The sequence below is a fragment of the Leuresthes tenuis genome, unplaced genomic scaffold, assembly GCF_036924035.1.
Source record: "Leuresthes tenuis unplaced genomic scaffold, fLeuTen1.0.hap1 SCAF_6, whole genome shotgun sequence".
Taxonomy (NCBI): Eukaryota; Metazoa; Chordata; class Actinopteri; order Atheriniformes; family Atherinopsidae; genus Leuresthes; species Leuresthes tenuis.
The window spans coordinates 7,009,890-7,232,825 of NW_027325360.1; the positions used below are offsets into that span (position 1 = coordinate 7,009,890).

General features: G+C 40.5%; 8 protein-coding genes across 9 annotated transcripts; 3 read left to right on the forward strand and 5 right to left on the reverse strand.

The window, feature by feature from the left end:
• Positions 1-68,356: 68,356 nt before the first annotated feature.
• Positions 68,357-72,904, reverse strand: dmrt2a (doublesex and mab-3 related transcription factor 2a). The gene is made up of 4 exons (XM_072387332.1): positions 72,751-72,904; positions 71,745-72,157; positions 70,175-70,274; positions 68,357-69,715 (listed from the first exon to the last, which is right to left on the reverse strand). Exons 2-4 carry the CDS (start codon positions 72,114-72,116, stop codon positions 68,610-68,612), a joined length of 1,578 nt encoding a protein of 525 aa, XP_072243433.1. The 5' UTR covers positions 72,117-72,157; positions 72,751-72,904; the 3' UTR covers positions 68,357-68,609.
• Positions 72,905-80,202: 7,298 nt separating this feature from the next.
• Positions 80,203-83,404, reverse strand: dmrt3a (doublesex and mab-3 related transcription factor 3a). The gene is made up of 2 exons (XM_072387333.1): positions 82,930-83,404; positions 80,203-81,563 (listed from the first exon to the last, which is right to left on the reverse strand). Exons 1-2 carry the CDS (start codon positions 83,327-83,329, stop codon positions 80,542-80,544), a joined length of 1,422 nt encoding a protein of 473 aa, XP_072243434.1. The 5' UTR covers positions 83,330-83,404; the 3' UTR covers positions 80,203-80,541.
• Positions 83,405-92,388: 8,984 nt separating this feature from the next.
• Positions 92,389-120,098, reverse strand: dmrt1 (doublesex and mab-3 related transcription factor 1). The gene is made up of 6 exons (XM_072387334.1): positions 119,861-120,098; positions 118,099-118,273; positions 115,989-116,146; positions 111,631-111,633; positions 109,907-110,078; positions 92,389-92,546 (listed from the first exon to the last, which is right to left on the reverse strand). Exons 1-6 carry the CDS (start codon positions 120,077-120,079, stop codon positions 92,389-92,391), a joined length of 885 nt encoding a protein of 294 aa, XP_072243435.1. The 5' UTR covers positions 120,080-120,098.
• Positions 120,099-122,650: 2,552 nt separating this feature from the next.
• LOC140309480 (cilia- and flagella-associated protein 157-like) lies at positions 122,651-129,695 on the forward strand. The gene is made up of 9 exons (XM_072387347.1): positions 122,651-122,814; positions 124,539-124,810; positions 125,028-125,181; positions 125,381-125,648; positions 125,773-125,894; positions 126,973-127,123; positions 127,502-127,662; positions 129,153-129,308; positions 129,556-129,695. Exons 1-9 carry the CDS (start codon positions 122,651-122,653, stop codon positions 129,650-129,652), a joined length of 1,545 nt encoding a protein of 514 aa, XP_072243448.1. The 3' UTR covers positions 129,653-129,695.
• An 851-nt stretch (positions 129,696-130,546) lies between these two features.
• On the reverse strand, positions 130,547-190,352 carry kank1a (KN motif and ankyrin repeat domains 1a). 2 transcript variants are annotated; one of them, XM_072387338.1, is made up of 12 exons: positions 190,105-190,352; positions 155,253-155,375; positions 140,697-143,333; positions 138,347-138,526; positions 137,042-137,150; positions 136,568-136,777; positions 136,011-136,098; positions 134,816-135,035; positions 133,761-133,903; positions 132,645-132,845; positions 131,608-131,706; positions 130,547-131,498 (listed from the first exon to the last, which is right to left on the reverse strand). In XM_072387338.1, the coding sequence occupies exons 2-12, from the start codon at positions 155,287-155,289 to the stop codon at positions 131,436-131,438; spliced, it is 3,987 nt and encodes a 1,328-aa protein (XP_072243439.1). In that variant the 5' UTR covers positions 155,290-155,375; positions 190,105-190,352; the 3' UTR covers positions 130,547-131,435. The 2 variants fall into 2 exon arrangements, with proteins under 2 accessions (XP_072243439.1, XP_072243440.1); XM_072387339.1 differs by lacking the exons at positions 155,253-155,375; positions 190,105-190,352 and adding an exon at positions 143,559-143,610.
• Positions 190,353-192,280: 1,928 nt separating this feature from the next.
• Positions 192,281-196,820, forward strand: fbp1a (fructose-1,6-bisphosphatase 1a). Its single transcript, XM_072387350.1, has 7 exons — positions 192,281-192,556; positions 193,146-193,308; positions 193,646-193,738; positions 194,101-194,241; positions 194,338-194,475; positions 194,797-194,916; positions 196,448-196,820. The coding sequence occupies exons 1-7, from the start codon at positions 192,387-192,389 to the stop codon at positions 196,637-196,639; spliced, it is 1,017 nt and encodes a 338-aa protein (XP_072243451.1). The 5' UTR covers positions 192,281-192,386; the 3' UTR covers positions 196,640-196,820.
• Positions 196,821-199,204: 2,384 nt separating this feature from the next.
• fbp2 (fructose-1,6-bisphosphatase 2) lies at positions 199,205-213,509 on the forward strand. Its single transcript, XM_072387351.1, has 7 exons — positions 199,205-199,492; positions 200,344-200,506; positions 203,745-203,837; positions 204,747-204,887; positions 205,502-205,639; positions 210,605-210,724; positions 213,236-213,509. The coding sequence occupies exons 1-7, from the start codon at positions 199,320-199,322 to the stop codon at positions 213,419-213,421; spliced, it is 1,014 nt and encodes a 337-aa protein (XP_072243452.1). The 5' UTR covers positions 199,205-199,319; the 3' UTR covers positions 213,422-213,509.
• Positions 213,510-215,159: 1,650 nt separating this feature from the next.
• ctsla (cathepsin La) lies at positions 215,160-219,347 on the reverse strand. Its single transcript, XM_072387352.1, has 8 exons — positions 219,239-219,347; positions 218,204-218,341; positions 217,983-218,105; positions 217,463-217,615; positions 216,302-216,526; positions 216,024-216,192; positions 215,705-215,822; positions 215,160-215,597 (listed from the first exon to the last, which is right to left on the reverse strand). Exons 2-8 carry the CDS (start codon positions 218,324-218,326, stop codon positions 215,498-215,500), a joined length of 1,011 nt encoding a protein of 336 aa, XP_072243453.1. The 5' UTR covers positions 218,327-218,341; positions 219,239-219,347; the 3' UTR covers positions 215,160-215,497.
• Between the last annotated feature and the right edge of the window lie 3,589 nt (positions 219,348-222,936).

The following is a 222,936-nucleotide window of genomic DNA, read 5'->3' on the forward strand; positions in this document are numbered from 1 at the left end:
TTTATCTTAACCACATGCACAGGAGTGGGGTGAGTAGTGTTAAGGTGTAAAAAAGGCACAACATGTCTGTCTGTATTTGTAGGGGAATGTGTCTGTTGGTGTATGGCTATTCAGTGCTGAAGAAAAAAGAGAAGTTTGTCCTGTAGCTCCACTGAGCAACATTTTACAGATTGTCCTCTCCTTGGAATAATTGCTATCACTCACAAAATGTGTTCATAGTCCAAATGATGGACAGTTTTAGCCAATAGCATATCATTTTCAATCTCTAAATCATCCATTACTTGGGGGAAATTAGTTTTTTCATGATACAATTTGACCGTTGTTGATTTGTAACGTAAGCATCAGACGTATTGTTATGCCGATGTTGTTGGAAACAGTCTGTATAAGGAAGGAAGTTAGAGTAACATATGGCAGGTGATACGATGATCCATCGTCCATCACAGTCTCTCATGAGTGAATGTCGAGTCAGAAGAATCACTGCAGAGTCAGACTCTTGTTAAAACCAGTCGAGTCAAGAGTAAAAGCATTTTTTCTACCTAGGAAAGCCATCGTGCTATTTGATAAACACTGATATTTTTCTGTTGCTCACAGTGTTATAATACATTATACATGTGGCAGTCTTGTAGGATTTTGACACAAAAAAGGTTAACTAACTTTATATCTTGTCAGGGGATGTCAGTTTATTCTCACTATTCCAAAAATCCAACATCTTTTTTCTCAGTGTATTTTATTCTCATATGCATTTTTGTAGCCGATTTCAAAATTGAAATCATTAATTTTAACTTTTTGCAAAAGGTTTAAAATGTACTTGAAACAATTTTAAGATCTTATTGATTACTTTGATTTTTCACAGCCTCCCTCTTAGAAAAGTGAATGAAAAGTTGACATCACGCGTCGGTCTATTTGGACGTCGTATTCCATGCTCACTTGCTCTGAGGTTGTCTTTTGTATTTACAGAATCTGAAGTTGAACTTCAGGATAATGTTTCTATGCTCAGTCTGCAATCAGTCTCTAAAATCGTATCTCAGTCAGTCCATTATCCTTTTAACCAAATGTTGACCATATCTGTCCACTACAGGTAAAAAAAACACGAGAAGTGACTCATAAAATCCACACATGACCACGTATAATATTCACATCACTGAATAATTTGTTTACTTTGATAAACTAGCCGCTGGCGCAGTTGCAAGTGATCACATTTCAGCACACTGCCAGCCTGATCATTTGCAGAGCGTGCATTCAGCAATGCAATTCAATTACTCCCGGTGAGATGCCTCTTCTTTCTGATACTTTCTTTCTCCATCTCTTCATCTCTATACTTGACTGTCTTTAGCCAAACAAAACCAAAACCTACCGAGGAAAACCAGAGACCATTCCTCAGAAGATGGCGCTAACATCCCAGCATCCAACATGGCGTGACGCGTCTTCACATTCTCTCTTACTGACCTTCTAAAATTTGGCTTAACATCTTCAAACAGGAGTCATGACCTCTGTTGCTAAAAGATGGTAAGGCTGTTTTATCCTTGCAGGTTGATGTTCAGACATAGTTTAGCACGTAGCACCCTATAAAACCACAACACTTTTTTTTGCACACTTCATTGATCTGATTCAGCAAATCAAATATAAAGCGATAATTTGTGAATTTTAAGAGTTGCTCCATGTAAGTAAGTGCTGTAAAACAGTAAAATATTTATAGAATTTTGTGGCCACTTGTTAAACAGATAAAGCTCTCAGCCTTTCGGGTGACAGCTGAGAGTAGGAATATTTTCTTGACTGCAGACAGAGAAAGTGACTTTCAGCAGTGGGACATTAGTCTGGAAATTCCAACAAAAGAAGGTTTGACCAACTTGACAGAAATGATCCGTTGTGATCTTATTCAGTGTATTTTCTCATGGATTTCACCTCTGTGTGAACTCTGCCACATTTGTCTGTGTACTAAACAGTCATGTTGCTGTTGTCGGTATAGTTGCAGTGTTTTCATAATGTCTTCTTTTCTAAATTCTCTTTTAAGACCAAAAATATAAAATAATTTTTTTTCCTATTAAGTATGCATGTTTTTTCACCTGGATGTTAGAATTAGCTCGCTTTAAAGTCAACAGGTTATCACTTGCTGTAATGCACACCATTCTTAGCAGTGTGTGTAAACAGAGGATGATATATGTTTTGTCAGCCTTTTGCAATTTGACAGGTTTCAAGAGTTAAGCCATTACTGAGGTGAGGACAGACCTGTTTCTGACAAACTGGATTTGATGCTGCCTCCAAACACTTCAGCCTTCATCTTTTGACTCAACACTAACATTGAGACAACAATATATGGCGAAAGTATTTATCTGTTGAATTAAAGCCAGTGGAATTTCACCTGGCACTGCAGAGGAAAGCTCACTGACAGCGATGGCAGCCGCCCTACGCTACAATTTATATGTGATTCCTCTGCTCACAAAGAGCTTGTCAAAGTGCCCCACCTCCCTTCTCTGAGGCCTTTCACCATACAAATCCTCCAACCAGTCGCCATTCAAAAGGAATTTTCCCTCCTCTGTGTCAGGGCTGATGTGTGTGCAGCTTTCTAACCCCAAACATGAATCTTGTGACGACTTGCTCACAAATACACTGCCTTGTCATATTTGATAGACTCGTGTTTTGTTTTGGCATTAAGCAGAGAGAGCATCCACAGAATTGTCTCATCATAGTCACGGTTTTTCATGCTTAAACTACTTCCCCTCTCTAACCTTTCTCTGACTCTGGACAAGACTCTGCATTGTTTCCAATTGTTTCTATCCAGGTAAGCGTTAACAATGAAATAATTATAATCAGTTTTGTCATAATTCGTACCCTGAATGGTGACTTACGGGGCAACTCGCTCTCATGACAAAACATCCATTCATCCATCCATCTATACCCACTTAATCCAACTCAGGGTCGCAGGTGGGCTGGAACCTATCCCAGCTGTCATGACAAAATATGACAAATTAAAAATGGAAACAACCAAAGACAGAAAATGCACACAAATTCTGTTTTCTGATTTGAAATTAACAAATTCATGTTTTCAGAATTTTTTATAATTCTGAACAAAGAGCAAGCCCCTAATGAACATTTGTCAGCTTTTATGACTGTGGAATTGGCCTCCTTTTATTAAACATAGAGTTAGGAGTGCTATGGAGTAGAGGAACATTATCACAGTCTGCAAAATCACTCAAAATCAACTATTATTGGAAAAAAACATTTTCTTTAGTGTAGAACCTACTTTTTGATCATCATTGCACCCCAACGAAATAACATTAGCCAGCAGAGAGTCGGTGGCAAATGCTTTCGTCTCACAATTAACATCACACTGACACTAGGGGACCTTCACCAGTGAGTGAAAAATGCATCTTTAAAACATCCAGCAACAACTTGTTATACGCCTAAAAGCAATTAAGAATACACACAAGTACCTGTGTAACAAAATCTGTGAGCATGTCAGTTAATGTGCAGCTGTCTGCGCCAAGGCTAAGACAAAAGTTAAACTTATATTACAAGTGCTCAACCCAGGCTTTCTTATGTGTAAAGTAATATTTTACATCCTTCAAAGTCAGCTGACAGGAATGATTCTTCTTATAACTCCCTTATAGGTGTCTTCTGAGAACTCCATGGCACTTTTTGTGTTTCTCATGCAGTCTGTGCAAGTCTGCAGTGAAGTGTTGGTGCATAGTTATACAAGTCTATAACTACAATTGTAAGAACAATTACAGGCTCATTATTCTAAGTCTCATTATTGAAGTTCCACTGCCATTATGTATGATGTGCAGCTACAGATATCTAAAGCACCTAAAATGACTTTAAATAAGACTATATTGTGAAAATTGACAAGAAACAAAATTAGGGAAAATAAATCATACTTGGTCCGTTTCATTTGACAGTAAATTACCTCTTTTTATATTTCTATCTCATATCAAGTTTACATTGCTATAAAAAAAGAGTGTATGTATGGTCTGAAGAATACTTTTGCCATGCATTTTTATGGCTGCACATTTGTTCTTCGCAAATATCTGTTTGTGAGTAAGAAATGGCTAAATGACTTTTGTGTGACTGCATCTTTATGCATCTGTCCCCTGGTCTTTTGGAATTGTTTGATCCTAACAATTTCCAAATGACATGTTGGCCTCATTTTGGTTACAGTAGATGTGTTTCGTGCAGACCTGTAACTACATCGTGGTGGAAGCCTCATGGTTTGGGGCTGCTTCACTACCTGAGGTTCATGACATGGCCTATAGTCAAAGAATAAAGTTAAATCACATTGAAATGTTACTAGGACAGGGGTGATCATCCAGGGATACTGCACCATGGAGATGGTAGTCTAGATCCAAATACTATTCACACTCTACAAGGCCAGAAAGTTGAGTACTGTCATTCAGACATGTACAGACATGGTTTTTAAGGTATGTATCCAGAGAGCAACAGCCTCGAACTCTTTAAAAACCTTTCAAAGCTGAGCCGTCTGGTCCATCTTATGGAGAAGTTTTTTATGGCCATGTCATTTGTGGTACATTCAAAGCCTGTATTACCCTGCTATTCATCTCCTGACAGGAGACACGGAACTCAATGTTTCTAATCTGAAAAGAAAAAGCTGGCACATGAACTGAATGCCATGTTTAAGAGGTGTCTTAACATAAGTCAGTTGATTCTATTTTTATTTTGACTCAGATAACACCATTTACAAGAAGGAACATCTCTGAAAATCTGTTTGAAAAGCCAAACATGCCTGAAACTGTCACAGTGATGTGTTTTCCAGAGGTGTAGCTGTACAGCTGGGATAGGTTTGTTCAGGCAAATTGTTGTATGAGTCCATCAGTGAAATGTAGACGGCTCTGGCCTTAAGCCAGAGCATAGGAGGCCCACTGCAGTCATCAAGAGGATTTGATTTGCAGTCAAAGTAGTGAAGAGGGAATAATGAAGTGACCAGAGGAAACCTGTTGATGAAAGGTGTAATGTGACGATAAAATCCAGTAACAGGAGGAACACTTTATTTTAGCTTTATTAATTGGTGCACCGTCTACTGTTTTTTTTTCCTCATTCAGCAAAAATGCTCAGAAACTGGCAACTACCCAAGAAACTCGTATATATTTATATAATTACTCAACTGTAAAACACAGGATTATTAGCAGGTAGAGGGACAGACACTGGACACAAAGATTTCTGAAGGTGCAGATCAAACTTGCAAAATGCAAATCTGAGCCACAAATTCAGATGTCATGTTGGATCTGGATCTGCAGATGGGATTTGATCCACCACACCTTTCTTCTTGCACTGCATCTGGACTGGACTTGTGCTGGATGATTCTTGCTAAAGTGGAAATCATGAGTTCCTCTTCATGTGATCTGAACCATTGACTTTTGAGGATGTGACCCAAACATAAGTGTGATGTAACCATCCTACACATACATACATGGAATTATAAGAGAGCATATTCTAAGCCTTTCTCATTAACAGGCCAAACGTTTCAACACTGCAGCTTATTGGTGTATATGGAATGGAAATTCTTTGAAATTCATTTATCAGCCAAAAAGAAAACTAACTTAACTTAACTTTTGTTAGGCATGACAGTCTTGTTGGTGTATTTAGCCTTCTCTTGTTGATTTACTAAGAGAAATGTCATCAGCTGAAGATGGATGTGATGATTTCTGCTGGTTAATCGCTGTCAGCATCCATCTCCCTTTACCACTTTAAATGTTGTGTCTCTCACTTACCTCTGATTGTGATAGACCAAGCATTTGTCTTCAGACTAAATACTTTCCAAAGAAGACACATTTGCCATTTCACAGGGATTAAAACCTTCATTTTAACCACAACACTGCTTCACCGACGTGCTAACAGTCTACACAGGAGGGAAGTGCTAACCAGATGCTCAATACAACTCCAAGTGAGCGTGAATACAATGTTTGCAGTTTTCATATTTCTCCTTTCAGCTGTGTTGAAAGCCTTTCTTTTAACAACAACACGGCATGCACTGAAACCCCACATCTCTGAATGACAGCCAAAACAAGGAGAAAAAAAAATAATAATAATTTTCAGGTCTAACCTCCCCAGTGATTTCCAGAAAAAGGCTGCTGTGTTTTCTTATGAGATCTTCACATGCATGAAGCAGAAAACTACAATTGTGATGTAACTTTCATTAAGATCCAAAGCAAATGTGAAAGTTTTCAATTTTGAAGTTCAAGCTTACAAACATTTACATCTAAAACAAATTCAAACATCTTCTAAAGTGTTTTACCAGTATTGTTTGCCAGACTCGCTGACAGCAGTAATTTTGCATTTATTCAAGTTTCTCTTCAAATACTCCAAGTTAACAGTAACATGGTGTGACTTAAGAGGGAACAGGTGGACCTCCTTAAGCTGTAAGAAAATGGCAAAAGCATAACAAGGCCCCTGTGGTTTCCTAAGTGTGCCCTCATTTACAATATAGACCCGCATATATCAGGGTTATAATCATTAACAACCAGTTCAGCAGAAGTTCAGTGTGGACTGTGAACCTGTGAAAGCCTGTTCTGAATAGGATATTTTGGTTTTCCCTGAAACCACACGAGAGAGACTGACCAAATGTTATGGTTTACTTGTTTCACAGAGCTCAATGGGAACTATTTCCTTTCACTGCAGAGAGAAATCAAACGGGATAGAGTTGCAAATAATGGCTTATTCCTCAGCAAATTCTCTTGTGGTTAAAGCCGGGTGCTGAAAATTTCCCTCAGTTGCAAGGATTTAACATGCATGACACATTATTTGAGTTTTAATGCAAACCAAAAAAACAAGGAAAAAAATGGAGGAACTCAATCTGACGATACCCGTTCAGGCGCCATTGTCCCGCTTTGCCCCAAAATAACAATTAAGGCCTCTATCAAATATCACTGGGGATCTTAAGCAGCTCTGGGGCGTCGAACTGTCTTCTGCACGCCTCACCTCAACTCAGAAATGTGATCGCTACGCGCCACGCTAAGCACTGCTGGGAAAAAAGGCGCAAGCGTACATGCAACAACTGAAAACTCTCAGAAGGTAACCATTAGACTTTATAAAACATGCAATAACCTCTTCATGAGGTTCTTCACTCGTATCCCTCCTTTGTGCTCAGAGTGAGATCACTCAGATTCTCAAAGGGCCACAAACTCAGGAATTTTACCGGAGGGCAATCTCAAAGAGAGACAGCTTTTTCAAACATGTAGCTAAACAAACACTCAAAAAGCTGAGTGTGCACAGCTTTAGACACAGTTAAGAACCCCCTCTTGTGCAACAATTACCCCTTTTAGGATTGGCTAATCCTGAAATATGGGCCTGTGACTAATGGCGGAATTTAGCAAGAAATCAGCTCCAGTTTCACTTGGCTTTATTGACTCTAATGCATGATGCTGATACCTTTGGCTTTGATGAATGAGCGTGGGGATATTGTCAGCTTCACCCCTCCTCCTCCTCATCTTTCACTGTTGCTTTTGTGCAGGTGATAATGAAAAGTGTCAGAAAAGCATGTAACAGGCCCTTTTTACGTGCTTGGCAAAAAAAGTAAGCTGTCATGTCAACAATGATTTGAATGGGAACACTTGAACTGTTTTATTTTCTTGTTGTTTTACAGGGTTGGGTGGCTCTGAGAAGTATTTTTGTTTTGCCATCTTTAATCAGCTCCAATATTGTATCTTATTTTTGAGCATGTGCCAACCTGCTGACATTTTGCAACAGGACGATTGAGTATAAAGCAGCACGAATGTAGTTTCGAGTGCTTTACTACACAAAGAAGGCATCAGTCATGCTCTGAATGTACTTCTATGAGGCATGAACAAAAATATAGGAATTTGAGGAGTTTTTATTGGGCAATTGTGCAGATGAACGGCAGCTGAGTGCTCAAAAAAAAAAACAACCTTAGAATTTCAACATGTGAAAAATTCAGGTTTACTTTGAGGGGACCAAAGTCAATATTTGCATGGTTGCACCTGTGGAGTGAAAAGCTTGGATGATTATCACGTCATGTTGCAAAAGTCTAGTGATGTGTAGCTCCTGAAGTAAAATGAGTTCAGAAAACACCTTCAGCTTCACGGAGTTCATTGAACCAGTTGAAAGACAAGACAAACATAAAATAAGTTATGCTACAATTTCAGATTCAGTAAATCACACAGTGCAGCATTGAGGTCAAAATGCTCGTATGCTTTTATAAGTTTGCATTCGAATGGATGGAGAAAGTGCAGCCAAGGCAAACGGCTGAAGAAGTTCTGCTGAAATTTCTTATCTTCCTCATTCATGTGACAACTATAATTACTGGTTGTACTGCAGATTACATAGATTGCTGGCATTATCCACATTTACAAATACACACACACACATAGAACAAGTATCTTTAAGCGGAAGGCCATGGTCAAGAGTTTTCATTAGAAATCAATCAAATAATAAAACATCAGGTTCCTTCCTTAAATGATGTTTAGCCTCAATACAATTAGATGCAATGGTGTTTTAAAAAAATGAAATAATGATAATAATTAGAATTGTATGAAATACTCAGAAGTAAATCGTCTTGCCTGCTGTAGACACAGTTAGCACACTGTCCATTTAAAGAATCAGAGCTGTTAACATATTCTTCACATTACAAAAGCTGCACCATGGACATTCTTTAGTTTAGAAAATTGTGCTAACAAAGTAGAAAACTGTCCTTAGTGTACTCTTAGTGGTTTTGGCAAAAATGCATTAGCTCTGAGGAGCAGCTATAGCTTGACTTGCCCGTCATAGATACTTTATGATTCTCCAAACCTACACCTCATTTCCAGATGTGTTTTTATTTGTGTGCAAGTCAACTAAATGTCAATACATTTTTAAGGGAAACCCTGTAATCTCCAACAGATCCATAAATTTGACATAAAGTATGTTGAGAAATGTTTACTTTTGCAGGAGATTTTAGAGAGGGCCCACACTGTGCTCCAGAAAGTTAGAGAAACTAAGTAGTGAACAGACTAATAAACTGCTAGCTTGACAGTCAGACTGATTATGATGTTGTCAGCACTTTCAAGTGAAACCTTCACAGTCATGTTAAGCAAACGTTAGAACTGAAATAATGGGAAGCTTTGAAACGTACAGAGTGCATGCAGTGGCTCATGGACCTTTTAACAACATCTTTCACAACAGTGTGCACCGGGCAGACGATCACTTTTATCTAAGCTCTTCCCTTGTGTTTTTAATGTCTTTCCATTGCTGTGATTGTATGTGCATATTCCATAAAATTAGATGAGGAACTTTCCCCTTGATGCAGTTAAGTTTTCATTCATTCAATAGGACATGCACTTCCTAACAATGACCACTATGGAGCCTAGTTTGTGTATTAGACACTATATTAGACCATATATGTTTAAAAAAAAACTAGGCATGACAGCACTCTACTGCAGGTAAGACACTGACTAAGCTGTGTTTTACATGACCCTTTGAATGGTTTACATTGTGTCAAACAGCGGTACATTTACTCTAAATGAACAGCAGTATTTTAATGCATTTCATAACTGTATGTTAACCATTCCATTTGGTAGCCTAGAGCACGGCAGAGCAGAATGATAAAGGGCTGAAGTTAAATGATCATTACTAGCATGTGAATTAAATGAAGTAACCAATAACACGAGATATGTGATTTATCAACATATGACAGTATTTTCTTTCAAACACTTACCTTCATGTCAGCTTACTGAAACTCATCTTGAGATACAGTTAATTGGCTTGACAACAACCTCTATGTCAGTAAAGATGGGTAATTCTGAACAGGTGTGACTCCGGAAGAAATGTCAGTTCAAGAAGTAGAAACTGATCTCCAAAAGGTGTCTATTGTACATGTTTTTTTTAGTGTATTGTTTTGAAGTAGCCGCTGAATTTGAAAATATAACAGGTAAGATTGTTTCATGCGAAATAGTTGTGTTTCTCCAAACAGATATCAGGTATGTAACACTTTTCCAGACTTGTTAATCACTCAAGGCCTAAATCTCTTTATCCCTGACATGACTCCCTATCCATGACTCTTTTGTCCCCCTGGCCATAAAACTGTATAACTCTTCACTGGGTGGCCAGGGAGGATCATGATTTAAATGGGAACTCCGGTATTTTTAAACCTAGACCTTATTTCTGGCATGAAATACGTTTATCCACTCACCGAGGACAGTTTGGCAAAAGTCGGCGTCCTTCGGAAGATATTTAGATAACTTGCGATCCATATAACGGAGTGAACGGGGCAGAGATGATGCAGCCTCTAAACAAGGCATTATCTGTCTTTATTTCACCAATACTTTAAGACGAATGAATGAACGAACGTGTACTATTGCACTGTCAGCTCATAGGTGCTGTTATGTGGCTACCTGCGGCTATAGGAGAGCTAACGGAAAGGGATTTCTGCACACACACTCTACTGGGATGTATTTCATGCCAGAAATAAGGTCTACGTTTAAAAATACCGGAGTTCCCCTTTAACCCATATTCAAATGCGTTTCTGTTTGCACATGAGCACAATGCAAATTTTTGTATTTATTTTTATATATACTTATATCCTACTGTATGTTGTTACTAACTGAGTTTTTGTTTGCTGTTGATAGTAATCTGCCTTCGTCTATGTAGCTGCTGAATACTCGTTGCTGAATTTCGTTGTATTTTGCATTCAATTTTACATCTCCAATTTAATGCATTTGCATGTGTGTAATTACATCATAAACTTGGTGCATCAGCACAATTTTTTTGCTGATACATAAAAGCCACTCAGTGAAAATGACAGCAGGAGGTGTCAGTCCACCTCCTTGCCTTGCCTTGAGCAAGGCACCGTACCCCCATGTGAATGGCTGCCCGCTGTTCCAGTGTGTGAACCTGTGCATGTGCATGCGTGTGTTCGACAGGTGCCAACCTGGATGGGTTACAAGTGGAGGAGAAATTTTGTGTATTTAATACAGTGTGTACATGATCTTAATCTTAAAACAATCATGTTTTCAAAGACCTTGTTTGTCAGTGATGTCTTACAGTTTTAATGCAAAGAAGAAGACAACAATGAAATCCTCTCCAAACAAAGACGTCAGATATCTGTAGATGTCTAGCCTGATAGTGAGCAGCAGAGACAGCCCATTAAACATATTCTTGAAATGCTTGAATACATATTTACATAATACACACGCAGCCTTAGACCACAACAGCCACTGCTGCCACTTGTTTGATGTCAAATAGTAATTTCTGATAAAAAGAAATTGTCCCCTTTCTAAAAAAACCTGATGCATAAATACAAGTGATATCTCCACTATGTTGTTCTATTTAATGGATAAACAGGTGTATATGTCATCTAAAGAAAAAAATTATTTTAACACATAATAAATATTGATAACAATCCAGGAGGAAGTTATCTGTGATAAAATATACTGTATAGTGAGGATCTGACGCAGACGGTGTACATGTTAATGATAGAAGGATAGGAAACAGGGATACGAAGCAGAATTTATCTAACCCTGACAAACATTTATTTTTCATGCTTTGGGTTTTGCAGAGGTCCTCTCTGCAGACTGGAGAGACAGATTACATCTCGGCAGTTGCAAAACCCAACTGTCTGACATGACAGATAACAACAGCCAGAGACAACATCAACATGTCACGCTCATGAGCGCAGAAGGCAAATATGGTCAGGTGTTATTTTAGAAGTGATGCAAATTAGGCCAAAGTGATACAAATTGAAAGGCTGGACCTTTCAGAGGCTCTCAGAAATGTTTCCATGTGACAAAGAGGTGCCTTCATTTTCAGTCAGACAACTTTGAGAGAGAGACTATTTTCTTGCACATTCTCATCCTTACATTACAGCATTTTTGCACTGTGTATTTGCATAGCCTACATCTGTTCTGTATTCCTCTCCCTTCTCACTCACCCTCCCCTCTTATTGAAGCCTGTCAGCTGCCTTCTCAGAAACAGTTAAAAATCAGCAGTGCTGTTTATTGATACTGGATCCCCCTTTATTGGCAATGTTAAGTACCAATATGAAGTCAGGAGCCCAGTAATAACCCCCTGGGGAAAGAAGCTCTTTGTTCAATTGCTGAGATCATGAACTGCAAAGTATTAAAGTGCTCCAGCAGCTGCAGCTCTCTCCTGACAAATGACCCTCCAATGGTCTTAGAGCAGCCAGACCTCATTAGACTGAATCTCTCTACTTTAAATATTTTTGTTTTGTGTTGTAATAATACATACCTATACTATTGTAATGACTATTGTAATTGTAATGATGTAAAGAGCAAAGCCTATTTTTTACAGGTTATAGTGTGTGTGTGTGTGTGTTTGTGAAGAGAAAGGGTGAATTATTGCAAGGAATTATTTTTTTCCTTCAACATCTGCAGAGTTGTAATAGAACGTGTCTTCACGCCCCCCAGAGTAACATTTGCACAATATTATCCTGTCATAAGGAGTTGTAAATTCCAGTGGTAACAACAATAAAAACAGCATTACAAAATGCAATGAGGCAGAGCATTAATATCCTTCAAAGTGTAGGTTTTTCATACATTAGAATAGCAAAGAAAATCTGTGTTGGTGATTACGGTGTTCTATGCAATCAGAAATTTCTGGATCGCACCAGCTTACGCAATAGATACCTTACAGCACGACAGCTTGTAGCATATCCAAGAAAATGTTGGTTTCTACAGTTTTTGCTGCAGGTTTGACTGGTTATGTCACAGGTACAAAAGAAGCTTGCGAGGGCCGTAAAATACCAACAATACACTACTGACGAGTAAATATATTATAAATCGATGACTCAGAATTTAAAAGCTTCTTCACCATCAAGTCGGCTCATCACTTTGTGACCCGAGCTGTCAAACATTGGGTAATAAAAATGATAGTCTGGGGTTGTTTTTACTAGAGGACAAAGTGGTGGCTTCCACAGAGTGTTTGATATTCTGATTTAGAATTATTAAATATCTGTTCTGCATCACGTAAGTTGGACTTAACCTGCACAAAGAAAGTTTTTGTGACACTCGGACTGTATCTAAAGGGACTTACATCGAGCGTGCTTGCATTTTCTGTAAAGCTCATTGAAATATTTTTGTTATGAATTGGCGCTACATGAATAAACTGAATTGAAAATATCATTGAGCCAGGATGCAAGGAAAAAGGATTTCTGGGAACGTGTCCAGCAGTGTTTGGAAGAACTTTTAGAGCAGTACTTGTATTCCCCAACTGAAACGATGTCACGAGTGTGTTGGTCTGTCTGTCTGTCTGTCTGTCTGCAAAAAGTGATTAATCAAAAATTAAAATGAGATTCTGTCTATTTAGTAATTCACTGACTTTTTCCTTTGCTTTTATTTGTTCTCTGTTTAGATTTCATGATAGATTAAATCATTAAAATTCATGCATTCCTATAAAATTCGGCGTTAACATCCAGTGATATCTAGGGCGCATAGTCCTCCATCAAGCTCATTAATGTCTTATCTAAACATTTGTAAAAAGTGACCAGGAAACTATGCCAACTCTCCACCAACTTTCATGGCATCCAGTTTTATATTTTCAGTATTTCATAATTTTTCTAACAGAAGGACAAGCAGACAGAACAGCAAAAGGTTTTCCACATTAAAGTGCCAGTGCACACAGAAAACAGCTCGGTCAGTAAAGCTGATGTTGTGAATGTTTTTTTTAAAATTATTTTTATTCCCACTGCCTTCAGTTTTAGACGCTTAGGTAACCTTGATATATCACCAGCTTCTTTTTTCCCCCTTTGCAGGGCATTTTTTTCCCACAGGTTTGTTGGTCATTTGTTATGAAGACAGACCATGATAGTCCATCATCACTGGTGTTGATAGACACCAAATGGAGCAAAGCCAAACAACATGGACGCAGGTGTTAGCGCTGTTCATCTGAGATCTGAAGAGCCATCTTACTGAGGTCTTGATCAAAGTGAAAGCCCTGACCAGGGGAATTTTCCCATCTGCAAATCAACAAGCTAGTTTATCGTTCATGCTAAAATTAATAAGATGATGGCGTTTAGATAGTTTATAAGTCAGATAAAGATCACACTCGTTCATCAGAATGTTAACACAGTTCTACTCACATAAGCGTGTAAAATAAAGCATATCTCACACATAAAATGGCTCCATCTCTACTATCTCCTCTATCAGAGATAGGCCCTTTGTATGGAGCTGTTACAAGCCTGGTCAGTCACCCATTCTTCTTGTCACCTCAATCATATCTACCTTGGTGGTGGTTTATGATGATCGTTTATCATATATAATCCAAATACCTGCATGCCCGTAGTTGAGGGTACAGTAACACAAAGCTGACTAAAGTTCAGACTTCTTTCGTTTGCCCTAAAGGCTCACAAAGGAATAGTTTATCTGTGGATGCAACTCTTCAAGCATGAAACCCAAAGTAAAGATGTCATCTTTAGAGAATTCCTTGAGAAATAAAAGTTATAATAAACCTTTTGTATGTTTAACCCGCTTTTGGTTTGCTCGAAATTGAACTTTACTATTGGAGCAGCTGATGACATCCCACCTGAGAGCGCATCAAGAATAATCACTTTTCACCTTTTTTTTGCACATTTAGGTGAGGTCACGCTTATTTACAAAGGGAATAAACTAGAGGAGGGAAAGCATTCCAGAAAAGTTGGGGCGTTTTCTAAAATGAAACAAAACATAAAGCTGTAATACGTGCATTCATTTCAATCTTCATTCAGGTACAAATGAAAATATTTTCATTGTCATCACTGATCAACTTAATTGTATTTAGAAAATATAAAAGTTCAGCAAACACCAAAAATGTTGGTATAGAGGCACGTTTATGATTGCGTTACATCAGGCTTTCTTTTGATGACAATTGTCAACAGTTTGGGAACTGATGATGCTAATTATTATTAAACTGAAGAAATCTGTACAAGCTCAACAGTCCGTGGTTGTTTTTATCTGAGGCGGCATTCTTCTCAATAGGAGCCAGATCTAAACTTCAGGCCAGGGAAGCACACACACTCTGAGCCTATGAAGCCATGCTGTTCATAGTCATGCAGAATGAAGTCTGGCAATGATCTGGTGAAAAAACATGGCCTCCCTGGAAAAATCATCACATTGACCGTAGTATATGTCTGCCTAAATTCCTAATATCCATCTCTACATCAGTGGTACTTGGGTACATATGAAAGCCATCCATGCCATTCTCTGAGCAGCTGAAATGTGGATTCATCTGACTACATCTGAGATAAACTCATATCCAGAGGACTTGGTGGCATTTCTCTGCAGAGATTATAAATGGCAGTTTCACATTCATTTTCTGGATGCAGCAGCAGGAGGTGTCGAAATGCTTTTCCAAGGTACTCCCAAGCCTATGTGGCTTATATTGATCAAAGTAGCAGAATGGTTTTCATGCAGTGCCATCAAAGGTCTTTAAGGTTATACATATCCACTGAGAAGAGCACTGAGATTTCACCTGAATCTTTTCATAATATCATTTTGTAATTTAGATGTTGAAAGAGTTCTTTGTGAAAGTTCATAGTAGTTCTGCATTTAGAATTTATTTTGTAACCGACAAATGATTCTGCGACTGAGTTTGACACAAAGTGGTGAGCCACGACCCACCCTTGCCAACTGATTGTGGACTTTTCCTTCTTTTTTTTTTCGTATAAATGCATGAAATTGTAATAAATCTCCTTGGAAACATGTGTTGCAATAACTCCTATTTGTGCATTTTCATAATAACCCTGAACAAGTTACACCGAGTTATAATAGCTGTGCAATGAACAGCATTATGAAGAGTTTATTCCTTCATGTAGATCATTTGCAGTCAACCTCATCCTTTAATACACAAAACCATGCTAGCACTTGGGTTTACTAATAATTTTACTACTACTATTACTTCGTTACAACATGCACTAAAGAGTTCACATGAACTTCTAAATATTTTTGAAAAAGATTCTACATACTGGGCAGGCTCGGTCAGCTCAAAGACTAAGTTAAAAAAAAGCTGCACTACTTTGTTAGAAAGATGACAAAAAAAATCTGTTAAACATGATTAATAGTCTGCAGAAACAGCACTTTCAGTCGGGTGAGAATGAGAAAAGGGTGGCACACATTTTGAACACACATGTTCAAAGAGGATGTGAGATCAAGTCCACTGACTTGGCCCCACTGCCTGCTGTGTGACTGATAGTTTGGCGTTTCTAAATGTGAAATATGTACACTTTATTGACGTGTTTGGCCTGTTTTGCTCTTCCCTTGCAGTGGGAGGCCGTGCCATGTGTAGCTTTGCTAATTATTTGCTCACCATATGGGCAAAAAAAAATTTTCCCCATCAATAGAGTTTAAAATCTTTCAGTTCTCGAGAGTTCAGGAATGTCAGTGATAAACCAAAACATTTTTAAAATAATGATTTAAATAGAGAATCTCTTTTTTTTCGAAAAAGGTTATTGTGACAGGGTGTGTATGATTTCTTTGCGTACTGCAGGTTGAAAAAAAGAAAGAAGTCTAACTATTGGGGCTGCACGGTGGTGTGCTGGTTAGCGCCATCACCTCACAGCAAAAGGGTTCCAGGCTCAACTCCCAGCTGGGGCCTTTCTGTGTTTGCATGTTCTTCCCATGTATGTGTGGGTTCTCTCCAGGTACTCTGGCTTCCTCCCATCATCCAAAAATATGCATGTTAGGTTAATTGGTGTCTCTAAAATTGTCCTTAGGAGTGAGGGTGAGCATGTGTGGTTGTTTGTCTCATTTGTATCTATGTGCCCCCCTCCCCCCACAACCCAATTGATGGATTAAATGGGTATAGAAAATGGATTAATGGATCTAACCATTGGTAAAATTAAGTAAAGAATCCCATCTGTTCAATCCAAGGGCTATTTCTATTGCTTATGTTGCATTAAGCATTACTACATGAGAGAATAGACAGTTTCCCCAAACTCTGGACAGTTAGCATAAAATGCCATAACCGCTTATTCATGCCGCCGGAATCACATATCCCCTCTGGCCTGGGAACTCCTCAGGATCCCCCTGAGGAACTGGAGAAAGTTGCTGGGGAGCGGGATGTCTGGGTTTCCCCCCTGAACCTGTTCCTTCCACGACCCAACCTCATAAGTGGAAGATCATGGATGGACAGACGAAGGAAAAAAGAGCTAGAATAAAAGGAATATAAAATTAACAGTTCTCATGTTTTGCAGTAATTTCTTTCATACGTGGTCTTGTCAAGTTAGTTTTGTGACAAAATACCATCTATTTCTCAGGTGGCAAACCATTTTAGTCACAAGGAGCAGCAAGTATAATCAAAAATTTTAAAGTTTAAAGAAGCTAACTATAACGTTTAAAGAAGGTTAGGAGAACTAACTTGTGCTTATGAAGACTAACATTATAGTTCCTTCAGTTCCTTTACTTGTGAAGTAAAACGCTCCCAAAAACAACAAAATAAATAGATTTTGGAACCACATTTTACAGCTTAGAAGCCAATGCAATATCTGTATTAGAAAGGGACTTTCCAAAAATCACCAAAACCATGCAATAACATTATGATACCAATATTTTATCCATCGTACTGTAATCATTCCAGACACACGTCTACAATAAATATACAAATATTGGTCATAATTTGATTTTCCAATAAGGTCCTCTCGGCAAAAACCATCAATTTTACATCAGGCTTTTCCAGGACTTTCCATAATATGGTAACCTAACGGAGTTATGATGCAACTCTAGGCTCCGGACTGTTTAACTGATGTGAAAGGTTAAACAGAAGGAGAGTGGGGCTCATGGTTACAGGTAAAAGGAGGCTGGAGGCTCATTCACAAGTGTAAATGCTTCTATCTTATTAAGTTACATGACCTGGTGATGAGGGAAAGGGAGAAGAGAGTGGAGAGAAAGCACCTGCCTCATCCCTCTGGCCAACAAAGATCTGTTCCAGTGAAAAGCCACCGTAAACCTGGACACAGGCACGCAAGCTCTAATCGACCTGATCCCGAGGTGTCCCTTCTTCTCTGAAGTTGCCGCCAAAAGTCCACCTCCCCTCCAGAGACCTGCAATAGACCTTGCTCCCCCACTGAGCACAGGCCTGCTGATGTTTCAGCCACTCATTTTTAGGGTAAAAAAAATTTAAAAAAGGGGAGATTTTTTAAAATCACATGTATACATGAATATATCTATCTATATAGATATATAGATATGTGTGTTGTCCACTTTGTAGCAAATTTGAAGATAATGTGGACATCTGGACTCAATCTCCACTTACCAGAGCTATCTTTGAAATGACATTAAGAGAGACTGTTAAACCATCTCTGCTTGTGGAAAAAAAGACTGTAGCTTTAAGAGTAGAAAGATGAGCAGCCGTCTCCAGGGAGCGATCTGTCTTCTACTGGAGCTCTTGTGAAGTGCTTTTTAGTATCAGGTGCATCATCTTGAGAAGCCATTTGACATTCCTGGCTGAATATGTCCAAAATTCCCACATGCAAAAGTAAAAAAGATTAAAAAAAACTAGCAGGGCCAGGTGGCTGACCATTATGTGTGCATGCTGTGTAGAACTAAAATGTTTTGCATGTCTCTGCAGGAGGATTGTTAGGGTAGTTTTAAATAAAGGTAATTTTTTACTTTCTTTCACAGGTACATTCAACTGGAGTTGTCAGCAGAGGCAATATTTTTCATCTGCCTGCTCGCTGTCACACAAGATGACTAATTATTCATCTTCATTAGCAACATGAGAATCACCCAAAACATTTAAGCATTCAGGCTGACATCACCTTTTGTAACCCAGCCTCTTTCATGTGATATAACCCTTTTCATCCATATGTTACCATAAAAAAGATTAACTTCACAAAAAAGACTCTTGTAAGTTTAGTGTCCCTTTTTTTCCGTTTTTGTTCTTCCATCATTTTTGTTTATTAGCATGTGACATGAGGCTGTCTCAGTGAGGGAATTTATCCAGAGGTGATTTTAGGAGGCCCAACAGCACCATATGCAGTATCATCTGCAGTGATATGGCGAGGAAAGCTTTACCACAATAATGGAGTTTAATCATTTTTTACTTTTAAAGGAACACTGAACTCCAAGCCACTGTTTTTCCAACAAAGGAGGGAAGACGGGTTGGGTATCTGGAGGCACAAGATTGACAGACAGTTTGGAGGACTGGGTTGAGACTAGGAGTCACTGAACAGGGCCCACACACCTGGCCTGTGGGCGTAAGTGAATGACAACTGGACAATTAATCAATTAATTAATGTATATTTATTGAGACCCAAGTGTGATGTGGAACAATGTGCTTTTTTGTTATTGTGAAAATTGGACGATTTAAACTGGTTTGGATCAGATTAGTGACACAAGATTTTCCTCTAAAAAGTGCTTTCAAGTGCCTTTCAGAATAAAAATATGATTAAAACCTATTGAAAAACATTTTTTTATGTTTTTAATGTTATGTTGTATTAACAATCTTCAGTTATGAGGTATTGGGGAGCGGACTGAGCAACAGGAACCCAAACTTTCTTTTCCAGATTTTTAGGTTATATGTGGCTATATATGGTCATACAGGAAATTTATCTTTGAAAATTAATATTAACTATAACAGAGTTATATGATGCTGTCAGTGAGTGTTAGCCCTTTACATCCATTGGGTTCTCTTTGCTCTAATATACTGCATTTCAATACACCTGACACACCACGGAGGTTGGGGTACCTCAAATATTTGCACAGTGTGTGACTACACCAGAATGAATAGCTTTTTAATTGTTGAGAATGATTTAAGTTTGAAAATAAATGAGGTCAATTAATTATCAACTTTTTTGCCTGAAGAAGAGTTATCAGAATTATAAATAAAAACATTGTGACATTACAACCCAGTTATTACAAACTAAGAATAATATAATTTGAATAAAAACAGACATGCCACAGTCAGACGGGAACTTATGTTCTAAGATGGTAATAAATGTAGAAAACCGAATGTGAAGGTGACTTTGCTTATCAGTTCAACCTTCTTTTATTTTTTTCAGTCAAGTAAAAAGCTGTGAACTCTATCTGCTTTTTGTTTTCCACCTCCTGGATGGTAATTATCTTCATGTTGCTGACCTCTAAGGTATTTTAACATGACTTATGGCCCAATTCTGAGATGGCACGCCTCTTGTTGGGCCATGCACCCCCTCCTCCTCTTTGTTCCATATGGTTTGACTTGGTTACAGTGTGAATGTGGTAAGATACTTGTTAAAATGTGGTATGTGGAGGCTGCACTTGCTGATACTCCTCTTAAATTGCTTCATGTTTTGTTCTTCTCTTCAGGGGGTACGACACCCTCCACATGGAGAATTTCGCTACAGTGAGGTCATAAAACTTAGCAAAAAATCAGAATTGAGTTTAAAGTATACATTTAGCATGGATACAAATTATATTTCAATTCTGATAAAGTTACAAAACAAGTGTTAAAGCGATGCATTTTCCTTTGTTGGTCATGAAAAACCTTCTGGGTCACGGTGGAGCAAGTAAATCTGTAGATGACCCAACTGAGAGGGAAAGCTTTTGGCTCCAAGAAGATCAACTCTGGATTGATGGCATGAAGAGATATATGTGAACTCCAAAACATCCAAGTCAGGTGTTAGAGACAATAAAATCACATCAATTTTATTCAGTGTATCAAAACTTTGCAGCATAAAAATGTGCTGGAAAGAAATTACTCAGGGCTGTCAGCCAGTTTGATGTTTCGAAAGTGGGAAATTGGCTGCCGTCCTTTTTTTTCTCCTTGTGAGTAAATCTAAACATGTTGTCATTGTTGTCTTTAAAAAGTATCAAACTCATGAGATTCCACTTAGTGATAATTTTATCTGGGTTGAAGTAGCTAAATTGACACCCACAGTCTCATCAAAACAGACCTGAAGTTTGAAAAATAATCTGATAATTGGTTCACAATATATTGAAATTGATGATAATCGTGATATCAAAATAATGACGTAAAGATATTGTGTAGCTATATTGCAATTTGATATTAGTTAATAAAATCAAAACATTATGTAATCTTTTCCAAACATTCTCCCGGCAGGCTATGATGTTTTCCTAACTCCACATTCCTAGTTTTAAATGCCTAAACTTAACCAAATAGAGACTGAAAACATGTGAACAGCAGCTAAAAGAAAAGTGTTTTTTGTTGGCATGCAGCTCAGTTTCATTAAAATGCTGTGACACTATGACCTCATACTCTGTACTCGTGTCCACTCTGCCAGAGACGTGTCACAAACCTCTATTCAAATTCGTTGATTGTGATAACTCTTCACACGGGCACCTAAATCATGTAATTTTACAGGAGAGGTGATGAAAATACAAATGTCCATATTCACTCCCGACTCAGTTCGCTGAGTGAGACAGCAAGTATCTGCTTTAATCTTTTCTCCACTTACTCAACAATGTTGTGGATGCTCGAGAAATCATGATGAAATATTTGGAGTTTGTTTATGAGCGAAAGTTTTCACACTTTTATGATTACAAACACCTCAATTAAAAAGAATTTATATTTGATCAATCTTATAAGATCTGAAACAGGTCCAAACAGTGTTAACAGAATTTACAAACAGCTAGTACATGGCTAACTGCAACAAAAACGGTTAGCTGCCTATAGCACAAACTGATTCACCACCTTTTCCTCGAACATGTTTTGTTTTTGTTCATTTGGCCTCTGATTTGAGGTTTACAAGGATGCCTGGAGCCCAGGAAGAGAGATCGCAACTGATGACATGCTGTGTCTGCGCCTTGAGAGAAGTTCCATAAGAGGTGGTTGTCAAACACTCTCCTGACCCTGAGAACAGGATTTTGGGATTGTTTTTTGCACTTTTTTTTGTTTAACACAAATTCCAATGTTATTTGTTCCTATATGTAGAAAACCTCTTCAATAAAGACAATTTTTTGTGCAGAAGATAAGTATTTACCAGTACTTCATTAGTGGAGCTTGTTGAGCAGATCTTACTTTCAACCATATCTTATGGTTATCTATGTTTGCTTAGTTGTTACATGATCTAAATATTGCAGCTCAGAGAGGACAAAGAGACTCTGGAAAAAGCTGAGAATTACATTTTATTTGTTTCCTGCAGGGAGGGGGTCAAAAGTTGTCCAAGGTCTGCCATGAAAATTTGCCCTAATCATTATTCTTATATATTTATTTACCTATATGATAAAAACATGGAAGCACTGTGAAAAGATGTTTCATATGGAAATAAATAACTTAAAGAATAGCAGATTTTTCCATGAGCAATTTTGCCTAAAAGTGTATTTCTGCATTTCTTGCCTCTGGGATTGATTTGTTCCAACTCTCTCTACCCAGTCGTTTCCTGCAAGATAACATTAGCTATTGGGAGACATGAGGGAATTCTTTTATGGACTCTGAGTTCTTCCCAGACAGAGATGCATACACATTTGGACCAGATCCATAAATGAGTCAATCTGATTTGACATTTGGTCAACAGGAACATCTGAGTTTCTCGTTTCTGAAGGGCTTTGGCGCGATGCAGCTGTATTGGTCCATGGAGACTAATTGTTTCAGCTAACTGTCCTCATCACTTTTTACATCATCTGGAGCACAAACAGAATGAGGAAACCTACTGGCGCTGCTTTCTCCAATCAGTTAAGAAAAACTGACACCCACATCAAATTGCATTGTTCCGTAAAAAGTGTAATTTATGATCCATTCCCAGTGTTTTCTTTCTTCTCTCTCACTTCCTTCACATCAGCTCATAATATCCTAACAAAGTCATTCTTTGATGGCAGCGTTTCTCATGACTCCTGTTAAATGGCTCCACAGTGAGGGAGAGAAAGAAAGCGTGAAGGCCAAATGCAAAGAGGCTGAGACGGAAACTGAAGAGCCCATCAAGCTCATTCATCTTGTTGGATCTGAAGGCCGAGCACGCCAAGCGGAGGAAATTTCACACACTCATCTTTCTCAACACACTCTATGAATCATATCAGATAACAGGTTGCATTTTAAAGTCACTGTGAGTATTACAGATTTGGGGGCTTCTCTATAATTACATCCCCTCTTCTTTTCACTCAGTAAATGAATGGTTTTCCCCTCTGCCCCACCAGCTCCCTTCCTCAGCTTGGCAGAAGTGATCAAATGTTTCTGGCCGACTATCAAACAGGTAGTTGAGGAGATTTACGCCACTTTGTTGCCCTCACTGCTCAGCAAATGGGACAAGAAAGAGAAGAGGGAAAGGCGATACCTTACTGAAGACAACATCTTGCAGAAAACTTGCAAAAACACGCAGAGTTGCCTGAGTGGCCGATGAAGTCAATGCGTGGTCTGAGGTGCTGCTGCATGTGGCTCCAGGCAACAAATGCAAAAAACAAATGTCAAGGTTGATAACTAGTTTTTTAAGACAAAAAGGTTTTTAAAAATTTTAATGATTTCTTTTTTTTGCAGTGTTTTTAATTGATATTTTTCAGTCATAGCTGTCATTTATGTGGGCATGCTGTTACTTGATATTAATGTCCCTAAATCTGTCATTCGTCAATGATTTTGAAAAACAAGAAGAAATGCTAGAATAAAATAAAAATCGCTCATTTAAGTCATTTTGGAATTGACTTGTCCCATCCCTCATTTAAGTACCAACCAAACGTTAAAGACACCAGTGTGTATCTTTACTGCTAGAGTTTGACAGAAACAAGCAACTGGGTTCGAAAAAAGTAAGCCCAAAACCACAAGACCGTACTGGCCACAACTGTGGAGAGAAAGCTGAACAACAATGAGGAATGATTCACAGTGAAAATAGCCTGTCCAAGTTCTTTGAAAACACACGGAGCTGTCATCAGTGGAAAAAGTATTCAGATCCTGAAAAGGTGCATCACTACAGTGTAAAAATACCGTGCATGTAACTTAAAACCCTGCATTCACTGTCCTGTATAATTACGATTAGGCCTACAAAAGTACATTTTAAAGAACCTATGTAGATATAATGTATATCAGTCTGTTTCAGACTGATATACATTATATCATTAATTATCATGACTGATTCATTATTATGTATGACTTATATCCAGTGAGTGGAGCTCTAAGAAAGCAAAAAAAGCCGAAGCAAAGCAGAGATTAGAAGTGGTCACTTCAGCCAATACCTTTTTCTGACCATTCATGTCGCACACTGATAACTTGTTTTACAAGTTTGATTGTTGTGAGAATTATTTATTTACAATCACAATTAGGTTGTGTATCATTTGATAGTCTAAATCAAATGCAGCTTAAGTTGAATCTTAAAAATCAGTGTACCAGAGTACAAATCACACCTCCCAATAAAACATAAAACATGGCGTGCAAACCAGCCTTAGAAATATGTTTCCATGTCTGAAAGTGAGCTAAAATAGACCAGAACCCCATATTAAGGCCACTATCTTCAGATCATTTCACAGTTGGTCTCTTGTAATGCTTGTTAATGACGGAGCCGCTTTTTGGTTGTGACACAGACTGATTGTTGTTTGTGTGTATCGGGGAAGGACAGGGACAGGGGGAATAGGACATGACAGATCATCTCACTTAGCCCGATAAGCAATTTAGAAACAAGCGACTTTAAAAGACAATCCTCTCAGCTTTGTCGAATTACACAAAACCTTCTACTTTCAGATAACAATGACTTAACACTGTTATATTTTCTGTGAATTGATCCATTTTTTTCATCCAAATAATGTTATGTATGCAGGCTGGACATATGGTGTAAAACCCCCAGTCATTAAAGCTTTTTCATTTCATGTTATGTAGACACTCTTTAATGATATTTTTACCTAAGTCACGTAAGTCCAGCCTGTGCGTAGGGCAAAGCAAAATGTTCCATTAAATGTTTTGCACACCTGCCCTGATTACTTCCTGTAGTAATTAATATAATCGAAATGCTTTAAATGTATTATGAAGGTGGAAAATGTGAAAGCTGTTACAAAATGTAAGCTGTGACACTATGAAAATAATACATTTAGAGAGAGTCAGGATAAGATAAAGTAACCTAAATGCAACACAGGTGGTTCACAGTCGAGTGTATTGTGGTCTTCTACCCTGTTATCTCTTGGGGCTCGTAGTAGCAGTCCATCTCTTTCATGGATAAGCAAATCAATCCGCTCCTGTCATTTTGAGGATTCCACAGCAGAGGGGCTTGGTGGTGTGAAACAACACCTTGAGCTAAGGGAGAAAAAAAAAAGGGAGAAAAACACTGAAGCTCAACTCTCTGCTGTGTTTCACCTCCCTCACAGCAGTTGTTCGTAGGTTTCAACACACACAGCCCTCCTGTCCCCCCTCCCATGACCATATCATGACCTCATTCCAGTCACCTGCTGCTGAGACCGTGGCTAACCTGCCCTTCGAACCAGAAAATCAGCCGCCTTTTTACTAACGCTCCCAAAGCAGCACAGGCCAACGTGCTGTTCGGATGAATACATACCTTTAACTTTTTGACATATTTATGCACCAAAACTGTGGTTGTAAACTCTGTCTTCCTGCAAGTGAATACAGACACATGATTATAAGCAAATTTGTGCTAAGACAAGAGTTAATGGAGTGAGCTGTTGGTTTGTTGGAGCACGAGACTGCATGAAAGCCAGCTTGCAAAGTTACATCCTGTTCAAGGTACAAAGAGAGATACCGAACGAGCCCCATGGGATCCACTGGCCACTCTTAAACATTTGGAACATTTATGCTGCTTTCAATTTTTTTTTTCTTTTTCTTTTACTTCTTTCCCTTGATATTTGGTCAGTGGAATGAATTTTGTTTGCCAGAACTCTCTGTTGTGAATACCTTTTAAGAACATATGGGGATTTTGTGGTTGCGGTATCATGTTTCTAAATGCTGTTTATAACAGCCTCAAACAGGACATGTGAAATAGGTCACTTTGACGTTGGGATGACTTGTGCTCACACTGTTAAAGCTTTTAAAAGGAGCACAGCGTAAATGTTATGTTTCCATATGCTGAGAAGCAAACGAGGAGTTATGACTCCAGTTTGACAATGAAAATTTAAAGCATTTCTCAAAGCCACATACTCTTTGGGCCAGCACATAATGAAAAGCTTTAGCTGCTGCGTTTCAACATCTGCATCATCAAAATTATCTTTGTGCAACTGTAAGGGGAAACAGACTCGCTCTCCAAGTGCCAACTGGTTATTTTAACGGCTAATAGCAGAAGTGGGCAGCACAGGCCATAGTGGCAATTCCCATGAAATCTCCCGATATTTCTTTCATTTGTTCTCCGTCCACAATTAGTCGTGGTCAGGCTGATCAAAGGCAGCGGTCGGGCGGTTGCATGTGAACCGGCGTCCACTTGCAATGACATCCACAAACCAGAATGAAATATGAAATATCAAGTTTCCACGGATGTATGGACTTGTAAAAAAGAATCTGAAGAATAGGAGGGTTTTCACACTGGGTAATGTGAAACATTTGGTGCAGATTGTAGGCCTCAGCAGAGGGAAGACGAGAGCCAAAATCTGTCAGGCAGTAAAACCAGAAGCAGGCAGAAGTTAAAACAACTGCAGTTGCAGAGTCCTGTTGATTTAGATGTCATTGGCTTCATGGTGCACGACATAATTTGCTGCCGTTTCTAAATGTATCCACTCCTATCCGATTTCTGTTCTTTTTTCTTTTCTAAATTCAACACAGACAACAACCACATGTTAATATGTATTTATAAATTAGTTATTATACTGCAGTTTAGAACATACTACACCTTGCAATAGGGACAGAGTGTGTTACCTTACAATTTAAAGTGTTTTCACAATAGAGACAAGAAATAAGAAAGGAACAAGACAACAGAAATAAAAGATTTTGGAAACGGATTAAAATGCATCTTGGAGACGTAAAAGTTTACGTTTAGGAATGTGGGTAATTTAAGCCTATAAATATGATTGTATGTGTCACAATGTTCAACTGACTGCGACATGTGATAGATCTCCGAGCCCACAGAACAAAGCTTTCCTTGGACAAATAGTGAATCTATGCCAAATGGGCCACTTCATCATTGCACAGCAATTGGTTGTAAATGTGGTGTCAGGTTCCCGTGTGTCTATCTACCTCATCTAACCATAAATACTGCACAAAAGCAGACAGGTTGTGTGTGTGTGTTAATGCAGAAGATCTGAGAGTAGCGGGTAAAACTATTGTTGTCCCCAAACAACGAAACAAACTTTGTTCCAATTAGTGTTGACTGTGACAGGTGTTGGGAGGTTATTGACCTTTAGAGGTTGAGAGAGCCTTTGGAAAGCTGTGTAAGCAAATAAATAGCCATACGTTAAAAAGGTTCACTGGGTGGAGAGGTCTCCGTGTCAAAGAAGTTTAAGAAGGAGAAGCTTTATCTGTTTAGCAGGCATCCTCCTGCTCATTTTAATTGCTTCCTTTGTTTTTTCCATCTACAGGGGGGAAACAACATTATTTTGTAGGCTAATAAGTTATAATAGTCAAAGCCCAGCTGGGTTAGCCCAGGATTCTTCTATATTAGAGTTAAGCTCTCCATTGTGTTTGGGGAGCTTTATAGAACATTAGAAAGTCCTTCGGTGTATCATGATAAGGGCCATTTAATTTAAAAATATCTTTTTGTAATTAATACAGCCGAATTCCCAATAAAGATGTTTCCTTTTGTCAGACAGGTTAAAGCCTAATTAGGACTAAATGTCAATTGGTGGTTGCTAAAAACATTTACAGACTGTCACTCCGCTGCAGTTAAATCCAGATTTTATAACCGCAGCATCATCCAACAAAACGTCTACTCAAGTAACCTAAAAGCAACGTCTGAGCAGCGAATTCAACTATACTTACATGAATGATGATCTCCAACAGAGAAAATTAGAAGCTGTTGTATGTCTGAAATGTTTTCTCACACAGTCAGTAGTGTTGCACTGTTGAACACACTTTTAGTAAATAACTGGATTGTGCTCCCATGAATGTATTCAGGGACAAGGACAGTGTTCTAGTTAATTGACAAAGTCGAACAGTAACCGTAGCTCAAATTTATGTAACTTCATTTTCCAGCTGTGGACAAAGTTTACATTTATATGGTGAGTGTGTACTATTCACTATGCAACCAAAAGGGCAAGAGAGGGCATCAATCCAGCTATTATGAGTACATGAATGCCATCTTGGTAAAAGTGGTAATAGTTTATGAAACTACAAGGCGAAAAATGAGATGTGTGTTGGCGATAATCCACATTTCTCTTTTACCATGACTCTGCACTAAATCAATTCGCTCAGCATTCACTGCCTGTTATCGTTCCTTTCACTTTCATTTTTACGAGTAGGTGTGCAGCCATCTAACCTCTGCTAACCTAAACTGCATTACAACAACATGAACTTGACACTTTATTTGGATTAAAGCCCCTCCAAAAGCAGTGGTGCCACCTATAATTTGGCAATTTTCTTGCTTTTTGACTCCTTTGTGCAGTTGTGGGATGCAACATAAGAGTTGTAAAAACAAACCCTGATCCCTGTACATGCACTGATATGCAGGTGAATTTGTTGTCATGCTTAGCGCTATGATACATTTACCTTTTTCTGATTTACGAATTTGAAGGATCTGTATGTATGAGTATGAGTATCGTACTGATTACAGTTCCATGTATATTGCAAGACAAGAGCAGAGAACATTTTGAAAGGCTGCAAACTGCAAGATTATAGTGTGAAATTTTCTTAAACTGACCAAATGTTTTTACTTCAGAAGAACTTACGTCCATGTTAGTCTGAAACAGAACCGAGGTGCTAGCTGAGGCTTCATCTGTGAAACAAAGATGGCATTTCCCAATCCTAGTCATGACACAGAGCACTAAAGTAAATCTCAAGAGTTTAAAAACATGTTTCATTAGTGTTATTACATTAATCAACCATGGCTTCAATCTCCTCTGATTTAAAGCCAACGTAGAGCAGAGGAAGAAATTATCATGATCAGAGACAAGCAAAGCCAAAGTGACGGAACAAGAGAGCTTTATCAGTTACTACTTATCGATAGCAATAATGAAACTAACTCTGCATCTTTCTGTCATTCATTTTTTTCCCCTGAGCTCTCTCAAGCAGTAAAAGCCAATCTGATGTATATTCTTGTCCCACTTCTTTCTGATACACTTTCTCTCTTCTTTCTCACTTCATCTCATGGTGTTGTCTTTTGTGTAGTTGCTGCATTTACCACAGAGTCGTTGTTGGTTTTTTTAAGTTTATTTGTTATAGTGTATACAGTGTCTCTTTTTTTTTAAACTCTATTATTTTACTCCAAGTTGAATGGTAACCATAGCTTGAATCTAAACACTGAATTATCACAAAAATGTTTAGCTGTTCAGCACAAATATCACTGTTCAGGTTCAGTCACATTGCAGTCAGGTTTAAAATGAAAACACCTAAGAACAAAAAGCTGTATACCATCTGCTAAGCAACCAAACTGCAGACAGAAGCAAGGAGAGTAGCAGATGGATTTAAGGGAATTTTTCACTGCTAAAGTACCAGAGATTTACCTTCAGGAGTTTGTAGAAGTTAAAAGCTGAGATGAAAGATTAGTCAAATAAATCATGATGTTGTTGCATAATAGCACGAATAAATAAGAACATTTTTCAGCAGTAATATGGCTTATCTTTAAGTAAAGTTTAAATGCTGGAACGATATTTTCATTCCAGAAAGTTATGCATGAACATACAGGGTTTTTTATTGTTGTTTTCATTAATGAAAATGTAAAGTCAAAACCATCCAAATTTCAAGTGTCGTCACAATAACCTCAAGAGAAACATCGTCTACTTCCAGCTCCTAAAAATACAACCGGCACCTTCATTATATGGCAGAAAAGTCACCATTTATCACAACATCACTTACCCTCCTTGTCTCATAGCTTTTGAATCATTCCTAATATTGTTCCTGATATGGTATGGTTTGTCACAATTATAATTCTTTTTTTTTCTATTCACATTTTTACAAAATTGAAGACAGTAGTGAAGAATCTGTTCCTGTAGACTTAGTTTCTTAGTTATCAAGAGGTTTGAAAAATTTTCTCCAGATCCTAGATCATCTAAAGATGAAATAAGGAGAACGTTGATCTAAAAAGCTTTCTCTATTACCAAACCGCTAGTAAAGAGTGGAAATAGCTAACAAGGGGTGGAGTGCCTTAAAAATGAGATATGATTTGGAAACATGAGCCTCTGCTAAATTACAATATTGTACTTCCATGAGTCAACAGCATTTAATGTCTTGACAGCAGTGAAACCATAGTAACAGATTAACTCAATATGAAGACACCTTTTATGATCACTGATGTCATTTTGCAGAAAGTTGTACTGCAAACTGCCAATTGCATTTATGTTGGAAATAAAACATAAGATTAGTGCAAATCTTTTTAATCTAAAGTCAAAAAGCATAAAGAATCCCTGTGCTTCCAATGAGGTTTCCTGCATATGAAACAGGCAGTTATACCAGACGTACTCCAAATATAGAGGCAGATACAGTCAAATGCATCAACTGTATAAGCTTCAAAAGACAATGAATTGTTGCAATGGTGATTTTAATACTTGTGTATAACAGAAGAAAGGACTTTTACTAGCTTTCTGATGAGGATCATTCAGTTTTAAAACTTGATAATGATGTAGTTGCACAAAAGTCATGTGGATCACAAGATGTCAACTGATCCATTTGTGGCATAAAAGGATCAATAAGATGTGGAGCTTGAATTTGGATTTTCCCTGCAATGTCTTCACCTTCTTTGTCATCATTACACTGCATCCTTCAGACTGTGTTGGGACAGTAGAAAATATACCCGTTAACTAATTAGTAAACTAACAGTGACCTAAAAATGTTCTTTGTGAAAAAGATTACATTAGTTTGCTGCAGCTCATTAGGGTAGCATGCTAACAGTTACCACAGATGCAATGATTTCATAGTTTGTGCTTGTAGAAAATATAAGGAAAGACGCCATCCACACCATCAAACCATACTTTCCCCAAACTGCTTTGGAGCTTTGAACTACATCCGCAGTCACAAGTGTGACTTTACTTCCACCATTTGGCAGTCAGTTGAAGTCATGGCTGACTGATGTTTGGAAACTTTACACTTTATTAAGAGGATCCTGCTGATTCCCATCCAAAGAGAAACCATTTTATTCAGAGATTGAGTTCGCTTGTTTCACAGCTTTAATAACTGTGGGACTCTTTCAGGTCCATTTCCGCCTGGGAAAACCTTGTGAAAACATGAAATAACAACATGAAATAAAGATTCAGGAGGCACTTTTCCAACAATGATTTCACTAGTTCCATGAGTATCAAATGAAACACATGGCTTCTACTGATGTCAGCTGATCCAGAGCTGCATACTCCCAGATCAGTAATATTTGTTCTCAAAAAAAGTTCTATACGTGGACATTTGATGCTGACTTTTTGATGTGATGAGTGAAAAAACAAAGGGGGCCAAGATTCTTACAACATCTGGCCCCAAAATCTAATATGACATAACAGACCTGGAATACAGATGAGTAAGTGCTTTTATTTTTCTTAAGAAATGGGAATATGGTCAATAAGATGTATAGTATAATCATTTTATGGTTTAAGGTGTTATTTTGTTAATTTATCGCAAAAGCAATATTAAGTGAGAAGGTCAAGACACCTTAAACACCATATCCAAGATCTGTAAGAGAAAGTATAAGAAATGTATTAAAAATTGTTCATCATCATTTCAAATAATTAATTATGTTTTCACATTTAAATAAGAAGCGTTGCTAAGCGCCTATGAGGATAATGCCGAGTGTAAGTTTCAGTTTCTTAAATAGAAAGGGTATAAAGATAGCATTTTGTGTAATTTTACGTCGCTGTTTAAAACAACTTTGGGCCTTCAGTCAAAGACTCAAAAAGAAACAAAAATTTGAAAAAAGAAAGAAAAGCAAGAGTTTTGGCAGAGTCTGTAACCCTCAGCATGTGAAAAAGGCTTTGCATCACTGCCCTCAGTCTGTATTTCCTCAAGTTTCCAGCTGTTCGCTGCCGCTGCGGGACTCTTATCGACCCTGACACACTGCCTTTGAAAAAGTATGCACACGCACTCTCAGTTATTGCTTATTTCCTCACATCATTTAGCGCCTCTGTTACATCTGGGTTTACCAGACATGGCCTTCTCAGTTACATTTGACCAGGTTGGGTCACTCCGTTCTACCAAATGCTCTGACACCACAGTGCTGTTTTATTTCCTCCTGCTCAGGGTTAAGTTATATGAGGACTGTCAGCTTTTTTTTCTTTTTTCTCAGATGCTGTTCAAGTCTAAGTCTTTGATAAACTCACAGCAACATATATATAGACTATTCTGTTTCATTTTGGAATTATGTGTTCTGTGTTGTGAAGAGGCAGCTCCACAAAAGCTGGCATACATTTGACAACATAAGCATTGAGGCTAAAAAGACATGATTGTGTTTTCACCAACATATTCCACAAGTCCAACAGTGAAAACATCAAGGACTAATCCTGGTTTCTGTACTGTTCACATATCTTGTTAATCTATTTGATTGTATCTTATCATTGTTTTCCTTTCACATAGAAATAATCTAACCTGTTAAATAAAACAGTATTTAGGGTTAAGAATCCTCTCTGCATCATGTGAAACTGCACTTGGCCAATAGTCTGTCATACTGGCCTGCAGAGTGGGTTGGCAAGTTTATTCAAAAGAAAAGAATTAGTAGAAATGACAGGCTTGAATTAACTCTCAGACTTGCCTAATTTTCCTTCATTGTGATCTAAATAACTTTATTTCTCTTTCATGCTCCAGGTCCTCTGGACCAAAGACAAAGTAGCTCTGTTGTCTGAGACATTCCAGACACATTCAGTGATCTTCAGAAACTTTATTTTCACTTCTCAGTCTATTAACATCAGTTTCTATGACATCGAATCTAGAAATCTGAATATGAGTCTTGGCCTCCTCTGGGTTCAAGAGCAATCTGTCGAGGAGAAAATCTCTGAATAATAAAGTTGTTTTCTGTGCTGACCCGCATTTTACTGACTAATAAAGAGTCAGACCGCCCAGAGGACTGAGAAGGAGACAGTCTGGGCACTAGGCTGTAGTAGCAGAATGTACAAATAATTTCCTTTCACTGTTTATTTGATATATCTAATGACTGGAACTTATATTTGTGTTTTGCATTTGATATTTCACACAGAATTCAGAAGCTTCAAGATGATGGTGGACATGCATGACTCCGTTTAAAACAATTGAAGTAATTCAACTAATAGCTAATCATGATGGCATTCAGTTTACTTTTTTGTTTTTATTTTTTCAGACAATTTTCTAATTGAATGTTTATTTATTTAAGTTTGTTTATAACTTTATCCAACTTAGCTTAATTAACATAACACATTTTTAAATGACATACTCCTTTCTTGCCCTGCACCTAAGGCTGATTTGGACATAGACTTCACGGATGAGCAGCTGGCCTTCATGCAACCACCTAAACACTCAGCATAGTGGCCTCATCTAATATGACACATGCTGTTTGAAATACCAACACAGCTTGTCAATTTTTCCACCATAACAAGAATTGCTCGTCTCATGGAAACAAGTCTGAAAGTAGCCAAATTCATGGAAAGTCCCCACAGACCGCCTCCGCTCCGGCTTATCATGACCCACCATCATCTTTTGTTTTTCCCCCAAACACAATAATGTCGGCTGCAAAACAAAACCCACAGCAAGGCAACCTCATGAGAAGAATAATCCAGATCACTTCATCTCAGTAAAGTCAGGGGTGAGATAGTTCCTCTGGGAGCATTTAGGTGTTGACCAATCACAGCTTAACCAGCACAGAAGCTGGACTGCACTACAAAAGAGTCTGCTGGGATAAGAAATATGAGAAGTGCTTGGCTTTTTTGTCTTCTAAGCAATGAGTAACACAAGCCGGAGGGAAAGTACTGAAGTATTTACATGTGAAGTGTTAAAATTAATATGCTCCCATCAGCACTCACACTTTCTTTCTTCTTTTACTCTCCATCACTTCCTGTGGTGCTGCTGTCGTGCATCTGTTCATTCATTGTTCTTTATCAAATAAACACACCAAGAATTCATTTTATCAGCAAAAAGCAGAAAGGCCTTGTGTGGAGTCAAAATACTACTTTGTTAGTCAGGATTCAATTTATTAATGTTGATAATAGACTCGTTTTAAAAATAAAATCACCACTGTGAGGGTGACTTAGTAAAGTAAAAAGTATTGTAATATAGATATAAAATTCTCAGTTCAGACAGATAATGCCTTATTTAGAGGCTGCATCGTCTAAGCCCCCTTTCACTCCGTTATATGGATCTCAAGGAATCTAAATATCTTCCGAAGGACGCAGACCTTCACAAAACTGCTCTCAGTGAGTAGATAAATGTATTTCATGCCAGAAATAAGGTTTAGGTTTAAAAATACCAGAGTTCCCCTTTAAGGAAAACAACACTTTGTGATTATCTAAGCGCAGATTCATGACAAGGAAATCAACGTTTTGCTGGGGTATTTTAGCATCACTCTGGCCTGATAACAGAGAATGTGAAGTGTGTCACGCCTTGTTGCATGCTGGGAAGCGCCATCTTGGAAGGAATCCTCTTCTTTTTACTCTGCCTACTGCCATTGTAATCTGATTAGTTTTAAGAAAAGCTTCCAAATCTAGTGCATATGGGAAGAGATGGAGACAGATAAAGCCTGCAGGGAGCCAGTTGACCCTTCTTGACCTGATGAGAATGATGAAATTTGTGTAACACAGGCCTCCTTGCTACAAAAACAGTGAACTACCTTTGATTTTTGGCAGTGTAGCCTCAGAGTCATAGAGCTGTGAGTCACAGAATTTGGAGACGTTTGCTCAGACATGCAGAGGCATTGCTTAGTATGAAATTTCTTGGAAATATAAATCCAGTTTTTGTTGCTCACAATCATTTTTTTAGTTTTCGCTTTTTTCGAGAAATGTCATTTTATGTCATAGAATGACTCCCAAAAGGCTTAAGACCAAAACGTTTCAAATGAGCGTGATTTATGCTACTAACACACAAAAAAAACTGCATCCAGAGTGACTCTTATCAAATCACTTGATTTTTATCAAGAATAGAACTTTGTTAAGGTTAGGATATTATTACATTATATTATTATTCTTGGTTATACACATCACAGCTGAAGCAGTTGCATTTACATTTGATTTGCAGGCACAAGACAATTTGTTTCATCCTGCAGACTGTGACTTACTTAAGGTTTGGAGAACTGATTTATAGATTCGTGGAGCAGTGAGAGATCTCTTTATGTTGAGGAGATGCTGGAACAAAAAAAGCATTTTTATCTCTCAGGGCTGGCAGACAGTCAAAGTGACTTCCAGGTTGCTCCAGCTCTCTGAGTGATTTACTGACGGAGATGATGATTCTTCACCACACTGACGCATCACTTTGATTCTCTTTGGTGTGCTGTGGCAAAGGTGAGATGACTTCATCGGCCATTTTTTACATGGTCAGTGATGGGCCATCCTTCTTTTTTACAACAGCAGTCTTAAACTCTATCATAATATAAGATGATTTAACAGATAGAAAGCGAGTGTTTAAATTGATAAATTTGTTAATCAATTAATTACTTTCTATGGTTCCAAAATAAAACAAACATTAATTTGATACATTGCTGCAAGTTAAAAAAATCTCAACTCTTCAAGCAACCACCTTGAAGACCAAAACAAACAGGTGTGATAGCCAGAATAACAAAAATACAGTAAGATCACAGATGCACCAAATTCAAGAAATAATATCCTATAATAGATCATTACTTTTTTGGAAAATAAGATCTACTAAAATGATTGTTAACTGTAATCCAAGTAATAAAGCAGCACATCAGAAACACAAAATTAGAACTAACATGCCGTCATGAAAGCATTTTGTCCCGAATTCAGCTAATTTCTGGTTGAAGTGGGACTCTAATTGTATCAATCACAACTCTTTGAGGTCGTTCGCTGCAAAATCTGCTTGAATGTTTATAGATTTTCACATCTCACATCTTAAGAAACAATATTTAATGTGGGCATCATTTCTGAAACACATCGATCGCATGAACATGCTCGAGATTAATTTTTCACCTCAGTGTAACTTATATAAATGAAGACGACCATTTTTCCTGTCCTGCGTTGCCAAGAGATTGCAGACCCTCATGAAATAAATCAACACAGACGGTACAGTTTGCTTTACATTAAAAACACATGTTGCACCCCAGACATTAGCAAACGAATGGCCCCTCCATGAGGACGACCTAAAAAGTGTTGGAAAAGTTTTGAGATAGATGAAGTTTTCGATTTGGTAGGACAATGAAAAAGTCCTGATTAAAGGCCTCAGGTGCATCCCAACGGAGCCTCCTGCACACACAGATTCATAAACCACAGCATCCCTATCATCAAAGGAACACCAGCAGTGATAAAGAGTGGAAAAAGAATCATTTCCTGCGTCTGCGCAAAGTGCTGGTGCTGCTGCATGGTTATAAATATACTGGTCGAAAAAAGCGTGTGAAAAAGTGCAAAAATGTATTGAAACAAATCTAAGACCACTCAACACCAACCCAGTCCCAGATCAAAATGTGGAAGAGTCAGAAAAACCTCATGCTCTGACTCTGACTCCGTGGACAGCTGTAATATATCCACCTAAACACCTTTACTGTTATAAACATTAACTTGTGGTGTATACTGCAGTGCTACATCGTGCAAGGTTTAGATCGAGTTTTGACCTCACTTTATAACTTGGAGGTATAAAGTTTGCCAAAAACTCAGACTGCTGTTACTTTTTCTGCGAAATACTAACTCCCTCCAGTGCTTCATCGTCCTCCTAATCTGGAAATTCTTTATGATATAATTTCTCTGGTGTATCCTCCAGTGGATTCTTTCAATACCACGGGAGATACAAATGCAAGTTTGTAAAGGCAGTTAGTTGTGTATCCAAATACCTGGTTCACCTGTGCCCCCCCAATCTGGCCTCAGACAACAAGCTGATGTTTCTGTGGTTCCTTGTATACTCTACATATCTGTGATAGTGTAATGACACATGGCAATAAGATGTTCACTTGTTTGAAGTACTTTTTTTTCACCCTTCTGTGTTTTAACTTAGATTACAGCTTCTGGAGCTGGAAGCCGCAGCACATGTGTAAGCCAGCGGAAATACCAAAATCTTGCATGCCTCTTTGATTGTTACATTCAAGATATCATGTGCGCTACCAGCTCTGCTGCTGCAAACCATTAGGCTCGGTAACTGGTGGCTTGTAAAATACGTTTGGAAGTCCTGGAGACAAGGTGAAGGGGATGAGATGGGGATTCCACATGGTTATCCAAGGAGATGATAAACAAAGGGAGAAGGCGATACAGCCTAAGTGATATATTGGGCACATGTGGTATCTTAGAACAAAAGAGACGATTGGGGAAAAAAGACTTCAGAGGGAGGGAGGGCAAAGAGGAGTCTCCACTGATTTATTCTTTTTCAGTTTCAGGGCTTGTGTACCCGAGAACAAGATTAGTTCAGTGGATCACATCACCTGACATCCCGCTTCACCTTGACCAGCAGCAGAAAGCAACACAGTACATTTCTCTCAAGTACTGCACATAGGTGCAATTTTCACTTACTTTTCACTTAATTTCTACTTCTTCTCTTCTACAGTTTAATGGAAAAAACGGCAGTTTTTAACCCACTATCTACTGTATATTTGACCACTGAAGTTTTTTTGTGCCACTTCAAAATCAGGTTTCCATTTTTTTATTTTTGGGAGAGGTTAAAAAAATATATTTATATAATTAGAATTCAGCTCATGATAAAGGTTGGGGGTCATTTTAAAGGAATTGTTCTTTCACTACAGTTCAGATCATTTTAATAGTCACATATTACTTTTGAGTGTTTTCAGTCATCCTTCTGAATGTGTCTTCAAGATCTCACTCCTCGCACATACCTAAAGGAGTCAGTGGGAGGAGGCTAGAGGTTGAGGCCGCTTGTAAAACCTCACGTTGGACAGATGAAGAGGTCACCACTGGCCATCACTCTGCGGAGGAAAAAAAATAAGCTTCTAGAGCTCTAAAGGAAAACCTCCAGCAGAGATTAATGCACTGCTTTATATGTTCCAATCCAGTTTCCAGATCCCGTTGTGCCTTCTTTATGGCTTTGCGAGCATTCCTGTTCCTATTGTAACCTGCTTGCACGGAAACGGCCGTGTCATACTTGCCGAGGCTGATGATTTGAAGTAGCCGTAAGAGCAGCTGGCCTCTGCCAAAAGGACCAGATCTGGGCAGGTCATCAGTGAACCCACATCAAGGAGCTGAGGCACTTCAAATCCTCTGCGTTAACTTTTATGGCAAGTGTTTATGCAAGGTCATGCACATTGACTTACACCTTTCTTTTATGTAGGGTTGAAGGGACACATGTGTCAGATGGAAATGTATCTTATTTGGTCCCTTCCAGTCAGTGTTTAAATCAGTGGATGATCTGTCATTGTTCTAAAGATGTCAGTCGCTGTCTGTCCCCGTGCTTAACAAATAAAGATTTTTCTTTGCATCAGCGGCCAGTCACTTTGAGATGAAATCTACATCAGTTTCCCAGAAAAAATATTGGAGATTGGACATGCACATTGATAAGAGCTTCTTAAAGTCAGGTCTCATAGGTGCTGATCCTGATTACACTCCAAGCAGCTTTGGATATTTGACTGTGAGACTTGCTATGCTAAAATAAATTGTATATGCATGTCGCAAGGCATCGTGTTGTACAGGTCATGGTATTTTATACTCGTTCAGTATCAAGTAAAAGTTAATGTGCTACAGATCTCCATGACTTCCTGTTCCTGGTGAATGGTAGTTCAAGAGCGTAAACTTTGATTTAGCATCTGCTCAAGAAAGATGAAGTTCTTTTTGATATGTGGACCTGCTGTATGGAAAAAGATGGGACAAAAGACGAGTCTATTAGGAAAGTGAGAAGGGGATGAGGATAATGAGAAAAACATCTTACATTTCTATTTGATTATGTAAATGAGGGGGCCGTCTTTCAGGGTGTCATGGGCTGAGCTTCTCCCCTGATCGGTTGATCAGGTGGCGGAGATCCTATTCCACAAAATGGTGCCTGAAATCGAAGGTAAGAAAACTTTGTGTCACGCCACTATTAAACAAATAACTTATTTTTCTCACCAGACCATCACAAATTGATCTGTAAGCTGAGATGCAAACAGAAACTTTTTAAAAAAGCACAAGAATAAATCCTTCTGGGGAAATAATAAAGATGTAATTACATTATGAATAAAATAGATTACAGTGATGTAATATTGATAAATACATTGAGGGATAAAGTTTTATAGATGTAAAAGAAAGAAAGAAAAAATCAACAAATGAGACTGTAAAAACGACTGAATCAGTGTTTAAATAAGGGTATTAACACAAAATGAAATCAATTAAGTTCAAGTTTGAAGCATAAAAATTAATTCAAGTCACATTTCAAACATTTATCAATGCCTATATTTATTTAAAATTAAGTTTTTGATTTTTTTGTGGAATGATTTATTTATTGAGTCAGTTATGTTCCTTTTAGATTTTTAATCTTAGTCCTCTGTACACCAAGGACAAATATCCATCCACAGATCATATTGATTCAATGTGAATATTATTATTCAGAGTAAGTATATTAACAAATACGGCAACATTAATAGATTGTTAAGAATATTTATATCTGTTCGTAAAAACTAACATAAAAAACTCTTTTTACACTTTAAAGAGTTTGCTGAGTGTCATCTGCTTCATTTTCTTCCTGCCTTTTACAGATCTGCTGCTTATTTCCTTTTTGAATAATTTTACATTCATTTGTGCTTCATATTTGGTTCAGTGATTGAAAATGTGTAATCCAAGAGACAGACTGTGTCATGCTGGCTCAGATTGTCCAAGAGCATCTCTCAAGTGTCCTGCCAGACAAACATCTTTTTTTTTAACCCTCTTAACCTCAAAGCAAAAGGGAACTGCAGCGGCCGCCTTCTGCAGTGATTTGTGGTCAGTTTCCCCTCAGGCTGTGAATGATTCAGTGACCTGCCAGGCCTGCATGTGTCTGGTCAGCCATGTTTACACAGCAGCTGTTGGACACAAACAGGCAGAGCTGCAGAGTAACAAATCTGCAGGGAGGTGTCCTACTGAGAAGGGAGGATGTCTTTGACTCACCAACAGGGCAGGAGGGAGCTGAGGCAACCAGATGCACATCAGGGAGGCACAAACACTGATAAACTTGTGCGTTTGTGCTCTCAGAGGAGGAGCAATATAAAACTCCACTGAAACTTATGAGCTTAGGTGAAAGAAAACGGAGGCCATACTGAGCCTTACTCAAAGCATTACTTTCAGTCATTACTCCTGGCTTATTTATAAGTTGAGTTCATATGTGAGCAGGTGTACTGTGTGACAAGAGAGAGGACTCATAGCTTGGTCAAATCCAAAAGACAACGATTTATTCTGCAAGGTTGGGATCCTTCAGAGAATATTAGTCAGCAGTGGAAGCAAACCAGACAAGGGAGCAGGCAGAAGATATAGTTTGTTTAAGGTGAAAATCAAAATGGTACAGATAATGGAAGACAAAGAGCAGGCAACAAACAGGGATGAAAAATCAAAATGACGAGAATACAAATGGCTTTAGAGTTCCACTGACGTGCAGAGGACAATTTAGCAAAGAACAGAAGAAGCTAAGGAGTAGAAATGCTGAACTAAATAAAGCAGTTAAAGACTAACTGAAAGGCACAAGAGGGGAAAAGCATTTCAAAATAAAACAGGAATAGAACATAAAGCTGACTAAAGTTTAAGGCAACAGAGAAGAAAAACATGTCAGCAGGAGACCAGGGACACGGTCTGGACAGGACTCTCCAGACATTTTCTGGAACTTTAGTACGCTTCTTATTCTGAGCACAGGAACACCCTAAATGACACTTTTTTTTTGCTTAGGGTTGCGTGGGCCCAGATTTTGGGACAAGACTAGCTTTTCAATTAGCTGATCTTTCATTCAGCTGTGTGATTTAATCACTCCTGGTAAGGTCTATCGTCTTTGCCACTAGATTTTACCATTTTTAACCAAACAAAACAAGATGTAATCGGGCACCGATGGTCATGAACTAAGGTAGTGGGAGAGCATTCCGTAAAAGATGGTTCTCCCTCCCCAGCAACTGACTAATCTTCTTGGCAGGTGGATTTGAGCAATCTTTAAAATCACAAAAAGGTCTGAATTTCCCAAAACTAACATCACTGTTAAAATGGAAGCAATCTAATGACACTGAGTTTTGGTCCCAGCTGTGGCCTGAACACCTGAAGAGGACGGCATACAGATGGGGAGGTCCAAGTCTTTACAAGGACTTGGACCTTCAGAGACCACCCGGTCGGTGCATTGGTCTCATCTCACAAACGCACTTTACAGGAGGTGAAGCTCATCGTCTGCCTCATTTAACTGCTACATCCCTGTGGGAAAGCACGAAATGAGGACCAGCACAGATCAGAAGGAAAGAAAAAAGAAGTTTCACTTTTTCACACGTCTCATTACACTCATCTGAAGTCCGTTTTAAATCTGTAAAGAGTGAGGCTGTGCCCAGCTGTGACAATGTGATGGTCTACACCTCGGTTAGGTCAGTCTGTGATAAATAGATTTGGCCTGACAATAAAAATTGTGCGCAGGTGATTTAAAATTCCAGCATAAATCAAGAGTCTTCAGGTCTCTTATTCGGATTTAGTCTGACTTTATTCTCGTGTTTTCATGCAGGGTATGTTTGAGTAAGATTTTTGTATCTATTTATTTCAGTTGAGTGAATCTATTCCAACAGGTGTAAATGCAAAGACTAGCGACTACTTTTTGTTACCAACACATAGAGAAAGACTCAACTAATTTTTAGCTCCTCCCAGTCATTACAGAGGAATGCAAGTTTTGTATCACTGCTTTTTTCAAATGGTGATGACGAATTCAAGTTCAGTCCTCTTAGGAAAAGTTTACTTAGAGCCCATCCCAAATAGTTCTCTAATTGTTCTAATTTATGCCCAGCAGAGTCACGCATGAATTAATAAAAGTTTTGGTTGATTTTTATTTAGATAAATTCTTTTATTCAGTGTGCATTCACTTTTACTGACATGAAATAAATAATTATCCAATTAAACCGGTTAATAAAATCTGTGGTAGTCACAGATATATTCTGCAATGTTACAAGACTTCAAAACAAATTTGTAGACAGCCTGAGGCAGTCTGCCTTCCTTGCCTTGTACATATGAATTGTGTGCTGTTTAGATAATAATCTGTAGGTATTTATTTATTGACTGCACAATGAAAAATTACCCCACGGGGATAATATGTGTATGAATGCCTAACAACCCGTTTGGAGTGAAAAACATAGTAGTTGTAAAGTGAAGGAAGTCAAAATAAAACCAAATTAGTCACCTGTGTCACGATATGGAGGTGGAGGCGAAGAAGGAGGACCCAAAATACTGACTAAAAGGGAAACTGGATTTATTCCAAAAAACTGTAACACAAAAAACGCAGCTGAGCTGGAATAACAAATAACTAAAACATATCAAACAAAAACTGACAAACAAACAGACCTGAACACGGTGAAACAACAACTAACAAATGTGAGGATCTGACAATGGGTGAATGACAACCAGGAGACTAAATGCTATGGAGTGATTGGTGAGTGAGTGCAGCTGATGACAATGAACACAGGTGAAGGGAGTGGAACTGATGCCCACACCAGAGAGAGTGAGGAAAGGGGGGGAATACAAGACAAAAATACAAATGTGACAAAACCTAAGACGCAGATCGTGACACCGTGTTGGTTGACTAATGTGGCATCTTTGGATACAAATGGGTCTCTTCTTATTTTCACAAGATTCAATACTTATTCAAACAATTGTAAATGTTATATATCATCCACGTCCATAGATGATGCTAAATGTAACTAAACACTGGGGCTCAAAGTATTCATGCTTATTTCATCTGTTTTGGGGCTTTTTTGTGGGACTAAGCTTATTCTTTTTGTAATATTTGGCAAGAAAAATAATAGTAAGGTTAAAAATTGTATCTGATTTGAAGTTCAAAACTAAAGATTCATTCAACTGATTCTGTATTTTCTAGTTATCTGAAGGTTGAAACAAAAGTAGGTACTCAAGCAATAATGTGGTCATGAAGAAAGATCTAGAACAAATACTTAAGCAAACTTTTGTAGTAAGAGTTCATAGGATTTCCTTAATTTGACTCTTTCTGTTCCAGCAAAATTCAGGTTATCAAGTTATTCAGAAATCCAATGCAGACAGCTGGAACTTCAGCGCCCTGCTCAAAAGCACTTTGACATTAACAAAGATTCAGCTTCTGGTCACAGGTTGTCACAACTAAAAGAATCAGTGCATGAATGAATGCTTTGCACAGCGAACACCCTGCAGCCCACCAAAACTGAGGCACATTCAGGGGTCGTTCATGCTCCAAATTCTCCCTTTCATCTGAGATTTTACACAGCCAGAGACATATTCTCACCAAGGAATCGCGAAACAATAAACTGAAGCGATAAACGTTATTAGGCAGTTTACTGCACGAACTTGTGGATGTTGATGAAAGCAGTGATGACCGGGATGAAGAGCGAACAGGAGCCCTCCATCGTGCGTCACCAATTCCTCCGGAGAGTCCTCTCTTTTTGTTACAAGCTCTGCAAGTGAAGCGTGACGGGACTACAAACGCTTAACCATCCCCTTCAAACATATGGGCTCTTTTAGGAGTGGTCCAAGCCATTACATGCGCTTTGCTTTTCTCATCAAGTGGGTCAATTTGTAGGAAGTGACTGGCTTTGTCATTCTCCCCGGCCCCGTATTATTCTTTGCCTTTTTCCAAACAATACCACAACATATCCTGATGTAATGTAAAAATGGCTCAAATAGGGCCATTAAAACTCTCTAACCTCAGTTTAAACCCCCTGTCATGGAGGCTAATGCTCAAGGCGGATACTTAGCAGTAATGATGAAAGAATGTGGATAGGCCCACTTTAAATGGAGCCATCAGCATGGCACGGCAAGAGGGGAAAAGGAAAGGGCTTTTATGATTTCCCTTTGAAAAATTTATTTCAATTTATAAGGGGTCCTGCAAGGGTGTCGTATACAGTTCCCTCTCTTAATACTAAATCTTTCAGGCAGAAGCTTTTAAAACTTCAAATGCAGCTAGATCTGCTTACACATGTCATGCTATAGCCTATATAGCTCCCCTTCCTGTTCGGCCAGGCAGCTCAAACGTGTGTTTCATGGATGTGAGGGTTTTTCCAGCAAGAAAACAGAAGAGCAGCACACAGTAAAACGCTGCACATGCTGTCTGGCTTTCCCATCAATCCTGTGAACAGGCTGGGCCCAGCTCAGGTGGCCTCACATAGGTCCATTCGTTACTTTGGGCTTCTACATGCTGGAGTTCCTTACTTATGGTATACTTTTTTTTTTTACTTCACAGGACAGAAAGACATCACGCAGTTTTGATGCGACTGGTTTTTGGTAATTTGAACATTATCATTATCACATAGATGAACTGACAATGAGTGGGTAGAAAATTGTTGTTGAACAGCTGTGGTGATCAGAGATGTTTTTGTTTTATTAAAGGCACAGAATTGTCACAGTTAACCTCTTGATTTTGACTTTAATAATAAAGTCACTGAAGTAGGAGAACTCATCGAAAGTAATAAAAATCTACAAATGTTTAAAAAACGGGGTTTTCCCTTTAATTTTGTTGTACAGGTACAATGACAATAAAGATGTTGATTCTAACATTGCATCTCAGTAATCAATTTGATTTTTGATTGTCTATGATGTTCGTCTTTATATTTAGACCTGTGGTTTAGAGTAAAGCCCCTGAAAGTTCAAAAGTATAGATGTCTTGATTGGTATTTATGTTTATGCAGTGAATTTTTTTGTGTAGCAATGAAATGACTCGGTTTCAGGCAGACTGAACCCGTCAACGTCTAGTGAATATTGCCAACCCCACACTTTCTGTTACTTGATGAGTTACTGACGGACGCCGTTATACAATACAGGTTTACTTTGCTTATATTGGAAGGTTTCTGACAGAGGAGCGACTAAGTGAGTTCGCCAAATGAGCATCAAATGTGAGACTCTCCTCTACGAAACAACAGCCCCATGGATCCCCAGCTGTTCATGTGGCTAATAATAATCTATTACTGCTTTCACAGAATACGCAACCTCCAGGTGTTGTGAGAGTAACTGCATGGGAAGTGTCAAAATGTTAACTATTTTTTTTTTGCAACCATTACTTACAGTAATGTTATTGGCTAAGGATTTTAGAACATAACAGTTGTTATGTCTGGGTGTAAAACTCAAAGACATTGGGGCTGTTTCAGAAGGCAGGGTTAACAAACTCTGAGTTTAAATCTGACCTCTGAGTTGATTAACTCGGCGCCATCAAACTCTGAATTTTCGGTTTCAGGTGGGTTCACTTAACGGTTAACCCTATGAAGAGTTGGCTCATGGGAAGATAGGAAGGCTCCATCAAAGGAATTCATATAGGAGGAAGAGTTTAGAACATTTGTGGATGAATGGCTTCAAATAATAAGTGGAACTGGTGTGAAACTGGAACTATTAATGTGTATGCATGCTCCTGACAATGTTTAACTTTTATAGGTGTAACCCAACAGCAATAAAGTGCACTTGGCAGCTGATAAAGACAAAAAAAGGACAGAAGTTCTTACATAAGTAATTCATATGAATGATGTATGTGCATTTGTCAACTGTTGGCTCAGTGACAGCCACCCATCAAACTTGCATCATAATCTATCTGAAGTTATGAGTATAATCTGATGGTTTTCATTTCTTAATGTACATACATTTGAAAGATTGTGAAATTTGAAAGTCTGCCCACTGTTATAAAAACATATTCAAAATGTGTAGGCCACTTTTCTGTATAGAAATTTAATGTAATCTTCATAGTATTGCAGTTAATGATGGTGTAATCTGTTTTGTGGAGCCTCCCACAACAGACACACATGCAGTGGTAAGTACTCTACTCCAGGTTCTTCTTCTTAAATGTAAGAGTGCATTTTCACTACAGGATGAAGACACCTCATCAGCTGCCACAGTGAGGGAAGATGTAGAGCAGCTCGTTGAGGTTTACACTTTAAAATATGTGTTCAGTCCATACAGCCAATTACAGCTGGTGATACTGAGATTGCTGGAAAAATTAGACAAACTGATATATGAAGATAAAGTTCTTTCCTGCACTGTGGTCCTTTACAGAAATCAGAATACTGTTGAGCATTGGAAGAAGTGACGTAATGACTTGGCTCTGTAGTGCCTCTCTGGCTGTGGAATGCCAAACCAGTTCCTTTATTGAACCAATGTCGAACTGACTTTAGCACCAGCCCTGAACCAGCACAGCAACTGCTTCAATCAAAGAGGGTTATAAATCAGTGTCCCAGATTCTCTGAGAAACCCATAAGATGTCCTTTAGGGTTGGTGCCTGTACACATTGATCTTGGTAATATCAAACAGACATCAATCACTCTGGAGACTTCACTTATTGTTTTTTAGCTTCCTCTTTTTTGTTCACTTACTGAGCTCGGTTGGCTAACTAAAACGGTTTCACAACCCAATGAAATAAAGAAATATATATACTGCGGTGCATCATAGCAGTGGTGTGCTACAAGTTCTTTTTTTTTTTCTATAGGAAAACAAAGACATGGCCTGCCCTCTAACTGGTTAGTTAGCTGGTTGATTTTATGTGATATCACAAATAATAACATTTAAAAAATAAATTAATAAAAAATCCGCTCAGGAATAGAGGGACTTGAATGCATGTTACAGACAGGCAGAGTGAAATCCAAGTCTGGTGTTTATTACAGAAGGAGGTTGGAGCTCAGGTTATCAGTATAAAGTAGGCAAAGACATCAAAAGGTGGAGAATAACCAGACTTGTACTTGCAACCAGGCCAGATAAGCAGACGACCTAAATTGTTAAACAGGTATGGTCCAAAATACAGGAACCAGAAACTAGGAAGGCCCATAGGAAAACATGCAGAAGACTATGTGGCACAGGGAGATGGGAGAGTGGAGCTTATATGGTGAACGGGAGTAATCAGTGACAGGTGTGGATAATCAGCTGCAGGTGAACTCCATCAGAAAGCAGTGAAAGAGGGAAAACCTGCAAGAGGAAAGCGAGGCAAAAACTACAAAATGAACAGGAAATGGATGTTATTGAGAATGAAAAAGAAAACATAACTCGGGCTGTGATGTGGAACATCACATACGGGTCGGCTGAGTCATTTATTTTGTATTGATGTTGATGCCTCCTCTGATTTCTCACAGCTAAATATCTGTGACAGTGGCAAAAATCTCACAATTTGCTTTGCAGGCTGCTTGAGGGAAAATAGTCAAACGAGATTAATAGTGGTCTCCTCCAGAGACTTTTTTCAGTTGACAGGTTAAGCTTGTATAAGAGTGTTTTATAAGCTAAATCATGATTCTTCCATTTGGTTATTGTGCCAAAATCTCCCTTTACCTTTTGATACAGACTTAAACACAACAGTGCATTTGCTAGTGGAGACTAATATTAATACCATGCTCACTACTAATCCAGGTAAATCTTGGTGGTTCCACATTGAGAGTCTTTATTGCACTGAAGGGGATTTTGCAGATTCAGGTCAGATCAGATTGTTTCTTTCATTCATATGAAGTGCTCGGACATGAAACCTGCAGCTGTTGTGAGTTTGCAGCAGAGGCAGGACACGGCTGTGGAGCCCAGCTCAACTCACCTGTGGTTCAGGGGGGAGGAAGTCATAGGTAATGGATCGAAGACGAAATCAGAGCTCCTGCAAGTTCTTTCATGAAGCCATGATACTTAATTATGTTAAACATTTCCAGGTTTATATAGCTCTGGAAACATGGAAAGTATTAAAAACCACAACAGGTGCAAAGATAAGAAAAAGGTCTACCAAATGGGGCTGAGAAAGGTACTCGCGGAACATGAGTAATTCAAGAAGTCAAAATCTTTTATTCAAATTCTCCACCTTGAGTCTGTTTTCTTTGTGGGACAGAAACTGAAGCTGGTTGCGTGTTGAAAATCAGCCGTATGACTAAACCTTGTACAGAGAAGGTGGTCAGCCATGCTGCTAATGTGTTCCTCACCCACAGATCTACACTACATTGTTATGACCTAACTTGTAGGAAACAACATAAGGTGAAAAGGGGTTTTTAAAAGACTAAAGTTCAAATCTAAAGAGATAAAAATAAAAATAAATAGTATGATGAGCTGCAGCTGTGAAAGTGGTGAACCCATTGCAAGGGTTTCCTCTCATCCCATTACTCAATTACAACATCTTTAACTCCTTACCTTGCGTCTTGGTCCGCCCCAACAAGGATGCAAGAACAGTCACGAAGTGTATCCTACTTATAAATCCTCCTTTCTAAAGCCTCCTTTCTCCCCTCTACTCAAGGTTAATTATAAAAATGAGACATCCGTCAAAATGTTTTGCGTCAATTTATATAAAATTTCCAGGTGACAAGCAGAGGACAGAAGAGTCAAGGAAGCACAAATTAAACAAATAAGATGAGCCTCAGGTGTCAGTGAGGTGAGTCTGTCGTTCAAATAATGCTTATGGGCTTCACAGTATAGTCTATACTATAATTTCATTCATGCTTTTTTTCCCAAGACAAAAGTTTGAATGAAGTAAAAGGTGTTCGCACAAATCTGTCCATATATAACCAGAAAGTCAATTTCAGACTTAACCACCTTAATCTGACGAATCCCTCCTTAACGTACAACTAGGCATTCATATTTTCATGTTTGCAGGCTTTGCTTCATTTTCTCAGCATAGAAAAGCGGTATGTATAGATTTTAACATCTGTGGTCCATAGATTATTTGGTAGACTGCAAAGATCCCAGTAAATAGAATATTCATATTTCATAGTCCCAATCCCACTTAGTTGTGTGGTGGCAGCCATATTGAATGTTTTGCCACTAAGGGGCTGTCAATACAAGCGATCAGGTGTGTCTAAACAGAACGGTGGTAATTTTTTATTTTTATTTAAAGGAAACATATTTGGCCCTTTTTTCACAAGCTAACATAGCTTCCTGATATCAAATGAAACCTTTGTGACAGACAGTCTTTGGTCAAAATAACACAGAGAGACAATACAGCAGCTCTTTTTTCTGTCTTTAATTTAAACCTCTATTCAAGCGGATCATTTTAGGGTATCGAGCAACCCATTCTGACTCTTATGAGATCTATAGCACTCAATTACCCTTGGAGCACTTTATCATGATATGAGAGAGCATGCAGCAATTAGACTGAATAAATTCTTAAAAACTGGCAATTCCCTTATCTGTGATCAGACCATGAGCAGTTGGTAGTCTACTGATCTCTCAGATCATTAGCTCATTGATTTCGTATGTTAAGTGAACCGTAGAATTAACAATGAGATTTGATGTGAAAAGCAAAGGAAAATGCGAGAGCAAAAAAGCTTTAACTTCCCACTTCCTGTTGTTGAAGTTAGCCAACGTTAACAAGAAAATGAGACGGATAACCTTGTAAATCTGAATGTATAACTGAATGTCACAGTTTTAATTAGAAGTGACTTCAGGCATTCAAATATATCCTCTCTGTCCTCCATAAAATGTCCCATTTGAAAAATTAGTGTAACTCAAGTGCCAACAGGGGGGCTCTCTATGCCTTTTCAAAAACTACTCAAGAAGCTCATCTGTTCACATGAAAACATGGAAAAGCAGCTGTTGAGACTTTCCTCTCAGGCCCAAAGGAAGTGGGTATTTTTCCTGCTTTGGTTTGTTCTGTTGCTTGGGTTACTCTGCACAGATTACTAATGATGGATGACATGTAAAAGAGGGGTATGCTGCGCTGCACCACAGCAGCAGGTTTTTAAGAGATACTACTTTAGAAGTTTAGGACTGTGATAGGTTTTTTTCATCCAAAATCACAAGAGTCGTCATTATTACAGATGTATATACTATCAATAATAATGGGAACAATAATCAGCATCCAGGAAATGTGGCATGGATAGGGATTTTTATTTTTCTCCAGAGCAGGAGCATAAATCTGTTCCTCCATAACAGTAACGTGTGCAAGTTAAAGCAGAGCTAAGCTATGGATGTTAGCAGCTGAGCAGCACATGGTTTAAAACCTGCCATCCTTTAAAGACCCTCTTGATAAATTTCCTCCAGGTGGAGCAGTTTAACGCGTACAGTAATGCACAAACGTACACTATACAGCGTTTTTAAAGGCATGCATAAAACTGATATTTACTTTGACCTCTGTAGCTGTTGACTCTGGGAAAACAGCACCCTTATGTTATGATCATGTCTTCTGCTGCTTTTTTTCAGATGGGTGAAAGGTTCTTGATTATAAGTCAGGGGCTCTTGTTCTTATACTCTGGTTGAAGTTGTCAAGGCATCAGAAGCAATTTTTCCTTCAGCTGAGAATATTTCATGCCTCACTGGTTCATAATGAGTTCTACAGTATGAATCCACATCATACCCCTTGTTAAACGGTGCGCAGGGCAGGAAACTGAAGATCTTGTTACAGTGTTAATATTCTGAACTGTAGTGATTATTCACTGCTGAGGTGAGGTGATATGTCTGTGCAGTGCAAAGTTAAAACAGGCAGTCGGGAGCATGTAAGCTTTTCTATTTTTGTCTTTATTTTGTATCTTTCTGGAGCTTTTCAATTTAAAGAGATGTTAAATATTTTCGGACATTTTTAACACCTTATAGGCATATAACGTGCGGAAGTGATAAAAACAGCTAAAAACTTGTCTTGTAAAGGGTTTTAAGGAACACACTTTACTGCCCTAAATAGACACATACATATGTCATGTACCACGTCACCATGATAAAGCTCATTTCAAATCCGTCTGTTGAGTCTTTCCTGAATCATGCTAAATGGCCGCAGTTTTTTCAATGTTTTTGTATCCGGCTGGCCTCTTTATGATGTCCTTGATATAGGAGCGATGCCCATTTTGAGGACACACTATTATCCTCAATAATTTACTATAAAAGCATGATTGACACATGTTTAACCTTTGAAATATTTTTTGTTTAATTTTTTTTGTTTCCTCAGAGGCTGAGAAATTAAAAGTTTTAGCGGACAATTTCTAAGCTTTCCAGAAACCCCTCTGGTTTTAAAAGGCCATTTTAAACCACGCGTTAGGTAAAACAGTTAAAGTAAACAGGGCAAACGTAATGAGCATGTGAGCTGTAAATGAAGTGGAACGATCAAAATGACATAAGCCAAGTTCCACTTACTGCTGGAGCCTTTTTAAAATGTGTGTTGTTCAAACCCAACTAAACCAATGAAAGTGATGTTTAGACATTTTAAACCAGTTGTGGTTAAAGTTGGATTTTTGATGTTCAACCCCAGTCTGTTCCCTGATCAAGATATTTACTTAAATACTTAGTATGTCTACCACTCATTCAGCTTAAGGTGAAAAAAACAAAAAAACAGGGGGGGTGACTCACCATCATGTTTCATAAATTCCTCTAAATAGACCTAAGCATTTGCATTTGATAATAACTGTGATTAAATTGACTGTAAGCCTACTTGAGAAAAGCTTTTAAATTAAGAATTGGCCTGAAACGTCATACTATGCGTCACTCCCCTTGGTTTAATACTAGAATATGCACCAACCTCTTTCTTGTGTTCTAGAAAATGACAGACATAGTCAATACAGCACTGGTGCTAACCTGGTGCTAAATGCTAACAATATTTTTACATGTTTTCATCTCAATGGACATTACTCACCAACTATATTGAGAAACAGAGATTATGGCAATGAGCCAGTCAGACCTCGAGTTGGTAACAACTTTAAGAATGAGATGGTTTTTGTTTAAGGTAAACTCAGAATGTCCACCAATATCACTGTTGTATTATAAACCACTTCGCCTGCACATTGAAGGGCAAGAAGCTGTTATGAGATAACCTGAAAGTCAAAAACCTTGTGTCTGTTCACATGAACGTTTTCAAATTTTTTACATTTGATGACTTATTTCTTCTTCAAAACAAATGTAAAAAATTTAACATTTTACACCATGTCTACAGTGTACAGTGTGGCTATTCTTTGTCTACCATGTGCTTTGTACAGTGTTATAGGAAAGAGCAACTCCCCCACCTCATCCATCCTGAAACTGTAGGAAACTCTACTGTGGCCCTGATCAAAGGCGAGATAACTTTTCTTCCTCAAAGATAGACTTACAGGTGATGTATTGGATGAGTCAAGTGTTCAAATCTAAACCTCAGAGGTGGTATCCCATTTTGTCACAGTTCCCCGTAAAACACTTTAATGTAGCAAAGGTAAAAAGAAAATAGAAAAAAGTCAAGTATGTTGGTTTTAGTTTTCATCTGCAGGCTTTAGAGTTTAATGTTAGACCAAAAGTCTGACTCTGTCATCTCTCATGCTGGAACAAACTCAAGAATATGCATCACTGACAAGAATTCCCAGTGTTTAGTGATATAATAATTAATTTTTATAACCAATAACATGCATTCTTCTTTTTTTTTTTATTTGAACAAGTAGCTGTGTTCAAACTGGTAGAGTATGTCCATTTAGCACATCGAGCAGGTGTGAACATTTATGATTGGTTATCTGATTTTGTAGCCTGTTTAGAATATCTAGTGAACAAATAATTCTTCTCAGACTTCTCAACCATGAAGAGTCTTTTTTTTCTGCCTTATATGTGGAACCAATTGTAAAAGATATCCCAGAATCATATTTGATGCATATTTGCATGCTAAAGTGCCCCCCAGCAAACGTGTGCTAAACTGCCCTCAAGTGCCCGCTGGGAGCCAAAACGTTTGCTAAAAATGTGACCTTCAAAAAGTCTGTGCACGCCACTGGTTTGGGATATGTTGTAATGCAGCTCACTTTTAAAGTATTTGAAATTTGTTCTAGGAAAAGCACAACAACAGGAATGACTTAGATTTGTTCAATATGAAGGATTTCTTTGTCAGATGCCCTAAAGTCCAACATTCACAGCAAAAAGAACAAAACTGTCTCCACACTTGGTTGATATAAAACTCCACAAGTGACAGCATCAACAGCCTCTTCAAACACCTGGAGAGATAAGAAACGGGAGCCGGTTTCTTCACACTGTATTGTACAGGAAACAAAATGTTTTGATGTGAAAACAGAGAGAATAGCACAGGCCTTGTTGACAAAACAGGACCAAAGTGTCACAGTGGCAACAGGCTTCGGTCAGACCAACTCCAAGGTTAAACCTTCGCCCTGCACCTTCAGGGCTCAGCATGTTTTCTTTAAGGTACATTTTTAGGTCATATATACACCAAAAGCTAAAAACCTGCGTAGAAGCGGTGAAATGGATTGCCACATTGTCTGGATGTATGTGTTTACTAATGGTATCCTTGCAAGACAACCACATGACAGTGGGAAACAAATGTGCACTCCCATATTTAGCTCTAGTGGAATGAACAGTTTCCATTCAGGTTGAAGTTAGGCCATGCTGGAAGGTCAGGCCATAGACTAAATGAAGTATCAAACAGTGAAGGATTTACTGTTTCTGTTAAATAACCTGAGATACTGATCCATGTTCATCATTGTTACACGTTTGGGTTTTTTATTACTGATTTAAAAAGTACTTAAATCACTGAAGAAAAAACTGAGAGACTGCTGAAGCATACAGATGATCTGACAACCAACCTGCCTGATCATGTGCTGGATAAGCAGGTTTTACTTAGTTAGATCCGGTTCCATCTTCTCCTTCTGCTCATGGCCAGTGAAGGGGAAAAGATGTAGCTTCACACAATAACCCAGAGAGGTCAGATTTAGGCACAGCTAACTGTGAAAACAAATGCCAGCCATCCTGCTCCAGACCCTTATATTGTTGGCCACCCTAAATAAACAGAGGACTTAATCTTGCTTTTGCTTCAAACATTGCTACTGGATGTTTACTGCATAATGAGGCAGGTGCACTTACCTGTGACATTTAAAGTGTTAAAAAACTACATTGACTACAAAATCTCTGTTAATTCTAAGTTGAACTGTAATTTAGCGATACAAAAATCCACACATGCAGACATAAGCAATACTTTGCTTTAGACATATAGTGCTTAAAAGGTTCAGTTATGCCGTATATATCTTGCTTTTGACATAATGCATCAGCCCCTTGACTTAAATCCAGCAGCAAATCTTCTGAGTATTTCAAACCCAAACCACTCATGCAGTGTTCTCCATTAAAAAGGTGACAACTGAACATTTCTGTGTTGCTTGAATTACCCTCCTGATGCTTTGGGTTGATTTGACGTATGATCTGGTGTTCAGAATCCAGCAGGTTACAGGTCAAATGAACAATGTTTGAGCTGTAGCTGAGGCTTGAGCTCTTTGTCTGACCACATATCTCACATGTTTCACTTGATAGGCCACTTTGATAGTGTGGAGTATTGTTGATAACACCTAAACTGTTACTATGGTGCAATTAAACCCTAATAAGTAAACTATTCAGTAAACCTCGGCATTAAAAGTGTTGTTTCTCACAACCACTGCACGCTTGACGTGCTCATTTCAACTGTTAAGGCAGTATGCCAACCTGCGCTATACAATCTCAAGCAAATCAGAATTATCACAAGCGAACCCTGGCTCCCTCTGTCAGTTTTACAGACATATCTTAAGGAGGGGTGAGGATTATTGACAGAAAAGTGAACAGTGCGTGAACAACTGAATGCCATCACTTTAAAAGACTGATGAAGCCATTAATGTTATGCATCTCATGCATGAAAAGGGCTTTAACTAGTGAAAGAAAGAGCATTAAAACGCATCTAGCAAAGAAGAGATGAAAAAAAAAGATCTAAAAATGATGGCAGAATGTTTTTTCAGCAGATTTTCTATGCTTATCATATCAGTCTTCCCCAGAGGAATAAAAAATTAAAACATATATGCAATATTTTATTTAAATGGTTATAGATTTACATATATTTGTTTTTATTTAAATGTATTTATTTGTATATACCAACAAAAAAAAAACATGATGCAGGTTGGCACCACTTGACATTTTGTCATGGTCCGAGGAGTAGGTGAGAAGATGAGATTGCAGGTAAATCTTGGTTTATTCAAAAAACGCAGCGGAACACCAAACAACAAAACAAATCAAACAAAAACCAAAGAGCAAACAAACCTGACTTGACATGAAGAACAAGAACGTGAGTAGAACATGAGTAGACAAGATCAGTGACAGTGAAGATCTGAAAAATGCTATGAACAAACCAGGAGACTAAATACTGTGGGGAGAGTGATTGGCGACAAGGTACAGCTGAGGATAGGTGGGCACAGGTGAAAGGAGTAGGCAGACGAGAAATAAGGAAGGTGAGGAAATGACTGACAAGAAAACACAAAACACACATCGTGACACGTTGTAGTGGTTCTGCACAGCAGCATATCACTGCATGGTTTCTATTCACACATGAGCACCATCAGTTCTTCCAGATGAGCTAGCTTTAATAACCCAGTAAAAGTGTCTTACTTTGTCCAGGCAGACACAGGAAGTGCCAGTCTGAAGTTTTAATTGCTGGTTTGAGGACAGATTATCGAATACATATTTCACTGTGGAAATACTTTGAAATACTTTGAAACATCACATGTGCACAAGGTGCCGTATGCTGCAAACACCAGGAGCCCTTTAACAGTCACTGTGTCACATTGGTAATACTGAAACTTACTGGGTTTTTTATGGTTGCACACACAGCAACATGTAAAAACTAATGTCCTGTTACTTGGTAGCCAAAACATAAACATGTAGATAAATGGAAGATGTCAAGTATAATTATAGAAAATTTAAATTTTGAAAATTAATTCAGAAAATTAATTTTGTACAAACAGCAAATTACAGAACAAATGTGCCATAAAGCACACTACAGTTTTTGTGAACAAAAATAAGCTTTTCCATGTTCTCATGCATTTAGTTGAGGAATAACTGTGTATCCACTTTAAGCAATTCTAATTAATTTTAGTGCATATTGAATTGTGTTCCTTATTCTCTATTAATGTAACACAGTTGTAAAGCTGTGCAGATGTTTATGATGATCAGAGAAGACTCTTTCATATAGAAGTCTGCCCTCATCCAAGATTCTTCATCACATTTGTTTAATTTGCATAGTTGGCTGGACTAGCTATGATGTCAGCGGGAGAATGTGAAAGCAGACGTCTGAAAACTTCTGTAACAGATTAACATCTTTTCCACAACCACAGGATGTGTCTTCCGACATGGTTGTTTAAGAAATTAGACGCTACTGACTGCATCAGTTAGGGTTAAATAACTTGTAGCCAGCTATCCAATAGGAGGCTCTAGTTAAATCCAGGTGGTGACTTTTTTGGACAAGCAGTGTATAATAGTGCATACAGGAGTGTGAGTTTTACATAAGACCATTACATTCAAGTTGTTGCCAAACAAGTTCCTACAATTAGGCTTTTGGAGTAATCAGTCACTCACTGAGTTTGTGTTAATGTTCCTGCAGTGATGTACTAATAACAATATATTTTACATCAACCAGCAATGATTACCTAGCAACCCATCGCTTAGCAACCCATTTTTCTCCCAAAACATATAATAGCACACAGCTTTTTTGTCAAAGCTTGTTATATCTTCTGTTTATGTATGAGGTGTCCTGTAACATTTGTGTCCTCCCCTTTGAATCAAATGCAGAGTCCTGATGGACTTCTTTTCGGTAACTACTACTGCATTATACTGCCATAATATTGTTAGGTTCATCGGCATTACAAACCAATTCAGAAAGACAGTTTTTAATGCATCAAGTACAAGTTGTAAAATGTGTATTTTCATGTGATTTCATGCATTGGCTTACAACCACATTGTTTTCTATCTCTAAATGTAAAGTTCTAGTTTCTAAACCTAAATTATGGTACCTAATCCTAACCAAGTTGTTGTGATGCCTAAACCAAACAAACAGAGTGAGGCCACAAGGAAACAGTGAGTGAATAAAGTGATATCTGTGCTAGGGTCCATATAAGAAGGCAGAGTGTTTTTCACAATACTTTCATATAGGAATGTAGGAATACAGGTATGTGTTAAAGAGGAGTCTTGGAAAAATAATCCAGTCTCACTTACAGTTGCACCACTTCAGAATATTAACTCAACCTGTTAAATGGTGATGCTAAACATTATCCTCGGAGTCGATTTGTGACACCAAGAAGTTCTGAACAAGGGCAATATGTCATACCCAAGGTGTGAGGATGGGCTCAAGCTAAAGTAGCAATCCCAATCTTGCTTGATGTAGGATTCTAGCTGCTTAACAGTCCTGGATGTTTTCATTGGTCTGGACTGCAGGCAGGCCGGTCCAGCACCTGAACACCACACTGTGGTTTAGCACTGTCGTGCTGAAATATGCAGGTCTTCCTTCCTTAAAAATGACTTGGTCTGAATGGAAGCATGCATTGCTCTAAAACGTGTATATACCTTTTACTGATGGTGTTTTTCCAGAAGTTCAAGTTCATAGGCACTAATGCACCGCCGTACCATCAGAGAGGCAATGCTTTTCAACAGGAGCGCTGATAATAATCTAAATGGTACTCTTCTTTGGTCCAGAGGGTAGAGTGTCCATGATTTCCAAAATTAATTTCAAATTATGATCCTTTGCCAAGTTCATTTTAAATGAGCCCAGAGAAGACGATTGTGTTTCTGGATCACATTCACATATGGTTTCATCTTTGTATGATGGAGCTTTAACCTGCATTTGTTGATAGCATTGAACTGTGCTCACAGAAAATTATTTCTGGAAGTGTTTGAGCCCTTGAAGAGATTTCAGTGGGAGAATCCTGTCTGTTTTCAATGCAGTGCTGCCTGAGGGCCTGAAGATTATGATCAGCCAATATTAATTTTCAGCCATGTCCTTTACTAACAGAGATGTTCCAAGATTCTCTGAAACTTTTGGTTATATGAAGATGGTGACAATGATGGAATGCTCAGTGTTTGCAATGTTACATTGAGGAACATTGTTCTGAAATTGTTCCACAATTAGAAGACACAGTTTTTTTTTCAGATTGTTAGACCCCTGCCGATTTTTTCTTCTGAGAGGCTCTGTCTCTGTTAGGTGTTCTTTTTATACCCGATCATGTTACTGACCTGTTGCCAATTAATTTAATTAGTTATAATTAACATCTTTTTAGTACCACTTCATTTTACATGCTTTTGAAATGTTAAAATGTCTCACTTTCAACATTTGATATGTTTGCTATCTTCTATCACAAATAACATTTAACATATAGAACATATAACCAATAATATGGTTTACAAATCCTTGCATTCTTTTAATATTTACATTTTACACAACTTCATGTTGTGGTACTAAAAAGAAACACCTGTAGGAAAAATGCTGCAGCTAATGAGATTCATTGACAACAGATCAGAAGAAAGAAGACCCTGGACTATCGAGTAGCTTGAAACTTATATCAGAGAAGAATGGAATAACCTTCCTCATCCAAATGTCCAGCAACTAGTCCGCTTTGTAAGTTTTGTTTTTTCCCTGCAGATTCTGTAATATTGTTTGACTTGATACAGTTTGGAGATAAAACCTCTGGAATCCTAATGTCAAAATATGCCATAAACATGAGTCTTCAGTAGTGTTTACTTATTAATAGAAGAGTACACACTTCACTCTAAGCATAGACATAGTGTTTGCCCGTGGGGAACACTGCATGAGGCATGTTTATTTGAATACAATTTTTAAAGGCTTATGCAAATTAAAACTTTTAAGTGTTAACTTTGGCAATCTGAGTGTTTACTCTAGTTAGTGAGAGCCAGGTGCAGTGGTCATTTATCTACAGCTGCACCATCTGCAACGACCTCTACATGCAGTGGCGTTCACAAAGCAACGACAGTTGCTACTGGTCTCTTTTTCCATTTATGCTGCAGGCCCACAGTGCTCTGGGTAAAGGAGGAAAATTGCAAAAGGCAGCAAAGACAACACCCCAAGCCCTGACACAAATAAGATTTAAAAGTAGTATTCACAGCCCAGTGTGACAGCACACTGCAGAGATTTGTGATATTTTCTTTAGGTTACAACGCCACACAAAGCATTTTTCCATAGAATTTACATGAATGTTTAGACTGGCAAATTCCCTGCAGAAGCTCAGCAGGTGGATAAGACAGCGATGTTTGTTTAAGTAACAAAATGAAGACAGTTTTCTTAAAATTCTATAAATAAAGAACTCAAAGGAACAGTAAGAGGAAAAGTGATTGACATTCAAATATCTGCATGCACAAATAGAAGCTAAATTAGGAGGAATAAGACTAAGATAAGTTTTTGCCTCAAGAATCTTCTTCACAGGTGCTGGTTGCTCAAAGATTTACAACTATTTGCATGAACTTGCAAATGTGGCTATCATCTGGATCTGAAGTGACTAAATTTGCCTTACTCCTGATTTCTTGCGTCAATGTTTCAAAATTATTCCACAGGAAACGAGACGAGCCTTCCAAGTAGCTTCAACTTGCAAATTGACTCCCTGGAAACAAATAGTCTGCACGAAAAGCTAAACAAAACAAAGACAGGGAGGATACCGTACAACTTCCCTTTTTACATAACAAGTTGGGCCTCATTCCTACAGCAGGACTACATATTCTATTGTACCAATTACACGTTTGCTGTTTTGCTTTGAGGCACAAACAGACCTCAATTGTCTTGTAAACATCAGATTATAATAGAAAGATTTTATCATTGAAAAGAGCAAGTCAGAATGAAACTTTAAAATAAAATACCATGTTGTCCAGTGTAAATCAAAGAGAAAGAACAATGTTCTCTCAGATGAGTTGAACTCCAGAACTAAGGTCTTGGATCTTATTCCATCATCACACCTCCAGCCTGCCAATATGGAAGTGAAGAAGAAGAATGAAAACAATACAAATCTGCTGCTAACAGTTTCACTCAGACCTCAGATGTTCGAAATCCAATCCTTTGGATGATTGAAAGTGAAAACTTTGTATCAGAGCCCAAGTTGTGGGTCAACCTCTGAGATATTGAGGCTTTAGCTACTTGTTGCAGAAAACCCAGATTTGAGTTCAAACCTATGTAACTGTATGTAATACCTCTGTCTTTGTCTACCAAATTTTTTAAAATGTTACTGAATAGAAACCTGAATCAGGCTTGTTTCCACTGACTGGTTTGCAATGAATTACCTGTGTGTCATCAGTACTTTGTGGTATATATTATGTTGCACATTGCTGTAATCACCTCATCTCATGACATTTACAGTACAAAACGTTGTAGTTTCACAATAAAATCTTGAACAATTTTGCAACGTCCTTCACAGCTGCAACTTATGTTTAATTCTTTCACATGCTGATGTCCTGATTCTTAATACATCTTTAACTCTGGCAAGATGTTATGGGAGAAAGTTGGTCACAAACGCGTACAAGGAAGGATGAGAGGATGGTGGAAGGCGCCCGTCCACAAACCTCTGTGACCCTCTGACACTTACATGCAAAAGATGCCGATAGATTCATTTTTCACATTGTTTTCAATAGTTATTGAACTTTTCTTTCCTCTCACTCGTGAGTCCTTTCTGTTCTACCGCACCGACCTCAAAATAGCATAAAAAGAAAGTTTAATTTATAACTTGGATCCAACTTTTTCTAATGGGCAACTTCAAAATCTGCATCTAAAAAACTGATCTTTCATCGTTCTGCTTGTTAAATGTTAACGTTTAATTTCACTGCTTTGAAAAAAACAAAACAATGGAGAACCTACCTTCCTGGGTCCTGAGGCCCAGTCATGAATTTTTTCCTACTTCTACTTTCATAACCAGATTTCAGATTTCAGATTTTGCAAGTTGCAACTAATATATGCTCGACAAAAAGTGAGTTTAAATGAGTTTAACTACAACCTGGAAAGATCATTTTCTGCCTCCACAGCACATTATTTAAAGTTATACATGTAAAGTATTCATATGTGTGTGTGTTTTCAGGATATTCTCAGCACTGCTGAACCATGAACCACCACCCTTTTACCCCCATTGGCCCCCAGGTCTGTCAGCCCCCACAACATGGTAATTAAGTGGGAGCTACTTGTCAAAAAGCTGCAGTGCTACACATTTCTTATTGGATTACAAGGTGCTGGGAAGGAATGCAGGAACCTGCCAGTGTTCCTCTCCCTGCTGCTGGTAGCGGCCGAAAGAAACAACACGGGTGAAAATGAATAGAGATCCTACCCTTTCCTTCATGCCTGCTGACCACCAATGCAAAATACAGCATGTGCCATTTATTTGTAGAGTCAAAATAGCCCACCGTGTGATTTTTCTGACAATGTGTGTGTGTGTCTGTTTGACTTTGTGGTGCTTAATAGATTCTTAATGTGCAAAGGATTGTAGCGTATCAGATGGGCTGAGAGTTAGTGGCGTGACAATGGCAACAGCAGGGTGGATGGCTTGGTTTAACACCTGGAGAAGGGTTTGTGTGGATGTGTGGGTGTGTGTTAGGGGTTGAGCTGACTCCGGCAGTGATAAAGCAATAAAGCAACCACACAGTCACTGGCAGGGCAGCCAAATGTAATATGGGCAGCAGGGCAGGAGAAGAATAGAGCTGTTGTGTCATAGCAGGGAAAGTCCGTATTTACATCACATGTTGGACTTTTGTTTCATATTTTTTGTCAACTACTGAGCTATTCTACAGGTTAAGGGGTCACTTCACACTCCTAAAAAACACTAACGAGTCTAAAATCAACCTGATAGCCATGAAAGCAACTTTTTGACACTGTGCTCGCTGCTAGCGTGTTCAACAGGTATAAGATCATCCTCTCAGTTAAGAAAGTTGTCAAGCTCACATTTTCCACTTCTTTGAATCTTCACAATTACAATTAAAGTTATTTCTGCAGATCATAGTTTTTAGTATAATTAGCATAAAGTCGGACTTTTCTGAAAACGCCAAGCAACAGGAAATAACACCACACACACAATATATATGTTACTGTTCTAAACTTGATTACTTTGATGTATCTTAACGACAGGTCCATGTCAAATGAAATTAGTCAATTGCTAAGTGAATCAGTCCGGTGAACCTAAAATAATAACTAAGCTAAGCTCGATCACATTTGAACGGATGGACGATGGAAAAGGGGGAACTGAGGATGACATGACACGTAGGCTGGGGGAGGGGGGCATGTATGGAGCTCACCAAAATATGAAGGGATGAACTGTACTGGACTGGACTCAGAACACAGGACAGAATATAGACTAGCTTGTGAGTAATAGTCGGCAATAGCTGGCACAACAAAACTGGCGAAGCCTGCTTTTGAGGCCAAAGTACAAATATTGCAGGGCTTAATTGGCACCAGGTGTGTAGGCAGATTGAAGATGACTGACACCCACACTCAAACACGTTCTTTGTTTCTTTGTCTTAATATTGATCTTTTTTTAGGGAATGCCGTGTTATTTATTCTAATCAGCTTTACTGTTTGTTTTCTTTTAGTCTCGATCTCCCGATAGCTCCTATTTCGTGTTCATTAAGTATTTGCTTTACTTCCAGTTTTATTTTGAAATCATTCACCTTTGTTCATTCCTTTTTTTTGCCACCTCTTCATTGTGTTAGTCAATACTTTCCTATGTGTACATATACTCCTCAGTTTCCTTTATTCCTTTTTACTATTATAATTGCTATATATTACGTTGACTCTTTATTTTTGTTTTGGTTATTAAATCATTTTCAGGGTCATTTGCTCGCCTCCAGATAGTTGCCTTTGGGTCCTCCATTACTACACACTCAGACAAGTAAGATGAGGGAAGGGGGAAACCAACTTCCTACTTGTCGAAGCTTGTCTGAGTACCCCAATACTGTCACCTTTGGTTGTGCAGGGCTTCCCAAGGTGTTTAACAGACATTGTGTGCTTTACTGCCGATAGCTGGTAGTGTGCACCGGAAGTCAGAAAACTATGAGCAAAAGGAGCATCCCATGTGTTCAGAACAGAAGAGTCAGTATGTAACTAGCTGCGATAGCGAGAATATGTCAGGGAAAGATTAAAAATGGGAGATTTGGGACCATGACAGCGATATCTTTGACCTTTAATTTCGGTTTAAACGTTTTTATAATAATAAGTAATATCATCTCGACGATGACGGTGACGATCGCGGGAAAAAAATCTCGAGCACGCGCAGAACGCTCGATCCGATCCACTCTCGTCTCCAGGCACATTAAGTGGGCAATTGGATCGAGTTATCCCGGGGTCTTAATTTGATCGCAAGTAACACGATCCGATTCGATTTCTTGTCGGATTAAGCTTGTTACATGAGCTGAATAACTCAATCTTATTGTAATTTAGCCTTTAATCCGATCTGATTGCCCGCATGTAACCCCACTGACCGAGTATGGTGTAGATGTGCAAATTAACAATAACACTAATGTCCTTTAAGTGCTGAAGAGATGCAGCTCTGTGACATTTAACATAACCACATCAGTCGGTATGAGCAACAAACACATTCGGTGACCTCTGCACTGTTGTCTTGAAAGAAGAGCTGAGACTGATTTCCCAGACTGTTTTGTGTGTGTGTTTTTCTTTTCCTAACATCACAGCATGAAGGAAAGTCACTGAAGTCTCTAAATGGCAAACGACACCTGCGTACCCTAAACAAAATGCTACTGTGTGAACTCCAGCTGCTGATAAGAGGACATGGTGGGGTGAGGAGGAGGAGGAGGAGGTGAGTCAACAATCCAGTTCCCTCTGCTGACATGGAAGATCTCACACTTTGGGAATGAGACTTGAGTAAAGACTTCAGCAGATACTTATCAGTGGCGGTTAGAGCAGATAAACACTGTCACCTTCTGCTTTGCAGCCAACTGCTGTCAGCAGCCGTGCATGAACAAACACATTATGAAGTCATATTTGTATATTGCACTCTGGTAAATCTCAAGTTTGTTACTTTGAGGCTGTGAATATAGTGTGTGTCCAGCCCTATCTCATCAGACAATTTGTAATAGGTATGTTTGTCCACTAAGTGTCACAATCCATGGTTGTAAATTTTGAGATGGAAACATATTTCTTGGAACCCAAATTCCAGAGAAGATATTCAAGAGAAGCAGCTCAAAGGACACTGGTAGGTAACTCTGGGAAGTATTCCACTCTTCAGTTAAGGATAATTACACAGAAAACAGGGAGTCAAAGGCGTTTAAACGGGGAATCAACAAGTTCACAGGAAAGACATAGGTGTGCGTGACTGCCACACTAAGGAGGAAGACAATCTAGCAGAGACTCGGTGCTGGAGCTACTTAAGTACTGGCCCGTGATGAGGCTTATGAGACGCAGGTGTTCTGAGCTAAAACACTCCAGGAGTCAAGGGTGGAGAAACACCTGCCCAACCCAGCCTGGACTACTTTAATGACTCCACAATAAAAAAACAAACCAATGTCTGACTATGACAATTTCTTGGCTGTTTTCGGTTCAGCAGTATACGTGGGCCATTCCTTAAACATCCATCATTCTAACCTTAAACATCCATCGGTAAAAGTGCAATGATAAAGAAAGAAATCCCAAGTTGGGAGGAAATTAAGTACACCGACATCGGTCAGTCAAAACTAGACTTTTAAAATATATGTTAGTCCAACCAAAAGCGTACAAAATCGAGCTTCTCAAAACACTCAGATAATCCAGTCAGCAATTGAATAACCATCTTTCCATTTTTTGTAAAAACAGTAAATGGACTGTATTTGTATAGCACCTTTCTAGTCTAGTTGACCACTCAAAGCACTTTAAAACTACATGCCACATTCACTCACACACTCATACAGCATGTCTTAGTCAGTGCTTTCTTCTATGCATTCATACATATTCATTCACTTTCAGTAGAACCACCAACCTTCCTATTGGGAGGCGACTGCTCTTCCTCCTCAGCTGCAGCCGCCCCTAGAGTGTAAATGTACATTAATACATCTGAATTCCCAATGAAGCAGCCCCCATTCACAATTGTTTGGTTTCTTTTGTCAGATGTATGTACGCTTTAGAAGTTGTGATTGAATATCAGCTCATAAAGACTACGTGTCAACTTGCAGTCACTTAAAGCACTCCCAGAGTGTTGCTCTGCTCTAATAGAATTATAACCACAGAGTCATCTGACAAAATCACCATTAGAACAATGTCTGTGTAGTGAATTCAGCAGTACTTACATGTATGATGACCACATAGTCCATAGCTTGCAGGGCTAGACAAACGTCAGTAACTTGATTCTGCTCCCGTGCATGTAAACCGAGAGAAGGACAGTGGTCCATTTAAATGGCCAAGTGGAACTGTAACCACACAACTGTATTCTCTTGCATGAAAGCTTATTTATTAAAGAATATTTACTATCAATTACAGATGATCGGCTGGTAAATAGAAGCAGTAGCACTTGGATGGGTTCTTCTACGTCACGCCTTTCTTTGGTTAGGAACGAGTCCATCCTTGTTTCTGAAAAACACAGTACAATAGAAGTGTCACAGCAACAGTTTCACAACCATAAGTTACACCCAACACACACATAACAGTTGAAATATTTACATGGCTGTTGGATAATTGTTAGCTGTTTGCTGCTAACTAACAGTCATTTATACTGGCAATTGGTACTTTCCTAAGCTAACAACTTTATGGTGACAGCAAATATGGTGAAAAACAAACTCATTTACATTTAACTGCATCTGGGACCATTGCTGTAACTCAGGAGGAAGACCAGTCGTCTTCCCAGGACCAAGTCCATCGTTTTGTGAATGTGTGAGATAAAGAAAGAAAACACTGTGAAGCTAGCTAGTAACACTGTAACTGTAACATTGTATAAACTAAGACATGCTCTATGTGTGTGTGTGTGTGAATGAGTAAATGTGTATTTAGCGTGAAAGCACTTTCAGTGGTCAACTAGAGTAGAAAAGCTCTGTATAAGTGCAGTCCATTTACCATTTATTGCACAGGCATCAATCTGTCTGTTGTGTCTTAGGTGTGTTCAAAGGATTGGTGGTGTTTTGAGAACGCAGAGGATACCCACAAGCATCTTCACAATTTCACAGAACAAAGGGACGAGTCCTCGAAGGATCATTGATAGTGGAACGGTCCTGTGCTGAAATTTGATTACATGGAAGCCATTAAGGATCCTTCCTGGAATTTGAGAAGCGTCTACTGTCTAAACCCAACCAGGAAGAGTCAAAGTTTCATTGTAATGTGTTGCATTTACATGTTACCACGGCAAAATGGCATTCAAGTTAGAAAAATATAAATCCAAGCGGGAAGTGACAAAACTATTTTGGTGTTGTCATGCTATTACCTGAACATCACTATTATGTGGGAGAGCTTTTGTCAGTTTTCATTTCTCATCCCTTTTAGCACCCCCCCCCCCCCCCCCCCCCATTCTAAGTGTGTGTTGTCAAAACAACAGTGGTGACACCAGGAAAGTGGATTTCTTCATACATGAAGATATAGAATGTTTCAGTCCAGACCAGTCTGGTTCAGGTCAGACTTTATCCACAATTTTACAAATAGTCCTCCCAGCAGGGTATAGGTTCTCAAACCTTATTTTATTACTGATTGCTGAAGCACACAAAATGTACAACATGATGCAAAAAGAATATTATAGAAATCACTTTGTTTCAACACAATGAGATTGACTGAACAGTTCTTGCTTTGTTTTTGTGTTGAAGTCAATACCACATAGAGGGTGGACACCTATCCATTCAGTTTGAGTGAGCAGGTTTGTCCAAACTTTTGACAGTTTATTCATAGATAGAAACAGCAACTCTATCGAGCTGAAAGCATCATAGATCACAGATCAGCGAAAAAGAGTACAAAGCAGCAACTGTTGTCAGCACACACACTCACTCAACCTGAAAGCTGCGGATGATTTGCTGTTGGATTCACACATGGTTGCGCTGGCTGAGCTACCAAACTTCTCACTAAGTTTCTGGCTGATGGAATGTTGTGGACATTTGTGCTCTCACAAGTCTAAGCAGCTTAAGAAAGGAAAGGAAAAGTTCGTAAGCAATAAACTAACTGGAAATATGAATTTCTTGATAAATGTGCTCTTTCACACGGCACCTGAGTTTAACGTGATCCTACAGTAAACCTAACTTGGACTTCAGCATAAAAAAAACAAGAGGGGATAGGCCAAAATGTCCTTACAAAGCAGAAATTTTCTTACTGCTTTGGACCTCGTAAAGATAGCAAAAAACCCACTCATACTCACGCACACACAGCTACCACAGTGATGTCATCCCTCTCTGGTGACACAAAATGTCACCATCAGGCCAACTCAATTACAGCAGCAACAAGACGTCTGCTACGAACACAGTCTCCTCCTGACGTGACATTTCTCTGTGGGTTTAAGAGTTAAGACCAAAAAAGTGAAGTGGCATTAAAATACTGCTTTCATCAAAGAGTGGATCAGTCCGGCTGCAGAGTCGTGCCGATGAAATGTGAACGTTTGTGCCAGGGAGGAGAGATTAGTGACTTTTTTTTAACCTCCTGTCTTGTTCATTATTGCACGGATCAGTGTTCAGCAGCTCATGTGAAACCCGTGTTTGGGGCTGTCTTTCAGCACGCACTCATACACACACACACACACACACACACACACGAGTGGCTGTAACTGGAAAGGAATGAGTGCCGAAATGCATCTTGAACAGATGAGATGCTGCTCACAGATTTATGAGCTCGTATCATGTTGCAACTAGCAGTCAGTCTTTATCCACTCTGTGATATCCGCACATCATATCTGTGTTTTTATTTGTGTAGTTTGTGTTTATGGGAACAGATGTCATGAAAACAACCCATAATATTCCTGTCTTTATTTTTAGTGAACCTTATAAATTCTCGTCTAATTACTATAAAGATGCTGCGACTTAATTTTATGCCCCGATGGCTTGTAAAGCCTTTGATGTGAGAATAGAATATGATCACATTTCTCCTGATTTAACTGTGCTGCACTAATTTCAATGCATTTAGTTTGATATTAATTCATATGAATAAACTTTAATAATAATAATAATAATAATAATAATAATAATAATTCCTAATAGATGAAAACAGTTTTATTATTTGACTAATATCACAGTGGAAATGTATGTTTAATTGCATGTGACCTTTTCTTATTACACATGCAATCTGAGATTATTATTTGTATAATTTATTCTGGAGTTATGATATATTGCATTTTAATTTTTAAAAAAAGCAATTGCTTTTAGTTTAATATGTGCAAAATACATTTAACTTAAAAATGCCAAATTAAACTAGATGTAAAAATCTCTTCAACGCTATCAGTGTTAATGGTTAATGAATTGTTTTTGGTGTTAGAGCATGGAAATGTTTTTTTTTAATTAATCAGGATGAAAATATATGATGGAGTTAATGCGTGTAATTGAGGCTCTGGTCTTGCATTGCCTCTTTTTCAAAAAATATGACCCTGCAATCGGAGAAAATTACCAGCCGGTACGGACGAACTTCTGACCCAAACAAAAACCTGTTTGCAGTTAAACGTGTCATAACGTGAGCATGAAATGACATCCGAGACCTTTTATGAAAAGAGTTTAGTCTTATAAAGTTTATTGACATGAGGAAAACATTGGTTAATGTTTAAATACTCTACACAATAAAGTTATTAAAACATGCACGTGTAAAATATAATATACTATACATTAATATTACATTGGGAAAATAATTTCAAACTGTTTCGATGCAGTGCCTGTGTTTTTCGTTTGGAACCCAAAACCACAACCAGAGCTGATCTCTTACTGAGAAAACCTGACGTTTATAGTGCAAGAAAGGACACTTAATGGAAATTAATGGAATGCTCGACTCATGGCAGGTGTGGGTCGTTTCAATATGGCTTCCACAGAAAAGGACAGAGACTCGCCCGATGCCATCTTGGTCCCCACAGGCTTGGTGGGAAAGTCTTTTCCGTACCTGTCTGTGATTTTTACACCTTGAATGTCCTTGGCAGTTCCCTCCCTGAACTTGCGAGCTGCCTCTTCTAGGAGCTCTTTGCAGTATGGAGCTCTGTGTTCTGGCCCGGATCCACTGTTGTTTTTCTCACTCAGTGAGTGCTGGATAAGGGAGTGAAAGGAGTTGAGTTTCATGGAAAGCTTAGCATCGTCCTTGCTCAGCTTGTTCAGGACTTGGCTGGAGTTTTGGGAGTGAGGGTTGTTGGGAAACGACGGTCCAAAGCTCCTCTTTGGTGGAGAGAATGCTGAGCATTCCCTCTGCCCCACCTGAGTGACACTGAGAGGTTTTGGATCAGCCCGCTGTGGATCTGATAAGTCCTGCACAACAGCGGCTCGGGATCCCTCCAGTTTAGCAGCGACAGCAGCCGCAGCCTCCTGCTCTGGTGGCTGGCTCTCAGCAGGCATTACTTTGGGCTCCCACACAGCACCGGGCTTCATGTTCTGCACAGCTGTGGCATTAAACAAACACTGCTGATAGAGCAAGGCGTCGCCCAGGTTGGCTGCACTACGGGGCCACATCATGAAGCCTCCTCGAGATGGCTGAAGCGGGAAATGGCGGTAGGTGGTGGCCACACTGACGTTAGAGGAGATGAGCTCGACGTTTGCAGAGCCAGCAGGGTACTGCATGGAGAGATCCAGGCAGTTAGGGCCAAGGAAGCTGCACAGCTCTTTGTTCTGTGGCTCAACCTGAGCAGCTGGCGAGTAGGAAGTCTTGTAGGAGTTGTATTCAGCAGCGTGGTGGACCATGCCGTTTGAGAAGAGGAGCGGGCCTGTGGCCGCCTGGTTGTTCTCCATCAGCTCTCTCTCTTTGTACTCACGCTCCAGCATGATGGTCTCCAGCTCCTTGTCAGCAAAGGCCCTTCTCTTCCTCATTCGATCGCTCAGCGGTGGGGGAAGAGACGGGTTGGCTGCCAGGAATGGATCGGACTGCACTGGACGGTATCCTGGTATGCACACATATATAAAAAAGAACATTCAATCATTTTATCCGATGTGTTTTGACCTGCAGGTGATGCTGAGCACATCTGCAGAAATGCTCACTTTACTGCCAACAAATGGAATTTTGCAATCTAGTTCAGGCAATTTACATCATCTTAGCCAAATACAGGAATAAAGCCATCTCTCTATGGCGATAAACACATGTCAACACTTCTCTTTGACTGTTTTGGTTTTTAAGAAAAAAGATAAAATATGAAGAAAAAGATGGTTTTATCAGAAACTAAGTAAGAGTCACAGCTTCAAGCCGACTTTTTGAACATTATTTAAATTATTTGTCATTCCTCTTTATCTATTTTTTCTCTATTCAATTCATTCTTTATAGTGCTGTAAATAATCAAAAGAAAAAAAATCTCCAAGGAAAGAGAGAAACGTGTTTCATGATGTCAAATCTTTTCATTTTTTACCTTCAAGAATGCTTTTGGCGAGCATGGTGGACGGTCGAATGTGTCGCTGATATATCCTCCTCTCTGCTGGAATTTGTTTCCCAGTTATCCCCTTCTTATCCTAAGATAAAGAGAAAAGCAAAGAGAGACCTTAAATCATGCTGCCGGGATGTTTTTCTTGATCCTAGAATAACAACTGATTTGTCACAGCGGAGGTCCAATTCGTCTGCCTGTTTGGATAATGTGAGCGAGCATCTTAAAAATAATCCTCTTGAAATACAGGTCCTAAAACAGATTGCTGATGTTATCACAGTTTAAAAAAAGAAACCACCTCGGTGTATGCAGCAGCCATCATGAGATCCAGATCTCCCGACTACTTTAACCTTAAATATGTAAAAAATGCTCCATGTACATTTTCCAGCATTTCACAGGCACGGAAACAAGGGATTGTTTTCAACATTTAAGCAGCAGTTTCATTTCTGCAATCTGTAACAGCCTGACAAGAAATATGAAGCGAATAAAACGTCCGATCCGACAAACCAAAAAAAAACAAGCAATTATCGTATGTGAACTATTACAGCTCGTGCTTCACCAGTTTCAAAATGTTCATCAAAGAGCTGTAAATACCAACCTGAGCAGACCCAAATATTACAATATTTGCCCAAAGCACCAAATTTATTTTGTTATTTACAAATTAATTCTCCAATTTGATTCTTTAGTTGCAACAACAACATAAAGAACTCTGTGAAATGAAGAAATAATAAGCACTACACACTGAGCAGACTCGAAGACGAACACTGATCCTAAACTTTCCATCGTAAAAATAAACTTCTCACTTTGACCCACTCAAATGTCTTTGAAAAACAAATTAATAAGAAATAAAATTTTCAGGCATCTAATGATGTTGAATTTGCTCTGATTTGTCCTGAGAGATTAAAAAAAATAGCTACAGCTGCTTTGCCAGGCAAAATTTCTGCAGATGTTTCCGTGATTCATGTGGAATACGGTCATACCTCGAACCTCTAAAATCATACAAGAAGCATCGTGGCCTTAACTCGTGGCCTGAAGAAGAACAAAGAGAGTCTTAGCTGAAAGTTTTCATTCAAATTCACAGGCCAAGTCACACTCATTCTGGGAAAATTAGACCAACTGAAAACCTCTGGTGTGGATGGATTCAAACGCCGTTTCTAATGAGCACAACAAGATCATTTATTGTCATGATGAATTTACTGAATCATTCAAACATGAAGATTTTTCAGAGTCTGAAACAGCTGGAAAATTAACTGATGCAGCAGAGACTGATGCATAAAGTAAAGCTGTGGAGGCATAAACCTGCATCGCATGGATATCCTGTAAGGAAGTGACATCCTAATGCAAACTCCAATTTAAGAGAGCAACACTTGACTTTACATAGGCCTACAAGAAAGTAGCACTGACTGAGCTGACCTCCCTCCTTAAAGTAGATAAGTGATTTTTACAAAGTGAACCTATTTTATTTGTTCTTTCTTCTTGGATTATTTCTTAAAATGTCCTCTGCTTGGTTGCAGGTTTTAACGCTAATAAAATTCACCCACGGGCTGTCCAGGCCTACCTCCGTGGCTTGCTGCCTCCTCAGGGCCACCTGCGCCGCCATCACCCGCTGCCGCTCCACCACCAGCAGGCAGTTGGCGCACTGGCAGTCCCTCCAGCGGCAGAAGCGCTTGTGCCCCTTCAGGCAGGACACCACGCCGTGGTTGCGGCAGCGGGCGCACTTCGGCGTCCGGCTCAGTTTCCTCTGATCGCCCGAGCACAAGCCGCTGGGGCCCGGCTTGTCGTCGCCCTTCGTGCCGTCTCCGTCGTCCTCGGAGGCGGTTTGGCCGAGCGGCGCCGAGCCGGGCCGGCTGGAAGATTCTGCCGGGTCGTCGCTCTCCGTCTCCAGGCTCTCCACATCGATTTCAAAATCACACCCGGCGATGTCTGACATGTCTGCCCGTGTCGACCGCCGGCTTCAAACGCAGTTTATGTCTGGAAGGGAAAAAAATCAAAGCCTATTAGACACACTGACTAATACGTGTCAATACGTTAAACACTTTTATTTGAGTGTATTCTAAATATTATATCACTAAAACCTCATATTTGCATATAAACCCCCCACTTAACACACATGAGCAACCCTATTAATGTTTCCTTATAGCTTAAAGAACAGAAACAGCAAAATGTTTGAAAGTCTAACTTACCAATAACTACTTAAGATTAATTGATGCAGTCAGATAGGCAACAGAAAAATGAAGAGCTATAAAATAACAGGCCAGATACTGTCAGTTGTTTTTATTACCAACAGCCGAATTTAAGATTAGCCCACAGACAAAATAGATTAAAAATAAATAAATAAACAGCGTGGAAAACTAGATAAGCTTTTATCTACTCTTATGTTGATCCAACAAACCACAAAAAAGATGGAAATAGTTTAGAAAATTGATAACTGCAACTAGAAGCATTATTGTGTTTTATTAACAGGCCTATTTATCTGCCTAATACGATAGTTTGTGTTCATTTTGACAACCCTAAAAGAGCGCCTCAAGGCTTAATCAAACCCATAAAAAAAGAGTTCAGTTTACCTCCAGAGGTCCGGCAGAGTGGCAAAGCGGTTACCACGTCGTTAGTACCGTGATGAATGACACACGCAGTCCAGACTCCAGCTTGAAGCCTAATTAGCTGTTAATTGAGCGAATGAATGAGGGTCGCACCGTGAAAGTATCCAACTTTCCTCTGAAGCAGACAAACAGAGAGACACTCCTAAGAACCGCCGCAGGGCGCGCTCTCTATCCTCTGATTGGCTGCCACCAAACAAGCACCGACCAATGGCATCGCGAGCAGTTATGCAGGCGGGCGGAGTCCTTCTTGTAACGGCTGTTGACGGTAACGGTGAACAGTAATGTGATTACTTGTTTAGTTCACTTTTTAGGGATTTAGTTTGACGTAAAAAGTAACAAAACAATTGAAGTGTTACTTGTTGTTAAGCTACAGGGCATTACTCAACAAAGTACACAAACATTCACTCTAATTGGTTCATTAAAAACTAAGTTCGTTTAGCTAAGAGCTACCTCTGATAGTCTATCCTCAACAGTTTGTTGTTGGCACAAATTTACAGATTTTTTTTTTTTACATTGAAACTTCTCCTTGGCCTTTACATTAGCTTTATTTTATTTTTTAAAATAACTGGACAAGCCAAAGGCCTATAAAATAAACCGATAAGCATTGGCTCGTGAACTCTAGACAAATAGTATCTTGAAATATTTCATGCTTGAAGAATGAGGCCTTTTTGTAAATTACTATATTTAAACTAATCTTCAAGCTGAAGACACACACACACACACACACACACACACACAAAGTAATTGTTTCTCTTGTTTTCAGTGTTACTATTGAAAATATATCTAACAAAGACGGTAGGTAGATTCAAATCTGTATGTTGCAATATATGCAGCTGAGCACCTCAAACACAATTACAGTGATGATAGGATCTGTGTCGCGGGAGACAAAGCAGGCAACAGGTGATAAACGTGTCCTGCAGGTCGTTTTTACGGTCTGCTCTCCTGAGAAATATCTGAGGGTGATTACAGTGTTTTCACAACAACCACATCTGATATTAAAGGGTGAAAAACGCCATGTCAGCATGCAGATGGGTTAGCAAGAGTCAGGTGAAAGCTAACCCATAATCTATCCACCATAACCTTGCTTTTTACACTTTAGTGACACTCATGATTCGACGGGATCGTGTCACAGCTCACGTGATATGGGTGTACGGAAACCCTGCCACTTTCTTCTCGATGGGTGTGTTTTCAAGCTGTGAGTCTTGAAAACAGGAATGTACTACTCTATGTTTAGCTCTTTGTGCGTATATTGCTGACTTGAAAAGAAGAAAAAGACAAAAGAAGACAAGCAGTCTTGTTTACTCAGAGTCAACTGACTTTCATGGTACTGACAATAAAGATAATACCTGGGGCCTTGAACCTTTTGTCTGCCACTTAGAATTAATGATCAGTGGGACGTGAGTGTGTGTTTTCGGCATGGATATGTCACGGGTGGGTTACTTTCCCAACGGCAAAGGATAGTTTTCTCCTCGTTGTCTTGAAAAGGAAAGATTAAAATGAATAAAAGCCAGCCAACATGTCGACAATGAATTCAAATGTATTTTCTGAGTATTTTCCTTAATCAGACTGTGTCATGTCATTATTAATTTATTCTACATTTACCTGTCCTTACAGAGGCCACGTTTGTTCCTGAGCTGACATTTTTTCCCTGTTTGAACCTATAGGTTGTCTCCACGCGTGCTACAATATTTTTTTTAATAATAAAGTGATATTATTCTTAGCTCTTTCGGTTTTGAACCACACATTAACTTTAATATATTTTTCACTACATAATATATTATTTACACTTTTTTTTGCAGCGTTGTTCTTGGCAACAAAGAACCAATCCGCTTTGTCCGCTCACCGTCGCTCGTGATTTTCTTCTCGTCTGTTTTTTATCGCATTTTTCCACCAGATGAGGACAGCGACTTTTAACGGTTCCGCCATGTGTTGAAGGTGAAGACGTCAGGCTTGCAGGTGCAGCTTTATTTGCCACTTCTCCTTAATTTATTGCGGAGGTTACGACCAGCCACCCCGGACTGCCGTTTCCACACCAGGAATGCTTTGATGCTGAGAGCGGGCTCAACGGTCGGACAAGAGGATCCGCGCGGAGCTCGACCCTCCAGGTGAAATGTGTTGTCTGTGTCAAGCAGTATGGGGCTGGCAGGGGTCATTGAATGCTCTCTCCAAGGTCTCTTTAAGGTATTCCAAACATCCGTTATATAGTTCCAGATTTCAGGGAGTCAATTGAAGAGGTTCCAGAGGATCACATGCTGAATAATGCAGGTAATTCTGGGGTCAATGAGGAAGTTCTAGGTTTTGATAAAAGGAACTCCTGCATTCCTGAATACCCTCCCGGGGGTCCTTGGAGAAAACTTGGAGAGATTTGGAGAAACCCTTAAACTGATTCCAGCCTTCAGTGAAGCAGTGCAGCCTCTGCAGGGATCCTTAAAGGTGTTGCTGTGTAAAGTCAGTGGTTTCTGAAGGAACATGGAGAATGTCCGTGGAACCTTGAGTGAAATCCAAAAATAAGGGTTTGGGGAGTGTTTTAGGGGAATCTTTATCATGCTTAGACTTTGATATGGTTATAGGTTTCCCTGTAAGAAATGCAGTCCAGGGGTCTGAAGGGGTTTAGTGGTTCATGGGGGGTTTCAAGATGTCTTTAAATCTATGTGGTTTTTTTTTAACCCCCCTGGAGCTTGAATTTTTTTTTTTATCTTTGAGCAAGACGAGAGATAACCATGGATCCTTGAATTTAATTTCAGATATTGTGAAGTATACATTGCATTGTCAGGGATCTATGAAGGGGTTCTACAGGCCTCCTAAAAGAGATTACAGTTTTTTGTTTTTTTTAGGGAGTCCAAGGCTACTATTCGGATCGCAAACATCAGTTTAACATCAGCAGGCTCCTGCAGTGATCTCAGGAGCTTTGAGGAGAATCAGGTGATTCCAGGTCATATAAGCTCATGTATCATTGCTGTTGTCAGAAATCCAAACATATTCCAGTGATCCTTGAAAAGATTCAAGACGTTATTGAGATGAAGGACCCGGTGATCCTCCAGGAAGTCCTGAGATTCCTTGAAGGGGCTGCAGGCATTACTGAGTGAATTTTAGGGCTTTACAGTGGACTGAAATTCCTTCAGTCAAGGCATCATTGAAAGGCTCACAGGGTTCTTTGTATGGGGTCTTTCTGATCTTAAAACTGACTTCCACAAGTCCAGTAACTGTCAAGGGGGGGGGAAGTAGTGTCTGGGAACGTGTACAGTATTTGGGTAGAAGCCATTAAAATAATTTCCAGGGTGTGTTTGAAGTGTCCAATGATTCTTGATGAGTTATAGGGAATAATTTGGAGATATCCAGGCAATCTCGGGAGGAATTTTCCTGGAACCTTGAGAGACAAACAAAAACACACGTATTAATGACAAAATTCGAATGGCTCTGTGACTTCTGGGATATTTGAATAGAATCCGGGTAATAGTAAAGGGATCCTTGAACAGGTGTCATGTTTGTTTCAGGGGTCTTGGAATCTTTGAGTAGTTTTCTGAGATTATGGACAGGTGTTGCTGGCCTGTAGAGACTTTTGAAAGAAGTCCATGTTGTTATTCTTCTTTGAGGAAATATTCTTATTTTATTTTCGGATTTCGTAAAGGCAAAAAAATAAAGACTTTATATTCACCTTGATTTCTAACTGACTCAAAATCTTGTCATCATGTAGTGCCCATAAATGGCAAAAGTGAAAACAACGAAAACTGTTTAAAATCCGCAGGCAGATGTTTTGAGTCCGTGATAACTGACAGTGAATTTATTGTGATCTCACAGTATTATAGCCTGTAACCCAGCAAGCTGCACTGCAGTCTTAGTTTATCAGTGTTTTGTAGGAACTTTCCACTCTCATCAGGTGTGTCTTGATTTTCCTGTTCAAATATCACAATAAAATAGAATGAAATAGAATATTATGATATCAACAGAGAAAAAAGGCTAAATATACATACATAATCTGCACATTATGAATTATACCCACCAGAAAACAATTGAAAGGCACAGATTTTAGAACCAAAATACAACTTATTATCAAACAGTGTATTAAAAACATCAAATTTAACATTTCATGATAAACAAACAAAAACTACATTACAGTATTTACTCACAGTGTTTATGTGGAGCAAAGTATGTGGAAATTATTCAGCACAGAAATATTATAGCTGTTCAAAGCCAAATCTCTGTTTTATGTACACACGGCCTAAGAAGAAAGAACAGACACTTTCTCACACGCTGTTTCCAGTTTACTTTTGGGCTTGATTGAAACAACAGCATCTTGTTGGAAGTGTCCTGCTGTGCAGGTCGTAAAGTGTAACAGGAGCTGCGTACAGACAGAAGAGCAGTGCGGGATCACTGGGGATCCTGTTATGTTAATTAGCCTCTGATGGACCGACAACACATGCAGCTGAATACAAAACCAGGCGGGACGACATTTGTCTCTGTCTGAACGGGTGTGACACCTCGACCTCTCATGGCTAATGTGCAACAAACAGGAGGACGTGTCCTACAGCTGTCGCACGACTCACACCCACAATTTGTTCATCCATCTGCATTGTGTTGACTCAAAGTTAGCATTCTGACATCTGTCTATGTTTAAGCCATTTATATTCACATTATAGTTATTTACACAAACAGGTGAAACAGAGAAGAAAGTCATACATTCAGAATATTTTTGAAAAAAGCCAAAAATCAAGGCTTTTTTTCTCAGTTTTGATGAGAGATTTTTTTTAAGAGAGTCTTAAATTAATTATTTTTTAAAATGTCTGACAAGTAAACTATTCTATTTTTTTTTATAACATGTCCATATTCTGGTGTTAATTCAAAAATTAATATTGTTGTCACACACTGTTTTTTTCTGCAGGTTATAACTTTAAAAGTTTAAAAGTAACCTTAAGATTTAGTTGAACCTGCTCCTGCCCCCACATATACTCTGTTGTTTAGTGTAAAATAATAAAGAAAAGAAAAGAAAAAAGAAGGATTGGTCATGTTAAAGAGTCTCAGGGTACTAACATACTGAGAGAAAAACCTGATGTTCCACTGTTGTCCACTAGATGGCAGACTCCACCTGGGAACAGGACAGATCTCCTCAGGGAGGAACTCAACTTTAAAGTTAAATAAAATGATTTGGTCTGTATATTTCTTTATATTTATGTTGATCGTTTAAAGAAACTTCTTTTATGCTGATAATACATTTGTACCTTTAGAATTCTGCTGAAAAGGTTCCAACTTTACAATTTAACAAGATAAACTCAACAAATGTTCCATAGTTTTTATAATGATTTAGCAGCTCAATGATAGCTGATGGCTCAGGTGACCCTAAAACATCCCATAGTTAAGCTGCTATAGGCCTTGACTGCTGAGGGGCCTCTTATGTCACACCTTTTCTCACTTTGCTCTCTTTTTCCCCCCTTTTATTTCTTCATATGAAATGATGTACATTTGGCATTACTGTTGTCATTAACTTGTGTTTCTCTTTCTCGCTGGGTATCCTTTGAATGGTGTTATGGTGTTTGTTGGCCCCTCTTTAGCCCTTCCTGAGTCTGGTTCTGCCAGAGGTTTCTTCCTGTTGAAAGGCAGTCGATTCTCACCACAGCCGCCTCATGCACGCTCAGAACGGGAGATTGGACCGAAGAGAAGTTTCAGTGCAATTTGTTGGTTTCCTTAGCTATGAATTTGTTTTTAATAGACTCTGTATTTATGGATTGGACTAATTTTGAATTTAATTAATTGGATTTGATTGGATTTTGATTACAATGAATTTGACTGTAATTGGCTTGAATTGGACTCTGTCATTGAAGTGTCTTGAGATGAAATCTGTTGTGATTTGGCGCTATGTAAATAAAACTGAATTGAATTGAATTGATCAGAACAATAACTGAATAGGTGAATGAGCTCAATGTTTCTGCTTTAGATGCCATCTTAAAAAGTATCTTCAGTTTAAGTGATGGAAGTATTTTTTTTAGGGTTACTTTTTTTCTTCCTGTTTCTATGGATGCTGTTGAAAATAGAAACGCATGAAACACTGTCTTGTTGTTTGTCCTTGAGCCAAAAAGAATCAGAATCTTTAGGGTTATGGTGTGAAACTTAAATGAATTCTGCTGCCGTCTTTCAGCTTCGAGATGTTCTCGGAGCATTTTTATCTGGGGTTGTTCTTTGTGATGTTTTAGATTAGCTACACCACTGGATGGCGGCATAGGAGAGGTTTAAACAAAGAAAAAGAAAGCTTGGACTGAATCAGTCGAAGCAGAAACAGTGGAAAGAGAATGAAAATGATGGATCAGCCAAAATAGAATCTGTTTCTGGTTTAAAGCTTGTGGATGATTATTTATGAGTGAATTCCAAAAAGTTGCAGCTGTCCCAAGTTGACAAAAAGTGAAGTCATTTGGTTCAAAGTATAGGTTCCCTTAATTCTGTAGCTTCATCCAGCTTCATTCTCATGTTCTTTACTCTGTTTTATATGAGCATGACTCAGTTTTTGTGTCAGCAAATGGAAAAGTGTATTTCATAAATAAGCGACCAGAAAAGAATCTCGTATTTAAAACAGGAAACGTGACAAAGTTTAGCAAGATCAGTGAAGCAGAGCGATTAATAAGAGGCTATAGATGAGGGGATATTGACCATCAGATGTTAATATGGAGTTTTTGTGATTTAGATTTTAATCCAAAACCACCAAAACTCAAAAATAATCTTATTAAACCACAGTTATCTGTCTATATTTGATCATTACTGACTTTTATCCTCTTACTGTGGAGACTTTCTCCATCTCATCCAGCTACTTACTCGGTTTACAAGACATCGAAATCTGTGCGTTTTACACAGTCTGACCATAAATAAATATGACTTTATATAACTCAGTCTTTGGGACAAGGGAGTTTTATTAGAGTGAGAAGAGTTCAGACTTCTTTTCACACATTACTTTGATTCCATCTCTCTTTAGTATCCTGAACCAGTATGTGAATGTTGTGTTAATAAGTTTTATGATGCACTTTGAAACTGTTCATTGATTCCAGAAAAAGATACAGTTAATGAGTTGCATTATAAATACTGTTGCAATGTAAATGTGTGCAGAGGAGACATAATCACCCACAGATACTAAATATTAGAACATACTTAGATATTCCTGTATTCCTGCTCACATGTATAGATAATATAAGCCAGAATATTACTTGTAAATGAGAAATAAAGGAGATTAACATGAAGTGTTAGCGTCAGTTTTCAGTTGATGCTCTGAACACATGATTATAGAACAATAAAAGCAGCCCAGTCATTTTAGCAAAGGGAAAAAACTGAAGACGTTAGTAACAACACAATCCTGTTTAAAGCTCAACCACGATGACAAATATCTCCAGGCTGCTGAAGCTGAAACTTTAGTCTACAGCACTCAAGAAAACAATCTGATCCATTTGGATAACTCAGATTTATTTGGCATACTCAACATGCAGTGATGATCTCTACATCAGAGGTGTTCACAGTAACAAACATGCTTGCAGGAGGTGGATCTGAGAATCTATAATGATGTGTGATCACAGTCTGTTACATTCATCCCATTCAGCTCAGGTCCAGCTGCAGGAACATCTGGGAAGCGTGGCGGTGATGTTGGAGGACTAACGTCATTCTGTCAGAGGACAAAATTCAAACAAGACACAACAAACGCTTTACAGGAACACTGGGGTTCGTTCATAATAATTCATTTTTGGTTCTCCCCCCTGCTGTCAACGTCTGATATCCGCATTTATTTCAGGTGGATGAGGTTAGAGTGCGGGAGTCTGCGGAGTCAGAGCGCTCCTCGTACTCCTCGTCAGGGGAGTAGAGGCCGGGTTTGGGCCCCAGCGAGCAGCTCTCCTCCTGGATGCTGATGCGCGGCTCCTCGGAGGGTCTGGTAGGGAGGATGGGGGAGCTGCGGAACACTGACGCCCCGGGGCCGGCGGGGGCCGTCGGGGCGAAAGGAGACACGTACTGTGCGGCCGAGCGGAGCTGGTACTGCTGCTGCAGGGCCATGGTATTCCACAGAGTCACGTCGTTGTGCATGAAGGGGCTGGTTTGACTGCGTGTCAGAGAGTTGCGCAGCATGAGCGGGTAGCGCGTGGGCTGCGGGAAGGAAGGGTGCTGCAAGGGGACCCCCAGTGCGCCGGTAGACACAACGCCCGAAGCGGAATCTGATGTGAACCGGAGGGAGTCCGGGACCCGGAAAGCGGAGCCCACCGACCATTTGGCTGAGGAGGACACGGGGTGGTAAGAGCCCAGCGTGTGCTCGAACAGGTGTCCGTTTGAGGGCAGCACCAGGGCGTCCGGGTGCGGCTCACCGTGATGGTGCGCGCTCCCGTCAGTATTCCGGCTGGACAACAACACCTCGATGGCCCCCACCAGATCCCCTCCACAGCCCCGGAGGATGAGCTCCAGCACCGGAGGCTTGTGCGTGGGGAAGATCTTCTTGAGGACCTCCAGCGGAGGCCGGTTGGCGCGGAGGCTGAAGGGCAGGCTGATGGAGCCCGCGAGGCCTTCGATCAGCACGCTCTGCTCTCCGGGGCTGGCGGGATACTTGGGCGGACTCTCGGCTTTTGCATCCTTCTCAGCGCTGCCGGCTTTGGGGAGGCTGTAGCGGCTCTCCTCGGGGTGGGAGGGGGTTTCTGACGGCTCCGGGGTGTAACAGGAGTTTGGTTTGGAGCCCTCGGGGGAGCTGAGCGGGTCCTGCTCCTTGTCACTGGAGCTGCCTGCATTCTCCCCTCCTGAACCCTCCTCTGGGCCGTCCTCTGTGGGCTCTGCAAGACAAAAATATAAAGCTGAAGGAACACGGGGAGGAAGGCAAAAGCTTCAGCTTCAAAGAGAGGAATTTATTCCAAATTATTCTTAGAACATGGTGTAAATTATGACTTTAATCTAATTATGTTGAAAAATAAAATAAAATTCTGTTCTAAATGATTACACAAAAAGTGACTTCAAAGTTAAACGAACTCAAGAACCTAAACCCCAGACACAAATCTGACTTTTTTCCTCTTCCTCTCTCATTAGCCTGCTCCCAGCTCTCCTCTCCGCTCGTCAGCAACACAGCGAGAAACGTGGATTTGTTGCCATTTCCTCCTCAGAGCTGCTAGCACAAAGCGCTGACTCCGTGTCGTAAAGAAATCTACCATCGATGCCTTTTGACCACATTTTGTAAACAGATCTCCTATCGCTCGGTAACATTTCATCTGAGGCCGGCCTCCTGCAGGATGAATGGCGGTCACATGTGACTGGGCCTGTCTGTTTTGGGCTCAGAGAGAGGAGACAGAGGTGCTTTTCTATAGACATGTTTCATAAATCCCCAAACTTTAGGTAAACTTCCCCCTGCTTGTTTTGACAGCAGCACTGTGAGAATATGAGTCCACATTTAAAACTAAACTGAACCCAAAGTGCTGAAAATCGCTGCAAATAAAACTTCAAAGAATCCCACCAACGCCACACAGACTGATTTCATTAATAATTTTTTGTCTTTTTGGGAAAATTTGTGCAAATATACTGCATTTGTTTGTTTGTTTTTCTCTCTTTTCTAAATATATTATAGTAAGAAATTCTTCTTATAAATGAGCACATGCGGGAATAAACCCTTAAATAACCAGAAATTTGATATTTTTATTAAAAAGAAGTTTTGAAAATATTAGATTTTTATTAGAAATATTCTGTACAGTAAATCATAGCACATCGTATCTCTTTTTGTAATTAGCTGTGCTCTTTAAAGACGTTTTAAAGTGATCCTTTTCTCATTTCGTTATCTAAAAGTTTTCTGAATCTTTTCCTTGGCTGTATGAGGGCTGTAGAATGAAGAGATTTATTCTAAATGTACAGAAACAGCAGCCGAAGTTCCATCAAACACCAGATTAGATGAATGTGTCGGTCTGTTACTCTTTCTGTTTTCGCTTTTTTCTTAGAATATTTTAGACGAATTTCCTTCAAATGTTTGTGTGAAATCTTAAAATAAATTTAAAAAAGTCACAGTCTTGTGAGAATGATTCTATTTATATTACTGACATGTTTCGTAGTTTTAAAGTGTTTCTTTCTGCGGATAACTCGGCATATTTCCTTTTCCTCTCACAGTAATAATAACTCATCACAAAGTGAAACTGCCCCATCAGACCTGCGCTCTCCCACCTGTGCATGTCGGTGCTCCGCTTTGCACCGCCTCCGTGCCGCTCCACCTCAGCTCCAGCTCCTCCGTCCTCGGCGGGGCTCCCTGGTTCTCCTCGCTGGCTCCACTCATGCCGATCCCGGGTAGCACTCTGAGGGACTCCGGGATGAGACTCTCCAGACTCTCGTTGGCCTGCTGCCTCCGGAGCGCCACCTGCGCCGCCATGACGCGCTGCCGCTCGATGATGAGGATGCATTTCTCGCAGGTGCAGTCCTTGAAGCGGCAGTAGCGCTTGTGACCTTTGAGCCACGATAGCACGCCGTGGTTTCGGCACCGCGCGCACTTGGGTGTCCTCTGTAGCGGGGCCCGCGGCTGGGACACCGGAGCCCCCATGTAAAGGTAGGGGGACCCGTAACCATTCATCCTGTCAGAGGCAGCGTGTTTTCCAGGACCCACTGGTACATCTGCGGAGAGCTGAGGCTGTTGTGAGCAGCAGCAACAATCAGAAGGATGGAGCAGGATGGAGCTCCTTCACTGCACGCATGACGGGATGAAGACAAGAGGTGTTGGCTTGTTGTGGAGGATCCACCTTTCCTGCGGCTGACAGCACAGATATGCATCAGGCTGACACGCTCTGATGAGGACGAGTAACCAAACGCTGTCACTCGCGTCAAAGCGGCTGCACGCTGCAAAAGATGTCAGCGCGAGGCAGAGGTGGGCGACACAACACCCCCCAGTGAGATTTACAGGTTCAGAGTTTTAGAGGAGAAATTAGACATTTTGTTTTCCAGTGGATACACACCTCTCCGTGTTTTTTTAAAGTTCACGTGAACTTTATCAGAGAGAAGCTGCGACAGGAACAACCTGAAAATGAAACAAATGGCATCTGAGCCGCTAAAACTGAGTCATTTTCAGCAGGCTGTGTGCAGGATTGTCCCTGAATGTATAGAAGTAGAAGTCGAAAATATGGGGAGTGCCTTTTCTGTGTTTTTAAACTACAAAAGATGACGACTGACACCAGAACTGTCCACATGAGGAAGCTGCTTTGGTTCGGCATTAAAACAGAAGTGCGCGATTCAGTCCGTTTTCTATTGGCACCCCTTTATTCCATATTTCAGGAGAAATATGACATTATCGCACCATTTATCGCACCAAACCCAACATTTTCACCCCAGCTGTCGAATCTCTGACGCTTACCTCTTTACACATTTTTAAGGAAATAACACCAACAACCTCAATTGAGAGAATGAGCTTTGATTCCATTAAAAACATCAAGGTATGCGTCAGTATTTCCTGCTCTGCTGTCTGCAGGCCTTCAGGCTCCAAGAATGAATCCGGACAAAGCGGATCCGCCGCCTGCTCTCACCTTTTAAACAATCGTACATAACTTAGATGATTAGCCCTCTACATGTATAAAAGCCCTTTGGGAACTATGTCGAGGATGCTGATATGTCCCCTCTGCTGGACTAATAGAGGGCATTGAAACATAACACCGGACAAAGCCGGGGCCCATTTCTGACCGTAAAAAAGGTTTATTCAAGCAAATAATGGGATCCGAGCAGCGCGGCTTTCAGAGAATAAGAGCACGGTAAACTTCCCCACATGAAGCCCGTCTCCAGGGCTATTAAGCTTTTAATTGGAAAATAGCAGAGGAAATTTCAAGGTGACTAGAGTGGCTTCGCCGTTTGTGCCGGCCGAGTAGATTTGTGGGAGTGGGAGGCTGCGCGTGAACGCATAATAAATTTATTCATGTTGTTCCTTGATAAAGAGTAAAACACAAGCCGGAGTAAAAGTTTATACTGCGGTGTTTTCTTCTCTTTTTTAATTGGATGCGCGGTCGGTCCGGCATGCTGAGACCGCCATCGTGCTTTATGCTCTGTGCAATTAATGTAAAACACAACGTAGATTTTTACTCATGTGAAATTCATGTTCTTTATCAAACAGGCTGCTGCACATTAGGACAATGATCGCACTACACCTCCAGAGAAGAGAAAGGAAATTAGATTAAACAGAAACACGACAGATGAACAGAACTGATGAGAACACAAAGAGTCACAACATGTAATATGAGCTGCGTTTATTATCTTCAGCGAGGCACTAGAATGAAATAAATACATGTGTGGTTTGGTCTCATCATGCAGGTCACTTCATAAAGCTCAGTCAATAAGCACCCGCACCCTCAATAATGAATAAACTGAGGCCAGATTTCACCCCAAAATGTTAAGAAATTCAATGGTTTATTTTGTCACAGATGACAGAAAAACTGAAAAAAAAATAATAATTTGGGGATTTGGTTTGTTGTTTCTGTCACAGCAACTCAAATCAGCTGATTTGAAATCAGAGCAGATGTTGCACAGATAGGAATGATCCACACTGAGGGTAAACGTTAGCGGCTGGCGACATGTAAAATAATCAGATTAAACTGGTGTAAAACACGTCTCCACCTGCAGAGAAGGCCGGTTGTTACTCTGTTTAAAACAGTGAATGTTTCATAAATGAAGGAATCTCTGTGTCGGTGTGTTCGTCGCCTACAGGATGGTCCTGGGAACAAAAGAACTCCCTCACAGTTTTTGCCTGGAGCGAGCCTTACTGTGTTAAACCAGTGTTTTAATGTATGTCCCTGTGAGCTTGTCTGATCTATCCACTGGGATTTTTCCCTTCTTAAAAAGCAAAACTGCTTCAGCTCCTCCATGTTGGATGAGTTCTGCTGTCTTGATGTCATGTGACAGATTCTCAGTCTGGGTTTTGTCTGGGCTATTGCAGTGTATTTAAATGTGTCCCCTTAAACCACAGCAGTGTTGTTTTAGCAGCACGCTTTGGGTCATCTTCCTGCTGGAAGGTGAACCTCCGTCTCACATCTCTGGGAGACTAAAACAGGTTTTTTGTACTGAAGTATTTCCCTGTATTTTGACCAGTTTCCCAGTCCCCACAACATGATGCTGCCACCACCATGCTTCACGGCACCATGCTTCATGACAGCTGTTGGCTTTGCACCACATATAGTGTTTCCTTTGATGGCCAAAAAGTTAAATTTTAGTCTCATCTGATCAGAGGAGCCCCCTGAACTTTGAGCAGTGGCTTTTTTCTGGCCAGTCTGATGAAGCCCAGCTCTGTGGAGTGTAGAGGGGTTATGAACGGTCTTCTTCATGGAGATTTCCAGCTCCTTCAGGGTTATCTTTCTTTTATTTCCTCTCTGATTAATGCCCTTTTTGACTGTTAGTTTTGGTGGACAGCCCTCTCCAAGTTTCAAGGCTCCTTGGCCTTCATGCTGTCGCTTGCTTGGTCGTTAAAAAGTGTGGAACTTGCTAAAGGGGGTTCACAACTATTTGAAGGACTATACTTTTCATATGTATATGTCATTATTTATCAACCCTAATCACCTTATGACAAATCGTTTTTATCTCAGGGCTCATTTGAAGAAATTTTAATTGTAAAGCAAGTTCATATCACTCTTTCTTACACTGTCAGGGTTATTTTTCTGAAATCTGCATCCTGCATCAAGTAATGATGGAAATCATCTGAAGTCCCTCTCTGAATATCTTTTTTTTTCTTGTGCCATTGACACTGCCAGGGCCTCAGTGACAAACAGACTCAATCATAGTGCGACGGCAGCGTGTGATCCTTTAAAAAGAGAATAACACGTTGAGCTCACAGTGACACACCACTGCTGTGTAAAGAGGGAGCTATTCAAACCATTAACACTTCTTAGATTTCCCTTCCAGAGTTAGAGAGCACATCCATCTGACTCTAACTCATCTGAACCCTTTGTAAAGCTCTAAAACATTGTTAAATTCTTATAATTACTCTGAAACTTTAGCATGCAATTATTGGAATCATGAAAGACATCACTTTTACTTACATAATTAAAATTCCCCTGCCTGCCTTTTATTTTTTGGATCTCGGTGATCTCTGGCTGCCACTATGTGAGCTGAGGCGCCACATTTCACTGATAAGAGCCCAGACGGGTTAAAATGTTAATCAAAGAAAAAAAAGACACAAACATCCCTGAGTGCCAATTCTGTCTAGTGAAAATGTCTGTTTTTAATTGTTGTAGCGACACGGAACACAGCATATTTAGATTTTTGACTCCTGACACAGACATTTTATATACTGAGCACTTGTTTTGGAGTAATAATATCCTGCTATTTAAATGTAACCCACCTTTTGAATTCTCAGTATAAACTAATTATTTCTAAATATATGTTTAAATGCCTGACATGGATATATATCTGCAGTGGAAATGTCTGACAAATTTGCACTCTATTTATATATAATAATGGAGGAAATCTGGATTTTTGGCCTTTCAGTGTGTGGGGCCTCTTGCCATTGGAATAACACAAAAATCCACTGTTTTGTATTTAGATTAATTCATTTAATGATGTCGAGTCCTGACAGTCATGCCAAAAATGTTCATATTTTCTAATGTAACTGAGTCAACTCATGATGCTTTGTCTCTCTGCTTTTCTATCACTCCACAGCTTGGACCTCATGTTTATATTAGCAGAGGAAACTCCTCCAGCAGGGCCCCCTCAGAGCTGGAGGAGGAGCTGACCTCTGCTGAGTGCACTTATTATTAGGTGCTGATTGGGGGCGTCGCCGCCGCTCAGAAGTCCTGTCACAGAAACGCTGATTTAAACTTCCCTGGGGAGGCGGGACACTGAGCTCCAACAGAGGAATTAGCCTGACGTCTGAGTTAGGAGACATTTTTTTAGAAAGCAAAGAACATCAGTCAGACGTCAGCCTTCAATGCCAACCAGCCTCCAGACAAAATAAGCCTTCTTTTTAAAGGCCACTGCAAGAAAACCTCTCGAATTGGAATAAAATAAACTATCAACAACCACATCAGTAAAATTCTTATCATAAGATAATCTGTTATTCTTCTTTTATGGTGTTTTTCTTTCATGGTAACAGGCCCATCGCTATTTCTTCAGAACATTGATGACTGATTTTATGTCCTCCCTATTTAATATTTTATTGCAGTGTTCGCAATAACAGCACTTAAAGTGGACTAATTCTTTATTAGGTTATTATATTTATATTCATTAAGCCTCAACATGCACAGGAAGTGCCTGTCGGTTTGCTAAATTCTGTGGATGATTTATTGTTTTCAAGATTTTCATGACAAGTCAACTCTTGTTACAACCAACAACTCGATTGAATCCCTTTTGCTGGTGTCTGATTCACATTTTCAGTAAGTTGTACTGTTTTATAAACGATGATGAAGTCAAGTCAAAGGTCCATTGTGATGTAGTCTGTGATAAATGGGACACGAGCTGCAGTGAGGTGCAGTGAAGAATGACGGCAATAAGTGTGAATTCACTTACTTTGCTTAACATCCAGTATTATCAGAATATGTTCTGCTTTTACAATAAATGTTTTCCAGAAATTCACTTCATTAAAAAAAAAAAGCACTGAAATACTGGGTAATATACAATCTAGGGATGGTAATTATATAAATAGAACAATTCACTGTGATACAGTTCTTAATATGTATTTAACAAATATATCTAAAATATTTAAAATTTCTATAAAAGAGGCACCGGTTAGCTAACTTCAAACTTATATCCAGTAACAGATCAGGGAGTCACAGTCTTTGCTACTTAGCACAGGAAGAAGTGCATTTGATAGCTCTTGTTTCACTTGATCTCGGCTTTGTGTAAAAAGTCTGGCATGAAACAGTTCTGTTACCTTTTCACCGCGGCTCTGACGTAGACACAGTGTCGTGTCGACAAAGCCGTCACAATCAACCATCAGCCGTCTTTAGCAATAAATCTGAGACACATGCTGTAACCACCTTTAGCCTCGTCAAGTTGTGGCCAAATCGTGGTTGGAAAAAACTCACCGCGTGCTTCTTTTATCTCGTGAGTTGATGATGCTTGTGCTAACTGTGTTAGCGTCCAGGTGAGAGTTCACATCGGTTTCTGCTGTGCCGACATACCTTTATCCACTGCTCTTTTCGTCTCATGTAATCACGATGATAGCATTAATGATGCACTAATCTGCTTCTGAGGCTCTTTGAGAGGAGCTGGTCCTTCTACACGCTGCTGTGTGCTTTTATTTTCTTAGTCTTCTGAAATTCAAATTAACTTGTGTTCTCACGACTGATTAAACTTCTTCAATTATGATGGTTTAGCAGAAAACATTTGTTTAAACCTGCCCCCGCATGTGTCAGATCATCTGTGGAGAAGATCCATGAGGGGAATGATCTTTATCGCGCCTACGCCATTAGTTTAGTTTAATTAACTACAAATATTTATTTTTAATATTTATTGAAGAGGCTTCAAAGTAAAATTCTATTATTTTCTGTCTCGTATTTTTCTCTCAGAGCTAATCGGGTCATCTGACCTGAAAAGTTGAGTTCCTGAGAACAGTTAAGAGTTGAAACTCGAAACTGAAGGAAACAATTTACTCTCCCCTGAACATCAAACACAGTTTGAATTGTCCTCCTCCACCTCTGAGCTCACAGGCTTCCTGCCTGTAACGAGCCGCCATCACTCCACCGGGCGCTGTCACAGCGGGATCCGAGCAGATTTTATCTATTATGGGAGGGCGTGATTCATGGAGGCCGAGGCAGCTCAAGGAAAACCAACCCTGTGACACTTTCTCCCCTGCGCTGTACACGGGGCAGCAGCTACAGAAGGACATGGCAGCGGGAGCCGGTCGCCCCTGACAACGTGATAAAATGGCCTTCCTTAACTAAACTCGTAAAGCACAGGGCGATAAAACTCAATCTTCTGTAAAATCCAATTAAGTCATTATCTGACTGATTGTATCTTTAATTGAAAACAGAAGTGACAGTAAATTTCTGTGATATATCAGGATCAATCGATACTGCTGTACAATCTGGTCTCAAGAGGTGATTTATAATGTCAAAGCCATATAGGTAACTCCACATTCTTCTCTCTAAAACCACTGGTGGATGAAATTAAGAGTAAGTGCGTTTCATAAAAAAACAAGATGGTCATGTTATTGATTACAACAGATGGGGCAGAATCCAATGAATGTTCCAACAGTGCAGCGCAAAGAAAATACAAGTAATTTTCTTCCTCTGTTTTATATTGTTGTTCCCGGCACAATATCACGTGGACACTCCATCACTTCACAGCATCTTTATTTCCCTAAAACTTGTAGCCACATAAACTCGAAGGCTGCAAATGACTTTTGTTGCTGTCTTATTCAGACACAAACACAAATAAACATGTTGGAAGCACACAGTTTGAAATGAATCTCCATAAAGCACAAACAACACACAGAACAGACGTGTAGCTCCACAGAGGCAGGAAAATGTCAGTATCATCATTAACATTTACACAACAGATCAAACTGTCATTAGTTCAAGTAGTAAAAAATATATACAGAACAGGGGGAAACTATTTGCACTTAAAACACAAGTGGTGAGATTACAGGACTGCAATTAAATATTTTTATCGTGACTACACAGAACACTCAGAAACACTGAAAAATGTGTTTCATGGATCCTGCGCTCATCAATTTTCCATCCAGAAACCAAATGCTTTCAATTTACTATCATGCAAGACAAAGAAAGGACAAGTCCTGAGGGTTTTGGAAGGAGAAATGTTTCAAAATAAACGATGGGTTGCCGACGGCTGCCTCAGCCTTGGCTCGATTTGCAAGGTCGTACCAAAGAGTGTAAAAGTTTTAAACGATGTGTGCAGCACCGCTCCTGGCCTGAAGGGGTTAAATATACAATAGACATGCAAATCCTCTGGGACAAATGATGCCGTAAATAAGCAGCCGGCGCTCATCACACGCCAGCACAGCCGAGGGAAACATGATTCATGCCTGATCTGTTTCTGCCTGATAACCCTCGAGCTGCTTGTGTCTGTCAGAGATGTTGTTTACTTTAAACTTTCATTCGTTCCTGACAAAAGAAACATGCACTTTCAGTCTGTCAGACATCGGCAGACGTCTCCATGCTTATTAGATTATTATTTAAATGCTCATTTCTGCTGTGTAAGTTGTGCAGAAAACCGATGCTTCACTGAGATTTAAGGAGAAGTGTTTTAATGGAGCTCAATATAAGACAATATTAAGCTGATGTATATCAGCATGTGAGCCACTGACCTACAGCTGTATCGCTGCCTCATAGTTTGTGTCTGATATACCTTCCCACTCGGTACAAAGGTTCAGATTTGAAGGTCCAGTGTGTAGGACGCAGTGACAGTTAGCAGTGGAGCTAAAGATTACACCTGGCTGAACACTCTTAACCTCTGCTTGTCATTACAGGTGTGTAGGAGACAGAGTGGTGGCAGTGATAAACAAGAAAGCTCTTTCAAGAGCCTGTGTTTGATGAGTAAAGTGTGAGTTACGCCATTTCTGGATACAGGAGGCCGTATAGGTTGATTCAATTGTGCACAAATGAAAACAGTTAGACAGTAAAACACAGTTACAGTCACTGAGACGCTCCTCAGTGTTGTGGCTGCACATCGTGACGTGAGTCAGTGGCACTGCTTTCCAGCTTGCCGTTAGCTTCTTCTGTGTGGGCTTCTTAAAGAAAAAAAATTCAAGCATTCAACCTTGTCGAAGTGTTTGAAAAATCTTTTCATGAGTTACGAGACATATCACAAGCAAAATCACCCTTCAATGCTATCCTGGAACGGAAACAACTGGCCTCCAGGAACCAACAGCTCCCCGAATGTTGAAAGTTATAGAAAGAGAACAAATTGACACTGAACCTGAATACTTCCCTCAGCTTCTACAAAAATCACTAACTCAAAGATGTACGCACTGGAAGTAAGCCGATCAAAGCCAGATTAGCATATTCATAGATCCCCATTCACTAAATGAGGGAGCAACTTTTAAATGTGTGGCAGGTTTTTTTCCGACATATATATTTAAAAATATACAATTTGGAGGAGACTTTGCAGACTGCCCACTTTAGTGGAGCATTAAACAGATTTCAAGAGCTGATAAACAAATAAAAACTAGATAAACTTAAGATAATTACCTATATTGCATGAGTTATTGCTTATCAGCTGGAGAAAAACAGACTAATAAACACACCGAATCCATTTGGTGAAATTTCTACACGTAAATCTTCTGAATAAGTGCCAGAGAATCACAGGAAACTCGATTCCAGTTTTCCAGCACAAAACATTCAGTGTAAACACCAACAAAGAAAACTGCTGACACTGTAAGCTGGAAAGGATTTAATGCCATTATTCTAAAGAAGTTGTTTCGCTTGAGCTTAAAAAACATTTGACTTTGTGTTAACAGTTGCTTTTCATGTAGTCTTGATTGATTTTAATCAAGAGTCAATGTAGTTTTAGTCACTTTTCGGACACTTAATGCTTAATGAACTGGTTTCAACCAAAGATTTAACATCTGAAGCTAAAAAAGAACTAAACACAAACAAGCTGCTTGTCAGCTACAGAGGGGAAACATGGCAATCACACTGCAGCAACTATCAAACAGTTTCTCAAGGACAATGAAGTTGAACCAAGTGAAATCCACGTCCTCTTTTATTTGGTGGTGTCACCATCGATGGAGTCGACAGTGAAGTCTGCCGTTTGGCCGCCGGCCTCACAATCAGCCTTGATGTCGGCGCTAACCAGCGAGCCGATGGAGCGGCAGGTCAGGCTGGAGTCGTGTCCGGCGGTGATGCCGCTGGGTGAGAAGGCTGCAGGGACGAGACAGACAGAGTCCTGCTCAGAGATCCTCTGATTTTACCGATGCGCTGTGTGAGCATGAAGCTGTTCCCACACATTGTTATTCACAGGGTAACAGATGCCTTCACGGTGAAACACAGTTTACTACGATGCCGAGACATAAACTTAGAGAATCTTTTGCTGCTGTTATTTTATTTGACCCTTTCCTTTAATTTAGTTTGTTATTCTAAACCATCAACCTTTCATTTTGCTGAGATATGATAAAGTAACCGGTTCAGCACATCTGTAGCCTCAAACCTGCTGAGCAGCTTCCAAACTTTTTTATTTAGCCAATAATTAGATGTTATCAACGCTCCGTCTTTGAGTCCACAGTCTTAATCTTCTAAATGTAGAATTCATAGAGGAAAGAACAAAGTAGCTAGCCTGGTTCAGTCCAAAGTGACACTGATCATCTAATTCATAAAAAAACATCAACGATCCACATTAAGACAACATGCTGCTGCAGGACTTCTGTCTGATGTCTTCGATGTTACCTCCACACCACAGAAGACCATTTATTTAAAGTTCCAATATGCTGAACCCGAGTCTCTTCTGAAGCGAGCAAAGTTCTTGCTTTTCTTCCACTGCGTAACGTGCAGTCTTTGGTTAAAGAGAAGGAGTCCAACCTGAGTCCATACAGGTTGATTTGACCTTAATATAGAGATGTGAGCTATTTGTTGGTTCGGTTCTACTTTTGGTTTTGGAGTCTGCTGCTCCAGTGTGACTGAATTTACATCCACTGTTGCACATCTCCAACCCTGACGAGATGACATTAAATCACTTACTCACGTGGTTATTGTTAAATTACATTACATACATGATACAGATTTACACTGATGATGACCTAAATGACCTGAAATGCTATAATCATACTGCAAATTTGTTTGTCAGAATAAAAAAGCTTTGGCTACATGAGGTCAGCCTATTAAACAGCCAGGGCTATTAAAATCTATCCCAGGCTAAAATACCTCCACATATTTCAACTATCTTTAAACTACAAATCTTTCTCTCAGATACTCTTCAAAGTCATTAAAAAGATAAATTCATATTGCCTCATGTAGAGCAGAGCGCACATAAAATAAACACGTCTCCACACGCTGAGACAGACAGAACAGAAGAGTCTACTCAGAACAAACGCTCCTCTCTGTGGATATAAAGATGACTGTACTGTGACGTGACTCTGAGCAAAGCTGTGGATTTACAGCAAATTGAATCAGTGAGCAAAAACAGCAGACAGGGGCCTCGAAACAGCAGCATTATATCTTTTACTGTTAACATATGAGTAATGTGCACCCAGCTGCTTTAACACCACAGCTACAGCACACAATACCAACACCCGGTGGACATTTGGCTGCTTTGTTTCTGCAGTCATTCACTTTCTTTGACATCGTATTACATTTATCTGCAAAGACCGTCATTTAGTTTTGGGATTTAGGATGGTTGGTTGATTTACTGATTGGCTATTTCAGTACATGTTTGAGTCTGTGAAATGTGTTATATCTAAAGGTTTCGAGGAGATTTGCTCCAAACAAAAAAGAAAATGGTGGACCTGGACACAAATACGTCTAAACTTGCATGTTAGAGGCTAAAAGACATAAAAAAAACTGTGTAACACACAGCTTTATGAAGATCTCTAAATCACCTAATTAGTTTAATTCTATTCCACGGTGAGTGCAATCTTATATGATGAATAATAAATGAGAAATAGATCAATAATTTAATGTGCATAAATAGTTTCAGTGATGACTTTTCAGGTTATAAACTACTCCTTCTCAGGTGATGCAAACACATAGCTGTGTGGATATTATATAACATTTCTGCACATAGATCATAGGAGAAGTGGAACACTGGAGGATACAAGCAGCCGTACAACACAGCCTGAAAATGGCAAAAGTGTGATTTAAGGCAGAGGTCTGAGAGGCCTTGCATCAATCAGTTGATCTGCAGGAATTTCAGCAAAAACTTTTTTGGGAAAAAAAAGTCAGTTTCTTAAATTTGATTATTTTAAAATCATTATTTAAATCCATGGGACAAAACTAAATATGCTGAACTCATTACTGTATTCGTCTAATCAAGAAAATATTCAGCAGATCAGTCACTGATGTTGCTCAATCTACTGTTTTTCCTTTTGAAAAACAGCAGAAAAATGTAGAAATGTCAAAGAAAACTATTCAAAAGGTGTGTTATCTTACAGAATAGTCAAAAAATGTAATCTTTATCTTTACAGAACACCTCTGTCAGGTGACATGTGTGAAACTCATTCAAATGTAGCTGCATTTTAAAGATCTGCCTCCCTCTCTTCTCCTCAGCAGTGATGGGAAGGAAAAGAGGAGTAATTTTTCTCCTCATTAACTTCCTGATTGGTTTCGGACTCCAATTTCTGCCCGTCTGCAGTTTGTCACCAGTTCTGAACTGACAGCCCAATCGTTAATACTAATGTTTGTGTAGCTAAGTGCACCGTGCTCTTTTTTCATCCCTCAGCGGTCTACTTGTACAGCAATAACAGCCGGTGGGTGTGGAGGGCAGCTGTGAATTAGCCCGCTCACTGTTAATTCCCTGTCTGTTCATCAGCAGGAAATCTACGATGTAATTAAAGGCCGAAAGCAGCCGAACGTGTTAGCTTCAGTGGCGATGTTAAATCATGACACACTGTGGTACACATGTTCTCTGCTGCATCCGACTGTCCTCTGCTCCGCTGTTTAATACAGATTAATGTCAGGCAGCCGAAACAGCAGAAATCCTCAAACTCAATTAGGTGTCAAGCACCTGTTGCTGACACTCAGACTAATTAACATATTACTGTCATCATCAGCTGACTGTTACTGGTATCGTACTGCATGTAAATTTACCGCCAGCCATCACGGCCTCCTACGGATCAGCTCCGATAACTTGGACGATGCTCTGACGGGTGAGAACACGGTGAAAACAGTAAACATAGTATCTGCCGAGTATCATGTGTTGGCATGCTGATGGTACTGTGTGGTTCAAAGCAGCCTTGTTTGATTCACTGATCAGCTGAACAAATTCCCATCACTATTTACAGGAGCAGGCGGTGATGTCATCCAACTGCTTCTTCAGTTAGAGAATAATTGGTGTGTTAACATAAATTATCTTCTCCTCTGTTGACTGTATGGCTTGGTTCTCCACCCACACTCCACTGCAGGTGGTGCATCCAAGCGCTGTTTGAATTCTGCCATTAAAATGAAGAAGGAAAACCTGAATGTAGATTCTCTTTGACCCCCTCAATCACCTCAGTTCGAGCAATAAATCACATGCACGTCCATCTGACTCTCAAGCGAGTCTGATTCATAGACTGTAAATGAATGACGGAGTCACTGTGACGTCACCTGCTGGAAGTCTAGAGTTACAGCGATGAGTTGTCACCATGAGCTGAGTACATCTATTTATTAGGGGTGGGACCATACACTTTAAAAAAAAAAAAACTACCATGACCAATGACTGGACCAACAGACTTTTATTTAATGAGTTGCATGTGCATTCTGAAATGTTTTATTCTAACTCTTTACATGCATGATGTAAGCATGAGCTTTTAATTCTTCCATAAATTGAAACTAAATTGCAGCGGTGTACGGCATTATTTTCATACAATGCTTGCATATTGTCCGTGTCTTATCAGTCACTCTACTGCCATTTATCATTTCCACCAGGTACCTAAAATGCTGCCAAACAAACGATTTGAAAGTGGCGGGGGCATCTTCAATGGTAATACGATGTGATTCTGGCAGCAAGTGCTGCTTCCCCTCCGTCTCCTCCTCTTCTTCTTTTCCTTCTCTTTCTTTAGCTTCTGGCAGGCTAGATGTAGCAAAGGCACATTACTGCCCCCACAGGTCACAAATAGAAGTTCGAATAGCTAACAAATCTCGCAAGACTGGATTTTTAACGCAACAAGAAATATCGTTGAGTTTAATCTTGCGAGATCTCGTCACACCCCTACTATTTATTTAATTAGTTTTAGAAGGACCAGCAGCACACTGATCAGATGGAGCGAATAAAGCTAACGAGATCGCAATGCCCAATGAAAGACTTGATCGGTGAGTTGTTTTTTTTAAATAAGCGGGTAATGTTTTGGAGTCAAGTGGCCATCAGTGGTTTTGATTTCAGAGGCATAAAGGCTGGTGTGCTTTTTTCTGAGCGTCAGGACTTTTTTAAATTAGTTCCAAATGAAGAGAGAGTGCTTATGTGATCGCTGTGTCATCACGGTTGTTTTCTTTTTGTTTTGTTTTGTTTTGTTTTAGCAATGGACTATGACCCTCAGTCTGTCTAGCAGGTGACGGGAGACTGAGGAGACTCTGATCGTCCCCATGAAAGTTGTGAAAAGAACTGTTCCTTCATAAACCTAAAAATAGACTCTTCTAATAGCAGCTCTTACACAAGGTTGTGATTTTCACTGAACTGATGTCTCAGAAAGACTCAAACATTCCCCTGTTTACCACTCAAAACATTCGGGGCAAATAGGCTCAAGATAGTACACCACGAAGGCTACGATTGCATCTACTGGTGAAAATGATTCATAGGAATATTTCTGTTTACTTATTAGGTTTTCTAAAAAAAACTGTACAACAGACTCAATGAGCTGACATCATAAATATATCAGTCAATCATCACATCATCTGAAATAATCACAAAAATGTAATTGCTATTTATGAAGGACCAACACATGAGTACATGCTGAATGCGGTATCACATGAAAGCCAAACACATCTCTGATAATAACTCACATCACAAGTCTAACGTGAGATGTAACAGCCTAAACTGTCACGAGTCTCCATTATTCAACTTCAGAATGCAGCATCTAACAAGACAGACTTTACCTGCTGGTGATGTTGAGAGAGTTTATTCTCCTACGTGAACTTTTGCCCTTTTTTCAGTCACTCAGCACTCTATATAAGATTTCCAAACTATTAAACAGTCTTTGTGTGGAATAACAAAAGGAAGCTTTTTTAACCTCCCACTTGTCCTGTTAGGAGGAGGAAGGAGGGTGTGAATGAAGGTGCAATCATTTCTGCTGCTGCCAAAGAGGGGAACAAAAGCCCAGATGTGAGTGGAGATGGTAATTCAGTCTGATCCAGCGAGGATAAGCTCGCTCTGTGGGTTTCATACTCTACACTCATCCCCCGTACACAAGGGTCATGGGGGTAGATAACGCTTAAGTAAACACTCACACACAAAGTGCGCACGCACAAGAGTCTGCCTTCAGCTGTACTTACAGTGAGTTTTCATGACTACTTTAAAGGAACAAGTTCTGAATTAAGAGGAGAGACTATTTGCTGTGATAAAAACATTTCACACTGTTACAGCAGATGTTATTATTCCTGAACGTAAAAAAAAAAAGATTTTAGTAACAATGTGAAAGTGTTTCATGCACAAGCTGCAAGATACCTGAAACAATCACCTGCCTGAACGTGTCCAGGGCCAGCAGCACTTAGTGGGACTATTATCACGAGAGCAAAAAAATTCAATCTTAAGAATGAAGAGTTGCCTGTCACATGACAAGGTTGTCCTGGAATTAAATGTCTGCCATTAAAATGATACGAGCTGTGTCTAAAAAACATTGGCCCTGGCCAGTTTGAGAGGGTCCCATGTGTGTCCGGCACATGAGGACGACCCTTGTAGAGATGGACGCTCCTCTCTGGGAACATTATGGGTGTCTGGCTGCTCATCATCAGACCAGACCAGCAGCAGGACTTAATGGCCCAGAAAACTCAGTCAAAGAGCAGGCAGGCAGGCTTTAAAGACTGAGCACTGAACAGCGGAGGCTTATGTCACTCAGCTGATGTTGACAACTCAGACCTTCACCCCCCAAACTGAATTCACTGATCTACTCTGACTTTTTGTTAGAACTCCTAATGCTACAAAGTTTAATATGATGAAGCTACAGCACAAAAATAACAGCATATTACAGATTCAATGACATGTAGTCATTGAATCTGCAACCTTATCGTATATAATTATGTTTAGAACCAAACATTTTGGCCCGATAAATTTATGACGCTCAGTGGCAAGGACACCTCGAGTCCAGAGAGCACCGTGTTTTATACTCGTCTACAAGAGTCAGCTCTCAGCCTCGCTCCCTGACACAAACTACTCCCTCAAACCGAGAACGCTGTGACCGCCGACTACTGCAGGTAACAAACTCAGCACTCATAAGTACCTCAAAGTACTGGTGTAGTGTTTGTTTCAGAACGTGCACAGCCGACACTCCAAACAAACTTAGGATACGTGAGGTAGCCATCATAAACATCACGTGTTCATGATGCATAATTAATCACCTGCTCCTCCTCTTCTTTGTTCTTTGTGTGTTGTTTTTCTGAATGGAGGTTGATGCAGTCGCATCTGCTGACTATGATCTATGACTATTTATCTATGATTCAGTTGCAACTAGCAAATATTATAGGTAAAATTAAAAAGATACTTTGATAATTGGCATTTTAATTGGCAAATAGAGCGAGTTAAAAAGTTATTTCACTGGTTAAGTAAAATTCAGACATTCTAGTGGTGGTAAAAGTAAAATCATCATCTGGCTCCCATGAATGAGGTGCTATGCAGAGTCAAACCAAACCTAATATTCAAATGACTTATTCTGTACATAATCTCCGCAGTAATATCTTCTGCCCTTACCTGCGGACATAAAGCGCTACTGAGGTTTACTTCTATTTTGCAGTTTAAAGAACACTTCAAGTCAATCATTTTACGAGCTTCACATCTAACTTCCTTGCATGTCCAATAAGAAAGTTCTAAAATACTGGTATTTTCCGAGCACGATCGAACTGCCTCACCGAGGATTAAACAGCAACTCACATTGTTGACAAATACAGAGAAATAAAAGCTAATGGAGACACAGGCGATTTAAAAGAATGTCATATGGCTTCAGAAGTGCAGAAGGCTGGTCAGGTCTCATTCTGTGGAAGAGGCGGACTCAGCTCATAAGGTAGTAACAGAAAAGGTGACGTGTGCATAACATCAGGGTATAAAAGCCCATTCTGCAGACAGCAGACTAAGAAACCACACTGCTCGTATTCATGAGCAGGTTTCAACATCTTAACAGATATACATCCGCTCCCACTGAGGTTTAATAAAACCAAACCGCTGCAATCTTTCTTTTTAATCGATGAGCTAAGATCTCCCCGTCTGTCTGCGCTTAACTGTGACCACAACTCTGACAATAACGCTGGACGCTACGCCTGAGCTACGACTAATTTTAAGCCACATCAAACACCTTAATCAACTAACTAAACAGAGTCAATAAAAGCTTTTGTGCTGTCACGAATAACGACTATTCTTTCTATTGTGTGCAGTTAAATCTCCCATATATTTCTCACCCTCATCTCCCAAATTAAGCCACTGAGAAATTGTTCAAAGGGATGCAGTCTCTGTTGCGGCCATTATGGGAGGTCAGAAAACACTTAAATGCTCATTATTGGTTTGCAATAGAGCTGATGTGAGTGGAGGACCAACAGAAGCTGACAGAAGGCATCAAGTGTTGAGGTCAAAGGCTAATTAAGCAGAGAGGACCCTTTGCTCCTGCATTGTTAACCAATCTGTCCCCAGTGAAGATGACTGCCAGAGAGGCGTGAAACAGCCATCGTCCACATGCTGAATCTCCATTTCGGCTACTGTGCCCCATCAGCTCACAAAATGGCATGTCAGTCTATCGCTGGGCTACCTGACGCGATCCATCGAAGAAGAGTTATGGATATGCAATAATGAGCTGAGGCCTCGGATCAATATTTGCGTGAGTTTTCTATCATTAAATTTTAAACATGAGATTCACTGAGCAGACAGGGTAAGAAAAATGCCAAAGTAAAGGACACAGGAAGAGGGAAATATATTGCTATGGAAAGGAGGACGCCTCTCGCTTGTGCTAAAACTGCCAAATGTGTTTATCCAAGTCGTTCAGCTGTTTCAGGGAGCTGCCAAAGCAACATCATTCGTCAGTCCAACCTGAGCTGCTGCTGCCGCCGCTCAAAGCAATGAAACGAAAGTGACTGGAAGAGCATGATTAGGTAGGAAGACACTGTAACTGACACAGAGAATAATAACTTTGCTATATTCAGTGTACAAAGAGGCTATTTATATGACGATTGAATTTAGATACAAGCCTATATTCCAAAAAAAATTTGAAAACTGATATTCTTTCCCTCCCTCGTTTGAGGGTCAGATGGAAAATAAGCAAATACCACATTAAAGATGAATTATTTATTAAAACAGCTGTTTATGTCTACACTATTTGAAATGGCATTTTAAACTAACAAAATATTTAAATGGCACAACAATGCATCTGGATCAAAGAGAACAAAGCCCTTCTTCCTCTTTGATAAAGACTTTATGATATTTTTTGCTCATCAGAATAAGACGACCAGGCTGCAGAAGGCGTCAGTTCTGCATAATCTTTACCATAGCCTTAAAAAAACTCAAGACATGATGAGATCAGCCTGCAAAACTATGACTTAAGAGTTTTCAACTGAAAGTTAACCAAATGTGTTGCACAGAAATGAAAAACCAGACATGTTCTGTCCATTTTAGTGACAGTAGTGCAAAGTGCTTTCAGTTAATGTACCATGCTTGGAAACCTTTTTTTTTTTTTTCAAAAATGACACTGATTGTGTTTTAAAATCCAATACAGCCAGACTCAGCTGAGCTCAGGAGGGAAGGAGGTTAAAGTCAGCAGGTTTCATTTCCTTTGAAGTCACTCAGAGCAGAACAGTGTGAGAGTGTGTTGGCATGTGTGTGTAAGCCAGAAAGAGAAATAGAGAGTGAGGATAAGAGGACATAAACTACACAGCCCTGGCCATTTAATGTCTCCACAGCCCCAGGCCTGTGTTAATGGTGGTGTTGTACAACACATTACTGCAGTGCTTGTGCCCTGAGCAGACAATTACACTGGTATTTAACCCATCCACAGCCCCGGAGGCCCTCAGGGCACTTAGCAGCACAACAAGGTGGAGAAGACAATCTGACAGGTCACACATGACTTTTTCCTCTGTTGAGAGACACAACCAGCAACACATACAACGGGGCCCCTTGGGGACCCATAGGGTTGATTTCTCCATGGCTGATTTTTAGTTACAGTTTGTTTCAAATTACTTTAACACAGATTCATTGTTAGAAAAACTGAAGGAAATTTAGATATTTACACGGGTCGGGTGGCCTACAATTTAGAGAGGAGCTATATCTCATCAGTGTGTTAAATGTGTGTCGATCACGAAACTTTAGATGAACTAAAATCTCAGTTTACCTTTCAGATTTAAGGGCCTTCCACACTAAGGACAGAAACTATAAACATAGAATTTTAAAAACAACTATAAAAAGATGGTGGCAAACAACTTAATTAGGATTATTTTCAGAGTGATTTGATGAACAATGAAGAAAAAGCTCATAGCCGCAGCTTCATTCCTGCGCTTCACAGTTTTCTTATCAAAATGAATGCTTTTCATAGTAAAAATAGATCAAAAATAAAATAACGTAACTAACTTTATGAATGGGAGTTCTGACTGCACCCTTCATGTGAGCTAACTGCTGGTGTTGGGAAGTCACTCAGTCACGTTTATCCCCCATGGTCTCAGCGCTGAATAGAACATAGCTCTCTTACAGAGTGGGAGATCTGTTTAACCACTCTCTAGTCTCTAGTTTTCTTTCTTTCACATCAAAACAGTCGATAAACAGTTTAGGTTAAAACCGGCGTTTATTTGGCGGAAATGTTAGATTAAGAGATCAGATCAGATTTATTGTCATGCATATACACAAAATTTGTCCTCCGCTTTTAACCCTTCCAGGCTGGCACCTGTTGACACACATGCACAGAGACAGATACACTGGAGCGGCGCCCGGGGTACGGTGCCTTGCTCAAGGGCACCTCGGCCATGACAAGGAGGTGGACTGACGCTGTGTCAGTTTCACCAATCTTTTTGAGTGGCGAGAGTCCTGCGTCCTGAGACCACTGCGCCGTGGATTATCGAATCATTTTAAATAATCCAACCAGTCGTTGCCCAGGTGACAATCCTGCAGGACAGAAAGTGACTGTTCTCTGAAGTGAGTGATGTTCCGAGCATGTCAGCGACCTCAGAAATGAACTCTGGCTGCTACATGACATGAAACAGCCTTTCATTTTGAAAAGGTCACCTCTTGGCTGCAAGGTGCCGATTTGTTTCAGGTTTAATAAATCCAAAAGAGTGAGAGGCCTTTGTGACGTCTCCAAAATGAGTGCAGCCCCGGTGTGTGCGCAGATACATTCTGTATGAGTGTGACAGAGTGTGTGGGTGTGAAGTAATCTGATCCGAAAGCAGGTAAAACCCATTTTATACACGAAACAAAGAAACTTACTGACGGCAATCTCTTGCCGTTTTTTTCAGGCTTATTTTTCAGTGGCGCCGCAGAACCTGAAACGACCGACTTTATACGCAGTAACTCACTTTGGTGTACAGTAGAGTATAGATTGAAGCAAGAAAAATCAATAGAATATCATCTAGAAAGATAGTAATGGATTTCTAACTTAATGGGCTCACACAGGTCTATCGATTAGCAGGATTAACATCTGCAATACCTCAACAATCTGATTTGCATTTAAATTACTGTACGCTCCGTGCTGACACCAATATAACAAAACAGACAAATGTATAGCCACCACAGCGGCGCTCAGTTATGAGGACTGACTTTAGAATTAATCTGGTTCAAAAGAAAAAAACAAAAAGCCGAGAAAGTTGCTGTGCTGACAGCTTACAAACTTTCAACAGTTGTAAATTTAGAAGTCTAGACAAGGACAAAAAGGAAAGAACAGCACAGACACTGACAGACTTTGCTTGAAGAAGTCGCTTGTAAGGCTGAAACCGCCATAACTCTTCTGAGCCTCCTCGGTTGGGTCCTGGTGAGGAAGGGAGGCAGGTATTTGTGGAGAAACAGTGTGAGTGTCTCTGAGAGTGTACATATGGAGTGGGGAGAGGGGGGCAGAGTGAGGTGAGATGTTGAGAGGGCAGGGAGGCGGGGAGGGAGTTTGATGGACTGCACTGTCACCTCCCGCCCAGCGATTTACAGCGGCGGGGCTGCTGACGAGCGTGGGGCAGTAAACAGGCCGGCCGGGGGCGTATTTCACAGGGAGCTGGCTTTTATGAAGAACACCAGGACGGCTCTACCCACAGCTCCGCCCGGACCGCCGTGACGGATGGAGAAAGACGCATGACAAGCTTCATCATTGTTTGTAAATCTTAACTGTTCCCGCTCACTAACTCCAGAAGGCAATTTTGCGGAGACAGCGGGGCCTGCGAAGGGGGAGGGCGAAGAGCGAGGAGGAAGAAGAGGAGGAGGAGAAGGCGAGGAGGGGAGGGGAAAGGACAGCGTGGCACTCTTGAAGGTTATTTGGATCTTTGTATTTGGCCAAATGATTAGCCTTATCCAGGGAGGGAGATAAATCTGACAGGGTGCCGTTTGGCAGCCAGGTAGAAGGGGAGGGCAGGGAGGCTCACAGCTCACAGCTATTTCTTTTTCATGGGCTGAACCAGTCCATACAAACCAATTCACAAACCAGTTCACTCCATTACTTCAGCTGCTATGGGATGGTGAAAGCCAGTTCCTTAATGAATGGGCCTATTATTGGGAGGATCAATTGATTAATCATTTAAGATTCAGGAACTATTCATTTCTCATAAATACTCATAAATCATTTCCTTCAAAAATATCCAAACTAAGTTGTTGTAGCTTCTCAATTACGAATGCTAGCAGCTTTTCTTCTTTGATAGTAAACTGAAATTAAGACCATTTAAAGAGGTATTATATTCTTTTATAGACAATTTTAGTTTCACATGTAGTAAATTAAACAGTCAATCAAGAAACCCAATTCAAGGTCAACCAATAATTTAAATAATTCTCCGTTTTAGTCCCCAAAAGTGGAGATGCACCCATGGCAATATTTAAAGGGAAAAAATCCCATTCTGACCTGATGACTGGGATACAGTCCAATTTAGATTTGATCTCTTTGAACTACTTTTGTTTTAATTGAAAGTAATAAAAACAAAAATCATTACGAGACATTTCTCAATGTCCAAAAAAAGGTTTAAAGGTCCTCAACTTTGTTCTCTGTTTCCACTCGTCTCAAAATATAAATGCACGTCAGAAAACTGACATATAAGGTAATAAAAGAGGCCAATGCACCAAGGTACCTTTAGGCTGTTGCCAACAAATGTGGGTTCAGTGCAAAACTTTAATTAGTCATTTGTTACGTTTTTCCTCCACAAACAAACGTGTCTCCACCTGTCATCAGATAGTATGCTTATTCTTTTTATTTATTATATTTCCAGCTAAGATAAATGCCCATAAATTGCCAGCTTTGGGTCTTCTTTACTCACAGTGAAAAACTTTCAGAGTGAAGACATGCATGTCTGTGGCTGCATCACTATGTGCACGATGTGTTCACTAACAGAGGAAAAAATGAAAAAACATTGGATTTCTCTGAAAAGCCTACCCAAAAGCTGTGTGTTAGGCGCAGAGTGTTGTTGTGTCTCTGGCAGGGTGAGACACACCACAATCAGACACTGATGCTGTTTATATAGACGTTTATATATCAAACCTCCAATTCTGCCTTGAAAGCACGCACTGAGACAGCACCATGCCACCTCCATTTGGTCTGTGCAAATGAGCAAAGCTAAAAACAGATGCATAAAAAGGGCGTCCTCTTAGCGGTTTTACGGGATAATATCAATATAAGTCTACTGGTCAGTCAGCAGTAATTCTGCAGCTACGGTACGTTAAGTAGAAAGCTAATGAACACAAAACAGCATATTTTCTGACAAAATATCAAGGCCAAAGTCTAACATACATTCATACTAATCTACACATAACACCTAAAGTTCTAAAAGTGTTCCAGAAACAACCGAATATAAAAACAAGGCAGGCATTTTCAAACTTTGGAAGATATGACACACTCCCACACGCTGTATCTGGCAGCGGACGTACAGAGTAAATATCAAGTGTTTGGACGAACTCTTTGAAAATATAAAAACTCAAGCCTAAAGGCAAAATGTTTCACATGAAAGCAGTTTATATTCTATACTTGTACGTTTAATAAAATCATTGCTTTTCCTCTAAAGAAAGGCATTCATTTCTATCCCTCTGTGCTTCCAAACAATTATATCATCACACAAACAAGCTTTAATGAGGTAAATTAGACTATCCAAAAAACTGATTCCTTCAATAAAACTTTGATTCGAGTTGAGAGGATTTATGTCAAAAATATTCATCACTCAGGAGTGTTACAGAGACTGTGTTATTCTTTATCACTGTAAAGAAAGCCGGTCATTTTTTCCATTATAATTCAAACCTAGGTAGATGTTGCACTGCATGCTGGGATGAGAGCTCTATCTCATGAGGAGCAGTCCCGGTACGCATGACTGTTCCTGTTGTTGCTTGGTTTGCTGTTGGGCAAAATGGTCGAATGCAGCGCAAAAAGCTTTTATCCAAAGCGACTTACATATGAGGATATAACATTACAGCTAACAATAGCAAAAGTAACTTCCTGGGAGGAACTGGATCTGTGCTGACTCTGATGCTCACATTCCTGCATACTGTAAACTAAATGCACTTTGTGTGAGCTGAAGCTACAAATCTCCAGAAGCTCACGAACAGCTCTGCAGCAGCTGGGTGCAAAAGCTGCAAATTAGCAAAGCAGAACTGAGCACCTCTCTTAGGCTCATCTAGAGAAATTAAACCGATCTGTGTGTTTATTTAATGGAGTCATAGGCGCCGTGTTTCATCTGTCTCTATATATTGATTAAAAAAAAAAAAGAAATATGCAATTGCTTTTTGTTTAGTCTTTTACTTGCAGTGGGCAGATACGTTCAGGTCGATACGGTCGTCAATAAAAATCAGTTTGATTAATGAATGCAGTAACATATTTAACTTGTGTAAATAAACTTGTGGCTTTCTCCTAAGAGGTCAAAAATAAGGGGGAAAAAAGGGTGCTAAGCCACAGATTTAGGTCATTTGTTTCTGTGGAGCTCGAGCCTGAGTTGACACCAAATGTGGGACCACCCGCTGAGAGTGTTGTTATCTTGTAATGGAGCGTGGCGATTCACCACAGGGGGCTGACGCGGGACCCCCACAGGCGAGGGACAGGTGAAAGTCATAAACAAACACAGGTACAAGGAGAGGTGTGGGGGTCTTCAGGCTTAAGATGCTGGTAGTGTGAGTGTCTCTTTCTCTAAAAGAAGGATATTGATGTTGTGCTATTGATGCTCCTCCCCTCTGTCCTTTCAACGCAGTCCTTCACACAATGCAATGCAACACAAGAACAGAGCCACAGAAGGAGTGGAGCTCCGTGGGTAAAATAAGACATAAGACTCATGTTCTAAGTATTTTTAAATACATACACCACTATTCAGGAAAATAAGAATATAAGTTGAACAAAAACATGTTAGAATTTCTTTCTTGCACTTAACTGAAAACACTATTGACATCGGACAGAGATGTTTTATTTTCGGCTTCATACAAGTGATAAATGTCTGTCTCAGGTCATATAAAAGTGGGTGTAAAACGTGCATTTCTTCAGTCAGTAGCACTGACTCTGATAGAACATATAACTGCAGCTGGGGCAGAGGACAGTAACTCCAGTGTGGATTTTGCTGGTGACAATAAACAAATTATGAAAGGCCTCATCTTCTTACCATCAGCACACAAGAATGTGCTAACACCACAGTTTCATACAGCCTCACAATGCCAATTTTAAGGAGCAAAATATTCACAAACCAGTTTGCTACTAATCAACAAGACACAGCCCAACTCCCCTGACTCCCGTCAGCATTCAGACGAGTGATGCAGACAGATTGATGTGAAACTATGTGAATACAGGATCTTATTTTAAACTATGTTCAAACTTAACACATTTTAACACTGATTTATTTGTGATATCTGAGTCGATATAATCGGCATACCCAAATATCAATCAGGATCCATCTACAGGATGAGAAACAAAAGATTAGTAGCAATGACTCGCTATCAGATCAAATCTGGCTGGTGTCATCATAAAGCTGACTTTGTCTGAGATGGCTGACAACATCCATGTGAAAAAGTTGTAGTCATTTGATTGCACTGCTATTTTTGATTCGCGTTTAGAGGTTGTTAATCAGAAGAGGTAATAGGAAGTGTCACCTATCTTTAAATATACCTGACGTCCTAAATAACCTGCTAACCTGAGTATGACTAACAAATCTCTTTGATTTCAATAAATTCTTGACTGAAATTATGAAAGATATGAGAACATTAGTCTCTGGAGAAGGCAATCCATCAGTTTCCTGAGCCTTTTTGAATAAGATGTATTGTAATGTATGTAATCAAAGCAAATAGACTTCAGTTGACAGAAGTGCCATTTATAGCTTAAAAAACCCTTAAACACAAAACATAGATTCCACACTGAGCAAGAAATAAACGCTCCGGAAAATCAAACTACCAATAACTTCAGTTTGGTTCAACAGCCCTTCATCTCACTGCATTTATAGGGCACCGTGTGCAAACATGGCAGGGGATGGCAGATAGCCTGTTGCTACTCCACTGGCTGCCTGCGCTGTGCAGGCTGTGTCTCACTGGCCGTCTGGTTGTTGATGTGGAAACAGCTGTGCTGCTTGAGGCAAAAACAATTAGCCTGCATTCTGTTTCTTCATTTAAACAGCAAACTATTAAAAAAAAAAACTACCAAATGAATGCAATCACAATTTAAATCAACTTCAAGCACTGTATCTTAAAAATTCAAGCACTTTTCAAACCTTGAAAACACCATATAAACATTAAGGAATTTTCAAGGATTTTCCAGCCTTGATGTCCATTAGGGGGAATGGAAACAATGTGAATCTCGTCGTGTGTGGCAAATGTGAAAATGATGTGCCTCACCAGATGGTTCTGGTCTGAGCCAGTAAACAATAAACAACCCAGATGACATAATATCCCAGATATTCCCAGAGAGTGCAGTAATTCCCGAAGAACAGCTCCCTTAAATTTCATCTTGTGGATATCCACTGCAGCTGTTGTTTTTAACTCTGACGTTTGTTTAGTCCAACTCCCTCTACTGAATTACAACCGCACACCGATACTCAGTACACCAGGAAATAAGAGGATCCCAAATCTCCTGTACAGGTGATTGGTTAGGGTACGAGGTTATAGTAGTTCTGAGACTAGTTATCAAATGTCACACATATGGTAAAGGTCAATAAAGAAAACACCAAGGTCCTTGATAACCTGGAATCTCCTGCTTTCATCTTTATTATCACTAAATGCCCTAAAGTTTAATTTTTTTCTCTTTGGAGTGAAAAGAGGAAGGTTAGTGTAAGCAGCGACTTCATTATGGTTATACAAAGATATCATCGAGCAACAAGCTTTTTACACTTAATTAACACGATTTCAACCAAATCTGTGACACGCATTCTAAAAAATGTCAACATTTCTTCTTGAACTCATGTTGAGCATAAAGAAAATGTCATACAGAGCTTTCATATCACACAGAAACGCAAATTAACTGCAACCTGTGAGCGGCAGACTCTGTCACTAATACTGCTAAACAAATGTTGAAAAGCGAGAAGAACGCTCACAGACGAAGCTCTGTTTAAAAACGTCTCATTCCATGTGAATTGTCACTTTAACAGGCATGCCAATCAGCCCCCAAGCCTTCTCTTTTTTCTGCCACTCTCATTGTGCACTAACGTGCAATCTTTACAAAGTTCCAGAAAGATTTCACTGCACTATTAAGCAATACACACCATCTGATTTACCCACATTCACTGAAAGTAAGAAAGGCATAAAATCCAGGCAATTATCGTCAGCAGCTACGCTGTGCTGAGATTATCATCTGAGATCTGGAAAGTAAAGTGCCAGAAATCTGGTGCTGCAGAGATCAGAGATCAAACGTGATGAAAAGAAGCAGAGCTGCACTGTTAGTTGTTTACAGATTCAAAAACAGTTATGTAATAGCCAATATATGTGTTTATCTTCTTCTCTTTAATCACTCTGAGGGAGACACATTCAAATATTTTAATGAATTTCGTTCATCGTTCAGACAGGATGACAATGAGGTGACTATCACCATCCAACACAGTAACTTTGAATCTCACAGTTTAAATTCCCAGTTTTGACAGTAATGAAACACCTGAGTCAGACCTACCTCTGAAGTACTGCAACTGCACTCAAGTATGAAGTAAAAAGTATAATAAAAGTAAAAATGAAATTTTATGACACTCTTGATTTGAGTGCAATCCTCCCTTCAATGTACTGTTGATAAATTCTGGGTAAAACTTTATGGGGCCTGAGAAGTGTGTGTTTTGAGTGTTTTTGTGACACTCACAGGCAGCCATGGTCTCGGGGCAGCTGTTGTTATCGTCCAGGTTAAACAAGGGTGGCACACAGGTGGTGGAGCCCAGGCCCTGAGTCAGGTAGGTGGCTCCTGGATAATAGGAATGCATGCGGTACTGAGAGGACATGTTGTGGCTAGAAAGGCGGGCATCACCATGGGGCATCTGTGTCATAAAAACACATAAAACCAAAGGAGAAAAAAAGCATGTCAGGTCTGTAAAGTGGCAGTAACAAAACTAGGGAATAAAACTTCTCTTCCTCGACCAGCAGTCGGAATATTCAGAAAATAGTCAATAGACTTTTATAATAGATATTTTAGAGGTTTTCCACATCTCTTCGATTCAGCACACTCATGTAACACACACACATGAGCCCCTCCCGTCCATCAAATCACACCAACGGATTTACCAAATTTTGTGACATTTCCAGAGCCTTTAACCATGGTTAAGAAAATAAAAATAATGTTTTGAATAAATGACTTTCTGTGTCACAAAAAATGCTGTAAAACGAATCCTCGCAGAACAAATGAAGAAACAAACAAAACAAAAACATTCTTACTACAAGTGCTGGTAAAAAAGGTCTTTGCTACCTCCATGATACCCATTCATTTTCTACCCCCAAAAGAAGCTAGCAACACGACAGCAGCCCAATTATTCACAGAACATCCTTGCACAGTGATACGTATCCTCGTGCTGAAGTAACATTTTTTAATACCGAACCGACGCTGTTCCTCAGGCTGTGCAGTCCTTCCAATCCTTCACCTGAAATTCCCAGCCAACACATTAACAACTTAAACTGAGAGGGAATTTAAGTGTTTGACTTCACAGATATGTGGCTTGTTCCAAAAAAATGAACTGCAACAGAGACAGAGATGTCTTTTTCCAGTCCTCTGAAAACTTTAAAACGAGCTGTCTACTCAGCAGCAAGGCCGCCTCGCTGAGGGTTTTCAATTTCATTTTTATGGAATTTGATTTCTGTCAGCCTGTAATATGTCACCCGTATTGTCCACACCATCAGTTCGGCGACAGCTTTATAAACTGTTATTTAAGCTACACTCAGCTCTTGTATTAGGCTGTGAAAAATACAATAGAGATTGGGCTGGAGTCTTGAAAGTGCACTAAGCTCAGGGTTCCCAGGACACATATAGCAGCAAACAAAACTGTCCCAGTAAAAGTTGCTCACTAAAGGAAGGATATTTCTTGCTCACTGACAATTTTCACACCCAGTGGTCATAAACAAATCCACATACAAAACCTTGCTCAGACTGTTAATGTAAAATAAATGGTTTATAAACCTCTGCCAGTGTTCATCTTTTTAATGAGGTGAATAACCGAATTTAACTGCACTTATGATTTCATCAAAAGCTATATGATGCATAGAAAATATGCAATTTAAACACGTGGTTTGGTCACCAAATCAAGCAGCACATGGTGAAGTCATATAGCAGAAGCAGAGTGCTTACGCAGCTTTAACTGAGTCCAGGTAGTTATTCAGGTCCTGGTCTTTGTGCATCTGCCTAAGAGTATAACTGTGCTGTGTATTCATCCAAAAGCAAAGGCAAAGAAGTGAGAGTATAACATGCAATTTAATAAAAATACATCAATATTAAGCACATTTCCCATCGGCGGGGGCAAAGTGGCTCCCCATGGTGTAGTCGTAATTACCGCTATGCTGTGAAACATTGCAACAATAGGAGATGGCATTTGATGATCCTACCGACTGGGGTGGAACACAGTAACTGATAAGACTTGTGTTTCTGAGACAAATGATTCAGTATTTTGGATTGGACAGCAGGGGTCAGACCTACACAGCAGGATTTCAAGTGAGCAGTCAACCCTGTAGAACAGCAAAATGGATCCATCGTGTTTCTTTGTGCCGGTGGGTTGCTCCTTTCACTTTCACAGCCTCCATGTGTAATGCTGTAAATAAACACGTCTTTCAAACTTCTGTCGGGCCTGTGCTCACCCCTGCAGTTCAGGGTGCAGCACATTGTTTCCAGCTGGGTGTCATGCTTATATGACTGCTGATGGGTGCTGACGATGATAAACCCATGGGACCGCAGTGGAGTCGTGTGATGTGGTAATAAAGACAAAAGCCACATATAAGTGTAAGTTAGTTATTTTTTTAGTAATCGATGAGACTAATCTTTTTTTACCTTCATCTTAACAAGGCACAAAACAGCTCTTTGCCTTTGCCACTGAAATAGATCCTAAACAGGGATTTTGCACTGGCCACTCTTTGGTTCTCGCAATCATAGATGAGCTGTTGGCGGCTTGATGAAAATAAAAATCTCAAAGTCCCATTTCATTCTACATTTACTGGCACTGAACATTTACAGGCAAGCAAATTTCAGTGAAAGATTTTGGCAAAGGTAATTCATTTGTGGTCAGGAGGTTTAACTCCTTGGAGTTTCCTACAACTCTGTCTTTTTGCAACTATGGAACAACTTAGAAGAGAGACAGATGTGCACTGCAGTTTACTGAAGATATATGCTTCTACAGTACCTTCAATAAACTCTTAGCATGTTGACTCCTGGGGGGCCCTCCTTACCGCCCTGACAGGGCCTGTTCCTCTTATCTGGCACCATCTCCTGTCTGGAAGCTCTACACCACCCTTATATTATCATCATCCACCTGCATGACAGCCAAGCACCACTGAGTGTACAGCCGAGAAGAGCAGGAGGTAGATGGCTTTACACTGATAACGACCACATTGTTTCCTCTGGGGTTGCATGTTATGAAGGGATTATCTCCAGAGTTATAGATCACTATATAATGACAACTGCTAACGCTGGATTAGCTCAATGATTTAGAGGAAATGCACATTGCACTGGACTTCTTGCTGAGGAGAGTTGACTTGTAACACAATTTCAGCGAAGTTGACCAAAGAAAATGACACAAATATAACACACACGACATGCATGTGATAAGAAGCATAATTACAAAAAGTTAAAAAGCATTTTATGCAAAACAAATAAAGCAAGATGTTACAACGACACGATGAGAAATGACTTCCACCTTCAGATGCTAACTTAATGCAAAGTCAGTGTTTTTCTGCAAATATGGAGACAAAATCTAAACTATGACTCAAGGATAATCACTTCAGTTTGGCATACTAAAACTGAAATATAGTCCATTAAACTGTGAATGTTTAGGACAGGTAAAGGAGACACAGGGAACAAAAGGGAAAAGGGTCTTTTAAACAATAGTAGCATGAACATTTCTCCTACACATGTAAAAAAGATTTATGTTTTATCTTGTTTTATTTTTCTTGTTACAAACTGTGTGTGTCGTGCTGAAATGCATCGTCAAATAAATAGCTTTTCATTCAAAACATTTTTTTAAAAAGTGGTTCCTGAATCTGAAGAACCGTAGCACGTAGCCCTCTCAACCTGACAACTTCCCTAAAACAACCATAAATCACAAAAGAGGATGGCTAAATTATGCTAAAGAGTGCTAACTGATTAGCATTAATGCGCTCACTTTCTTCCTCAAGCACTGAGGCATAGCGGTTTGTTTTTCTGCCGACAGACAATACCATTAACCTTTGCAATTCAGCCTCTGCTGTGCGCCTGCAGGTTGGCGGAGGCAGTGACCCCAAAACTAGATGTTGCCACTGAGGGGAGGTAGAGGGGGAGCAGGGGTGGACAAATGTTCTTCATAAAACACAAACCACATCATCAGATCACTGGTGAGTTACAGATCTAATCTGCTTCATGCATAAGCTCATCTCCTTTGACACAATAGATACATTTAAGCATAAACTAGTGTGACTATAAAGATGGGTGAATGAGTGACCAAGTGTGTGTGTGTGTGTGTGACATTTGCATAAACATGTATCTATCTGTAATGAAAAAGAGGTGACACAGGTCATATCCTTGGTAAAGTCTGTGATTTATGACATGAAGAAACGTTCAAGTTAATCATCAGTCTTTCTACTATCACACTAATCAAGCGGTAGACTAAACACAACTCATCAGTAGCTATTTCAACTGTTTAAGTCACGAATTTTCTCTGCACCATATTTTTATCTAAAATATGTCACTATCAGCTCTGGGAACTACAGTAAAATTTGACCGATAAGTGTTTATCAAAGGCCGATGCTGATTGTTTGGAGAAAAGGTAGACGGATGTACAGTCATGTGAAAAAGAAAATGAACCCTCTTTCAATTCTAAGGTTTTACATCTCATTCATAAAAATAATGTGTTCCTTACCAGGTGATTAAAATTAGCTAAATACAACAACCTCAGATGAAAAACAACACATGACATATTAGACTGTGTCATCATTTAATCAACAAAACTAAGCAAGAGTGTAGAAGCAAGGTGTGAACAACTAAGTAAGCCCCACGGTATAACAGCTTGTAAAACCACCTTCATCAACAATAACTTGAAGTAAATGTTTTCTGATGTTATTAGTTTCTCACATCATTGTGGAGGACTTTTGACCCACTCTTCTATACAGTGTTCCTTCAGCTCATTGAGGTTTGCAGCATTTGTTTATGCTCGGCTCTCTTAAGGTCCCACCACAGCATTTCCATCAGGTTGAGGTCTGGACTTTGACTGGACCATTGCAACATCACTGCAGGAGTTCACGGTGGACTCAATGACTGCAAGGTGTCCAGGTCCTGTGGCTGCAAAACAAGCCCAAATCATCAGCCCTCCACCACCGTGCTTGACAGCTGGTATGAGGTGTTTGTGCTGATATGCTGTGTTTGGTTTTCTCCAAACGTGCTGCTGTGCATTATGACCAAACATCTCCACACTGGTCTCATCTGTTCCAGAGATTGTGTGGCTTGTTCAGATGTAACTACACAAACCTAAGCTGTGCTGCCATGTTCTTTTTAGAAAGAAGAGGCTTTCTGCTGCAACCCTTCCAAAAAAGCCATACTTGTTCAGTATTTTTCTAATTGTGCTGTTATGAACTTTAACATTTAACATGCTAACTGAGGCCTGCAGAGTCTGAGCTGTAGCTCTTGGGTTATTTGCAGTTTCTCTGAGCATGGCACAGTCTGACCTTGAGGTGAACTTGCTATGACGTCCACTCCTGGGAAGATGGACAACTGTATTGAATGTTTTCCTCAAGTGAATAATCTCTCTAAGTGTAGAATGGTGAACACTAAATTGTTTGCTAATGGACTGTGTTGTTATTCATTGGAGATTGTAATTCATTTTCAAACGGTAATCAACGACATATTTCCAGACCAGCCTGGAAATAGAAAAGAAAGGCTGGTTGCAATGCATATGCTACTACATTTTTAAATTATTTATCAACTTTGAAATATTGTCAGTAGCCAGTTCTGTGAAATTATATAGACTGACAATTCTCAAATGCGACATATCACAAATCAAACAGCAAATAATCATCACCACTTCTGACAAAATCTGAGGCTTTTTGTGGGGAATCACTTTCAACCGAAAGTCTCCGTTTGTCATTTGAGCTGCTTACGCTCAAATCTGGGAGATTAAAATCTTACTGAAACACTCAGAAAGCCACAGAAATGATAATGGTGAGATAACATTTACAGATAAGTGGTTGTTGAGTCAACTTTGAAAAGGAACCAGTTATGTGGCGAAATAAAGGTAACAGGGCATGTTGCTTTAGATTAGTAGGAAAATCTAGTTAGGTCTGCTTTTAAGTGAGTTTGTTAACATTTCAAGGTATTTTCAGGAACTTTGTACATTATGTGAAGCATTACATAATACTGTCAGGAAAGTTAGAAGAAGGTTGGTGAAAAGCTGTATTTTTTCTATATATCTATGTTCTTAATATTTTTGTCCCATAATGGCTGAAATAAGGCATCAGAGACTTTCTTACCATTAAAGTTATGCATTTTCCCTTAAAGTGTTTCTATTACAAACTGACCCACAATAGTTTAACCATCGTTACAGGTCAAGTTTGAGGAAACAGAACAATATTACAATGTTTAGAAATTGCAATTTCCCCACTGAGCTCACCCAACAGAATCCTGTTCCAGGATCATATGTTTCCTCAACATATATCAAAGACAGTAAAACACATACCATTAACTATTTGTATGAGTTTTATTGAAAAACAGCTGAGGGGTATGTTACCTGGTACTGCTGGTAGTTGTAAAGGTTGCCATAGTAGGTGGGGTAGCGTGACGGCTGGTAGAAATTGTAATACGAGGTTTCCAGCAGCAGGTCGGACGATCCTTCAGTATGAGCCCTGGCAGCAGCTGATGGGCTGGATGACGGTGCCGAGCGGCTTCCTGGAAATAAGACCCGAAGAATGGACGGATGATAAGACAAACAGGGGCTCAGAGGTTAAAGCTTGGGGCACCTTATCAGGACTTTCAGAAAATTTGGAAGGTGAAGCGCAGGCTAGATTTATGCAAAAAATTTTGTTTTGATACAAGTTAAGCAAACAATCATCTGCTTTCAAATGTATGCATCCGACAGCAGCTATCATTTATGTTTTTTTTATGGTTTTTTTCAGAGTCTAAAGAGCAACATCATTGTTTTTGGTTTAATATAAGATGCAGTTGGATCAGTTGGAAAACTGCAGGATTTTCTGGTCATTCTGTCCAAACAAATATCAAACTACTGCCAACAGCACCACCTGCAGGAGTCAAACATGCAGACAGGACAGGATCGTTCTATCAGGATGAAAAGTACAACATAATTACTCGCTATCTGTTGTACTTTTCTTATCAGCAAGGCCACATTCTTCTCAGGCAGACCCTGATCTTTTGGTCTTGCACAATGAAGACACTGTGCACCAGTGAAGCCAAATATAATGACATTTGTTGTCCCTGTTCTACAGCAAGTCTTGTCATCACCGTATCAAAGAGTGCTCGACTCCTTTTTCCACCACAGTCCACTCTCTCTGCAGCCAAGATAAAGAGGCTGAAATCTGAGCATGAGCAGCCTTGACCTTCATCATATCGTAACTCCATATACCGTGTTCCCTGCAGGAACAAATTCAAGGATAGCATTTGAATTTGCTGCCATCAAATAGTTATTCAGATTCATTCTAAATATTTATTCTAAATATTTTTGAAAACCCACAAAATGGAAATGCGAATAAGAGTTCAACTTTCCTTCAACTGGTTTTATTAAATTACTTTAATCTATGGGATTATCTGGGACATTATGTCATATCTGGGAAGACACCTGACAGTCACCTGAGTTTATTTTTCGTCAACTCAGACCAGAAGCAGCCGATGAGATGCAAGGCCCATTTCCACTGATGGGTATCGAGTCTTGTTTCAAACAGCCGAAAACCACCTTAAGCTTGCAGATGTACGTTTTTGCACATTAGCCAAAGATTACCTTTTAATTTTACTGTTTCCATAAACTTTTCCTTACTCACGTCCTCTAAACACCAGTTGAAAACAATCAATGGAAATCAATCCATTTATGGTGATACTGATCAGGGTCAAACAGCTGAAAGCGTGTTGTTCTCTGTACATGAAGTGAGTTTAATAAAGCAATCAGTCTGAGTCTGGTGTTAACTATGACTTCATTATAAAGTCATAATCCACTCGTATTAGGGTTTAACGAACCAATTCAGCAGGTGGGATAGTTTTTGACATGTCTGCTGATCCATTTTGGATTAATTGAGAAGCACTTTTTAAAAAAGTGAATAAAATCTTAGATCACAGTGCAAAAAAACCCAGTAAAAATCAGTTGTGATGTCATCTAAGCACCTGTTTATATCTTGTAAGTTCAGTTTTGTCAAAACAAGCGTGCTGGAACCAGGTGTGTTTGTCACTTTGCTTTAAAAAAAAAAAAAACCTTAATCAGTTCAATACTTCAGTACCTGCGGATCATATCCTGTTGGTCTGAATTAATCAGCCGTAACTGTTTCAGGATCGCAGTTAACTGTGATATATATTACACATTTGCTAGTTTTCGATAGTTTTGCGTACAGTTATTCTTTAAAGCCAGTCTTCCGTGATTTAAAAGGAATCTGCTAATATTTTAAATGTTTTATATCAAATTTAATAAAAAATGAATCAATAAAATGCATTAAATCTAAACAGTTTAAGTGCTACTGTCAAATCTTCCAATATCAGCTGACCACCACTTAGAGGCCAAACACATCTTTAATGCTTTGAATTGGAGGAATAATATCATGTATGGCTCTCTTCAGGCTCTCTTCAAATATTTCTGCCTCCTCTCCAAATCTTTTGATAGAATTTTTGTGGCTGTGTTTTACCTGCCACAGCTAAAGAAGAGCTGGAGATGCCGTTCGGTGTGTTGGATCGTCCCTCCACAGAGAACAGGCAGTCTGCTCCAGCTTCGTTCTTCACCATCACCTCAGGACCAGACAACGCCACAGGACTACAAATCCCAAGCTCCTCCTCCTGAGCCTGCTGCCTCCTCAAAGCAACCTGAAAGGGAGGAGGAGAGGTTTAATAAGAAACTGTATGGCACAGAAAGAAAAAAAAAATCTGGACACAGGATTTTTGTGACATCTATCTATCTAGTTTCTAATGTACATTTGATTCGTTCATTAACCTGCTAACCACTTTAAGGTATGAAGTGGGAAGATATCGCTGAAAAACATTGCTACTGTATATCTGCACTTCAAAGATAAAGCTTATCAACCACTTCTATCAGCTATTTTATTGTCAGTAGTTAAAAATAGGTTATTTGAGCCACCTGTAAACCAAAAAAAAATCCAAGAATATTCTGATACCAATGAATTATCTGATTATATTGTTTTTAATCTGTTTCATAATAAACATAAATTATAAACAATACATGTTGAACACTGAACAATATAAGCAATGTGTCGAGTTAGCAACGGGCTGTTGAAAACTGTGATGGGTGCTGGCATTTATTTTCAGCAGTTTAGCAGTTTTTCAATGCATTTACAAGAGTGGATCATTATTCAAGCTCCAGTGCAGTAAGAAACCTTGACCTATGCATTGAAAGTTGAATCTATTTCAATCTGTTTACACGACGGAGGACAAATAAAACAGGTACAAAAGTGCAACATTCTGGTAAGGCATAGATTAGATGTTATAGAGGAGGAGGTATTATACCAGATTATGAGTCAGTTACTCAAGACACAAATGATCCACATAAGTCAGCCGTGGTTGGATGTTCCATTTTGGTTTGCCGGTGAATTTGTTTCTTGCTTTTTAGACCATGCAAAAGCCTCATTATATCATATATTTGAAGATAAACTGGATTCTTCGCTAAATTGTCTTTTATGTGTAGAAACAGCACTTGCTCAACCCTTAAGAACTGCTTGAATGAGACAGTCAGTGTTCTATGGATCAAAAAACAACAGACAAACACAATCCTGGTTGAAAATGGTCAAATACTGAAAATGAGAGAACACTTTCATAGATTACCAGAAAGCCTGGCTCCTTGGAGGCAAAATATGAAAAAATAACAGCTGGCTGCAGGCTTTTGCGCAGTCCTACAACTTATCTTAGATTTCCATTAGGGATAATAAGATACTATCCATTTACGTATGAAGCTGTTTGCACATGCCAGTTTTAAAATGTGCAGTATATCAATAAGTGAGCTCAAAACATAGTCACCAATGAGCCTAAATCTAAAATGTATCTATTTACAACCCCCAAAATGTAACTTCAAAATAGAAATTAAGTTACAAACTAAATGTATGCAAAATGTGAACAGAAATTGAAGTGTTGCTTATCTATTTGTTGTAGGCTTATTGTTACTTTCCACATATAAGCTTTAGCAACTTTTAATGAATAACATTATTAGCTCGGTTATTTGAAATCTAGCTAATCGTTAGCTGGTGGAAACTTCGCTAGCTAAACTGAGATTTAAGTTTTGACTTCTTGGTTAGCACACATAAGAAAACGAGGGTAAACATGCTGTTAGTGCTTCAAAAAAATAATATATCCAATTATGAATAAATTTTCTCCACACAGTCTCTTCGGCTTTTCACGGGTCAGACGCAATTTGAGGTGACAGTTGGCGGAGATAACGGTTACCTGCGCCGCCATGACTCTCTGCCTCTCCGCTATCAGTTTACATTTGGGACACTGGCAGTCCCTCCAGTTGCAGAATCTTTTGTGGCCCTTCAGAGGAGACACGTAACCGTGGTTCCTGCAGCGGGAGCACTTGGGCATCCTGGGGGACTTCTGGCCTTTGGTCGGAGACAGGGGTCTGGTGCACTCTGGCACCTGCTTGCTCTGCTTGTCCTTGCTCATGGCTGCTGCTGATAACTGCAGGGCTCGGGAACGACTACTGTACGCTGAGAGTTTAGATACAGTTTGTCTGGTTATTTGGCTGCTTATGTTGTGTACTAGTGCCAGGCTGGGGTTATAAGGCCACAGCCCTCCCCGCTTTGCTGCCGCTGTGGATGTGAAAAAAAAGAAAGAAAAAAAAAAAAAACTCGAGACCTTCCCTAAACTCCAGAGGGAGGAACCGAGCTGGAAGCGGGGGAGAGCTGGCTGTGGCATCCTTCTTCTTCTCCGCTTCTACTGAGATTATTAGTAAAAAGAGCCAGTCTACATCTCTACAGACAGTAGAGCCATTATAATTAATTCTATAATAAAAACCATCAGATTATTTGGGATTTTATTGGGTGAAATTGCTCTCAATTTTTGTAATTCCACAATTTCACATATTATTTATCTTTGGTGGTCTGACGGTGCAAATAGTAGAAAACAGATTTCCACCACCTACAAAAAAAAAAAAAATTTAAAAACACCATCAATGCATTTTCTATACCCGCTTAATCCGTCGGTCGGGTCGCGGGGGGCTGGAGCCTATCCCAGCAGTCATCGGGCGAGAGGCGGGCTCCACCCCGGACAGGTCGCCAGTCATAATAAAACACCCTGCTAATAAAAGAAGCATCAGTATTTCAGAGAGTGAAATTAAATTCTGTTCCCAACAGTCATCTCAATGCAATTTAAAGAAAAATGAACAAATATGGTTAGGTACAGTTAAGTTTAATCCAGTTCACTATAAGTGTGATGATTTAATTTAATAAAAAGCAGCCGTGGTAAAAAAAAAAAAAAAAAAAAAAAAAACAGAAACTTCTATTCAATTAATTTCCCTCTCCTGAGCCTGCACGTTAGAAACCTCCAGCAGAACCAGGCTCGGGAGTCTGCCGTCTGAGAGCAAAGTGCTCTGTTGGGAAAATATCAAACTTCGGGATCTGTACCTTATGATGAAGCTTGGTCATTTTAAAGTAAAGCTAATGACAAGACAATATCTTCCTGAGGCCCACAGGTCCAAGGACAAACATCTAAGTTTTGCCTCAGTTTAGAGCAAAATTAAGTCTTCCAGACCTTTATTTCTTAAAGACAAAAAAAATTCACTAAAAATCTATTTCCAAAACAACACTTTAAAAACACAATAAATAGATAACCATAAAAACAGTTGAAAACAGAGTAAATAGAAAACCACAGTAACACTGACAGTGAATAAGACTTTTCCCGGCTGATCACACAACTTTGAGTTCTGGCTCTTAGTTTTTCGTAGTTCATTTGCAACATGAAATACACGTTTTTTGCCCCCATGTGATGCATTTTTTCAGTACATCAGCTCATTTGGTGTTCATTAACCTCTTCTCAATTATGAATAGCTTCTAAGATTATCAGATTTATGGCACATTGGGTCACAGAAAGGTTCAACACACTTTTCTGGTGTAAGCCTTAAGAGATGGCATTAATTTTCACATGTTTTATATGAGTTTATACAAGAATATAACAGTTCAGCTAACAAAGTTTAACTGTAGCCTCTTAAAATCTTAGATTCTATGCGAGTGTGTGGGTGAAAAATAAGTTTAATTAAGTTCTGTGGTAAAGACATTATTCAACTATGAACCCGAACAGCATTACTCTGGATGCAGATGATTAGTTTCCCTAGTTAAATTTCATTCTCCTTAATGGCTTTCATTGTATCCTAATACTCAGTTTGTATAAATCAATAATTTTACTGTGATATAACTCAATAATTTGTAGTTATACTGTCATATCCACGTAGCTTCATTTTGAATTACATTTCCAGCAGCATTTTTTTCCCTTTTGCTTTGCCGCATGGTGGACTAATAAGTGTATCATCTCTTATTAATTTACTAGGCTTGATTGAGCTGAAAAATAATTAACCTCCACTCTAGTCAGTCAGCCAGCCAAGAGGGTTTATAGGCAGGGAGTGAGGTGAAATACCAAGGCACCAAATCAAACCCCCTGCAGCCAAACAAAGGGGAGGATGAAAAGTTACCAATTACAAAGAGGCTCTGAATCACTCTGTAAATTTAAATAACCACCGCACTTGGGTGGTTCAGCTCCTGGAGCTGCAAGGTAACTGGAAGCAGGGTTGCAACAGTGAGTTTAACTGCCTCCGTGGCATAAAGATATATTATAATGCAGTAATAAAGTGCAGTGTAAGGAAGGTTCTGCCAATGGGGGTCAACACTGGATAAGAGTCTTGTAGTATGTATAAATGGTGGTTTAATTAATCATTTCCAACTATGAGCAACTTCAATTTTATGGCAGCTGAAAGACAAGAGATCTGGGAAAGCTATCTAAAAAAAATATAGGCATTTATTTGGATGATGCATTCTACGCTATGAGAACTGGTAACATTACACCACGAAGGACACAATTGCAATAAATTATGCTAGATTAATCACAGTTGTTATATAATCTTGTATTCTCAAAGCTCCTTTGAAGAAACCACCGTTTCCAGAAGTCCCTGAAGGCAGCGTTGCCCAGCAACGGCGCAGTATAGGTTCACCCCGTTGGCTCTCGGTTAAAACTTTGTCTGACATAATGCCCAAAAAGAAGGAGACGAAAAGCGGCGACAAACAGAATGGAAACACCAAAGCACCGAAAACAGAAGGTCCCCCGACATCTGCGTCTAAAACCAGCTTTGCCGACAGAGAGAGGGATTTGTACCTGACTCAAATAAGATATTTGAACGAAGAACTGGAGAGGTGAGGCTGTTTTAACCTTTACGAGAAAAGCGACTTCCTTATATATATATATATATATATATAAATATATATATATGTATTTTTTTATTCCTCCCAATAGATGACTGAGTTCAGTGGAAGCAATTAGGATTTAGAAAAAATTATAAGAAAAAAAAAGTTTAAAAGATCGACTAAATAATTTGAATGTAAGTTTGGTTTCTCCTACAAATCCCCTCAGCGCAGCTCATTTGTATAATGCTGTATGCAGTTAGATGGTTGTTACCCATGCTGTCACTTTTGATAGGACCAGAATTTGAGAGCAGGGTATATCAGGGGCATTTTTATCAGACTCAAATTAGAAACAAGCGAAATGAAGATCCTGTGCACATGCGCAGTGTGTTTATCCCTTTGGAACTACAGGACAGCTACGTCACTGCAGAAATTAGACTTTCTTGTAATCTTTTTAAATGATTTTGAGCAATAATTCTTAAGGATTTCTGAAGGTCTTTGGCTGCTTTTTCCAATGATTTTCAATCCAGTCTTTGTACCCGATTATTTTTAGAGGAATGCATTAAAAAAATCACATAGTTTGACAGACATGACATGAAATTTTTGCACCAACAAGGTGTGTCCCAAAATCCTATCAGCAATTATTAGCGAACTATCTACAGCAGATGAACAGTATCTGAAAGTTATGTCCTTAAGAAAGAGGAAAAAAATCCAGCAAAGACCTGACAGAGGACCTGAGGTGGCTGTCAAGAAGTCGTTCTCAAGGAAGGGAAACAGGAAGAAAAGGCTGAGGTGTGCCAAATGACACAAGAAGAGGACTGAAAACCAGTGGCAACAGGTCTTCAAACTCCTTAGAAATGTACAAACTTTACATATTTACCATATTCTGTTTTCTTTCTGGTAATATATAAAGAAATAACTTTTGCACAGTACTAAATTTCAGAGGCCACATAGAGGACATTTCTCACTTAACCACAAAGTTAATGTTAAATTAATGTTCTAGTTCCCGGTTCTGGTTTATGTAAACAAAAAGGACATTTACAAAAACAATGTCACCATTGAAACTGAGAGCCTGAGAGGAGAAACTTGCTTTTAATTAACCAAACATCTCCTGTTGAGCTGTAACATCAAAGTTTGTGTTGCCATGTATTTAAAGCTATGATTAATGTGCCTAAGTTCAATACATGGCCATACAACTAATCTGATTGCACATTTAGGTTCTTGTTTAATTATATCTGTTCCCAATTACATTTTATTCCATTACAACCCAGCCTTGATTGTAAATCCCTTTGTAAGCAGTTTGGCAAATGCATGGTTGTGGTGAGTGGGAAAAAGATGCAGAGCACAAGCTGGTCAAGTCCAAAGACAAACTTCATTATCAAAAAGGGTAAGCCATTAGAGCAGCAGACAAATGATATGAATGGCAGGGAGCAGGTGAAAAAATCTAGAGGAGAAAACCAGGGAGTATGTATGTTCAGGGAGGGGGAATCAATGAACAAGACACAGATGTGGAGCAAAACAGACACAAGTGGCAAAACTAAAAATAGTTAGTGAAAGAGATTTTTTTTTTAGAATGAAACATGAAACTCCAAATCCACGACAGTGAAATCTCTAATAATATAACAAGCAACCATTACAGCTACATAAACCCTACGTAAGACATAAATATCATTCAAATGTAGAATAATTCAGAGACAGCTTCCATTACAGTTGTTTTTCCCTCACATTCTCCACAGATATCAGGTGAAACGTGATGAACTTGAGAGGCAGAACAAAGACTTACTCTGTCAGTACAGCACACTGGAAAAGGAGAAGAAGGACATTGTTGAATACCTGAAACACGCCCTGTTTGAGAAGGAAAAGCAGGTGGATGAGCTGTCTGAGCGGCTGGACAGTCAGCGGCAGGCTGCCCTTCAGGACAGAGACGCTCTGCTGCTGCAGCACAGCCAGCTCACGAAGGAGCTTCAAGACCGCACTGATGAACTGGCTGAGAAAAACACGACACTTGGTGAGAACTTATTTCACTGTCTATTGGGTAAATCATAGTCAAGGTCAGCTCCTAATGCTGAATTAGGAGGCATTTATCAGGCAAGATTGGTAAAAACAATGTAAGCTGCAACGCTAGAGCAGTCAACCACAGATTGTTAGAAGAAGAGTAGATCAACGCAGTTGTAAACATACACCTGAGACTGGACTCTGACTCTCTTCTCCTCCTCTTCTCCCAGTGGAGAGACTTGCCGGCCTGGAGGAGTTTCAGAAGCAGAGGGAGGAGCTTGTGTCCAACATGGAGTCTCTGGAGAAGCAGCTGGCTTGTCAGAAGGAGAGGCACAAAGACGAGATTCACAGCCTGGAGATGAAAGTACTGCTGGAAAAGAGAAGGTTAAGAGATCACATACTGCATTTATTGTATAGCCTGTGCAATAGCTTTGTAAACAACAAGACAGCTTAAATAACACATTAGTGGAAAGAACTGTTATGCACCAGAATAACCAGCAACAATAAGGCTTCAGTGTGGTGTTATTGACCTGACAATGTTCTGTGGGCTCACCTCCATCTCTCTCCTGTTTTCTAACGAAAGATTAGAGAAGAAGATGGAGAGCCACGTGGCAGCCATGGAAGCAGAAGTGCAGCACCTGGTCACCCAGAAGCTTCCCGAGACAGCCCAGTTGGTGCTACAGGAGAACGTGGAGGTGAAGGCTCGTTGCAGCCGGCTGTCAGAGCAGGCTCAGGCCCTGATGGAGGAGAACGTGGCCCTGCAGGAGCGTAAGAGCCAGCTCAGCGTGGACGTGGACATCCTGGAAGAAATGCTCCGCGAAACCTCACGCATGAACTGCACCAATAAGAAGGTAAGGGAGAGAACTGCTGTGTAAAGAGCTCATATGCTTTCAAACTGGGTTTTTCATAGATTGTACAGTGTTTTTAGAATATTCATTGTAGATATTTTTTCAAGGTTCATCTTCCCTCCATCAGGTGGTGGAGCAGCTCACAGAAAAGTGTCAGCAGCTGGAGACGGAGCAGAAACACTCTAAACAGCAACTGGAGCAGCTTCAGACTGAACACACAGAAGTCATGGCTGAGATGGAGATACTCAGGTCAAGGTTTCACCGTCTGAACGTTATCCGAGTTCACTTTCATACCAAGTCAAGTGCCGTTCCATTAGTTCCAAAAAAGAAAAGAAAAAAGAAAAAATTCTAGCTCTTAGTTAGTTTGTTCATATTTCTCATACAGTATACAACAAATACAAAAACAGAGAAGAAAGAAAAGTCTGGAACATCCAGGAACACTGAAAGTTTGCTTGGAAGTAAAAGCACTGATCAGTTGGTCCCAAGTGAACAGAAACAGAAGCTTAGTCTGACTGAATTAAAGTTGTAAGGGCAACTTTTACTGGATAATAGATGACGTGAAGAAAAACATTTTTATTACCAGAAATTATAATGATGAACAAAAGATATAAAAGTCTTATATAAAAGTCAAAGTCTTCTATAAAAAAGGGAAACATTTTAATGTTGAAACTTTAAAAGGAAACTTAAGAGAAAGACACACTTTGTTATATTCTGTTGGCTATGAAATATTGTTTCTTCATGCCAGCAAAGCAAACTTGAATGCGTAGCTTCCCTCAGATTCATAAAGTTTCAGCAGTTCAGAATGATGGTTCACACCCACCAGTCCCGTAAAGTCGACTTTAGCAGCAGAAAATCTTTTTTAGGAAAAAAAGAAAAGGGTAATTAACTAATGTCAATTTCAATTATCAATTCCCTAAAGGCTCATCTCGGTTTGCCATAACTGTGAATCCCAAATTTTTGCCACAAAACAAAACTCTCATTGCCTTAAAAAGTCCTCATTCAGTGACTGACTGGTGTTCTGTGAACATGCTCATCAGTCGGGGCAGCAGCATCCGAGTCAGTGACTCAAAGAGCTGAACAAACTGATGAAGGAGGCTGGTTCTGTGCTGGAGACTGCTCTGATTATGCAAAGAAGAGTGCTGCAAAAGCAGCTCAACGTAATAGACAACGCTGCTTGCCTTCTACATAACATTGCGATCAAACAACAAGTGTTCAGTCAGAGGCTTCTTCAGCTCAGTTGCAAAATTACATTACAGAAGACTATAGGTGGAGATTCAAAGCAGAAACCGTCAGCCTCTGTCACGTCAGCCTTTCACTGTGTTTTCAGACAGGACCGGGCCTCGCTGTCTCAACAGTGCAGCAAACACACAGAAAGGATGAGTCAGATGGAGGCGGAGCTACAGGAGGAGAGGAAGAGGAGGAGCAGGATGAAGAGCATCATGCAGGAAGCTGCCTTCACTCTCAGACGAACCCTGATGGTAAAACAATAAACATACTCGTCAAGGTTTTCTGAACCCACTCGCTGAACTGTTTTAGGACTAATTCAAATGAAGGTTAACAAGTCTGCAACGACGTCTTATTACTGCATCATCATAGTAGTTTTCCAGGTTTGCTAATTTCGTCTCACTGACTTTTTTAACAAGATCATCATTTGTTTCTAAGGAGTACACAGACTGGCTGGTGTATCATAGAAACAATGAAAATATCTAAGAATGTAATGGACTGAACCAAACATCCAACAATGCTACAAAGTAGCTGGAAATTCTCATATGTTGCAATATTTATCTCAGCTGACGGGACAGTTTCAGTCACCGGTTTCATGACTTCTCCATTGATGCTGGCTCTGATCCATGCAGGAGGCACCAACAGAGCACGGCTCAGAGGTGGACTCGGTCGTCCGGTGGAAGCACCTGATGCAGAACCTGCTGGTGGTGTTGGACAGACGCACACTCACCACTTCCTCCGCAGAGAGCGACAGACTGAACGAGCTGCAGGCCTCTGACGCTGCAGCAGCACGGTAACAAAATCCCCTGCTCACTTTAAACTCAGATCCACACTTTATCCATCTGTGCTTGAGTTTTGATGACCAATTCACAGAGGAAACCTGAAAAAGTGAAAGTTGGAGAATGGTGGAATACCATCGGAGCAAAAAATGCCTGTACAGAGTCATATTTTTGTGTTTTAGCCAAAGATTTACCAAAGCATAAAAAGAATTTCCTCAACATGTGTCAATATACAGACATGTAAAAGCACAATTTAGTGTACAGGGTAGGGGATGTACTCATATGGGTTCTTAATCCTACCACAAGAGGTCCTCAGTAATGACAATAAATGTTCCTCAGAGTTCAGTCTTGAGGAAAAAGCACTTAACTGGTGACAGTTTTTCTTAATAAGAACTGACACAATCCCTGAAGCTGACCCTGCTGCCATGGATGACATCGTTTTAGAGGCAGGCAGGCAGGCAGGCTGCTGCAGTAGCTCTGGACATACTGTGTCTTTCTCTGCATCTTGAGATGTTCCACTGAGCTCTTGTCTGTGAAAACACAGATTTCTGAAACATTTTTTCTGGATGCTGTGCTGCTGAAAGGACTTGTAACATTTATTATGAGGCATAACCATGGCAACAGGAGAGTTTTTAACCTGATGGAGCAGCTAACTGAGCTTTCCAGAGCCCAAGTAATGCCTGGAATAAGACCCCAAATCAAGATGAGTGGAAGAGGAGACATCTTGATGCAGAGCAGAAACAAAACAGAGAGAAAGGAGGAGGAAGTGTCACCATGGGAAGATATCACTGGCAGATAAAATGGATAAACATGGACCCCTGAGGAGGACACAGCAGGAACATTAAAGCAATATTTTTTTTTTTCATCAAGGCATGGCTGTAACTCCCCTTCATGTATTGAGCTTTAAGGCTATGGGCAGACAGTGACTGCAGACAGAAAGGTAACAGTAAAGGAGGATGATTGCAGCGCTTGTTAACAACAGATGGTGTAATCCTGGACATGTCACTGAGAAAGAGCATCTGCATCCCAGATGTTGAACTGACATCATCAGTGAAATTGTTGCCAAGCTACAAAAACAAAAACAACACATTTCTACCACACCTTCCTGTCTGTTACACTTCATCTTTCTTAGCTGATTTGTATTTTATCTATAACAATAAATAATACTGCAGAAATATAGTTTCCTTTCTGAGATTAATTAGGGTCATTGAATAGAATTTTTGTCCAGTATACAAGCAGCACACGCACATGTACTACCTGATCAAGCTGAAAGCCTGTAGGTGACACTCTTGTCTTAGGAGGTTGTAGAGACATCTTCTGTTGTGATGCCCCAGTAAATACACACTTTTAGTTTTTTTTTTAAAAATATTTTGTAAAATATATTCAGTTATAAAGTCGTAGATGTTGTCCTGTGGGTGAGCTTAGTAACAATACAGCTCTGTCCAGTGTTACATACTGTTGGTGTCACAACTCCCATTTTATCACCCTTGTTTTGGCTTTACAGAGCAGCAGACTTGGAACAAGATTTGAGTTTACAGTTCAAGGGGAGCCATGAGAGGCCCAGCAACCCCAACCATGTGCCTCGTCCCTCAACAAAACAGAAAAACCCACTCTCCTGGACGGGAGCCGGATCCAGCAGCACCACTGTGCCTTTGTACAGGTTTGTTAGAACCACACAGCTCGGACTGCAGGAGAGGTGGCGTGCGTAGCAGTCATCTTAGTTATTAGTTAGCAAAAAGAAAGAAAGCAGAAACAAAAAACCCTCATTCCCCTTTTTATAGAATAGAGGGAGTAATTACAGTATTTTAAGATTTCAGTCACAGACAGATGGTGAAGTTTTGTAGATATTTTCTTTAAAACAGATTCCAGCAACACTACATCTGTAATTTTTCTGTTCTTTCTCTCAGGAAACCCGTCGGTCAGAAGACTTCAGGCGCTGTGAACATGACTCGTTCAGCTGTGGGATTTTTGACATCCCAACACTCAGTCTGCAGATTCAAATGACTGGAACAAAACTCATTTCTGTGAGCATATGAAGGACTTGATGTCAGAGGAGGAAAACGTCTCCTAAAATAGAAGAAGAATAGAAGTTGTCATTCTTTGCAACTCATGTTCACTGAGGATTGTACCTGGAACTTTCACACTTACGTTAAAGGAATGCTGGATCTTGTTTTAGAAGTTACTAAAACGTCACGTCGAGGGACTTTATTTCCTTCGATTTTTGCTGAACAGTCATGATTTGCTGACATATAAACCTATGATAACAGATAACCGTTGGAGTTAATACCGTGATAACCAGACAGTGGAAGAGCTCGCCGTCCCACCAACTTAACCTTGAACTCTCAGTCATCATAAGATAGCTTCAAAAATGAGTAAGAATTTGTAAAAGATAAAGGAACAAATTGTCCTGAGAGTCGTTTTCTGCGTCTTTCAGCAGCAACAAGTGAAAATCTAAATCTCCTGCTTCATCATCCTCATTAAAACAGTTCACACCGGTGAAAATGGTGTCATTCTACTTTCCTTTGTTTTACGATTATTGACCATAACCATCATATTAAAAGAATTAAATCTAAATATATACTGCAAACTGTGAGATCCCCTGAAAGGCAGCTGCTGGCTGAAGCTTAGTTATTTTACTCATCTTATCCAACTCAGTGCAGCAAACAGAAATACGAATGCTTGACTTCACTTGCTGTTATAGATCAGGTTACTTTTCGATCTCAAGAAAACAAAAAAGTCTATTTCGCAAGACAAGTCAACTTATCCTGTGAAAACGAGCTTTTTTTAAAATCTCGAGATAACAAAGCTGGCTATCTTAAGTCAACGGAATCTCCTCACAGGTATGAAGAAGCCTTCAGAACTCCAGACCTCATGATTCAACAACTCAGGCAAAACGTGCTGATTTAGATTCTTTAATCAATGCTTCTTGTTACAAGTCAAAGTTGGAGGCACTTCAATTCTCATTTGGAGATGAAAGTCAGCACCTTGATGAACACTAGAGGACAGACAGCTTATATTACATGTGACAGAAAGAAACAGGACACAAAAAAGAGTAACTAGAGTATGACCACTGTATGTACAATGAAATACATATCTGCATTAAAAACTATACTTTGATAAATATATAACTTCATGGATTGTTGAGGAGTAATAGGAAATATTCAAAATACTGTGATTCTTCTTTTTAAATAGATACAAAGGATTTGTATAAAAGTACAGTTCCTCCAGTCAAGGTCTATTCATCACTGATTCATCCAGCGAGTTGCATGTAGCAAAGAGCTGGTGACACGCATGAGACGAACAGTATATACAGGAAATATTCCTCTAAGGTGTGGCAGGGCTTATTCTCCATCCGTTTACTCTGAAGAGGGCAAACGTTTTGGCGCTCATAAATGATCAACACTGAGCTTTACAAATAGAAAAGGCAGAAAACTAAAAAGAAAGCTATTTAAAAAAAAGTTGTTTGGGGGGCTGCAATAGTTGAATTTGCATCCACGTTGGTCTGAACTCGAGTGGTTTTCTGATTCTTGGAGACGTTTCAGTGAGAATCTGATGGGACTTGAGGCAACGACTGGTTACATTCATATTCAAAGGGCACTTTGGGCTCATCATGGAGGCAATTGTGCACATGAATTAAAAAACAAAAATTAACAAACAAAAAAAAACCCACGATATTTCCAGAAATCTCATTGATTGGTTGGGATCAGGTTCCTCATCCAGCTGTGGAGAGGAGGACGTTCATTGAGAACCAATAGCAGCGCAGCATTTGTGGGCTGGGAAGCGGCGTCTAATCGAACATGCCCCTCCGAGTGGGACTTGGTGAAGTCTTTCTGCCGAGTCGAGGCGTTCCCTAAAGGGCACACAAACACGCTGCATCAACGAATGAAAAGCAGATGAATTTTCAGAACAGAGGATGTCAAATCTTGGAATTGTAGAAACAAAAGTGACTCGACACTTACTGGTGACTGGGCTTTGGAGAAGTTGACATGCGCATAAAGCAACACTGCGATGTCTTTGTGACCTGCTTCCAGAGCGATGGACAGAGCATTGCTCTCATCCTAAAGGGAGATCAACACGAGACAAAGATTACGAGATAAGTTAGAACTACTGATGGCAGATCTGTCAGCTTTAATCTGCACGTAATCTCCAAGTTTGTAGCAATTATAAGTATAAAAAAAAGCATTTAAGACAAATGTGTCCCTTTTACAGTCAGACTGTGCATCTTTACTCTTTATATTCACATAAAACTGTAATGATATGTATATTACTGCAGTAAACAGTTCACAGCCTTAAAACAATAGGAAGCAAGAACTCTGGGAAATGTAGTCAAACCATTTGAGTAGGATATTGTGTCTTGAAATGATAATAGAAGATGTACTGTGGAGGGACTTCTATCTCTGTCAAATTCAACTGTTTGTCAGGAAAAATAACTGATATCTGTGCGAACTGCATAAGATGGATTAATGCTGCAACGTCAGACCAACTCTGAACAGCAAACTTCTTCCCAGCAGCCGCTATTTTACAACCATCTATGCTCCTTTCGCAGTAGTGTAACTGCACGTCATAGCGATGCAGTACAAGACAACTGATTAGTCCCCCGCAAGCAAGTGTTCCTACGCCACGTGCTTTTAAGACAGAACGCCCCCTACTGGTGTCGCTTTCAGGTGAGACCGAATGAAGCGGCGTCAGAAATCCTGCCTCCAACTTGGGCTCAGCAGACACACTTTGGACAAGCACGTAAATCTGATGTCAAAGCTTAAAAATCTTCAAAAGAGACTCTTCACACAATACACCATCAGAAAGAGCACAGTGATCATACTAAGCACTTCTGATGTGCCCATGAGAAACGCACACCAGAGAGAGGAGACATTTCTGTCCAGCTGACTCTGTGTGATCGTGTCACATCCAACTTGTCTAAGATTTACGCAGAGAGAGAGAATCTAAACAGACAAATGTCGAGCTGACATCAGATCAGCCTCCTTCATGAGTCACTCACGCTGTCGCTGAGCGTGGCGTCACAGCCGGGCTGGGCCAGCAGCAGTTTGACGATCTCGACGTGGCCGTGTTCGCTGGCACACATCAGCGCCGTGGAGCCCTCGTCGTCCTGGATGTTGACGTCGGCCCCGTGAGCCAGCAGGGCCCGGACCATGTCCATCCTGCCGTGACTGACCGCCAGCATCAGCCCCGTCTGACCGGCCTGAAACGGGAGGAACGTTTACACCTGCTGCTGCTGTATGCGGCTTGTTTGGGGGAAGCTGAGGATCAGGTTGTGTTCAAATAATGATTTCAGACAATTCCAAATATAACAGAATATTTTCGACCCCATCTTGTTCACCACATCATCATGTAAACATGCAAACATTCCAATGCTGAAACAATAACTGAGGGAAAAAATATTTCTACAAGGGAAAGCGCCTCAAGGCAGCCATTTTAAGCATTTCCTGATTGTTTTGGTTGTAAAAGACAATAGTAAAAAGTGCTGTTATAATTTCTCAGAACCTGAGATGACACCTTAAAATGCCATCTTTCTTTCTGATGTTCTGTCCATCGTGTATGCCAACGAAAAGCATCTATTATCTCCAAATTTAAGTCGAATAAAAGTGTATAAAAGCGATTTTGGACACTATAAAGTCCAGATAATGAAAGCAATCTTCATCCTTAAGTAACTCTCTACTAAATTATGTCTCAAACGCATCAATAGAAATGGAGCAGCATTATTTTTAAGTAAAACTGTGTCATCAACATGATCAAAACTGAAAACAGAGAAAAGTTTTACCAAACACTGCACAATGAAAATAAATCCTCTGCAATGATAATTTTATCCTTTACTAACATTTTATTCCACCCCAAATTGGTTGTTTTTACCACAAGGTGTCACTAAACTACAAATGTTTCTACTATAAAGAAAAAGCAACATCTGAAGCTCAACATCAACAAACAGAGACATATGTTTCTGATTTACTGAGGAAAAAACGCATTTCAAATATTCAAAATAATCTTTTGAGTTGATGATAAGTCCCTGAAAACTCTTGTTGTCATAACAACCTTCGCTGTAATCTCAACTACGTGTTTGGCGTCCTGCTCTGCTGCCCTCTGACCTCCAGTAACCCACCTGACTGGCTCGGGCGTTCACGTCACCCTTGCTGAAGAGCTCCTCCACAATACACATGTCCTTGGGCGTTTCCACGGCAGCTAGCGCAGCGAGCATGATGGGTGTGTATCCAGCCTTGTTCTGCTGGTTCACGTTACACACATCTGAAACACACACATGCACACAGTTTGAAACACTCGTATTGGACATATTTCCATCCTGGGTGGTCTTGAGGGGTTGGTCTGCCTGTGACTGACACGCCGCAGCCCATCATTTGACAACACAACACAGACTTGTCGGGCCTGCGATGCTTCAGTCAATCACCCTTGAGCTCTGGGACTGTGATGCATTGTCTGCACACTTAACTGCACTCCTTTTTCAGTCCTGACAAGAAAAGGGGTTGTGGGGAAATCTTGGAGTCATCAGAGTCTGGATGGGAGTGACACGAGGGAGACCTTAAGGAACTGGGACGGAGGGAGGACAAAGACTACAATGGCAACAGGGGGTGGCCAAGGACACAAAGGGCTGAGGAGACAAAAGATTTTAGAGCAGCAAGTGGTCGACACCTCATCACAGTCTGCTGAGCCTTCAGAGAGAGCTCTGCATGGATGTATCACTGAGCACTGACCTGACCTGCTGAAGCACATTAAAAAACACATTTACACTCCCTCCATTTAAGATTTCATGGTGTAAATATTCAGTTCAGCTGCATTTTAAAAAAGCTCCCTCACAGTATTACAGATTATAATAATCTGCAAAGCACAGCCAGACTAAAACCCCTAAAAACATTTAAACATGAACAAAACAAGGCTGCCTGTTTTCTCATTTTAAAGGGAAGTTTTATCTCTGCCAGCAAAGCCACAGACGGGGAATGAAGTGGAGGAATTTCTGCAGTCAGAGAAGATCAGGATGAGAAGAGACCAGAGAGGGAGGTGAGCAGTGTGGAGAGCTCAGGGGTACTAAAGCTTGTGGTAAAGCTCGGCTGCGTTCAGACTAAACATCCATCTCCCCTTCATGAACACATGTAGCGTTTTTACTTTGCCCGCTGCTCTACGTCCACGTCCCACAGCTCTCACCTGCATCCAGCAGCTTCTTCACCACCTGGAAGTTGGAGTGTGACACGCTGTAGTGCAGCGCCGTGTTGCCGTTGCCATCGGCCATGTTGACAATGTGCCGCAGCACGGCCGGCGAGATCGCGTCAAAGGCCCCCAGGTAGTCCTCCACCATTGCTGCCATCGCCGCCTTCTGGCTGGACACACGGAACCACTCGAGCTGCACCGTGTTGACACAGGCTCTCTGTGGAGGAAGGAGGAGCGCATCAACACGAACCAACATGTTAAAGCTGGAGTAGTCGGAAACATTTAGTTAAAACAGGAAGATAAATCAATCATCCTGCAGCAGGTGCAGGTGCACATGAGATGAGAAGGAGCCGGGAAAAATGGCTGCTGGGAAAGCCAGCAGTGGCAGCTACAGTCATGGAAAAGCATGATTTAGAAAAAAAAAAGACGAAATAAACTGAGTGGTAAATCCATTCAATGATGGAGAGAACTCATTACACTAGATGGAAACTCGTTTCTGAGCTGATGTTCACCTCTTCCTTCCAGCGGTTTGTTCCCTGTGGTGGGTGCTGTTTACAGTGTAGCACTCTGTTAACTGCTGCGGTAGCTAAGATAATCATTTATTCTATGGTCACATAAGTCACACAGCTAAGGTAGCTGTTTCTACATTATGTTTGCAATAGAACGAGTCGAGCTGATAGTAGCTGATTTGCAAAAGCTGCTTGCACCCACACCAGAGTGTGTCAGCTTTAAAAAAGGCAGAAACCAGCTCAACTGAGCAGAAATGTCTAAAATCCCAAAGAAACATTTTTAATTTTGTTTAGTTTCCATCAGCTTTTTCTAACTGCTACATGTGCATGAGAAAAATGATGGAACATGACGACAGCTGCACACAGCATGCAAACACGCCATAAGAGACTCATTTCAACAACATTTTTCTTATCCTTTCAGAAACTACAGACACTCAAACAGCTGAGCATGAGTTATTATTGATCCCTACAGTGGACACTGAGGGAATGATAATGTTACAGCTTTTATAAGAACACCATGAGAATGAGTCATCAAGTTGGGTAATAAATTTGAGAAACTAATAAACTAGAATGTAACATTTTTCTGCAGTCTCCAAGCTGGATCCCATCAAACTCAGCTCCTTAGCTGTTTATCATGCTACAGACTACACAGATGATATGATGAGAACACAACAGCTCCTCACCAGATCTTTACTGCTCACAGCCTTCGGGTCACCGAGGTGAGTTTTGAGAACGTTGCATGCAGCAGACATCTTCTCGCTTAACTCGTACCTTTAGATCGAAGCAAAACACAAAAAGACAAAACTGTAATGTCAAAATAACCAACTTCAGTCCCTCTGTGCATTTAAATCTTAGACAATGTAACTGATCACAGACAAAAGACAATAGCAATCAAGTCTCACTGCTTATTACTACATCTCCACATTTTGCAGATATTGTAGTATAAATCAGTGGGTTCCTTAACAATTCTTTAGGGATAATCAGGACTGGCAACTGCAGTGGGCAAATCACAAAAAAGCTGTTTATTGCAGATGAATGAGTGTCACCGGTTTATTGATTGTTGGAGGCAAAAATAAAAGAATAAAAATAAATTTAAAAAAACAAACAGAATCATGCCAATCCTACACAAACCTGTATAAACCTGGTGTGTTCATAGAAATCTAAATGCATTGCAAAGTATTTCAGTGGGACTGCTGCAGGAAGGGTCTCATATGTATTAGAACACCAACAGAAAACCCACCTCTCTCTTTTCTTCTCTGAACTTTCCTCTTCATCCTTCTTATCCACATCCTCTGCTCCCTCTGTTTGGAACTCCTCCCTGTTTTTCCTCCCCTCCACGTTCTTGTACTCCTCTCCTCCATACTCCTTCTCCTCATCTTCATTTTCTTCCTCTGAACCAGAGGAGCTGCTGTCCTCCGAGCTGGAGTCGTCACTTGATGTAGTTTCATATCTGAGCCACAGGGGGGCGACAAAGGAAAAGAAACTTAAATCCAGGTGTTTGCACAAAGAGGCCAGCATCAGCTCACATTTCATGACATTTGCATGCAACGTGCTTTCACCCAGAACGACCATGTGGATTTTAGCAAGTACTGGTTTAAGAGGCACGAACATGAACACAACAGCAGCACCTTTCACCCCGTTCAGGACACAAAAACCAACACATGCCAAAGCGTTTAAAAACTGAACATGAAATCTTTAGAGTTTTCCATCTCACCCTCCGTTCACTCCGACAAACTGCAGGTTCTTCTTGGTGCTGCTGGAGTCGGGCCGGCCATCTTTCTTCTTCATGATGGACTTCAGGGTGTTCTGACTGCAAGGCTGTCCTGCAGAGACCAGACAAGCTCCTTTAGACAAGAATGTTACAGGGTTGTTAATAAAGTGCCTGGAGAAGTAAAAGCTGCTTTTTTCTGGCATTTATGGATCATAACAATAAGGCTTCCTTTAACTTTCCTTCAGATTTATGAATGCTGCGACAGCAACGACCCCAACTACGGCAGCAGCTGCTTTTCAGAGTTTCTCCATAAAAGTAACTTCCAGATAGTCTGTTCATCGGGTGCATTGATAAACAAAGTTTTCTACACAATCGTTCCTCGCACCTCTTTCCTGCATCATTAAATCATAACTAGCAGTCCGTTCATTACAGAGAGCTGATAATGAACTGACTGATAACCCTGACATGACCAAGTGCCTTGGCAGAGCGTAAACTGAGTAACCATCTCATCTGTCAGAGAGGAACAAGGAGCCTCCTCAAAGCCTAAAGCATCTCAGTCATTTTAAGTGCAGGCCTGAAAAACCAAAAATACCAGCAGGAAGAGCCAGAACACTCAGCACATCTGCCAGGACTTGCCGCGATGGAGGGGCCTCTTTAATGCCTCAGGGGACAGCTAAGAGACAGTCGGTGTGCCTGAAACTGTTCAAGTATTAACGTGTGTACTGGCGTGTGTGGCGCCCAGAAGCAAGTCATTCAGCACGTTTCCCATGTTTTGCCAGGTGGGAGAGCGAGTGTCAAGAGCAGCTCGTCAGGGGGACTCCAGACCCACGGTGTGTCTGAGGCCATGTTCTGCCCAGTTTATATACACAGCGCATATGAAATTCTTAGAAAAAAGGCATTATGGCAGCAATTTTAAAGTGCTTCTTAAGTGGTTTGACAATCAAATGCTAATTTTTAAAAACCAAACAGACAAACTCCGAAAATGTCGCGTTTTCACTTCTTGCCTCTGACGTACAATGACTGTAAGGTTTAGTGTTTTCAGCCACACTGAACTGACAAAGCAGCAAATGATTTCTGGACCAGCCAAGCCACTTACATAGACTGATTCCCAAATAAGCAACAGTTGAAGTCGACTGCAGCCAACGCTGGGAGACGACACTGAACAGGAAAGCATTTGGATTCTCTGCCCGCTAAACATAGGAGAGCTGCATCTCTCTGCAGTCTCTTTCAGAGTCCAGGCAGTCGGAGAAGGACAAAAACGTTGAGACATGAATGTGACTAAGCTCAAGCACTGGTTTCTGGCCATACCATGAAGTGCTGTGGACATCTGCAGGTCCATGCGGCTCTTCTGCTCGGCTGCACTGATCTGCTGCTGCTGCTGCTGCTGCTGCTGTGCAGGTGTGTCCGCTGCTGTCGGGCTTGAAGAAGATCTCTCCATCCGTGACCACTCTGACTGCACAGTTAGTGTCTGGAGCTGCTGAGCGCCCTCTAAAAAGAAGGATAACAGAATAAGTCTTCAAACACACAGGTACGACTCTGTCCCCGACAAGTGCTACAGAGACGGGTTCCAATGATCAGAATCCTGTGTTGTTTTTAAACTCGTTTTCTTTAACAGGTCCAGGGATAGATATGCACGCTACAGGCCTTTAAAATGTGTTGTTAGCTTTTCACTGGTTGGGTCTGACGCTACCTGGATTTCCTCTTTCATTACTCACAGATCAAGTCACGATAAACCAGATCTGAATCAATCCAAAGACAGATGCACACAGACACTTATTTTCTCTTTGAATTGACTGCCCGTTGCTTTGAATGACCAAAACAATAATGTATTGCCTGCTCATTTTAAACGGTAAACCCCCGACATTCACATGTCAAATTAAGCCCGACATTTGATGGTTTTTGGCGTTCCCCCACTTCAGCTGGAAATTCAACAACAAACTGCATGTCAGCTCAGCTAATGGGTTGGTAAATAAAGCAGGCATTTCCATGAAGGTGCGGCCATGTCTGTAGGAGGAGAGTGCTGCCCATAAAGCAGAAATGTAGCAGCTTCACGAGGAAGAATGCAGGTACAGAGCACATGGGAACAGTCCCAGTGCATGGCACAGGTTTGCCAGAGACACAAAAAGCAGATATACACAAAACATGCTTGTTAACCACACCACGTTTTCAGTTACTTGACTTTTTCCTCATGTCCCAATATCATTTAAAAGGCTTGTGTGGGTTTTTATGAACACAACAGAAAGCTCAGACTTAAAACATCTGCTACACACATTTTAAAACGGACAAAAACACCATATGCTGTTCTCACTCTTTTTTAAGATTAAAAACATAAATGTGGTAACAACAAAGTGACTGCTTAAAGCACAAACTGATCTTACAGTAACTACTTGTACACAGACTCTGAACTTCAACCATTACTGTCACCATCTTAAGTCACCTTCCAGATGTTCAGCGTCCCGTGCTGCGAAAACTGACTGAACCACAGTTACTTAACAGAAACTCAGTCTGTTTGGTCATTCAGGGTTCCACAAAAGGGCACCAACTGAGCAGAAACGAGCTCACACACATCACAGACAATCCATCTGCCGGCCAGCATGAATGCCTGTTATGTAACTCACAAGGAGCCATGAATCAGCATCAACAGGGAGGTGTTGGTGAGGGAAGGGCAGCCCGCAAAAACAACAAGTGGCCGATTGGTGCAACGCTACTGGCTCCCTACAGAAGTGAGCTCATTGTTGGTTCATGTCCAAAGCCCCCTGCTGCATTTTCAGGGTCAGAGATAACTTTGGCCTGTCTGATCCTATCAGGATACTCTGTAGAGCATGTGTGAACACTCAGACTTCAAACCCCCCCTTCATTAGAGCCCCAGGCTCTACAGCACAGCAGAGCAACTACTCTCCTACAACCACATCTCGCACTAGCTGTTGGCTCAGTAGAAGCATTAGTTGTTGCAGCTTGACTGACATATTTAACTGAGAACAAGACTGATCAATTAAATGAAAGTGGACTTTTAAGTTCTGAAACAGAAGGGTAAATGTCACTGTAGAACGAGTCTATCAAAAACCTTGTGACGACTCCATCAGTTGAGGAGGATAATATATGATTAAAAAGCTCCAGAATTGCCATCTATGAGACAGTTTTGAGAATTCCTCAAAGATTTAAACTTAAATGCTGCACAGTCAGAGCCATTTTAATAACCTAATGATTGTATCTGCTGTTTTTCAAGCTCAAACAGTCACATAAAATAAAAATTTGCATTTAAAATGTAGTAATTTAGTCAATTACGTATCTGTGAAAATGTACCCATGTCATTACTTTCTAATGAATATATTCAAGTATTGATGCTAGTTGGAAAAAACAAACAAAAAAACAATCAGACTATCAACTGGAACAATATTTACAGCTATGTTTTGCCATATCACGGGTCTCACTGTTAAGTCTCATCTACAACCTTACAATATTCCATTGTAATGAGAGATAAACAACATTTTAATTTAAGTTATCGAGTAATAAATTGTTCCCTCAGGCTCTTGCCAGCTGTTTTGCTTCGTGTGCACGTCTGCCTTTGAAGCGACTTTCAGCCAAGTCGCTGAGTCGCTCATGGGGAGGAGGAAAGTTGTTTGTGGTAATAAGAGCAGAGCATGTGGAGCATCCTCACCTTTGCTGGAGTCTGACTGCAGCTTCAGGATGTCCTCAACGCTTCCATACTTCATGACCGAGTTGATGGATGAAAGTGTGCTCACCAGCTGACTGTTGATGGACCCAAACTGGGACTGAGGCTGGCCAAAAGCCTCCGCCAGCTCGCTGTAGTTCTCCGCCAGCAGCATTTGCTGCTCCTGCAGCAGCTTCTGCACCCTCTCGATGTAATGATCCAGTCCGACGCCGTCCTGCGCCTGCAGCGGCGCTGCCTCGGCCTTCACCTCCACGGCCTCCTTGCTGCTGCTGTCTGTCACACATTCAGCTGGCTGGGATGGGCCACATGCTATGTTTCTGGTTTTTAAACCAATCAGGAAGTTGTCATGGATGCTAACTGGCCCCACCCCACATTCTTTGGTTTTAGCTGAGATTGACTTGCTGAGAAATGATGTCATATCTGTGATGGTTCCAACAGCAATCGATCGAGTCTTTGCCGTCGTAAGAACATCTTTGACGAGTCCCTCCCCAGCAGCGACTGTCCTGGTTTCAGTTACAGCTGTGTTTGTGTGCTTATCACAAGTAATCAGGCCCATGTCAGTGAATGAGTCAGTTACATCGACTGTTTGCGTGTTGGTGGACTTGCTTGCGACCTCTGCCTCAGTACTGGTCTGCTGAGTTGCTGAATCAGGAGCAGCCATAACTCCACAGTCCACCTTACAGAGAAATTCTGTGTCAGTTCCTTGTGACACCAACGTCACGACGGGACCAACGATCACATCCACTGAACAGTCCCCACAGCCAACTGATCGCGACTCTTTGCTCAGCTCTGTCATAGCTCTGCTGAGGGCCAGGCTGTCCACCGTCTCCTCTGTGTTCAGCCCCACCTCACAAACACTCAGCTCCACGCCTGTGTGCTGGTGGCACGTCTCCACCCGCCTCCCCACACACTGGTCTTTTACCTGCACACGTTCATGCACCAGCCACTGGTTCATTGGGATCTCCGGTCCTGTGGCAACACTCTGCATGCTGGGCAGACAGGACACTCCTATAGAGTGGGTCTGCAGAGTTTTATCTGTGCTAACATGGCTGAAATCCAGATGATCACCCACTCCCTGGCTGCGCATCTGAACTTTGGCCTCCACGCAGGCGTTGTACATCTCCGGCCTGACCATGAAACCTTTGTCCGCTTTTTTCTTGTTTGACCCTCCGGCTGCTTGGAGCTCCAGTTTTAGCTTTCCCATCTCCATCTCATGAGTCGTTTCTTTAAGCTGCACCTCCAGGCGGTAGATCTTCTCTTTCAGGGCTTCGATGGTCTGCTGCTGGAGCTCAATCTCTTTGTCCGCTTCACTGGTCACACCCAGCATGGCCTCGGTCACCACCACTGCAGCGCTCCGTGTTTCCGGACACTCCGTCACTACTCCTACATCCCGGAGACGACGTTCTTTTTGCGACTTCTTCTGAGCAGCAGAAAGGTTGTTCATATTTTCATCAGTAACTACACCAATGGACTTTTGGTGAGCTTGGCTTTGCATGAGCTTTTGAGGCTCTGTTTCAGGTATGCTATTGGTCGTCTTTTCCAGAGCTTGGACCTCAGCAGCCAGGCGCCTGAACTCCTCCAACCGCTGAGTGCTCTGCTCCTGGGCTTCTGGCTCCATGATGTGCAGCTCCGTTTCTTTTTGGATTGGTCCTGTGTTCTCCATCTGGTCAGCGCTGCCCACGCTGTAGGAGCGCTTGCGGAAGCCGCCGGGGCCTTGATTTTTTGACTGAGCAGCCAGCTGTCTTTTCTCCTCCTGCAGAACAGCAATCTTCACCTGTAAGATAGGAATGGTTTTCACCTGCTCCTCTAACTCTTTCAGCCTCTTGAGGGCCACGACCATCTGCTCTCGGATTTGTTGCAGGTGTAATGGGCTGACATTAGTCACCGGGGTGGCCATGCCAGAGCTCATGGGGCTGTGACGGATGGAACTGCCCATGGATGGGGGGTAGTAAGGGTTATGCTCTCCATTAGGCAGGTGTCCGTTTATGGGAAGGGGTTGGTGGGTGCTGGGGGAAATCTGGCTTGTGGCAATGGAGCCTGAGTAAGACGACAGCGAGCTGTTGGAGCCCATGCCGCCAAAGCTGGCAAGACGGCGGCGGGGCATCAGAGGCTCGATGTGTGGCTGCATGAGCAGGCGCTCCTGTTCCAGCCGATGACGCGTCTCCATGAGGGTTTTCTCCACTAAGGGGTTGTGACGAGCGACAAACCTGGGCGATGGCGGCGGGAGGAGCTGCTTCTGCTCTGCGACCCCCAGGTAGGACTGATGCAGGGGGACCTCACAGGTGGACCTGGGGAGGGTGGGGCTCAGAGGAGCAGCCTCCTGGGGCCTGGAGGTGAAGAATACTGGGGACGGCTTTTCGTCGCTGTTGGAAGAGGATAGAGAGTCTGTGGAGGTCCATTCACCATGAGTGCTGGCCCCGCCAGTGCTGCCCCGAGGGGCCAAGGGTCTGGCCACTTTGGGCTTCCTCTGGATGCTCAGCTTCTTAATAGTGTTGCCCCTCTCAATGTCGTCGACATATTTGAGGAAGTCCAGGTCTAACTGATAACCGTAGGGAGTTTCAACGTAGTACGGGGCCACAGAGTCCTTCTCATCTCCTGTGCTCGGGCATCTTTGTGCTTTTTCTGAAAGAGAGGACACAATAATGTGATGCTTTATCATTTTTAATGAGCAAAAAAATGCAATGCAGTAATACTTCTTTATCACTGTATATCTATCAGCACAACACAAATGAACATCTAAAGAAACAAGAGCAAAAACTTAGAAAGTCTGTTTGAAGGCTCTGAAAAACAGAGTGACAGTTCAAGGGCTGCTAACAATCACCATAATTTGACAGTGCAAGTACAAACGTGTCTCATGTTGCTCAGATCTCTGCTGAAAACGCATGAGTGACCGTCATTAAAGCAGAAGATGCTTGAAGTCAACGCCAAACTATGTGAGAGTCAAAACACAAAGTAAGAGAATGTAAAATAAAGGATTTTTTAAAAATTATCAATACATTTGACCTGTTGGTGTGTGAAGGCTGATGAGCTCCTGACAAACTTTCTGCTGTTTACAAAGCACACGAAAACAGGAACATAGGGTCAATATTCTGGTCCAAAATCCAGCGTAGTGTCAACATTTCAGCTTTTAAAGACAAAATTAACCACAAACAATCACTCTGAGCACACACGCTGAAGACAGAACTAAAAGCAGCCTAAAGATAAATCGAAGCTGCTCAAATCAAAGTCCAAACTCCACACACCCAGCAGAAAATGCCCTCTCTGTCAGATCTGCCTTCCAGGCCATGAGGAGCCGTCAATACATTCACACTGTGTAGGCTAAATACAGCGCCTTGTTCTTGGTATGCCTGGAACTCTCACCGGCTAAAGCAAACACAGGCTTGAAATAAACAGCCCTGCTCTTCCTTTCCAGTCCGCCCAGCTCCGGCAACTTCTCCCGTCAATCCCTTCCCATTCAGCTCAAACAGAGGTGGGAATTACAAGGCTTAAGCCTGCTGCTAAAACCTCCCTGCCTTGTAGTTAAAGCTTCACTCACCTCAGACCAACAGCACTTTCCTTATTCTTCCTCCTCACGCCTCTCTGTGGGCTGACTTAGCAGACAGCCTACACTGTGCTGAGATCAGGCTGTTTCTCCTTACTCTGAACTCTTTCTCAATCCTCTCCCCACAGGAGGAGGAAAAAAAAAAAAAAAAAAAAGTTCCACTATTGGTGTAAAGTCAGTGCAGCTCTGCTCTCACGCACTATTGGACGGCCGCTTCCTCCAATCCCGTGAGCCCCTGAGCCGGGCGCTTCCCTACTCAAATAAGAGTCCTGTTATTCAGAGGAGGGGAGGTGAACTAAGACAATAACAGTCTGTTCTTGTGACAAACAGCTCAGCTAAAATTCTTGTCAAACTTTATACTCCGAATACACACACACTTTCATCATATCCAGTCAGACAATTCAAACTTTCAACATGTTTAATGACCGTTTTAGTTGCAAATACATCTGATAAAGATGTAATTCTAACTTCTGCATCATGTGAAGCTTCTTTTAAAGTTCGGGGAGAGAGCACAAAGGGACAACTTCAAATCCATCTTCTCGTCTTACAGATTCCTCAAAACCAGAACTAAAATCTTTATTCAGTTTACTATAAAATTAATCAAAAATAAATAAATAAATAAACCACATAACAAACTACAGCCAAACAGTTTTCCTCTAGTTTGTAGTTTTACCAACACAGCAACTACAGCTTAAATTAAAAGATATTAAATTAATTTATAAATTGGTATCGTTTCATTTAATGGAACCAGATTAAACAGGAATAGCCTGTTTATACCCAACTAAGACAAAGATGACTAAGAAAGTCGTTTCTCAGTTTCTCAGTAACTGACTCATCGATTAATGAAGAAACAATCTGATAATAAAAGCAAGTCTTTAAGCCTTAAAGCAACCCTCTTAGGACAGCTCTCCCCCTATTTTCAAGGACCTAATCTTAAACATTTGGTCACCTATGAGGTTGACGTTGCAGATTATTTTATCATTGATTAATCAGTTCAATATCGTTTTTTTTTTTTAGGTTTACCGAGTAACTCTGTAGATAAAATCTCACACAGAAGAAAATAACATGACAAAATTCCCATTTTGTCTGACTAATGAAGCACAAAGATATTAAACAAAGGATCATTAAACAGAATTAAAACAGCATCTTTGAGATGTTAATTTTTAAATTAGAACAGCTTCATCAGTTGAGCTGCTGATCGGCTAATTTTTTAGAAAACGTCCACAGAAACATCTCCTGATTACAGTTTATTAGATGTGAAAATGTTCAGCTCTTTATCAATACTCATTAAATCATCCATCTATTCAGAGGTAGTTCAATTTAGCCTATTTTCTTTTGTTTCAGGGAGTCATTTTGATTTGATTTGAACCATTTTTGAGTCGAAGAGCTTTCCGTTTACTGCTGTGGCGCCCAACAAAAAAGGCCCGTCCTGTTTGTTCTGAGATAAGCGATCCCTGAGAGGCGCTCGGTCACAGTCTTACGCTGGCTGCTGGAGGACTCTCCTCGTGGCACGAGCGCTGACTGGCCATGTCACACTTTGAAGAGTGACAGGCAGTGCTGTGGTACCGCAGAGACCCCGAACAGCTGAGCGATGACCTCATCAACACAAGACAAATGAAGGGGACTCTGACGAGAGCCTCCGCTGCAGTTATCAACAGCTGTTACATTGTCAATTTGACAAGGATTACACAACAGTTAGACAGGCAGCAGGGCGACAAACACCCCCATTCTGCAGTGTTTGCTTCCTTCTTAAAGAGCTGCTTTTTTAACTGCTGTTATATCAAGAAGGTTCATATTTGTTGTGAATATGGGATAAGATATCAGGTGATATTCTCAACATGCTCCTGTTTTCTTGCCAAAAATGTGTCTGTTTGCACATTACAAAAAGACATTTTTATTGTTAGACTGAAAGTTTCCAACTTTTCCCCCAAACTGAGCCCCACCAATATGACTAAGCACTGCAAGTATTGAAGGAACTCAAAAACAGGACCTCCACCTACATTTAAACCCATCTTTACATGCCTCCACCGCAGCTGAAAGAGGAGAAAGGAACAAGTTTGTCGACATTAAGTTACATTTAGTGAATATCTTTCATAGTGTACTACTATCAAGGACTAAAGACGGCTGAAAATCATCCAAAAACGCTTCCCTACTCTGTCAGTGGTCTTGTTGACACTTTACAAGTATGTGGTTTCAGCTCTGAAAGATCCAAATCAAAGATCCTTAAATTAGAAACGGGTTGTTTTCTGGATACCCTGTTTGTCATATCAATACCGCCTTAAATATCATAGGCAAAGAGAAAACTCCTATAGAAACAAACAAAGGAGGAAAAATAATCACTATTTTCAGTCAACATGAGCTCAGAAAATCAGCCAGATTGAGCATTTTAATCCCTGCTCCAAACATTATGCAAGCACCCAGTCAGCAGCTCACAACGCAACAGTATCACAGTATATAACATTCAGAGCTTGGCGCTCAGCTTCCCAGACCTGATTTACTTCTCTCATGGGGATATTAAAATATTTCTACCTAATTATCCAACATTTGCAGTGTTTGCTCCAACATTGTACTCTTTGGAAACTCTGTGGTCAAACAGTGTGTGTGACAGTTTATCATGAGGCCAGACCTTTGACAGAGTTTAATTACAGCCAAAACAGATCTCACTCGCTCTTCATTTTGTAGCTCTCACACACAGAGAGGGCTGCACATGTTTTAGCTGCTTCCACTTTTACAGACACGTGTTGCGCTTTAAATTCTTGTAAAACATCCAAGTGTAACACTGGATCTGTGAATAAGAGTCACTTTTTTTGCAGTTTTTGTTTTCTTCCAAATGCATCTTCTCAAGAGTCAATCGCTCACTTCAAAGCTCATGAACTCTCTCCTTGTTTGCTCTTAAAATACTGCACCGAAGGGCACGTTTCACCTTCATCTTCAGGAAAAATATACAAGCTGCTCTTTGCTCGTTTTGTGCAGGCTGTGTAAAAGCTTAAATTTAGAGCTGACAAAATCCTTTTAACATTCAGGGCGCTCTCGGGGACAAAATAAATTAGGCTACTGGTCTAAATCTGTCTGCCATTTGTTTGCTAACCAATCAGAGAACACAATTCTGTTATAGTAGTTGGAAACCACCTATGATTCAGTCTGTATTTTTATTAAGAAAGACGCGCTGCATCTGTTGCAGCTGATCAGGTGAGCTGAACACCATCATCACTCAGTCTTTACATAAAGTATCTTATTACACACAAACAAGATATATGTTTGTGATAAATAACATCAACATTCATTACAAATGTTAATTCTGACAATCAGTTAATCATTCCCAATCACCATAAACTGTCTTGAGTTTTGTTTGGCATAAACAGGCAGTCTGTAAAACAGCTTGCTTTCAGAGATGATGTCAGGGCTGCAGCACGAGATAAATTGCTTGGGTTCTTTATCAGGCATCATTTTTACCTTTTTTTCCCACGATCTGACACAATATCATAATATTTATAAATGATCTTCTCAGAGCAGAGAGTTTTAGAGCGTTGAATTACCAACACGACTCCTCTTCAGCCTTCTCTTTCGTGAGGTCTGCGTCTTTTGAGATCTGTAGTACTCAATAACCCTTGAAGCAGGTTACTTTAGTGTGACGGCACACAGTAAATAGCCTGAGACTAGCAGGCATCAAAATGAATACTCCAATGAGCTGAGCTGGAGTTTGATCATGGGCCGTAGGTACTAATCTCACTTTAAGACACAATATTGTTGCGAGTCTTGTGTTGAACAGCCCAAGGTTGTTAAAACGCCACATATAAACTACCAGCCGACTGGTTAATGCTCCAGTCAAAAATCACAGTATTCCTCTGTCACATATCGGCTCATAAAACCATTTTAGTTTTTTTTAGAGGCTGTTGCCTATACAAAGCTTACCTTTGTTTCTGTAATAGCAGAACACTGTTGCATTCAGTAACAAATGGAAATTCTGTATTTCCAACTTCTAAATGGAAGAAAGTGAAAGAACACCAATAAGAAGTCCCATTTCCAGGCACTGGTAAAGTATGTGCTGAGGAGAATTTAGTGTTGATAGCAAAACAAAAAGCAAAAGCACACAAGTGTTGCACTGTGAATACAGCGTGATGTGAGGCTGAAGTCAGGTGAAGGTGAAGATGCAGAGGTTGGATGTTTCCACAGAGTGTGAAGTAGAAATCCCTCACCCCTCACTAAATGAGAATTTACAGGCATCAGGGGCCCCAAACAAAGTGAAATTGCTCATAATATGTCTCCTCTTAGCATGTTTTAAGCTACCCAAATATGTCACCTGTCTGCGGAAAGTTAAAGTACCAGAATGAATGTCTGGAGAAGCAAACCAAATACAGATGCTTCCTAATATCATACCTTCACTACATTGGTCTCCCAGCTGTACACCATCAGTATGGGAAGCCCTGGATCAACATGTCATTCCCATCAAACGACCAAACATCAGGAAACATCTTTAGAAAGAAGTTTAATTCAAAACAGTAGCTCACTGGTAAGAGTTTTCACACCAGCATCATTTGTTCACATTGATTCAGGTTCCTATGCTTGCATTTGTACAACTTGCTGGCACAGTTCTGAACGGAGCAGGAACAGCTGGGCGTGGCCCAAAAACAACAACATTAACACTCACATGGGAACCTCTGCGTGTCAGAGCCAAACGCTCTCTTCAAGCAGTGGATACATGCTTAATATGAAGTTACTGACAGCTAGCCAGAAATATAATGTAATCAGGAGAAGTCCCAAAATATGCTGCCATGTACGTCTGCCAGCTTCTACAACCATCAGATCACAATAAACCCGAGCTGCACGGAGAGAGGTTTGACTTGGCCATGTCTGGATTTCAGAACTGAGGACATAGCTCTGGCTTATTGGGTATCTTAAAGTGTATTTTCTGTAAATGCTCTCAAGTGTTGTTCAGACTGGACAGTTGTGAAATAATCTTGGCCTCCCACAAACCTGGTGAAGTAACAGACAATGAAAGGATTGATGGATTAACTAAATATTTTTACATAAGGCCCGAGGTGCAGCACCGACATATTGCGTAACAAAAACGACGACATACAGCAGTCAAAATAAAGAATTTGAATGCCTTGCACACAGAATCTTTACCAACTGTTTTTAACCTGAACAACATTTACATAAACCCAATGTTGTGCCCTGCGTTACACTGCAGGATGCATGTGCCTGGGTGGAGGGACTCCAGCTGCCTGACTTACATTCATTTCCTGGAGAACCACCCCCTACTCTGATCCTAACTTCAACTAAACCAAACTTAGCCAAAAACCATGGGCACATGCTAAAATGTAATGCTTTACTGTACCTCATGGGGAGTTGGATTATGTCACCACAGCATGAGTGTCTCACACACACACACACACACACACACACACACACATTCTTTTCCTCATACAACCAGCCTGGTATTTCCTGGCCCTGCCTGGGAGCCTAATTACTCCCAAGAAAAGTAGAGCCAGTGTTTGATCAGCGCCTCACACTGCAGCACTTCAACACAACACCAGTGAGACACAGCCGTCCTCAGTTAAACCCAGGAAACAAAAGAAAACACACTTAGTGCGTTAAAGCTGAGGTGAACAGCGGCTGGACAGAGGGAGCACAGCCACCAGCTGTGATCTGCTGGTAGAAGCTTACAGGCCGGCCGAGCCAGACGCTGCTGCCAAATTCAACAACTTAACTCTGTGCATGATGATGCAGACTGGAGGAAATGTTTTGGCTTCCTCTGCAAACAGTGAGGCAGGTCCAAAAACTGTGCCCATTTCAGTCTTTTCTCATAGATGGTCAAGAAAAACAGCTCGAGTGAGCTAGTGCATTTATAGTGCTGCGTTGTTATGATTTAGGGACAGAACGCTTGAAGAATTTGGTAAGGTTTTCTTCCGTTTCACAGAGGGTGCTCAATGTTTAGCTGAAGCAGGACTATGGCTCTTTTCAAATCTAGTATTATCAGCAAAAAAAAAGAAGAAGATGCCCTCATTAACCCACTGCTGTTCCTCACACGTGGCCGCAGGGGATGCTCAGCCCCGCATCAGTGTGCGCTTAAAGCACTGATCCGGCACCACGTAATCAGAAAAGTGACAAGTTTCATGATGTCAGCTTGTCCACATAACCTCAAGGTAGCATCAGCTCCTCCGACACTGCCTTCCTGGCCAGCTCAGGGGCATATCAGAATCAGATTAACTGCATCTCTGTTCTTCAACAGGTCATCAATGCACAACGAAGGCCTTCTGATCAACTTAACCAACATCTGTAATGTTCTTTTACAAACAGTCATTCAGCCTAGCCTCAACAAGAAATAACAGATAATGAGTTGTTTTTTTTTTTACATAATTATTTGCAATAAAATGGGACTTGTTTTTGTTCCACAATATGACCGGAGCCTGGAGCCTGGAGCCCGGAGGCTGGAGCCCGGAGGCTGGAGCCTGGAGGCCGGAGCCCGGAGCCTGGAGCCCGGAGGCTGGAGCCCGGAGGCTGGAGCCCGGAGGCTGGAGCCCGGAGGCTGGACCCTGGAGGCCGGACCCTGGACTGTGGCTCTCGAAGGTTGCACTGAAGCACCATGCAGCCCCTTTACAAACTTTTTTCACTTTAGTTTAAGATGTCAGCATGCTAACAATCACTAACTAGATGAGGCTGAAGCAAATCTCTTTAGTTTTGCAGGTATTTCAAAACAAAAGTTACTGTTTAATTTAATTTGTACAAAAAAATCTGATACGAGACTTGATAACAGACAGATCAAAACAGAGAAAGTAAGAATGATGGCTTTCAAGACATTATCAGCTGCTCTGGATTTTTAACTCATGAAAAGTGGAAGTCAACCACTGCATCGTTCTGCCTTATTGTAGATGTCCATTTCTGACAACAATGAAGCAATTAACACGAACCAAGACGCAGCCAGACTCAAACAAGAGCTGCATAATTTGATCAACACAGCTGGGTAAAGACAGCGAGGGTCCAGAGCAGTCAGTTCCAGTAAATAAAACAATGATCCCGTTTAAAGGCACAGCGTCCTGCCTGCTTTGGCACACATTATAATAACCTTGCAGCATTTACACAGAGACACAATAGGTGTGTGACTGAATGTGACTGAATGGTGCCATGGGGAAGTTTTAAGTGCCAGCTGGGTCCATTACTTCTGCAGAAACAAAACTGCTTCAGTGAGCTGCAGGAGGCTCGACACAAAGCTCGGCTCTCTGGGTTCTGTGTCTATAACAGACTGGTGGTTTCACGTCAGGACGATGCCACCCGGGCCTGCTCTGAGTTACCACACTGGAGGGTTTGTGATTCAAACAAATGCCTCCCCCATTTTCAGACAGCCACAATTTGTCATGTCCACTATATTCAGGCTATTAGCAGAAGGATAAAGTCCATCTAAAAAGCAGTAAAGAACACAGATTTAACTCTGCTCACCCCTACCTGTGATGGCATGCTATGTGGACCATACCAGGGTGTCTTTTACTGCGATGGGTTTTTGGAGCGTTCCTCTCGCTGAATGTAGAAAGCAATACTCAAGTTGAATCGAGATCTGCTGAGGTTTTATTTGAAGAATGTGCTTCATGCTTTGTTGCTCAATGCACTGAGGCGTCACACATCCCACATTTGGCAGTCATTTCATCCGAGAAGCCTCGCTGCACAAACTTGCCTCAGTTAAAAAAAGGCAACCATATTGTGATGCGTAGAGGCTCAAACTCACAATAATCACGGCTGGAATGGATATAATTACCTTACAGTGTTTGCACACTATTTTTTCGCTGCGTATCTGTTGAAATGTTGTTGCTCCACAACAGAGAGAAAGTCTTTTTAGAACTGCTCATCATTGTACTCATTATTAAACCTGATTTGCAGTCATCACTGATAATCTAAGTAAAACTAACACTTGGATCATACGAAACATACTCTAATAGAACAATATTCAAACTATGAAGAGCCACAGTAGCTGAAATTAAATTGTCAGGGGTCAAACACACAATCTTTACGTGGTTATTTACATAAACAAAACTGTACGCTCAGATTTTGAGGGATTTAAATTCATTCATTTAATTAAGTCAGTTTTTAAAAGACAGCCACACTGTCAAACTGCTGTGGGTGAGGCAGCAAAAGTGGCACAGCACGACTGAGCATCGGTTCACTGATATTTCACAAACCACACTGACCTCTGGCCAATGTAAAGGGTTTATCTTTTAACAGTATAACTTTTTGAATCCTCCACAGTGTTAACATGTCATCTCTGAACTTCCACATTCAGCAGTTACGGGGCAACATCTGGGGTTTATTTCAGCCTCCTGCAGAGGGAAATGTCTCGTCCTGTTAAAAGCTTCGTTGGCTACATTTACATTCAACTATTGAAATAAAACAATGTTACAATTACGGTGTGTGCATGCGTTGCATATACAGTAGGACCTTCTGTTTGTCATTATGTTACAGGGCCTATATTACATTCACCTACACCACTGTAAACTCTGCACTCATCCAAAGCCTTCATTACATCCAAAGCTTAAAAAAATAGCTTCTCAATGCCTCCAAAAGTGTCACATCCCCACCTGGGATGAATTATTCACTTCATTCCAGTAGTTGCAGGCATTTATGGGCTTTATCTCAACACCCAGGAGGACGGGATCATTTTCATTACAGTCCAGACAGGAAGAGTGAGCAGAGCTAACTTTATTTTTCAACACATTTACAGACACCAGGAGGCTCTGAAACCGACAGGAGAGCCAAGCTGAGGAGAAACAGAGCTGATGTATAGATTTCATTAGAAATCTGAACAGTGGCTGGCAGCTCGCTCTCTGTCCTGCTGTGTGAGGCAGACTTAGTCCAAAGCCATGCTCATCAGAAGCAGCCTGTAGGACGTCATCCTCTCTGTTTCAGTAACCTACAGGGCTGTATCAGTTACTGGACATAAGCCCTCAAAGCACTGAGGGACACCGTGCTGCTGCTGCTGGCAATGAAAATTAATTCAATGACCTTTAATAAACAGATGCATCGGCTTTTAAAAACATGCAAGTACGTGTTAATTTAGGTGTTTAGATAAGTGTCTGCTAAACAAATCTGTGATTACACAGATACGGAATCTTTAAACGTGGTTTTCACATACAATCAAACATCTTTGTTTGCTGCTCTTTGATGGCATCTGAATCACAGCTTTGTGAAAATTAAATGAAGCTTTGACCAAAAAGAAACAGAGCAAATACAAACTAATAACGTCATCCACTGCTGGAGGGCAGCTGAATAATTGCTCAAGTTCAGAATCATTTTTCTCAAGTCAGAACAGAACTCCTCATTAATATGTAAAACTGGAGGTAACAACGTAAACTAATTATTAAAAACGATAGCTTAACTTTGAGCTCCATCTCAGACACTGGAGCATCTCTGCACAGAAGGCTGAAAAATCGCCGTCTTCCAGACATTCTTCAACGACAGCAGGTGACCATTTTGGCTTGTTAACCGCCAGCACTGCAGAGAGGCTATTTTTACTGCTTGGAGGTGGGGAGGTTAGCAGGGTCAGCAGAGCATTCCTCAGCTTTTCTCCTCATTCTATAAAAATGGACAACGTGCTGCCATGATGCTGCCTTTAATGGAATCAACAGGATTCCTTTTTCTCAACATGCTTGAATGCACGAGCTCGTGTGGCGGCCAAACTGACGCTCAAGACAGTGCTTTGAGCTTCCTGAAAGCATCTGCCCCGCATGCTGCACATTCCTGGAGGGATTTGGAAGTAAGAGGCTTCACTCTCTCCTGTTAGGCTTCGTAGGAATGCGAGCCATCTGCAGGTGTGTGTTCAGAGCAGCGCCCCGGCTGACAGCAGTTATTTCACACTGAGGCAGAGAATGCGTTTCTACATATGATGAACACAAGGAGCAGAAATATCTCAACAAGAAGATACCTTTTTTAGCTAATGTTTAACATTCCTGCAAGCATGTGTGGCATCCATGAGAAGGTGATGAGAACACACACATACTGCACTGCAGTTAGAGAATATCAAATCCAGTTTTAATCTGAAAAGTACTACTTTGTGCCACATTAACGGTTTATTTTTTTAAGCTAACTGAAGTCCTTTTGCAGAGTTGTAACAACTGTCTATTCACATGTACAAAAACAGCTCCATTAAACATCCATCTCTATAGCCGGTCCACCTGAGCTGCAACTGCTTCTCTTTTGTTGACACCTCACATCTAAACTTTAACAATAATGTCCAAGTTGGTCATAGAGCCAAAGCCCACTGTGGGCGTGCTCATAGGAGTCCGAGAACTTGATGTTGAGAGGCACCAAAACATCTGCAGATCCACCATTCTACCTCATTTTCCATCTCCCCATAACAACTTTTATTAAAAGAAAAGAAAGAAAAGTGTAATGTTCACTCATATGGCTCATTCTTTGAGCCTTATTTGACTGCTGATGGCGGCGCTCACCAGCCAAGCCATAGGTCCAACATCATTATCAAACATGATCAGCTATTAGTAAAAGAAAAGTAGCTCCAACAAAATCACTAATCCCCAGACAAAAACAGTGTTCTTGAGACACTTTACACAAAAACTATAACATACTTGCTGCCCTGATCATGCATCACTTTCGACTTATGCGGTGTGTTTTAAATGAGACCGATTAAAAAGTAAAGGCTGTCATTTCTCAGTCAGATGTGATGCAGGAGCTGACCAGTTAAATATACTTGAATGACAGACTTGAAACTGGACTCCTAACCCAACTTTAGTCCTATTGTATCCCCATCCAGCTGAGTTTTATTTAGCCACGATGAGCGCATTTCATTCCTGCGGTTATCATACGAACAGTAAGCACATTTATACACAATCTATTACACAACTCTTGCAATTCCGACTAAAAACAAGATAACAAATAAAGAGCAAGGGAAAAAAATGAATAAATATCATGCTACAGCATCACAGATACACATAACCTCCCAATTCGAGAACACAGAAGCAAATGTGATTAAATAATGCAAGAAAAAGACTGGTTACCTGGGCCTTTGCCGTTCACCTGCAGGGTTTGAGCCATGGCTGCAGCTGCGTGCTCTCAGTCCCTCAACAAGACTCACTGCAGTCATACAACTGCCATGCATCAAGTCCAGATTACCATGCAACCTGCAAACCAAGACAAAACAAACATTTACTCACATACAGTTAGTGATGCTGACAGATAAGCAGTAGTTAGCGAGAATAACAAAAAAAAACAAAAACAGTCTGGAGTTGGCTATAAGGGCCTCTCAATAAACTTCCAACATAAAATCTCTTGTTTAATCATGTACAAATGAAATCCTACTCGTTGATTTTACACTTTGTTGTGCGACTTTTACATTATTTGACAGAGCACGTGAAGCTACTCCACCCAACGTGTATTTTACATTCACAAAAGCACATCGTTGTGGGAGCTGACGGCCACTTAATGCAACTGAACTCTGATTTTTCACATTTATGAGTATAGAGACTGTGCACCCGCTTGGCCTTTATCAATGGACACATTATGAGCAGGAACAAAACAGCTGTGTCTGGTGGAAAAAAAAAAAAACCTTCATGGTGTCAGGCATGGTCGGTTAGTTAAATCCGGAGGAGCAAAGACCTAGATAAGGTTGGCTTTTACAAAGTGCTTTTTTTTATAGACTGAAGGCTTTTGACCCTGGATCCTCTTGTCTTAAATGGGGCCCCCTGGTGGTCTTTCAGTGGGTTGAGGGTCTTAAGTAAAAAAAAAAGCCCTCTTTAACAAGTCTTATACTAGAGGAAAATGTGAAGAACAGTTCATTCTTTGAAGTTTTTAAACAATATTAGCTAAAGTTGTATTTAATGGCAGCAACAAGTCTCAAAAAGTTGGGAAACATCCCCTCTTCTTAACTGCAGCCTGTAAACATCTGGGAGCTGAGGAGGCCGGTTGTTGAGTTCTAGAAGAGGAATGTTGTCCAGTTCTTATCTGATAAAGGATTCTAGGTGCTGCTTTGCCATAAGTAGCGTTTCATGATGCACCAAACGTTTTCAGTTGGTGAAAGGTCTGCACTGCAGGCAGGTCAGCCCGGCACATGCACTCTTCTACAACAAAGCCGTGCTGTTGGAATAGATGCAGTATGAGCTTCATCATGGCCTTGCTGAAATATGCAAGGCCTTCCCTGAAAAAGATGCTAGCTGGATGGGAGCATTTGTTTCCACAATGATAGTGCCCTTTCCAGATGTGCAACCATAGACCCAAATGCAACCCCATGCCAACAGAGATGCAGGTCTTGTATCAGTGCTGATAAGACGGATGGTCCCTCTCATCTATAGTTTGAGGACATGATTTTGCCTCAGTCCATTTAAACTTTAGCCCAGAGAAGACACCGGCTGGATGTATTGCAGATTGCTGAACGTCTGCCCATCTTTACTTTTAATTAACTTCACCTCTATGAGGCGTTCTTTATGTACCCAAACATGTTACCAATCTGTTGCCGAACAACGTAATTAGCTGCATCATACTGATATTCTTTCAGGAAATAGTCAAACGTCTCACTTTCAACATTTGTATTCTGTTTTTAATTAACATTTTACACAGTCTTCAAACATTTTTATAATTGGGATTAAATAAAACTACAAAAACGTCAGTCTGCGTGTGTCTAAGGGAATGAGAAAGAAGCACAAACACTAACAGCAAGAATTATTATGTTCTCCAACTCACTGCATATCAATAGAAGCCTTCTAATCCATTTGATCCCTGCTGTGTGTGTCCAAACTCACTCTGTTAGAAGCCACTTTGTAGATGAGCTTTCATTCAACCGCAGATCAAGACAGTTCTTGTTTGTTTAAAGTTTATGGTGCGAGAACGAGGCAGAATTAAATGTTGACTGACCAAACACAAAAAGGAAAAAACCTAAACCATCAGGTTCATTGTTAGAAAAAGCATCGGCTTTTCAGTTCCTCCACAACGACCTGTCAGAAAGATTCCATTAGTGTCGTATAAACAGTCATTTGTGTTAATGGTGACGCACATGCCAAATTACGAGCTCTCAGATTGTTTGTCCTACACTGAAGTGAACTGCGTATTTGATTAAAAAGACGTCATCGGCACCAAAACTTAACAGCCACAGGTAGCTTTTGTGGAATACTAATAACAAACAAATGAAACAACCACAGAACCTCCTTGGTGGGTATAAATGTGATTTTTAATGTCCTGCTTTAACAGTATTAAAGCAGCTTCAACTCTTCTGGGAAAGCTTTCCGCAAGGTTTAGGAGTGTGTTTATGGGAATTTTTGACCATTCTTCCAGAAGCGCATTTGTGAGGTCAGAAGGCCTGGCTCACAGTTTCCGCTCTAATTCAACCCAAAGGTGTTCTATCAGTTGAGTTCAGGACTCTGTGCAGGTCAGTCAGGTTCTTCCACACCAAACTGGTCCATCCATGTCTTTATGGACCTTGCTTTGTGCACTGGTGCACAGTCATGTTGGAACAGGAAGGGGCCATCCCCAAACTGTTTCCATAAAGTTGGGAGCATGAAATTGTCCAAAATCTCTTGGTATGCTGAAGCATTCAGAGTTCCTTTCACTGGAACTAAGGGGCCAAGCCCAGCTCCTGAAAAACAACCCCACACCATAATCCCCCCTCCAGATGGCCAGATGGAGAAGTGTGATTCGTCACTCCAGAGAACGCGTCTCCACTGCTCTAGAGTCCAGTGGCGGTGTGCTTTACACCACTGCATCCGACGCTTTGCACTTGGTGAAGTATAGCTTGGATGCAGCAGCAGCTCAGCCATGGAAACCCATTCCATGAGGCTCTCTACGCACTGTTCTGAAGTCTGTAGCGATTGACTCTACAGAAAGTTGGCGACCTCTGCGCCTCAGCATCCGCTGACCCCAGTCTGTCATTTTACGTGGGCTACCACTTCGTGGCCGAGTTGCTGTCATTCCCAATCACTTCCACTTTGTTATAATACCACTGATAGTTGACTGTGGAATATTTAGCAGCGAGGAAATATCACGACTGCACTTGTTGCACAGGTAACATCCTATCACGGTACCACGCTGGAATTCACCGAGCTGAGGGCGACCCATTCTTTCACAGATGTTTGTAGAAGCAGTCTGCATGCTCAGGTGCTTGAATCTATACACCTGTGGCCATGAAGTGATTGGAACACCTGCATTTAATTATTTGGATGGGTGAGGGAATACTTTGGCAATATAGTAATATTTCACACCAAAAATCAAGAACCAACAGCAACAGAACCTGCTAGTTGGCTGTGGAGGAAGAAAGGAAGAGGCAGACATGAAAAACAAGGAGAAAAATGCACTCAATTGATGAAATCGTGAATTTTCCAGTAGGGATCAAATCGCCTGAGAGGGCGCAGTTACGTCCTCAAAAAAAAAAAAAAAAAAAAAAAAAAAAAAGCAATTTTGTGCCAAAAAGGAATGATAAATCGGCTATTTGGGCATATTTCAGGTTTCCCCCAGATGTCAATGGTGAGCCTAAAGACCTAACGCAACCTATTTGCACAATATGCAAAAAAATGTGTACCTGTGAAGGATAAGCAGACGACAAATTTATATGGGCCCATACAAGTTCATCACCCCTCCAATGACGCAAAAACACCCAAACGCCGCTGCGAGATCATGTGCTGCGGCCGGATTAAACAAATGCATCTCAGCAGCTTTTCCAAAATCAACCAAATACAAGCAAGTGCTCAGTGTACAACGGCTGTTGCAAGATATCTGGCAAAGGAGAGTTATTAAGAGTTTAATATTCACTCCTCAGTTGTACAGATCAAATGGCTTTGAATGCAGACATGTTGCTCCATGAGAAACATTTCTAAGTACACAGTAACGTGCAGGTTCAAGAGATTTTTGCATCAAAAATATCTTATGGCATTAAATTAATTCAAGATCGCCTGAAAGATCGCCATTTGAAAAAAAGATAACGATCCCCCCTTCGATCGCCGATAGACGATCTGATCGAAAATCACTCCATCCCTATTTTCCAGCTATGTTGAACCAGTAGTCAGAAGGATTTCTCTCACCGATGTATCGTGCAGTGATTTATTCGACTAAAAGTAACATCAACAGGCTCCAACAGTGTGCTACACACCAAAGAGACACACAAGAAAGACAGAAATTTACTCCCCAACAGCTTTGAGTCAGTCTGAGCAGAGCTAACGACAACGCAGATATGAAGAAACAAAGGGTAACACACAGTTATAGGAACGCCTATAAGAAGAGGATCCGCATGAAATCCTGCTCCTTTGAGGAGTTTAACCAACTCCACGCAAGTTAATTTAGCATTTCTAAAAGAACCCCACACATCAGACTGTCCAAACATCTCCCACGTGTCCTTTCCCATGAGCTGCCAGAACACAGAGCTGAAGGAAGGAGTGGGAGATCCTCATATACAACATGATATATATTCAATCCATCATTCAGCGTGTTGGGAAAGTTTATTAAAGAACCTGCAGATAATAATCAAGACATCATCCTCCCATACTTTCAAAAGAAAAACTACTTGAAATAAAATCAAAACAACCACATCAAATAAATGTGGTAACAGCTTTTTGAACACAACTTAATTCATGAGTTTGATACTCAAAATCAACTTGTTGCACAAAGAACATGCTTTAAACAAAAAGCTAAGAAAAACAAAGACACATTCTGTAATATGGACCAGTTATCAAGTTATCATCAAAGTAGCTTCTAAATTATTAACAGTACAATGACAGAAGCTCAGATCAGCACCTTAACCCTTCTCTCCCATGCAACACAACAAAAAAGTCAGTTCATGATCAACTTATTAAGGAACTCCCATTTCTACAGTTTACAATACGACCTTCAGCATTTCTGTCAATCCCTGTAAGAAAACCTGAGCTGCATAAACTTTTGAATCACTTTTTTAAGGCTTCAAATGTCACCTCCACATCTCAAATATAGACAGTCAAATATAGTCATATTTCCGGAATAGTTAAATCCAACATACAGTTTGAATTCATGAATGCAGCATGAATGTCAACTGGGACGACAATGTGTTGCTGCAGCTCAGCCCTGCATCATCTGATACACAACGACACCAACAACAAATAAGAAGTCACACTTCAACCTCACCAGTCATGACAATCACAACACCCAGCTCTGCTGTTCCAACAACCAGCTCAAATGCCTTACCTGTAACTCTCATTCTAACTTCCTGCCACAGCACAGCACACAGGTAGCAAACACGACTAAGTCTGCAATCATCCAACAGCGAGTGTGTACCCAGCAGTCCTCTGAGACAGACAGATAGGTTTCACAGCTAAGATTAGACAACTTCCTCAGATGACAGCCAAACGATCTGTGTCCTATAAGAGGAAACAGGACTTTAAGGCCGTTTGTTTGGAACCGATCCCCCGACTGGGCCCCCAGGTGAAACGCATGGGATCGCTAGTGTGGTTAAAAACCTGCGATAACTCTGGAGTCTGTGCCGCCCCTCAGCTGATACACAGTTAATGAGCAGAAAGTAACAAAGCCTTCCTATGGACAGTTGCATCAACCTGCGCAGCTGTGTTTCTGTGCAGCCTTCAGCAGCTGAAGCTGAAAACAGAAAGTAAACATCACCAGCAAGGATCCCTCATTTAGGGATGAGCTTTAAATACAGAGGACATGTTAATCTGGATTACACATTCAACCAGACAACAGGGTCAGCTGTTCCCTCAAACTAAACATTTAACAATATATTAGGATGAGGGGTTACAGATCGATTATCCCGGTAATAATTCCAGGCATTTCTAGAACCACAAATGTGACATTAACCTATGAGAATTTGCCCATTTTCTGTCTTTTACACCGATCTGTGACAATGTTAACACCCCTGAGAACACGTGTTACTCTGACATGTTCCACCCTCTCAAACACTGCTGCACACACATTCCACCCCCAACACGACATCAGCGGCCTCTCCAAACAGGACAATTTGCTACGAAAACCACAAAAACTGCTCAGCCGAAGGACTTCTATCCATGGTGGTCCATCCCACTGCCCGCAGGACCCGAGGGAACCACTCATTCCAGAAATCAGAGGTCCATGCCCAGAATGTTCAGAACTTTTGACAAAACAAGGCTGAACAACAAAATATGAAACAGATGGTTTTAAAGTTGTGGCTGATCAGTGTACTTGAAGGTTTTGTGATTATGACAGGGAAACCCTGCCATATTTAACTAAAAAAAGAAAGAAGTTTTGCATTTTCTTTGAGTTTATTCTGACTTGTTTTAACCCCTTAAAGCTTAATTTCAGATATGTTTCATCTGCTTACCAAGGAACTGTGTGTCCACTACAAGGCCTAAAAGCTTAATCTGGCACTTATGGTTGCTGTGTGATTTATAGTAACTGGCAACACTACTGACACCACATTCCTAATATTAAACAGGTCCAGCTCTGATCTGTTGGAGCACGGAAATAAGCCCTCTATCTGCCGTCCTGTGGTGCACAACAACAGGAGGGTGGCAGTGGATCCTTTGGGTCCTGTGGGTTGTGGAGTGGGATCAGTCTGTGTTTATGTGAACATCCTGAAGGTTTGTGAACAGAACATTGCAGTTAAAGTAATGGTATTTGTGTAGCCTGTGTGTAGCCCGAAAAAGCAGCCAATGTCCAAGGAAAAACTTTGAAAGGCTGGAGAACTATTGCTCAAGACCACTTTAAAGGATCACAGGAAAGTTTGATATGAAGAAAAGGGGGGTGGATCAACACTTTTTGTACAGCACTGTGCCTGCTCGTTCACTGTAGCAACAAACCAAAATCTATTACACATCACTTAGTTCAGAACACAGTCAGTTCAAACCCAACTATCTATCTGTTTCTACAACATCAACCCAAAGATCTCCATTTGGACAAAGAAAACTCACCTCCCTTTCCTCCAGAACAAACAGATCCAAGCAGGACTTATGAGCTTTACACGACTGACGAGGCTGAATTTAAAACAAACAGGGCAGTGACATTTACTGACATGAACCAGAACAACTTGTTTTGTTCCTCTTCAGCTGTTACATGAATATGCAACGCACACACACGCCGTAGATTTCGATCTACAAAGGTCTGACAGCTGCTGCAGGTGTGTGCCTCCTGATTTACAGCGAACCAGGTTCTCCAAAGAGAAGTGTGTACAAGTTCAAAAGACTTGATGATTTATTGGGATATGGGAAGATATGCAAGAAAAACAGAAACAGGTGCAAGATGCACCAGTCTGGTCTGGCTCCACAAGAAGTAAATATTAAAGTCATGTGCTGGAAGAATCTAAAATCAAACAGCAGAACTTTGAGGAGTCTGGAGCAGCAAATGTGACCACGGTCAAGGTGAGCTCAAACGTTTCATGATGCTCGTTTAATCAGATGCAGCATGGAAAAAAAGCAACAAGTCGTGATCAGCATTGTAAAAGCAAACATTCAAGCAGGCCTAAATACATCACAGTGAGCCTACATCCAGAGTCACCAGATTAAGAGAGCTGACAGGATGTGATGCAACAGTTCACATTTTCCACCGTGAAAAACAGAGTTCTGGTTGTGTTTCAGCTGTAAACAGCTTGGAAAGCTACCAGAGGGCTGTGAAGGTTGCAAACCCACAGCGCTGAATATTCAGCGGGGCCGTTTTTCCTCTAATAAAATCAGAGGCTGCAGCTTTAATGAAGGGGAAACCGCCTCAAGATAAGCAAGGATGTTTTCATTCAGAACATCAGAATGAGCTCGAGTAGCAAAGAAACAGAAACGCCGTGTGCAGCAGCATTCATATTTTTGGATTTGGCCACAACGAGACAATGTTTTCCTTTTTGGAACATCTCTAAATAGAAAAACATATCCAAAGTGATACTGAGTAAATACATGGTCTGTTTCCGTGCTGGTGTTTGGATGTGTATCCAATAATTGCAGAACAAGCAGTGGCTACTTGTCATCTCAACTATGCATCTGGCCCTCATTATAAAATGCCTTTGAAGCCTGGAAAGAGAAGCTGCTGTACTGACTGTGGAGAAGACACAGGCCGGGTGAGGAGGCGAGACGCCTCAACGCTGACGTTCTCTAACGCTTGGCAGCGGTAGATGCAGTCTGGACCCCAGCTTGGGCTGACCGAACCTAGGTTTCCCTTTGATGTCCTGTGTGATCCTGCTGAGTTCAGAGTTAGAATGCCTGCATTAAAACCTTTCAATTATCCTGGCAAGGAGGGAGGAATGAAAGGATTGTGCCCTCTACTTTATGAGTCTCCTGTCAGGAGGGTGGCATTTTCCCAAGGGAAGTAATAAGGTCAGAGGTGGGAAAGAAAACGCTTACTTACATTCTTCTTCTTCGCTTCTTCTTCCGGGAGCACATCAGACCTTCGGTTAATAGGGAACTATCCGTTTGATGAAACGCAGTCAATGTTATTTAGAGACATGTGTCCCACTCAGCCCCAAATTAAATTTGCTTGCCTGGATGCTAAGAAATATCAAAATGTTCCCCCAGTGGATTTAAAAATATAGAATCAAGAAAAAGGGAAATAAATGGCCCTGTGATGGACTGGCGACCTGTCCAGGGTGTAGCCCGCCTCCCACCCGATGACCGCTGGGATAGGCTCCAGCCCCCCGCGACCCGACCGACGGATTAAGCGGGTATAGAAAATGGATGGATGGAAATAAATTTCATATTTTAGTGAAATGAATTACCAAAAAAGTAGCCATAATTACAATGAACCAAGAAAAAAATAACTCAAACAACCCAACACAACAAAATTGCCTTGTAATGTATTCCAACGCCCTCTCCACAGATCATGGCAAAATCACAAGTCAAAACAAGAAGCATGTGACTCAAGTCAAGGGCTGAACTTAGAGCTCAGTGGTGCCTCAGTTTGTGGAGATATTTTACAATGCTGCCACTTGGGGGCAGTCTCTGGGCTGTGGGCTGCTTTTTGCCGCTGTTGATGCTCTTTAGCTTTGTTCTGCTGAGGAAAAGTTGGAGTGGACAAAGACCTGCTTTATGAGTGAGCTTTAGTGAAACTAAGTGTTAAATAATGAAGACTGTCCAATCAGCATTAGATGAACCTATGGCGTCAGCTCTAAGCCTGTACATAGGTAGCTTTTAGGATGACAATCTCCAAGAGAGCTACACATGGTTTCCTCCAAGATGGTGTCAAGCGGCTCCAAGTTTGTTGATTTATGTGGCATACGTCCACACATCACACTGTTAACATGAAGTTTTTAAAACAGAGTGTTAATAGAATGATGCTCGGTCTGCTAAATGGAAAAGGCCAACCAGAGCAGCACACCTGCTATGCACAAACATGTCTTACAGTAGCACAATGTCAGACTGATTGGTGGTTTCGGAGCCTGATAGTCATCATTTCAGGATAACCTACTGTGCATAAAACAAATAAGGCTCCAATTAGAGTAGCGAATGTAAATGGCGAGTGCGGCAGAGCCAGCATTTTCACCATATTTGTCAGTTGTAGGCAGTTTATTAAAGCGCAGGCTCATTTATGACCTTCAACGGTGATGTAAACATGATCGCTGGCATAAAACCATAACTGTGCTGCGTTCCAGCTCGCAGGAATGCCCCCGTTCTGCCCTCTGTGATAAACAGAGGACCCCTTTCACAGGGGGGAAAACTACTGACATTTAAGCCCAAAATGACTCTGCCCAGTTGTGTGAATGTTTAGTTCAGCTGTGTGTGTCAACATGATGGACAAAGGGTTAGTTAATTCATTGTTTAGAGGAAATCAAATCCCAGGCTCCTAGTCTGCACATTGGAGTCGTCAGTTCACACCGTTTAAAGAAAGAAAGAAATAAAAAAGACTGGAAATCAGAAATTACTGCCAAGGTGATTGCAATTGGTGCGTCTCTAGTCTTATGAACACCTGGCTTTCCTCAGTGGTACTGTTCTTTAAAGCCAGTAACAGTGAGAAGAAGGTGGATTTGACCTGAAAGTATATTTAGATACAACTTCTATCCATCTCTCTCTCTCTTCTGTGCTTCAGCTCTGCCTCAAACACTAAGCAAAAAAAAAGTTGGCAAATAGTTGCTGTAAATATAAGAAAAAAATATTTTCATTCGAGTTACATTCTGCTTCAAGGTACCTCCTCTTTGGTTTCATTTTTCAGACGCAGTGGCGGCCCATAGCTGTGGCTGCATCCATCTCTAAACCACTTCTATCCCTCTTTGTACTGTAACCCTTGCACTGTGTCTTAAGCGTGCTTAAAAATAGAAAGCAGACATCAAGGAATCAGCTGAGATCAACTTCAAGCCCATTACTGCCTCCTGCCTTACAAAAAGGACAGCAATGTGCCGTCAGTTCCACCTTGATAGGGCTGTGTGAAAGGGGCTCATGGAGGTGTATATATACATACATACATACATACATATACATATACACACACACACAACTGAGCGAGTGACGACATCCTTATTGAAATTTTCCACACAGACTTTTCCCAATCAGTGCAGCTCTTAAGCAAAGAGCAGCATACATTCGACTCTGTGCTGCTTCATCCAGCAAGGTGAGATAATCACAAACTGCTGGAACTGGTGAAAGATCCGGACAAAATGTCACAGTTTCACAATCAGAACACTCACCATAAAACAGCAGGGCACAAAAGAACCAGTGCATACGAGGACAAAAGGTCTTACTGCTGAGAGAAGATTTCAAATTACAGAGCGTCAGACTGAACCATCCGTGAGACTCATGCAGACAGATCTAAATCTAGCTGAGTCTTAAATCCCCACCATGTTGTGCTCTTAAACTCTTGCAGCAGTTGAAATACTTCACAAACGTGGGAAAGGTTTAGTTAGGATTGAAAAATGTCAACTTCAGATACTGAGAAGCAACAAAAGCAGCTCATTTACCCAAGGCTTCGTTTTCCTCCAGAGGATAATTTCTGGGTATGAAGCAGGTTAGCCTGTATTTAGCAGACAGGCAGCATGAAATACAACAATGTGGATGGCTCCAAAGGGCTGTGATTAACAAACACACCATAACATATTTAGACTCAGATGATCTGACTTCAGAGCGGCAGAAATATTCAGATTGTGTCCTTCAACACAAGCTGTTTTCTGAATGATGAGAACACACGACTGTAACACAGCCAGTTAGTGATGCAACAGCAGCAGGTGTACATGACCCCCAACTCATCGAGCACATGTCGCTGTGCAGCCAGAAGATACAGAGGTAGTAAAATTATCTTTTTTCCAGCAAAGAAATTTCTCTTGGCCTTCGCAGCCCCTTCGGGTTCACTACACACTTCCAGGAATTAAGAAGGTAGCAGCGAGGAGCTGCTGATCAAGTGCACTTGACTGACTGATCACCAGCACGTGTGACCACCTCTATACCAACAGAAGTTTCCCCAGTTTGCTCGTCTCTCACCTCAGACTTTAATAAATCAGAAAAAGAAAAACATCGGTATGCCAGTGAGTTCTTGGATGACAGCTGGGGTGGATGAAAGTGCGGCAGATGCTCTCTGCGCTCCACCTATGATTTAGAACTCAGATTTACTTTTTGCCTGCAGCAAAAAGCACCAATGAGCTTCTCCTCACATGCTGCAGCTAAAGCGTTTGCCAGGTTTCAAACAGGTTGTTTAACTTTTCGGGGCCGCTGTCAGTTTTGAGCTTCAGTTCATTTTAGATCATTTGTTTGAAAAGAGCAAAACATGTTGAGTTTATTTACACTCGTAACCACTTCTGAGGGAGCTTCAAGTTACTTAACAAAGTGCATAATAGTAAATTAAACATCCTGCATCTCTTGCAATGTTCCACCTTTCCCAGCAACCCTTCCTCGAGCAGCAGACTATAAAAAGGGATTGATAACTTTACCACAAACACTGAGTGGTACAGCATTAATCAGCCTATTCAGCTCACTGCTGAATAAAGTTGGACTGAGCAGAAATTTAAGAGGTCATTCACTCAGAAGGACATAACTCTTCTCTTTTACAGTTAGTGCTCCTGCTGACAACACTGCCCCCTAGAGGACAAAGATGGTTCAGATCCAGGAAACATTTGGGGCCATTACTGAAGTCCCAACAACAGCAGCTGGATGTTAAGTGAGGCATATTTCAAACAAATCACCATAGCCAAATGATGTCTAACTTGCTCCCATGATCTGGGTACAGATTCGGATTGCAGCAATCATTTAGTAAATAAATGTGCGTGTTATGCCCAAAGAACAAGTAAAAAAAACAAAAACATCCTCTGGGAATTATTTGTTTCTTTGGTTGGCTATTGTGAGGCCATTTTCCGTCTTTACGCTCCCCTTTCCCCAGATTCAGACTCTCGCCAACCCTCCCTCTGTGCCCCCAAATTCCTTCACACCCCCCTCTATCTGGCCTGTACTTGACTAAGGACAGGCTGGAGCCACTTATTTGTTTAGTTCTGGAGTGGAGTCACTGAGGCTGAGGGGAGCAATGGGCTGGAGAACACCACCAACCACTCACAGGGGGGACACTCCAAAGTCAGGAACCGAGCAAACAAGATTCAAATGGTCTCTGAGGTTTGTCGTGTGCAGCAGAAATAAGATCACACATGCAGCAAGGCATTAATGATGCAACATGTATGACTCACTTCAAAGTGAAAGCACAACATTATACAAACACTTCATCAGATACGGTCTAATTCAGTTTAATCCAGCTCTCTGTGTCTTTTGCAGTGAAGAGAGGGGTTAATATTTAATCATTGCTGTGGTTCTATAAAACACACTTTCTAAATTCAGCCATTAGTACAAAATTTATAGGATCGATTTGATTTATTTATTTATTTATTTTTTTAAATCAAGTATCATGTGTTTATTCATATTTCTTGGACAGATTAAATAGCTTTTAGCTTAAAGTGACACTACAAGGTGATGTCGTTTCACAACATCATGTTGTAGTTCTACATAAATATTTCAACAGTAGGGCTGAACGATTAAATGCATTGGCGGTAAAATCGTGAAGTGAAAAAATTTGATTTTCTAATCGCATACGATGCAATTTAAATCATGCGACTTTCAACAAGCAAAGGGCCAAAAAACTGACCGGACAAAGATGGCCTCAGGCACAACCACGACAGCAGCCGACACTAAAGAAACTTTAGAGTCTAAGAGGAGCAGCACTTCAGTTGTGTGGAATTATTGAGCAAAACATGTCTTGCTACCTCGCAAGGCAACACGACAAACTTGTTTCAACATAACATGTAGACGACAGTGGATCGGATCGAGCGTTCTGCGCATGCTTGAGATTTTTTCCTGGGATCGTCACCCGGAAGTCGAAGGAGACGATATTACTGTTGTTGTCGCCGCCATCGGAGGGAAATAAACAACGCGATGGAGAATGCGCCGTTCTGCACCGTGTTTGTGCCAAAACCAGCTCATCACAAATGTAGAGGGACGGAGCTTCATCTCGCTCTTCGTTCACCATCTTTCTTGAATACCTGAGTTTGTTGTTGTTGGTGGTGAAGACGTCAACTGGAAGTGGCTCTATTAGCGATATAATGGCTACAGCGCCACCTATCGTACCGGGGTATGACACGCTTTGTGCCAGTGATTCGATTCGTTCACCGCCATATATCCAAGGATAATTACCCTCAGATAGGAGCATAACCCAACTATAGCTATAATAGAGTTAATCTCATCATGTGGACCCACTGACTGATCAGCGGCTAAACCAAAGCGCCCATCCATCACAGCCACTGAAGCACAATTCAGTTTTCAGTTGTAGTTACAAAAACGTCAGCTTTATTTTCAGATATTTGTAGCTAATCTTTGAGGCAAACATACACATGAATTAAACTGCGTGTGTTCATTCTGCACCTCCAATGAGAGGCTGTCTCTCCCAAAGCTCCCCCTTGTGTTGTCAGCTCACTCAAAGAGGCATTGTGGGAGAACACCCCCCCCCCCCCCCCCCCCCCCATCTTAAGTGCTCCCATGTTTGTCTTTGTGCCAAGTGAGCCCACTCTGCTGACCTTTAGGAGACGAACCAATGAGATCCACCCCTACATCCTCCGCTGCCCTTCTCCTTTGACAGCAGCCAGACAAAAACGGACGAGCTAATTAAACTGACGAAGGGCAGGAGAGACGCCGAGGGATGCCAAGGCGAGCCTGAAGTAACGCCACAAAAACGGAGAACACCTGAAGATGAAACTCTTGTTTTATCAAACAGTCGATTTGTACCCATACAGCGGCATCCTGCTGGTTCAACAGATAAACTATGTAAGGAATGTGTTTGGAGCCACCAAACCTCATTTCCATTGATTCAAATTTTTTGTTTGTTTGGCCCGCCCCAACGCTAACGCTGCCTAACTAATTATGTTGTTAATGAGTCACGCTGTGCTGGAGTACTGCCAGGGGAAGGCGAGCATGTGGCAGGGATGGTGGTGCATTCCACAAATATGGAGAGATGCAGCTCAGGTTGCCGTGGGAACCAGAATGATCAAAAGGCACGGAAGACATTGTTTTGTAGGAAGTCGTCACGCAAGCTTGCAACCTTATATGCGACCGTGACGTGAGTCTGCTGTACTGCGTGTTGTGGAGACAATGCAAAAAAATAAGAAGGAATGTGGATTATTTCTTTCTTAGATTATTCCTTAAAGTTATACAAACTTATACAGAGGTAGAAAGTGGACTTTGTGAAAAGCCTCACATATGGAAAAATGGTGGAAATCATGTCGGCACGTGACAAAGCTGATGCTGAAACACCAACTTAAGTAACATAAAGCCCTATTTTGTTTTGTCTGAAGCAGCTTTATCATATCTTTCCCCCCATACTGCCAACTTTTCCCCCCTTTCTGTCCCAGGAACATTATTTCCGGGGATCGTATCTCCATACACTACATTCAGTGGTGAGAGTTGAGAGTCTGCTGTTAAATGGAACATCGACTGTATGGAAGTATCAAACTGATGATACAAGCTCCAGCACCTATATGAAATAAGTTGCTTTTGTTGCTAACATTAGTGCTGATTAAGTAGAAACGTGTCACGCTCCCACACACACGTTCACCATTCAGCACATACACACACACAAGACAAACACAAGTGGAACCACAAGAGGAGAAATGCTTTGCTGATGTGAATGTGTCGTGAAAAGTTAGTCGGCCGTGCGCTTTGTGTCCGTGTTGAGCGGCCACGTGGCCGCGCAAGGATTCCATGACTAATCTGTTTTGTATTTGAAACGTAAATGAAGTTTTGCTCCTAAAAACAATCTTCCAACCAAGAAAAGATGGTAAGTTACAGTTTCCTGCGACCTTATGTTCAAACACTAACCCTAATCCTCATGGGACCCACACAGTCATGTTTGCAAGTGTTATACTTGAAAATTAAGACAATCAGAAGAAAGAAATTTGCATTTCTGTTCACACGTCTGTTATATCGGAGACCTGCGCTGTATTGGGCAATATAATGCAAGTATGTTGAGGAAGTTTCTGGAGATTGGGAGCTGCAACTCGCTGTTCTTTGGAGAAAAGAAACTACAGAGGCCACAAGAGATAAAGCTAAGACACACTTACGGTCACATACACACTCACGCTTATCGTCGACTTACTGTTGCTGTTAAGGCTGTTTTACATTCCACAGATTACTTGGAAATCTTTCCAAAATGCAGGTTGGGACCCAATTCTGGGTCACGAGACACCAAGTGGTGGGTCTGGAGTAATTAAATTCAATTGAAAAATGACTGTTAACAGCATCTATTTGCCATAATTGTTACAAGAAACAAACAAAAAAAAGTTGTCATAAATGTTGTGATGTGATGTTGTGATTTAAACTGTGGCAGTGGAGGGGGCACCTGCTCTAGAATCGGCTCTACATCACACACACGTTGCATCTATTCTCAGCTTTCCATTTACTTTAAATGTAAATGCGCCATCTACAGGTTTCACTTCGTGTTTGGTCTGACCGCTCCGTACCAGTTTTAATTCATATTACACAGCTGCTCCTTTTTGGTCTTGCTCTTATCTGAGGCGTGTTGTCTTTGCTCTGTAAAGCACTGTGAGCTGCACTTGTCTTTGAGAAAGCACTATGTAAATAAAGCTGAATTTTGAATGCAAAGCTTATTTCTTCCTCCACTGAGTCTCTATAACACTCGTTTGTATAATCTAAATAAATAAACTATACAGATATTTCACCAAAAAGCTTTTCCTGCCGTTACACGACAAATCAAGGTCCACATGTGAAACAGGCTGTTTTTAATGAAGCTTCCTTTCAAAAATCAATCAGTACTCCCTGAAGAGGCAGCTTTTATCTGTCGAGGTTGCAGTCCCAGCTGTGCCATGCTCCAGGTCCTGGGAACAAAAGACACCTGCCAGATTCAGAGGCTCTCAACCACAAGATGACCATGAAACAGCCTCCAGGAGATAACAGGTTTTCCACTGGATCTGAATCATTGCACCGCTTGGCTTCTCGAAGCAGTTGGACGTTCATTTTGATAAAAATCTCATCAGTGAGACAGAGGGGCGGCAACTGACTGTGCAAACAACAAGAAGTAATCTTAAGTCACTATGAAGACATAAAAACTATTTAAATGGGGTCAAAATTAAAGTTTCCAAGTGTGTTAGCTACAGTAGTTTACTCTGTAGTTATCCAAAATATCAGTAATTGTCAAAGTAGAACAAGGCAGCAATATTTTCATTGTGGATCTGAGCATGAAGCTTCAAGAATACAAACTGCACAACTTTTCCTGCCTCAGAGAAGCAGCTTCACCTTATAACTGCTCTACCAACGGCTGTTGCTTTGACTGTAGGTTGTTCTGTGTGAAAGGAGACAAACATCGAATTTAAATGTAATTTAAAATCTATTCATGTCCATCTGTTGAGCACCTCATCCCCAGCTGGCCCCGACGCTGGCTGGCTTTTGTGATGCTGCTCTCCATGTGCTCTCAGCTGGCGTCGCCGTTTATCACGGAGAGGTCAGGAGCGTGCTGCTTAGAGCGGTGACATCAGTGCTTAGGCCTGATTAACAGACTTCAGCGTCATTTGTCATCAGGGGTATCAAGCATGCTAATCTGGGGAACTTGCTGGTATCTCTGGCCTCTTTCTGGGACAGCTTTAGAGGGCGAAGGCACCAAATTAAGTTTGTTTGGTCTTTGGAAATAAAAAAATATATGGGTCACTTTAGGAGAAATTATAGTAATAAATTCGGTCCTCAGTAAGAGGTCAACAGAGGTGAAAGAAGCTTTCAAATCCTCCATTTAGTTCTGATTAATTCACAATCTTCCCTTTCTAAACCCTCTCATTGAAATGAACCACTTGTGCTTTTTCAAAATAGAAAAAAAAAAAGAGGAACTCCTGAAAAGAAAGAAGACAGGCGAGGAAGAAAGGGAGGGAGGAGCGGCAGAGAGTGAGGACTAATCCCATTAGTTAAATCATTTGTTCCACTTAGAGAGGCGGAGATAAAAAGGTGTGTAGAGGGTGGAAAAAGCAGGGTGTTCTGACAGCATGAGGCACAAACCTCCTCCAAAAGGATGCCCTTCTCTTCCCATTTTCCTCCCTTGGTACTGACGGCACGTAAAGCTGTCCCCTTGACACTTTCCTTCTCAATCTCAAAGTATAATTCATTGTAATGAGGAAAGTGATGAAGAAATGCAACAAAAGAGAAAAGCGATAGTAGACACACCAGATTACCTACAGTTGAGCAAACTTGAGATTAAGGGCAAAAGAGTAAAGATTTTGATATTTTCTCAGACTATTAACACCGTTAACAAGGGGAAGACGAATCAAGAAGAAATCTGTTGGCATCTAAAAACAACAGTTCATATCAAAAGAGGAGCCTTAAAACCCAAGCACACTTCATTTTAAGTGGCCTAATTTTGGCCCTCTGTTCTGAAACCCATCACTTCAACGGTCGGAGAGGTGCGATTCTGTGATGCTGGCAGCCCGACACAGTCACCTCCATTTGTCTTTCTACTGTAAACTGCTTCAGGAAGTCATAAAAAACAGCAAATGGCTCTCAGAGAGGCCAAACTACTCCAGGTGACAAAAGTTTAACATGAACACTAAACCTTTTTAACAAACTAGCTTTCCACTGGAACCCAGATGTTTTACTGCCGAGAGCCAATAAATAAGAACATTTTTTATCTTTACAAATTATGAATTTGTGGTTTCCTGTTTAGTTTTACCGCACATGGAGACAAAAAACCAAGACCACCTTGACTGCAGAAATCAATACATATTCATGAGAGGGGAAGAGCTCCACGATGTGTAGATATTAAGGTCCTCTTACACCAGGAGTGGCTTAACTGCACTGTGGGGAAGAACCTTTCATTTTAGTTCCCTTTCACAAAAACATGGTTCTTATTTTCACCCGATTGTGCACTAGGAAAAACATTAAAAGAATATTAGACTTTGAACAATAGATTCCACTAAAAATCCTACAAATTTGAAGTTAAAGGCTGAATAAAATCATCACTTTCGGCACCCTTTCACAATATGATGAAACAATTAAGCATTTTGATCTCTGATAAAGCTTAAGTAATGATTTACAGCATTTTGCTCTTTCATGACCGTTATGTGAGGAAGTCATATGGCCTTGGCTTCTGCTCTAAGACATGGTTTATGGTAAACTGGATCAGAAATGTGGATGAGTTGGGAAGGACGCTTGCTTGAGATTCGGAGGAGTTAGAATGAGAAGGACGACTTACAAAGAAGCACAAATCCTGGAAAACTGATAAGCATGCTGGTTTCCTTTTGGAGGCTGGACATTCGTAGGTGGTAACATTACTATAAGCTTTCAAGATTAAAAGAAACATGAATTACAGAGTGAGTTATGTACCTCATCAACGTGAGCATTTAGATTTCAACAGATGTTCCAGCTATCAACATCTAACCACACAGAAATAAAAGCATCACTCCCACAGCATGCTTGGGCTCTGCGTTTTTAAAAATAAAAGCTTGGATTCACAGCCATCGTTGAGCAGAGGAAGCAACTGTGGGACTAACGAATCACTTCCGTGTCATCCTTTCCATTACCTTGGCTTCTGATCGCAGACACAGGGTCGTAGGAACAGTAGCACGCCTTCATAGGTATAAAACAACACATTGTATTGTTGACATGGAAGGGCTGTGGGAGTGATGGGGGCTGTGGGAGTGATGGGGGGGGGGTCTTTCTAGAGGGAGTCATCCCAGTCGACAATAGCGGTTACATTCCAGTGGAAACACTGTGGCATTATGGCTGCCTTCTGTTCCCAGGTAAGATCTCCACTTCCACCAAAACAAGGGATTATCTCCCACGGTATTCTGGGAATTTTCACATCACATTTGTGAATGACTCAGAGAGGAAGCAAGAAAAGAAAAGCTATTTTACTGTGTGTTATTTAGTCATTACAGATGAAGTTTGGTTGAACAAAAGTGTGTACAGGCAGCAGTGAGACTAATTCTCATACAAAAAACACTCCCTGTGCTCTGCCGCAGTGACGGCTATGAATTCAGAAGTATTTTAATCTCGTTTTTAAAAGGAGTCGCTGGTAAAACAGTTTAATGAGAAAATTATATTCCATCAACAACGGTTGGGAATTAAACCACAAAGTGCTGATTTAGAGGGGACACACTATGGAATTAATTCATAAATAATCAACTTTTTCTATGCTTCAGAGCATATTTGGTTAGCTGAAGTCACCACAAACTTAGAAACTAAAGGAGGAAAAAAATGTGGCACCTTGTTTAGGGCCCCCAGGTCGAGTAGAAACATCCAGCCTCCTCATTTTATCTACGGCCACCTTCAACTTAAGATGATGTCGATTTCTCTGTACCTTTAGAAATTAAAAGTTCAAAGTCTTTTACTTTCCCATTAACAGTAGATATACAGTTCAATTAAGAAAGAAATTAGCTAAATAGGTTTTCTACGATTGTTTTCCCCAGTCAGAAGGAACACGTGGGGAACTAAAGCGAAACCATTCAATACTTCAAATTAACGTGTAACATAGAAATAGCTGCTCTTAACATCAGTCACACAGTGGAGTTCAGGGTTTATGGAGCCGAAATGCATCAGAAGAGTTGCAGGATGGCTGTTAGGTTACTCTGTCTGGTGTGGGCCAGTTTAACATTTGACTTTAAGATGCGTGTGCCTTAAAGAGGGATCTGCATCAGCTGACGGTACCAACTGTCAAACTGCAGAGAGAAACTGAAGTATTTGAGAATAAAATTCAAACATTTCTCCATCACTTCGCATTGGTTTGAAGCATTAGCTGTATGTTGTCTATGTGATAATACGTGGTTTTCAGGGGTCATTGAGAGGCAACATCTTGACCAATCCTCACATTGTCATTACAAAGCCACTGTGTGTTGGTAAAAGTTTCATGTAGCAACTCTTCATACAATAACTAAAACTATAAAAACAGCCTGCTTTCAACCAAATAAATTAAACGATTTGTTGGATGTAAAACAGAACGTTCTGCTTTGATGCATGTGGAGCATCAACTACAACTATCCCCAGTCTATCAAAGCAATTAAACACCTCACCCAGGACCTGAGGGTAAAAGAAGCCCCGATCAGTCTGAAATTAGCTTGAACTTGCACAGTGTTTGCTGTCTCGATGAATTCTAACATCACTAAGCTTTTCTAAACCAGAGGCAGCTCCTAAACAGAAGGCACCGGTCACAGACAAATATTGACTTGAGTGGTGGCCTGTGTCTGCTTTTATTTCAGCTTCAGTAGAGGACAGGACAGGAATAATCAGCGTCTGGTGGCAGATGTCACTGAATATGTAAAACAGCTAGACGAGACAGAACAGAGGGTAGCTGTATCAACAACTGATAAAAACTGGGACTGTCAAATTTCTACATCTGTGGTCGAAACGTGTACGAAAGTGTCATAAAGCAACCGGATTTTGTTCTAAATGTTCTCTTAATATGAGCTCATTGGAAAACTAATCCACTTCACTGAACAAAAGGACTAATATAGTAGTAATCACCTTTGAGCCATAGACACCACATGTACACGGTTTACGTAGAAACTAATCAGTGTTAGCTGCGTGAAAGACACTGCTAGATAAAAATATTTATGTTAAAAATATGTTATATATACACACTTGAGTTGCTGATCAAAATCTGCTCCTTAAGTGTAACCGTTTAATTAGTTTGGTTAATGGCCAGACATGCTGAAAACTGGATGATTATAGTCAGCAGCAGGGTTATTGGAGCATAGCAGTCCACATAAATACAATCAAAGTTTGTTTCAGCTGTTATTTCTAGAATCCACGACTATCGCAGCATTTTAACTGTGGCTAAACAACTCAAATGTTGCAAACAGACGAGTTATTAAGAGAAAGCACTTTAATTTGAATAAACAAAGCAGTTGACTCCAGCTGAGCTGGTTTAGTGATAACGTGCCTCAGTGGAATATACTTGACTTTTGTGGGCAGTTTTTAAACCATTCAAAATGTAACATCATTGTGTAAGACTCTAAAGGGGAAAAGTTTCAAAAGCATCATTTATGTTTAAATAAATACAACACAACCAGTGTTTGCTTTAATCATTACAGCGTGATCTTGATTGGTCAGCATCCTTTCATGCACAGCTGAGTCGAACTACAGTTACAGCTCAATTGGACCGCTGTCTTTGTCCCAGTGTACATGCACGTGTGCAACACAGATACTGATTTAAGTATGTCACAACACTGGACTGTGTGAGAAAGTGTTCACCACATGCTCTCTGGGAGCTCATCACACATGTAAGTGCAGCTGACTTCAAGGCTCAGACGTTGACTGCAAGTTACTTGAAAGGTGATTTCATCAGATGTTGAGACTATAAAATCAGGATTGTATTAGCACAGTGACCGTCTAAAAGCTCCAAGTTTACACATCGTTTTCTGAAAAGAAGATTTCACTTAGGAGTACGTACAGAGTGCCGAGGCCCATTTGAGTCTTGGTGACCATATACGAGCAGAGTTTTGAGAAGCTCAACGTCGGACAACTTCGGTCCGAATCACATGTTTATGTGCATATTAAAAGTCTGGTTTTGGTCTTATATAACCATGATAAATGATTTCCCTCAGAGCTCTATACAAATTACACAAAAAATAGAGTGATTTAACAGACCTTTTTAAGTGTGAGTGCATCAACTAAAACAAGCAAATTAAATGTTAGCACCCACGCTGCTCCAGGAGCCATAATGAACACAAAACTGGATTTGCGTTCAGTAACTACTACCTCACAGAAAGTCAAGGCTGTAAGCTACAACAACATAAAGGGACGGTATTACAATGCACCCAGCAGACTGCGTTCAGCAACAATTTTCAACTATCACAACTTTGAGATAATAAGGCTGGTTTATTATTTCTGATTAAACTCTGGATGTTAAACTCAGCCGAGCAAACTGGGGATTAGCCCCCAGTTGTCTTACAGACCAGTAAAACTGCTAAACCGTTTCTCTTTATATCGAGATCAATCAATTTAGCTGTTGATTACAAAGCCTCCATGTGAGACTTTATGGCTGGTAACTGCGCATTTCTGCAAACAAAAGTGAGCAGTGTCCTCTTTTGCAGCCATCGGCACAGTTCCCGCAGCAAAAGCGTGCATGTGCACTAGGGATGGGAATTCTTAAGAATTTAGCAGTTCCGGTTCCATTATCGATATCGTTTATCAATTCGTTTCTCTTAATCGATTTTTATCCAGTTATATACAGTACAAATGTCATCTCTCTTCAGAAAATAAATCATGAATAAATTAAATAGAGTTTTACTGCTTAAAATAACATTTTGACTATTCTAATTTTCAGTTGAGTCATGCCAGACAATAAGCAGCAAAATATCCTCCTGAAATTCAGGGGCTTCCATGTGGCAAAAGGGTGCAAACCTTTCACCACAGATCTAGTAACAGCTCGGTGACATTCATCTATTCTATCGTCAACTAAATGTTAATATCAAATGGAAATTATTCATACAGTATGTTGCTAACATTATTACAATCAATGGGACTTGGAAGTTTTAGGTTACCTGGGACTTTTGAGATGGAAGACGCTGTGCCACACGCTCCCCGGCGAGAGTTGCAGCTATCGCTTAGCAGCGTGTCAACTACTTTATATTCGTGCAGAGTAATTGCATGCTGTGTGGTCAACTGTTTCAGCATGTTGGAGGTATTTCCCCCCTTTGATGTGATAAAAGCTCTGCACGTGTTGCAACTGGTCCTAGTATTGTTCTTTTTGGTGAAATATAAGCTAACTTTGGAGCGCTTCTGACTCGACGCCATGTTGGAAACATTCTGAGCCATAATACGAAGCGTGCACATGACGTCATCGCGCAAATGCGTCAGACGTTAGCAGAACCTATAAAACGGGATCGCTAGGCATGCGAATTAACGAATCGAACTACTGGAAGCTGGTTCTCGATTCCCATCCGTAATGTGCATGCAGGTTTAATGTTCCCCATCAATGCTGAATGGAGCCAGAGCTGATAAATACCCCCAACTGCAGAGTCATTTTATGCAGGACTGAAACATTTTGACCAAGAAGTAACAGAAGAAGCCAGAAGTCAGAAAAACCACAAGGGATAGCGTGCACCTCATTCGCACAAAAAAGTAAAGCGTGCTGCATCATGTACAGAGCTGTAAACATGGCTTGATATGGTACTAGTTTGCCACCAGCTACACTGTTGCAGCCTAATTTAAATAGATCAACCAGAAAGCTGGACCTGGTCAATCAATAGATGCCTGATTATTTACAGTTCACAGTAATAATGTGTAATCTGTACTTCAAAAAACTAAGATAAAAGCCTCCTTAAACGTTTAAACTAAAAAATAAGCGATGCCTCTGTAAAACTATCTGAAAAATGTTGAAAAATCATCAAATATTGTGCTAATAAACTTCTTCCCTAATATCCCTCATCTTGGCCCGATAAATTGCAGACATAGGCCGCCATGTGCTCTTTATTCCTTCAGAGCTGAACGTGGGATGGGTCGGGGAACATGTGGACGGCATCGCCATGGTGATCTGTCGTTCACTTGTGGAAACTGAAACCTGAGAGGATGCCATCCATTATCAAGTTGACTTCTCTGCAGCACGGTGATGAGGGCTCAAGTCATGCAGCCAAACAACGAACGTCACTGACTGAAGTCACAACAGATTTTAACACTTCAAAGCAAAACGTAAAAAAAAAAGCTTGAATGAAATAAAATCAATCATTTCATTTTCACTAAATCATCTGTGTTGATTACAGATCACATGTATATTCTCGCTCTAATTAATCTAGGATGTAGAGCCACAGTCTACCATGTGGTGAGCAGACAGCAGGCCTTTATGTGCACAGAAGCTTTTACCACAGCAGATAAGATCAATGGTGTCACCAGGGAGTCAATCTCCACTGTAAACAAAGCCCCACTGACCGCAAGAGGAAATAATTTACTGCTGCAGTTTAACAGTTTACTAAGAAACGCCCGACCCTCTTCAGGAAGATGTTTATACACCAAATCAAAGGCAAGTAGCCAGACAGGTTTTATGAAGACCTCCTGCTAGAAAAGCAATTTTGTCTCCGATTCAAGGACCACTTTAGAACACTGCTGTCCTCACTTGAGGGTTGTAACTTCCTATAAGTTAGCAACACAACCAGCAGTAATCCGAGCCTTACTTTAATTAGAAGAGAAGCTCCTCAAACTGGTGCTTCCTTGGAAGAGTTCTCTGCGAGTCCAAACTGACAAGAGGATACCAAGTGGATTTAAAACATATCCTTCTCTCGATTCATTAAGCAGTGAATTCAGAATCTACGAGTATAAAAGAATGGGTCTGCTGCCATCAGTGTTTAAGCCATTGGAATTTGCTATGCCACAAAAATTTCCCAAGCGACCAGCTAATTACTTCCACTAGAATGTCAAAAGTACACAGACCCTCCTTCCCAGTCAGCAGCTTGCAACTTCAGTGAATCTAATACAAACTCACCCAACAAACAACTGGTCAACAGGTCTGCTGGTTCTGTTTGAACTACATGTGGATAATACCCATTTTCTGTACTCTGTCCACCCTTTCTGCATCATTTCTTTACCATTACCAAAGTAACTACAGGGCTTCAAAGCAAAGCAAAGCAAGTTGCCCCGCTGCTATTTTCTCTCCTGAACAAGTAGAGACATTTAAGAGCCAAGACAGGCTTCTTACTTCACATTTAAGAAGCCTGTCTTGGGTCACTTTAAACTCTGCGAATGAGTTAAAATGATCAGGACTGAGAGGGAAAAATACAGATTCCTGCATTTCTGCTTCTTCGGTTTGTGTTCACACATCATTCATCATTAAAACTTTAGCACTAGATCCCATGGCCAATAATCACACCATATCAATTCAAGGAAAAAATGTTCCAACAAACATTTGCCAAAAAAAAACAAAAAAAAACTGTAGTTTTGAGGTTTGTGTCCACTTTGTTTGGCCCACTGCACACGTTTGTTTTTAGTTGGATAGTTAGATAATGGAGACAATTCAGCAGCATGACTGCCTAGTGAAAGAGTCTTCAGCTCTCTTAATATTGGAGCTGGCGTGAATCCCAGCTGGTCTCCAGACATTCAGCAGTAATTTCCTGCAAAGAGTTCAAGCTTTGTCTCTTTCCCATACTGTGTAGCCTGTGAATGAGTAACAAAATATTACTGCGTGCCTGCGAAGGAGGAATAGATACCTGCTGTGGTGATACAGTAATATCAGCCGTTCAAAAAGTTGCTACATTTGTCAGTGGGCGCTTTTATAAAATATAGGAGTCTAAATAATCCATCAATCAACCAATAAAGCACAGAGCACCTATAATCAATGATGAAGCAACACCTAAGAAGTAGTCCAAGTGAACGGATTTGCCACCATTTTAAATTAAAGAGGACATATTATGGGCTTATTTTCCAATTTGGCACAACATTCTGACGTCTTATTAAAATGCACACACATGCTTGGGTCAAAATGTCCCTTAAGCACAACGGCCGTCTTCAAACAAGACTCCTCTGACCAGACTGTTTTAGATGTGGGGAGTGGGAAGTGTGCATCCACTCACTCTGCCTCCCTCTTCCTGGGGTCGTGACCCCCAGCTTCTCCCTACCACAGCAGCTACTAAGCAAAGCTGGGGAGAAAGAAAGTTTAACAGACAGAACCATATCAGAGCAGAATCAAACCACAGCCTGGTTCAAACTGATGTGGAAGTTCAACCATCAAGGCTTCAGGAGGATGTTGGTGAACAGTAAGTTTCTGCATGTTCCCACTTTGGCCAAGGACACGCTGTCATGCTGGCTGTTGTACAACTGACTGAAGTCTGTATCACACAGAGGTTTTCAGTACAGTGGCAGTTTAAGTTTTTGGTACCAGTGAGCAATGCTTTCTCATCAACAATGCAGGAAATGTACAAGCATAACCTGTACGATTTATAAATACATTTAAATATTAACTTATTAACCTCATTAAATAATCATACTTGGAGACCTACATCTTTACTAAAAGCCTGACAATAAAGTAGACGTGCACCCTGTTTACATGCACATGGCCTTTCATGTAGCGAATGAGACTGACCAGGAACGGGTAACATCATGCAGGGATGCAGTGACAACAGCCTGGTGGTGCACCTTATCCGCACATATCTCTCATCTGAAGTTAAGCCACAGAGAGCTATAACTAATCCTTGTTTGAGGTACAATTTCGAATAAGAAGTCCAGCATTAAACTGGCCCATGTTGGTAAAATGGTCCCATGAAAAGAGGTTGCTGCACACGTCTTTTGCCAACTCTGTCTTCAAATAAACAGTTTATCCACACGGCTCCCATATCCTCTGAGGCTGGGGGGAGATGGAGGCTATATGCTGCAGAGGACAGCTGACAACAGAACATTACCATGTAAAGCTGGCTTCATCAGTCCAGCAGCCTGAAAGCGAGTAGGTGGGGCTCAGAGGCTCGGGCCAAACAGAGGAGGTGGAGTGAACAAGTGACACCTTTAAATTGAAAATCTAATTGGTCTGTAGACATACATCAAAAGCAATATAGCAGCCATCAACAAGCCAGCAAGGACATGAAATACTGTGAGTGCAATAAGCGCAGGAAGTTTGCTTTTAACTCATGCACAGAGATAAAGGTCAAATGCAGCATTCCTCAGCTTCACAGAGCATGCAAACCATGATTAAAAAAAACAAACAAAAAACCTCTGGCATCACCAGGTTATACGACTCCAAAGCAGCTAAAAACACCTACAGTGAACCACGCAGCTGCCTTAAACGCATCACATTCTGCCCTCACCTCAAAATGGTCTTATGGATGCATTTCCCTCAGCTGCAGCTCACGGACAGCACCCAGTGAAACCAACGTCCCAGAGAGATAGGAGGGATTAGCACGGAGATGTCACCCTGCGTTGTCTCACACGGCAGAGCTTCGGCCAATCACAACACAGCCGAGCAAAATACACACACACATTGTAACCTGACAATACCAGCCTGTAATATGAGGAGCCTGGTGGCCGGCGGCCCCGGCTCCGAGGTTCTCTCAGCCGTAAACAGTCACCACTGGCAGGACACAAAATCCACAGCTCTGTCCGTGGTGTAGATCGTAGTGTGGGTCAAGTTAGAGAGTTTCAAACACGTTTTGGGTAAAAAGCTGCAAGACTTATGTGAAAGTATGCTGCATCTCTTATTAAACTGATTTACAGTGGAAAAAGATGGATCAGAATAGACAGAATATAAAAGATGTTCTTTACTTGTATTTCCATGAATGGTTTTTCCTGGAGATGAAAAGAATGAGCCGCAGGCACCCGGTTATTTAACATCCCGGGACTCTATTTTCGAAAAACTTAAAGGTAAATTCAGTCCTGGGTTTTCTGTAAATGCACCAAAGGAACCTCCTTGTAGTTCTCAGACTTTTTACAGGAAATATCCCCACTTTTTTGTGTGGTCTTTGGAGTGGAGGAGCAAAAGGCCATTTTAGGCCACAGACTTCATCGTAGATACTCTCCCAGCATGAGAGGGACCTTCTGTGAGGGATGGTGATTGATCGAGTGTGAGCAGAGATCGGGAGGACACGTGACCACTGAACCAGATCCTGTCAGGTCTTCATGTTTGCCTTGAAAACTAAGAAGAATGGACTGACATTGAGCACTAAAGTTATATTTTTTATTAGTTCATTTAGCTGAAAGCTGTCCGTTACTTCACTACAATGCCCCCCCATCGGTGGTAAGAAAGCAACTAGAGAAAAAGCCTTTAGGACAGGTCATTCTTCCTTCCCTACTTTTTTTTTTTGTGCGTAATCGCCTGAAGTCCTACTAACACAGCAAATTAATCTGATGAAGGGTGAAAACAATAAAAAAAAATAAAAATCACACTACCCTGTCAGGTTTGCAGGGTTCATGAAAGCACAAAGCAAGCACAGCCAGGCAGGAGGAAGCACGAACCAGCTGACTGTTGCAGACTTGCACTTTCCCATACAGTGTTTTTTCATTTGTGCCAGATAATGTAACTGCTGTGGAACAACAACTCCTGCGTTACACCTTAAACACACTTTGCGAGTTCTAAAGTAAATCTAGACCTGCCTCTGTGTATTACAATTGCTATAAATATAAGTATAAGTCGGGTATTTTGCTAAACAAAGCTTGCACCACGAAAACTTTGAGGAGTTTTAACCAAAATGAGCTGTTGCCAAAACCACCTTCCTGAGGATGCTTAAACTTGACAAGCAAAGTCTGTGCACGCCTGCATAGCTGAGGGATTATTACTGTATCGTTTGAGCCCTGAATTCTCTTCACACCTGCCTCATCCTGCGTAACCTACAGCGAACAGGCAGGATTTTTCAAACCTCAACGCTTCAGCCTGCTCCCCTTTCATTCATAAGGGTCTGAAGGAACCATCACCAGCTCAGGATGAGCCGTTTCCATGAACTAATACTTCACCTCTGGCATGCACAGAAACGTAGGAGGCATGTAAGAGAAAACAAACCCTACAAACAAACAAACTATCCCCAGAAGAGGCAATTAAATAGTTATAGAATGTATATATTATGAAACGTGTATTTTTTAAGGTCAATTCCTTTTAATTCCATTTGGGAGATGACATGAGAGACAACATTTATTCTATTTAGCTGCTGGAATTCTTCAAGAAACAAATCTTTTGGAACCAATGCACAAAAGAGCAGATGTGAGCATCTTTTTCAGATCATTTCTGCTCTTTCGCCACCACTCATGCAATAAGTTACTCGAGCTAAATGATTTAGGGGCCATTTTACTCAAATGACTGCATGATCAGCTGTTTCCCTTTGGAAGATTCCAACTGCTTACTGAAATGGAAGAACAGTCACAACAGAGCTGACTGAAGCAAACTTCTTAACATTTTGCTTTGACTCTCTCGTGCATGAGCAAGGCAACTGGGTTTCCATGGCCCTTTTCGATTGTAGTTTTAGCTACAATTGGGTAAACCTGCTGTATGGGTTATTTTTGTTTTTTTGGTACGTGCAAAGGAAATGTTAAAATATTCTACCATAACTTCTAGAAAAAAAGAACTTGTTATTAAATGACACCACCTGTTATATCCATCAGAAAAGGCCTTGCGAGGTGTGACTGATCTCCTCTCTCCTCTAAACAAGGGTCAGTCAGGGAAGGATAATTGACACCTTGAGGTTCCCTGCTTAACCACATTGTTTTTCTTGCCACTCCCCCCCATTATGATCAAAATGTCCAAACAATCATTCATAGCAAGCCTCGTCAGGCAGTGTGCCGTTTTAGCAGGCCAGCTTTGCAGAGCGTAATTAACTTCATGCTCAGGATCATCATATTAGCTCCGACAGAGATGGTAAAAGCACAACATCCTGTCCTGCTCACACCTACATTTCATCAATCATATCAAGTTGAAAACACTGAAGCATAGCTGATGTAAACATGCTTGATAGGTGACAAGTAATCAGAAATGAGAGGAAATCACTCGGGAGGGAAACCAGATCAGCATTAATGTTAAAATGTCAAATATCAATGATCCGTGATAATCAACTGCCATATAAAATGAACACACAATGACTAAGAAGACGCATTAATGAAAGAAAGGGATTAACATACCAGGAAACAAAAACATCTTTGTGAAACACACTTCAGGGTTTAGGCAGGGTTAATCCCAGCTACACACAGCTATTGAAGCCCTGCAGTTTTCCTCCTCACGCATGCTGCAGCATGCAGAAATGAATCATGCACCGATTCCCCAAACTGTTTGAACCACAGATGAAAACCACATCTATCCACATTTGAGGAAAAACTCAAGAACACTTATTGAGCAGATTCTGGTCTTTATCATGACTGTTTGAGAGCTTTTGCTCATGTCTGTTCTTTTGTCAGTCCTTAGTGTTGGGGGGGGGGGCACGAGCTGAAATGGAAGACACTGACAGGGAATTAAATGCCTTAAAGGCAAGATGTTATCAACTTTTCCACCAGCAACACAAACAGCTTACCCTTTTGTTTTGTTTGCTTTTCTTTTTGGACAAAATAAAAGGACAAGAGAAACTGAATGAGCTAAACCAATTAAAAAAAAAAAAAAAGTTAAACGGTGCCAAAAACATGCCCGACTGTTGTAAGTTATGAGTCGGGCTATTACTTGGTCAGATAAAGTGACTTCCTGGAGTTTCCTGGCACCTTGTTTTACCATCATTTTTCATGCCAATGCTAATTAAATTGGGCTGGTTAGCAGATAAAATGAGGACAAGTCTGCACAGAGTCCCTGAAAATGCTAGCTGCAGACTAACAGGCATAAACTACAACATCAAGTTCACACATTAATGATAAAACCACTCAAAATCCCGACTGCACAATAAAAAAATAAAAATAAAAAAAGATGTGTCTGATGCCTACATCAATATGCCTCATGTATGAAAATCTGTGATGAAAAGACAAACCCATCCAACAGAAATGTCCTCCAATCCATCTCAGGCCACTGCAACTCTGCTAAACCTCTTAATCCTGAAAGAACTGATTTAAAAAGGAGTTCTGAGAAGTTCTGCCAGAGCTTGATCAGGCCAATAATGACTTCCTCTCAAATTTGCAAACAGTGTGTTTTTGGCTGGCAGCTGCCCCGGGGCCACTGGAAATCTTTTAGGAGGATTCCAAGGCTCGACTCTTTTTGTTTTAATTACATTCAAAACGCCCTTCATTCAAATGCTGCCGCGCACGCCTTAATATTGAAACTTTTTAAAGTTATCTCAAATCAACTCTGACATTGCCCCTGACAGTCGGCCTTTATTCGGTATATCCTGTGAGGGTTTCGTCTCTGCATAGGAGCTCCAAATGTTTAGTTTCACTACATCAACTATTCAAAGTAGATTTAGTCTTCTAATAACAGGGCAGTCTCTGAGGCTCGTGTAGGTCTTCATCCCACATTTAAAAACCCAAGCAGCTGTAACAACCTCGCCTCACCACCAGTAGAACCAGTAAGAGGACAGATGGTTATCTTTGAATAAAAGCAGCCCGATAATGATTATTTTCTGCACAAAAATGTGCAAGATGGGCATAACCAGGACAGAAGTATGCACAGATGTTCAACCAAAACTAAAATTACAACTCAGCATCCTTTCGACATGAAATTACAGAGAAACACCACAGCGAGGATTCCACAAAGACTGCACACCCGCAAGAAAATCAAGGCCAGGGCTGTGGAGTGGAAGTCATTTTGTGTTAACCAAAACAGAGGGGATGGGAGTCAAAATTACAGGGAGGGGGGCATCGCATCTGAGACCGGCTTTGATGTTGTGGACAGGAGGGTTGTCTCACTAAGGTGTTAACTGAGCGACCTCTCGCCATATGTCCACGAAAGTCTGAATGATCCGGCTGGTGATGTGGACTCAGACTGCTGCTAAGCCTGATGTACCAACCAATGCCAGGCTGTACTTTCACTAGATCAGCTTAAGTGTTAGTGGGGAACCAGGGAGAGGCTGTGCAAATACTATGCACAGTGCTGCAAGACAGGCATTTGTACTGATTTAGCTCAAAGCTTGTAAAAAGAGCAAACAAACTGGAGCTCAGAAATGTCTTTGAAATAGTTGTAGACAAGAAGTCCACACAACACATTAAAGTCAGCTAGGTCTCATTTTTAACTTCTGTTCTATTTCTTGAATCATTGGGTGACAATGTTCACAGGGTCAAACTTATGAAATGTACAGTACTGTGCCAAAGTCTTGACTCTACATCTCATTTCTTTAGAATTTCCTTCCAGGCAGCCAGACTTTATTGTAATCTGTTATAGTGGTCTTGAGCAACACTTCTTCAGGCTTTTATGAAGGTCTTTCAAAGTTTTTCTCTGGACTTTGGCTGTTTTTTCACTCACTGTCAGATCAGCCCTTGAACCTGACCATTTTCAAAGGAATATGTTGGTTCTTTTTGTTCGTTAAGCCACTTAAAACTGACCTATTAATCCTTTAAGAGTAAAAAAGGCGCCCGAAAGAAGGGATGAAAAAGTTCTGTGTCTATATATAACAGACAACTTAGCAAATAACCCATTTTAAATTGTATTTTGAATGTAACTTTGTTATTAGCAGGCTGTCACTTAGACATCATTTGTTCCCATTTTTGTAGTTGCATCTCTGAAAATGCCAAAGATAACACAAATTAACTGATGTTGAACATTTATTTTTGCTCCCAAAGAGCTATTAGCTGAAAACATGGCATATCTCAGCATGGTGTTCAGTTTGTCCTTAAAATGAGGAAAATGGGCAAGTGGAGGACAAGAAAATAAGTGTCAGGCCTAAACAAATCCAGCAAAGACCTGAAACACAACCTGAGAGACGCATCTGGACCTCTGATCCAGCTACTGTTCACTGAAGCCTCATCAGAAATGGTCTCCATGGAAGGGTGGCTGTCAAGAAGCCGTTCTTAAGGAAGGGAAACAGGGAGAAAAGGCTGAGCTATGCCAAATGACACAAGAAGTGGACTGAAAAGCAGTGGCAACAGGTCTTATGGAGGGATGAATCCTCCCCAGAGCCCGGACCTCAACATTATTGAAGCAGCGTGGGATCATCTGACAGAGAACGGAACAAAAGGCAGCCAACATCCAAAGAAGAGCTTTGGGATGTCCTTCAAGAAGCCTGGAGAACTATTCCTGAAGACTGCTTAAAGAAATGACAGAAAACTGGTCTAAGAGGGTTCAGGCTGTGTTGGAGGATAAAGGAGCTCAGACCAGATACTGACTTTCAAGCTCGTAAGAATCTTTTTGCCATTTTCCTGGAAACAATTAAAGACGTTATGGTCCTCCATGAAAATATGAACGGTCTCTTAAACTTACTCATTAACTTTATGATGACGTTTTGACGAAATGATCAAATAAAAAAAATAAATCAATTTTAAAAAAATAAAATAAATGAATAAATTTAACAATCACCAAATCATTTCACACTTCTTAAACAAAATAAAAATAATAATAATTCAGATTATGCAGAGTCCAATTCTTTTCTTCATGTGCTGCTTCTGATGACGGTGCAGACACAAATGGGGACCATGAGGACAGTGTCCTGTACAGTGGACGGACCACCCATCATAACAGCAGCACAAAACAAGCCTGACTCTTTATGACAGTGACCAGTTAACTGAAAAGAAAACGTGATGAGACTGAATTTTCCAGCTTAAATAACAAACATGACAGCTTACTAAATTCACTTGCAAATATGCAATGAAAACTAAACATGTTTTAGACATAATGACTGCGCTTTCTGATCATTTGGATGCAATTTGTCATCTTTACACGACACTGTGTTAGACTTAAAGGCGTTTTCCTTTCATGTGTCCAAGGGTGGGAGCCCTGAACTGAATTATTTAATCAGTGAACCTTGAATTAAAGTAGCAACTTCAGAGAGAAAAATCACTGTTTCTTAGGGAAAAGTAGAGAAGAACGCACAAAAGATGACCAAAGTGATCAAAGCCACGCCAGGTTGAGACTTTTCTGTTAAAGGAATGCTTTGTTTAGCCACCTGGATGAAAGGACTGCTTGAAATGTGCACTTATTATTCCCAAGTATAAAAAAAAAACAAAAAAAAAACCCAACTGATTCAGGTATATTCCAGAAGTGCCACAGTGGAAGCTGAAGAATTTCATTAGACTGCTCTCACAATGCTCATATTCTTCCCGTTGACATATCAATTCAGTGCTTGATCTCTGAAGAAAAGTGGAAAAGCCTCTGAGTCTGGGGAAGCTGATGAGCCCTCTGTTTGACCCCCAGCTCTTCACCAGCACAATAGGGACCACCATCCAGGTCTGCATCCCCATTACTCTGACCCTAAAACGCCTCGGCTGCTATCAGAAAGAAAACAGGTAGTGGTCACTGAGGAAAAAACAACTGTTGGATGGTTTGGATGCCAGATATAACCAACAGCAGCTTCATTTACACTGTATGCAACATTTCAAGTTGACGACAGTCCCTTTCAGCACCCACATAAAGGAGCTTTTGTGAGGAGTCAATCACTGCACTGTATTGTTGAATATGAGGAGGAGGCAAAGAAAATGAATGCACCCAAAGAAAGAAATTGCAACATTCTTGTGCCTGAGGTGAGGGTGATTACATTGTAACATGGTGAAAAGTCCCACTTAAACTGATGAATCCTTAATGAAAGATAAGTTATTGCTGAGTCACATTAAGGGGAGTAAGTGTGCGTGTTTTAAGATGTGAGGAGGCACAACGATTGTCCCTTTGCGCCACATTGTCCTGTACTTGGAGCTCAAAGTTCAGCCCTATTTGAGGGACTTTCAACACTTGCGTGACACCTGTGTGGCGCAAAGAGGGTTGTTTGGTCGGAACAAAAACAGCACCAGATTACCACAATGAGCGGGTGCCACAAACACCATATGACTTTAAACATAATCCTGCTTAACCAGCAACGCTTCATGGGATTGTCTAGTCTGGCTGCTGCACGACCACCTGACCTAAAACAAGCGCCGAGGACACAATGAGCATTAAATAAGTAACCTCAGCAGCTCGACAATACTTATACAGAGCTCAACAGATATTCAAGGGCTTAAATTGCTTAGAAGACATACATATATAAATACACCTTATTACCTTATATTCAACACAAGCGCCCTCCGAATCACCCAAAGCCAAGTGTCCCCCTGGCTCTTCTTGGACTTGAATTCAATTCCTCTTTGCTGTTAACTCGACGAGTCGTCCTTGGGTTCTAGCTCTTTTAGGGAAAGTCGTCTGGATAATGCAATAACTTCACGCAAACCCCAACCAGGTTAAACTTTATCCCGTGGCACACAGCACGTCCCGTCAGCACCGCCAGCAGCCTCTTTGTACTTGTCCGCCTGAGCTCAGAAGTGAGTTGACCCGCGCTCATGCGCAGTCGGTGCCCAGAGAAGCTCAGTCCCCTCAGTAATGTTAGGAAGGCTCGGCAGTGCCACAGGTGTAGCTTACCTGCCGCCAGCTTGGCCTACTTTACTGAGTGGGCCATAAAGAGCTAAGGCTAACAGACAAGACACTTACTCTCACACTCCAGTTTAAGTGTCAAATAATTCCATAAATTCTGGCCCTGCATTTGTTAAACCTTAACCTACGATGTATAAACTAGCTATTTGATTACTTCTGAGCTGGATAAAATAGTTTAAATAATCATCAACCGAAGTAATACAGAGAATGATTAACTTAAAACAACTTGTGCAGATATTTCTCCTCCGCAGATGAATATAGTTCCCAGAGCATCAGACGCATTTTCAATGTTTTTTTTCCTTTTTTGTTGGCGTATTAATATCAACATATATCAATTTGGCAGTGTAATAGATGACTCATCGGGGGGGTTCATTTTACACTTATTCAGTTTATTAAGCTCGATTATTGTTTATTCACAAGTTTAAACAAGTTTTAAGGTACATGCTGATTATTTAGAGAAAAAAAGTTCCAAACTATCAACACACATCCCACAATGAATGTGGACGAAACTGGGTCCAGAGCGCCATCTTGTGTTGGTTTCTACTAGGTTAATCGCCATATATAAAATCCATTCTGTTGTTGAAGTACCTTAAAAAGTCTAATTATGTTTTAAACAAGCTAAAATTTTCAAAACAGTGAGTTTAAAGCAAAAATGCGTCATCGTCTTGTGGGGGAAAAACGTTTAATTTGACATCTGCCAATGGTTTCAGCACTATTATATAAATGCAAACAAATATTTAATACATTTAAGTAACATTTGTCTTAAACTCAACTAAACGTGTGGAGATATTTTTACACTTTCTTGTAACGGTTTTTTATCATTTCAATTGTGGAATACATGTGAAATCATCAGATTTGATGCATCATTCTGTAATTCTCATACGGACCTGGTTGGCAATAAAAGGTTTCTGTGTTCAAGCAAGTCTGTGTCAGCAGAGTTCTTCCTGTATCATCTACATATCGGCGGTTTGAAGATGAACATCCCTCATACACCACAGTATTTTTCTTGCAGTTTTGTGTCTGGTAGTTGGAGCTCTGTTTGAAGTGTATGATGGTGTCAGTTCTCAGGCTATTTACTGCACAAGGTCAAATTATGGAAAAAATGCTTCAATAATCATTGAGAACTACCAGTCTCAAAATAGGCAGACCTTGTGAAGTATAGGGTTGGAAGGGGTGTAAATCCATGGTTGAAAAATGAGTCTTTCTGTGATATTTTGACCAAAGCATGTCACAGATGTTTGAGGACAGCAGGAAACTGCGTCAACTTATGGAAACACGTAACATGTGTCCTGAGTGTGAGTTTTAAAAAAAAGATCTCTGGTCTGATGACACTGAAGTTCAACTCCAATCATTATGTGTTATGAACACTATACATAGCTCACTGTCTGTCTGACACAGGTGGAATGAGGTGGTGGCAGTATCATGCTATGAGGGTTGCTCCTCAGCAAGAGGAACAGATCCACTGAGCTGAAGAGGCTTTGAGACAGTCTCCAAAGGCCCAATTAAAACCTTGCCACCGGCAGCAATAGATGGAAAATATTCTAGGGTGAATATTCACCAGGGGTGAAGAGTGTAAATGCACACTATCAGAGGGAAAAACAATGACTTTTCATGCACTGTTCATATCGTTGTTGAACCTGGTGAAAAGTACATAACCTGTCTTGCGCAAAGGCAGACTGAATCTATGCCTTTGCAGCTTCCATTATTCTGGTCACATCCCTCTATTGCTGACATTATCAGTTCATCACTACCCAGTCCAGCCTGTTGTGTTTCCTGCGGGGCCACACCTCTCCCGCACCATTGGATTGGCCCCTCTGTCTTTACTCCCTCCGCAGAGTTCCGCGTTGCAGCACATTTAAGTCCTGCTGCGTTTCCTCCAACGTTTACGCTCTGACAGCTACAGACCATCCGCCACCATGTCCGACCAGGGAGGCTTCGACACCAACGTGGTCACCGTGACCCGCTTCGTGATGGAGGAGGGCAGGAGGGCGAAAGGCACAGGGGAGCTGACCACGCTGCTGAACTCGCTGTGCACGGCGGTGAAGGCCATCTCCAGCGCTGTGCGCAAAGCTGGGATCGCCCACCTGTGAGTTAACAACTCCCACCCAGCAGACTACACATTTTTAATGTAAAAACTGAGGACAACTGCGCGAGTTTAACTTCTTTAATCTTGCTAAAATATCAGCCACGCTCATCCACGTTGGCAGAGGCAGAGGCTGAGCAGGAGATTCAGGTTGTCTGTGCGCCAATCAGGAAGCTCATACCTGACACCACGCCCACCTGCAGTTTCTTCTGACAAATATTTCCTCAATTTCAATCTGTGCTTCATTGTAGTGCAAGGTTTTGAAATGGTTCTGGAGATTGTGCAATACTTCACCCAGTCACCAACAAACCAAAGCTGTTTAGAAACAGAGTCAGGCATCAGTTGCTTTGTTTTCATCTGTCACATCTAAATTAGAAGCCATTTATTATTATTTTATTCCACTCCCATTTATTCCATTGTAAAACTTCAGATCTGTTGGAGCAGTTTTTTTTAAATTACAACACAGAGGAAAAGAAAGTAGAAACTCAGCTGAAGTTTGCTCCAAAAGTTTTCCAAAGATGGGGTAATGGATGTGTTACATTAGCTGTACACCAGTAACACGTTTCTGTTTTCATCTCTTGGGTCTTTTCAGTTACGGCATTGCAGGCAGCACCAACGTGACGGGGGATCAGGTGAAAAAGCTGGACATTCTGTCTAATGATCTGGTTATCAACATGCTCAAGTCATCTTTCACCTCCTGCGTGCTGGTGTCTGAGGAGAATGAGAAAGCCATCATTGTGGAGCCAGATAAACGGGTGAGTGCGTAGTAAACCGGAGGTCTTTGGTACGCCTGACAGTTTGAGTGAGGTTAACGTTGTAAAGTTCCTTCTGTTAACCTTTCAGCTTGAAAAACCTTACGTATTTCACCTTTTGAAGTGACCCTACAGCAAACTAAACCTGGATCACCAGCTCTCTGTAGGTTCATGTGAATGTCAGTTCCTCTGGGATGCTTTCAAAGGAAACTTGCTCAGTTGAAAAAATAAATAAATAAAGAAATAGGGTGTACGTTTTTGTTCTGGTCAAAATGATCTCACATTTAATTATCACTGGTGGGTTCAGTTAGCAACTTTACCATTATTTTCCTTTCTCCAGGGTAAATACATCGTGTGCTTTGACCCTCTGGACGGCTCCTCCAACATCGACTGCCTTGTCTCCATTGGAACTATCTTTGCCATATACAGGAAGGTTCGAACGCCCCTTTGAATTCCCTTCATGAAATATCTTTCTTCCTGATTTAGAAATCTGAAGTCAATTGATTGCTGTTTCTCATTTCTGTGTTATGTGTTAGCTTTAATAGGATTACCCAGCAGGACTGGACTGAAAGTTAAAAAGCCCTAAAGTTAAAGGTCCATTCAGACCTTTCTCTGGTCTGTAGCCCTCGAGGGCAAATCATTCCTTTTCAGTAGAAACAAAATGTAAGGTGTTGTCATTCTTTTGACCACTTTTCATTTTAAGATGGTGAACAAAATTAGAAAACGATGCAAATGAACACACCACTGAAGCAAAATCTTATAAAGTAAATGATTCCAACATAAAATTTTTTGCAGACCACGGATGATGAGCCCTGTGAGAAGGACGCTCTGCAGCCCGGCAGAAACCTGGTGGCAGCAGGCTACGCCCTCTACGGCAGCGCCACCATGATAGTGCTCTCCACCGGCCAGGGGGTCAACTGCTTCATGCTCGACCCGGTCTCTACTCTCCCAAGAGTCCCGTTGTTTGTGTATAGGGAAATCTTACGACATAACCGAACTTACTGATGGTACTCTCTGTTTATTCTCCACTAGGCAATCGGTGAATTTATCCTGGTTGAGCGGGATGTGAGGATCAAGAAACGAGGCCAGATTTACAGCTTGAATGAAGGTTATGCAAAGCACTTTGAACCTGCTGTCACAGAGTACCTGCAGAGGAAGAAGTTCCCTCAGGTAACACTGATGCTAGCCATGTGTAGACTGACCTTGCCTTGCTATCCAAATGTGCTGCTTCAGTATAACAGTTTTTCAAAGGCATCAAAGGCTTGATTAAAGATTTTCAGTGTGTTCCAGAAGTGGTAGATGCTGATGGAGAAGATCACTGATTTATATTTCAGCACATGTACTGTTCAACAGTATCTGTGGCTTTAAAGCCAGCAACCTGTAGCAGTACTGTAAAAGCACCCGATTTAACAACTTGCTTTTGTTTTTATCTGTACCCGATGTTTGTATTTTTCAGGTAACTTTCTAAAGTAACGTTTTAAAACCTTGTAGGATGGCAGTGAGCCCTACGGAGCGCGTTACATTGGATCTATGGTGGCAGACGTGCACCGAACGCTGATGTACGGAGGAATCTTTTTATACCCAGGAAATGCAAAGAACCCCAAGGGAAAGGTATGGTCCCACTGCTTTTGTTAAAGCTGCATTTAAAGCTTTTTGATTCATTTTTCATCTCAATACGAAGCCCAAGGAACTAATTTAAAGGAGAAACACGGTGGTGAGCCAACGCTAAAAGTCAGATAATCAGTCGCTCAAAACCTTCTACCTTCTCAAGCTTGTTTTTTTTTTCTCTTTTTCAGCTGCCATTAGTTGCCTCTGAAGCTGTAGATATTTATAGCTGATTGCATGGTTTCATCATATGGATGAATAAGCACTTTATTTATATGGATTAGCACAATCTCGGCATATTTGTTCACACTTTTGAGCTGTGTTTGAACGGTCCTCCCCTTCAGTCTGGATGTTTTCCTTTATTGCTCCGGGTTGTTTATTTATGTTGTAACTGACATTTCTCTTTATAACACGGACACTAAAGTTTCTGACACAAATCTGTGCTCAAACGTAACTCTTTTTTTAACTGTCTTCTATCTGCATACACCCAATGTCTGAGCTTGAATGCAATTGGGAAAGCGAGCTACATTACAACATATCCCAAACTGTTGGGGCTGATCTAAAACTTCAGATATGATTCTGGTACATACTGAACTGAACTAATATTTTTAAATAGCCTCATTGTTTGACAAAGAAGGATACTGGCCACTTTAATTTGACATTCGGGCATTCTCGGTAGTGAGAAAATTGTAATAGGAGCTGCAGGCTCCATCCCTCCATAGCGGCTGGCTTCAGGCCGCAGTGCATGATGGTCTTTTTCAACTGGCTTGCTCATTACGGAGTAATGTTTCGCTGTCCCTACACTTACTCTATTCTAAAAGGATGATTGGATTGTCAGTGACTCCAGACATCCTCCAGGTTCTTCATCATTCAGATTAGTTTAATTTACGGTGGCATTCACAGTGTGAGCTGTTTCATTGTAGAGCTCCATCAGAGAAAAAGCTTTTTGTACAATCTCGCTTTGCTCTGACCGACAGCACTGCCACAATGTTGTTTCCTCACTCTCCACATCCTTCTGTAGAGATTGACACACCGTGCATTGTCGTTTTGAAATGATTTCTTGTCACAGGATATGAACGAGAGCTTGTGCAAAAATGTATAACAGCAATGTCCGTTGTTTAGTTCTTGATGGGAACTTTATTGTCTTTATTGTTGATTAAAAAAAAAAAATGGTCATGAGTCAAAAGTTTGAACAGATGCAAACAGGAAGGAAGAATGAGTGAATAATAAAGCTACACAATACTGAACACTTCTATTATATTTTGGACAATCAGTAGATTTACTTCTAGCAATTTCAAGTAATATAAGATTGATTACAGAATACAACATTTTAATATGATAATTGAAGCAGCAAGCACTGAAAAGCAAGATCAGACATGTATTTTCCTGAAGGAATTAACAGAAGTTAACAGATTATTCACGACCCAGCTGGGGATTTTCGCCTGGTTTGGCATATACAGGTGTAACGGTAAAGTCTACCAAGTTTGAAGCAGTTTCAATCAGCTGACGAAAGTAAACTTTCCGCTCTTGCTTAAAGCTGCGGCTGCTGTACGAAGGCAACCCCATGGCCTACATCATGGAGCAGGCGGGCGGCATGGCCTCCACCGGCTTCGAGAACCTCCTGGATATCGAGCCGGACAGCATCCACCAGCGGGCTCCGGTGGCGATGGGCTCCCCCGATGATGTGCTGGAGTACGTGGCCATCTGCAAGAAACATGCCAAGAAGTGAGAGCACACCGACTGGCTCCCGTACTCATCGCAGATCCAGCAGAAAAACCTTGTATCTCCAAAGCATCTGCTTTTCAGGAACTGAGGAAGTATATTTTATTATCTTTTTGAGGGGTTCTGAATTCCAGAAACATGAGAGGATTTTGTTTTTGAAAAGAGCTGATAATGGAGCTACAAGGTTTTTGTTTTTTTAAATGTCTTTTTTTTTAAGAAGGTTGATGGAAAGAGAGTGTTTGTGTGGAAATGTGAAAACATTCATTACATAAGCTGATTCTCCAAAAAAAACTAACAATGACCAAAAATGTGCCAAAAAGCAGACACATGTGCCTTTGAATAAACTTGACTTGATAACTTTCCACCTCAGTTAACCAACATTTGTGCCTTATTTAGACAGAGCACACATTCTACCACCTCTATTCAACAGAACTTGATGCCTTTATTATGTGACATAACCACTGTTTGGAATGATGAAGTCTTAATAAATAGAAATGAGTCTGAAGTGTTTCTCGTCATTTTGCAAATGTGTGACACATTTTAATCATTAGCTGTAATCATTAGCTGTATTAACATGATAATTGCTGTATCAGCCCAGTTTTTAGATTATTGTGGAAACCTCTTTAACCTCCCTTCACATTCTCATATATTGCTAGTAAAGTAGGAAATAGGTGAAATATGTAAGTACATTACTAAGAGCAAAACAGTTTGTAGAAATCAAAATAGTTTTTGTTATGAGAAGCTTTTATTTCAACACAGCCTGAACCCTCTTAGACCAGCTTTCTGTCATTTCTTTAAGCAGTCTTCAGGAATAGTTCTCCAGGCTCCTTGAAGGACATCCCAAAGCTCTTCTTTGGATGTTGGCTGCCTTTTGTTCCGTTCTCTGTCAGATGATCCCACACTGCTTCAATAATGTTGAGGTCCGGGCTCTGGGGAGGATTCATCCCTCCATAAGACCCGTTGCCACTGATTTTCAGTCCACTTCTTGTGTCATTTGGCATAGCTCAGCCTTTTCTCCCTGTTTCCCTTCCTTAAGAACGGCTTCTTGACAGCCACCCTTCCATGGAGACCATTTCTGATGAGGCTTCAGTGAACAGTAGCTGGATCAGCTGAAGGTCCAGATGCATCTCTAAGGTTGTGTTTCAGGTCTTTGCTGGATTTGTTTAGGCCTGACACTTATTTTCTTGTCCTCCACTTGCCCATTTTCCTCATTTTAAGGACAAACTGCACACCATGCTGAGATATGCCATGTTTTCAGCTAATAGCTCTTTGGGAGCAAAAATAAATGTTCAACATCAGTTAATTTGTCTTCTCTTTGGCATTTTTCATAGATGCAACTACAAAAATGGGAACAAATGATGTCTAAGTGACAGCCTGCTAATAACAAAGTTCAAGTACAATTTAAAATGGGTTCTTTGCTAAGTTGTCTGTTATGTATAGACACAGAACTCTTTCATTCCTTCATTTGGGCGCCTTTTTTACTCTTGAATGATTAATAGGTCAGTTTTAAGTGGCTTAACGTAGAGACACATAGAGACAAACGAGACAAACAACCATGAAGACCACTATAACAGATTACAATAAAGTCTGGCTGCCTGGAAGGAAATTCTAAAGAAATGAGATGTAGAGTCAAGACTTTGGCACAGTACTGTACATTTCATAAGTTTCACCCTGTATATAGCTCAAAATAGTCAAATACTATTTTATATCTGACAAACTGATTTATCTTTGACTTTTTTTCGTAGATGCAACTAAAGAAATTGGTACAAATGATTTCTCTCTGTAACAGGCTTCCGGTAACAAGGTTTCCTTAAGATACAACTTGGATATTTTCTCAGAAAATCAGTGAGGAGCTGTAGATACCGAAAGATTTAATCCAATATCATATGTTCTCGCTTTTTAAAATACTTTTTAGTTGTTTCTACTTCCATTTAAGATTTTATTTTTGAAATCAAAAAGTTGGAAGACGTGCTGTTCACGAATGTTAAGAGATATTTTAACCAGCGGGGTCAACCTTTAAACTAAAGGTCAGCTGAAGCTCATAGAGCACAGATGACATTTGAAACTCACTTGAGCTCCTGTTGTGTGGCAACCGAGTCTGCTTCTATTCTGAAGAATAAAATAATTTCACTCTGACAGAACAAGCTGGATCAAGATGAACTTGAATGGCTTATTTTGATTGTGCAGTAGTTAAGATACGCTTTAAGAAACCGGTTGCATGTGAATGCTTCAGCGATAAGTGTGTAGCATTAAAACTGAGTTAATTTCTATTCATTTTGTATCTTAACCTTAAAATTACAAATGATTATTTAGAAATATGTTCTGACATTCTTATCCAGCTGGTTGCAAAGTTGCTCCTCTATGTTCCCAGCAGGTTTCATGTGCAAACAATTGTTGTCAAATATGTTGCCAACCTTTTTCACTAAGTGGATAAAGAGCTGATAGGTCTTGTGCTGAATTAAACCTCCACAGCCGACACCTGACACCACCATCTACAAATACACACACACACACAGTCACTCGTTTTTTTTTTTGCACTCACAAATAGATTCCCTGACGTGACCTCATGGCTCAGGGAATGAAAAGGACATGGCTTGTAATGTGGTTGCTCACTTGCAGTCCATCCTCTACTGGCTCAGCACACAACCCACAGCCCAACGGGAAGGCCGGGAGAACCAGAAACCATCATGTCGGACCAGTCAGCGTTTGACACGGACGTATGGACCCTCACCCGGTTCATCATTGAGACGGGCCGCCAGGCTAAAGGGGCAACTGGCGAGCTGACGCAGCTCATCACCGCCATACTGACCGCCATCAAAGCTATTTCCTCTGCAGTGCGTAAGGCAGGCCTGGCACACCTGTGAGTACTGAAGTGTTTAAAACCAGCAGGTTAAAGCAACTGATCAAACTATGGTTATGTGGAAACTAGGGCTCTCAAACCTGGGAGATGATCTTTTACGACTCGTGTTGCCTGCAGCCCTGCATGGAGAGGTCAAGGCCAGCTGTCAAACAGCAGTCACAGAGCTTGTAGAGTTTCCTGCTGGGGGTGGATATTTGACCTTTTCTTTCACTTCCACAGTAGATTTCAGGAGTCCTGAGATGTGACTGAGGGCAACAGATTGTTTGCCTTCTGGGCCACGAGTTTATAAGTTGTAAAGCGTACCTGTTGTGATATAAGGTGCAGTTTGGTTGTTGTGAACTAATCAAAAATGCAGGGTCGAAGCTGTGCTGCTCTTGAGACATGAAGTGCTAATTTTAACAATGTAATCTTGAAGTAATACAAGATTGTGCAGCTCTCTCTGTGGCCTTCCTCCTGGCAGATAAAATGGAAAGATTGAGCAACATTTTGGAATTTTGAACAGTCACACACCAACCAAGTCTTTGTTCGGGGACTTTGGAGAGTCGGCATTTTTGTGGGTAGTAGTTGCTCTTTTTGGGGGGGGGGGGGGGGGGGGTGTTGTAAGAGCAGCTCATAAGGGAGAGTCAAATGCTTGTTATGTAGCAGATTTTAAAGACTAAATTACAACTACAACAATGCCAGCTCATGAAGAATGCACTATTATTCACTGAAGTTCAGTGAAATGATGTAACCAAGCACAAATCAGCATTGTTCACACTCAGTGGGGATCATTGGCTAGCACAGCTTTGACATCCTGTCTCTTAAACACGTGTCTGTGTGACTGAAGTCTGCCTTCTGGTTGGCCGATGTAGGCAGGGCATAGCAGGTTCTGTGAACGTGACGGGGGACGATGTGAAGAAGCTGGATGTGCTGTCTAATGACCTGGTCATCAACATGCTGCAGGCGTCCTACGGCACCTGCTGCATGGTGTCTGAGGAGAACAAGGACCTCATCATCACACCTAAGGATAAGAGGGTGACTGCTGTTTTTCTTGATATAAAACAGTTTTTAGTCACGTTGAAGTTTTACTAAACAAGAGTTTAAGGTAATAAGTTTAAGGACAGGTGAGGGATATTTCCGGCAAATTTGATAATCCAAATGAGCCTGAAAAAGAGAGAAAAATTTGTCCCATTAAGTGTTAAAAATTCATCTCTAAATAAAGAGTAAAGAAACCTGTTGCTCCCTCTGAGGTTTGCACAGCAAAAGAAGAAATACCTCAATTCAGGGTAACTGGGCATCTTCTTCCCAGGATGTTTTTTATTTTGCAACAAGACCTTTGGCCTTTAATTACTGTGCAAAAACAATCAAATGACATATTGCTGTAAGAACGAATCCGAAAGATTTTCAGAGAAAACCAAAAGCAGGTTTTGAGACAAAGTTTTTGTAAATTTTCGGCCTATGTCAGGTAACTGCAGCTGCCTCTCAGAGATCACAGCTGATGGACATCTGACCATCAAGAGTTTCTGCATCTCTTTTCTGTTTACATGCACAACGACCGACTCGGCTTAAACTTTTTAGCAGTTAGCAGGAGACAAGAGATTTTCTCCAGGTATGTCATCATCTTCTCCCTAAACCACCATAGGGAAATTTAAATGGTGCAGTCAAGATGGACCTAAAAGTGGGAACTTTCAGTTTGAATTCATTAGTTGGAATAAAAATATTCTATGAATTTATGAACAAATTTAATTTAATTTTTAAAAAGTCATTAAAAGTGCTTTGCAGCAAACGTAAAATACAAATAAACTAAATGTATCACTGAAGTAACATACAATGATTGATGATGATACAATAAACTTCAGGCTGCTATTAACTGCAGGAGGGTTCGCAGCATTCGTGTGGAGGTAATCATTATATATGTTATCAAATAAATTACATCTACTGTCATTAAAATACATATTTTTCTATGTTCTGGAGAAAGAAACATTTAAAATTGTGTTAGAATCCAAACATATATGTCCTTGGCTGTGACATATACACTACTCACAAAAAGTTAAGGATATTCGGCTTTCGGGTGAAATTTCAGGCTGAACCTAAAATGCATTATAACCTTTACAGGTGAACTTAATGTGACTTAATTCACAACAGGTGTTTGATCCATGAATCAGCCAATATATGTCCTGGTTCAATTAGAATTGGTATTTAAACAGTCCTCCTCATCGTGCTGTTCACATTTTGACATCAGGAGACCAAGACGACACCTAACAGTTGATCAACAGTACCTCGCCATTGCGAGGCTTCAAACAGGATGCTCTCAGACGGATGTGGCCACTGGGCTGAGAGTGTCATCAGCAGCTTGCAACAGAGATACAGAGAGACTGGAAGAGCCACAGAAAGGCATAGAAGTGGACGTCCTTTGGCCACATCCCACACTGATGACTGCCTCATTGTGAACAGTGAGGAACCGGATGATGAATGCCACTCAACTCCAGGCACATTTAAGGGAGGTGAGAGGCACCCAAGTGTCACGTCAGACCCTTTGAAACCGTCTGCGACCACACCACCAGACACGGGTGTCATCGTCTTGCCCCCAGGGAGCATTTACGTTGGATGAGGGACCAGTGGGACTCAGTTCTGTTCTCTGATGAAACTCGATTCACGTTGAGCAGAAATGATGGCCGCCGCCGACGTTGGAGATGAGCCTTTGATGGTGGTGGTGTCACAGTGTGGGCAGGAGTGTTTAGTCAGTACAGAACTGCCCTACACTTTGTGAATAGTACAGTGACAAGCCCATACTACCTGAACAACATCCTTAATCCAGCCACTGCGCTCCTGCATGAACAACACAGGCCTAATTTCATCTTCATGGACGACAGTGATCCAGCTCATCGAGGTCTCATCATCAGGGAACTGCTGCAGGAGACTGGGGCACCTCAAATGGAGTGGCCTGCACTTTCTCCAGACCTGAATCCCATAGAAAACCTATGTAGCCGTGTAGCGGCTTGTAACTCTGTATCCCAGAACCTCAATGACCTGAGGGCCGCCCTTCAAGAAGAGTGGGATGCCATGCCTCCGCAGACAATAAGTCAACTTGTGAACAGCATGAGACGTCGTTGTCAGGCTGTAATTGATGCTCAAGTGTACATGACAAGTTTTTAAGTAGTTGAGTAATTTAGTAATTTAGTAATACAATAATATGTAATAATGGAACTATTTATATAGCAATCACGTAGCATCAGATGGAAATAAAATCAAGTAGAAACTATTTTAAAGTTCTCAATAAAACTATTCAAAATGGGATAAATTTGTGGGGCAATTTTCCAGTCAATCAGCTGGAATAAAATCAGATCAAACACGAAATTTTCTCTGCTGAAAATACGCTTTTAGCTCATTCCAGAGTTCAGGGGCTTTGACCACAAATGCTCTGTCACCTCTGGTCTAGAACTGTGACTCTGGAAGTCCTCTCCCAGAGGATCTCAGTCTGCAACCAGGCTCATTATGTGCTGAAAGTTTAGATAAATGCAAAGGTGAAAGTCTGCGAAAGGTTTTAAAAGTCAATTATAAACAGGAGTTATGTGCTCATTTTTGGCAGCTGAGTTCTGAACAGTCTGCAGCCCTTTAAAGTATCTTGGTTTAGACAAAAGGAAAATCTACTGAAAAAGTCAAGGGGTGAGGAAATCAAAGAGTGTAGAATGGTCTCTGTGTTTTTAAAAGATGGAATTGATCATATTTTAGGAATATTTCTCAGCTGATTAAAATTCTTAGTTTGCAGCTGGCTGTCTGCAGTGGTGTTCCATTCATGCAAAGTCATGATCATTCAGATGATATACTTGGGACATTTTGACCTATTTTACAAATAAGAACAAACAAAGTTGTTGTTCTCAGCATTAAAACCACTGAACACTTTCCTTGAAACTTGACTAAACTGTCCTCACAGTGTAACGGCTAAATTAATATTTAAATAGACAAACTATGAATCATTCAGAATTTACCACCAAATGCTTCTGGTGAATTAGTTTCAGGTCACAACTGAGGCAGTGAGGCTGTTTAGTATTCCTTAATTTCATTTAAAAGGTCTTTTGTGTCTTCACTGGTGCTACTTTGGGTAAGAATAGAAGTCATAGAACATAACTCACCATACAAGGCTGAAAAAACAAGCAATGGCAAAATAAGAATATTTGAAAAACTAGATTATTTTCTAATATTTAAGATCATATATTTCTACCGGTACATGTAATTTTCCGATTTTAATAGCATTTCTTTTACTTACCCTCAGGGGAAGTATGTGGTCTGTTTTGACCCACTGGATGGCTCCAGTAACATCGACTGCTTGGCTTCTATTGGCACCATATTTGCCATCTACAAACGGGTGAGTTCCACCTCCACAAAGATAAAAAGAATCACACACTCAGTTTGTGATATTTTGATGTAAAATGAAAACGTTAAAAGGAAGAAAAAAGCTGGAGTTAGTAAATGAGGGTGTTTTACAAGAAGTGGAGGGAAAATCAGTGGCAACAGGTCTTATGGAGGGATGAATCCTCCCCAGAGCCCGGACCTCAACATTATTGAAGCAGTGTGGGATCATCTGACAGAGAACGGAACAAAAGGCAGCCAACATCCAAAAAGAGCTTTGGGATGTCCTTCAAGAAGCCTGGAGAACTATTCCTGAAGACTACTTGAAGAAATTACACAAAGCTTGTCTAAGAGGGTTCAGGCTGGGGTGAAGAAGGAAGATTAACTTTTAACCTCATTAGAATAGTACAAAATGTATTTTTGCCGTATAAACTGTATTTACGTTTATGTTTGCACATGTTTTGATAACTTACTCCACCAATTTCCAGGTAATATATAAAGAAATGGGGGTAGCTCAAGTATTTTTCACAGTGATTTTAAACTGTGCATATGGGCAGCTCTAAATACACATTTGAATAAAGGTGAATATTTGAGTGTCTGGATAGTTTAATTGCAGTTTACGGTGCAGTTCCACACTGTAGTCACAAGAGGGCGCTGTTGTCCAGTTAATCCAGGTTTCAGTTTAAACAACAGACAGAGACTGTAGTCAAAATCAGCCCAACAGAGCTTTCAACATGCAGTTCACAAAATTAACTTGTTTGGATTAAATTTGAAAAAAAAAATCACATTCAACACGTTTGACTTGTACTTCTGCACTGCCATGTTCATGCTTCAGTGTCTGAGGAACATCAGTCCTGCAGGGTAGCGCTGTCCATTGTTACTTTATTTTCACCTAATTTTTCTTTATTCATGTTGTGATGTTCAGATATCAGAGGGGGAGCCTACAGAGAAGGACGCCCTGCAGCAGGGCAACAACATTGTGTGTGCCGGTTACGCCCTGTATGGCAGCGCCACCCTTGTGACCCTCAGCACCGGCGCTGGTGTCAACTTCTTCATGTTGGACCCTGTGAGTACTTCAGTCCAGTCAAATGTTTTCATTTCTCCTCATCGTTATATCACTGAAGTCTCCTCCCTTCAGCAATATTCTAGTCAACACGATTCTCTCTCTCTTTGCGCCTCTTGCAGACAATTTAATTGTCCTGCAACTGACATTTCTTTGAGACAGCATGCATCATCATTCCCCCAAGCAGAGGGCTTTTAGCAAACTTGAATCTGGCGATATTTAGCACAACGTGTCTGCCACCTTTTCTATTCTCGTGTAATTTTGGCATACATTGAAAAATCAAGACTAATACAAATATTTCACCCTTTTTTCCTGGTTTAAGTGGTGTTTTTCCCTTAAGTCCTTAAAGTCCTCACTTAAACAAGGACTTCCCCTGTCATAATCTGGAGATTCAGATCTACCTACAAATAGGAATCTATACCCCCCCCCCTTTTTTTTTTTTAACCAGGAATTTTTCTTCAGAAAAGCAGCTTTAGTTATTAATGGGTTGAAAAGCTTCACTGTATGTTTGTAAGTAATCTTGTTGTTGTTATACATGCAGAGATATGAGGCCTGCTATTAAAGCAAAGTGTCACCTCATGCACAGAAAAATTAAATGATTTATTCTTCTCCATCAGGCCATTGGTGAATTTATCCTGACTGAGAGGAATGTGAAGATCAAGCAGAAGGGAAAGATCTACAGTGTGAACGAGGGATATGCCAAGTACTTCCACCCCTCCGTCAACGAATACCTCAAACACAAGAAGTTTCCTGAGGTGAGAACAAAACTCGAAAGTGCATCTGACACACGCGTGTGAGGCGTCCTTCTTCATCTAAGCCAGAAGCGTGATGTTAATAAGTTTGGGGTTTTAAATCTGATGCCTACAGCTGGAGCTGTACAGTAGAAACAAGACTTGCTGACTCAGAGAGCATCGGTTTAGCTGATCCACAGCTAAACTCTGTCCTGAGGCAGAATCTCAAACATCAGTGGCCTCTGACATTTGTTATGTGAGTCCTGACCAAGCATTTGATCTGCTACAATGAGCTTACAAATGGAGCTTTGGCTGGTAGCACAAACAAAGCTGAGCTAAATGCTCAAATGAAATCTAAATTTACTACCAGAGGAGAAGGCTTGTTTTATAGTCTTTTTTAATTAAATCATTTGTATTTTTCAGCTGTTTTAGGAATGAATTCAAACTGCAGATTTAGAGATAGCAGCTGGAAACAAGTAAAGTCAGATACAGTTTAGGTGTGTCAGGGCTTCATTGATGGACGATTTAACAAGAAAGGGACATGCTTCATGCAGCCAGGTGCTACATAAAGTGTGCTGAGTGCACAAAGCAGGAAGACGGCCTGAATGCAGCATGTGACTGTCAGTAATGGAGCGTGATAGCTCGGTCAGACAGGATGGAGGAGCTCGGTCAGCTGAGCTGCAGGATGGCAACACAGTAACTGCATAAAACATCCTGTTCCTCAGGAAACTGCAGCGTCTCATCTGGAAACTCTGAAGTCCACCCATGCACACTCAGCACTTCTGCACAGTCATAAATATGATGCTGAAATTAGTGTGGTCATCAGCATTCCTCTCATCAGTGATGGATTTGCTGATATGACTGTGAGGAAGCTTCCGCTTCATCACCACCTCGACACATAATCAGCCTGTAAAATCTGTTGTTGCACTTTTATTTTCATTGGGTTTTTCCAAATTTTGAAAAGGAAAACCACAGTTTAAACCTGCAAACACGTGAAAGAGAATGTACACCTGCTTTTAATTCTAAGGTGTTACCTGTCAGGACATAATAAAAACACAATCTGTTCCTTACTAGTTCTTAAAATGGTGTAAATACAACCTCAGATAAACAACAACATGTGACATGTTACACTGTCATTATTAATTCAGAAAAAAATAAGTCAAAATGGTAATTATTAGTTAGACGGGAATTAAGAGGGTAAGTAGCAGCTGCTAACCAATGCCCTCAATTAAATTGTCATCAACAGGTGTGAGCACCTCTATAGAGGCAGACATTTTGGAGCATTCAGGTGTGTTGACACAATACCAAGGAGGTAAAGACATCAGCAATGATCTCAGAGAAGTAATTGTTGCTGCCCACCTTCAAACTATTTAGTGTTCATCACCCTAGAATGTCAAAGATTATTCACAACTGGAAAACATTCAATACAGTTGTCCATCTTCCCAGGAGTGGGCATCACAGCAAGTTCATCCCAAGGTCAGACTTTGCATGCAAAAAACCCAAAAGCTACATCTCAGACTCTGCAGGCCTCAGTTAGCATGTTAGCATGTTGTCCACCATGAACTCCTCAGAGTCAAATGTGAGGCCATCTGTCTGACAGCTAAAGCTGGGCTGAAACTGGCTCATCAACAGGACAATGATCCCAAACACAGCAGCAAATCTACAACAGAATGTCTGAAAGAGAAAAGAATCAAGGTGCTGCAATGGTCCAGTCAAAGTGATTGAATTGCTGTGGTGGGACCTTAAGAGAGCTGTGCATAAACCAATGCTGCAAACCTCGATGAGCTGAAGGAACATTGTAAGAGTGGGTCCACAACAATGTGAGAAACTGATGATGTCATACAAATAATTACTATTTCAAGTCATTGCTGCTGAGGGTGGTTCTACACGCTGTTGAATCATGGGGTGTAGTTAGTTTTAGACACCTTGCTTCTACATTTTTGCTTAGTTTTTGTTAAATGAATCATAACACAGTATAAAATGTAATTTATTGTGTTTAATTCATTTTAAGACCTGATAAGGCCCAGAAGTTGTCCTGATATTTACAACCTTAGAACTGACAGAGGCTGTACTTTTTTCTCCTTTTTTCTGGTAATAGTTCTTGAAATGACAGTAAAACAGCTGTTTTCGGAGCCCTTAATAGTTTTATAAGTTTCTTACTTAGATGTGAAAAAGGACATTGTGCAACAGGTAACTACCAATATCTCCTCCCTTGAGCACTCATGATCATTTTAATGACACAGCACAGTGCATCACTAACCACACTGCCACTCACTGCCATATGTGCACCTCACAACTGCAAAAACATGTGTCACAGACTTAAACTGTGATGCAAAGATTTCTGAAATGCCTCGTGGGGAAGTAGTTTGATTACAGTGCAGTTATAGTTACCAAAGGAAGCAAAATGCTGACATCACATGTTTGACTACAGATTCTCAACCTTTAAAACCTCCCCTTTCTCTCTTACTTCTGTCTATTTTTGTCTTTATCTTAGGAAGTTTGACACTGTTTCCAGTATGTGTTCTTCTTTTAAGAGTGTGTATTAGAGTTTTGTGCGAGGAAGGGTCTGCTTTAGAAAATGCTATGAACACACACACCCTCCCTTGTGATGAGTGAGATGTGACTCAGCAAGCACATGTGATTCTCCGTCATGTTGTGCAGCTCTGAACATGGAGCTCACTTCACCTCAGGGCAATTTCGGACTCTTCTCGCCACATGATGTTTTGTTGTGTAGCTACAAGACCAGTTTTTAAAAAAAAGGAATTTTCACACGTGACTTGAAGCAGCCTGTTTGCTTTATTAGGCTTCCTGTTCGGTGTGTCCCAGCTGTTGCAGGAGGACTCTGACCCACAGGTTGTTTGCAGTGAAGTTTTCACAGCAGCAACACAGATCACGGCCGCTGAATGAAGCCACTGAAGCTGCAAATTTCATAAGCTGCCTCACACGCCTGTTTATTACCCTTATATATACCAGCTAAATATGTGTTAAAACAGACCACTTGAACCACTCTGGACCAAAGTTATAGAGAAGTTTGTGTCTAAAACAGCTGTATTTTAAATCAAAACCTGAGTTTATGTGTTGCCTCTTAAAGCAGAATGCTTTTGAAGACTTAATAATACCAAATCTAAAAATTATGTGGCCAGTCTTCCAATCAAAACTCCTCCAACTTAAGTTATGATGCCTTTTAATAGATCTTTTTTCCTTTTTTTGGTTGAACCTTGATTTAACCAGACAAATCATCGACAATGCAGACCATGCAAAAAATAAAGCATCTTGAGAAAATTGGGTGAGGGACAAAAGACGTATCATAGGTTAAGCAGCACAAATTTAAGAACATTTAAATTTGTGTCAGACAAACAAACAATTATCAAGCCAAAATAAACACAATTATACATATACTGAATCTTCTTGAAGAGAAGATCAACATTTTGACAGCAGCAACAACAGTTACATGTCTGTTTCAGTGCTTATAGTATGCACAACTTTTCTTTTATTCCGCTAGTTCAGATGTGACAATATTTTAACCAGTAACCAAAAAAGTCACGAGACCAGCTGACGGAGAAGCGACTGCCTAAAGACTGCAAGTGTGTGTGTGTGTGTGTGTGTGTGTGTGGTGCTCAGTATTAGAAACAGCAAATGACCCTGCCAGCCTGAGGCCATTTCAGATAAGATGTACCTAATAGTAACAAATACTTCAACAAAATCAATCATTATCTTTTGATTTAGATGTGATCTCAAAAACACTTTTTTAAGTTGGAGTTTGAACAGCTGAGAGCTGATTGAGTTGATAACTTTACTTTGGGTGTTTTTCACAGCCTGAAAACATTTTGTGCTTTTCTTGTGTACTTTTTGTTTTCTTAGTTTTATGTCACGTTCTATTGATAAATTCTAGTTTAATTTAAGTTAGTGTAGGTCTTATCATGTTCATTACTTTTGTTTACTCCTATTTCAAGAATTCAAGGATTCAAGGAAGGTTTATTGTCATACCAGCTCACATGTACATGTTTACGGTACGAAATTAGGACTCAGGTCCTTCAGGTTGCATGTTTGATTAGTGTTTGCTCCATAGTTTACTTCACTTCCTGTTTTATTTTGTAAAACCATAGTCCCTTCGTTCAGTGTCAGTGAGCTTTGATTCTTACACTCGTTAAACACGATTGATTCAGTCACGTAGTCAAAAAATGACCTTCTATTAGTAATATATTTAATGAAAACTTCCACAGAGAGTGCTTTAGATACTTAATCTAATTCAATCAACACAGAGGCTATAATCATATGTATGACAAAATGCATAAAGATTAAAGATAATGTCTCAGGCTGCTTATACTCACCCTCCTGTCCTCATATTTATCAAAAGAAGTCACAGTTTGTACAACTGGGTGAAAATGTAATCAAGCGATGCCCTGAAAGTTACAGCCGCAAGGAATTGTGGGATGGAATTATCTCCTCCCTTTCATAAAGGATGCGCCAATATTTCCTGCTCTGAGGGAGACGATAATGGAAGCACTGAAACTCATTTCCTCAGTATTTAGATGATTAGATGAGTTCTTATCACGGCTGCCACTCATGAGCAGAAAAGACAATTTGATCAGACCCCAAGTCTCAGTCTCAGTAAACATCCTGCCTCGATTACTTGGATCATTTGCTTGGAAGTTTAATTCTTCCCTTCAGTTGGTCCCTGCTCCATTATTTCTGTCCTGTTGACAGCTTTGATTGCATTTAGGGCTGGATAGTGTAGTGGTGAGATTATCACCTTTCATGTGGGTAACCAGGGGTCAAATCCCCTGCATGAAAGGTCAAATCCCCTACTTCCTCATGTTGGGGTCTTTAGGCAAGACCCCCTTACCCTACCAGTGTAAGTCGCTTTGGATAAAAGCGTCTGCCAAAGGCATAAACATTTACATTTTTCATTGAGTGATAAGTAAATGTTCTAAGACTGATAGCTCGAAACAGATTAAAAACACATTTACATGTCCTTCCCTTCTGCAGGACGGCAGCGCCCCCTACGGCGCCCGATATGTGGGCTCTATGGTCTCTGATATTCACCGCACCATCGCCTACGGAGGAATCTTCATGTATCCCGCCAATGAGAAGAGCCCAAAGGGGAAGGTAAGCAATTCAGATTGACCTCCTTCACTACTGATGTGCACGTGCTGTGACAGTGATTCATACATCACTCTGTGATTCAGTCACGTAATGTGTAATTTGCAAACAGCTTGGAAAAAATATTAAATATGTCTACTGTCCACTAAGAAACCCAGATTTAAATCAAATGACATCAAGGACTGTGCTTTGAACATGTTGCGAGAGTAGTACAAGACCCCAAACTTTGACTTTTTCACTGAAATCATCAAGATCAGTTAAGTATTATTAAATAATGTTAATGGAAAAAAAACTGAAATTTAAAGCCTGTTTGAAAAAATCCTCCAGAAACCATTTTTCTGAAAAACCTGTCACTGAAACCTTTATTTGTAGACCTTCTCAGCAGGTAGAAACATGAAGAAACTTTTGAGAGCTTGCATCTCTGGTTTATCATTGTGGACTGAAAAGGATTGACATACCTAATGTATGCTGCGGCTGGTCTGAATGGGTTAAAGAGTCTTGCATGAAGAATGAAATGCAGTGCATGAATTTGTAACTAAAACAGAGTACAGAGTTGGCTTTAAAGACCGATGATAAGTAATTAGGTCATTCCGCCATGCAAATACAATGAAAACAGAAATGAAACAAAGAGAGGTTTGAAACCGTTGACCGGGTGCCGTTGACCCTTCAGCTGAAGACACAAACTGTGAGTGCATTTTGTTCGCCTCTCTTTAAACGGCCTCCTCTGTCCTTGGCCTCTCGCTGACTGTACGAGCTGTGAATCACACGGTTGTGTAACCTGACGTTGGAGGTGTTTTTCCTCGTCCTGCGATAAATAAAGCTCAGCGATGGCACAGACTGGTTGTAAAGCTATACCACAACCTCTCACCTGTTTCCTTCCTGGCAGCTTGACTTCGTGACCTATATATTCTGAAATATACTGTAATTATTTGAAATACTTTGTGATTAATCTACTCAAACTAAATCAGTAAAGTGGAAGAAGATCCTCAGCTTCTTGTGGCTGTTTGTGATTATGACCCACATACTATTAGGCAACCTTTAACTTTGTGTGTTACATAGCTGGAGTGCAACAGCACAAAACACAGCTATAGTGGTAGCTTGATCTTGTAGTCAGGATCTGCTTTACACTAGACTATAGCAACTGAAATATGGAAATTGTGGTTAATTCTAACCAGGGGAGGCAAAAAAACTTTCACATTTGAACCCAATTTAGCTTGTCATTTCAAGGGAAATGAAACCATGTGAACACTCAAGGAGGTGCAGCTTGAGAAAATAATTTTAGCAAACAGCAAAGTCAAAATTCTCTGAATTATGACGTTTTCACCACGTAAATTTATGTTAAAAAAGAAAATACATCCTCTTTCAGTTCTGAGGTCTAACATCTCAGGACTTTAAAATCATCAGGTCCTTTCCAGATCTTAAAATGAGGTAAATACAACCTCACTTTGTCAAGGTTTCCGGACATCTGTTCATCCACAGCTCTCTGAAGGTCCCATCACAGCATTTCAGTCAGGCTGAGGTCTGGACTTTGACAGGGCCATTTCAACGCCTTGATTATTTTGATAATCAGATAACATTCTGTTGTAGATTTGCTGCTGTGTTTGGGATCATTGTCCTGCTGATGAGCCACTTTCAGCCAAGCTTTAACTGTCGGACAAATGGCCTCAAATTTGATTCTATTATACATTGATATACGGAGTTCAAGATGGACTCAATGATTTCAAGGTGTTCAGGTCCTGTGGCTGCTAAACAAGCCCAAATCATCAGCCCATCACCATGCTTTACAGCTGGTATGAGGTGTTTGGTTTCATCTGCTCCAGAAGTCTTGTGGTTTGTTCAGATGTAACTTTACAAACCTAAGCTGTGCTTTTTAGAGCGAAAAGGTGTTCTCCTGCAACCCTTCCAAACAAGACATACTTGCTCAGTCTTTTTCTACTTGGCACCTGTTGCCGGCAAATTGGAACATCAGTGGTCCAGCTCTTGGCTCCCCTGGGCCATATGTCGAAGAGTCCTTGTGCAAGACATTGAACCCCACGTTGCCTACCAATGTGTATTAATGTGTATTATACAGGGATATAAAACACAGTGTAGCCTGTAAAACTGTATAAACTAAGACATGCTGCGTAAGTGAATGGCTGAATGTGCTCTTGGGTTCTTTGTAGTTTCCCTGAGCAAATCCCCTGGAGTGTGAAGAGCTAGATAATCTGGAATTAAACACGGAGAGATAAAGGAAACCCTCAGAGGTGTAACTGGCCAACAGCAGAAAACTAGACCTTTGCCTCTTTATGGTGCATCTACAGCAGTGTTGATCATGGCTGTTTCATCTATTTTTGTACAATCGACTGCAGATTTTTAGAAGTCAGAGTGGTTTAAGGTACAAAAGGAGCAAATCCTGACATTTTTAACCAGCTGAAAGCAGAGAATGACCTGCATTTATAATGATTTCTCTGTCATCAAGAAAGCTGCTGCCAAGAGGAGTTTGACGGACATGTTTTCTTCTTTAAAATGTCTCCTTAGCTGCGGCTGCTGTACGAGTGCAACCCCATAGCTTTCCTCATCGAGCAGGCAGGCGGCCTCGCCACCACTGGCACCCAGAGGATTCTGGACGTTCAGCCCGAAACGCTCCATCAGCGGGTGCCCTTCGTGGTCGGCTCATCCGATGACGTCAACGAGTATCTGTCGTTTGTCAAAAAGTTCCCATGAAGCTGCAGCTGCTTTGAGCCGAAGTAACACAAAGCGTGTAAGATTCACACCAATATGACCATGTTCTGATCTTTATGTAATAAATGTTAGATCCAAATGATTTTTTTTTTTTATAAAAGATTTGTTAACAAGTATACGATCAAATCACAATCCGTCATTTTCAGAAGAATTAAGAAGTATTTTTTGTCCAAAACCAACTTTTGAACAAACCCACCATGATGCCGGCAATTTGTCTCAAACGGTTTGTTCAACATGTGGCATAAAAACTTTAATCTGATCGTTTTTAAACTTCTGTTTCTTATTCACTGATTCAGTATTTTTCTTTCTTTATTGCTTCTGCTGAGATTCTTGTTCTGAGCAACACCCTAAGAAGCTGCACCTTCATCCTGATGCTGCGACTCGCTCAGCTGTTTCTATAGTCTCCTGTCGTAGGCTTAAACGCGCTGCTGCAGATAGGAACTGCCTGATTGTTTAGTCATGTTTACGGTCTAACATCAGCAGAATCAGGTTTAAAATTTGAATGTACAGTTGTTCTTAAAGGGTTTCACAGATTCAAGTTGCAACAGCAAAGAGTAAAATATAAAACATTGTAAATGAGCAAATAAAGAAATTTATGCTGGATCTGGGTCCTATTTTCTTTTCACTATCCTCTGTTCAAACATTATCATCTTTAATTGCCTTCTTTCCTTTTCCAAATACATTTTTCTGGGTTAATATCCCACAGTCACTATATCTAAACCTAGACTTGGATTTGAGTGAACTGACCATTTAATCATTGTGTCCCCTTCTCTCTGGCTGCTGTCCCGTTTTATGGGTTACACAACACATTCCTCCTGCTGTAGACCCACTGCTCTGCACGCCAGCCCCAACTGAGCTCAGAGGTGTGAGGAAAATATGACAGATGGCCATTCAAACTGTTGCATTCACGTTTTACCGGAGTCCTCTTTCAAATAAGCTAAACAAAACTTTAAAAATACATTTAAATTATCTTTAAAGCTTCAACTCCATCCATGTAAGATGATCTTTATAAAGATTTCTCCTCTAGTTTTGTGAAAAACAAACGCGTATAAGTTGTAATGGTGGACCTTAAGGAGACCTTTTCAGGGTGGAAAAGATTACAAAAGCATATCTAAAGAGTTTGAACCAACTCAATTCACTCACATTGTGCACAAGTGGAGGAAATTCTAGATTGTCGCCATCCTTCTCAGCAACGAACACCAGCTCAGTTGGTTTAAGATCACACGGACAAGCTAGAGCACTGTTAAGGTCAAACAGCTGTTTACAGAGAAAGAAAAAGTCCAGTATAGGTAACCTCTTTATAAAACACGTGGTGGTAGTGTCATGGTTTCTGTTGCCTCATGGCGAGGATGATAGAACAATGCACTCTGGGTTATACCAGTAAGGCATGTACTGAATCAACATAAAGGGAGACATGCTGCAAGACAACACCAAATACACAAGTTCTACTAAAGAATGAAGTTAATGTTTTAGAATCCTAACCATAACTTTGTAACTGCAACTTATTAAGCTTAAAGAGGACGTTCCCTTCTGAGTCAGAGCCAATGTTATCAATAATACTGTGTGATCCCAGACGGCACCGTGTCAAAAACGACAAAAACTATAGTGAAGGCCCCATTCATTAACATAAATGTCGATTCAATTTTTAAAGCTTTGGTCTATTTTGGCCTCGTGTAAATATGAGCATTGTTCTGCAGAAGCACGAGTCTGAAAACAGAACTAGTGTTTTACAACTTTAATTGATCACAGTAAAAATAGAAAACAAAATAATCATTTACAATGACCAAAGCAAGTGTTAACGAAATCACTTAGAGTAGCATACACATATTTACAAATAACGACACTCAACTACAATTTTAAAGACAATAAAGTGGCGTAAAAAACAGCCAACCTCCAGCGCCACTTCCCTAAAAACGAGGGTTTCTCCTCGTGAAACATGGCAGAATCTCCTGTCAATGCATCACTGCGACCGAAGCCTCATCCATCCTCTCCAGCCGACCTACTGCAGTAGAAAACGAAAACCCCGAAACTATGTGGTGCTACAACACCAGGCTGTGTTCAGACCAGCGGGTAACTGGCTGCTGTCGCAATGCCACAGTGGTTCTTCCGGTCTTTAGCCATGTAGATGTAGCCTTTGTCGCCCCAGTTTTCACTCCAGCTGCAGGGAGACGAACAAATTGTCAGGAAATCATGTTAGTTGGTATGTTTTGCTCTTTGATATAAAGCTGGCAGCATTGTTGGATTTAAATGGACTTCCTGACTGACCTGTTCTTGACGATCCAGTATTTTTTGCCGTCCACGTCCTCTCCCTCAAAGCCGTAACCCACCACCAGCACGCCGTGGTCCAGCTCCTCGCTGCTGCACTCCTTCTCGTAGTAGATTCCTAAAACACACCAAGAATGGTGTCAAGTTGGGCACAAACGGGTTCTTAACACAACTTCAAAGTTGCAGCCAAAGAAAGAGCCATGACTTGTTTGATACCACTGACCCTCAATAAAATCCCCAAGACTTAGAAACATTGACTCTACAACCGTGAGTCTATTTGGAGCGATTCATTGTTAAAAACGGGTTTTAAAGCACTGACCTGATTGGTAAAACTGGAAAGATTCGTGACCGGCATCAATAGCAACAGAAACTGGCCCCACGGAAGCCACGGCCTTCATCAGGGCGTGCTCCTTGCCGCTGGGAACGTCAACGAACCCGGTGTCGTTAGCAGCATTGTATTTGGGGTCGTAGTGACACGGCTGGTCATCCTGAAAGATTATTATGGTAATTAACAATAAACCATGTTTAACTCCTTTTGCATCTTGAACTGTACGGAGACCATTTAACAGGCTGAAATGTTTGACTTGAGATACGTACGGTTCCCTGGTAGGGGTAGGCGTCCTCAGAGTCCAGACCATTGTTGTCCTTGACGTACTGGAAGGCCTGGTCCATCAGACCGCCGTTGCAACCCTCGTTGCCCTCAGGTCTGGAACAGTCCACCAGGTTCTGCTCACTCAGTGACACCAGTTTGCCGGTCTTTCTGAACTCTTGGCCTTCCAGAGCACCAGTGGTGCTGAACGCCCAGCAGGAGCCACACTGACCCTGAAGAGAGCAGCAAGACAGTGTCAGGACGAGGCGACAAATAAAGACAACCTGCAGAGTTTACTGCAAGTTCGTGAGACGATTAGAACAAACTATTATACAAAGTAAAAATCAGTCCTATGTCTTCCAGCATTTAGAAAAATTTGGGTTATTAAATACAAATGACAGCTGCAGAGAGAACTCTGCAGCTCAGTTTGGTTGAAATAAAACATTTATTTTGTTGTTTGCATACAATGATTTAACCTTATTTCCAAACACTGTTGTTCATTTGAAAAAAAGCACTTTAATGCTATAACTTTATTGGGCTCCACTTTGACTGAATGCATGCGGTAATGCTTGCTGCACCCTGGCCTGGTTTAGAGTGAGCCGGTTGGACCGGTTTCATCTTACAGAATGTTAATGTATGTCGAGGAGGCGGAGAGAACAAACTGTGCACTCCGGAGGGGGAGGGCGAGGAAGAGGGTGTAGGACACAGATAATAAAAACAACCCACAAGTGGCCAACTTATCTGTTTATGCAAAACATTTACTTCAGAGGACAGAGTCCTCCTATTCCTCAAATAAGAACATTTCTAATGACAGAGCTGCACGTGACATCGTGTTTACAGAAGGGCAGCAACAGCTGACTTTAGGCCATGACTTCCCATGTGTAATGTCAACTATAAATAAAGATCTTCTGGTGACAGACTGTGCTCAAAGAAACTTATAACAAATAAGCTGCTTCCCTGTCTCACTGCAGAGTCTTGCAAATTTAAGTAGTTTGCTGAGCAACAAAATGCATTTACCCATGTCCTTCAGATATTTGGGAAACTATAAAAGACATAATTAGATGTTAAATCTTTTCCACCATTTAACCTCAGGATTCTAAAAACAACTTCAACACAATGCCCAAGAGATCCTGGAAGTTGTAAGAGGTTTGCAAAGAGGTGCTTTTTACCTGGTCCTTAACAGGAGTGACGTAGCCCTTTTCCCTCCAGTCAATAGCACGAGGGGCTTCCAGGAAATTGGGCTCCATAAACAGGGATCCCTTAACCTTTCTCTCCGTTTTGTGCTTGTAGCCGTTCATAATCTGCCTGAACTCCTCATGAGTCTGTGGGAAGAACGATCAGTGAGTAAGTGACACTGTAGGAGTGGAGTTAGTGATTCTGTTGAGGAGAAAAGCAAACTTGTTGCAGTTCATTTAGTTTCAATTTATTTATTTATTTTTTTTAAATATAAAGCAATCTAGAGGAGTTTTGTTCATCTGTATTGATTCTATAGTTCTGCTTAATTTCTAGCACAGATTCTGTCCTTGTGTCCTTCTGCCAAAACCATCACTCGTGTCACTAAATCAAATGTGGACCCTTTTTATTTTGGCACGTCTTAAATGATATGCCACTTATCAGCACAATTTCCATGATTGCCACATCGGTGTAATAACTCTGATAAGTTACAGCGTATTGAAACTGCGGTCTTACCATGTCCCCAAAGTGGTTCATGCCTAGGCTGTAGGAGTGCTTGCCCATGGAGTGCTCCAGGTTGTGCAGCTCAATCTTCTTCAGGTTCTTCTCCCACACCAGTCGCCTCCAGCCCTCCTCTTTCTGCAAGAGGAAAAAATAAAATAAATGGTCAGACGGGTCTGCAGGGATGGGGCAGCTTCAGACAGAGACGATATAAAAAATAAAAAACACTGCATCACCTCATGGTAGTTTCTATTGTGCCAGCTCTTCCACAGGTTCCAGTGTTGATCCAGCTGAGGGTCCAGACTGGGGGCTGATAGGACTGCACTCAGGCACACGACCAGCAGAGCTAGAGGCAGCATTGCTGTGGCTTTCTACTGCAAAACAACAAGTAAACAACACGTCAGGGATCACATTTAAAATGGGCTGGATGGAGGCCGAGAATTCAGTACATAAGGGAAACATTACAAGGATATAATTTCCCGCACGAAATGCTTCATTACACGTTTCCCCATCCTGATGTTTGTGCAGGAAAACTTGTCCACGACGATGATTCATACAGAAATCCGCAAAGCTCATAGCAGGCGGTGCAGTCCACAACTGGGTCAACACTTTAGCTTCACATGACATTTAGATCCAAAGGAATATTTTGGGAATGTTATGTTTGGACAGATTTTTTTTGTGCGGATTCTTTTCAGGCCAGTTTCCTGCTCTGTAGGAGTGGATCTTGGCCAGATCCCAACGAAGCAGAGATCCTGCTTTTTTGTGTGTGTTGTTATGTGCCGAGTCACGGGATCTCCAGCCTCGGCCGAGAGCCAAGACCAACACCGAAACTACGACCAGGAAAACGAAAAGAAAACCAAAAGGTTACCCGGTAAAGCTCGAGCAGCGGGCTGAAAACCAGTTGAGCCACAGCTAGCCGATATAATCATGTTTCTTTATTAAATTTTAAAGCGAAGGGAGGACAACTAACAATGGCTGCTCCTTCGACAACGAATGAGAGAAGACGATGACAAAGGCAGCCGAATGAAACAAAAATACTAATTTAAAGGAAAACATAGACATTTTAGATCAATTGAAAGCTTTCAGTTGAGACCTTAATTAAAATCAGACGGTTTCAAACAGACACTGGTATGCTGGTTATTCAAGGGAGAAATTATGAAAAATAATCCCAAGGAGACACAAGTAGTCAATAGCTTTTATCTGCATAACTTAACGAAGAAGTGAGACTTGAATATTTAACAACAGAAAACACAATACACGTTTACACTTACTGTAAGTCGCTCGTTGGTGAGGAAGGAAAAGCAGAATGTTGTACCCTGAAGCCGGCGTACACAAAGTTTATAAAGGCCAGAGTGGCTGCCAGACCGTTGTATCGAACTCTCTGATTGGTCCGCTCCTTGTTTGTTACCATAGAGCTCCCGCCCCTCGTCTGATGTCATCATGGAAGCACGTGATTCCCTCTCCCTGGAATGGTGTCGATAAGACTACAATCTTGTTGCTGTTTTTGAAGGATTGTATCTGCGAAAACTGCTTAATTAAACAATTGTATTGATTCATATCTGTTTGTTTTCACAAGTTTTATGTAAAGAAGTCACTCATATGGAATCATAATTACATACAATGTAATATACGCGATGATTAGTGCTCATGATTAGGAATCAAATAAACATTTAGATTTGCAAACTTCAATTTGAACACATAAATGTATGTTCAATAAAGAATCACTAAGTATTAAGAATGGACACAAAGTGTGTTTCATATCATCTGGAAATGATTATGACTATTGTTCCAGGAAATACCAAGATAAAGGCGAGTGAATCATGACTGCACAAAACAAACAATATGGACAGTGACTGCATGTTTTCTTTGAGGATGAATAAAGTTCTTGGACCAGTATTTCTTATTATCTTTAAAAGTGACAATTAACCTACTGCTGTGAAAAAGTATGTCTAAAGTATATGAGCCTGTAAAAGAATAAACAAGTCAGTTTACACCAATTCATACAACAACGTTAGTATAATTCAGACAATACACAGAAGTCAGGTTACTACAGGGCGTGAACTGGTTACTTTGAGCAACCTGGTTTTGTGTCCCCTTGTAAATGTACGCATTATCTGACACTAATACCTTGAAGACTGTTGTGTACTGAAGAGTTACACAGCAAAGGCAAGTATGCAACAATACAGGTCATCATTATTGACTTTATGGGCTCAGTGGAGTCAGAGGGAGCCTCAGATGTATTGATTACTGATCAGCTGCCTGAGTTTGAGCCTCTCGTCAAACATTTTTCATTGGCCTTTCCGAGAGAGATTTATAAAACTGATCTACAAATCTGCAACTACAAATCAATGTAGTTTATACTTAATGTAATTTTGTCTTTTGACACTGTTTCACACACGTGCAAACCTTTGGGAATTAGTGTGGTTTTAAGCTTTTCTTTGAGAACTCAAGCAGGTCAGCACTTAGTTTGATTTTAGATTCAAGTTAAACCACAAAATGTTGCTGTAAAAAACACAAAGATGTCCTTCTATGACTCAATACGTAGCAGTCCAAATCTGAAGAAAAGCCTTTGCAGCCCCGTAGCTTGATTATGCCGTGGACCTTCAGTTGAGATAAACTATTCTCCCCCCAGCTTTACTGCTCAATGCACCCATTTCAGGTGATGTTTACTCTGCAGAGAAGATAACACAGAGAATGAAACCTCATAGCACACAACTGCTTTAACAGTCAAGTTAGAAATAGAAAATAAAACAACAAGCTGGACTGTTTGTATTAATTTTGTAATATATTTTTCTTTCTCACGTGCTCGACTTAACAGCCTGACAACAACTACATTTAACATGTAGGACATGTAATAAAATCAGAAACGCTTCATGTGTTCATCACAGCTGTGAATATACATCACAGCAGAGCTTCTAAGAACTACTGGTAAATCAAAGTCAGAGTTAATCAATGCTGATGCTCATGTGACTGATGTGGTTGAGAAACTCTGACCAGCCTGAGTTGTTTACACAGTCAGGATTAAAATGCCTGTTTTTGTTGTTTTGCTTCTTCTTTGTGATAATATGACATGCACTTACTCACCATAAATAAGCACACTTTTCCAGTACATAATTAACCTATAACACACTGCAGTCTTGTTGCTGTAGCTGACAGCTTTACTTTCAATATCCCTTTTCCAAGTTTTCCAAAGTGTCAAGTTTGATATCTTTAAATACATGAGAAGTTTTAAAAATAGGTTAAATTACCCTCAACTTGACCAGCTGCAGCATTAAAGTGCAGCTCACATATTTAAGCATTATCAGCATCTGTCAAATAATTGAATATCTCTAATAGCCTTAAAGTGAGAGCTTTGGTAGTATGACCATTTTTACATTATTTTGCAAGCAGTCCTACATTTTTACTAAAGTTAGCAATTCGTTCACAGAGACTTAAGTCCTGACATTGACCTCAGTATTTAGACTTTTTAACCCCAAAGGCCCAAAGTGTCTCTATTGCATCAGGCTGTAACATGCTTTCACCTGGGAAGGGTCAGTGGTCAGACTGACCAGTTTGGGACGAAAAGACAAATATTTTCAGCAGATTAAGAACAATAAGGAATTTTAGACTCAAAACATGTTATTCCTGCATTAAAACAACCCTAAATATATAAACAGAGGCTATATAATCAAAAGGTGCTGTTAGGTGAGTTTTATTTTCAGTCTCTATGCTAAATGAGTTTGCTGCTGGCAGTCGTTTTATGTTACCTGCACAGATCAGAAAGAGGTTTCTGTCTCTATATTGGAAGTGCATTTCCCAAAAGGCTAAGCAGCCTAATAATACTGGAATCAGCCAGTTGAATACACAGCAGACGTATGCATTACAACACAAAACATCAACCAGCCTCCTCGGACCAGAAGTATTCGACAGTCATCTAACGTGACATGATTCATCAGTCTACGTTGTGTTTAAGCTGTCATGTGAAGTAAAAGCCTGACGTTCGCAAACCTCCTTAACACAAGGTTGTGGTTAAAATTAACATGGCATCATACTTTACATAAACCTAAACATATACTTTTTTTCCTTGCATTATATCAACTGCTGAGGACAGCAGATGTGTGACTGGGTTGTGTTGTGCAAGCAGGGTGACACATGGCAATCATTGACTGAGCATTCTCTAACTGCAACCCTTCTTTTAAAGCAATCTAAAAAAAAACAAGATAGCTGCTATTGTTTTTTTCCATGTGGAGTGAAGACTATCAGCAAGCCTGGAGGAATACTTACAGAGAGTTATGTCAGTAAGATGTACTGAAGTCTATTATACATATTCATTTGATGGAATGGCCATTTAGAGTGTGTTATATCATAGTACATTTTTCAGGTGAAGTCATTTAAACATTTGAAGGTTTTCATATTGTTGGGAAGCTGATAATGCATTTATCTTTTTAAGGTATTGTTACAGTTGTAAAACATTTTCTTCTAAAATTTGCTTGCATGAATTTGTGTAAAGCCAACGCTGTACAGGTTTATGAGTTTATGAGGTTTTATAAATTAAACCTATAGCTTGAATTAAAGGGTTTCTATTTCAAAAACACCATAAGACTGGAATGTAACCATTACATCAAACTCTGCAGGAGAGTGAATGTTGAAATATTCCTAAATCTCTATGAAGGACTAACTGGTTGGTGAGTAGCAATCCAGTTAGAACCCATTGCAAGATTAAAATGATGGACTAACAATTTATGGAACTAAGTGGGCAATCAGTATTAATCACTACTTGCTGGGGTTTGAAAAAGTGCTATTGAATGTTATAATGATAATCTCAAACTCAAAAGCATACCAGCAGGCTTTCTTTAAGCATGAAGTTGACATATTACTATCAAACTAATGCAGGCCTGTCTGACAAATCTTTCAGCAATAAAGTTGTGAAAAACAACAAAAGTCAACATGTTAATTATTTGCTTAGAAATATTCACAGAAACTGATCAGA

Bases quoted from the DNA above. Each gene is read 5' to 3' on its own strand.
- LOC140309480 (XM_072387347.1), top strand. From the start codon at position 122,651: ATGCCCAAAAAGAAGGAGACGAAAAGCGGCGACAAACAGAATGGAAAC. The intron at 125,649-125,772 runs GTAAGGGAGAGA...TCCCTCCATCAG, and splicing joins TGAACTGCACCAATAAGAAG to GTGGTGGAGCAGCTCACAGA. The intron at 129,309-129,555 runs GTTTGTTAGAAC...TCTTTCTCTCAG, and splicing joins ACCACTGTGCCTTTGTACAG to GAAACCCGTCGGTCAGAAGA.
- ctsla (XM_072387352.1), bottom strand. From the start codon at position 218,326: ATGCTGCCTCTAGCTCTGCTGGTCGTGTGCCTGAGTGCAGTCCTATCA. The intron at 218,106-218,203 runs GTGATGCAGTGT...TTCCTCTTGCAG, and splicing joins ACAATAGAAACTACCATGAG to AAAGAGGAGGGCTGGAGGCG. The intron at 215,598-215,704 runs GTCAGTCAGGAA...GTCTCCCTGCAG, and splicing joins TACTGGATCGTCAAGAACAG to CTGGAGTGAAAACTGGGGCG.
- fbp2 (XM_072387351.1), top strand. From the start codon at position 199,320: ATGTCGGACCAGTCAGCGTTTGACACGGACGTATGGACCCTCACCCGG. The intron at 203,838-204,746 runs GTGAGTTCCACC...TGTGATGTTCAG, and splicing joins TATTTGCCATCTACAAACGG to ATATCAGAGGGGGAGCCTAC. The intron at 210,725-213,235 runs GTAAGCAATTCA...ATGTCTCCTTAG, and splicing joins AGAAGAGCCCAAAGGGGAAG to CTGCGGCTGCTGTACGAGTG.
- fbp1a (XM_072387350.1), top strand. From the start codon at position 192,387: ATGTCCGACCAGGGAGGCTTCGACACCAACGTGGTCACCGTGACCCGC. The intron at 192,557-193,145 runs GTGAGTTAACAA...GGGTCTTTTCAG, and splicing joins AAAGCTGGGATCGCCCACCT to TTACGGCATTGCAGGCAGCA. The intron at 194,476-194,796 runs GTAACACTGATG...AAAACCTTGTAG, and splicing joins AGAGGAAGAAGTTCCCTCAG to GATGGCAGTGAGCCCTACGG.
- dmrt1 (XM_072387334.1), bottom strand. From the start codon at position 120,079: ATGAGCAAGGACAAGCAGAGCAAGCAGGTGCCAGAGTGCACCAGACCC. The intron at 118,274-119,860 runs GTAACCGTTATC...CCTCCCTTTCAG, and splicing joins AGAGAGTCATGGCGGCGCAG to GTTGCTTTGAGGAGGCAGCA. The intron at 92,547-109,906 runs GTGAGTGTCACA...TCGTCCCTGCAG, and splicing joins CCCCGAGACCATGGCTGCCT to CCTTCTCACCCAGCGGCATC.
- dmrt3a (XM_072387333.1), bottom strand. From the start codon at position 83,329: ATGAATGGTTACGGGTCCCCCTACCTTTACATGGGGGCTCCGGTGTCC. The intron at 81,564-82,929 runs GTGGGAGAGCGC...TTTGTCTTGCAG, and splicing joins CGGAGCACCGACATGCACAG to AGCCCACAGAGGACGGCCCA.
- kank1a (XM_072387338.1), bottom strand. From the start codon at position 155,289: ATGGCTCAAACCCTGCAGGTGAACGGCAAAGGCCCAG. The intron at 143,334-155,252 runs GTAACCAGTCTT...CCTCTCTTTCAG, and splicing joins GGTGAACGGCAAAGGCCCAG to AAAAAGCACAAAGATGCCCG. The intron at 136,778-137,041 runs GTGAGATGGAAA...CCTGTGGCTCAG, and splicing joins TTTGTCGGAGTGAACGGAGG to ATATGAAACTACATCAAGTG.
- dmrt2a (XM_072387332.1), bottom strand. From the start codon at position 72,116: ATGTCAGACATCGCCGGGTGTGATTTTGAAATCGATGTGGAGAGCCTG. The intron at 70,275-71,744 runs GTAGGCCTGGAC...TCTTTATCTTAG, and splicing joins GGAGGCAGCAAGCCACGGAG to GATAAGAAGGGGATAACTGG. The intron at 69,716-70,174 runs GTAAAAAATGAA...TGTGCATACCAG, and splicing joins CGCCAAAAGCATTCTTGAAG to GATACCGTCCAGTGCAGTCC.